Below are 288358 nucleotides of genomic sequence, written 5' to 3' on the forward strand. Positions count from 1 at the left end.
GCGTTATCGCAGTCAAGGCATAACTTTACTACCCACTGCTGGGACTCCTACTCCAAATGGTCTGAGGTCTAGTTGGGACTTCTTACCATGGGAGATCCCCTGACATGATGGCGGGTCCAACACCGTCAACACAATAATGCAAAAATTACCATCTAGTTGAGACAATGTGATGTGGAACTGTGGATGGATCGTTGACGATTGGCAACATTTGTGTGAATGTAAGGTAATTTGAATGGTTTAAGTGGCACAAAAAGTGGAAGGGTTTATGAAGAAAAATTGTTGGAATATTTACCAAAGGATTTACAAACAAAAATTCAATTCCATCTTTGTTCAAATCTAATTATCTAAATAAATGTGATATCAATGGCCTCGAGTCATTTCAGACCCCCAAACATGCATGAGAATTAATTGGGGGGGTTGGTCCAAAATGAGAAATCAACCAATTTTCTCTTGGGAAACGTGATAACAAATGGTTGTGTTCCCCCCACCCTTAGTAATTTTTAAAACAACTAGGGAACCCCCTCCCCCGAAATGCATGAAAAACTAACAAATGGCACACAAGATCAGGGTGAATTTGATGACATGCTCCATGAAAAATCATATCATATTCTCTATTTCTTATTATTGCTTATCTCGCTTCATCATACCTATAATGAGAGATTTGCAATCAAATTAGATCTTCATGATGATAAGTATTACTTAGTTGACCAATTTGGTTAAGTCCCTATAACAACAGTTGAAGGAGAAGAGCTAAGGAAATAGATTGTAGTTGCTTCATTTATAGAGTGCAGCTCAAAGACCTGACAAAATGTTAAATTTGTGTTTGATTGGGCAACAAAAGTCGTAATTCAAATACCAAAGGAGAAAGACACAAGAATTGTGCAATATTGAGGGTTATTTTTGGCAAGAACTTTCATGTATCAAATAAAAGAGAAATGAACCAATACCATCTCTAAGGACACGTGGATAATTATATTTGGTTATGAAGAGGAGGATAGTATGAGTTATTTGTTTTTCCCAGTTAAAAGGCAAATGTCACGATGTCTTAGAGACAATATTTAAATGGAAGAACAAAATTACAACTTCATTGACAAGGATTTATAATTAAAATCTGCATTGAATCTTTAATAGATGAGTTAAAAAAACTATTGGGAACAAAATGTGTTATTCATAACATATGAAAATGTACGCCAATATTTAATATTCTCGGTTTCTTTAGAGAGAATGTAGAGACTCTAATTCTCCATAAAATATACCTTAATCAAGGACAAAAAGGAGAAACAATAAATTGTTTAGTTAAACAAGTGTAATATGCAGCATCGCTGCTTAGTACCTGCCTCTTATGTAAAAAGTAATTATAACATTTAAAAGCTTAGATCTCAACCAATGCCAAGTAATTTTTTGTGGGAGTGTTTTGGTGTTCGATCCCTGCAGAATCATCTCATGTGTTGTCAATGCCCATTTCCATGTTAAATTCGAAAGCTTAAAAGCTAAGAAGTTTTAGAATATTACTTTTCCTAACATTGTTGTACATCTGTCTCCATCAATGGTTTGTGAGTCAACTAAATTCAGTGCAATGATAATGATGGTGAGCCAGGTGTAATGATGAAAATTTTATAAATTTTATAAATAATAAAATTATTTAGGCCCATAAGCCATATGCAGTGATGAGATTTTTTATAAATTTTAAAAATAATAAAAAAAACAAATTATGTGATAAATCTATTTTATATTAGATAAAAATTATTAAATACATATTAGCACCAATCAAAAATAAAATATTTCATTTTCAAAAAAAATAAAAGATATTTTTGTACTTTTAAAAAATTGTTTTAGTACAAATTTATTAGAAACATTATAAAAACTTTGTAGTATTTTTAATAGTATTTTTTAAATTTAATAGAAATCAAAATAATTTGACTTCCAACTAATAACGAATAAAAACAAGGGAGGCTGCGAAGCAGCAAGTCCCTGCATTGAGTAGGTTCAGCCTAAGAATGCATTGAGTAGGTTCAGCCTGAGAATGCACTTGAGAATGCACCTGCATTGAGTAGGTTCAGCCTGAGAATGCAAATAATACAAGTCACGAAAAAAATATATTCTGTCAAACTGAATTGGGAACACTTTTGTAGAGAACGCCTTTATGGTTATCCTGAATCGATTGAAGTTTGACCGAACTAGATGCTGAGAAAGTGCCACTCCTGCATGCTAGCTTCCTTCTGACTCAGTGTATATTAGATATCTTAGATCTTGGATAACCATCAAATGGATCAGCCTTAGATACTGTTCCATTGATCATCCTGCAAAACCTAGCCGGCCTTGCCACAGTTGCTTCCTGAGCAGATTTAAGTGCCTGCATTGAGTAGGTTCAGCCTGAGAATGCACCTACATTGAGTAGGTTCAGCCTGAGAATGCAAATAATACAAGTCACGAAAAAAATATATTCTGTCAAACTGAATTGGGAACACTTTTGCAGAGAAAGTGAAGGTTGACCGAACTAGATGCTGAGAAGGTGCCACTCCTGCATGCTAGCTTCTGACTCAGTGTATATTAGATATCTTAGATCTTGGATAACCATCAAATGGATCAGCCTTAGATATTGTTCCATTGATCATCCTGCAAAACCTAGCCGACCTTGCCACAGTTGCTTCCTGAGCAGATTTTTTAATAGTGTCACCTAAGTCCACATTATTCTGGGCTACAGAGGCTCCGCGCAAAGAAAATTTGTTGGGGTCACGAATTGGGGGAAAGATCGGCTGACAACATTCCTACAAAACAGGACTTGATGTCTCTGTCCCAATTATGCTTGTAGCAGGACCATAAATACTAGGTTTAAAAAAAATTGGGCTTGAAGTGTTGCCGAAAATAACCTTTTTTGTTATTTAAATAAGTAACTGGAAAAGGATCAGAGGTTGCTTGAACATTCAATTCCCCACGACCAATAATGTTAATATCAGTAAGCCCTTGGGAGTTTAACTCTGACCTTTCCTCGCACATGAAGAAGGATCCACTACAGGAATGCAGCAATGTTTCCAAGCTCTGTGTGGCATATGCCCAAATGTTAACCATGTCCTCCAGAGAAGTTACTTGTGCTAATAGAGGGAAAATTTGGCATTTATCTTTTCCATTTTGAATCTTATTTTTTATTTTTTTAAATAAAAGCTCCTAAACCTTTCTTATATCATGTGAAATTTCGTTCCCAGTATTGTATAAACCCTTGAAGGCAAGCAAGCCCATAGCAACCAAACCTCTCACTACAGAAGTGACCAACATACCTTTATGTTCAGTACTGCTGTCCCCTGATGCAACTTGTGTTGAGATGTTTGTATCAAGAACATAAGAATTAATTGGCCAACGCTTCCATGGCCCATCTGTGGTTGCACAGGGACCTTCATTCGACTTTGGTGTCACCCAACAAAGTTCAGGAAATCCATGACTAAGGTGTTACACAATTCTGGAGATTTTCCCACTGCCTTTTTTTTTAATATAATCCAAATAAAGCCTTAATGACTAAGAAACCCATCTCTTCTGATGAAAAGGAAAAAGGAAGATAGTAGAGTATAAATCTTTGTATTTGAATTTTGGATACATTAGAGACAATTTCCTTCATTTCTCCCAAAGAAGGAAGGTCGGAATAATGCTCTAGGGAGTAACTAACAAATTGAAAAGAATAATACATGAAATAAAAGAGAGAATATGAATGAGTTCCTCTACATATGAAGGCCATTAAAAAGGAGAGAAATATAATTATAGTTGTGCAAGATGCTAAAAGCAGTAAGAAGAAAGAATATAGGGGTTTCATCATGCAGTTAGCAGTGAATTCTACAGTAAAAAAAATGATAATAAATCGCATGCTCTGAACATGTTTCTTATTCGGTCATTATGAAACTTGCAATTCAAAGACACATATGCATAATGCAAAAAATTTTGTATGAAATTCAAGATCCTTCTGACTCAGTGTATATTAGATATCTTAGATCTCAGTGCATATTAGATATCTTAGATCTTGAATAACCATCAAATGGATCAGCCTCAAATACTGTTCCATTGATCATCCTGCAAAACCTAGTCGGCCTTGCCACAGTTGCTTCCTCAGCAGATTTTTTAATAGTGTCACCTGAGTCCACATTATTCTGGGCTACAGAGGCTCCGTGCAAAGAAAATTTGTTGGGGTCACAAACTGGGGGAAAGATCGACCGACAACATTCCTACAAAACAACATTGTTTGCTAACAGAGATCTTGGACTTGATATCTTTGTCCCAATTATGCTTGTAGCAGGACCATAAATACCAGGTTTAAAAACATTTGGGCTTGAAGTGTTGCCGAAAATAACCTTTTTCGTTATTTAAATAAGAAACTGGAAAAGGATCAGAGGTTGCTTGAACATTCAATTCCCCACGACCAACAATGTTAATATCAGTAAGCCCTTGGGAGTTTAACTCTGACCTTTCCTCGCACATGAAGAAGGATCCACTATAGGAATGCAGCAATGTTCCAAGCTCTGTGTGGCATATGCCCAAATGTTAACCATGTCCTCCAAAGAAGTTGCTTGCGCTAATAGAGGGAAAATTTGGCATTTATCTTTTCCATTTTGAATCTTCTTTTTTATTTTTTTAAATAAAAGCTCCTAAACCTTTCTTATATCACGTGAAACTTCATTCCCAGTATTGTATAAACCCTTGAAGGCAAGCAAGCCCATAGCAACCAAACCTCTCACTACAGAAGTGACCGACATACCTTTATGTTCAGTACTGTTGTCCCCTGATGCAACTTGTGTTGAGCTGTTTGTATCAAGAACACAAGAATTAATTGGCCAACGCTTCCATGGCCCATCTGTGGTTGCACAGGGACCTTCATTCAACTTTGGTGTCACCCAACAAAGTTCAGGAAATCCATGACTAAGGAGGCAGAGCATGTTTTTTGGGACCTATTGGACAGAGGAGGGTGATATGCAACGAAGCTTGTAGAGCCACAATCAACAAGAAAGTCATCAAAAGGCAAAAGCCAATGCACAGTTTTGATACCAGACTTCAAAATACCACTGCCAAGCAGAGAACGCCTTTATGGTTATCCCCAATCGATTGAAGGTTGACTGAACGGGATAATGTTTAAACAATTTTCTCAGGCATATAAATTTTCTTTGTATTTCCTCAACGAGGAAGTATTGTCTCCAGGTGTTCTTATCGTTTGAGGATCCAAGGAGATTCCTATAAATCGTATTATGAAGTCATAGTTAGAATATGATCATATATAAATCAGATATTGAAACAGAGCATGTCATTTGAAACAGAGACTTATTGTTTGTAATCATCTGAAGATTTAGAGTTGCAGAACAAATTAATTGTGAAACAGAGAATGTGCTTGACTTTGTAGACTTTGTAAAATTAGTTCAATATGTGCATTAATCTGCAATGTTGCATTACCATTGTCACTTATAACGATGTTTCCAAAAAATAACTACAACAATATGTAACATATTTTTGAGCTAGAATACGGACCTCAAGGTGTTGCCTCAACTCACTGCTGAGAAAGCTCTACGGACCTCAAGGTATTGCCACAACTCACTGATGAGAAAGTGCCACTCCTGCATGCTAGGTTATATCAATGAACGGTTCCAGCTTTAATCTACCTACAAATGCTCCAACATTGATATACATTGCAGCGTTGATATGACATTAAAGTATTGAATATACACAGTTCATTACCTCAAGGTGTTGCCTCAACTCATGAGTCTCATTATAGCAATAAATGTGAACTAGATGCTGAGAAAGAATTGAATATACACAGTTCATTGCGAGAGAACTATCCACATCAATGAAATTAGCTAATACACACAATTCACTCCACACAAATGAACCTTTTTATAACAAAGACCTGATAATGATGTTTTTATAGTTGTAGTCTTTCAAAGAGATATACAATAAGTTATAAATATCTGATGTTATCAGGATCTTTGCATTAAAAAGATCCTTGTGGTATACTATACAATTTGCAAATTAATATAGATTCAATGTCATGAGAAATTTAGGATACATGACTCAAACAGTTACACAAAAAATGCATAAACAAAACATCTTCATGGTTTATGACAACATTGTAGATGAAATCTTGTAATGCGATATGTAGATCAATTATACATAATCCATTACTACTGAATTTTGAAAAGCATTTTAGAGACCCATCATGGAAGGGATGAAGTATCTTAGGCAACACTAGGGACCACTATCTTCTTGTCGGCCATGGACTGATGAAACTAGCTTTTTTGGTTTAATAACATAACCTTTTGACTGTACATAAGCCTCATGGAGATTTTCCCACTGCCTTTTTTTTTTAATATAATCCAAATAAAACCTTAATGACTAAGAAACCCTCCTCTTCTGATGAAAAGGAAAAAGGAATATAGTAGAGTATAAATCTCTGTATTTGAATTTTGGATACATTAGAGACAATTTCCTTCAGTTCTCCCAAAGAACAGAAGGTCGGAATAATGCTTTAGGGAGTAACTAACAAATTGAAAAGAATAATAAATGAAATAAAAAAGAGAATATGAATCAGTTCGTCTACATATGAAGGCCATTAAAAAGGAGAGAAATATAATTATAGTTGTGCAAGATGCTAAAAGCAGTAAGAAGAAAGAATATAGGGGTTTCATCATGCAGTTATATCGTATTCTAGATCTCATGTAAGCAAGGTTGTAACAAAAAGTCCTTAACATTGGTAGTATGTCTCTTGTTACAGTACATCTAAACATTTAAACATTTTTGCTAGCAATGCGTAAAGATTATTGATTACAGAAAGTCTTGAAAAAACAAAATAAATGGCTTACCCTTACTCCCTGTTAGTGTCAGTCTTTCCAGCCTTCCTCTAGTGATCAAATATGCTCTTACAAAGTGATTTTGAAGTGTCAAGGTCAAATTTTGTCATTTCAGTAAGTCTTCAAGCAAAATTTGGTCACTAGGCATTAGGTCTAGGGTTTGTTTTCACACTTTTCAAAGTTGTCCAAATGTCAGTCCATGTCATCATTCAGCTGAGCCTAACATCATTCAGAGGGTTGCTATCATCATATTAGGTTCCATTGGGTCATGTTACACCTTATTCATGCTTCAGTTGTGCCTAGGCAAGGTCATTTCCCTCTCCTAGGGTTTTGAAGGCAATTTCTCTTGGATGGTCAAATCACCGGAAAAACTTGTTTCCTGATGTTCATACACCTTCCCCTATCCTTAAAGTACCTTATCAAACACTTCCCATCCCTTAGATCCGCCAAATTCCTCATTTTTTCACAAACCCTAGTTTCTAGCTACAACCTGGCAATTTTCTAGGTTGGGCCTGTGTTTTGCCCTTTTGGACCCCTTCCCCTCACTCAATCTCTGAGATTCAACTTTCTCGTGCTTCCTAACATCCCTCCCTACTCCCCTAAATTTCCTCAAGAATTTAGAAGCCCCCTATCCCCTTCATTTCGCTCCATTTCGACAAAATTCCTTGTTTCACACATCAGGACAAGTTTCACTCAAATGATGTTTCAGAGCAATAAAAGATGAATTTTGGGAAACTGAGAGAGGGTTTTGTCCATAACATGCCAAAGAAGAAAAACCTCCTTCACTTTTTGCACAGGTGTCATGGTTTTAGAGAAATGTCAAAATTACAATCGCCAAATCCAAGGCGGTTGGCCAAGGCACAAAAAAGGCGAAAGAGGCCCGATGCCCTCCATATCTTGGTTGAGGCCTCACTGAAGGATCAAGGCACTCAATATCCTAGCCACAGCTCAAATCCCAAAATTTTTTGAGAATTTAGGGTAATTTTTGCATTTTTTGGTAATTTACAAGTTTTGGCTCTTTAAAGGGTCTCACCCCCGGTGAGACCCTTTGTCATGGCAACTCCTTTTCACAAAAACTCAGCATTTCCTAATTTTTTATGCAAAGTTACATATGCCCATGGATGGACTTGAGTTTTTATGGAGTTTTGGGCCTCCAGAAGGTCAAAATACATGAAAAATTTGACTTTCTGCCACTTTTTTGAACTGCAGAAAGCTGTCTTGGGAGAATTGATTTTTGACAGGGCAAATGAACTCCAAATTGAAAAATTCCAGTTGGGTTGGAAAGTAGACTCAAATACCTTTCCAACTAGCTATCCTGCACCTAATTCTGACACCGGGAAGTGCCTCAAAAATCGCTCCAAAGGCGCGCGACCCGTCAAGTAGGGGTGCGCGACCCGTGAGGCAGTTTTTGCCAGATTGCATTGTACAGCCCAGAAAACGCAGATTTGACTCAGTTTGAATTTTTGGGGTTGAAGATGATTATCTTTGATGTAATTTTTGTAACTCTAAGACACTTTTACTCTTGTTTAACACTTCTAGAAGATTCATTCATGTCAAGGGTAAATATTTAATGAATGGATTGGTTTCCTAGCTTATAGAGGCAAGTTGTTTTGACTGCCTAGATTTTAGTGCTCAGTTTAGAATTAGTTGAAACAGCTCCTAGAAGGATGAGCTCGACCCCTAGAGGCAAGGGAAGAGGTTGGTTTGCCTATATTATGTATTTTCTTAATCATTTTCAGAGGTTGGAAGGTTGGACTCTTGAGGGAGAAGCTATCATTGTATTATTTCACTTGTATCTCTGCAATTTTTGGCTAAGGAAGACCAGGGTTTTGTGGTCATCTTTGGGATTCTTGTGGAATCATGTGTTGATGGTGTGTTTCTCAATGTTCTTGTAAACTTTTTTATGTGATGCATTTCCTTTCTTTACTTCTGCACATTAAACAAATGAAGTGTTAAAGTAAGAATTCATGCTTGCCATGCTCTGCTTTTAAATTTGTTTAATTTCTATGTTTTCTGCTGTTTAAGGAGAATTCAAAGTATTATTTGCTCTCCTTAGCTCCTCACCAGTCTTTTCCATCCACTCACCTCAATCAAAAGCATCAATACGGTCTCCTATCTCGCCCCAAAGAACCCCTTGAAGAAACTGTGTCAAATCCCCGCACCCAAAATTGCAATTCCTCAATTTGCCACCAAAAACCCAAAAAACCCCAAATCAACCTTTTTAATCAGTTTACTAGCCTAATATCAGTGTTACCTTGTTGGTCATCTCATCCCATTGAAGATCTGCCGAGATTGACCGGAGAGAGCCTTCTCCTGCCCCGTAGGGCTAGCTACGAGGCTAAATGGTTTGATGTAGCCTTGAGGTTTACCTTTCTCAGCCTGAGGTGAAATTTCAAGCGCTAACATACTGGCGACCATACTGGGGAGAACAAATTGTTTGTCGATTGATGTGTTGGTTTCATAAGTCTTAGACGGAGCCTGAAGTTATGCCAGGTAGCCTTCGAAACCCTTTTGCTTTGCATAAGCGGAAGTAGATAAACGCTGCTTCAGTCCATCTCCGTGAGCTTGTGAATACAACACTTCATTTGCATTTTACCCTAGTACATGTATCAAGTTCAGATCTGATTGTTGATAGTGGACAACGATCAGACACTGACAAGGCTGGAATCATTTACTGGCGACTCCTTCATTGAAAACTCCAGAGATCAATGCTTCATGGTGACTTCACTACAGAGAGATCAGTAGCTTTGAGATTTTCAAGATGGATCGGATTGCAAGAAGATATGCTCCCTTGAGTCGAGATCACATCCCCGATTTTCCAAATAAAATTCCGAAGGTAGATTGGTCAAGGAATTTGCCTACATTTAATGATGATGGTAAGAAGGATGCTGCTCTACATCTGGTTAGATTTCACATGCATATTCGCAAATTCAAGGTCGATTTTCCTGAAGATTGCTTGATGAAGATATTCTTGGCCACTCTAGAAGGTGAAGCCCAATCATGGTATGAAAGTTTACCGCCTGCTTGTATTTATTGTTTAAAGGATTTTCATGCTATGTTCATTGAAAGATATAAGGACTCTTATCCATCATTGAATTTAGTTCAAGACTGTTGCAAGCATGCCTATAGTTTTATTGAAAGCCTTGAGAAGTTTTATGAAGATGATAATTTCATGGATGAAGAGATCATGGAAGCCCTGTATGAAAAGTCGTTTCAACAGCACATAGAAATCTTAGAGGATACTTGTCAAGATCAGCAGGTTGAAGATGGCCATATGGCTGTAATTGATGAAAGAGAAGAGCTTGTTTCAGATCTGCCTACAGAAGAAGACAGTGTGCAAGATAGCCAAGATTCAATTTTAGAATGTAATGCAGTCAACTCAGCTATTTCAGATCAAAATTCAGATCATGGTGACCAAGAATACCTTGTGCTGAATCCTGAAAAGGAGAGTTTTGTTGTTGATATCATGGACAAAGTTCTTGATCCAAATGTCCTTATGCCATCAGAACAGAGCCTGCATGAGGAGGTAATTCAGCCAGCTCATGAACATCAAGATGAGATATTTGTTCAAGTAAGTGAAAACTCTTCTTTCAATCATAATTTGGATAGTTTGATTGCCATGTCATATGAAGATGATCAACAATGTTTCTAAGTTTCAGAAGATCAGGACTGTCATTCAGATTTTTCATGTTTTGAAATGTTATTTCAAGAAGACAAGACTTGTTTGAGCAAAGGGAAACAGAAAGTCTTATCTCCTTTGTCTGAAGAGGAGATAGATCAGCTTTTGAAAGGTCATGCTACAACCCAAGCTAAAGCAAATCGACAGTGTGCACATGGTCACGAAAGTGTTGGTGAAACTTCTTCCTCTTTTGAAAATGATGACAGTGTTGTAATTAGTTTTATAGATCAGCAAACAGATAATATTTTCTTTCATGAAGATGATGAGGCTGTCATGTTTGATGATCTTGAGGATTATTTTCTGTTTAAGAATGACTTAGACCATGAAATTGAGGAATATAAGCTTAAGAGAGACAATATGTCAAAATTTCTCACGGTCAAGGAATTTACAGCCAACACTCATATGGCAGAAGCTTATACTTCTCTGTGCCTTCCTATCAATCAGCAACCCACTGTTCTTTCAGATCAGAATGAAGCGAGTACTTATATTTTTGCAGCTAGATCTCCAAACAAGGTAGTGCTTCAGGATTATCAAGATCCCTTTGGCATTCTTCTGCAAGCATTAGAAAAGATAAATGTTGCCTGGTTCATTATCATATGCTTTGGTTTCAGTGGTTATTTTGAGTTGCCTACAGGTTCATCATTTCGCCTGCTCGAGATAAGCGAGAGCAGAAATTTGGTATGTAGCCATCTGCTGGATTGGTTACATTGGAAAGCTCATTATACATGATTGTACATATTTCATTAGTATGCAGGTGGTTGTCATCATGATTCCAAATCTTGATGGATTGCTGCCGTTTTTCCAAAAGCTTTGTAAAGTTTTGTTTTAAGTCGGTCATGAGTCATTTGTGTTTGGTCTGTTGAGTGAGTTTTTTCAAGTTATTTCAGTTTTCCATCGAGTCGGTTTGAGTCAAGTTTCAGTTAAGGTTCAGTCAGCTTTCAGTCAAGTTTTCATTCAATAAATGAGTCAAAGTCTTGTGTCGTTTGCCGAAATAATGACTCCATTGCCCAGTGATTGAAAGGCACTGGTCTGCTCTCCCAGAGGTCTAAGGTTCTTGGCACCTCCAAGGAGCTACCATCCCCATTGGAGCCAATGTTAGTGTCAGTCTTTCCAACCTTCCTCCAGTGATCAAATATGCTCTTACAAAGTGATTTTGAAGTGTCAAGGTCAAATTTTGTCATTTCAGTAAGTCTTCAAGCAAAATTTGGTCACTAGGCATTAGGTCTAGGGTTTGTTTTCACACTTTTCAAAGTTGTCCAAATGTCAGTCCATGTCATCATTCAGCTGAGCCTATCATCATTCAGAGGGTTGCTATCATCATATTAGGTTCCATTGGGTCATGTTACACCTTATTCATGCTTCGGTTGTGCCTAGGCAAGGTCATTTCCCTCTCCTAGGGTTTTGAAGGCAATTTCTCTTGGATGGTCAAATCACCAGAAAAACTTGTTTCCTGATGTTCATACACCTTCCCCTATCCTTAAAGTACCTTATCAAACACTTCCCATCCCTTAGATCCGCCAAATTCCTCATTTTTGCACAAACCCTAGTTTCTAGCTACAACCTGGCAATTTTCTAGGTTGGGCCTGTGTTTTTCCCTTTTGGACCCATTCCCCTCACTCAATCTCTGAGATTCAACTTTCTCGTGCTTCCTAACATCCCTCCCTACTCCCCTAAATTTCCTCAAGAATTTAGAAGCCCCCTATCCCCTTCATTTCGCTCCATTTCGACAAAATTCCTTGTTTCACACATCGGGACAAGTTTCACTCAAATGATGTTTCAGAGCAATCAAAGATGAATTTTGGGAAACTGAGAGAGGTTTTTGTCCATAACATGCCAAAGAAGAAAAAACTCCTTCACTTTTTGCACAGGTGTCATGGTTTTAGAGAAATGTCAAAATTACAATCACCGGATCCAAGGCGGTTGGCCAAGGCACAAAAAAGGAGAAAGAGGCCCGATCCCCTCCATATCTTGGCTGAGGCCTCACTGAAGGATCAAGGCACTCAATAGCCTAGCCACAGCTCAAATCCCAAAATTTTTTGAGAATTTAGGGTAATTTTTGCATTTTTTGGTAATTTACAAGTTTTGGCTCTTTAACGGGTCTCACCCCCGGTGAGACCCTTTGTCATGGCAACTCCTTTTCACAAAAACTCAGCATTTCCTAATTTTTTATGCAAAGTTACATATTCCCATGGATGGAATTGAGTTTTTATGGAGTTTTGGGCCTCCAGAAGGTCAAAATACATGAAAAATTTGACTTTCTGCCACTTTTTTGAACTGCAGAAAGCTGTCTTGGGAGAATTGATTTTTGACAGGGCAAATGAACTCCAAATTGAAAAATTCTAGTTGGGTTGGAAAGTAGACTCAAATACCTTTCCAACTAGCTATCCTGCACATGATTCTGACACCGGGAAGTGCCTCAAAAATCGCTCCAAAGGCGCGTGACCCGTCAAGCAGGGGTGCGCGACCCGTCAGGCAGTTTTTGCCAGATTGCATTGTACAGCCCAGAAAACGCAGATTTGACTCAGTTTGATTTTTGGGGTTGAAGATGATTATATTTGATGTAATTTTTGTAACTCTAAGACACTTTTACTCTTGTTTAACACTTCTAGAAGATTCATTCATGTCAAGGGTAAATATTTAATGAATGGATTGTTTCCTAGCTTATAGAGGCAAGTTGTTTTGACTGCCTAGATTTTAGTGCTCAGTTTAGAATTAGTTGAAACAGCTCCTAGAAGGATGAGCTCGACCCCTATAGGCAAGGGAAGAGGTTGGCTTGCCTATATTATGTATTTTCTTAATCATTTTCAGAGGTTGGAAGGTTGGACTCTTGAGGGAGAAGCTATCATTGTATTATTTCACTTGTATCTCTGCAATTTTTTGCTAAGGAAGACCAGGGTTTTGCAGTCATCTTTGGGATTCTTGTGGACTCATGTGTTGATGGTTTGTTTCTCAATGTTCTTGTAAGCTTTGTTATGTGATTCATTTCCTTTCTTTACTTCTGCACATTAAACAAATGAAGTGTTAAAGTAAGAATTCATGCTTGCCATGCTCTGCTTTTAAATTTGTTTAATTTCTATGTTTTCTGCTGTTTAAGGAGAATTCAAAGTATTATTTTCTCTCCTTAGCTCCTCACCGGTCTTTTCCATCCACTCACCTCAATCAAAAGCATCAATACGGTCTCCTATCTCGCCCCAAAGAACCCCTTGAAGAAACTGTGTCAAATCCCCGCACCCAAAATTGCAATTCCTCAATTTGCCACCAAAAACCCAAAAAACCCCAAATCAACCTTTTTAATCAGTTTACTAGCCTAATATCAGTGTTACCTTGTTGGTCATCTCATCCCATTGAATATCTGCCGAGATTGACCGGAGAGAGCCTTCTCCTGCCCCATAGGGCTAGCTACGAGGCTAAATGGTTTGATGTAGCCTTGAGGTTTACCTTTCTCAGCCTGAGGTGAAATTTCAAGCGCTAACACTCCCTATAATATTATGTCAGAATCTTATAACTACGGTTGTCATTCATGTCCCAAGCCCTAAAAGAAGAAAGGTTATAAAGATTTTCATTGTTATAAGACTTTCCTGGAACAAAGATCATTTTCTAAAAGAAATTATGGTTTCTTTCAAAAGAATCTTCTCGGCACAAGAAGAGTCATTGTTTTATTTGTACAAAATTTTGGGTATCAGGCATAAAAGTGTCCAAATGAGAAGTCAGCCCAAAACCATGCATCTGGTGGATCAATTGGTCAAAACCATGATCCAAGAGGAATGTTAGAACCTACATTTTGGGATTTCATTCTAGAATCTAATGATCATAATGATATTAATATTGATAGTGATTCCCCTGTAGATTCTAATGTATAGATCAAGGAACTAGATTTCATTTCGTGCTCTAAGACTAGTGACCATTCTGATTCTTCCACTGATAATCGTCTTCCCATGCTTGGCCATTCTCCTGACCACATCATCCAAAACCTTGAACAACAGATTTTCATAGTGCTTTCTTGGAATTTCTATCCTAGACAAATGTTACAGTAATGATAGCTAAGAAAAAGAACAAATCATGGTTTGCAAGATAAACAGTTCTTAGGGATAGGAGAAATGGGTAAAGTTAATGCAAGGCCCTATCCTAAGGAGGGTTAAAAGTGTCCAAATTCACCTGAAATGCAACTGTAACAAGGGAATTTTCCCATGACCCTCACACCATGATATCTCAACAATGCAACAATCAAGTCATTGCTACCATTCACCTAGCTTGTCTTTTGATAGTGCAAACAAAGTTGCTGCCAGTAAAACATTTTTACAAGAGAGCCTAATTATTACAAGAACAAGAACATTAGTTGTAACCCTTAAATGTGCATCTGAAAGTCACTCTATACATCAACTGGGTTTATGAAGCCATCTAGGAGATGAGGCACTCCTAGAGTGTACTTCAGATTAGAGAGGAATTACACCATGAAAACTGAAAAAGTCAAACCCTACAGAGGGTAAAATATGTCAATCTGTATGCACAATGACATCCGAACTATCCAACAGAAAACTGCTTTGTACGTGGAAATCTCGTAAGTTGTATGTAACATCAGCAATGTCTTCTAGATATTTTTCATATGTCAGATCTGTTAAAGATGGACAAAGTTCTAGCAGCAAACTGTCTTTTAGAGTGCACTTGTACTAAACATTTGCCTCTGTTTGGATAATGCAATTCAATTGTAAACAACGTTGATACATGGTTAACTCTTCACATGTGGAACAATTAAATTGATCCGTGGAAATTGTTCCAAATGTATCTGCTGGAAGAGAGCAATTGTTGCAGATTGTAACAAAAGGTTCTGCATGTATATTTGCTATCGTCAACATTCCTTTAACCTGGTTCATGTTCCCGTACAGTTTTAGCGTTAGATATTGTAATAAAAAATGCTAGGAGGATGATAAATGAAGGAGCATAATTTAGGAGAACAACAAATAAAGAATTAGAATTTATATTTTGTGGACTATGAAACAACCTTTGTTGTTGACACAGTTAGTTTGCTCAGGTCTGCAAGTACTCTGTTCGAATTGACGGTTGTTATGAAGGTGGATTTGCACATGCGTAGCGATCCGTGTTCTTTTCCTCTGACAAGATTCTGAAACAACACCATTGGTGCTTCTTGTTTCGAAATTTGTTTTTGTATGGATTTGAAAATTGCTTGAAATGTACTGAAAAGATAAACCTGAATTGCAAAATGTACTAGTGTTAAATGTAATTGCTTTATACCATGATATCTCAACAATGCAACAATCAAGTCATTTCTACCATTCACCTAGCTTGTCTTTGACAAGGATCAGGAGGTAGGAGAGGAGGACAAATATCTTGTCACTATTCTAAATTATTGTAGGAAGGACATGACAATTCACAAATTTCAGTGTAAATCAAATCAATTTATGATGCTTACATTTTTATCAAAGGAATTTTGATTGAATCAAACAAAAGATTCAGTGAAAAACTCCAGTAATATAGCAAGTGTCAGTGAGATTGAATATCAAGGTTGAGAATGTGTAGAAGAGAGGGATGAAGTATCTTAGGCAAGACTAGAGACCACTATCTTGTTGTGGGCCATGGACTGATGAAACTAGGTTTTTTGGTTTAATATGATGTAACGTAACCTTTTGACTGTACATAAGCCTCCTGGAGATTTTCCCACTGCCTTTTTTTTTAATATAATCCAAATAAAGCCTTAATGACTAAGAAACCCACCTCTTCTGATCAAAAGGAAAAAGGAAGATAGTAGAATATAAATCTTTGTATTTGAATTTTGGATACATTAGAGACAATTTCCTTCAGTTCTCCCAAAGAACAGGAGGTCGGAATAATGCTCTAGGGAGTAACTAACAGATTGCAAAGAATAATAAATGAAATAAAAGAGAGAATATGAATCAGTTCCTCTACATATGAAGGCCATTAAAAAGGAGAGAAATATAATTATAGTTGTGCAAGATGCTAAAAGCAGTAAGAAGAAAGAATATCCAGAACTATATCATATCCTGCTGGTGCTCGTAATTTGGTTGTCAAAATTGTCCTAGAACTCCACTAGAGACCACTATAACTTCCCTTCTCATGCTTGTCCGATGACTGACCTTGATTGCAGAAGTCACCAAGAAATCAAGAAAACGTTGAATACAAGAGGAAATTCACAGCAGTATTGGGTAATTGCATTGTTATGCCAATAACAGACACTGTTCTATTATTCCGGCAATTGATAGGTTGTTGAACATGGCCATCAAACTACCAGATAACACAAAGAAACAAAATACTCGAGAGTCTAAACTGATTATGTAACACAAGTTGAAACTTGCAGCAAAGGGTTTGGGACACTTATATTATTTGGCGATTGGAGAAGTACCTGAAGGATTTGGCACATTCAAACTGTAATTGAAGTGGAACCTGTTAGCCTCCTGTTGCAACAGGTGTTCATATTTCATGATTGACAATAGAAGTGCCAAATATGTTCATCTTTTCATGCTGCAAAGGTTCCATATTTTGTAAAAAGGCATTAGTGAAAGTTTAAAAAATGTCAAGAGGGTATGCCCTAAAAGAATTATCAAAGGGAAAAAAGAGTAAATTGGTCAGAAAGAATGATAGAAATGAACCCCAAAGAAAGACCAGGAAAGTGGCTAGTTTAAATGCCACTGCTAGTTTGATGGATGGCCCAACAGTTCAATCTGGACCATGCCACGTTTAAATTGCTTGTTTTAGACTAGAGAAAGAATACCTATCCAAACAGTTCAAGCTTGGCAGAAGAGTAGATAGGCAGAGAAATGAAGGAGCCCAACTGCTTAATCTGGGTCCTTAGAAGAAATAAGGGTTGATTTAGATAGGAGGGCAGTCAAAAGAGAAAAGGATAATCAGGGTCTGCAAGTCCAAGTGCACCGATGCAAAAAGAAGAAAAAATGCTAGGTAAGTAGGTTGGGTAAGTAGTTTTGTGGTTGCAGAATCAAGCTATGTGATCCATTTCATGTTTTTTAATGTTATAACTATTCAGATCACAAGTATAAGGCGATTTCCCTTTGGAGGAGCTGAAGCGAGGCATGTCTAATTCCCCTTTCTTCTAAATCTCCAAATCACTCACTAACATCCACTTGAGGACCTTGGGATCTGCCCAACCAGTCCTGCCATCACTTCATTTTTGTAAAAAACCAAGTCAAGCTTTGACTCTCTTCAGTGAAAAGAAGCCACATTTCTTGTGTAAAAATCATGTCTCCACAGTCCATTCACTTCCTATGTCTAAGTTTCAACTAACAAACTTAGCCTCTCCCCTACACTTCACCTCACAAATTCATATTAACTCCTAACTCTACTATCTAGCTCCCTAGATCATTTCCTTATCCCCTATCATACAAAAAACTATATAAAATCCCAAAAATATTACATATCCCACCCTATAGCACTATAGCTATGTACATACAGTTCTGGGATATAATAGTCCACCTGGGACTATTATGAACCCATCCGTGTCATAACTCTGGGATTGGTCTAAACCTCTGGTTAGGCTAATAACCTATATCTACCCCTCTACCCATCAAAACCTTATAACTCTGCCCTTCCGCGCTCATTTTCCCAATGTTTGGGGTTTGAATTTTCCAAATAAATATTAAATTATTGTTCTCCCATGGCACATAAGCCCCCAACTCTGCATTAACCTAACGTTTTCCAACCCCCATGGCGCATTTTGTTTAAATAAAGCGGGCAGGTCCTGTCCCTAACCCCCCGTCACCTTTCCTGTGCCGCTGACCGTCCGATTTCGCGCGCCCGAGATCAACGGTGGGCGGTTATTCCTGCACCCCGATCTGCTGGAGGTTAACATCCTGGGGATGGGCAGTTTCCCTGTCGTACCCCCGCCACGTTTCAGCCTCCCAGTGTGTTCGGAGGCCCCTCCCCCAATACCACCTACGCGGAAAAGTGGTGTGGGAGAAAACTGGATACCGCCTCTACCGAATGACGACAGCGCCACGTCTTCGTGACGTCATCAACCTGCGTCGGCCTCCTGCCACCGTGTCACTGCCACATCGCTGCCACCATGTCACTGCCATGTCACTGCCTCATCGCTGCCACCGTACTGCCACGTCATCACCCCACCGTACTGCCACGTCACCCTGCTGACGTCACCCTGCCACGTCACCGCCGTACTGGGACCCACCGCTGACGTCATGCTAATGTCATGCTGACGTCATCACCAAAAAGGGCACGAAGCACGAAATTTGCAGCAAGGGATGCCTCGAATGAAAAACCGAGGCGGTTTTTGATGCGCGATTAGCGCTTAGCGCTAATCGCGCATCGCTAAGAAAAATAGGCCGAAATGGAAGCCCTCTCATGGCTCGGCTACCAACAGGCCCGAAATTTGCAAATTGATAGTAATTTCTTCACGCAGGATTCAGAAAAGGGGACAAAACAGTTCTTAAGGCAACAGAGGGCCGAACAGCAGCCATAAAATGTCGATGGGACAGTTTAAAGCATTCAGAAGACAATAAGGAGCCCAGATTCAGTAAAAGTGTATCAGAGGAAGCAGCAAAGACTATCAATTAGTGTTTTTGGTGGAAATCCATATTTCCAAAGCAGGAAAACATTAAGAGGCCCCCATCAAAGTCAATAAAGCAGTATTGGGCCATCAAAGCTCACCTTATCAAAGTTAATGCATAAGGCCACCTAAGGGCAGTGCTGCAGAAATCAAAGCACAGTTATGGCCAAATGTCGGCACATGGCTCTAAGGACATCATAATTACTCATTTTTTGAGGCAACTGCCCCCGACGCAGCATTAGACAAATATTTTGGCATTTATTTCAAGCATATGTTAGGTTAAAGACACTTATTGCATCAGATCTATCTCAAATCTGATTCTTGTAGATATTTTGCTTATAAAACCACCCTAATTTACTGTTTAGAGGGTTGGTTGGTTGATTCGCTCCACTAGAGACTCACTCTGTATATTTGATGTTTTCCTTAATCAAAGACTGCTGAAAAGCTTGGAAGATGGACTATCTGTTGTGTTATTAATGTTTTGAAGAATGAATATGGAATTCTTGTGCTGCAACATGACTCAATAAGTGTTTTCTACCTCTGTTTTCCATTGATATATGCTCATATCATACATATATCACCATCTAAATAGCAGACAAAAAGATTAGCTTAGAACTTGCTTGGCTGCACTCTATGCTCAATTTTTGTTGTTTCTTTATGTTTTCCTCTGAATTGGTAATGAATATGAATTCGCTTTGGCTCATATTTCCCCTAATTCACCCATGTTTGACAGTTATCTAGGGATTCTTTACTGCTCCTAGATAGAGCTCATTCACCTTCCCTCTGTTAAGCTGAAAGAGAGATTCTTAATTTCCTCTCATTCCTTACCCTTCAATCCATCTCCATTTAGCTTGAAAGTTTGTTTCATGTGTAGCTATCCTGCTCCATATTCCTCTTATGACCAAGGAAACACACCAGCAGTCCTACTCCTTGACTCCATGCCCAATGGTTTGAAACTCTCATATTATACCTACCTCTCTACTTAGAAGCATCATCCTTCCCACCGAAAATTAAACAAAACCCCTTGAACTCAATAACTAGCCTAAAATCATCATCAACAAAGCTAAATCATAAAGAGAGAGCCCTCTCTGATTGCAGGTAGGCTAGAACCTGCAGTCCAAAGAATGGTTAGTGGTTACCTCGGTCGTATTCCCTTGGGAGTCAAAGGGAACAACCTGAGTGTTAACATAATAGCGACTCGACTGGGGAACAATGAATTTTCCAATTGCTGTATATTCCTTAAAACTACAGATGAAGCCTGAATGTCAGCCAGGGAGCCTTTGAAACTGTTCTTGCTTTGCATTTACAGGAGTAAATAAAAGCTGCTTCAGTCAATCTTCATGCTAGTTTTAAGCTGTAGATAGCTATTCCAAAATTTGATCAGTTCCTCCCTAATTCTAAAAGTATTCACAGAAAATACCAAAACAAGTTCAGAATTTGGCTCCCAAAAGGAACTCACGTTATACAAGGTCAAATCCAGACCAAAATCCCCCAGCTATTTTTGAAAATCCCAATTTAATCCCAAGGAACCTCAGGAAGCTAGAGCGAAGAAAAGATTTTGCTGATCTAGTCCTGAAACAGTCCAGCCAAGCTGTGTTCCAACTCCTGTCAAAGTTTTATTTCGTTCAACCCCTACTTCCCCTAGTTCATCGTCCACCTCTCAAAGCACTCCTTCCACACCTCCATTCACTGCACATACTCCCGTTACCACTATTATTACTGTTGTTCCAGTCGTTCCACTTATCCCTGTGAATATGGTGAATAGATATGCTCCATTACAGTTGCCTGCTAATCCAGGGGCTATGCCTCAGGATTACCAAACTAAAATCACATACTTTGATGGTACTGGTTCTTGCACAGCCCTTCAGCATACCAAGAAAATGCAAGACTATTTTGAGAACTACGAGATTGATGATGATAGCATGAGAATGAAGATTTTTGTCCAAAGCTTAACAGGAGATGTAAGGCCCTGGTTTAGAAGCCTTGCTGCAAATTCCATAGTTAACCCAGAGGCCCTTTACCAAAAATTTCTTAACAGATGGGAGAAAAAGAAAGATCCCTTGCACATATTATCTGAATATGACACCATCAAAAGGGGCCCTCAAGAGTCTGTCTTAGACTATTGTGCGAGATTTAATAATGTTTATAATGCAATACCATAGAACTTAAGACCTCCGCCTGATCTTGCTTTGTATAAATTCCCTGATGGTTTTGATACTGACATGGCTTATCAGTTAAGGGAAAGAGCCCCTCAAAACCTAGCAGACATGCAAGATGTTGCTGTTAGTGTAGAGGCAAATCTGATTGCCAAAAGAAACAGAGCTAGAACTGAGAGAAGAACCACCTTTAAGGAAGAACCCACAGCCTTAGACCAAAAGCTGGATGCTATTATCAGTGGCATGCACAGGCTGGGCGATAGAGCGGAAAGCGTTGAAAGGAAATCTACATGGGAAGGACAACAACCCAATACTATAAGGAACCCAAATTTCAGGAAAACTTAGAACACAAATGCTGGTAGGTCTAGCCCAGACCATGATATAAGGCCTCCTTTCCAAGAGAACTACACAGAAGCATCCACATCTAGTGAGCAGACAGAAGACACTCACATGAATTTGATGGATCTAAAGGGTGAGCAACAAATTTTCCTAACCCAAGAAGACCAAGATGACCATGAGATAAATCAATTTCTGACTAAGTTAGGTGAGTCTTTTGATTTCAAGCAAGGTTATAATTCAGCTGTTTATGAGGTCCAAAAACAGTATAAGCTGAGGACAAGAACCATAGATGTGCCCGAAAAGGTTAAACCAAGTGATACCAAACAGCCTAAGAAGATCAAAGAAAAGGCTGCCCTCATAGAAACTGCTGATAAAATAGTCCCAAATCCAAAGGATGTCACCATAGAGGATGTCACAGACATGCAGCCCTCTAATGATCACCCTCTGCCACCTTCTTCCTCAAAAGAAGATTTGAACAGCTCTCCTAAAAACCTTTCCAAATCAGAAATAGTTCAAGAAATCAATGAAGAACAAGAGAAAACCGCTGAAAGTGCAATTGAAAAGGGAAAATCTGCCAGTCACAATACTAAAACACAGTCAGAAAAACCTTTTGATTTAGAGGCAGAAATAGGTAAACTGAAGATATCCATCCCTTTATCTGAACTTACCAAACACGATATCTATAGGCAGCAAATCAAAAGATCGCTGCAAATGCCAGAAAATAGGGATGATGTTAATGTACTAGATGATCAACCTGAGCTCCTTTTCGGTCCTGAAGTCAATGGTAAATCAGGACATGGAGTTGTGTTACCATTCTATGTCAGTTTGCACATTCATGATAAAGTATTGCATAATGCTATGTTTGACTCAGGTGCCTCACACAACCTTATGCCCAAAGCTGTAATGGAGAAGCTAAACCTTGATGTTACAAGACCCTACAAAGACTTATTCTCCTTTGACTCAAGTCAGGTCAAGTGTTTAGGCTTAATCAAAGACTTATGTGTCTCCTTAGTCCAATACCCAAACAAGACAATCCTCATGGATGTGGTGGTTGCTGACATTCCACCAAAGTATGGCATGCTATTTTCAAGATCTTGGGGAGAAAAACTCCAAGGATCTCTCCAACTAGACCTCACCTATGCCACTATTTCAGTCTTTGAGCAACCAAAGAGACTGTATAGAGAAACACTGATGAAGTATGTGGTAAGTAGTGAGGAAAAGCCCCAAAACTTCCCTATCTATTCAATCCATTCTGATATGGATTCTCTTATTTTATTTAATGAGGAAACAAGTCCTCCCACTAATGATAAGCCATTGGCTTTAGAACTGGACACACACATCAATGAAGAATCGGTTGCCCATACTGATGCAACTGTCAAAACAATCAAGGCAACCAGCATACAAGAAGAACCTCCCCAAATAGAAAATTCAAATCTTCCCACTGCAAGAATGACTGAAACTCTTAATACTAACCACAAGTAAGAAATCACATGGTATTTAGAGTTTGATGGCTCTGTTAACATAATGGCGACTCCACTGGGGACATTCTCAGAAAAATCCAAGAAGCAACTTGCAAGGTTGCTCCAAAGAGGAAATCTTATTTTCTGGAGAAATTGCTCCTTTCCCTCAGAACTTTTTCATGTTTAGATCTTATCTATGATGGTGGACAGGGATCAGACACACCAAAAGATAAATCATCCACCTGGCGACTCCACATTATCTTTTCAAACAAGACTCCACTAGAGGAGCGAACCCAAAAGAGAAATAGGATCCAGAGCTTCAAGTTTTCCGATCAATTCTATAACCAAATAGTCCATATTCAAAGAATTAATAGTCAGACATGATGACCGAGTGTGTGGAAGATCTTGCAATAGCTCGAGCTTTAGATGAATTCAGGAAGCTGTTATCCGAATATGAGCTTGATGAAATTTTTTTGAGATTGGTGTTGTTAAAGGTCAAAGCAATACAACAACCTCAAATCAAAATGTATTTTCTTGATTTAGTTGTTGAAGAACATGAAAATGAAATTGAACTTGTGCATTCTCAAATTCAGTCATTTGATTTTCGTGATCCTAAAGAATTCTTCCAAAATCTTCCTTCCCCAAGGCATGAGGAAATTGTACTACCTTCTGACTTACAGATTGAGGATAATCTTGCTTTCAAGACAAAGACTGAAGTATTGGTTGCAAGGTTTGTTACTGAGGATATAGTTGTTCCATCAGACCAAGAAGGCCCAGAAGAAACTATCCCACATAATGCTTTCGTGGATCCTGTAGCAGATTACATGGAGGACCGTCTCAACTCAAAATCTTTAACATGTTTTCTCTATGAGGGCCAAGTATATCAGCAGTGGCCTTTATATGTCACAAGTTTGATTATGGGGGCACATGACCGGATAATGTTTCTGATTTCACCAACGGTCAGTCAAGCAGTTCGTTTCTTTCTATAATTGCTTAAGTAGGTAGGATTAGCATAAGTAGGTAGGATTTTGGTTTTTTTGTTTGGATGGCAAGCTTGCTGCAGTTGAAGCCCGAAGTGAAGGCCCTAAGCTCTTCATGTCTGCTGTCATATATACAAATAAAGCAACCAGCGAAGGGAAGTTTTCAGAGTACAGCAACAATTGAAGACTAAGGCATTCTGACCTATTGTTCTTGACTTTTCACAAGGAAAAGCCATCCCCAAGTGGAGCCACTGTTAGCCTCCTGTTGCAACAGGTGTTCATATTTCATGATTGACAGTGGAAGTGCCAAATATGTTCATCTTTTCATGCTGCAAAGGTTCCATATTTTGTAAAAAGGCATTAGTGAAAGTTTAAAAAATGTGAAGAGGGTATGCCCTAAAAGAATTATCAAAGGGCAAAAAGAGTAAATTGGTAAGAAAGAATGATAGAAATGAACCCCAAAGAAAGACCAAGAAAGTGGCTAGTTTAAATGCCACAACTAGTTTGATGGATGGCCCAATAGTTCAATCTAGACCATGCCACGTTTAAATTGCTTGTTTTAGACTAGAGAAAGAATACCTGTCCAAACAGTTCAAACTTGGCAGAAGAGTAGATAGGCAGAGAAATGAAGGAGCCCAACTGCTTAATTTGGGTCCTTAGAAGAAATAAGGGTTGATTTAGATAGGAGGGCAGTCAAAAGAAAAAAGGATAATCAAGGTCTGCAAGTCCAAGTGCACCGATGGAAAAAGAAGAAAAAATGCTAGGTAAGTAGGCTGGGTAAGTAGTTTTGTGGTTGCAGAATCAAGCTATGTGATCCATTTCATGTTTTTTAATGTTATAACTATTCAGATCACAAGTATAAGGCGATTTCCCTTTGGAGGAGCTAAGCGAGGCATGTCTAGTTCCCCTTTCTTCTAAATCTCCAAATCACTCACTAACATCCCCTTGAGGACCTTGGGATCTGCCCAACCAGTCCTGTCATCACTTCATTTTTGTAAAAAACCAAGTCAAGCTTTGACTCTCTTCAGTGAAAAGAAGCCACATTTCTTGTGTAAAAATCATGTCTCCACAGTCCATTCACTTCCTATGTCTAAGTTTCGGCTGACAAACTTAGCCTCTCCCCTACACTTCACCTCACAAATTCATATTAACTCCTAACTCTACTATCTAGCTCCCTAGATCATTTCCTTATCCCCTATCATACAAAAAACTATATAAAATCCCAAAAATATTACATATCCCACCCTATAGCACTATAGCTATGTACATACAGTTTTTGGATATAATAGTCCACCTGGGACTATTATGAACCCATCCGTGTCATAACTCTGGGATTGGTCTAAACCTCTGGTTAGGCTAATAACCTATATCTACCCCTCTACCCATCAAAACCTTATAACTCTGCCCTTCCGCGCCCATTTTCCCAATGTTTGGGATTTGAATTTTCCAAATAAATATTGAATTATTGTTCTCCCATGGCACATAAGCCCCCAACTCTGTATTAACCTAACGTTTTCCAACCCCTGTGGCACATTTAATTTTGTTTAAATAAAGCAGGTGGGTCATGTCCCTAACCCCCCGTCACCTTTCCTGTGTCGCTGACCGTCCGATTTCGCGCGCCTGAGATCAACACTGGGCAGTTATTCCTGCGCCCCGATCTGCCGGAGTTTAATGTCCAGGGGATGGGCGGTTTCCCTGCCATACCCCCGCCACGTGTCAGCCTCCCGGTGTGTTCGGAGGCCCCTCCCCCAATACCACCTATGCGGAAAAGCAGTGCGGGAGAAAACCGGATACCGCCTCCGCCGAATGACGACAATGCCACGTCTTCGTGACGTCATCAACCTGCGTCGGCCTCCTGCCACCGTGTCACTGCCACCGTACTACCACATCATCACCCCACCGTACTGCCACATCACCTTGCTGACGTCGCCCTGCCACGTCACCGTCGTACTGGGACCCACCGCTGACGTCATGCTAACATCATCACCAAAAAGGGCGTGAAGCGCGAAATTTGCAGCAAGGGATGCCCGGAATGAAAAACCGAGGCAGTTTTTGATGCGCGATTAGCGCATCGCTAAGAAAAATAGGCCAAAATGGAAGCCCTCTCATGGCTTGGCTACCAGCATGCCCGAAATTCACAAATTGACAGGAATTTCTTCACGCAGGATTCAGAAAAGGGGAAAAAATAGTTCTTAAGGCAACAGAGGGCCGAACAACAGCCATAAAATGTCGATGGGACAGTTTAAAGCATTCAGAAGACAATAAGGAGCCCAGATTCAGTAAAAGTGTATCAGAGGAAGCGGCAAAGACTATCAGTTAGTGTTTTTGGTGGAAATCCGTATTTCCAAAGCAGGCAAACATTAAGAGGCCCCCATCAAAGTCAATAAAGCAGTATTGGGCCATCAAAGCTCTCCTGATCAAAGTTAATGCATAAGGCCACCTAAGGGCAGCGCTGCAGAAATCAAAGCACAGTTATGGCCAAATGCCAGCACAGGGCTCTAAGGACATCATAATTACTCATTTTTTGAGGCAACTGCCCTCGGCACAGCATTAGACAGATATTTTGGCATTTATTTCAAGCATATGTTAGGTTAAAGACACTTATTGCATCAGATCTGTCTCAGATCTGATTCTTGTAGATATTTTGCTTATAAAACCACCCTAATTTACTGTTTAGAGGGTTGGTTGGTTGATTCGCTCCACTAGAGACTCGCTCTGTATATTTGATGTTTTCCTTAATCAAAGACTGCTGAAATGCTTGGAAGATGGACTGTCTGCTGTGTTATTAATGTTTTGAAGAATGAATATGGAATTCTTGTGCTGCAACATGACTCAATAAGTGTTTTCTACCTCTATTTTCCATTGATATATGCTCATATCATTCATATATCACCATCTAAATAGCAGATAGAAAGATTAGCTTAGAACTTGCTTGGCTACACTCTATGCTCAATTTCTGCTGTTTCTTTATGTTTTCCTCTCAATTGGTAATGAATATGAATTCCCTTTGGCTCATATTTCCCCTAATTCACCCATGTTTGACAGTTATCTAGGGATTCTTTACTGCTCCTAGATGGAGCTCATTCACCTTCCCTCTGTTAAGCTGAAAGAGAGATTCTTAATTGCCTCTCATTCATTACCCTTCAATCCATCTCCATTTAGCTTGAAAGTTTGTTTCATGTGTAGCTATCCTGCTCCGTATTCCTCTTATGACCAAGAAAATGCACCAGCAGTCCTACTCCTTGACTCCATGCCCAATGGTTTGAAACTCTCATATTATATCTACCTCTCTACTTAGAAGCATCATCCTTCCCACCAAAACTTAAACAAAACCCCTTGAACTCAATAACTAGCCTAAAATCATCATCAACAAAGCTAAATCATAAAGAGAGAGCCCTCTCTGATTGCAGGTAGGCTAGAACCTGCAGTCCAAAGATTGGTTAGTGGTTACCTCGACCGTATTCCCTTGGGAGTCAAAGGGAACAACCTGAGTGTTAACAGAACCCAATAAAATTGGAATAGATGGATCAACCATGGATTAATTAGATGAGAGAACTTTGCAACGAGACAACGAGGATTTTGCAATGCAGGCCTTGGATTTGAAAGTCGATTCTTTGGATATTAAGGAACTATGAGAAAATGGTGGTCCATGGATGTAAACACAAATTGAGAAAAGATTATTATTAGATGTTGAAGACCAAAGGACGAATGGTTTGAGTCAAATAAGAAAGTCTTATCTCATCAGGCCACAAAGGCCCGTAGATGATCCTGTCACAAGCGTAGGAGCAAGCTCTCTGTCGCAATAGAAAAGTCTTCAGAGATTCTGTTGAACACAGTTGCCAGACCTAACTCGGTACTTAATCCAAATGGCTAAGGGTCAAAGCTAATCTGTGACTCGGGAAAGACCCAGGGGTCAACCCAGCAAAGACTCAATAAAAAGGAAAGCATAAACATACAGACCATATAAAATACTTGGCATGTAAATCATGAAAGAATTCTAAAAACCAGATTTGAAAAAGAGTTGACCCAACTCAGAAAATGAGGTTAGGAATTTTGCAAAATATGATACCCTAGCAGTGAAAACTTAGTTCCAAAAATCAGCTCTGAAATATTTGCCCAAGATTACCTTATTGGTGAAAATGAGCTCAGAAGTTCTGTGCTAGTAGTGAAAAAATACCCAGGGGTCAACCCAGCAAAGACTCAGTAAAAAGGAAAGCATAAACATACAGATCATATAAATGACTTGGCATGTAAATCATGAAAGAATTCTAAAAACCAGATCTGAAAAAGAGCTGATCCAACTCAAAAAATGAGGTTAGGAATTTTGCAAAATATGATGCCCTAGAAGTGAAAACTTAGTTCCAAAAATCAGCTCTGAAATATTTGCCCAACATTACCTTGTTGGTGAAAATGAGCTCCGAAGTTCTGTGCTAGTAGTGAAAAAATAGGTCTGAAAATACATTAAGAAATTTGTGCTCAAGCCATTCTAAAATTTTCGTGCAAAAAAAGGTAAAAATGATCATAGTAGGTATGTTTCTAGATTTTTGTAGACAAAGGGGACGAGCTGACTCAGTGGACTTGGTTAGGATATTTGAGTAGATTATTTATACTAGATGGCTAAGAAGAAAGAATATCCAGAACTATATCATATCCTGCTGGTGCTCGTAATTTGGTTGTCAAAATTGTCCTAGAATTCCACTAGAGACCACTATAACTTCCCTTCTCATGCATGTCCGATGACTGACCTTGATTGCAGAAGTCACCAAGAAATCAAGAAAACATTGAATACAAGAGGAAATTCACAGCAGTATTGGGTAATTTCATTGTTATGCCAATAACAGACACTGTTCTATTATTCCGGCAATTGATAGGTTGTTGAACATGGCCATCAAACTAACAGATAACACAAAGAAACAAAATACTCGAGAGTCTAAACTGATTATGTAACACAAGTTGAAACTTGCAGCAAAGGGTTTGGGACACTTATATTATTTGACGATTGGAGAAGTACCTGAAGGATTTGGCACATTCAAACTGTAATTGAAGTGGAACCTGTTAGCCTCCTGTTGCAACAGGTGTTCATATTTCATGATTGACAATGGAAGTGCCAAATATGTTCATCTTTTCATGCTGCAAAGGTTCCATATTTTGTAAAAAGGCATTAGTGAAAGTTTAAAAAATGTCAAGAGGGTATGCCCTAAAAGAATTATCAAAGGGAAAAAAGAGTAAATTGGTCAGAAAGAATGATAGAAATGAACCCCAAAGAAAGACCAGGAAAGTGGCTAGTTTAAATGCCACTGCTAGTTTGATGGATGGCCCAACAGTTCAATCTGGACCATGCCACGTTTAAATTGCTTGTTTTAGACTAGAGAAAGAATACCTATCCAAACAGTTCAAGCTTGGCAAAAGAGTAGATAGGCAGAGAAATGAAGGAGCCCAACTGCTTAATCTGGGTCCTTAGAAGAAATAAGGGTTGATTTAGATAGGAGGGCAGTCAAAAGAGAAAAGGATAATCAGGGTCTGCAAGTCCAAGTGCACCGATGCAAAAAGAAGAAAAAATGCTAGGTAAGTAGGTTGGGTAAGTAGTTTTGTGGTTGCAGAATCAAGCTATGTGATCCATTTCATGTTTTTTAATGTTATAACTATTCAGATCACAAGTATAAGGCGATTTCCCTTTGGAGGAGCTGAAGTGAGGCATGTCTAATTCCCCTTTCTTCTAAATCTCCAAATCACTCACTAACATCCACTTGAGGACCTTGGGATCTGCCCAACCAGTCCTGTCATCACTTCATTTTTGTAAAAAACCAAGTCAAGCTTTGACTCTCTTCAGTGAAAAGAAGCCACATTTCTTGTGTAAAAATCATGTCTCCACAGTCCATTCACTTCCTATGTCTAAGTTTCAGCTCACAAACTTAGCCTCTCCCCTACACTTCACCTCACAAATTCATATTAACTCCTAACTCTACTATCTAGCTCCCTAGATCATTTCCTTATCCCCTATTATACAAAAAACTATATAAAATCCCAAAAATATTACATATCCCACCCTATAGCACTATAGCTATGTACATACAGTTCTGGGATATAATAGTCCACCTGGGACTATTATGAACCCATCCGTGTCATAACTCTGGGATTGGTCTAAACCTCTGGTTAGGCTAATAACCTATATCTACCCCTCTACCCATCAAAACCTTATAACTCTGCCCTTCCGCGCTCATTTTCCCAATGTTTGGGGTTTGAATTTTCCAAATAAATATTAAATTATTGTTCTCCCATGGCACATAAGCCCCCAACTCTGCATTAACCTAACGTTTTCCAACCCCCGTGGCGCATTTTGTTTAAATAAAGCGGGCGGGTCCTGTCCCTAACCCCCCGTCACCTTTCCTGTGCCGCTGACCGTCCGATTTCGCGCGCCCGAGATCAACAGTGGGCGGTTATTCCTGCGCCCCGATCTGCTGGAGGTTAACATCCTGGGGATGGGCAGTTTCCCTGCCGTACCCCCGCCACGTTTCAGCCTCCCGGTGTGTTCAGAGGCCCCTCCCCCAATACCACCTACGCGGAAAAGCGGTGCGGGAGAAAACTGGATACCGCCTCTGCCGAATGACGACAGCGCCATGTCTTCGTGACGTCATCAACCTGCGTCGGCCTCCTGCCACCGTGTCACTGCCACATCCCTGCCACCGTGTCACTGCCATGTCACTGCCTCATCGCTGCCACCGTACTGCCACGTCATCACCCCACCGTACTGCCACGTCACCCTACTGACGTCACCCTCCCACGTCACCACCGTACTGGGACTCACCGCTGACGTCATGCTAATGTCATGCTGACGTCATCACCAAAAAGGGCACGAAGCACGAAATTTGCAGCAAGGGATGCCTCGAATGAAAAACCGAGGCGGTTTTTGATGCGCAATTAGCGCTTAGCGCTAATCGCGCATCGCTAAGAAAAATAGGCCGAAATGGAAGCCCTATCATGGCTCGGCTACCAGCAGGCCCGAAATTTGCAAATTGATAGTAATTTCTTCACGCAGGATTCAGAAAAGGGGAAAAAACAGTTCTTAAGGCAACAGAGGGCCGAACAGCAGCCATAAAATGTCGATGGGACAGTTTAAAGCATTCAGAAGACAATAAGGAGCCCAGATTCAGTAAAAGTGTATCAAAGGAAGCAGCAAAGACTATCAATTAGTGTTTTTGGTGGAAATCCATATTTCCAAAGCAGGAAAACATTAAGAGGCCCCCATCAAAGTCAATAAAGCAGTATTGGGCCATCAAAGCTCACCTTATCAAAGTTAATGCATAAGGCCACCTAAGGGCAGTGCTGCAGAAATCAAAGCACAGTTATGGCCAAATGCCGGCACATGGCTCTAAGGACATCATAATTATTCATTTTTTGAGGCAACTGCCCCCGACGCAGCATTAGACAGATATTTTGGCATTTATTTCAAGCATATGTTAGGTTAAAGACACTTATTGCATCAGATCTGTCTCAAATCTGATTCTTGTAGATATTTTGCTTATAAAACCACCCTAATTTACTGTTTAGAGGGTTGGTTGGTTGATTCACTCCACTAGAGACTCACTATGTATATTTGATGTTTTCCTTAATCAAAGACTGCTGAAAAGCTTGGAAGATGGACTATCTGTTGTGTTATTAATGTTTTGAAGAATGAATATGGAATTCTTGTGCTGCAACATGACTCAATAAGTGTTTTCTACCTCTGTTTTCCATTGATATATGCTCATATCATACATATATCACCATCTAAATAGCAGACAAAAAGATTAGCTTAGAACTTGCTTGGCTGCACTCTATGCTCAATTTTTGTTGTTTCTTTATGTTTTCCTCTGAATTGGTAATGAATATGAATTCGCTTTGGCTCATATTTCCCCTAATTCACCCATGTTTGACAGTTATCTAGGGATTCTTTACTGCTCCTAGATAGAGCTCATTCACCTTCCCTCTGTTAAGCTGAAAGAGAGATTCTTAATTTCCTCTCATTCCTTACCCTTCAATCCATCTCCATTTAGCTTGAAAGTTTGTTTCATGTGTAGCTATCCTGCTCCATATTCCTCTTATGACCAAGAAAACACACCAGCAGTCCTACTCCTTGACTCCATGCCCAATGGTTTGAAACTCTCATATTATACCTACCTCTCTACTTAGAAGCATCATCCTTCCCACCAAAAATTAAACAAAACCCCTTGAACTCAATAACTAGCCTAAAATCATCATCAACAAAGCTAAATCATAAAGAGAGAGCCCTCTCTGATTGCAGGTAGGCTAGAACCTGCAGTCCAAAGAATGGTTAGTGGTTACCTCGGTCGTATTCCCTTGGGAGTCAAAGGGAACAACCTGAGTGTTAACATAATGGCGACTCGACTGGGGAACAATGAATTTTTTAATTGCTGTATATTCCTTAAAACTACAGATGAAGCCTGAATGTCAGCCAGGGAGCCTTTGAAACTGTTCTTGCTTTGCATTTACAGGAGTAAATAAAAGCTGCTTCAGTCAATCTTCATGCTAGTTTTAAGTTGTAGATAGCTATTCCAAAATTTGATCAGTTCCTCCCTAATTCTAAAAGTATTCACAGAAAATACCAAAACAAGTTCAGAATCTGGCTCCCAAAAGGAACTCACGTTATACAAGGTCAAATCCAGACCAAAATCCCCCAGCTATTTTTGAAAATCCCAATTTAATCCCAAGGAACCTCAGGAAGCTAGAGTGAAGAAAAGATTTTGCTGATTCTAGTCCTGAAACAGTCCAGCCAAGCTGTGTTCCAACTCCTGTCAAAGTTTTATTTCGTTCAACCCCTACTTCCCCTAGTTCATCGTCCACCTCTCAAAGCACTCCTTCCACACCTCCATTCACTGCACATACTCCCGTTACCACTATTATTATTGTTGTTCCAGTCGTTCCACTTATCCCTGTGAATATGGCGAATAGATATGCTCCATTACAGTTGCCTGCTAATCCAGGGGCTATGCCTCAGGATTACCAAACTAAAATCACATACTTTGATGGTACTGGTTCTTGCACAGCCCTTCAGCATACCAAGAAAATGCAAGACTATTTTGAGAACTACGAGATTGATGATGATAGCATGAGAATGAAGATTTTTGTCCAAAGCTTAACAAGAGATGTAAGGCCCTGGTTTAGAAGCCTTGCTGCAAATTCCATAGTTAACCCAGAGGCCCTTTACCAAAAATTTCTTAACAGATGGGAGAAAAAGAAAGATCCCTTGCACATATTATCTGAATATGACACCATCAAAAGGGGCCCTCAAGAGTCTGTCTTAGACTATTGTGCGAGATTTAATAATGTTTATAATGTAATACCACAGAACTTAAGACCTCCGCCTGATCTTGCTTTGTATAAATTCCCTGATGGTTTTGATACTGACATGGCTTATCAGTTAAGGGAAAGAGCCCCTCAAAACCTAGCAGACATGCAAGATGTTGCTGTTAGTGTAGAGGGAAATCTGATTGCCAAAAGAAACAGAGCTAGAACTGAGAGAAGAACCACCTTTAAGGAAGAACCCACAGCCTTAGACCAAAAGCTGGATGCTATTATCAGTGGCATGCACAGGCTGGGAGATAGAGCGGAAAGCATTGAAAGGAAATCTACATGGGAAGGACAACAACCCAATACTATAAGGAACCCAAATTTCAGGAAAACTTAGAACACAAATGCTGGTAGGTCTAGCCCAGACCATGATATAAGGCCTCCTTTCCAAGAGAACTACACAGAAGCATCCACATCTAGTGAGCAGACAGAAGACACTCACATGAATTTGATGGATCTAAAGGGTGAGCAACAACTTTTCCTAACCCAAGAAGACCAAGATGACCATGAGATAAATCAATTTCTGACTAAGTCAGGTGAGTCTTTTGATTTCAAGCAAGGTTATAATTCAGCTGTTTATGAGGTCCAAAAACAGTATAAGTTGAGGACAAGAACCATAGATGTGCCCGAAAAGGTTAAACCAAGTGATACCAAAAAGCCTAAGAAGATCAAAGAAAAGGCTGCCTCATAGAAACTGCTGATAAAATAGTCCCAAATCCAAAGGATGTCACCATAGAGGATGTCACAGACATGCAGCCCTCTAATGATCACCCTCTGCCACCTTCTTCCTCAAAAGAAGATTTGAACAGCTCTCCTAAAAACCTTTCCAAATCAGAGATAGTTCAAGAAATCAGTGAAGAACAAGAGAAAACCGCTGAAAGTGCAATTGAAAAGGGAAAATCTGCCAGTCACAATACTAAAACACAGTCAGAAAAACCTTTTGATTTAGAGGCAGAAATAGGTAAACTGAAGATATCCATCCCTTTATCTGAACTTACCAAACACGATATCTATAGGCAGCAAATCAAAAGATCGCTGCAAATGCCAGAAAATAGGGATGATGCTAATGTATTAGATGATCAACCTGAGCTCCTTTTCGGTCCTGAAGTCAATGGTAAATCAGGACATGGAGCTGTGTTACCATTCTATGTCAGTTTGCACATTCATGATAAAGTATTGCATAATGCTATGTTTGACTCAGGTGCCTCACACAACCTTATGCCCAAAGCTGTAATGGAGAAGCTAAACCTTGATGTTACAAGACCCTACAAAGACTTATTCTCCTTTGACTCAAGTCAGGTCAAGTGTTTAGGCTTAATCAAAGACTTATGTGTCTCCTTAGTCCAATACCCAAACAAGACAATCCTCATGGATGTGGTGGTTGCTGACATTCCACCAAAGTATGGCATGCTATTGTCAAGATCTTGGGGAGAAAAACTCCAAGGATCTCTCCAACTAGACCTCTCCTATGCCACTATTTCAGTCTTTGGGCAACCAAAGAGACTGTATAGAGAAACACTGATGAAGTATGTGGTAAGTAGTGAGGAAAAGCCCCAAAACTTCCCTATCTATTCAATCCATTCTGATATGGATTCTTTTATTTTATTTAATGAGGAAACAAGTCCTCCCACTAATGATAAGCCGTTGGCTTTAGAACTGGACACACACATCAATGAAGAATCGGTTGCCCATACTGATGAAACTGTCAAAACAATCAAGGCAACCAGCATACAAGAAGAACCTCCCCAAATAGAAAATTCAAATCTTCCCACTGCAAGAATGACTGAAACTCTTAATACTAACCACAAGTAAGAAATCACATGGTATTTAGAGTTTGATGGCTCTGTTAACATAATGGCGACTCCACTGGGGACATTCTCAGAAAAATCCAAGAAGCAACTTGCAAGGTTGCTCCAAAGAGGAAATCTTATTTTCTGGAGAAAGTGCTCCTTTCCTTCAGAACTTTTTCATGTTTAGATCTTATCTATGATGGTGGACAGGGATCAGACACACCAAAATATAAATCATCCACCTGGCGACTCCACATTATCTTTTCAAACAAGACTCCACTGGAGGAGCGAACCCGAAAGAGAAATAGGATCCAGAGCTTCAAGTTTTCCGATCAATTCTATAACCAAATAGTCCATATTCAAAGAATTAATAGTCAAACATGATGACCGAGTGTGTGGAAGATCTTGCAATAGCTCGAGCTTTAGATGAATTCAGGAAGCTGTTATCCGAATATGAGCTTGATGAAAGTTTTTTGAGATTGGTGTTGTTAAAGGTCAAAACAATACAACAACCTCAAATCAAAATGTATTTTCTTGATTTAGTTGTTGAAGAACATGAAAATGAAATTGAACTTGTGCATTCTCAAATTCAGTCATTTGATTTTCGCGATCCTAAAGAATTCTTCCAAAATCTTCCTTCCCCAAGGCATGAGGAAATTGTACTACCTTCTGACTTACAGATTGAGGATAATCTTGCTTTCAAGACAAAGACTAAAGTATTGGTTGCAGGGTTTGTTACTGAGGATATAGTTGTTCCATTAGACCAAGAAGGCCCAGAAGAAACTATCCCACATAATGCTTTCGTGGATCCTGTAGCAGATTACATGGAGGACCGTCTCAACTCAAAATCTTTAACATGTTTTCTCTATGAGGGCCAAGTATATCAGCAGTGGCCTTTATATGTCACAAGTTTGATTATGGGGGCACATGACCGGATAATGTTTCTGATTTCACCAACGGTCAGTCAAGCAGTTCGTTTCTTTCTATAATTGCTTAAGTAGGTAGGATTAGCATAAGTAGGTAGGATTTTGGTTTTTTTGTTTGGATGGCAAGCTTGCTGCAGTTGAAGCCCGAAGTGAAGGCCCTAAGCTCTTCATGTCTGCTGTCATATATACAAATAAAGCAGCCAGCGAAGGGAAGTTTTCAGAGTACAGCAACAATTGAAGACTAAGGCATTCTGACCTATTGTTCTTGACTTTTCACAAGGAAAAGCCATCCCCAAGTGGAGCCACTATTAGCCTCCTGTTGCAACAGGTGTTCATATTTCATGATTGACAGTGGAAGTGCCAAATATGTTCATCTTTTCATGCTGCAAAGGTTCCATATTTTGTAAAAAGGCATTAGTGAAAGTTTAAAAAATGTGAAGAGGGTATGCCCTAAAAGAATTATCAAAGGGCAAAAAGAGTAAATTGGTAAGAAAGAATGATAGAAATGAACCCCAAAGAAAGACCAAGAAAGTGGCTAGTTTAAATGCCACAACTAGTTTGATGGATGGCCCAATAGTTCAATCTAGACCATGCCACGTTTAAATTGCTTGTTTTAGACTAGAGAAAGAATACCTGTCCAAACAGTTCAAACTTGGCAGAAGAGTAGATAGGCAGAGAAATGAAGGAGCCCAACTGCTTAATTTGGGTCCTTAGAAGAAATAAGGGTTGATTTAGATAGGAGGGCAGTCAAAAGAAAAAAGGATAATCAAGGTCTGCAATTCCAAGTGCACCGATGGAAAAAGAAAAAAAAATGCTAGGTAAGTAGGCTGGGTAAGTAGTTTTGTGGTTGCAGAATCAAGCTATGTGATCCATTTCATGTTTTTTAATGTTATAACTATTCAGATCACAAGTATAAGGCGATTTCCCTTTGGAGGAGCTAAGCGAGGCATGTCTAGTTCCCCTTTCTTCTAAATCTCCAAATCACTCACTAACATCCCCTTGAGGACCTTGGGATCTGCCCAACCAGTCCTGTCATCACTTCATTTTTGTAAAAAACCAAGTCAAGCTTTGACTCTCTTCAGTGAAAAGAAGCCACATTTCTTGTGTAAAAATCATGTCTCCACAGTCCATTCACTTTCTATGTCTAAGTTTCGGCTGACAAACTTAGCCTCTCCCCTACACTTCACCTCACAAATTCATATTAACTCCTAACTCTACTATCTAGCTCCCTAGATCATTTCCTTATCCCCTATCATACAAAAAACTATATAAAATCCCAAAAATATTACATATCCCACCCTATAGCACTATAGCTATGTACATACAGTTTTTGGATATAATAGTCCACCTGGGACTATTATGAACCCATCCGTGTCATAACTCTGGGATTGGTCTAAACCTCTGGTTAGGCTAATAACCTATATCTACCCCTCTACCCATCAAAACCTTATAACTCTGCCCTTCCGCGCTCATTTTCCCAATGTTTGGGATTTGAATTTTCCAAATAAATATTAAATTATTGTTCTCCCATGGCACATAAGCCCCCAACTCTGTATTAACCTAACGTTTTCCAACCCCTGTGGCACATTTAATTTTGTTTAAATAAAGCAGGTGGGTCATGTCCCTAACCCCCCGTCACCTTTCCTGTGTCGCTGACCGTCCGATTTCGCGCGCCTGAGATCAACACTGGGCGGTTATTCCTGCGCCCCGATCTGCCGGAGTTTAATGTCCAGGGGATGGGCGGTTTCCCTGCCATACCCCCGCCACGTGTCAGCCTCCCGGTGTGTTCGGAGGCCCCTCCCCCAATACCACCTATGCGGAAAAGCAGTGCGGGAGAAAACCGGATACCGCCTCCGCCGAATGACGACAATGCCACGTCTTCGTGACGTCATCAACCTGCGTCGGCCTCCTGCCACCGTGTCACTGCCATGTCACTGCCACCGTACTACCACATCATCACCCCACCGTACTGCCACATCACCTTGCTGACGTCGCCCTGCCATGTCACCGTCGTACTGGGACCCACCGCTGACGTCATGCTAAAATCATCACCAAAAAGGGCGTGAAGCGCGAAATTTGCAGCAAGGGATGCCCGGAATGAAAAACCGAGGCAGTTTTTGATGCGCGATTAGCGCATCGCTAAGAAAAATAGGCCAAAATGGAAGCCCTCTCATGGCTTGGCTACCAGCATGCCCGAAATTCGCAAATTGACAGGAATTTCTTCACGCAGGATTCAGAAAAGGGGCAAAAATAGTTCTTAAGGCAACAGAGGGCCGAACAACAGCCATAAAATGTCGATGGGACAGTTTAAAGCATTCAGAAGACAATAAGGAGCCCAGATTCAGTAAAAGTCTATCAGAGGAAGCGGCAAAGACTATCAGTTAGTGTTTTTGGTGGAAATCCGTATTTCCAAAGCAGGCAAACATTAAGAGGCCCCCATCAAAGTCAATAAAGCAGTATTGGGCCATCAAAGCTCACCTGATCAAAGTTAATGCATAAGGCCACCTAAGGGCAGCGCTGCAGAAATCAAAGCACAGTTATGGCCAAATGCCAGCACAGGGCTCTAAGGACATCATAATTACTCATTTTTTGAGGCAGCTGCCCTCGGCACAGCATTAGACAGATATTTTGGCATTTATTTCAAGCATATGTTAGGTTAAAGACACTTATTGCATCAGATCTGTCTCAGATCTGATTCTTGTAGATATTTTGCTTATAAAACCACCCTAATTTACTGTTTAGAGGGTTGGTTGGTTGATTCGCTCCACTAGAGACTCGCTCTGTATATTTGATGTTTTCCTTAATCAAAGACTGCTGAAATGCTTGGAAGATGGACTGTCTGCTGTGTTATTAATGTTTTGAAGAATGAATATGGAATTCTTGTGCTGCAACATGACTCAATAAGTGTTTTCTACCTCTATTTTCCATTGATATATGCTCATATCATTCATATATCACCATCTAAATAGCAGATAGAAAGATTAGCTTAGAACTTGCTTGGCTACACTCTATGCTCAATTTCTGCTGTTTCTTTATGTTTTCCTCTCAATTGGTAATGAATATGAATTCCCTTTGGCTCATATTTCCCCTAATTCACCCATGTTTGACAGTTATCTAGGGATTCTTTACTGCTCCTAGATGGAGCTCATTCACCTTCCCTCTGTTAAGCTGAAAGAGAGATTCTTAATTGCCTCTCATTCCTTACCCTTCAATCCATCTCCATTTAGCTTGAAAGTTTGTTTCATGTGTAGCTATCCTGCTCCGTATTCCTCTTATGACCAAGAAAATGCACCAGCAGTCCTACTCCTTGACTCCATGCCCAATGGTTTGAAACTCTCATATTATATCTACCTCTCTACTTAGAAGCATCATCCTTCCCACCAAAACTTAAACAAAACCCCTTGAACTCAATAACTAGCCTAAAATCATCATCAACAAAGCTAAATCATAAAGAGAGAGCCCTCTCTGATTGCAGGTAGGCTAGAACCTGCAGTCCAAAGATTGGTTAGTGGTTACCTCGGCCGTATTCCCTTGGGAGTCAAAGGGAACAACCTGAGTGTTAACAGAACCCAATAAAATTGGAATAGATGGATCAACCATGGATTAATTATATGAGAGAACTTTGCAACGAGACAACGAGGATTTTGCAATGCAGGCCTTGGATTTGAAAGTCGATTCTTTGGATATTAAGGAACTATGAGAAAATGGTGGTCCATGGATGTAAACACAAATTGTGAAAAGATTATTATTAGATGTTGAAGACCAAAGGACGAATGGTTTGAGTCAAATAAGAAAGTCTTATCTCGTCAGGCCACAAAGGCCCGTAGATGATCCTGTCACAAGCGTAGGAGCAAGCTCTCTGTCGCAATAGAAAAGTCTTCAGAGATTCTGTTGAACACAGTTGCCAGACCTGACTCGGTACTTAATCCAAATGGCTAAGGGTCAAAGCTGATCTATGACCCGGGAAAGACCCAGGGGTCAACCCAGCAAAGACTCAGTAAAAAGGAAAGCATAAACATACAGACCATATAAAATACTTGGCATGTAAATCATGAAAGAATTCTAAAAACCAGATCTGAAAAAGAGTTGACCCAACTCAGAAAATGAGGTTAGGAATTTTGCAAAATATGATGCCCTAGCAGTGAAAACTTAGTTCCAAAAATCAGCTCTGAAATATTTGCCCAAGATTACCTTGTTGGTGAAAATGAGCTCAGAAGTTCTGTGCTAGTAGTGAAAAAATACCCAGGGGTCAACCCAGCAAAGACTCAGTAAAAAGGAAAGCATAAACATACAGATCATATAAATGACTTGGCATGTAAATCATGAAAGAATTCTAAAAACCAGATCTGAAAAAGAGCTGATCCAACTCAAAAAATGAGGTTAGGAATTTTGCAAAATATGATGCCCTAGAAGTGAAAACTTAGTTCCAAAAATCAGCTCTGAAATATTTGCCCAACATTACCTTGTTGGTGAAAATGAGCTCCGAAGTTCTGTGCTAGTAGTGAAAAAATAGGTCTGAAAATACATTAAGAAATTTGTGCTCAAGCCATTCTAAAATTTTCGTGCAAAAAAAGGTAAAAATGATCATAGTGGATATGTTTCTAGATTTTTGTAGACAAAGGGGACGAGCTGACTCAGTGGACTTGGTTAGGATATTTGAGTAGATTATTTATACTAAATGGCTAAGGGTCAAAGCTGATCTGTGACCCGGGAAAGAGCCAGGGGTCAACCCAGCAAACACTCAGTAAAAAGGAAGCATAAACATACAGACCATATAAAATACTTGGCATGTAAATCATGAAAGAATTCTAAAAACCAGATTTGAAAAAGAGTTGATCCAACTCAGAAAATTAGGTTAGGAATTTTGCAAAATATGATGCCCTAGCAGTGAAAAATCAATTCCAAAAAGCAGCTCTGAAATATTTTCCCAAGATTACCTTGTTGGTGAAAATGAGCTCAGAAGTTATGTGCTAGTAGTGAAAAAATAGGTCTGAAAATACATTCAGAAATTTGTGCCCTAGCCATTGAAAACCTGAGTTAAATCTAGGGAAAATATGTGCTCATCCGATGAGCGGAAGCGTACCTTCTAGGGGTTGAAGAATTGGGCCCTCAAGGTTCAGGTTCCCAGCTAGAAAGGTTATAAAGAGGAATGTTAGAACCTACATTTTGGGATTTCATTCTAGAATCTAATGATCATAATGATATTAATATTGATAGTGATTCCCCTGTAGATTCTAATGTATAGATCAAGGAACTAGATTTCATTTCGTCCTCTGAGACTAGTGACCATTCTGATTCTTCCACTGATCTTCCTGCCCTCAAGAAATCCTTCATCTTCCCATGCTTGGCCATTCTCTTGACCACATCATCCAAAACCTTGAACAACAGATTTTCATAGTGCTTTCTTGGAATTTCTATCCTAGACAAATGTTACAATAATGATAACTAAGGAAAAAACAAATCATGGTTTGCAAGATAAACAGTTCTTAGGGATAGTAGAAATGGGAAAAGTTAATGCAAGACGCTATCCTAAGGAGCGTTAAAAGTGTCTAAATTCACCTGAAATGCATATTCTCCTTCAGGCTCCTAAATGCCAGTTAGAATCTAACAGTATTGATTTGGCCCTCAACAGAGGCTCTATAGTCATCACTATTGTATGTAGTGCTTGCGAGAGCAAATGGTAACCGTAACTTGCTAGGGTCCTACAGTTTGAGGTCCCTTCCTAACCAACCGTTTGTTCACAGACAAAAAAAAAACCATTGCCAAGATAAAAACTGAAATCGTACACAGCCTAGGTAAAAAACTCAAACCCTACAGAGGCTGAAATATATCAAAAACTGAAATCATACACAGCCTACGTAAAAAACTCAAACCCTACAGAGGCTAAAATATATCAAAACAATGTAATAACATAAACAGTACCTGATATAGACCAATGTAGTGGAGCTGAAGCAAAAATAAAAGTCGAAGCGAGGTAACCACGAAATCATTTCTAACTTTATTATATAACAACAAAAGTAACTTACACGTAGGGGACGTTGCATGCATAATGCTGAATAGAATGAAATGTGTACACAATGAATAATTAGCAGCTAACACGTACAAATGACCTGACTTACATTAACCTCCACCAAATCAGCCTCGCAGGTTAACCAGCACAAATGTCATAGCTTCCCAAACAGATGGCAGCACCATTGCTCTTCTTGCTACCTTAGGTGCTGGCCCAAATGTTTAAACTCTTGGTTGTTTAACCAACACGTACAAATGCCCTGACTTACGTTAACCTCCATCAAATCAGCCTGGCACGTTAACCAGCATAGATGTCATAGCCACCCAAACAGATGTCAGCGCCATTGCTATTTTTGCTACCTTAGCTGCTGGCTTAAATGTTTAAACTCTTGGTTGTTTAACCCTCTAAGCTGTTTAACCATCTAAGCTCCATGCCCTACTGTTTACCGTCTAAGCTCCATTCCCTGTTGGTTGTTTAATAGTCTAACCTCCCTGATTGTCAGCCCTAGGATGAAGGAGGATTAAATCCATAAACCCGTAGCATCAGTAGTGGTTTCTGCAGCAAGCAGATTCTGCAGATGTTGCCCGACCTAACCTCCCTGTTCTGCCCCTCCCCTATCCATTTGCGACAGAGCAAGTAGCGGAGGCACCTAGGCATAGGCACGGGTGAGAGAAACAAGGGTAGCAAGATTGATCACCTACCCAGCAGCATACCTTCTGGTTGTTCCAGTCCTAACCCCTTATCCTGTTGCTGAACTAGTTTCAGAGTCTCCAGTTCTAGGTCCGTATTTTGGCTCGAAGCAGGAACTGGAGTTCCCTATTGATATTCACCATTAGGGATACTCGCTTCAGATAAATAGGCCTCGTACCAAACCCAGAATTCACAGGTCTCGTTGACGGCTTGTCTTAGAGTCGAACCAATCGCCCATCTCTGCCTTTTCATGATGGATCCATCAAGCGGAGGAGATAGCATTCCAAGAGTTCGATTTAGAAGTTCCTGATTGAGTTCCTCCATGACATTTGGAGGGATTGTGAACTTCTCCAGCCGAGAAAGGGCTCCCGCGGGTTATCCCTTACCAGGGGACAGACTAGCTAAAGCCCGAGGATAGAGGAAAGACTGATGAACATGGCATTGGCCGATGATAGCGATGGAATGCCTTTTGCCTATCAACAGAAAGAAGCCAAGTACACCTTCAGCCTTCATCACTAGAATCAACAAGTACAACAGAGGGAAGGAAGGAATCTGAATGTCAATGAATCTCTTTACTGCTAGTCATATTAGCTCTTTTCCTAGGCCCCTCTAGCCCCTTCTTTCTCCCAGCCCTTTCGCCCGGTATCCCAGCCTGGGCTGACGCTGATGAACTCAGTAGGGGTTTCATAGCATGCCTACCCTCTGCTGGTGTTGGATCTACTGGTGCTGGTGCCTAGAATTGGCTCTGAAACTGGCGGCTCTAAATAGGCCCCCCCACCGACAAATCTGGAAGAAGCCGACAAGAAATTGGTTTCTTTCCTGTCCAGAGTTTGAGTTACCAGGGGGGGCCTCCAGTTGGATACCCTATATGCCCTCGCCAAAGGCTAAGAGTCTGTCTGCCAGACCCTGGACTCGGGACTACTCACTCACTGATGCGGTACCACTTACTCATGAGGCCGGACATTAGTATCTGTTTTAGTGCCTGCCCCTGTTTGTTTCCCCTTCTAATGGCCTATTCCTTTCCTCCTGCTACCTTATACGCCTTAGATGTTGGACCTGCTTGCTTGTTAATAGCTTGGACCTGACCTAAATCGGAACTGAGCCGAATTAAGGGACGGCAGCAGAAAGAGGAATTAAGGGACGGCAGCAGAAAGAGGAAACAAGGAAGGGAGGGCAGCAGAAAGAGGAAACAAGGAAGGGAGGCCAGCAAAACACCTGCACCATGCATGGACACCTACACCACCTGCATGCACAACACCTGCCAATATGCTCAAACCTGCTAATATGCTCAAACTAAAATGCCAACTTGCAAACAAACGCGCAAATAATTCAAACTAATGTTAACATTAATATGCTCAAACTAAAATTCCAACCTGCAAACAAACGCGCAAATAATTCAAACTAATGTTAACATTAATATGAACTCTTTGACCGCCACTAATAATAAACAGGGTAAAGCAAAATAAACCTATGGTCCAGCCTCTTCCGCCTCGGGAAGAGGCCAAATAAGATGGCAAACAAGGTTACTTTTGAAGACTTTGGTTACCCCGGCAATGGCAAACACCGTCGCATTTGAAAACTTTGGTCACCCTCCAATAATCAGCGTAAATTAATAACATAGCACTTTAAATTAATGCTATAACAGCGCATTTGGATTACTATAGTCCGTGGCCATTGCCAGATGGCAGGGACTAATAATAAGATAACTTGTGTGGCCTATTTGATTCGTATGTTTCCATTTCATAATAGCACAAACATGTCATATCCGAAGACAAAAGCCTAGGAAATTTTATATCCTTTAAAACCTCATATATTTTAGTATTTAGAAATCCAAGTGATAATATCAATAAATTTATTTGGATGGTTCGTATTGGAGGTCGTGTTTTTCCACATATATCATAGATGGGACAACATAGGTGCCAAACATCCTTATCTTTTGTAGGTGCCTACTTTAGAAAATCAATTCAAGAATTCCATGGATGAAGACAATATTCAAAGGATATAAAGGAAACAACAAAGGAGTGAAAGAAGTGGGGATGGGGGCCTAAGAGAAGAATATTTTTGGGTGGCGGGATTGTGCTTTTGTAAAGAATCCCAAGGGGTCAACTTTGTAATTTTCTAATTAAGGAATCAATTTAATTCACCTCTCATATATTTGAATCTTATTATTTAAATCATTAAGAAATTGTTGGTAAGTTAAAAAAAAATTGTTGTGTTCAGCCTTTTCATTTCACACTTCATACTGGATTCATTATTTTATGCTTACCAAAACATCTTTCATCTCATGTAACTTCCTTACTCACTATTAAATCTGAAGTTTTGTGCTTTCCTTCTTCCACCTTCAATTATCAACTATTGTGGTTTATTGGATTAGACTATGTTATCGATGGAAAGGTCTCTAATTTGAGAGGTTTGTAGTATTTAATCCCAATCTCCTATCATCTCACCTAAATCCCTTTTATCTTATTTTTTAAAATCTAGCACAATGATATTAAATTTACAGGTTGTTGCTTAGTGACAGTAAACATCTAACAATTATAAACAAATGAGGGATCCCTCTCTATCCCACGAGTCAACTTGAGTCCAAAAGAATGTTACAGATCCCTTGGCATGGTTCATAAACAACCAGGAATATCACAAACAAAAACATTAATTGGAATTTTTTCCAGGGAGGCAAAGAATTGAATATTATCCCAAGGTTTCTACAAAGATAATATATTGTTCTTGAAGGGGAACAACGGTTAGACAACAACCTATACAATTTCACTTGGTGACTCCACTTTTTACCAACTCTGCATTTCAACAACTCCACTAGTTTTAAAATGACAAGTTTATTTATTGCTTAGGTATCTATAAGATTTGGGAATTTTAATTTCTCAATTGTACTTGGCTTTCGGAATCATGCACCTCACACAAATGAATGGAATGACTATCTTCCTATATTCAGAGAAGTTGATGTAGATATTCCAGCTCATAACCGTTATGGACTTTCATGAATTTATGTATTACATGGAATTATTCATGTGGATGTATTAATGAAGATGTTTATGTCTCTTTGAATGGAGATTCTCAACAATGGTATAGATATTTACCTGTTGCTAGTATCCGTTCATTAAAGGGTATTTATGTACTTTTATATTTGTATTATAAGATAATCCATCCCATTGAGCTTATTTTGAAAGATTGTTGTGAGAAGATTGAATTTTAAAGTTCTAGCAATAAAAATCAAGATGAGTTTCCTACCACATATGTTGAAGATTTAAAAGGAAGTAGTGCTAAGGATATATTTGATATTTTTCAAGACTCCCATTAGCCTTCATAATATTTTGGTTATTCAAGGGGAGTTTAATCATCTATCTGATAAAGAAAATGTTGTTTCAAATCCTTTCGAATACTAGCTTGTCTATGAAAGAAAACTTGCATCCAAAAGCGTCACAAAAGGTATGTGATTATGAGCATGTTAAAGTTGATATATTTTCTTCTTCGTCTATTTGTTTTTTTCTCGTTAGGTAAAACTTAACTTGGTCAAAGAGTCAAAGTTGTACGGTTAAATAGTGGTGGTTTTGGGCACATAGTTTTGGTTTCCCATGGTTTTGTGCATATGGATTGCATGTGATGAAGCTTTTAAAAGGCCCGAATACTTCATTGTAATGGGCCAAGGGAGGTGAACAATGAAGGCTCAATTGACCGGCTTAGTCGGGTTTTGGCCAAGGAACTAATCAAATTTTTTTAGTTAGTTTTTTTCCTCGGATTGGGGTTTTTCTAGAATAAACATTGTTTGCATTGTGTTTACGATTTGTGATTTGTTTCTTACTATTTTTTAATCTTCTTATCTTTCACCAGTAATTTTAACCAGTAACAGATTTGAATGTTTATTTATAGCTTGGCTACTTGAATATGATGGATATATCAAAGCTGAGTTTTGGCTTCAAGGGGATGTGTTTGTTGTCAAGGTTTTATTTCGCCTGGTGGATGTAAGAGATTAAGAACTATAACTAGTGATGGGAAGTGGTTGATTTATTGTAGATCAGAAATTTCACATGGATGAAGTGACTAAAACAAAGCTTTGACGAAGTGAGAAGGAAGTGGAAGTTGCACAAAAGACCAATCGTGTTTTGTTCAACAGGAACATTGCTATATATTGAAGTTAGAGCAATCATGGGGTAAGAGGGTATTTTAATTACATGGCAAGAGGTTGGAAGTCAAAAAAAATAATAATAATAATAATAAATATATAAAAAAAAAACTTATAATGGAGTTAAAAATTTATTACATGTAACCCAAAGGGACTGGATCCAATGGTGGAAAGCAAGGATTTTTTCACCATTGAGCAAAGGTTCAATTCCCATGAGGTCTTCCCTAGAGCCATAGGGGGAACCTTGAGGTAGTGGTTGAATGTGTGGTTGCACCTAGAGAAACCATATTAAATGGTTTCATTACCTGTGTTGACCCCCATGTCATCCTTTTAATTCATGATCCAGGTGGATATTAGTATTCACCCCCTATTCCACTTGGACACTCAACATTGTTTTCTATCAGTTTCCTATTTTTCAGCACAATTTTCTACTTTGGTAGTTTTTTTGTTTTTGGCAGGTTTCGTGTCTTAACTTTTGAAGCCATTTTGAGGCCCTAAACAATGTTTTTTGGGGAAATAACTAAGCATGGATAAAATGTTTGCAGTCGAAAGTTGTTTTCCTTATATAGACCTTTCTAACAAGTTATCATGTATGCCAATGGAGATTGTATGCCAAATTTAAGACCCCAGGAAGTTGACGTTCCAAATCACCCCATCGGGGCCCATACCTTTTGGCGCTTCATCTCCTAGGGTTAGGTTTTTGGATTTTTACGATTTCTCATTGTTTCTTCATGATAAAAAAAGGCCTCCAATCCTAATTTTAACATAGTTTAGTCCTTGTATTTGTCACATCTCTTCTCAAATATAAGCTACCATCGTCGAGCTAGTTTGCTTTCATTCTACATGTAAAAAAAATCAAAATTTTATATTTATTAATTGAATTTTAGTTTCATTTTATCTCTATGTTTCTGTTTTAAATTTATATTTCATTTCATTCCTTCATAAATCAATATAAATGGTATCAGAGTGGTCAAATCTTTTGTTGCTTTTCCATGCATGTCTCCAATGAGGTTGGGGTATAAGGAGTTGGGACTCAAACTTCTTGAATCCTTGCAAAATTATTCTTGTCGACCCCAACGGCCTCCCATGATAGAAGAAAAGAAAGATGAGGGAGTAGGAGATCCTAACAAGTTGTTCCTCGAAGAATCCCTCGAGCAACAGAGGAATGAGATACCAATGGGTGATGCATCTTCATCCAACAATCACTTTAGAGGTGCTTCCCCCTTTAAGGTACAGGTTAATTTTGGAATTCCCATATTTCAAGGCCAAATATATGTAGATGCTCTAGATAAATGGTTAAATCTACTAGAAGGATATTTTTCAGTCCTGTTTTTCCAATAGAGAAAATATTAATTGTGCACTCCTTAAGGTCGCCCCCCATGTGAAGTACTAGTGGGAAACTTACTATGAGTAAAGAGACAAGGAGTAATCCTCGCAATTTTCAGTCGCACCCTCTTGGGAATTTTTTTGAGATGTTGTTAAGGAACAATATTACACTCCTGGGAGCTACGAAGACAAGTGCATTAAGTGAACCACACTACAGTAGGAAAGGGACCAAGAAGTTCCATAGTTCACGAATATCTTTCATACCCTACACGCGAAGTTGAGTATCAAGGACTTTGGACGACATCTGGTGCTCAAGTATTGTGGCTATTTGCACAATTACATCCATGTAGAAATGGATTTCCTAGATATATCCTTGCTTGGTGTAGCATACGGATATGCTATCAAGATTTAGTAGAAATTTAAACAAAAGAAGCAAGACTTTGGATCTATGATTCAGAAGCAGGGAAAGGACAGCCCCAAACCATAGAACAAAGAATAGAGCCAAGATGGAATGACCCAATACAACCCGTAAAATCCACAAGAAAATAATATCAATGGGAAGAAGAAAGACGCTAAAAAATGGTGTGAGTTCCACAATATCCCCACTCACAACACAAGTGAATGTCGTGCAAAGTAGTCACTAGTGGTCGATTTGAAAGCTTTAGTTGTACACATGTTCTGACTCTAAGCCAAAACCTAAAAAGGGGAAATAAATCATTAATGTGGAACCCAGTACCACCATTACCACCACCAAGTTCAAGAAAAGTGAGCTCGAAGATCCGGAGTAGGGTGCATGTCTCTTCTACTCACAGATGTGGGTGAAGGGTGCTCTATTGCAATTCATTGTTGATAGTGGGAGTCAAAATAACCTCATCTCTCTATAGTTCGTTACATGATTATACCTGCCAACAACACCACACTCGTAGCCATACACCATTGAGTGGCTCCACCAAGGGCGAGATCTCCACGTCAACCAATAGTGGTGCTTTCCCTATAGCAACAAGCCTTTCATGGAAGAGGTATTGTGTGATGTTTCTCCCCTTGAATTTTTTTATGTTTTATTAGGCCAACCATACTTGTGGAAGTGCCATGATGTGTATGAGTCCAAACCTCGTCCTATTATATTACTTTAGACAAAAAACTATACAGGATATTGGAGGTAGCAACACCTACCGTCATTTGTTCGATCTATGCTCAGAAATGTCATAAGATCATATCCAAGACTAGGAAATTTGTTTTCTTCCTAATGCACCCTCAAAGTAAGGGGGAGATCATGTCCATGTCCATGGCCTCCAAAAATGGATCCTCTATGCAACAGAAGCAAGTGGATAAGGTCGTGGAAGAGTATAGGGATATCTTCTCCTCACCCACGGGGGTAACTTTTCACTGTTAGGTCAAGCATTCGACTGATCTGACCCTAGTGCACCTCTACCTAATGGGTCAATCTACAACATCTCTCTTCTATAAAATTAAGAAATCAAGTGGCATATCTAGGATTTGCTACAAAAAGGGCACATCTAGCCAAGTTCCTCACTTTGGTGGAGCCCAATTGTACTCATGAAAAAGAAATATGGGACTTGGATATTGTGCATTGATTATTGGGCAGTGAACAAAATCAAAATTAGGAATAGATACCCGATCCCACATATTGATGTCCCCCTTGACTAGCTCAAGGGGTCTGAGTACTTCAGCAAGATTGATTTGAAGCCCCACTGTCACTAAGTTCCAATCAAACCCACGGATGTATAGAATATTTCCTTGAAGTCCAAGGAGGGTCTCTTTGAGTGATTGTTCATGCCCTTCAAGTTGAAAAATGCCCCCACAAATTTTATGAGGTGATGGATGACATCTTATGGCCTTTCACCAACTCTTTCTTAGTTGTATATCTAGATGATATCCTCATCTTCATCAAAATTTTGGCAGAGCACTTGCAACATATTCAGCAGGTCCTTCAAACCCTACGGCAACACAATTTATGTGCCAGCCTAGAGAAATTCTCCTTTGGCATGGACTAGGTCCAATATCTAGGCTACATAATTAATTAGCAAGGAGTGCATGTATATCTATCTAAGATCCAAGTCATTCGAGACTATCTAGCCTAGACGACTCTCTCGGAGCTTCGCTACTTCTTGGGCCTTGCGAATTTCTATTGGATATTTGTGTTGGGGTTCTCTCATATCACTTAGTCCCTGAGTCAAGTTACCAAGGGTGGAGAAAAAACAAAGATTTTTTGGTTTGATTAAAAACAGAAAGAATTCATTAAACTGAAACACTTCCTTTTCTCTGCACCAGTCCTCACCTTGCTAGACCTACAATAGCCATTTGAGATTAAGACATGTGCCTCCAATTATGCTATTGGTGCAGTCCTCACTCAATGAGGTCATCCAGTGGCATATCGCAGTGAGACGCTCTCTAATATTGTTCGAAGGTAACCCACCTATGATAAGTAAATGTATGATAACATGTAGGCCTATCGGTAATGGAAAATTTATATTTAGGGGAAGAAGATGATCATCCACATGGATCACCGACCTCTTCAATTTATGCAGACACAATGGAATTTGCAGGGAAATCACCATAAAAAATGATCCACATACGTACAACAATTCCATTTGAACATTAAATATAAGGGTAGCACCAATCACATTACATACTACCTCAAATGGCCCCTAATTGTGGCACTGAGAACAATTTTGAACTCTTGTGGGCACGAGAGATATAGATGACTAAAGCTATATGAAAATGGCTCAGAATTCACCACCACCTATAAGATGTTGATGGTTAGAAAGCCAATTCCATACTTCCACCTTCAGGGTGGATTGTTGTGTTACCTGGTACATCTTTGTGTTCATTCAAGCGAGTGTTCCAAGCTGATTTGGGAGGCATTACAGCTGGGGTACGGGAAATTTTGGTGTGGAGAAGATAGTGGCAGTACTGCAGAAGTATTTTTATTAGCCAAAACTATGACAAAATGTTGGAAAATATATCAGATGTTGCATTGTTTGTGTCATCGCCAAGCCAACCATTAAGAAGCAAGGCTTGTACACTCTTGTGCCTGCTCTTAGCCAACCTTGGGAATCCATCTTCATGGACTATATTCCTGGCCTTCCTTCTAACAAGCATGGTAATGAATATGTGTTTGTGGTTGTTGATATATTTTCTAAGATGGCCATATTGGGTGTCTGCAAGAAGAGTATCACAGCAAAAGCCATTTCCAAGCTCTTCTTCGAATAAGTGTGGGTACATTTTGGGATCCCACAAACCATTATATCAAATCGAAATAGCAGGTTCCTAAGCACATTCTAGTCGAGCCTCTAGTCATTGTTGGACACCAAGCTCACCAAGTTGACTACATTCCACCCCTAGACTTATGGACATACATAGGTCATCAATAGGATGATAGTGCACATACTAGGCATGTACAACTCTAAGAATCCATGAATATGGGGTGAGAGTCTCCCCTATGTGCAACATAGTTACAAAATATCTCTCCATAAGTCAACTGGCCACAACCCCTTTCAAGTGGGCTTGGGATTTCAATCGTTGTGTCCCATTGATTTTGCAATTCCTCTTGCAACTACACAGATAGAATCTGCACATGTTAAATCTGAAGTTGATAAGGCCATCAATTTTATTGAATGCATTCAACACGTCCACCAGCAGGCTCATGATATCCTGGATATATCCAATACTAAGTACATACAACATCATGATTAGAATTGGGTGCCACATAAGATTCAAGTGGATGGCAGGGTTTGGTTGCATTGGCAAAAGGAACTCCTTATTGGAGCCCATTGAAAGCTTTGACCACTATCATACAATCCTTACACCATCATCAAGGATATGGGTGACAACTCTTTCGAGCTAAGTATCCCCCCATTCCTAGGCCTGCACCTAGTATTCAATGTATACCACCTCTAAACATAATTTCCACCATTGTTGGACACATCAAACATTGTTGAGCATTTGACACTAAAAGAGCTCAACCCAGATTTCATTGAACGAGACACAAATTAAGAGCACTCACCAACAACGATTCTAACTATATCAAGTTTTCAAAGTCAGCCAGCTCTTGCACCAAGGTAAGTGGCTCACCAGGGACTAATTTTAGTAGAATTTTCCTCACCTCATGTAGGCACTTAATGCAATGGGGATCATTGCTTCCTAAGTGGGTGTTGTATCGGCTACAACCCCTCCAAAATTTTGCCTATGCTTCAATTTTGGATCCTTCCTTCTAAACCACAACAACTCATCTTGCATTGATCTAGGTATTCATGCTTCGACTGAGCCTTGTCCTTTTCATTTTGGCTCGTGTTTTCTCACTTAGTTGATTTTCTAACCCACAATCCAATCTCCTGACTTGGTCTCTCAACAGTTCTAGGCTTGCCTCAGAAAACTATGCAATTATTGAGGGCAACTGGCCTTGGTGTTGGGAATTGTTTAGTCCTGACTTCCAGTGTGCCTTGAGCTCTGGAAATTCACATACATGGAGGGGCAGCCTAGCACTGAGCCCAGAAACTGGGTAGACCTCATTGTGCTCAGAAAATACATAGTGCGTAAGCCGAAGACTTGCCCAATCCTTCCCATAACTGTACAATCCTTTTGGGCAATGCATGGAAGTTTTCCTGAAAAAGAAAAAAAAACACCCCTAAAAAAGGGATCTATTTTTAGTAACCTGAAGGAGACACTTGCGTTATTTTTAGAAACTGCCACCAAGTGTCGTTTTTTCCTTGATTTTAGGCATGCATGTCATAAACCCTAATTTGACCAAATCTATTTAATCGATGATGATGGAGCTCATTTGCACACTCGATCTTGGAGCTATAGCATTCCCAAGGAGATCAAGGAGCCTTCGGTGCAATCATCGTCGATTTTCCGGGTGAGTTTTTCTTTTCTCATCTTTTGCCACTTTTTCTATCGTTATTTGTGGTTTAGCTTGTGCAAGTGTTGTTTCACTTGTTTCTCTACATGACTACTGGATTTTTGACTTTTTTTAGCTCATAGAAGTGTTGTTTCAAGTTATATATTTCCTTTCCCAAGTGTCACATGAGTTTTCCCGTTTTTGCACCAACATTCGTTGTTGCAGTGACTCTCCTCACATGCTTCGTTTTCCATCAGTTTAATCAATTATTGAAGTCTTTTCACATGCATGCATCAACACTTAGTAAGATCTTCACTCAGAATCACACCATCTTTTATATCTGCTTGTTTTTCACACTCCCCTTGGGTAGATCTGGGTCCCCTTTCCCAGATCTCATTGTGCACAACTAGCTCTGCGCAATCTAGAGACTCAAGCCTCTTTCTTGGCTTCTGGAATTGCGCAGATCCTAGCTTGGGCTGGCTCCAACTACGCACTGTACAATTCTAGGACCCAATCTCCCATCTTGGCCACTAAGACTTTGTAATGCGCAGTGTCTCCCAGGACTTAGCCTGGACTAAAATTCGCATTGCATAGTTCCAGTCATCAAGCTCCCACACTTACTGTTGGGACTATGCAATGCTCAATTACCAAAATCAGTCAATCACCCATGTCATTCAAAACTACGCAATCCTTCCCATCATGAGCCCCACTTACTTCTTGAACTTGTCTTGAAGTTGTTATTCCTTTTAGCTGGCATTTTCTTGCCATGAGTGCCCTATATATCCCACAATTATAGCAGTTGTTGAGCATCTATCTAGCGGTCACATTTAACATGGCATCCAAGAGAGTTGCATCAAAGGAAACCGTCAAGAGAAATATTGGGGAAGCAGTTGAGAAGATATCAATGGATTTACTAATATGTAAAAATACTCAGTAGTTTATTGAGAAGGAAACAACACTGACATGGCAATGGATCAAAGGCACTTTTGCAAAGGACTTCAAGGAAAACATAGAAGACCTGCAGGTTTATCTTAACATCCAGTGGTCAGGGTTATACAAGGTTCCATGCAGGTATCCCGCCTTCCCGTGTGCAGGTATCATCAACTGGATTGTCTCACATACGGATGACTAGACTATGACATTGAGCATTGTTAGTGGGAGAGAACTTTCCACCTTCAAGGCGAAAAAATTTCAACAGATGTATCACTTGGTCAAGTCGGTGAAGCACATGGACTCACTTTTCTATGCCGCCCATAGCTATGTGAACACTAGATACATTGGCAAGCGCTGGGTGAAAGAGTTATCAAACTTTAAAAAGAAACCCACCCATGTTTACAACATGAAGTCCCTTAGGAAGGTTTACCAGTTCTTAATCATCGTTGTCTCCAGAATATATGGTCAAGGGAACACAAAAACCTTTTCTGAAGGGTGGGTGGTCTTACTGGACCAGTTGGTGAATGATGGGAGGCCATTCAATTTGTCGGATATGTTATCTCATTAGTTGAAGTCCAATGTGGCTAAGGCCCAGAATCCGCCCAAGAATGAACAAGAAAGGCTTTACATGTCCAGGTACTTACTAGATGCAATATGTGCCCAACATCAGTTCCCTGGCATGACCTGGACATGGAAACCACAAGAGTTTGTTTTCAACATCTATTGTAAGTTGCTTTCCGACTGCAGCTATCAAGGAGTGATGACAAGGATAACTGACCATTTTATCATCCCATTGTACAAGCTTATATTTGAGCAAGATCCACCTTACATGTCCCAAGAAGTAATGGAGCCGATAGTTGTTTGGGTCAATTTAGTGTGTTCTAAATTGCTAATTAAAATGTCAATCCAGGATTCGTAAACTAATGAAGTGAGGTGTACTATATGTACAAGATAACCATTTTCTTAGTCTTTTGTCGTTTTTGATTTTTTTAGTTTGTTTTTGGGTTTATCTTCTATGGATTCCCTAGTGTGTGATGGCGAGATTGAAAGTTAAGTATGGATGGTAATGGTGATTTCTACAGTGATTTTCCAAACTTAAAAGTTTCAAAAAGAAAGCTCCAGACTTACTGTAATGAAATCAATTCTCAAAAGGAAGTAAATGTACCAAAACAGTGAACTAGTGACAATGGCCCAGTATCCTTACTGTTGTATGAAAAAGAAAGTAAAAACTGAACTTGAAAGCAAAGCAACTAAATCACACTACTTCAACCCCCGTTCTGACCCTTCACCTTTCAACTCAATCTGTCTATAGGAAGTAATCATAAACAAGCTGAGTAATATGATATCTAAATTGCAGGAAATTAAATTCCATAAAAGGAAACTAAGATTTAACTACTCATTCATATTTCAACTCTTGAAAATGACATAAGTAATTCAATCTCTAACTTGCAGGAAAGCAAACTAAATCATACTACAATAAGTAATATTTTGATTCCTTACTAATAGAGTCACTTGACTATAGAAAGGAAATCATAAACAGATGAGTAATATGATGTCTAAGTAGCAGAAAAGTAAATAAGCAAAACGCAATTTGAAAAATGACAGTGCTGGAATTAAACTCAGGAAATGAAAATCAACAGAAAGGACAAGATGATCTCATGTCAGTAGTTATAAAAAAAAATATGTAAATCTGCCTGGGCTACCTACAACAAAACATGTAAAAGAAGCACTGATCAGCTAACAGTTATAAAAGAAAACATAAAGGAAATATGGACAGCAATGAACATCAGAATAGCACAATATATATACAAACAATGATTTAAAAACAGTAAATGAAAGCAAGTAAGAAACTATACAAAGCTTTGGTGTACAGGGGCCCTCTGCAACCTCGGCCAGTCAATCACTTAGTCACAAATCAGATTCAGGAAAGTTGTCTTCTCATGTATTTAAAATGTAGTAATAAAACAAAGTGAAACACAGTACAATGGCCTGATGACAACAGTGAAAATTACATTTCAAAAGCTAACTATTCAGCGTATATCAACGCGTTATTTATAAGTAAAGGTGCTGCAACTAATTCCTAGATTTTATGCTGCCAAGAGACACGTAAATCTCCTTGACCCGAGATCTACTGTGATGGTCATCCTGACAGTTGAATCCATGGAGTGGTGGCTGCTCGATTTAGTTCACGGGCTTCTCTCCAGGTGTGCCAGTACCTCCGGAAACTAAGGATCGTGCCACGCAAACCTTCACGTGGGCAAAACAGAGCCGTGCCACCGCAAAACTCCTCATTTGGCCCTTCCTTTGACCATCGTTGACCACGACCGTTTATGAGTGATTTGGCTGATCTGAGGGGACACACTCCATGTACACGTCACTTGCAGCTTACCCATGTGGCTGGTTTCTCCATTGGACACCTGTAGCATAGCCTTTAACAAAATGGCTGCGGAAACTTGGGCTGGCTGCGGAAAGTGACAAGTTTCCGCAGCTGCTTGAACAAAAATCTAAATCAAACAACAGCCATAAACATAGTTAGGAAACCATTTCATAAGCTCTTTTTAGACTAATATGCAATGATTTGACAGCTTGGTGGATGAAGTAAATGGAAAAAGAAGGCTGAAAGGGTATATAGGGAAGTGCAGGTTTGGGACTCAACATACCCCCACTATGAAGGTGTTGCATGTCCTCATGCAACCAAAATTTAGTCACTCCTCTCTAATCCATATGTTCTGATGCTTCTGCTAGGACATCTAGCCCTCTTTTCTTCTTCTTTGGTGCTACCACCATTCTTAGTTTCCTTATTAGACACCTGAACTTGAGATTGATCAATGCTCTGCTCAACTTTTTGCACTTTTTCTTCAGTTTCTTGTTTTTCTTTTGCCATAGTCCTAAATGGAGCTTAGTGTTATCATGAATAATTTTATCTACTTTGCTCTGCTCTTTGAGTGCTTCATTTTCCTGCTTGATATGCCTGTTTAGGACCTCTAATTCAAATACCTCCTGTTTTAAGGATTGAACTTGTGCATCTAGTGGCAGAGTGGTACTTGGACCTGCAGCTGATTTTTGTAATGATTCCAAGTAGTCATATACTTCCTGTTGATTAGGGTCTACTTCAGTGTCTTTCTTGGACTGAGTTCAAAATCTGGTGGAGGAGGAGGACTGCTCTCTAGCTCTGGCCGAGAAGGGCTTTCATCATGTGGAGGACTGGTTTCAATGCTTGGCTGAGGACGAGGTGGACTATGACCAGCTGGAGTTTTCTCAGGTGTCTCTCCACCCAAGTCAATGAAGTGGGGCCATTTTATTTGTGTTTTAGTCCCTTTTCCTCTTAACCTTGTGCTTCTCCTTAAGTATTGTGGACTAGTACTCTTTTCTTGTATACTCTGTTTTCCTTTTGCCTTTTTCTTTGCTATAGCAGCAGCCTGAAGATGTACTAATCTTTCTGACAGTGGTTGATAATCCTCCTCTATGGATTGCTCAGGTGATTGGTAGACTTCTTGGATGGTCCTTTTGCCTTTTTTTTCTTCTATTTCTTGTCTTTAGTTTTGTCTTCTTCTTCTTTTTGACCAATTTCTTGAGTTTCTATAGTAGGGGTGTCTTGGACTGTGGTTCTCTTTTCTCTTCTCCTACTTTTTCTTGGTGTCTTTGGTGTGCTACTTTCAGAGGCCTCAGATGGCTCTTGGAAGTAGTTTTTTTATCAAGAATTGTTCCCATGTATCTTTGTTTTTCTTTAGTTGGTCTTCAATAAGAATTTTTGTAAGTCCATGATGGTATAGATGAGGGTCTATATTGCCTATGTGTTTTTGGACTGTAATGCTCATCTTCTTCAAACTCAAGAGTAAGAAATAAGGCAAATTAAGAGTCTGATTCTCTAAGAAATTCATCAACAGTCTAGCATGGTACATGTACATTGAACCAAAGCGTCCTTCACAAGTGACAAATTTTTGGATAACTAACAGCAGACTAGCCCATTCTTCCTTCAATGCATGAACAGGAATTCCTTTAGTAAACACAGTGGTGTCCATACCTGGGTTTCTTAGCATAATTCTCCATGCCTGTTCATCCACGCTTTTATTTTTGAACCATCTCTCACCTTCTTGAGGTAAGCTTGTGGCAGCTGCTACTGTTGTTTCGGTCACCGTGAGCTTCAAATCTCCAATCTCCACTTTTTGACCATCGAATGACCGTGCAAAAGCCTTGGTTACTTCTTTGTTATAGCCTTTAAACCTTTGAATGAACCATAACCATTTGGCTTTCTTCAGTAAATCCTTGGCTTGAGGGTAACCTTCTAGATATTTCGGTCCTTCTAGCTCTGCCCTTAGTAGTTTTCCCATTCCTTTCTTTGTTTTAAATTTCAACTGAGGATGCAATTGCGTATGAGGATTTTAGTAGAGGGAAGTAGCTCAGTTGTAGGTTTTATGGTAGAAGGCAATGGTTGCAATCAATAGCAGGTAACGGGAATGCTTCAGATTATAGGCGGAACAGAGTATAAGCAGTAGTGAATGAGTTCCCAAATTAAAATGTGTGTGTATGAAAAGGAAGGTCTTAAATGAAATGGTAAGTGAACGGTAGTGGAGGTGAGATCTTTTTTTTTTTGAATTAACGGCTGCGTATGGGAGATCACACGTTTTGATAGATGGCTGCGGAAAATACGGTGGAGAAGAGTCGTAAAGGGATTGGTCACATCTTATGAGCGCAGGTGGCAAATGAAAGTGCAGTCAACTTGAGTTTAGACTCGAAAACCCATCATGAGACCATTAAGAAATGAATGCATGGTGTATGGAGTAATATCGTGGGATAGGAGTGGGTAATGGAGCTATCATATCGAATCATTGCACATAGTAGAACTTTTCATGGTTTGATAACTATGCATAATCATGACTTTAGTTGCTATTTGATAAAAAAAATTGCTCATACCTTTGGAAACTCTTGTCATTTCTTGCCCATAGCTTTCAACCAACTGTTCTTTCTTGATGTCTTGGAGATGCTCCATGTCTTCATGGAATTTGCTCACTTACACCTGCATTTTCATGATTTTTGTACTAACATTTTGACTGTGAATTTGAAAAACAGAGTGGTGGTAGCTGCGGAAATCGTTTCTGGCTACGGAAACTGTTTCTGGCTGCGGAAACTGCTTCCGGCTGCGGAAACTGGGACAGCACCCACTTAGCTGAACAAATATGGTTAGAAAAGAACTAACTAAGTGAAAATAGTCCTGAAAGGAACTTTTATTGATGAAATGAAAATGAAATGAGTGGAATGGAATGAAAATGAAGCGGAGTGAAGTGAAGAGAAAATGTGAATGAGATGGAGATGGAGTGGAATGGCAAATGAGGTGGAGTGAAGATGGAAAGAGAAGGAGAGGAGATTTTTTTTTTGGAAAATATAGAGTGTCAAGTGTCCTTGATTTTCACTCTATATTTTCTGTATAAGACTGCCAATCTATGATTGGTTTTCAGGCTTATACAAATTTTATTTTATTTATTTATTTTTCATTTTTTTTAACTGAAAGAATCAAAGGCTAGGCTGGTGGGGAAGAAGGATTCTTCTCCACCAGCCTTATTGCAAAATTCTCTTGGAACATCTTGACAAATTCTTCTTTTGAGAGTGGCTTATGATAAATTTTCAATCGATGGCCATTCACAATAAGAGAAATCTGAAATTCATCAATGGTCTTGACTCTTACCACTCCATTGTTAAAGACTTTGTCAATTTCATATGGCCCAAGCCAATGGGTCTGAAATTTACCTTTAAAGTCTTTGAACTTGGAATCAAATAGTAATGCCCAATCTCCCTCTTGAAACTTTCTCTCTTTGATGTATCTGTCATGCCACTTAGCTCTTTGATGTTGAACTAGATCAGTCTTTAAAATTGTTTCTTGTCTGATCTCGTCTAGCTCGTTCAGCTGCTCCATTCTGTGCTTTTGGGCTTCTGATATATTCATCCCCAACTGGACTGCCATCTTGAAAGTCTTGACTTGAAACTCAATGGGGAGCAGGACTTCTTTCCCATAAACAAGTTCATAGGGAGAATGTCCTGTTGTATTCCTCCATGTAGTTCTGTAGGCCCATAAGGCTTCAGGAAGCCTTTCTGCCCAATATTTTCTGTGTAGATGAACAGTTTTGGTGATGATGCTCTCAAGAACTTTGTTTGTAGACTCCACTTGGCCATTTGCTTGCGGATGGTAAGGAATAGATTTTTTGTGCTTGATTTGTATTCTTCCATCAGCTTCTCCATCAAGTTAGATGTAAATTGACTTCCCTGATCTGTCACAATTTCTCTTGGGACACCAAAACGAGTAAAAATATCCTCAAAAAGAAATTGAACAACTAAATTTTCAGTGGCAGAAGGCAATGCTTTGGCTTCTACCCATTTAGTGACATAATCAGTGCATACCAATATATACTTTTTCTGTTTAGATGGTGGATTAATAGGTCCAATGAAATCTAAAGCCCATTTTTCAAAGGGTTCAATGAGTACTTGTGGTTGTAATGGCATTTCATTTGAAACAGTCGGTCTCCCAACTCTTTAGCAGCTGTCACACCTTCTGACATATTGTTTTGCATCTTTGAAAAGGGAAGGCCAATAATATCCTAAAGAAAGGATTTTATAGGCCGTCCTTTTTTCAGAAAAGTGTCCACCGCATGGTTCATCATGACATGCCTTGAGGATGTCAGGCATTTTATTTTCCCGAACACATCTTCTGATCACACAATCTAGCCCTGTTTTAAACAATTCATTAGAAATCCATGAATAACTTGAACTCTGCTGAATAATTCTTCTTTTTTCACCAGGAAATAAATGTGGAGGTAGCTTTCCTGTAACCAAATAGTTAGCAATATCTGCATACCAAGGAGTCTTAGTAGTTATTGCAAATAAATACTCATCTGGAAACTTATCCTCTACAGGAGAATCTTCATTAGTACTTTGGATTCTAGACAAGAAATCAGCTACTGTATTTTGTTTCCCTGGTCTATCCAACACAGTAATATTGAATTCTTGTAAAAGTAAGAGCCATCTTGTAACTCTGCCATTAGTAACAGGTTTATTCATGAGATATCTAATTGCAGAATGATCAGTATGGACAAAAGTTTCATAGCCTGTTATATAGTGTCTAAACTTATTGATTGCACGAACAACAACTAAGAACTCTTTTTCAGTCACAGTATAGTTTAACTCGGTGGGAGTCAAATTTTTACTGGTGTAGTAAATGGCATAAGGAACTAAATCCTTTTGTCCCAACGCAGCTCCTAGAGCTGTATCTGAAGCATCTGTGGAAATATGGAAAGGAAGTTTCCAATTTGGCCCTCTCAAAATGGGTGCTTAAGATATTCTTGTTTTCAAAGTTTCAAATGCAGATTGATAATCAAGATCCCATTTGAATTCACAGTCTTTTGTAAGTAATTTGAAGAGTGGAGATGCTATTTTGGTGAATTTTTCAATAAATCTTCTATAGTATCCAATAAATCCAAGAAAACTTTTAACATCTTTTTGACAATTTGGAATAGGCAACTTGGAGATGACTTCAAATTTTGATCTATCAACTTTAATTCCATCCCCTGAAATATGATGTCCTAAAACAATCCCTTCAGTAAACATCATAAAGCATTTTTCATGACTCAATGATAGGTTTGTTTCTTTACATCTTATAAGGACTTTTTCCAAATTCTCTAATGCCTCTTCAAACGAATTACCATAAACTGTAAAATTATCCATATAAACCTCTACACAATCATGGATTAGATCAGAAAAGATTCCTAGTACTGCCCTTTGAAATGTTGCGAGTGCATTACATAATCCAAAAGGAAGTACTTGGTAAGCAAAAGTTCCCAATGGACAGGTAAATGTGGTCTTGTCCTGATCTTCAGGTGCTACCTGAATCTGATTATAGCCACTAAAACCATCCAAAAATGAAAAATACTTTTTTCCTGCTAAAGTATCTAATACCTGATCGATAAAGGGTAAAGGAAAATGATCCTTCAAAGTTGCTTTGTTCAATTCCTTGTAATCAATGCATACCCTCCATTTACCATTCTTTTTAGGTACTATAACCAAAGGAGAAACCCATCGGCTATCTGAAATTGGATAAATGAAGTTTACATTAAGTAGTTTTTGGAGCTCTTCTTTCACTATCTCCCTAAGGTTTGGATTCATCCTTCTCTGAGGTTGTCTGATTGGTCTACTATTTTCCTCAATGTAGATGTGATGAATAGAAGTCTTAGGGTCAATACCTTTCATATCAGTATATTCCCATGCAAATGCAGTAGAATGTTTTTGCAAGATTTTGGTTAGTTCTTCCTGTTGTGATCTTTCCAACTTTTTGTTGATATTCAATGTTTTACCTGGAAAGATCTCAATGGCGGAACTACCAAACTATTCCATAGAGAAAAGAGACATTTGTCTAGATGATAGATACTCAATGTCAGAATCTAACTGAAATTGTGTGTGGTCATATTCTGAAGATGTTTCAAAGTTTTCTAGTGTGTTCAGAATTTGACTATCTTCACTAACTTCAGAAATGGTCAAGACAGGTTGTATAGTATCCTCATCATCAACCCACTCATTATCTCCTATTTCTGTAATTGCTTTTGCTGGAGGATACAGATTGAATTTCTTTGTCGAATTACGATCAGAAATATACATATCCCCAGATCTACAACTGATGAAAGCATCAGCTGTGGCTAGCCAAGATCTTCCTAAGATGAGAGGGTGTCCTCCTAAATTACTCTTGGGAGTTAAAATCATGAAATCTACTGGATATTCCCAAGAGTCTAAGGAGACCGAAATATCTTCTAATACACCATCTAGTTTGATAATTGATCGATCTGCAAGTTGCAGTAAAGTAGGTGTAAAAAGAAGATTAGGAAGTTTCAGCGATTCCATAGTCTGTCTACTCATAATGTTGATAACAACCCCTAAATCAATCAAAGTATTTGGAATTTCTACCCCATTGATATGTGTTTTGACAATTGGACTACCAGGATCTACATACTTCTGCATAGTAATTTTTCCCATCATGATATCTGCAATTTTTCCTACCAGGTGGATTCTTCTTGTATCTCTAGGTTTCCTTCTAGGTCTTTTAAGACTCAACTCCTTTATTGTTTTTGCTAGAATAGGAATCTCTCTAATGGCTTGTAACAAGGGAATCTTGATACAGACATTCTTCAATTCATCTAGAAAATCATAGTCAGGCAACAAGATTTGTTTTTCCACCCCTTTGTCAATTTGTAATCTTTCAGGAAAAGGAGGTGTGGACGAAGATGCAGGTTGCTCCACTATAGGAGTTGTGGGGGTTAGCTCTTTTTCTTTTTCTTTCTGAGTGCTTGGGTTTTGAAGAGATGCTTCAGAACCTTTATTGGCTTCAAGAGAATCTTCCTCAGAAATGCTTTGCTTTTGGGAATCTATAGAAGGTTTATCTAAAACTCTACCAAATCTGAGTTGTACATCATTGAGAGGAACAATCATATAGGTAGGAAATTGTTGACCTTCTACCATGTAAGCATTTTGAGGGTTTTTATTATTGGGGTTTGGCAATGTCTGGGAAGGAAGTTGATTTGACTTCTGTTGGAATGGAAGCAAGAGTTGAGAATTTGGGTTCTGTTGAGAAGGTTGTTGTTGTTGTTGTTGTTGTTGAAATGGCAATGATAGTTGTGGATTTTGATTTGGAAGTTGTGGAGCTTGTTGGTTTTGAAAAGATGGAGGATATTGATAAAATTGAGCAAATCTCCCATAAGGATTTTGCATGCCTTGTACCCATGATTGAAAAGGATTTTGAGGTTGGGACCAAGGTTGTTTCCAAGGATTCCAATTTGGTGGGGTTTGAAAGTTCATAGAGTTGTTAAACCCTTGGTTTTGTTGCCCCTACCAAGGTCTCCTTGCAACAAAACAGAGAGACTCAATTGTATTTGGATCTTCTTGGAAGACAGCTTTGAGCCCAGGAATTGAAGGATAATCCTTGGTCTCATGATTCTCTAAACAAATCGCACATGTTTCTACAACTTTTGCATCCAAGGGACACTCCCTGAGAGCATGTTTCTTTCTACATTTTGGGCAAAAGATGGCCAAAGCTTCAGCTTCTACTTTATGCTTATTGTGGATCTTAAGAGTGTCTAGTTGTTCACTAAGACTCCCTAAGATATCAGTTTTGAATTCATCAAGCATATTGCCAATCTCAGCCCTACTTACTGATCCAGTTGTAGATTTGTTTGCTCTGATGAGAGAAGGATCTCTAGGCCCTTTTCCAGTCTTATATTTTCCTCTTGAGAGATGGACACACAGCTCTGCTATATCATGAAGTGGAAGTTGAGATATGTCTCCTTTTCCCATCATGTTCAAAATATCTATCCATTCATCTCTAATGGCTTTTAATAGAAGGGCTTTCAGGGTTTCCTCATCTAAGTTATTCATTTTTGCTCTTTTCAGGTTGTATTGGAATCTTTCAAGTAAATCCTCCAAGTTTTCATCTTCTCTTTGCACCATTTTGAACACTTCATCCTTGTGATTGGTGGGCATACAATAGTCCAGGTATCTATCCAAAAATATTTGTTTCATATCATTCCAAGTCCTAATGGATTGAGTGAGTAATCCCATGAACCATTTCAAAGCAGCTTCTTTCAATGTTGAAGGAAACAGTTTGAGTTTTTGAGAGTCTTCCAAATAATCATAAGTTCGACACACGACCTCAAACTCAAATAGAAATGTTTCAGGATCGTCATTTCTTAACCCATGAAAGTTTGGGAGGACAGATGGTGAAATATTTTTCATTGTTGCTCGAGAATCCTCATCGACTATAGGAAATCCGAATGAGTTATCTCCATCCCTATTTCCCCCATTGTTACCTCTACCTCTTCCATTATTTCCTCCTCCCCCTCCTCTACCTCTACCTCTACCAAATCCGTTAACTACCTCCTCTGTCATGATAGCTTCCTCAGAGATTTCAGAGTCCTCTGGTTCTTCTACTAATGGCGAACGAGGAGGAATTTCTCCCTCTTCTTCCTCAGGTGATTCTACTTCTTCAATTACAATGTGTCTCCCTGTAGAAGGAAAGAAAGGATATTTTCCTAATTCAGATTCGATGGATGGTGTGGAAGAGTCTCCTAACTCAACTACTGCCTCTTGAATTCCAGGAATCCTAGGGCTAGGAGTGTGGGTTGGAGATGATGGAGGTGTCTCTTTTCTATTCCTTGAAGTAGATGGAGTTGTGAAAATCGAACTCTTGGCTCTAGCTAAAAATCTTCCCCTAGAATCTCTTGCTCTGTGCATGTCATTTTTATTTTTCTTCAAGTCGGGCTAATAATTCTCTTTCTGATCTTCCAGGTCACTCTAGGTGCAAGAAGAGAGCATACTCAAGAAACTATTAAACCAATAACTTTCTCTTTTCTGATTCTCCAGGTCACGCTAAGTGCAAGAGGAGAGCATACTTTGAGAGGTTATCAATTTTCCTTTCTTGAAAAAATTTTATTATATTTTTTTTTAAGAAATTGGCTACCTAGTTTCACTTCCCCGGCAACGGCGCCAAAATGTTTGGGTCAATTTAGTGTGTTCTAAATTGCTAATTAAAATTTCAATCCGAGATTTGTAAACTAATGAAGTGAGGTGTACTATATGTACAAGATAACCATTTTCTTAGTCTCTTGTCGTTTTTGAGTTTTTTAGTTTGTTTTTGGGTTTATCTTCTATGGATTCCCTAGTGTGTGATGGCAAGATTGAAAGTTAAGTATGGATGGTAATGGTGATTTCTACAGTGATTTTCCAAACTTAAAAGTTTCAAAAAGAAAGCTCTAGACTGACTGTAATGAAATCAATTCTCAAAAGGAAGTAAATGTACCAAAACAGTGAACTAGTGACAATGGCCCAGTATCCTTACTGTTGTATGAAAAAGAAAGTAAAAACTAAACTTGAAAGCAAAGCAACTAAATCACACTACTTCAACCCCCGTTCTGACCCTTCACCTTTCAACTCAGTCTGTCTATAGGAAGTAATCATAAACAAGCTGAGTAATATGATATCTAAATTGCAGGAAATTAAATTGCATAAAAGGAAACTAAGATTTAACTACTCATTCATATTTCAACTCTTGAAAATGACATAAGTAATTCAATCTCTAACTTGCAGGAAAGCAAACTAAATCATACTACAATAAGTAGTATTTTGATTCCTTACTAATAGAGTCACTTGACTATAGAAAGGAAATCATAAACAGATGAGTAATATGATGTCTAAGTAGCAGAAAAGTAAATAAGCAAAACGCAATTTGAAAAATGACAGTGCTGGAATTAAACTCAGGAAATGAAAATCAGCAGAAAGGACAAGATGATCTCATGTCAGTAGTTATCAAAAAAAATATGTAAATCTGCCCGGGCTACCTACAACAAAACCTGTAAAAGAAGCACTGATCAGCTAACAGTTATAAAAGAAAACATAAAGGAAATATGGACAGCAATGAACATCAGAACAGCACAATATATATACAAACAATGATTTAAAAATAGAAAATGAAAGCAAGTAAGAAACTATACAAAGCTTTGGTGTACAAGGGCCCTCTGCAACCTCGGCCAATCATTCACTTAGTCACAAATCAAATTCAGGAAAGCTGTCTTCTCATGTATTTAAAGTGCAATAATAATAAAAAGTGAAACACAGTACAGTGGGCTAATGACAACAGCCAAAATTACATTTCAAAAGCTAACTATTCAGCGTATATCAACGCGTTATTTATAAGTAAAGGTGCTGCAACTAATTCCTAGATTTTATGCTGCCAAGAGACACGTAAATCTCCTTGACCTGAGATCTAGCGGATGGTCATCATGACAGTTGAATCCATGGAGTGGTGGCTGCTCGATTCATTTCACAGGCTTCTCTCCAAGTGTGCCAGTACCTCCGGAAACTAAGGATCATGCCACGCAAACCTTCACGTGGGCAAAACAGAGTCGTGCCACCGCAAAACTCCTCATTTGGCCCTTCCTTTGACCATCGTTGACCACGACCGTTTATGAGTGATTTGGCTGATCTGAGGGGACACACTCCATGTACACGTCACTTGCAGCTTACCCATGTGGCTGGTTTCTCCATTGGACACCTATAGCATAGCCTTTAACAAAATGGCTGCGGAAACTTGGGCTGGCTGCGAAAAGTGACAAGTTTCCGCAGCTGCTTGAACAAAAATCTAAATCAAACAACAGTCATAAACATAGTTAGGAAACCATTTCATAAGCTCTTTTTAGACTAATATGCAACGATTTGACAGCTTGGTGGATGAAGTAAATGGAAAAAGAAGGCTGAAAGGGTATATAGGGAAGTGCAGGTTTGGGAATCAACAATAGTAAACATTGTAGATTGGTATGCCTCACCAGGTGGAACCTTCATCAGAGTCTTTGGTGGAGAGAAGCCTCTGCATGTTCTACCAAGGTATGCCACTGAAAAACTGATCATGCAAGGATTTTCATACCACCTCACTACAGGGTTGTCAGCAAGACCACATAGGAAGAAGAAAGTGCCATGGCCTACTCTTCCTTTACGGATCAGACTATATGAGATTAAGAGCTTGAAGAAGCAGATGTTGAGGCTAAGGACATAGTGAAATTTGATTTCAACACCAAGGAATTTAATCCTTATGATCCCCATGGTATTTGCAAAGACCATTGTATGAGAATTTACTTTTTGTGGATCCACGGGACATTTCATTGACCAAAGGAGGATCCTTAGAGGTACTACTACAATGCCTCCAAACTCCATGAGACGGTCAATATAGAAAAAGCTTGGAAGGTTGATCTACAAACAATAGCAGCTTCGAAAGCAACATCAACAGCAACAAAAGGCAGCAAACCAGTGTAGGACAAGGGAAAGAGGAAGGTTGTTGAGAATCCATAGGGAGAGAAAAGTTGCAAAATGAAGGCAAATCTTATCCTTGAGAAGGAAACTTTGGAAGTGGAAGAAAAGAGGGAGCATCGGATGAAGAGAGCGGAGTGGAGGAAGAGAGAAAAGTAGAGGCTATAGGAAGCAGGACTGAAGTTGCAGGAGATGGAGAAGAAGCTGAAGGAATAACAAGATTTTAGGAGGAGAGAAAGAGAAGAGAAGCAGAAGAAAGAAGAAGAACAAAGGCATGGTGCGATGAGAGAGAAAACAACGCTGATACAGGTTGATGAGCTTGAACATCCAGTAGTCGAGGAAAAGGGTGAACAGATGCAAGATTGGGATCTTGCTCAGCATATTGAGCAATTGATTGAAGTGACTGACATGGAGTTGGAACAGGAGTCGCAGCATGAAGACACTGACTTGTTGCCAAAAGCACCATATATAATTCTTTAGTCTCCACCACCTCTAGTGTAAGAACCATCCCTGAGTGAGAAAGGAGATGTTTTTCTCCTTAATGATGATTTGGTCATGGATGTGTACAATCTATCATTTGATGAGTTGCAGAAGAAGATTGTACAGAAGTGAAGGAAGCACTTTTTGGATGATCATGCATCACCTGCATTCATCAAGGAAAGGTTGATAGTGCTAGACACTAGGAAACATCCAATTTCCATTTCCCAAGCCAGCTTCGCATATGTAGGAGAAACAAGCTCAAATATTTAGTACGTGATGACCGAGAATGAACAACTGACAAAGAACTTGCAGGCTGCCAGGAAAGAGGGAGAACAACTCTGAGCATTAGCGCAGAATGCAGTTTCCGCATTGGGGGAAATGAAGACAGGAATACTTTCTAAAGTATCAACACTTGGTGACACCATGCGGAAGCTCTTTGACGGATTTGTCACTGTGCATAAATCATTTGTCCGTGTGCATGGATTATAGCACCGGAGCAAAGAGTTTGTTCAAACTTTCAAGAACATATATTTTGTCATCGCTCATGTACAAGAGTGGACAATGTAGTACAAAGGGGCCCCACTTGACTTATAGAATAAGATGAAGGCACACACATAACTGGAGAAAGAGAAGGCTCGAATGTTGATCCATAACAACGAGAAGCTCACCTCATTCATCAGTAGCATATAGGCCTCATATGTGCGGTTGTACAAATGTTTGGATGTCATGGTGAGAAAGCACCAGATCCCATCAATCAGTTCTCTCACTGATGCTAAACCCTAGAACCAAGTTTGGTTATAGATCGATGAGTACTTTGAGCAGCTAAGACAAGAGGCCACGAGGGAGGACTTGGAGTTGAATGCACACAACATGCAGAAGTACATCGGTGATCCTATCAAGGTCAAGACAATGTTGATCATGCTTTAGAATGAGCTGGATACATTTTCGAAGACCATATACCCGATGCCATGGAGGCTAGAATCTGCTTCCAAAAAGACACCATCAAACAGTTTGGGGACATTATCACACAATACCAAGCTCGGCACTGATATGTGACCGAGAAGCATCAAGTGGAGGTTGTTGAGCTGGAATTTCCCCAAACTCTAGAATCATAGTGTTGTGTTGTGTCGTGTTAGGCTGTCTCTAGCCTATTTTGTCTTATATGGGTACATGTGGAAAATGTAATATATTTGTAAATATGTTGTAAGTGAAATACCAAGTGTCAATATTGGAATATTAAAATTCATCATCTAATGTAATGTGTCATTTACTGAAGAATTTGAAGAGTCGTGAGGGAAGTCAAAGTGTCACAAAGGGGAATGTCAAGGGTCACCCCACACTTTATTATAAATAGAACCTCATAGAATAGGTTTTTTGGGAGCCAAGATTTTGGCTAGGCTTAGGCTTAGAGAAGGTTTGGGAGTATTGTGAAGAGCCTTGGCTTCTCCATAGCATAGAGCAAGTATACTTCTTTGGATGAGCAGGTGTTCTTGACTTTAATGTTCTGCTATTGGGGCTAGTGGCCATCAATAGTGTATGTATGGATGGAACTTTCACTTATAATAATAAAATCAGAGCCAGCACACTTCCATGCATATGTTGTTAATATATTAGGAATATTTTTATTATATTGGCAATGTATGTTATTTAACTTATGCATATGCTTATGGAATACTTTGTATCCATTTGTATGAATCATGTTGAATGCGTGTTCTTGGATTAACTAATCATTTTAACTTGTGGACTATTATGCATTTTAGCTTGTGATGTCATTTCACTTGTGTGTTCCTTTCAAGCTACGTACTAATATATGCTTCCAAGGGGTGCACTTCCTTTTCCCCTCTGTGTGTTATAAGCTTCATGCATCACACTTGACTCTTCATAGGGTCACACACTTTCTCTCACCCAAATTTATTGTACTTTCCTCTGCACACTACCATGGTCAAGGCATTACACTACCACCCCCTATTGGGAATCCTACTCTAAATGGTGTGAGTTCTAGTTAGGGATTCATATAGGGGAGATCCCCTGAATGTTGGCAAGTCCAGCACCATAAACATTTATGGCACTAGAAGGAGGCCCAGATGACAAGCTGAGCCCTTGAAGTTTGTTTTGAATTTTTGCACATATCTCATGACTTGTTTCTAAATCAAAACCCCGACATGTTTTTCTAACTCTGCACACTTTGAAGTGTCAACGACCATTCTAGATGACTAGTCATAATTCAAGTTTAATGGTAAGGTTGGAATAATCTTTCTCAAGCACACAATTGCTTTTACTTGTTTCTATGATAGTCATGATGTCTCGTCTAACGATATTGCTTATGGATTGTTCGCTTTCATGTTCAAAGGGCACGCAAAATAAGGGTGTCACACATTTCTCACAACCTATAAACACTCTTTTGAGAAGTTTTTTAAAGAATCGTTTCATTCTTTCATTATTTGTGGCCATAAAGCCCTTAATAGAAAATAAAATAAAATTGCGAAAATCACCTAGAAAATCTCTTCAAGATTTTCACGATCATTTTCTTCACTATTGTTTTGATTTTCCTGAAGATGAAGTTGATTAGGAATTATTGAATGAAATATTTCAATATCTTTTTCATGCTTTTGAAAATCCACATGAGTTAGAATCTTTCGAACCTGTCCCAACATACCTCAGTGTTAGAGCTTCTAAATCTCAAACTGACCAGGTTTCTTTCCTAAGTGACCCTCCGTCCCCTTCCCATCAAACATCTCTAGCCCCATAGGTCAAGGTGGGAGAAGTTGAGAATCCACCTGTTGATATATCTTCATCTCTTCCTACCCCACCTGCTAAGAATTTCTGCGCAAATTTCAACTCTAACTCCGATGGTTGTCATGTGGTGTTATCTTCTCATCCTTCATCCTTCATTCCCTTTGATCCTCTAGATTTTGGTTTGTTATGTTCGTCTGCCTTGGATCTCACATGTGATGTTCATGAGGATCAAGTTCTGGATAGAGTTGGTGTTGAACAGCCAACCTACGATATCATTTTTTATGACTATGTGTGGTAATCTAAACAAGAATCTGCAGTGAAGGATGACCTCCTTCTGTCTGCACCTCGTCCACTTTATCCTGACATCTTCCAAAATTCTATCACTTATGTTCCATCTCATGAAAATTCATTTCCAGGTATTTATATTTTCGATCATTCGCAGAACACGTGGAATGAAAGTTTTTCATTCGAATGCGAAGAGTACAAATCTCTCTTCCCAAATCCACCCAATCTCTCATCTTACCTTTCTGGAAACATAGAGGGTGAAATTTATCTTTTTTCATCATCCCCTCTTTATCATTTGTCAGATCATGAGGATGCCCCTATTCATGATCTTGAACTTTCTGATTGTGGATGTCGTGGTCTTTTCATTCATTCATCCAATCATGATTTTGATTTGTACACTGTTTATCTTTCTAAGCCACCGGTCTTTGATGACCCATCTTCTGATGAATTGGAAACTCCTCAAGATGTCGAGGCACTTTAGCCTGAGTTGATGGTTATGTCAGGTTCTCATATCCTTGAGGTCAATTCCACTTCAGATCAGAAATCTATTGAATCTCTCCAAGCTCCTCATCATTCAGTTGTTGACATTGAAAATCAATCTATCCTACACTTTTCACATCCTCCACCGTTATCACTCAATCCTATTGCTCGAGCATTGGAGGAGTCATGCGTAGTAAGAACTGTTGAAAAATGTAATTTTTCTTCTTTCTTTAAGTTTGCTCCTTTTTTAAGTTCGAAGGCGTGTACATGCTTGCCTTCCACTTGCAATGTGTTAGGACACCATGGTACATCTGCAGAGTACCCCTCATGTGATTTCTGTTTTTACTTTGTTGTAGATGCATTCAAGTTTTGAATGTATTGGTTTACATTGTTTCATATTTCTTGTCTGTTGGTTTACTTGTATATCTTTCTTTTTGGTCATGTTGTCGCCTTCATGGGCCAACCAATGCGTCGATGGTTGCATTGGAAGTATCACTTTACGTGAGTTTTCCTATGTTCTTATTAAGTTAGGAGTAGGAATATATTTTCTTTTCTTTATTTGCTTCACTTTGTTTTTTCCTTTTCCCATTTCTTTCGTTTGTTTCTTTTCCTTTGCACTTGTAGGCTAGTTCGCTCCTTAGACATGTAGAGTGAAATCCAAGAGGAACTTCTACAACTATCAACACTTGGTTATCTATCTATTCCCTCTCTTTGTGTGAGTCTTGTGTTTATTCTAGGCGATGATACCCTGATGGAAAATGTGTTCCTTTCAGAGAGAGTCAATGTGAAATCACGATGCTTTCACTTTTAACTAGTACCACATACTCTAATCGGTTTTCTATTTTCGTTAAACCTTTTCAACTCAATCAAATAGAGTAAGGAGAGGGGGGAAACCTTAACAAGTATGTTAGAGGTATATATAAATATCCTTCTCTGAAGGGACAACCTCTTTTGCTCTCAATAAGTCGGAATCCCTCTTTCGCCTCATGAAATAAGTAAGTGCCTATGCATAGTTCTTTGAACAAATGAAAATGAAAAATTAAAATAAAAAAATAAAGGGTGAAATAAGAGAAAGGCTTCCTGGCAGAGAGGTGAAGCAAGTAACTCTGTTGGGGTGTTGTCTAGGCTCAGTGGAAGCGGACCAATGCTTTTGTTCCTGAAGTGACTCTGTCAGGGTACTGCATAGGCCTGTTGGGAGCAAAGCAACACTAGAGATGAAACTAAAACTCCAATAGTCTATTTTACTTATGCATCTATATACCCCTCATCCAAAATCGAAACAATTTAGGTTGACTTGGCTTGGTATGTGTGTTGTTGATAAAGAGAATGGTAGGGACTACATCTTTAACTTAAGCTAAGTGAAGAAGCTATGATAATCAAAGAACTAAACAATACTTCCAAAAGAGTTAGACTCGCTTTGCATGAGACAACATCCATACATAGAGTTGGATTTCTACCAGTGTGTCACTAATGTTGTAGCAGCTACAACCACCCTCCAAAATTTTGCCTATGCTTCGATTTTGGAACCTCCCTTCTAAAACACAGAAAATCATCTTGCATTGATCCAGGTATTTATGCTTTGGTTGAGCCTTATCCTTTTCATTTTTGCTTGTGTTTTCTCACTTAGTTGATTTGCTGACCCACAAGTCAATCTCCTGACTTTGCCCCTCAACAGTTATGGGATTTCCTCAAACAATTGCACAATTATTGAGGGAAACTAGCCTTATTGTTGAGAATTGCGCAGTCCTAACTGCCAATGAGCCTTGAGCTCTTGAAATGTGCAATCATGGAGGGGTAGCTTAGGATTGAACGCAAAACTGTCCAGACCTCATTGTGCACAAAAACTGCACAGTGCATGAGTCGAAGAGTTGCCCCGTCCTTCCCAGAATTGCACAATATTTCTGGGAAATGCATGGTGATTTTCCTGAAAAAAAATAAAAATAAAAATAAAAATAAATAAAAATAAAAATAAAAAATAAAAAATAAATAAATAAAAAGATAAAAAAAAAAAAAAAAAAAAAATCATCCCTAAAAAATAGGGATCTATTTTTAGTAACTCAAAGGAGGGACTTCCGTTGTTTTAGAAACTATCACCAAGTGTCACTTTTTCCTTGACTTTAGGCATGCGCATCATAAACCCTAACTTGACCAAATATATTTAATTGACACTATTAGAGCTCATTTTTACACTCGATCTTAGAGCTCTAGCATTCCCAAGGAGATTAAGGAGTCTTCGGTGTGATCACCGTCAGTTTTCTGAGTGAGTTTTGCTTTTCTCGTCTTTTGCTGCTTTTTCTGCTGCTTTTTTTGGTTTAGCTTGTGTGAGGGTTTTTCACTTGTCTCTTTGCACGACTGCTAGATTTTTAACTTGTTTTAGTTCATAGAAGTGTTGTTTCAAGCTATAGATTTCCTTTACCAAGTGTCACATGATTTTTCCCGTTTTTGCACCAACAATCATCGTTGCGACAACTCTCCTCACATGCTTCGTTTTCCTTCAGTTTAATCAGTTGTTGCACTTGTTTCACATACCATATCTGCACTCAGCATCACACAATCTTTCATATCCTCTTTTTTTCACACTCCCCTTGGGAAGATCTAGGTCCCCTTGCCCAGATCTCAATATGCACAGCTAGCTCTATGCAATCTGGAGACTCAAGCCTTTGGCTTGGCTTCTAGAATTGTGTAGAGCCTAGCCTGGGTTCGCTCCAACTGTGCACTGCACAGTTCCAAGAGCCATCCACCCAGCTTGCCCACTGAGACTGTGCAATGCGTAGTCTCTCCAAGGCCTTAGCCCAAACTTAATTGTGAATTACACAATTCTAGTCATCAATCTCCTACACTTACTATTGGGACAACATAATGCGTAATTCCCACAGTTAGTCAGTCACTCCTGTCAATCAAATTTGCACAATCCATCCCATCATGAGCCCCGCTTGCTGCTTGAACTTGTCCTAAAGTTGTTTTTCTTTTTAGCTGACATTTGCTTGCCATGAGTTCCCTCTTTGTCCCACAGGTACAACAGTTGTTGAGTATCTCTCTAGTAGTCACAGTTAACATGGCATCCAAGAGAGTTGCATCAAAGGAAACCATTGAGAGAAGTACTAGGGAAGCAGTTGACCAGATATCAGTGGATTTACTAATATATGCATATACACAGTGGTTTATTGAGAAGGGAACAACACTGACATGGAAACATATCAATGAAACTTTTGCAGAGGACTTCAAGGCATACTTAGAAGACCAACAGGTTTATCTTAGCATCCAGCGGGTAGGGTTATACAAGGTTGCATGCAGGTATCCCTCCTTCCCGTGTGTAGAAATCATCATCTAGATTGTCTCACATATGGATGAACAGATTATGATATTGAGTTGTGTCAGTGGGAGAGAGCTTACCACCTTCAAGGCAGAAAAATTTCATCAAATGTATCACTTTTCCGATCTGGTGAAGTGCATGGACTCACTTTTCTATGCCACCCATAGCTATGTGAACACTAGAGACATTGTCAAGCGCTGGGTAAAAGAGATTTCAAATTTTAGACAGACACCCACCCATGTTTACAAGACAAAGTCCCTTAGGAAGGCTTACCAGTTCTTGTTCATTTTTTCCTACAGAATATATGGTCAAGGGAACACAGAAACCTTTCCTGAAGGGTGGGTGGTCTTGCTGGAACAGTTGGTGAATGATGGAAGGCCATTCAACTAGTCGGCTATGTTGGCTCATAAGTTGAAGTCCCATGTGGCTAAGTCCCGTAATCCATACAATAATGAGCAAGCAGGGTTTTACATGTCCGCATACTTACTAGATGCAATCTGTGCCCAACAACAGTTCCTTGGCACAAGCTAGACATGGACACCACAAGACACTGTCATTGACATCTATTGTAAGTCTCTTTCCAAATACATCTATCGAGAAGTGATGGTAAGGCTAGCTGTCCATTTTATCATCCTGTTGTACAAGATTATATTTGAGCAATATCCACCTTTCATGTCCTGAGAAGCAATGGAGGTGATAGTAAACATTGCAGATTGGTATGCCTCACCAAGTAGCACCTTCATCAGAGGCTTTGGCGGAGAGAAGCCTACACATGTTCTACCAAGGTATGCCACTGACAAACTAATCACGCGAGAATTTTCATACCACCTCGCTACAAGGTTGTCAGCAGGACTACATAGGAAGAAGAAAGCACCATGGCCTACTCTTCCTTTGAGGATCAGATTATATGAGATGAAGAGCTTGAAAGAAGTAGGTGTTGAGGCTGAGGACACAGTGAAATTCAATTTCGGCACCAAGGACTTTAATCCTTATGATCCCCACGGTATTTGCAAAGACCATTGTACGAGAGTTTACTTTCTATGGATCCATGGGACATGTCATTGGCTAGAGGAGGATCCTTAGAGGTATTGCTACAATGCCTCCAAACTCCATGAGATGTCAGTATAGAAAAAACTTGGAAGGCTGCTCTACAGACAACAGTAGCTCTGGAAGCAACAACAACAATAGCAGAAGGCAAAAATCCAATGCAGGACAAGGGAAAGAGGAAGGTTGTTGAGAATCTAAAGGGAGAGAAAAACTGCAAAATGAAGGCAAATCCTATCCTTGAGAAGGAATCTTTGGAAGCAAAAGCAAAGAGGGAGAAGCGGATGAAGAGAGCAGAGCAGAGGAAGAGAGAAAAGAAGAGGTTGCAGGAAGTAGAACTAAAACTATAGGAGACAGAGAAGAAGTTGAAGGAAGAACACGGGTTCAGGAGGATAGAAAGAGAAGAGAAGTAGAAGCAAGAAGAAGAACAAAGGCAAGGCACGATGACAGAACAAACAGCGTCAATACAAGTTGATGAGCCAAAACAGCTAGTAGTTGAGGAGGAGGGTGAATAAATGCACGATCGGGTGCCTACTCAACAGATTGAGAAATTGATTGAAGTGATAGACATGGAGTTGGAAGAGGATTCGTAGCATGAAGACAATGACCTGATGCCAAAAGCACCATAGGTCATCCTTCAATCTCCACCACCTCAAGTTTCAAAATCAGCCTAAGTGAGCAAGGAGATTTTGTTCTCCTTAATGATGATCCGGTCACGGATGTGTACAATCTATCATTTGACAAGTTGCGGAAGAATATTGCACAAGCACGAAGGAAGAACTTTCTGGATGATCACGCATCACCTACATTCATCAAGGAAAGGGTGATAGTGTTGGACACCAGGAAACATCCAACTACCATTTCCCAAGCCAGCTTAGCCTATGCATGAGAAACAAGCTCAAATTTTCAATATCTGACGGCCGAGAATGAACAACTGGCAAAGAACTTGTAGGCTACCAAGAAAGAGGTAGAACAATTCTAAGCACCAATGCATAATGAAGTTTCCACTGTTGGGTTTTGTTATATTCTTTCCACGACTAGCTCCCCTAGTTAACGGGGGGGGTTAGAGGGGGGGCTACGCCCCCTTCGTTGCACCAACTGCGCAACGGGGGGGTCACAGGGGGGCGGCAGTCCCCCATGTACGGGGGGTTTGACGGGGGCAATTAGCTCCCCTCTACGGGGTCCAGGGCAGCACCCCAGGGAATTTTTTTTTTGGACCCTATATTAGGTGGGCGGACCTACCTATGCTTTTGTGCATGGTTTTCACACATGGTTTTGGGCGTGATGGTTTTCATTCCATGGTATTGGATGCTTTGGAATGTATATATATGTAGTGTAACATTGAAAGGAACATATTGAAAAATCAATTTGGTAGTCCCGGTTTTGGGATCCAGGGGAAAATCTTTGTGTATATTTGTTTTATGTGTTATGCTCTTTCTATTGTTTATTTTCTATGTTTTAGAATTTGTATGCAGGTAATTTCTTTACTGGGTTAAAACCTACATCTGCATTGGGGGAAATGAAGAAAGCGATACTTGTTGAAGTATCAACACTTGGTGACACCATGCAGAAGCTCTATGACAGATTTTTCATCGTGCATAAATAATTTTTCCATGTCCATGGCCTACAACAGCGGAGCAAAGAGTTTGTTCAAACACTTAAGAACATACATGTTTCCATCGCCCATGTATAAGAGTGGACAATTTGGTACAAAGGGGCCTTGCTTGACTTAGATAAGAAGATGAAGACAAAGGCAAAGATGGAGAAAGAAAAGGTTCAAATGTTGATCCAGAACAATGAGCATCTTGCCCCATTCATTGGTAGCATACAAGCCTCATATGTGTGGTTGTACAATAGTTTGGATGTCATGGTGAGAAAGCATTGGATCCCATCAATCAGTTCCCTCATCGATGCTAAACCTAAGAACCAAGTCTGACGAGAGATCGATGAGTACTTGGAGGAGCTAAGACAAGAGGCCACTAAGGAGGACTTGGAGTTGAACACACATAGCATGCAGAAGTAGATCAGTGCTCATTTCAAGTTCAAGACTATGTTTCTCATGCTTCAGAATGAGTTGGATGCAAGTTCCAAGACCATATACCTAGATGCCATGGAGTCTAGAGTTTGCTTCCTGAAAGACACCATCAAATAGTTTGGGGACACCATCACACAGTACCAAGCTTGGCATCGATATGTGACCGAGAAGCAAGTGGAGGTTGTTGAGCTAGACTTTCCCCAAACTCTAGAATCATAGTGTTGTATCTTGTTAGGTTGTCTCTAGCCTATTTTGTCTTATATGGGTACATGTGGAAAATGCAATATTATTTGTAAATATGTTGTAAGTGAAATTCCAAGTGTCAATATTGGAATATGAAAAGTCATCATGTAATGTAATGTGTCATTTATTGACGAAGTTGAAGATTCATGAGGGAAGTCAAAGAGTCACAAAGGGGAATGTCAAGCATCACCCCACCCTTTGTTATAAATAGAACCTCAAAACTCATAGAACATGCTTTTTGGGAGCCAAGATTTTGTCTAGGCTTATGCTTAGAGAAGGCTTGGGAGTATTGTGAAGAGCCTTGGCTTCTCCATAACATAGAGCGAGTATACTTCTTTGGAGGAGCATGTATTCTTGACTGTAATGTTCCACTATTGGGGCTAGTGGTTGTCAATGGTGTATGTATGGATGGAACTCTCACTTATAACAATAAAATCAGATCCATCACACTTTCATGCATATGTTGTTAATATAGTAGGACTATTCTTGTTGTATTGGCAATGTATGTTGTTTAACTTATGCATATGCTTATGAACTACTTTGTATGCATTTGTACGAATCTTGTTGAATGTGTATTGTTGGATTAACTCATCACTTTAACTTGTGGACTATTATGCATTTTAGCTTGTGATGTCATTTCGCTCGTGTGTTCCTTTCGAGTCGTGTATTATTACAGGCTTCTAAGGGATGCACTTCCTTTTCCCCTCTATGTGTTAGAACCTTCATGCATCGCACTTGACTCTCCGCAAGGTCACACACTTTCTCTCACCCAAATTAATCATGCTTTCCTCTACGCGCTACCGTGGTCAAGGCATTACACTACCACCCACTGTTGAGACTCCTACTCCAAACGGTGTGAGGTCTAGTTGGGACTTCATATCGGGGAAATCCCCTAATTGTTGGCCGGTCTAGCATTGTCAATAGGGGGGACTGAGCCCAGTGGATATTGGTGGCCACACGATTATTCAACCTAGATCCCTAACACTTTTTTCTATCTGTTTCTTATTTTTCAGCATAATTTTCTATTTTTAGTAGTTTTTGGGTCTTGGAATTCCATAGCCATTTTGAGGCCCTAAACGGTTTTTTTTTGCAGAATAGGCCTTGCAGCTGAATGTTATTGTCCTAAGATTGAACTTTCTAATGGAATATCATGTGCATCAAGAGAATATCATATGCTAAAGTTACGACCTCGGGAAGTTTATGTTCCAACTAACCCCATCGGGGCCCATACCTTTTGGCACTTCATCTCCCAAGGTTAGTTTTTTTTTTATGTTTAGGGTTTCTCATTATTTATTCATGATAAAAAAAATTCCTATGAGCCTCATTGTAACATAGTTCAGAAGGCATGTAGCCATCACATCTCTTCTTAGAGATAGGCTACCATTGCTCGAGCTAGTTTGCTTTCATCTTGCATGTAAATACTTTTCAACATTTGCTATTTATTAATTGAAGTTTAGTTTCATTGTATCTCTATGTCTTTAATTGAAATTTGTATTTCATTTCATTCCTTCATAAATCTAGATCAATTTATCAAAGTATCTTAGCTCGAGTGGTTTGGTGAATAATTGTTTCAATAGGTGTGTGGGTTCAAGTCTCTAGGGACATGTTGTAACTGGCCCAATTATGGCATTTATTAAATATTTGGACCTAGTGTAATAGTGGCAACTCATTTTTCAAATTTCAAAGTTACCAATTCTCCAAAAATACTCATTATGGTTATACACACACACACACATATATATTGCATGGAAAATGGGCATACGACATACTTCATTCCAGTGTTGAACTAATAATTACACCTCTAGGAATTGATCAAGCGAACTAACTGCCATACTAGGAACATGGGACTAATTTCCTACTCAAGGTAATGGTAAGGGTTTGGAAGTTTATTGATGCCTGCGAGTTTTGGTGTAATGGAAAACCTCAACATTTTTAAGGAGAATCAAAATGGAGAAAATGAATAAAAGTGTGCCCATCATCTTCAAGTTTGCAATGAATTTTACAATGGTAATCAAAATTATAATTTGAATAAATATATTTCATATGAGTTTCTTGAAGATACCCAAGCACCTGCTCTTAACGATAAGTTTGAATTAACAGTTTCAAAAATTTATGGCAGACCACTCAAGTATGATGATTCTCCAAAAGAATAATTTTTTTCTTTAAAGGCAGAAACGTTGAAGAGATGACACAAGGAATATTTGAGCTTCTTAAGGAAACCAACATGCTAACGTCAATTGAAGGGCCTGACTTCATCTTATAGATACAACTTAATCTTTTGGATCAGCAATAACATTTTGTTATTAATCATATTTTTGATGATATTGCAATAGCTTGTTTAAAATTATCATGTGAAGTAAGTTTTCCAATATTCATATGTTGTGACTATGGATATAAATTGTATAGTGAAGTTCCATTTTTCTTTGGTTGGCTAAAATTCAAAGTAAGGTTCAACTAGTCAAACAGCTTCTTGCATGGTTTCACAGGAAGTGTGATTACACTTGAACACAATGGCTTAACATATTGGTGTAGTAGCTATTGTATATAAATAAGCTTGCTAAATGAGCATATGATTTTCAATTTTGCAGTAGTTTTTCTCAGTTGTTTTGTTTAGCTTGCTTTCAATTAGAATAAAATAAGCAAGGCATAAAAATAAAGGCAATTACATAGGTTTTAGCGAAGGTACATACATTCATAATATTTCATAAGAAAAGCAAGGGCATATTTGTAGAGAAAGAGTGAAGGCACCTTGTGTACGTATTTTTAGTGCTTCACAGGGAGACCGTATTTCTAGTTGGAGTTGGATGTTGTAACATCAAATGACTAGTGGTAAGTACAACAGGGTTTTCCTATTTTCTTCACACGCACCTTCAATTTAGGATAGCATATATTGCTCTTGAATCTGAAATTGTTGAAGCTAGTGATTTGGTTGATGGTCCAAGGAAGATAGCTCATCATTACATCTTTGGATATTTTATACTTGATCCTTTTGTAGTTTTTCCTTTACCCCATATTATAATATAGGTAGGTCACCAATCAATTTTATTAGAATTCTACTTTGAATCATTAGTTTATTTAGTATTTCCCAAGGATGAAATGATTTTTACCCTTGTTGGTCGCTTAGCAACAAGATTTATATTTAAATCAACAGGGGAAACTTTATCATTAATCTTCTCATTTTTTGGGTGAATATGTGGTTGGTTCCTGCTAGTACATTTTTGGAGTATAGATGGTAAACCAAGTTTCATGGGTTGTTTGAAATAGTGCAGCAATTATCATACAATTGAGACAATGTGATGTGGAACTATGGACGTATTATTTTCAATTGTCAACATCTATGCCAAGGTGAGTAAAGTAATATGAATGGTTTAAGTGGACAACAAATCGAGGTGTTAATGAAGAAAAATTGTTGGAGGAATTATGTGAGGATTTACCAAGAGGATTTTGATGCTATCTTTGTTCAAATATTATTGTTCAGATAGATCTAATATCAACAACCTTAGGTCATTTTATACCCCAACTACATGCACAAGAATTAACAAAGTTGGGTGGGGTCTAAAATGAGAAGCCATTGAGTTTTCTCTTATGTGATGTGGCAACAATTGTTTGGTCCCCTTGACATATTTTAAAACATTTAGGCAACCCATGAAATGCATGAAAAGCCAACTAGTGGCACAAAATAAATGTGAATTTGATGGCATGCTCTATGAGATCTCATCTCATCTCCTCATTTATTTTTTATCAATATTCTTTGCCTTTATCATACCTAAAATGAGTTATTTATAACAAAATTATATCTTCGTGATGATAGGTATTATTTGGATGACCATCCTAGCTCAGTCCTTATAACAACAGATGAAGGAGAAAACCTAAGGAAATAGATTGGGGTCACTTCATATATAGAGTGCAGCTCAATGAGCCAACATAATATCAATTTTTTGTTTGATGTGGTATTGAAAGTCATAATTCAACCACCATAGTAGAAAGAAAAGAAGAAGATAAAGACGCACAATAATTGCTCAATATTGAAGGTTCTCTATGGTAGGAATTTTTCATGCATCATATAGAAGAGAGATGAATCAAGACCATGGCTAAATACACATGCATAATTAGATTTAGATATGAATAACAGGAAAGGTATGAGCTATTGGTTTTTTCTAGATAAAGGGGAAATTTCGCATTGTCTTAGAGATAATGTTTAAATAGAAGAATGAATTTGCATCTTCATTAATAAGAATTATAATGAAATTATAAATTTAATCTTTAACTGAAATGTTAAAAAAAAAATATTGAGAACTAAATGTGCTATTGATGACATTATTACCATCATTTCAATAAGCACTCTACACATGTATTTCAATAGTCCATACTCTTGATTGCTTTAGAGAGGATGTAGAGACTCTTATTCTCTATAAAATATACCTTTAGTTAGGGGAAAAAGGAGTAAAACTATTTTTTTTTAAATGAGGTAATTGTTGTGAGTATGTTTCCATTTGCAATGAAGCCTTGACGACTAGTACAACCATGTCATCTCCGAACACACAATCCTAGGAAATTTTGAGTCTTTGATACCTAATATGTTTTAGTAGTATTTGGAAATCTAAGCAGTGATATCAATCAATTTATTCGGATGGTTCATATTGGAGGTTATGTTTTTTGACATATAAAGGAACTAAACTAGCAATTGCACCAGATGTTGCAAAGGAAACGTCGTAAGGCATAAATTGGAGAAGAATCGTGACATATAAAAATCCATTATGATGCAAGTGCATACTTTGTCATTAATTCATCCTGTTGGATCTGACGACCTAGATCACTGCATATTTTGGGAGCTCGGGAGGTGATATCAACCTCTTTCCCATTTGCAAACTACTGTCATTAATTCATCTTGTTGGCTCAACCCAGATCACTGCATATTTTGGGAGCTTGAGAGGTGATATCAACCTCTCTCCCATTTGAAAACTACTAGACCACTCGATCTACCTCCCTTCATCAGATGGTTGGTTGATTGATAAGACATAACACACTGATTGATAAGACATAACACAGACGGGAACTTTAAAATATAAAATGCAAAAGAATATTGATTCCCAAAACATTTGTATCTTATTCTTCTGAGCAAATTCCTTTTATAATATTTTACTTAAGATGAGATCTGATTAGTTTTGACAAAGTCTGATTTAACTAGCATTTGTATCTTATGCTTCTGAGCAAATTCCTTTTATAGTATTTTACTTAAGATGAGATCTAATTAGTTTTGAAAATGTCTAATTTAACTAAGAAATAATATAAACCGAAAATGCATAGTGCTCAAGATTAACTATGCCTTTATTATCCTACAACTAATTATTAAGACTATCTATAAATGGTTTCCAGATGTGGGACATCATATCTTCATCGTTTTAGCAAAAATGACCCCACCTTCTCAACAAGGGGTGGGAAGCTATGTTCAAAACAAACCTGGGACAACTGTTTTTTCTAAGAAGGTAGTTGGATTTGGAGCCCAACAAGATAAGTCAGAGTCTGCTACTACAGATCTAATAGTGTGTCTTCCTCCAACAACTGCTGAAAATCCAAAATTCTATCAGGTCCGTGGGAAATGTGAACTTCCTCATCCAGAATAGGAGGTTCATAGGGCTTGAGATTATTAACATTATCCACATTGTGGGGGAAATGTTAGCAAGGCAAATCTAAATGACCTGCATTCACACCAACCTGCTTGAGAATAGAGGTTCAAAGCTTGAGATTATTAACATTATCCACATTGTGGAGGAAATGTTGGTAAGGCAAATCTAAATGACCTGCATTCACACCAACCTGATTGAGAATAGAGGTTCATAGGGCTTGAGATTATTAACATTACCCACATTGTGGAGGAAATGTTGGCAAGGGAAATCTAAATGACCTACATTCACACCAACTGGAGGACGAGAGTTGGGAAATTAACATTATCCACATTGTGGAGGAAATGTTGGCAAGGGAAACCTAAATGACCTACATTCACACCAATTGGAGGACGAGAGTTGGGAAGCTTGTATGCTTGAGAATAGTACAGGGACTATAGTAGATGCGCTTGAGTTTGTGATGTCACTTCCCCTTAAGACATAGTTTATCTAGATAAAATTAGACTCAGGCACCTATGTAAAATTGTACAAACAATTGATGTCTATTATGGAGTTATTTGTAGCAAGGCGAGGCAGTGTGAAAAGCATCGGATACTTGGGAGTGTGAAGAGCATCGAATACTTGGGAATGGGTGTGATCCTTTCTTTAGATGTCACTTCCCCTTAAGACACAGTTTACCTAGATAAAATTAGACTCAGTCACCTATGTAAAATTGTACAAACAATTGATGTCTATTATGGAGTTATTTGTAGCAAGGTGAGGCAGTGTGAAGAGCATCGGATACTTGGGAATGGGTGTGATCCAATTTCTAAAGAAAGGAGGATGCATTGGTGATGGAAGACAACTGGAGGAAGAGAGTTGGGAAGCTTGTATGGGGCCAACCATAACGACCCGATTATAATTATGTTGAGGGACTTATTATACTATCTTAAATATGATATCTTACTTTAGATATTTCCTTTTTAAACTTCAAAATCATTATTTTGATTTAGTACTCATAAGATTTAAGGTTTTTTTTTTAATACAAAGTCTTTTAAAAGAAAATATATAATGAAAATATTTTTTTTAAACAAATTTTATTTTTCAATTTTGTAATTCCGTGCACATATCAACCATCACTTTTGTCTACTAAACACTATTTAAAAAAAAGCAAATAACTTTAAAAATATAATAAATAACAAGTCATTATTTGCCAAAAAAATTCTACTATTATACTAAATATTAAAAATATTTACTTACTAAAAACCATAAAATAAAATATCAAAAAATCATTAAAATATTTAAATAGAAAATAATTTTTTTATGAAAAAATTAAAATTATTATATTTCTACTCACAATTTTAACTTAAATGTAAGTAATTATCCTTTAACTAGCACTCATTTTTTTAAGTGACTTCACCTTTATTGAATATATTGTAGTTATTTAAACACATATAACAATTAAGGTAGAAAAAATTATATTAAACCATTTTTACTTCACTTAATAACATTTACAAAATTATAAAAAGTTTATCTCCATAAAAAAAATTTATTTCCAAATCATTTTTATGTTGTAGATATTTAAACACATATAACAATTAAGGTAGAAAAAATTATCTAAAACCATTTTTATTTCACTTAATAACATTTACAAAATTATAAAAAGTTTATCTGCATAAAAAAATATTTCCAAAACATTTTTATGTTGCAGCATGTGGCTATTTCAAAAAAGAAACCGGCGATAGACTATGCAATAAACATCTCACTGAAAATTATTATGAACCATATAACAGGACAAACGAAAGGCATCCATAAAACTTGGGAAAATCCAAAAAACAAATAAGTCCAAAAAAAATTTGACAGTTTTTAGTAATACCCAATGCTCAGAAAAAGAGAGGATCGTTAATCCATCTCCACCAGACAAACGTCAATGTTTTCCTTCTATATTAATTCATCTAAACTATATATTTTATATTTAAACATCTAAACTATCTATTTTATATTTAAACAGTCTATTTTATCTAATCAGATAAATATTATGCCATATATTTTATCTAATCAGATAAATATTATGCTATAGTTTTAGATAAAATTACAGACACTCAATAATATATTCTATGTTCTTGAATGAGGAAATTACACACATATTTATACAATTAATAGTCTCAAGATAGGAATGCTATCTTAGACGTACAGTAGTGTGGTTGAGAGATTCTCTCAACCACACACTAAACTAGGAGAAACTAAATTCCTATTATGTAGAAACAAACTCCTCAAATAGAGAATTACAACCATAGACAAGTAGGAATTAATTATTTCCGACTGTTTTAAGTTGCTCTAAAATTTTCGCAATACTTGAACTTCATACCGCAGGATTGTTAATCCATCTCCACCAGAGAAACGTCAATATTGTCCTTCCATATTAATTGATCTAAACTATCTATTTTATCAATATAAATTGTCTATTTTATCTAATCAGATAAATATTATGCCATATTTTTAAGTTCCTCTAAAATCCTCACAATACTTGAACTTCATACTGAAATATAACGATTTGAACGCTTTTTATGTATGATAAAGATACCTACAAAAATACCCATCTTAATGCAATGGTTTATTCAGGTAAATTCATAATAGTTATTTAGCCAAGAGCAGATGGCTCATAAATTCATAATAGTTATTTTGCCAAGAGCAGATACAAGAAAATACATACTTTTAAGAAAGCAACTTATTTGGGGTGGCTTGCAAACTCGAAGATATTGCCAGTTTCCTAGAAACTGACGAGGGCAACTTCAATATCGCAGAGAACCTCAAATGCCTTAGAATGTCTTTTATAATATAAATGCTCTCCTTCTGAAATAAAAGGACATCAAAGCTAGCTCGTACAAGTAATATTGAGTATTTTACAGAATACCGGGTCTTATCCTGTATATTGCCCGTTTCCTAAAAATTCACAAGGGCGACTTCGTAGAGAACAGAAAGCTCAAACGCCTTATTTATCCATCCGTTCATAAAGTTGGTATGCCTTTCAAAATATTATAAAATAAAATATTAAAAAAATCATTAAAATATTTAAATAGAAAATAAATTTTTTATGAAAAAAGCAGGATTATTATATTTCTACTCACAATTTTAAACATTTTTAAGTTAAATGTAAATTATTTTCCTTTAATTAATTCTCATTTTTTTGAGTGAGTGACTTCACTTTTAATGAATATACTATAGTTATTTAAACACATATAACAATTAAGGTAGAAAAAAGCTATCTAAAACCATTTTGATTTCACTTAATAGCATTTACAAAATTATAAAAAGTTTATCTCCATAAAAAAATATTTCCAAATCATTTTTATGTTGTAGTTATTTAAATACATATAACAATTAACGTAGAAAAAGTTATCTAAAACCATTTTTATTTCACTTAATAACATTTACAAAATTATAAAAAGTTTATCTCCATAAAAAAAATATTTCCAAATCATTTTTATGTTGTAGCGGACATGTGGCTATTTCAAAAAAGAAACATTATCCAATAAACATTTCTTAGCAATATTATATTATATTGGAAGGTAAAAACACAACCCAGAAACAAGCAACCTATTTAGTGTGTTAACTATTATCTTGTAAACTCAAATAACTACTACTTTACAATATTATATTATTTTGGAAGGTAAAAACACAACCCATAAACAAGCAACCTATTTAGTATGTTAACTATTATTTTGTAAACTCAAATAACTACTACTTTGTGAGGGAAGAACAATAACTACATAAAGCCTGAGAAAATGCCAAAAGCAGATGAGTCCAAGAAAGAGTTTGACAGTTTTTAGTAATACCTAATGCTCAGAAAAAAAGAGGATTGTTAATCCATCTCCACGAGAGAAGCATCAATGTTGTCCTTCAATATTAATTGATCCCAATGTTGTCCTTCAATATTAACGGATCTAAACTGTTTTATCTAATCAGATAAATATTATGCCATATTTTTAAGTTCCTCTAAAATCCTCACAATACTTGAACTCATACTGGAATATAACGATAAAATCAGTGAGATGACAATCATTATGAACTACATGCCTGGACAAACGAAGGGCATCCATAAAACCTCGAAAAATCCCAAAAGAAGATGAGTCCAAGAAAGATGCCATATTTTTAAGTTCCTCTAAAATCCTCACAATACTTGAACTTCATATTGGAATGTAACGATAAATTCGGTGAGATGGTTTTTTATTTTTTTTAACCACATGGTGAATCGGTAACTACCAGTCCTAATCTATGGGATCCTCGTAGGGAATCCTCATAGCTGCCTAGGGAGACCCAGGATCAATCCTCATAGGGAGTACATCCAACTACCTGCAAGTCAATATACTAAGATGATTTTAGCAAGAGCTAGAATCACGTGCGCCAAGACGGGATTGGGGAATCTGCCCCTTTAGCTATCACCACAGCAGGCCAGTGTACTCAATGAGATTTGAACTACGGTCTCCGCTTCTCCCAAGTAGACTTACCGTCAAACCACACATCATTGTATGGTGAGATGAAAATTATTATGAACCATATACCTGGACAAACGAGGGGCATCCATAAAACCTGGAAAAATCCCAAAAGCAGATGAGTCCAAGAAAGAGTTAGACAGTTTTTAGTAATACCTAATGCCCAAAAGCAGATGAGCCTAAGAAAGAGTTCAGTTTTTAGTAATACCTAATGCCCAAAAGCAGATGAGTCCAAGAAAGAGTTAGACAGTTTTTAGTAATACCTAATGCTCAGAAAAAGAGAAGATTGTTAATCCATCTCAACCAGATAAACTTCAATGTTGTCCTTCGATATGAATTGATCTAAACTGTCTATTTTATCGAATCAAATAAATATTATGCCATATTTTTAAGTTCCTCTAAAATCCTCACAATACTTGAACTTCATACTGGAATATAACGATTTGAACGCTTTTTATGTATGATGAAGAGACCTATAGAGATACCCATCTTAATCAGTTCCACGTCGTGCAATGGTTTGTTCCCATAAATTCATAATAGTTATTTCGCCAAGAGCAGATACAAGCAAATACATACTTTTAAGAAAGCAACTTACTTTCCGTGGCTTGCAAACTCGAAGATATTGCCAGTTTCCTAGAAACTGGCAAGGGAAACTTCAACATCGCAGAGAAGCTCAAGTACCTTTGAATGTCTTTCATAATATAAATGCTCTCCTTCTAGAATAAAAGGACATCAAATCCAGCTCATACAAGTAGTATTGGGCATTTTCCAGAATATCGGGCCTTTACCTGTATATTGCCAATTTCCTACAAACTCACAAGGCCGACTTCGCATAGAATAGAAAGCTCAAATGCCTTTCTTATCAATCTGTTCATAAAGTTTGAATGCCTTTCATGATATAAGTTCTCTCATTCTAGAATAAAACGACATCAAAGCCACCTCGTATAAGTAGTATTCGGCATTTTCTAGAATACTGGGCCTTTTCCTGTGTTTGAATGCCTTTCATAATATAAATTCTCTCATTCTAGAACAAAACGACATCAAAGCCACCTTATACAAGTAGTATCCGGCATTTTCCAGAATACCGGGCCTTTTCCTGTGTTTTGTTTTTCCGATTTTCTGATATCTCTTTCTCTCCATATTAAAATACAGAAAGAAACAGTGAAAAAATCTCCATACTAAAATACAGAAAGAAACACTGAAAAACTCTCCATATTAAAATATGGAAACAAATAGTTAAAATTGGTTTTTCACTGGTTAAATTTTATGTTAATTATTATTAATTATTGACTAACTATTAATTTGAAATTATTTTTAACTATTAACTGATTATTATCCAATAATCGATTTTTGTTTCATCATCTAACATATAAGTGCAAAGTAGTACAAGGTGACACTTTAGGAGTTGATTTCAGAGAGAAAAGTTTACGGTGTATTATTTTATAAATGGTCAGTGTCCCATAAATTATTAGCAACATCAATAATGCTAAATTTCCTCATGTATATGCCTTCATGGGATAGGTGGCAAAGTATGTGGACAAACAAAACTCTTATTTCCCGCATAAATGGGACAACACGGTTTTATAGGTGTCAAACAATTCCAAATAGTCTTATCTTAAAGCTTATTTCAAAAAATCGACTTAAAATTTTCAGAGATGAAGGCAATATTCAAAGGAGATAAAGAAAACAACAAAGGACTAAAAGAAAAGTGGGGTTTAAGAGAAGAATAAAGTGGGGGTTAAGGGAAGAATATTTTTTGGGCAGAGGGATTGTGCTTTTGTAAAGAATCTCGAGGTCATTTTTGTAATTTTTTTATCAAGGTATCTATTGGATTCACCTCTCATATTGAAAGCCTTGTTTTTATGTCTTTTACAATGTTAAGCTTTCCATTCTTCATTTTTTTTCATTTCCATTATGAATGTAATTTTTGCAACTCTTAGGCCAAATTCCTTATATATTCTAAGGATTTACAAAGACAATGGGAGTTTTTAGATTTCTTTACAATTTTTTTTAGTTGTATGAAATATTTATATGATATACAAAGCATAGCTAAAGGATTAAGAGTTACTTTATGCTTATATATATATATATATATATATATTCAAAACCTTCTTTTCTCTCTTTTTATTATGTTAAGTTTCTCATTTATCATTTTTTCATTTTCATATGAATGTAATCTTTTATGCAACCATCTCACAAAAAGATAGATCAACGACTTAAAAAGTATCATCTTTGAGGGGGAAACTTTAATTACATTACATAAATGAACAATTCTTGGATGATACAAATGAAAAGACCTCCTTTATATATATAGGAGTCTAAGGGGTCACAATATAATCAGATCTTACATAACAATAATAATGTAAGGGCACAACATAATAATAATGGGCTTCTATAGGGCACAACAATAACAATATGGAGGCTACATGGGCACAACAATAACAATAAGGGGGATACATTAGTACTATAGGGGCCTAACATGCCCCTCTCCTTCATAAAAGTGTTGTCCTCGATATTTGAGTAGTTCTGGATGCTTCTATATAAAATTCTCATCCTCCCATGTGGAATCTTCAGTGGGTAAGTTCTTCCACTTAATCAGATACTCTGAAATTGATCGATTATGTAGCTGTTGGGTTCTTGTTTCCATGATTTCTTCAGACTCAAATATGATTTTTCATTCTTCGTCAAGTTCTGTTAACATTGTTTGAACTGGAAGCTCGTCATCGATAACCTTCTTTAAGCATGAAACATGGAAAACTAGGTGTACTTGGGAAGATGCAGGTAGCTCCAATTTGTATGCCATAGTAGCAATATCTTGCAACACCTTGTAAGGATCGTAGTACTTGGGTGATAATTTATTATCCTTCTTAGCTTGCTTGAGAGACATTTGTTTGTATGGTTGTATCCGTAAAAATACCCAATTAGCTACATCAACACTTCTTTCACTGTGATGTTGATTTTCATGTTGTTTCATTCGATTCTGTGCCAGAGTGTGGTTATCCTTTAAGAGTTGGAGAACTTGTTGTTGATGCTCGATGTGTTCTTCCATTGCTTGAACCTTAGAATTTTCTCTTAAAGTTGATGTGATGGATGGTGGATGATATCCATAAAGTGCCATAAATGGGGTCCTTCCAAACATTTGTTCACTATCTCAGTTTGTCCATCATATTGAGGACGATAAGATGAGCTATGAGCTATTTGAGTACCAGGACAAGAAAATAATTTCCTCCAAAACTTTCTAGTGAAAATGGGATCTTTCTCACTTACTATAATCTTTGGATTTCCATGAAGCTCTTGAATTGTTCCCATAAATACAGTACCAACTGTATTGGCTTTAAAAGGATGAGATAAGGTGCAAAAGTGTGCATACTTGGTAATTCTATCAACTACCACCATGATGGCACTCTTCCCTTCATACTTGGGTAGGCCTCTGATAAAATCCATTGAGACCTCCTCCCAATGACGAATTGGAATGTATAAAGGTTGTAATAGTCTCGGGGTCTTAATTATCTCAACTTTATTTTGTTGGAAAACCAAACATTCTACCACAAACTTCTAAATATCAAATTTAAGGCCATCCCAAAAAAAATCCTTCTTGACCCTATGGTAAGTTTTTAAAAATCCTGAGTGCCCTCCTAAGGGAGAAGTGTGCAATTCCAAAAGAATATTTTGTTTTAGTTGGGAATTATTACAAATATATAAGTGATATGTGTACCATAATGAATCATTTTTTCAGCTAAATGTATCAAATGTATTAGGATCTTGCTGCAACTTTTGAATGAATGAGCACACCTCTTCACCATTCTTCCATTCATCCCTTGCTTCAGTTATCCTTTCTTGAGAGTGCATCTGCAACAACATTTCGCTTCCCTTTTTTGTAGATGATTTCAAAGTCATAACCCAACCTCTTTGTCACCCATTTTTGCTACTCTTCTGAAGATAACTTTTGTTCCAAAATTTATTTAAGACTATCATGATCTGTTTTTACATTGAAGTGTCTTCCCATTAGGTGAGGTCACCATTGCTTTAGTGCATGTAGTATTTCCAACATTTCCTTCTTATAAATAGGTTTGTGTAAATACTTTCCTTTTATTGGATGACTTTCAAAAGTAATGGGTCTTCCTTCTTGCATTAAAACCGCACCAATTCCATTTCCTAAAGCATCACATTCCACAATAAAAAAAAAATGAAGTTTGGTGTAGCTAAGACAGGTGCTTGGCACATTGCCTCTTTAAGATGTTCAAAAGCCTTTGTTGCTTATGGAGTCCAAGAAAATGCATATTTCTTCAGTAATGATGTTAGAGGTGCCGCTATTCTCCTATAATTCTTAACAAACTTGCCATAATACCCTGTCAACTCGAGAAATCCTCAAATATTCTTTATGGTTGTGGGTATTTTCCATTCCTTAATGGCTTTAGTTTTGTTAGGGTCTACCTTAACATCCTCATGAGATACAATATGACCCAAATATTCCACCTCATGTACTCGAAAGAAACATTTGGAGGTTTTTGCATATAATTGTTTCTCCTCCAGTATTTTGAGCACCCTATCAACATGTTGAACGTGCTCCTTCCAAGACTTGTTGTAGATTAGTCTATCATCAAAAAATACTAACACAAATTTTCTAAGGAAGGGTTTGAAAAGGCCAAAAGGCATGACCAAAAATTCATAATGACCCCCATGATTTCTGAATGTTGTTTTTGGAATGTCTTCAGTCTTCATTATAATTTGATGATATCCTAAATGAAGATCTAGTTTGGTGAAGTAAATTGCTCCATTTAATTCATCCAACAATTCATCAATGACATGAATGGGGAATTTATCTTTAATAGTGAGCTTTTTGAGCTCCCTATAATCTGGACACATACGCCATGATCCATCCTTCTTATGCACCAATACTACTGGAGCAGATAAATAACTTTGACTAGGTTGAATTATACCAGCCTCTAACATTTCTACAACCATATGTTCAATTTCACTCTTTTGGGCATAAGGATATTTGTAAGGCCTGATGTTTGTAGGAACACTTCCTGGAATCAAGTGAATTGCATGATCATGATCACGAATAGGTGAGACACCTTTGGGAGTCTCAAACACCTTGGAATGGTTATCCAAGGCTTTTTGGAGATCTAGAGAAATAGATGATTTCGATGTTTGATCCCCTAGAGAGCATAGTTGTGCAATTATGCCTCGTTATTCTTTCTTCAGAAGCTTTCTCATGCCATTAGAGCTTATTATCTTTCTTGGTTTCCTTGCAATACCCCTTAACTCAACTTCCTTTCCTTCCCAAAAAAAAATCAAGAAAAGTTCTTGAAAATTAAAGCTATTGTCCCCAAAGATTGTAACCATTGGAATCTTAGTACAAAATCAACACCACCCATTGGAATGGAAAGCATTGGACTATTCAATATATATTACCCCATGGTTAGCTTGATATTATGGCACTTTCCAGAGCAATTTATAATTCCTTCGTTTGCAACCTTCCTTGGTTATCTTATAATGAATAAAATTATGGGTACTACCCGAATCAATCAACATTATTACCTTTTTCTTCTTGATATATCCTTCTATCTTGAGAGTTTGAGGAGTGTTAATTCTTTCCAATGCATTACAAGATATGGTCAAGTTCATTTATTCTTTCTATGCGGTTGTTTCTTTGTGTATATCCTCCTCTTTTGATGTTTCTTGTTCCTTTTCTTCGTCCTCTTCACAATATATGTAGAATAATTTCTTCTAAGCAAACTTATCACCTTTAGTGTATTTTCTATCACAACTGTAATAAATCCCTTTTGCTCTTTTTTCCTCCAATTTTTGTGGTGTCAACTTTGTAGGTTGTGGAAGACTAGGAGAAACAACACTTCTATCTTTATAGTTGTGAGTGGTAGACTTACTTGTTTCCATAATTTTGCTTTCAACTTTTCTTGCCACCCTGAATGCCTTCTCCAATGAATCAAGTTCCCAAAGGTGAACCTCATGTTGGATGTTATCTTTTAAAGTCCCTATGAAGACATCAATCATATGCTCCTCTGAAATATCGATTACCCTAATATTCAATTTTTGGAAGTCTTCAATGTTCTCCACCATTGAACCCTTTTGTTTGAGATTTATCAATTGGATAAATAAGGTGTTTCTCTTTGTATCTTCATAATGTGCTATCATTTACTCCATAAAAAATCACCAGGTGACAAGTGGTTTACAAAAACAAAGCCATCTATACCATACAAAATGATTGGGTTCTAAATATAAATATGTAATATGTACCTTTTGTGAGGGTTGCACATCTTTTAGATCAAAATATTGCTCCATTTGAAGTATCCATGTTACCGGATCCTTGCCATCAAAATTCCTCATACCTATATTTGGAATGTGGTGATTCTTAAACCCCGCATTAGAGTCTCTAAAATCATAATTCATATTTTTTTTGTCCTTATCATGATTTTCATGGATTACCTTGTCACCATTGGGAAGCTTTTCTTCTAGCAACTTTGCCAAACCTTCCTTCAACCCCTATATCTTGACATTGATCATTGATTCCATGTCTGCTTTTAAACCATCATTCAAAAATCCCATGTCCTTTTTTATACCATCTATCTTAACATTCATCATGGCTTCCAATTCATTTTTGTTACTTTTTGTGAGAGCGAAATTCGTTGCACTTGGTCTTGTAAATTTGATATATCATGTTGCACTTCTTCCTCTTCTTCATGCGTCATAGAAGAGATTTTTGGTTGCTTACTAGGTGTGTCTATTTTTTCTTTGAGGCATTTTGGAGTCAAACAATGATATCTATGCTTCACTATGCCCTTTAAATCACTTCAAACTGATTTTCCAAACAAAAGTGATGCAATTTAAAAAATAAAATACACACTTTTTTCTTGCTTTTAGGAGATAGATATTTAAACGACTTTGAATCTGTAATTTCGGATCTCCAAGGTCTGAAATTCTTTCTTGTGGTAGCCCTATGAGTCTTCTTTCCATGTCACAAGTCATACCACAATTGGATTCTTCAAGAATGTTATGTCAAATCTCTGAAAATGACCTAATTGTGGAATGGTTTAGTAGAGCAAACTTGTATGCAATGTCACATGTCACTATTTCATGATTCGACCCTTAAATTGATACACATGAAACTAAACTTCGTTATCTTTCTCTCGCTTTTTACGAAATTCCAATCTAATGCTTGAAGTGAAAGTTATGATGATTTTCCCTCGATCACTTGTTTGAGACCGAATTCTAGATCATGAAAAAACTGTAATTTCTTCGAACTATATCTCATAAAATATAGCGAACCAAGATATAAAATTCTTATATGTAGCTCACCAAGATTTCGGCTCCACATGGTTGAAATTTCATCTTCTAAAGCTTCGTAGAAACAAAGTTATAGCGAAAATGCCACGATGACCTGTTTGAAGCAATGAAACCTTAGAATCCAAAGCTATGATACCAAATGTTATGCAACCAGCTCACAAAAATATAGATCAATGACTTAAAAAGTATCCTCTTTGAGGAGGAAACCTCCTTTACATTACATAAATTAACAATTCTTGGATGATACTAGTGACAAGACCTCATTGTATATATAGGAGTCTAAGGGGTCACAATATAATCAAAGTTTACATAACAATAATAATGTAAGTGCACAACATAACAATATTGGGCTTAGATGGGGCAGAACAATAACAATATGGAGGCTACATGGGCATAAAAATAACAATAAGGGGGATACACTAGTATTATAGGGACCTAACATAATCATTGCAAATTAAGCCCAGGGTCCTTATAAATGAAAATATTTACAAAGACACTTGGAGTTTTCAGATTTCTTTGTAATTTATGAGTTGTATGAAATATTTATATGATATACAAAACATCCTACAGAGCATCGCTAGAGGATTCAAAGTTATTTTCTTAATTCATGAAAATTTTCGGAGAAAATCACATAGAGAATATTTGGTCGACGCATTTCGAACCAGCCAGTGTGGTTCATCTTCAGGACAAAATTGAAGAGACAGATCTTAGATGAAGGTTAAATAAGAAAATAGGTCAACCTGAATGTTAGGGGGAAAACGGCTATATTTGACTCAGGAGGAAAAATAATATTATAAAACAATTGAACGGCTAGTTATTTTCTTCTCTTTTCTATGCCCTTGGATATATATATATAAGCGTTGATTGTGAAAATTATAAAGTGTTAGCAAGCTAAATTCCTCTATTGTGATCAACCCTTTCCCTTGATGTTGAATTCATTAACTCAATCTTAAAAAACCATCCTTCTTCATCTCAGATTAACAATGACTTCCTTACTCACTGTTAAATTTTAGATCTTATATTCTTCTACATTCTTCCACCTTCCATTATTATTTGTTGTGCTTTGTTAGATGAGACTATGTGCTCATTGGATGGGCCTATGATCTAAGAGGTTTGTAGTCTTCAATCTTAGTCTCATGTCATCTCACCCCAAACCATTTTATCATTTTCTTTCAAATCTATAAATGCAAGCTTAAATTTATAGGTTGTTGCTTAGTGATAGTAAGCAACCAGTTGTTATCAATAGTTGAGCCTTCCCCTCTGGCCAAAGAGCTAGTTTGATGCCAAAAGAAGGTTACAAATGCCTTGGCATGGTTCCCAAACGACGAAGAATATCACAAGGAAGAACACAACCTATATTATTGACGTTACTAAAGTCATCTCACAATAAACTAAATGTTAATGGTAAGTTCCCCTTCAAATTCCAAATGCACTTAGCGAAAATAATTGTTAAAACCATTTTCTCACTTTGAAACTTGTTTTTTTCGCGATAAGGAATGAGTCCAATGATATTAGATGATTATATAGATCATATTCATGTGTGAAATACCATGCTTTTCTTTCATATCACCCTTCATATGCCTATCTCACCATGCTTTCCATTGATATTCAAGCACTAAAAATATTCAATGATGGACACAATTTTGTAAGCTACATCTCCATGATGTTACTAAGAAGTTTTAAGATTTGTACATTTCTTACATTGTTGAAATCTTGCTTAATTTTATTAATTCTTAAAATGCCAACTATAAGATGTTTAGCTAAAATTCTTAGAATATATATATACTTTGAAACTTGCTTTTTTCGCGATAAGGAATGAGTCCAATGATATTAGATGATTATATAGATCATATTCATGTGTGAAATACCATGCTTTTCTTTCATATCACCCTTCATATGCCCATCTCACCATGCTTTCCATTGATATTCAAGCACTAAAAATATTCAATGATGGACACAATTTTGTAAGCTACATCTCCATGATGTTACTAAGAAGTTTTAAGATTTGTACATTTCTTACATTGTTGAAATCTTGCTTAATTTTATTAATTCTTAAAATGCCAACTATAAGATGTTTAGCTAAAATTCTTAGAATATATATATACTTTGAAACTTGCTTTTTTTGCGATAAGGAATGAGTCCAATGATATTAGATGATTATATAGATCATATTCATGTGTGAAATACCATGCTTTTCTTTCATATCACCTTTCATATGCCTATCTCACCATGCTTTCCATTGATATTCAAGCACTAAAAATATTCAATGATGGACACAATTTTGTAAGCTACATCTCCATGATGTTACTAAGAAGTTTTAAGATTTGTACATTTCTTACATTGTTGAAATCTTGCTTAATTTTATTAATTCTTAAAATGCCAACTATAAGATGTTTAGCTAAAATTCTTAGAATACATATATACTTTGAAACTTGCTTTTTTCGCGATAAGGAATGAGTCCAATGATATTAGATGATTATATAGATCATATTCATGTGTGAAATACCATGCTTTTCTTTCATATCACCCTTCATATGCCTATCTCACCATGCTTTCCATTGATATTCAAGCACTAAAAATATTCAATGATGGACACAATTTTGTAAGCTACATCTCCATGATGTTACTAAGAAGTTTTAAGATTTGTACATTTCTTACATTGTTGAAATCTTGCTTAATTTTATTAATTCTTAAAATGCCAACTATAAGATGTTTAGCTAAAATTCTTAGAATATATATATAGTTTGAAACTTGCTTTTTTCGCGATAAGGAATGAGTCCAATGATATTAGATGATTATATAGATCATATTCATGTGTGAAATACCATGCTTTTCTTTCATATCACCCTTCATATGCCTATCTCACCATGCTTTCCATTGATATTCAAGCACTAAAAATATTCAATGATGGACACAATTTTGTAAGCTACATCTCCATGATGTTACTAAGAAGTTTTAAGATTTGTACATTTCTTACATTGTTGAAATCTTGCTTAATTTTATTAATTCTTAAAATGCCAACTATAAGATGTTTAGCTAAAATTCTTAGAATATATATATATATATATATATATATATATATATATATATATATATATATATATATATCCCTTGGAAATGAGAACAATATAATTTTATTTCATTAGTAGAATGATTCAAAATTACCTTTTGCATATACACATTGCAGTGTGTATTCTGAGAGATTACTGAAGATCGTAGAGATAGTTTCAATACATAGAAAAATGTTTTCGCTCAACATAAAGTGAGAAGAAAAAGAAGTCTTTACAAAAAAAGACATACTGGAAGTTGTTTGATCATTGCTAATACAAAAAACTAGAGATAGTTTCAATACATTTTGTTGATAAATACACAGTACATAAAGCTTTGTTGGATGGAATAAAGGAAGTTGTAGAGGTTTTTTCATCAAATTGTTGTAGGATTTATGTGTTCTATAAAAGGTCTATGGTAGTACTCATAGTGTTCATTTTCCATTGTTTCACTATCATCCATTGCCCTTGAGCCAGTTCCAAGCCTGCTTTAGAAAGTACATATGTTGTAGTGTTTCATTCCCTATAAATATGAATGTATGGGAAACTATAAAAAGCATGTTTTAATCAAATAATATCCTTTAGATTGGTGTAAGGAGAATGTTGCAACATTGATGAGATTATTTCATCTAATTTATAATTAAGAGAGAATCCCCATATACCTATAATCTTTCACAAACTTTTTCTCATGCAAATTAAAGCATAGATTTGCAAGCCTATAATTCATTTAGATTAATTGTACCTCTTTCCGACCCATTGTTACATGGAAAAAATGCGTTGATGAAAGATTCAAAACAAATTCACCTCCACATCTATTATCCTACAAGGCTCCATCAAAGAAATCCTAAGGTTTTCTTGGGTTTGTTTATTCTACGATGATGCATCTAGGGGCATGAGTGTCTTTATTTTGTGGGAAGTGAGATAAGATAAAGAGTCATTCAATGACCACCCTATTTAGGGTAGATAAATTTTCTTGAAAGATGGCCTTATTATGGGAAATCATTATTTTCTCTCTTTTTACTATGTCAATCTTCTCATTTATCATCTCTTTACATTTCCATGATTAACGTAATTATTGAAACTTTAAGCCCAAGGTCCTTATATATGCAAGGATTTACAAAGACACTTGGAGTTTCAAATTTCTTTGCAATTTCTAAGTTGTATGAAATATTTATATGATATATAGAGCATAGCTAAAGGATTCAAGTTTACTTTGAGAGAGAGAGGGAGAGGGAGTGATTATGAATTTATTAAGTGTTAACAATCTAAATTCCTCTGTTGTGCTCAACCCTAGAGAGAGAGAGAGAGAGATGCTGATTATGAAATTCATTAAGTGTTAGCAAGCCAAATTCCTATGTTGTGCTCATCCCTTGCACTTGATGTCAGATTCATTATTTTATGCATAGAAAGCCATCCTTATTCATCTTATATTAATGATGACTTCCTTACTCACCATTAAATTTGATATTTTATGTTCTTTTCCATTCTTCCACCTTCCATTATCATCTATTATATTGTTATGTTAGATGAGACCTTGTGCCCAATGGAAGGGCCTTAAGTCTGAGAGGCTTGTGGTCTTTAATCCTAGTTTCATGTCATCTCACCTCAAACCCTTTTATCATTTTCTTTCAAATCTAGGATTGTCAACTTAAATTTATAGTCTATTGCTTAGTGATAGTAAGCAACTTGTTGCACCCCCTCTAGCTCAAGAGCTAGCTTGAGACTAAAAGAAGGTTACAAATACCATGGCATAGTTCCAAAACGACCAAGAATATCACAAGGAAGAACACAACATGTATTATTGATGTTACTAACGTCATCATACAATAAACTAAATTTCAATGTTAAAGTTCCCCTTCAAATGTCAAATACACTTAGCAAATGTCATTATTAAAACCATTTTCTCACTTTGAAACTTTATTTTTTCGTGATAAGGAATCAGTCTAATGATGTTAGATGAGGTTATAGATCATACTCATGTGTTCAAGATCATGTTTTTTCTTTCATATCACCTTTCATATGCCCATCTAACGATGTTTTCCATTCTGATTCAAGCACTAAAAGCAATCAATGGTTGACACAATTTCATAAGCTATGTCTCCATGATGTTACTAAGAAAATTTTAAGGATTCATACATGTCTATTGTGGTAAAAACACAGCCCCCCCATTATTTGAGGTGAACAAGTCAAAAATGGGGACCCTTTCTATAAAATTTTGGCTAAACGCCTTTTAGGATTTTTATTTAGTTGATTACCCTACGCTTTTGTTAATTTTTCATTTTCTTTGGATTCTTGTTTTGATTTCTTTGTTAGAATCGATTTTTTATAAGCTTCCCATTGACATTTGTTTCGCCTCATTTGGTCAACTGGTTTGAAAATGGTACTCCTTTGAAGTCTCATCATTTATCTAGCCTGGGTTAAAAATGCATAAAATGTACAATATTGCATTTTGTAAATAAATTAGTTCAATAATGCATTTATTTTAAATATTAACACCTAGTTAATTCTTACTAACATTTTTTTCATTTTTTACTTATACAGCCAAATCATGAAGCAACGGGATTTTAGTAATTTACTCCAATATTTCAAATAAATTACTAATCTCAAAAAATCATAATGTCAAAGTGGCTGTAGTTTATTTTTTTTTATTTTATTTTCAAAGTGATTGTAGTTTAGAAAGTTTCATAATTTAAATAAACCTCATTAAAATAAAACAATACAAAATTAAAATTGATATTTAATGTTAAATTTTAAATTAATTAATATATAATTAATTTAATTAAAATAAAATTTAATACATAAAATATGAATATAATAAAAATTCTTCCGATCGCATCAGGAATTTTGATTACATCGAGACTTTTTGAATGCACACATTTCTTAAAACCCCGATCGCCGATTAAACCAAAGGGCAAAGGGGCATAAGACATAAAACCAAGTTTTATTATAGGCTTGATGTTTTAAGTTTCCTCACTCATATGAATGAGTGAAAAGTTAATAGGTAGTGTAGGTTAGTTTTATTATTAAAATAAATATTAATATTTAAATAATTAATTTTAAATATTAATTAAATTAATGTAACATATAATTAATTTAATTAAATTGAAATTTCATTATTGTTTAAATTAGTATTAATTAGTTTATAAATAGTTAATTATGTTAATTAGTTAGATTAACATTAATTAATAATAGTTTATTAAATAATTAATTTAATTTATGATTAACAATTAAATTAGACTTAATTATTAGTTAAATAGAATTCTAATTTAAGATTAAATTTTTAATTAAAATTTTGATTTTTTTTAGTCCAATCACAGAAATTCCAGAATTAACTCACCTACTTTGGAAGCTCATAGATTGAGTTTTACTTGGCCAAATGAGGTCCAGGACGGCTCATTGGAAAGATAAAATCAATGAAAATATTTCTGAGGAGGTTTCACTAACAGATTTGGTCATTTATTGGGTCAAAAATTAAGCAGAAGATCAAGCTACGAATTTCTAAAACAAAATCAATTTTTTGAGTTTTATTTTCTGCATTTTCATTTGTCCAAGCCTCTTCTCAATGCAAATCCATTCGTCAATAATATCCTTAGCTAATTAAATCATCTTAGGGATCAATAGAAAGCTTATATTTTATTTTCAATTATTTAATTAATTGCATTTGATTGGATTTGTTTTAATGCCAGAAATGATATTTTGATTTTATTGTTGCATCTTAATTAATTTTTTATTTTTTTTTACAGAAAAACAGTAGAAGAGATATGGAGAAAAGGATCTTAATCAATGATAATGCTCCAGCGATTAAAGACTGGAATTTTTGAGCAAATAAAATTGGATTAGGCAGATTTTTTCTTCAACATACTCTCCTCTCAAAATACTTTTGGAAATATTATAAATAATAGATTGCATAATGTAATAAAGGGTTACTCTCCTCTGCAATTTTAGACTTCTAAAAACACTTCTATAATAGGAATTTAGAGTTGTAAAAGGAAGGAGAGAAAATCTCATATCTGGGGATTATTGAGGATTTTTCCTTTGTATCTTGAATTATGTATGAAGGACAGAGTTTGCACTATTGTTGCTCTAGTTTTGAAGGCAGAAGTTCAAGCAATGTAAAGGACTGTTGGAGACCAAGGATAGAGAAATGGATGCAATAAAATTGGTATTTTTAATACTACTGTTTCAAATATAAGTTTCATTTTTATGGTAACAGGAATGTGTCATTTTATTCATGTTTGTGCATTTTTGTCAATATGGGTAATTTGTCTCAATGTTGTTATTATGTATCTCTGTTCTTATGGATTAAATTCTGATTTCTTAGTAACTTTTACTCAGAAATCTGTCTTATGGAACTGATTTACTGAATGGTAATGTGTTGTGAACTATTTCTACATATTATTGTTTAATTATTGGATTTACTAATTTGACAATCAATAACATTTTTTGTGAATTTCTTCCTGAGTGTTGTTGATTGATTATTTCAGTTAATAGGTCTCAATAGGATGTGTTTTGGTATCCGTAATGTCATTTAATTGAACTACTCCATTATTTTGATATTTATTATAAACAAGACATATTTAAATCCCAATACTTTAAATATCTTGCTCTTGGTTGGATTAGATCTATATCTGACTAATTGAGATAGAATTAAAATTAGTTTATTTTGCTTGCATTATAGAATAAGCTTGCATTTAGATTAATTTCTACATTCTTTTAAGTCCTCTTCTCAAAAGAGGCAAAATTTTAGTTGTGGCTTGGCTGAACCCAAATCAGTTAAAGGGTCATTTTCTTGCCTGATCAGCAAGAAGAAGTGATATGATATCCCTGTCTATTGGTAGTTAAAGATACATCATAAACCAATAGCGATAGAGGGAAGGTAACTGGACCTAGTTAAACCGGTTGGAGCCACTAATGTAAACGGAAAAGGAGTTGCTTTAAGGTCCAGACCGGGTGGTTATCCCCCATTGTTGTTGTAGTGATTTTCGAGGCATCAACAATGTCTTACATTGTTGAAATCTTGCATAATATTATTAATTCTTAAAATGCCAAATATAAGACGTTTGGCTAAAATCCATAGAAATTTGAATATATATATATATATATATATATATATATATATATATATATATATATATGGGGAGAAAAAGCATAATCTTATTTCATTAGTAAAATGATACCAAATTATCTTTTGCATATACAAAATTATCTTCTGCGTATATCTACTGCAGTTCCAAAATTATGTTATGTTGTTACACTAATTTTATTAAGCAGTATGGTAGTTGACTAGTTGGTATAGTTATTAGTTTAGTGTGTGGCACGCCCTTGCTTTGGTAATCGTGAAGTGTGATTTCATTTGTGTATAGTGTTTTAATTTATGCAATTGATTCAGCGGCATTCTTTAATGTTTCTATCTTCATTTTTGGTTGTAGTGTATCGACACAAATAGTGCAAACTCCATTGAAACAACAAGACCTACCCTAGGTTGAAAATTAAATGGTTGCAGTCTTGGTCAATTAGGATTGATTAAAACAACACTACAATCACTAAAGATCATTACGATAGTTTCAATACATAGAAAAAAAATTGTAACTCGGCATAGAGTGAGGAAAAAAAATAGCCTTTGCAAAAAAACATATTGATAGTTGTTCGATCATTGCTAATACAAAAAAAACAGAGACAGTTTCAACATATTTTACCAATAAATACACGGTAGATAAAGCTTTGTGAGATTGAATAAAGGAAGTTGTAGATATTTTGTCATCGAAATGTTGTAGGAATTATGTGTTCTATAAAAATTCTATGGTATTACTCATAGTGTTCATTTTCCATTGTTTCCACTATCATCCACTTCCCTTGAGCCAATTCCAAGCCTACTTTAGATAGTAGATTTTTCATGATGTTTCATTCCCTATAAATATGAATGTATGGGATACTATGAAAGCATGTTTTAACCAAATAATATCCTCTAGAATTGGTGTAAGGAGAATTTTGTGGCACTGTCGAGCTTCTTTCATTCAATTTATAACTAAGAGAGAATCCCCATATACCTATAATCTTTCACAAACCTTTTCTCTTGAAAAGCATAACATATATTTGCAAGCCAATAGTTCATTATTTGTACCCCTTTCCAACCCCTTTTCTATGTGGAAAAAATGTGTTGATGAAATATGAAAATTAACTATGCCTCCACATTTATTATCTTGCAAGGCTCCATCAAAGAAATCCCAAGGTTTTTTTGGGTTTGATTGTTCTGTGAAGATTCATCTAGGGGCATGAGTGTCTTTATTTTGTGGGAAATGAGATAAGATAGAGATTCCTTCAACACCCACTTTGTATGGCTAGAGAGATTTTCTTAAAATATGGGCTTATTACGGGCATGCCAAAATCCATAGAAAACGATTAGGGGAGAGCCATGTAGGGCTAACAAGGGGGGCATTGATACTAGGCCCTCCATGTAACCTCCACACTCTCTCCTTGCTAGTTGAAAATCAAATCTAAAGTTGATTGACAGGAACTCCAAAAAATTTTGGTGAAAGGAAAGTTTATGAAGCGATGGACCATTGATTCCTTGTTCATTTTACACAAAAAGCACCATTCAAGGCCTATATTTTTATGCTTATGTATGTTTCCCACACTGGAACTTTAATTTTTAGAATGCACCACATAAAGACCTTAGCTTTAACAAGACATTTCGAATTCCATATCATCTTCCACCACCAATTCAGGTCACCATTTAATCATGTTGTGTTCATATGTAAATACCCCACCTTTGGGATATAGGATCCATAAGGTGTGTGTGTGTGTGTGTGTTTTGGGAAAAAAATTACTAATAAATTGTGAAATTTAGCCCCTAAAGCTTTCCATGGATGTTATGCAATTAGATTTAAAAAAATACCCATGTTAAAATGTCTAATACAACACTTGTATAATGATGTTGCTACCTCCCTTCACATGAGAATACACAACTTTATGTGCTTCTATGATTACTAAAATTAGTCAACCTTGGCATGCAAACTTGCGAATAATTAATATGCCTTATTACATTGTTAAACAGAGCTTGATGTGATCATGAAATAATATTCACATTCTTTTAATTACATCTCCTTTCCAGACAGCCTCACCTCAATATGAACACATCCCCATCAATGATTATTATTCCACTTATATCATCATTACTAAAATCAATCAACCTTGGCATGCAAACTTGTGAATCATTATTATTTCGTATTACACTGTCAAACAGAGCTTGATGTGATCATGAAATAATATTCACATTATTTTACTTAGATCTCCTTTCCAAACCATCTCACCTCAATTTGCACATATCCAAATCAATGATTATTATTCCACTTGTTTCATCAATGAGTAAAATTACTCTTTCTGCGATGTGCTTGTTTCACAACTTGCCACTCACCGATTTGTCATCTTCTTATTGGTTCAAGGTGATGAGATTATTTATCCCTCACCATTCTTATGGCATTGTTGTGTAGGTATCTTGCATTATGAAAATCAAGAAAATTAGAACAAAGGATCAATAAACTACAATTAGTAAGACATGACAATTATAAAATAATCAATGTAATATTCGAAATGTGAAAAGTGGAAAAAATTGAGGAATAGACAAAGCTAATCATGCAACTTGATGCAAATCTTTGCAATATTGCATTGGACGGTATAAGGGTTAAGCACATCTCAATTCAAAAATATCATCAATTGATAAAGACATTAATAAATTCACACTCTTCCAAATGATCAAAATGAATTAAAGGCGCAAATCTAAGGAAGAATAGATTTCAATGATGTATTTTTGTTTAAAATTTAGGGGGTTACCAAAGTCTAAGGAATTGTGGATAGTTAAGACATCAATGAACACATAAACCACTTAAGTCACTAATGCAAGTCACCTAATACGTTTATCTAATCCCCAAACTTAACCCAATGCACACATTAAACCCAGTCACATAACCCTTGCACCCAACACACACATACACATATAGACCTAACCTATGTAGCAAACCATCCCCCAACCACCCCACACACACCTAACCTATGCATCTAATTCATGCTCCAATCTTACACCTAACACATGCAAGTAACCAACCCATAACACCATAACAATTATCCCAGTGACCATTAACTCATTAATCATATCCAATCCCTAACCAAAATTTCCCATAACTAGACCATAATACCTTAACACTTGAGCTATTAGTAACACATGGCCCTACTATGGAATTGACCCCTAGCACACGAACCTTTAGCACCATAGCTCATAGCCCTTAACTCATGACCACTAACAGATATGCTAGCATATCCCTTAGTTGTAGACCCACTACCTTACTTAAGGCTTATCAACTAATGTATCCCATTAACCCTTAACTAGCCACTATCCCAAGTACTCTTAATCCCCTAACCCTAGATCTATTAACAATAATAGGGTTTTTTTTCTTTAATTAGTTTGAAACAAAGTTACCGATCAAACAAGAACTATTACCTCAAAACAAGAATTCTAGCAAAAAAACATGAAAAAATAGCTTGAAAATGAAAAGTGTTGATTTTGCATCACCACTTTTTTTTTTTTTTTTTTTTTTTTTTTTTTTTCAGGGTAAATTTTCAACATTTTTTAAAAATGACAGTAAAAGCTAATTTTTTTGGTGCAAAAAACACCCTGAAAACTAAAAGTGTTGATGCTAGATTAATGTCTTTATTTTCGGGATAAATTTTCAACATTTTCTCCATGACTAACCCCCTCGACTTGTTCAGACAAAAAAATTATAGTGACCTCAGAACGCTTCTTTCCCTCTTTTTTTATCACAAAAATAAAATTTTAAATAATCTCAATTAACAACTTCTTTCTTAAGGTCCGATAGACCATATCAGTCTTAGTGGACGTTAATTATCATCATCAGCAGCAATGGCATTAAAGATAAAATATTATGACTCTGAAAAACCTTAAAATTCTAACAATTTTCAGGAATGACATTAAAGATAAAATATCATGTCTCTGAAAAGCCTTAAAATTCCAACAATTTTTAGCCATGACGTTAAAGATAAAATACTTATAACTATTTTCAACCATAGCATTAAAGATAAAATATCGTGACTTAGAAAAACCTTAAAATTTTGACAAATCTTCAACCATGGAATTAAAACCAAATATCACGACTACAAAAAACCTTATGTTTTCAATATATTTCAACCATGGCATTATGAAAAAATTATATGACTTAAAAAAACTTTAAAAATGAATACCTAAATGAAAGAGTCATTATACCAAGAATAATTTCTTTTTTAAATACTAAAAGTATAGCTATTTTAAAATCTTAGTATAAAACAACTTGACGCATTGCAACGAAAATTTAAAAATCAACCATCAAATTGGCATGCAGCGTACGCGAACTCAACCTATTACAATGAAATCTTAAAAATCAAACATGAAATTGACACATTGTAGGAGTAGACTTGATCCAATATAATGAAAACTTTAAAATCAACTATCCAATTGACACATAATGGAGTCGGGTTGCTAGTCGAGGATTGACACGGATCCTGCAAGAAAAAACAAAAAAAAACAACATAATAGATAAATAAATAAAAATGAAAAACACAAAACAAAACAAAAATTGAAAAGTTAAAAGTAAAACAAAAACAAAAATTAAAAAAATAATAATAATAAATAAATATATTAAAACATAAAAAATATATACAAAATATCTTCCATAGATATCACAAAGTCTTAGCGTTTGAATCACTTATTATGGCTCATCATTAGGACAAAGATATATATATATATATATTATTCTTTTTCTTGTTTTTCATCCTAAGATATTTGTCTTTTTGAGGCTTTTTCAAACATGTGTTTTGTGTTTTTCTTTGCAATGTTTTTTTTATAATGAAACTTTTTTTTTTCAAAGTTTAAAAATAATAATAACATTAATATTTTGACGTTAGGCTCTTTATAAATTTATATATCATTAATTAATACTTCAATACACAAAAAATAGATGTCACTAAAAAAATAATAATTTTAAACATTCAATAAAAAATACACATTTTGCATATAGATATAATTAAAAAAATACGTATTTCATGACATTTTCACTAAAAATGACATGTTAAATAAAATATTTTTATCAAAAAAATTGAATAAAAAAAAGTTGGAAAAATAACATTTTTTTATGAAATTTTTATGAATTTTGTTTTCCAAGATGATAACATTTGATGTTTTTTTCCAAATAAAATGATTCAGGTAAAATTTTAAGTAAAATTAACGAAAAAAATGTTAAAATAATTAAAACATACCATTTAAAAAAACAATTGAAAAAAATTAAAAAATAAAACCAAATTCCTTAGGATTAAAAAATACAACCAAATTATATATATATATATATATATATATAAATAAAAACATAATTTATTTTAAATAATAAAATAAAACATTAAGAAAAATAACAAAAATTATTTAAAAGAGAAAAACATTAAAAAAAAATTATTGAAAAAAAAATCAAAGTTAAAATATATATATTATATAAAAACAAGAATTAAAAAAAATAATAATTAAAAAAGCATTTATTAAATTATTAGTTTTTAATTATTTTTTTTAAATTTACGTCTCTATGCCAACCCTTAGCCAAGCGGAGGCCCGAGGGTCGCCTCACAGTCAGCGAAAGGGCCTGCAGGCCCAGCTCCATTGGCCATGAGGCGACCCTCAAGACTCAGCCAGGCCGGGGGTCGATGTTAGGGATCGATTATGGGAATCGACCCCCCGTTGGGTGGGGACTTGAGGCCCGCCTCACGGTCAACAGAGCAGGTCCTCTCCGTCCGCTGTGAGGCAACCCTCAGGCCCCGCTCGGTCGAGGAATCGACCCCCGATTGGGCAGGGGACTGAGGCTCGCCTCACAACTAGTGGAGGGGCCTACAGGCCGGCTCCGGGAATTAACCCCCGAGGCGTCTACTCGGCTGAGGATCAGCGGAGAGCCGAAATTTAAAAAAAAAATAGTGTAATTTATATTTTTTAATTTTAATTTTTTTATAATATATGTGTGTGTGTTTTTTAATATTTTTTGTTATTTTTTTATTTTATTATTTCACAAACAATTATGTTTTTCTTTTTCAATCTTTTTTTTTTTAATTTAGTTGTATTTTTTATTTTTATGTTTTTAATTTTTAATCTCAAGGAATTTTTTTTTTTTATATAAATGGTATGCTTTATTTTTTAACGTTTTTTGTTTTAAAATTTTATCTAAATCATTTTATTTGAAAAAATAAAAATTAAAACCTCATCATCTTTGAATATAGAATTCATAAAATTTGTTATTTTTTCAACTATTTTTATTCAATTTTTTGATAAAAATATTTTATTTAACATGTCATTTTTAGCGAAAATGTCATGAAATATGTATTTTTTTAATTATATCTATATGCAAAATCTGTGTTTTTTTATCGAGTGTTTAAAATTTTTATTTTTTAATGACAATTATTTTTTATGTATTGAAGTATTAATTAATGACATATAACTTTATAAAAAAAAATTAACCTCAAAATATTATTGTTTTATTATTTTTTTAATTTTGCAAAAAAAAATTAAAATTTTCATTATTAAAAAAAAAAAAAACATTGCAAAGAAAAATACAAAGCATATGTTTGGAAAACCCTTAAAAAACAAACATCTTAGGATAAAAAACAAGAAAAATAATAAGACAACTTAAAGAATGGTTAAAAAATAAACATTTTAAAGAAATTATCCACACTTAATACATTAGAAAAGTGTCAAAAATAAGTCCTCTAAAAAGAAGTGGTTGATGTTGCATCAACACTTTTCAAAATCCACATGAAAATCATTAACATTTTAAAAAAAATGTTCATACTTGATACATAAGAAAATTGAAAGTGTCAAAAATATGCTTAAAAAAATGTGTATTATGAATAACCCTTTTTCAAAATCAGATGATTTTTTTTGCTACGTCAAAAAAACAGGTAATCGATAATTTTCTCATTTGATCGGTAACTATGTTTCGAGCTTTAGTAGTGGACTTTAGGTGATTGGGACTAAAGTATTTTCAACGGTGGTCACATAAATACAGTTGCTAAAGAAACTATTTTTGGAAGGAGTAATTAAATGATCATTGTTGAAAACTCTTTTTGCATCAACAATTCAGTGATGAATCTCAATAAACACTACTTTAGTGTTGTTCATTTAATAGTTACTAATGGAAGAATACTTTTAGCTAGGAACTGTAAGGACTATCACAAAAAATACTCCACTAAAAATAATTTTAGCAAACAATGATCTAAAAACCACCATCAAAAGTAGTTTTAGTGACGAACCTCCAAATCTTGTCATGAAAACATTATTATTGAACATCAAAGTGGGGATACTGGTGCTAATAATGAAGGGTAAATCATGGAGTGTTATAGTGTAACACCCCCAGGTTAAAAGTTCATGTAATAAAGTTAATAAAGGCAAAATAAGACCAAGGCCATGGGACATGTATTCCAAGCTAAATGTTGGGAAAAGTATCCTAGTGGGAGTCACTTGTTGTTTATTATGGCTAAGGGAAACTGACAAAGGCATTGAAAAGGAAAAAAAGTATTATTGGCATTCTATTTATGAAAATAACGGAAAATATGAGAAAATGAAAGTGAAAGGTCACAGGTTGCACTTGAGGAGGAAATTGAAGGAAAATTAAGGAAAATGAAGAAATTAGAGACATCAATAATAAAAAGGCATCAGAGGATTAGTTCATAGCTTTAGTCGATCTTTTGTCAGTTTAGTTTTGAAATTAGTCTCAGAAAGGAGAAGAACACCAAGAGGAGAAGGAAAGCAAGCAAGCAAAGGAAGGACAAGGAAAGCAAGGAAAGCAAGGATCAAGGAAGGAAAGTTGGATCAAGCGTCTTCAACGGGAATACTTGCAGGTAACAGGTTTCATGTATGATTTCCTAGCTGGTTTTGGCATGCATAGTATATGCATGAGTGTATTTGGTTCATTTATTGTCATTGGCATGGGTTTTTCCAGGTTTCAACAATGGTTCTAGCCTTGCCTTGCCATTTATAGATACCCATGGTGTGATAGGATTCATTCTTGGTTGAGCTTTGGATTTCTGGAAGGTTTTGGATTCGGGCGAGGTGGTCTCAGCAGAGATGGTTTTCTCAAGGAAGCCCTCAACAGGTGGGTGGAGACACGAAAAATTCTTAAGGGATGGTGGAGGAATTCTGAGGCATCCAAGCTCAGTTTGGTGTTGTGATCTTAGGACCAGTTTAGGTGAGATCACGATAGTGTGAGGGTGGAGGTGGTTTAACCTCTGGATTCCCTTGGTTGTTTATGGATTGGTTTATCCCATGAGATCCCACATTCATGCTTGGAATATAGCACGAGGGTAATTGGCTAAAAGAAAATTTTGGTTCAGCCCAATCTATGGCCGGGTGGTATGTGGAAGTCCCTAACTTGATCGGCTTTTGCATATGGTTAATAAGAGCTAAGTTCTTCTCATCTTTATGAGTAAATGTACTTGTTATTATGTAACGTTAATGGTTGTTCTATCATTGTTAATTATCTTGTTATATGTTGTCAGTTATAAGCATGGTTTTATGACAGTTTTAAGTATGGGTCTTATCACCTTTTAATTGATGAATGATTGGTTAATGAATGCATGACCTAATTGGTATTATTATAGTTATTGTGAGAGGGCATTAGTCATTCTTGGTAAACCTCAGATAAGTTTCAGATCTCTATGTTTAGATATGCTTTCATGACCTATAGATCTTGTGTTCTCTATCTATTTGATAGAATGATTGTCATGGTTATAACGGGTTAGGTCAATTCCTTGAGTAATTTTTATGTTAGAGGCTTTACCTCTGTGTTATTTATCATCTCTAGAAGCTTCATTAAGTTCTGGGAAGGGGTTTGGCTCCTAGCCCTGAAAAAGTGGCTTAAATCTCATAGTCGTTGGCATAGAACTATCTAAAAGAGACTACAGTCGTTGGGAAGAAGGTCTATGGGAGCAACTGGAGGGTTACATTAGCTTGGAGGCCTTGTCATGAGAGCGAATTGGTGTCTATCTCACTGAAAAATAAAGTTATCTCAAGGGTTGGACACCTAAAATGATTGGTTAGTTCTTGGGGGTTCTGTAGCACCTTAGGGAATTCAGTAAAGTCTTGTTATGTCGGCTCCATTTCCTTAAGGTCATCTAGGAGGTTGAGCCATGTCATAGTAGCCCCTCAGCAAATGTTTACCCTAGGAACGCTGGTGAAATTGGGTAGATATTTGAGGATGTGTGTTACAGAGTGGTATCAGAGCATGGTTCAAATACTTGGACCTGATGGGCTAGGTGCATGTGGTTATGCATGCATTGTCATGGTTATGGTTGTCATGCATGATGCTATGTTATGCAGTTTATATTGTCATGCATGATGTTGATATATTGATGTGATTATGATTATACATGCATCATGCTAATGTGGATTGATTTTGTAGATGAGATAAGCCTCCCCTGAACGTCATTGAGGTATGATTTTGATTATGGTATCAATTTGGTTTATTTGACATGGCATACTTGTAGGAAGAAGAGAATCAAAGATGATTAGAAAAAGGGTAGACTACAGTTCATGTGAGTCTCCCTACATATTAGTTGGATAGCAAGGAGATAGGTATTCTCTTGATATAGTAGACACATTGAGGAGTTTGAAGGCAGAAATAAGGAGTTGCAAAGAAGACAATGACGGGTTGGTTGAGGCTCAAGCAAGACTTGAAAGGGCTAAAAAAAAGAAAGCGGAGGTCAATGTGGTAATCCTTCAGATTTTGTCAGACTTTCAGAGACATGGGAAGTTAAGGACTAGTCAAGAGCAGAAAGAGAAGACTAATGATGCCTGTGGTAGTAGGTTTCGGTCAAGATACATGTTGGATAGAGGGGACATAGTCAGCAGTGGCATATCATTGGACACACCTAATAGAAGTACTGGTACGTATGGATATTACTCTAGTCCCTCATCCAGGAGATATCATCATCACCGCCATAATCCTTATAGGAGGAGTGAGTACTTACCTGAGGAATTAAAGAAAGTCAAGCCGCTTACATTTGATGGAGAGATGAATTCAAAATATGTAGAGGCATGGTTGCTTGGGATGAAGAAATTCTTCAGATTGCATAATTATTCAAAGAACATGAAAGCCAAAATAGCCACCTTCAGTCTTAAAGGGAAAACATATATATTGTGGGAAGATGTGAATAATTTCATAAGAATTCAAGAGGAAGGGTTTATTTAGGATGAGTTTAAGCGACTCTTCAAGAAGAAGTACATGTCTAAGAGATATTATGATGACAAAGCTAAGGAGTTTTATGAGTTACAGATGGGTTTCATGATGCATGATGAGTATACTAGCAGGTTCCTAGAGTTGTTGAGGTATGTGCCTTACCTCAAGGATGAGAATCGGATATTCAAAGGTTCATCAATGGGTTTCCAACAACATATAGAGACCAGATTGAGTTTGATGAGCCATGGTTGTTGGAGGAAGCCATTAGGAAATTGAAGCATTGTTATGAACAATCAAAGCATAAAGTTGAGCCTAAGCATGAATTAAAGGGGAATAAGAAGGTTAAAGGGAAGTGGCCACCGAAGTGAGGAAGACCTTGAGATGCAAGTGAGAAAGAAAATGGTGTTCCTTACAAGAAGTTCAATACAGTAGAGAAGAGACATGGGTCGCAGCCTAGAGAGTAGCAGAATGGAGATGATGGTAAGGGACCGATGTAGTGTTGTATATGTGGAAAAGATCATTGAAATAAGGATTGTCCATTGTACTAGGGTGGTAGGTCTAAAATCTATAGTTCTCAAGAGGCGCAGACAGTTGGGGATGTTGCCCATACCATTCCTTGGGTTTATGCAATTGTGGACAACAAGTAGGTAAATTACCAGACATCCATTATTGAGATGGAAGGTAAGCTTTGCAATCAAGTTGTTTCTATTTTGATTGACCTTGGATCTAATTATAATTATGTTAATCCTGACCTGGTGGATAAGTATGGTTTGAGAAAAGAAGTGCATGTAGAGTCTTGGTTGGTGCAGTTGGATACAAGTACTAAGAAGAGAGTTCATCGTTGGGTAAGTGTTTGTGCATTTGAGTTGAATTGTATGCCTAAATCAACACACCTAAAAGTGCTTCCATTGGGGTCACATAGTATGATTTTCGGCACAAATTAGTTATACTTCCACAGGACCAAAGTAGATTGCTATGACAAAGCTATTGAGTGCCTGGATGATAATGGGGAAAAGAGAATACTGCAGTGAAAGAAGAAGCCTACATCAGTGAGGATGATTATAGATATGTAGGCTAAGCACAGTCACATAAAATGGTGTATATTATTTGTAGTCCATATTTTTAGTGACAACGGTAAGGATGTTGAGGATGCAGAATCTTCAAGAGGTACCCTGTATTGCAGCAGTTTCAGGATGTGTTTCCAATAGAAGTTTCAGAGTTACCTCCTCATAGGAAGTGGACTTTTCTATTGAGTTGGTACTAGGAGCGACACCAGCATCGAATGCACCTTACATGATGAGTACTCCAGAGCTAGTGGAATTGAAGTTGCAGTTGAAGGAAATGCTTGACAAGGGGTACATTAGGCCAAGTGTATCGCCTTGGGGTCCAGCCAGTGTTGTTCATAAAGAAGAAGGATGGTACTCTCAAGTTATGTATTGACTACAGGTAGTTGAACAAGGTAACCATCAAGAACAGGTGTTTATTGTTGAGGATTGATGATTTGTTTCACCTGTTCAAGGGAGCAGCAGTGTTCTCAAAGATTTATTTGAGATCAAGATACCATCAAGTACGCATTAAAGAAGAGTACATCTACAAGACTTGTTTCTAGAACATGTATTTGCATTATGAGTTTGTCGTAGTTCCTTTTAGTCTAACTAATGCTCCCACTACTTTGATGTGCTTGATGAATAGTGTGTTGCGTCGTTATCTGGAAAAATTTGTTATTGTATTCATCGATGATATATTGATATACTATAAGAATGAGGAAGATCATGTCGAACAATTTAGCAGCATGTTGTAGCAGCTACAACCACCCTCCAAAATTTTTCCGTAGCTTCATTTTAGAACCTCCCTTCCAACCTTCACAGCAGCTTGCCTTGCTTAGTCAAGTTCACAAGCTTCAGTGTCTTTCTTGCACAAAGGCAGCCTATCGATCACAGCTTGATCCATCCCCCTCATAGGTTGTTCACCCAGACTTGGTCCAACTGCAGGCTGAGCAACTTCCCAAAGAAAACTACGCATTTCTGGAGGGCAACCGGTGTTCCCTCCAGAAATTGCGCAATCTTGTCTGGCAGCCTGCTGGGCTCCAGGATTGCGCAATCCTGCCACTCAACACTCCCAACAAAAATTATGCAATTTTCACCAGCAGTGTTTCTTAGCCCAGAATTTACGCAAATCTAGGCAGCAGTTCACTGCTCTGCCCAGAAATTGTGCAAATCTCTTGGGCAGCTAGCCCAGCTCCCAGCTAGAAATGCGCATTTTTATCCAGCAGTTGAGCAGTCTCTTGCATGTGCGCTTGAGTTGACTAGTTCCCTCTGGGACTGAGCAAAACTAACTTGCATGCATGGGCTATTTCTCCCAAGGCACCATGCAAAGGCATCCCTTGTTTCAGGGATCTATATTTAGCAGTTGGAGGTTACATGCAAGGATCATTTCAAAAACCTCCCACCAAGTATCGCTTTCCCTAGATTTGTGGCATGCGCGTCACAACCTCAATGTTATCAAAACTCATCAACCGGACACTGCAGAGCTCATTCCTCACATCAGTCTTGCAGCTCTGACATCCCATATCACATCTAGGAGCAGCCAGCACATTCAGCTCAGATGTTTTGGGGTAAGCCCACTTCCCATGCCTTATGTTGTGTTTCTGTCACTTTTTGTGTTTTCTCTTGTATGAGTATTGTTTGCTTGATTTCTTTGAATGCTTGTTTTCGTTTACATGTATATTAGATTTTCCTAGCACAGTTTTAGTTTTCGTCAACATCTCACTTTTGTAGCATGCATGAAATTGTTTTTCGCGAACGGTCGCCAATTTGGCGACTCACCTCACCCACATGCATGTTGTTCCATTTTCTGAATATGTCATTCACCATTTTCATGCATGATCATTCACTTATGTTTACACTCAGTATTACCATGCATTCTCACTCATATTCACTTTCAGTTGCCTGTCGGCGAGTCTAGGCAGCCTTGGCCTGAACTCTGCCTCACCAAGACAGTATTGCGCAATCCTGAGAGGGAAGGATCTGCCTTCCTCTCCAGAAATGCACATTTCTGCCTAGTAGGTTTTCCCCAGGCCTACTTTGTGCAATCTCGAGGGACAGTGACTTATGTCTAAGAAAATTGCGCAATGCAGTCACTGAGCCTACAACCATTGCCATCTGAGATTGTGCATTGCGCAATCTCAGCAGTTAGTAGCCAGACTGGACTATGCATTGCGTAGTTCCAACAGTCAGTCAGTCTCCCAGAAGCCCAGACTGTGCCTTGTGCAGTCTTGGCAGTCAATCTCCTGACCTCCAGGCCAAAATTGCACAACCTTCATGATCAGTCACACAGGTATGTTGCAAGTTGGTTCTCAAGTTCATTTTGGTTTTCAACTAAAAGATTGATTGCCATGAGTGTTGCCATGTCTCCAGGTATTGCAAGTTTTCATCTGCCTCTCAGCAGTGTAGGTACAATGGTTTCCAAGAGAGCAGAGTCAAAGACACCGTTCATAGCACACCTGGAGATGTAGTGGCCTGCTCACGAAGATAACAAGTTGTTCGTAGACAAGAACATCAAGGTATCACAACAAGAAACATCATGAACAGAAGTTGAAGGCAGCATACCGACCGCAGCGAATGTAGGGAACGCAATGAACGCAGCGGATGAAATGAATGCAAGAGGAAGGTTTTTAACAACACAAAGGCAGAACAAAGTTGCAAGATCAAGGAGATCCACTGATAATGAAAGAAACTTTGGAGACTCAGGCTATGAGGTGACGGCGCGACATGAAGATAGCGTAAAGACAGAAAATGGAATAGAGAAGGAGTTGTATGTGTTGAAGCAACAACTCAGGAAGAACATGAAGCTTCACAGACAGACGAATGAGTTGCAGCAGGAACAGGAAAAACATTGGGTGCAACATGCACTCACGGATGAAACTACGCTCGTACAAGTTAAAGATCCGTCCCAGTAGCTAACACGAAGTAGACATGGTGAGTAGTGTTGTTGATCGCATGCAAGGGATTTAGAAGCATGCATGTCATTGTGCACACACTTGGAATTCAACCCATTCAACACACTCACCAAGGTGAAGACAAGAAGCAAGTCCAACTAGAGCTGAACATGTACTTCAGCAAATTGATGTGCATGACCACCAACACACACTTGAAGATCAGCACGGGCACTATGCATCAATGTGTTGCCAGTTCAATCACACCCTAGAAGACCATGTGCATGTTAGCAGACGAGTTGGATGAAGGGGTTGAACCAATGTACCGGTTGCAATGGAGGCAAGAATTCGCTTCAACAAGATGTCACCATGAGGTGCATGCACACCATCACGGATGACCAAGCTTGGCATCATCTCACCACCTTCACCATCACAAGCATGTCAAAGAGTTGGTCTCATCACAGCAGACTGAGTGTCAGTGATGTCTTGCATGGCTTGCTCAAGCCATGTTGTCTCACATGAGTACATGTGCATTGTAATGTTGAGTCACGTCAAGTGTAAGTCAAGTGTCAATAGTTGGATGTAACAGTCATAGAGTAGGTGAAGAGTCATGAGGGTAGTTGAACTGTCACAAAGGGGAATGTCAAGGGTCACCCCACCCTTTGCTATAAATAATCCCTCATAACTCATTGTAAGGGCTTTTGGTCAGCCAAGCTTCTGATAAGACTATCTTGGAAAGAGCTTGGATAGTATTGTAATGCGCCTTGGCTTCTCCACTGCATAGAGCTAGTTCATCTCTTTGGAGGAGCAGGCGGATGTGGCTATAACGTTCCACTGTTGGGGCTAGCAGGTTTACATGGACGTATTGTATGATTGGAACTTACACTTCTTTACATAATAAGAGCCAACGTGTTTTCACACATGTATTGTATTTGTTGTAAGATTGATCTTTAACACTTGTAATGCATGTTGCTTTAGCCTGTGTTCTACATATGAAGTGATTCATTTGTTGTAATGCATAATCTATTAATTGAAATGTGTTGTATATGTTATTAATGTTGTCCTGTCCATGTCAACTGCTCTGTCGTACATTAGACAAAAATTTCACATGAACCTGGCTATAACAACCATTACACTTGTTCGGACTGATCTGTGAGTTTTGTGCATGTTATCTTACCTTGTATGTTGTGACTACCGCATCTGAGTGGACTGCTCCACTGGAAGTTGTGTATGTCCTATTGTGTTGTGTGTTCCTATACGAGTTGAGACTGATCCCTTTCAACCTATAACTCACCTTCACCCTCGTCTCAACCCACCTGTGTTAGAACCTCGCATGCACCTTCCTTGACTCACTGCAGCAGTCACGCCCTTGCTACCAAAAGAGTTATCTTACTTGCCTCTGTGCGACATCGCAGTCAAGGCATTGCTATACAACCCACTGCTGGGACTCCTACACCAAATGGTCTGAGGTCTAATTGGGACTTCTTACCAGGGAGATCCCCTTACATGTTGACACCCATATGACAAGCTAAGTCCTCACATCTGTTCTGAATCTCTACACATCTATCATGGTTAACTACCGAGTGGCTCTTCTGGAATGTATGTCTTATGGAAATGATTTCATCATCTTAGAACATCTCTCGAATAACTTGTCTCATAAAACATTTGATGGTGGAGGCTATATTTCCTTGGTAAGGCATGCGGTCAGCATTGTCGGCTCATGCGAAAGACGTGGATTCTTTGAAGAATACATGAGTTGCGCGTTGTTAATCTAACGCTTCAAGGGAACCCAATGCACTGGTGTGCCACACTGCCTGAAAAATATATTCATTTTCTTGCTCATCTGGTCACAGAGATAGGCCGTGCTTTCAATCACTGTGAACGTAAAGCACTCAACAAATAAATTCTGAAATTACGAAAAGCACCCGATGAATCCATCGAACAGTTTCACACATGCTTTTGTAATTTCGCATATCGACTCCCGGAAGATGATATTGATTGGGAATTTCTTGATGGAATATTTGAGCATCTTCTTCACATATATGAACCATGCTCAGCACACTTCGGTGATGGAGCTACGCAATCACAGGTAGGCACAGTTGCTATCACAAGTGATTGTCTGCCTTCACCTCATCAAATAACTCCACCATCGTCGAGTGATGTAGGAGATCATGCACACACCTCGGTTGAACTGTCACATCCTCCCACCCCACCTACTCTTGAGTTTTTCACAGATTTGGCTTGCAAGCCTGTTGGTTGTCAAGTGGACTTGTTCTCTCAACCTCCGCCTTCGCGTTCTTTTGATCCTCCAGATTGTACTATCTTGTATTCTCCCATTCTGAACTCCTCACCTATTGTGAACGAGGATCAAGCTATTGACAGAGTTGGTGTTATGCAGCCAACCTACGCCATCATTTATGATGAGTGTGTGTGGGAATCTAAATAAGATCTCGCAGTGAAGGATGACTCCCTTCCAGTCGCGCCTCATCCACTTCATCCCGGCATCCCTTGTGATTCTACCATTGCTGATTTCTCCTGTGAAAACTCATTCTCGGATGCTTCTACTTCTGATCATTCACAGGACACCTCGGATGTCAGTATGTCATTACAGCGTGGAGAGGACACATATTCCTTGGAAATTCCATTCAATTTGTCATTTATCATTCTTGAAAACACAAAGGGTGAGCATCTTTGCTCCCCATCTACCCCTCTACCCAATTCATCAAATCATGAGGATGCTGAAAAACATCCTGAATTATCTGATCTTGGTTGTTGTGGTCTATTCACTTCCTCATCCGATCACGATGTTGATCCAACCATTGTTAATCTATCCAAGACACTGGTCTACAATGATCTATCTATCGACGAAGTCAAGACCCCCTAGACTGTCAAGGCACTTCAGCCCGAGTTGATGGTTATGTCAGGCCCTCACTGTCCTAAGGTTGGTTTCACTTCCGGTCAGGAAATTGTTGAAACAATCAAGGCTCCTCATGATTCTCTGCTCTACGTAGAAGATCAACCAAACACCCATATTTGACTTCCTCCACTCGGACTACACGATCCCATCGCTCATGAGTTGGAGGAGTATTACACAGCAAGCACACATGCACAACACAAGTGGTCTACCTTTCTCACATTTGCTTGCATGTCACATTCAAGAGAATGCATACACTCAATATCTTCACGCAGTGAAGCACAACATCATGGCAGCACCATATAATGCATGTCATGCAATTTCACTCATCTTTGTTCTGTGGTCACTTGTAAGCTCGGAGTGTGTTTGTCTTCATTGTTACATCTTTCTTATTTGCTAGTTCACACAGTTGTTTTGTTCGTGAACCACGCCTTCACCAACATGGGTCAACCAATGCGCCAATGGCTGCATTGGAAGTATCACTTCATGTGAGATGGCACATGCACAGTTAGCTTAGGAGTAGGAGTAGTGTTTGCTTTCAGTCAGTTTGCTTGTATGCTTGTTTTCTTACTTGCTTCGTTGGTTGGTTTGTTTGTCTGCTTACTTGTTTGCTTACTCGCTTTTCTTTCACTTTTTCTTCTACTTTTTCTTTGCTTTGTTGATTGTTAGTTCGCTTGTTTCATTTGTATAGTTCGCTTGTTTCATTCATAGGTTAGTTTCGTGTGACACCATGTATGACTCTTGAAACGAACTGGGTGAAGTGCAAGAGGGCCTGTACAACTATCACTACTTGGTTATCTGTCATCTTGCCTCTGTATGAAGAACTTGTTACTTTCATTCCATGATACGTCGAAGAAAAATACGTATTGTTCAAAGTGAACCTTGGTGAAAGCACAATTCTTGTGTGCTAACTAGTGTCACCTACTCTAGTCGTTTATTTTTGGGTTAACCCTTGTCATCTCAGTCAAGTAGAGTAAGGTGAGGGGGAAAAATTTAACAAGCACGTCAGAGGTATAATAAACTACTTCTCTGCTGGAACAACCTCTTCTGCTCTCAATAAGTTGGGATCCCTCTTCCGCCTCTAAAATGAATAAGTGATACGCACAGTTACAAAATGAAAAAAGTGAAAAAAGTTTGAAAGAATGAAAAATGAATAAGGCGAAAGAAGAGAAAGGCTTCTTGCGTAGAGAGGTGATGCAAGTAACTCCGTCGTGGTACTGACCAGGCTCGCTGGCAGCGGTGCTATGCTTGTGTTCCTATGTGACTTCGTCGGAGTATGTTCCAAGCCTGCTGGCAGCGGAGGAACACCAAAGATGAGACTAAGACTCTGACGACTATGTTGCTTGTGCACCAATATACCCCTCAACCCCAATCAAAACAATGGTGTTTCCTTGGCTTGGAATGTGTGTCAATCGACTAAGAGCTTCGCAGATGCTACATCTTACAATCAAGATAGTGTGAAGCCAAGATGAACTGAGAAATGAACAATACTTCCATAGGTGTTAGACTTAATTTTCATGATCAAGGTCCTTTCAAAGAGTTGGAGTTCTACCAGTGTGTCACCAAGTGTTGTAATGGCTACAACCACCCTCCAAAATTTTTCCTTAGCTTCATTTTGGAGCCTCCCTTCCAACCTTCACAGTAGCTTGCTTTGCTTAGTCAAGTTCACAAGATTTAGTGTCTTTCTTGCACAAAGGAAGCTTGTCGATCACAGCTTGATCCATCCCCATCACAAGTTGTTCACCCAGACTTGGTCCAGCTGTAGGCTGAGCAACTTCCCTAAGAAAATTGTGCATATATGGAGGGAAACCAACCTTCCCTCCAGAAATTTCACACTTGTTTCTGGCAGCTTGCCGGGCTCCAGGATTGCGCAATCCTTCCAGTCAACACTCCCAGCAAAAATTGTGCAATTTTCCCCAATAGGGCTGCTCAGCCCAGAATTTGCACAAAACTAGGAAGCAGTCAGCTGCTATGCCCAGAAACTGCGCAAATATCCTGGGCAGCCAGCCTATCTCCCAGCCATAAATGCGCATTTTTCTCCAGTAATAGGACAGTCTCTTGCATGTGCAGCTGAGTTGACCAGTTCCCTCAGGGATCGAGAAAAACTAACTTGCATGCATGGGTTGTTTCTCCCAAGGCAGCATGCAAAGGCATCCCTTGTTTCAGAGATCTATGTTTAGCAGTTGGAGGTTACATGCAAGGATCATTTCAGAAACCTCCCACCAAGTGTCTCTTTCCCTATATGTGTGGCATGCGCGTCACAACCTCGATGTTATAAAAACCTCATCAACCAGACACTGCAAAGCTGATCCCTCACATCAACCTTGCAGCTCTAACATCCCACATCACATCTAGGAGCAGTCGGCACATTCAACTCAGTTGTTTTGGGGTAAGCCCATTTCCCATGCCTTGTGTTGCATTTCTATCGCTTTTTGTGTTTTCGCTTGTATGAGTATTGTTTGTTTTATTTCTTTGAATGCTTGCTGTCATTTACATGTATATTAGCTTGTTCTAACACCATTTCAATTTTCGTCAACATCTCACCGTTGCCGCATGCATGAAACTGTTTTTCCCGAACAATCGTCGATTTGGCGACTCGTCTCACCCACATGCATGTTGTTCCATTTTTTGAATATGTCATTCAACATTTTCATGCATGGTCATTCACTTATGTTTACACTTAGTATCAACATGCATTCTCACTCACATTCACTTTCAGTTTCCTATCGACAAGTCTGGGCAGCCTTGGCCCAGACTCTACCTCACCAAGAGCCTCACCAAGACAGCATTGCGTATTCCTGAGAGGGAAGTCTCTGCCTTCCTCTCCAAAAATGCACATTTCTTACCAACAGCTATTCCCCAGGCCCGCTTTACGCAATCTTGAGGGACAGTGATTGATGGCCAAGAAAATTGCGCAATGTAGTCACTGAGCCTGCAACCATTACCAACTGAGATTGTGCATTGCGCAATCCCAGCAGTCAGCAGCCAAACTGGACTGTGCATTGAGCAGTTCCAACAGTTAGTCAGTCTCCCAGTAACCCAGACTGTGCCTTGTGTAGTCTTGGCAGTCGGTCTCCCGACCTCTCGGCTGAAATTGCACAACCTTCATGATTAGTCACACAGGTATGTTGCAAGTTGGTTCTCAAGTTCATTTTGGTTTTCAACTGACATATTGCTTGCCATGAGTGTTTCCATGCGTCCAGGTATTGCAGGTGTTCATCTACCTCTTAGAAGTGTAGGTACAATGGTTTCCAAGAGAGCAGAGTCGAAGACACTATTCAGAGCACACCTGGAGATGCAGTCGATCAAATGTCTATGAGCTTGCCTACTCATGAAGATAACAAGTTGTTCGAAGATAGGAACATCAAGATATCATAGCAAGCAACAACAAGAACAACAGTTGAAGGCAGCATACCGACTGTAGTGAATGCAACGAATGCAACGAATGCAACGGATGCAAGAGGAAGGTTGTTAATAAACACAGAGGTGGAACAAAGTTGCAAGATAAAGCAGATCCACTGATAATGAAAGCAAATTTGGAGACTCAGGCTATGAGGTGATGGCGCGACATGAAGATCACGTGATGAAAGAGAATGGAACAGAGAAGGAGTTGAATGTGCTGAAGTGCAACTCAGGAAGAACATGAAACTGCACAGACAAACGAATGAGTTGCAGCAGGAACAGGAACAACAGTGGGCGCAACATGCACTCATGGATGAAACTACACTCGTACAAGTTAAAGATCCATCCCAGTAGCTAACACGCATCAGATATGGTGAGTAGTGTTGTTGATTGCATGCAAGGGATTTAGCAGCATGCATGTCATTGTGCGCACACGTGGAGTCCAACCCATTCAACACACTCACCAAGGCGAAGACAAGAAGCAAGTCCAACTGGAGCTGAACATGTACTTTGGAAAATTGATGTGCATGACCACCAGCACACACTTAAAGATCAGCACGGACACTATGCATCAGTGTGTTGTCGGTTCAGCCATACCCAAGAATATCATGCGCATGTTAGCAGACAAGTTGGATGAAGGGGCCGAACCAATGTACTAGTTGCAACAGAGGCAAGAATTCGCTTCAACAAGATGTCACCATAAGGTGCATGCACACCATCACGGACGACCAATCTTGGCATCAACTCGCCACCTTCACCATCACAAGCATGTCAAAGAGTTGGTCTCATCACAGCGGACCGAGTGTCAGTGATGTCTTGCATGGCTTGCTCAAGCCATGTTGTCTCACATAAGTACATGTGCATTGTAATGCTGAGTCATGTCAAGTGTAAGTCAAGTGTAAGTCAAGTGTCAAATATAGTTGGATGTAACACTCACAGAGTAGGTGAAGAGTCATGAGGGTTGTTGAACTATCACAAAGGGGAATGTCAAGGGTCACCCCACCCTTTGCTATAAATAGTCCCTCATAACTCATTGTAAGGGCTTTTGGTTAGCCAAGCTTCTGATAAGACTATCTTGGAAAGAGCTTGGACAGTATTGTAATGTGCCTTGGCTTCTCTACTGCACAAAGCTAGTTCATCTCTTTGGAGGAGCATGCAGATGTGGTTGTAACGTTCCACTGTTGGGGCTAGCAGGTTTACTTGGATGTACTGTATGATTGGAACTTACACTTCTTTATATAATAAGAGCCAATGTGTTTTCACACATGTATTGTATTTGTTGTAAGATTTATCTTTAACACTTGTAATGCATGTTGCTTCAACCTGTGTTCTACATATGAACTGATTCATTTGTTGTAATGCATAATCTATTAATGGAAATGTGTTGTATATGCTATTAATGTTGTCTCGTCTATGTCAACTACTCTGCTGGACATCAGACAAACCTTTCACATGAACCTTGATGTAACAACCGTTGCACTCGTTCGGACTAGTACATGAGTGTTGTATGTGTTATCTTACCTTGTATGTTGTGACTACCGCATCTGAGTGGACTGCTCCACCAGAAGCTGTGTATGTCTTTTTGTGTTGTGTGTTCCTAGCCAAGTTGGGACTGATCCTTTTCAACCTGGAACTCACCTTCACCCTCATCTCAACCCACCTATGTTAGAACCTCTCATGCACCTTCCTTGACTCACTACAGCAGTCACGACCTTGCTACCAACAGAGTTATCTTACTTGCTGTGTGACATCGCAGTCAAGGCATTGCTATACGACCAACTGCTGGGACTCCTACACCAAATGGCCTGAGGTGTAATTGGGACTTCTTACTGGGGAGATCCCCTTACATGTTGGCGGGTCTTGCACCGTCAACACAACAGTATTAAGATTTGTAAAAGAGCATCACTTGTATGCCAACCTTAGAAAATGCAGTTTCTTTAGACAAAGGTACATTACTTGGGACATGTTGTTTCCAAGGAAGGCATAGTAGTGGATCTAGAAAAGATAAGGGTTATCATGGAGTGGGAAGCTCCTAATAATGTGGATGGGATCAGATCATTCATGGGGCTAGCAGGTTATTACAAGAGGTTCATCGGGAACTTCTCACAGATTTCATGTCCCATTGCATCATTGTAGTGAATAGGAAAGAAAATTGAATGGGTTGAAGAATGTGCAACAATTTTTTTGCATTTGAAGAAGTTGTTGACAAATTCTTGAGTGTTAAAGATTGCAGATCCAGATAAAGAGTTAGTGGCGTGCACATATGCTTGCAAGAGAGGACTTGGTGGAGTCATGATGTATGAGGGACAAGTGGTTTGCTATGAGTCACAGAAACTAAATGAGCATGAGCATAACTATGGGACATGTGATCTTGAGTTAACAATGATCATTCATGCATTGAAGATGTGGAGCCATTATCTTCTTGGCAAGAGGTTTGTATTGATGAGTGATCATAGTGGGTTGAGGTACCTATTTGACCAATCAAATCTGAATGTCATGCAAGATAGATGGTTGGCTACCCTTAGTGAGTTTGACTTTGAGATCAGATACATTAAAGGAAACGAGAACAAGGTTGCATATGCTCTTAGCATAAGAGTACAAGTAAATCACATAGCAACTCTGAGTTCCTATGGGATGGATTTACAAGATCGGACCTTAGAGGCAGGATGACAAGTACCATCTTCTTAGGCATAGGTTATAGCAGGGTACAGGTGATTAGGATGTGGACTATCATCTCACAACATATGGCTTGGTCAGATTTAGGGGTAGGATCTATGTGTTGGATGACAATGGGCTCAAGAATCTTATCTTAAGGGTCTTTCATGTCAATCCATATTTAGGTCACCCGGGATATCAGAATACAATGAAAGCAGTGAAGAAGTTCTACTATTGGCTGAATCTGAATAAGGAAGTGGTATAGTTTTTTGCTAGATGCTTGGATTGTCAGTAAGTGAAAGTTGAGTGTAAGCACCCAACTAGTTTGTTACAACCTATTTTGATTCCGGAGTGGAAATGGGAGGTCATTCCCATGGATTTCATTATAGGTTTTCTGAGGACATCGAAGTAGCATGATTACATCATAGGTGTGGTTCACAGGTTAAGCAAGGTAGCTCACTTCATTCTAGTGAAGTATGTTTATTTAGCTAGTGATGTGGCACAGGTCTTCATCAAAGAGATAGTGAGATTGCACAGTGTTCCAAAGAAGATTGTGTCGAACAGAGATGTTAAGTTCACCTCTAGGTTTTGGAAGGAGTTATTTGCAGGTTTGGGTACAGAGTTGGCCTTCAACACAACTTATCATCCACAAACAGATGGATAGACAGAGACGGTCATTAGGATCCTAGAGGATATGTTGAGGATGTATGTGATACATTAACAGTGGAAGTGGGAGGAGTATCTTTCACTGGTTCAGATTTCTTACAATAATGGTTATTAGGAGTCACTAAGGATGCATATGTTTGAGAAACTCTATGGGCGAAGTTGTAACAGTTCCATCAGTTGGATTGATCCAGTGAACAGGGTACTTATTGGACCAAACATGTTGGCAGAGTTAGGACAGGAAATTAATTTCATCAAGAAGAATCTAAAGGTAGCACAAGATGAACAAAAGAGTTATGCATACCAGCATAGGTAATTTAAGGAGTTTAGTTTGGGGAGCATGTATACCTGTGCATCAATCCCAAGAGGATATCCTTGAGGATTGGATCATATGCGAAGTTGGAACCTCAGTATTGCGGGCCTTTCGAGATCCTTGAGAGGATTAGACCAGTGGCCTATAGACTTGCACTGCCTTCGACAGTGGAAGTCCATGATGTTTCTCATGTTTCTTTTCTTAAAAGATATCTAAAGGATGTTGATCATGTGATTAATTGTTCTGTATTGCAGGTGGAGCCAAAAATGGATTTCTAGTCAGAACCTCAGTGCATATTGTTGCAGAAATAGTTCATGCTCTGGAACAAAGCAATCAAGCAAGTTAAAGTGTAGTGGAAGCACTTTTGGCTATGTACCCTTCATTGCTTGTTGGTTGAGGCAAAGTGGTTTTGGTATATGTACATATTTATGTATGGTTTTTATAATAAATACCACAATGAGTTATTTTATAAAGCTCCAATAAATGGTATGGTTGTCCTGTTGTCATATTTGTCATGATGGTTTTGCTTTTGAATAGGTTTTTCATTGTAAATACTGCAATCAGTTGGGTTATAAAGCTCCATGGGCAGTATGTTTTGATTTTCAATGGTTTTGTTGGTTGTAGGTGTCATTGAACACCGAGGATAGTGTTCCCCTAAGGGGGAGGGGTCTGTAATAGCCCCAGGTTAAAATTTCATGTAATAAAGTTAATAAAGGCAAAATATGACCAAGTTCATGCGACACGTATTCCAAGTTGAATGTTGGGAAAAGTATCCTAATGGGCATCACTTGTTGTTTATTATGGCTAATGGAAATTAGAAAAGGCATTAGTAAAGGCATTGAAAGGGAAAAAGGCATTATCGACATTTTATTTATGAAAATAATGGAAAATTTAAGAAAATGAAGGTGAAAGGTCACATGTTGTATGTGAGGAGGAAATTGAAGGAAAATGAAGAAAAATGAAGAAATTAGAGACATCAATAATAAAAAGGCATCAGAGGATTAGTTCACAGCTTTAGTCGGTCTTTTTTCAATTCAGTTTTGGAATTAGTCTCAGAGAGGAGAAGAGCACCAAGAGGAGAACGAAAGCAAGCAAGAAAAGGAAGGACAAAGAAAACAAAGGAAAGCAAGGATCAAGGAAGGAAAAGTTGGATCAAGCGGCTTCAACAGGAATACTTCCAGGTAACAAGTTGCATGTATGATTCCCTAGTTTGTTTTGGAATGCATGGTATAAGCATGTGTGTATTTGGTTCATTTTCTATCATTGGCATGGGTTTGTTGGGTTTTGATAGTGGTTCTAGCTTTGTCTTTCCGTTTTCGGATAGCCATGGTGTGATGGGATTCATTCTTGGTTGAGCTTTGGATTGCTAGAAGGTTTTGGATCTGGGTGAGGTGGTCTCAAGAAAATCCCAAGGGTTGGTGGTGGAGATGGTTTTCTTCATGAAGCTCTCAATAGGTGGGTGGAGATAAGAAAATTCTTTAAGGGATGGTGAAGGAATTTTGAGGCCTCCAAGCTAGTTTTGGTGTTGTGATCTCGGGACCAGTTTAGGTGAGATCACAGTAGTGTGAGGGTGGAGGTGGTTTAACCTTTACATTCCCTTGGTTTTTTATGGATTGGTTTATCCCATGAGATCCCACATTCATGCTTGGAATATGGCACGAGGGTGATTGGCTGAAAGAAAGATTTGGTTCAGCCAATCCATGTTCGAGTGGTACGTGGAAGTCCCTGACTTGGTTGCCTTCTACATATGGTTAATAAAAGCTAAGTTCCTCTTGTATTTATGAGTAAATGTACTTGTTACTATGCAGCTTTAATGGTTGTTCTATCATTTTTAATTATTTGGTTATATGTTGGTTTTAAACATGGTTTTATTACAACTTTAAGTATGGCTCTTATCACATTTTTTTATGAATGGTTGGTTAATGAATGCATGACCTAATTGGTATTATTATAACTATTGTGAGAGGGAATTAATCCTTCTTGGTAAACCTCAGATAAGTTTTAGATCTCTATGTCCATATATGCATTCATGACCGTATATCTCGTGTTCTATATGTGTTTAACGGAATGACTGTCATGGTTAGACCGAGTTAGGTCAAGTCCTTGAGAAAGTTTTGTGTTATAGGCTTTGTCTCTGTGTTATTTATCATCTATGGAAGTTTCATTAAGTTCTGGGAAGGGATCTGGATCCTAGCCCTGAAAAAGTGGCTTAATTATCACAGTCGCTAGGAAGTAGGCCTATGTGAGTGACTAGAGGGTTATAGTCACTTGAAGGCCTTGTCATGGGAGCGACTAGGGGTCTAGCTCACTGACAAATAAAGTTATCTCAGGGGTTAGACACCTAAAATGGTTGGTTAGTTCCTGGGGGTCGTGTAGAACTTGAGGGAAGTCAGTAAGGTCTTGCTATGTCGGCTCCATTTCCTTAAGGTCATCTAGAAGGTTGATTCATGTCATAATATCCACTCAGCTCATGTTTACCCCAGGAAAGATGGTGAAAGTGGGTAGATATGAGAGGAGGTGTGTTACATATAGGTCAAGGGTAAAGTGTTGAGTGTCAGGGATAAAATATTATACACTGAGTACTAGGGATAAAACATTATACACTAAGGGCTTGGGTTCAAAAGTAAAGCAATGAGCATTAAAGTTTGGGTCACTTAAGCATTGATAAGCATTGGGGATCAAGATAAGGGTTTAAGAATTATACATTAAAGGTAAAGCGTAAGTGTTACAAGACAAGAATAAATTGTTAAGTGTTATGATTTATGGGCAAGTTACTATAATTTGGGGTTTAAGAAGAAGAATATTGCTAGAGGGACTCAAGTTAGAGCTCGACTACAATGGATTCAAGAGGGAAATAAGGGACCCAAGTTCTTCCTTAACTTCTTAAAGATTAAAGTGGTGGTTGATATGGTGCTTGGTCTACATAGAGAAGGTGGGATGCTTGAGAAACCAATAGAGATCCCAATTATGTTTAGTGCTCACTTTCAAAATATTTTCTTTGCTTGCTGCTTGTTAGTGTTAGTTGTGGTTACTAGGAATTCTTGCTACAATGTGGTTCCTCACAATGTTTCGATTGAAAATTGGAATAGATTGGAAATAGATTTTAGGAAGGATTATTTTTTTGCTACCCTTTCATCAATGCAAAATGGGAAGTCCCCATGTATTCCTCATGAGTGCTACAAGAAGATGTGGGACAGAGTGGGGAATGGATTTTGCAATCTTGAACATGAGATTTTTCCCACAAGTAATCTTTAAAAAACACTTAATCAGGGACTTATCAAGCTTATTTTGAAGAATAAAACTAGAAATTCTATTGGTGAGTGGTGGTCAATAACTTCATTACGTGCCAAGGCTTTAGCTAGGAGAGTTCAAGATGTGGCTTGGAATTTTTTGTCCAAGAGTAGACAATATTTATATGGGGAAATTTTATTTTGTATGTAATCTTGTCTACATGGGAGGCCACGAAGTGGGCCAATGAGATTGGTTAGTAGGCACTTTTCTTGAAAATCAATTTTGAGAAATCATATGAATGTATTGATTGGAAATTGATCATTAATATGTTGATTTTCATTGAGTTTGGTTAGCATTGTGTTGGTATGAGTAACACCTTAGTTACATGGGTCTTTGTTTTGTTGCAATGAACAATGTGTCATCCCCTTGCCTCTATCTCCATAATTCTATTAGGCAAGGGTGTACTTTGGCCCCTTATCTGTATGTTTTGATGGCTATTGCTATTGGATATCTATTGGAGGCATCTCATCTTCAATGTTGGATTATATGTATTTCTCTCCTCAAGGGGGAGGAGTTGATTGACAATAAATTTGCAAATGACTCTCTTTGTTGGTATATAACATAGGGATAGTCATGTAGTGTTTGTGAGGCTTTAGGGACAATTGTTAATGATCAAAATATGGACTACTAGCTAGTTGTTATTGAGAATTAACCCACATGGTTATTAGCTACTTGGAGGTTTATCCAACCAATGGTTGGTGTGCACTATCTCAGTATACCAATTGGGATAGACCTTTCATTGTTTGGTATGTGGGATTGATTCCTAGAGAGATTTCAGCGTAAGCTACTTTTTCAGTAGTACAAGAATCTTCCCTTTGCTACTAAGTTGATGGTAGTGAGTAGGATTCTTCAAATATCCCACATTTACTTTGTGTCTTGCTAACTTCCAAGTAGGGTACAATTTCATTGTTTGGAATACATTTTGTGTTCATACTTATGGACCAAGTATGGTGGGATTCATGGTACTCACTTGGTTCCTTGGGTGGTCAATTCCATGCCCAAAAATAGGGAGGCCTTGGTTTGATTGGTGTTGTGACCTAAGGAAGAATTTTGGCTACTAAAAGGGTTGTTAGGTGTCTGGAGGGATCATTCCCTTGGTAGGTTTTGATACGTCACAAATTGATTTCAACCCAAAATATTGAAAATGTAAAGGGACAATTCAACTTATACGATATAATTTTTGATCCTCATAACTTCTAGATTTTAGACTCCTTCATAGTTAAGAGTATTAAGACAACTTGGAGGAGGGTGGCAGGTTCAATTCATTGGCAATGGTGAGGTAGTAGATTGGCTTGGGATCTAGCTAGGAGGCCAATTTAGAGTTGGAAGTAGGAGGTTACTTGCAAGGTGGTTTAGCAGAAATAATGTTTTCTTTTGGAGAGACCTTTCAGGCTCTAACTCTTTTTCTTGGAATACATGGTGATCAGTGGCAAGGGAATTTGCATTATCTTTTATGGATTGTTCTAAATTAATGGAGATTATTGGGCTCATACCCCTGGAGGATATTTTTAAGATGAATATTGATACGACCAATCCTTTTTGGTGAGATTGGAAGTGGATTTTTTGACCTCCTTGATCTAGTGTGATTCCCATAAGCTTTACTCCATTATGTGTCAGTGACATGAATTAGTTCTTGTTATTAATGCCAGGTAGATTTCTTCAAATGTGGAGAGTCATTGGATTTAGTAGTTGCATGTGATATTGTTCATTCAAGTTTCTTATAAGCTATGGGTTTTAACCTGGTTGGTGATTTACCAAGTTGATCTCCCCTCTAAAGCCCAATTGACCAAAAGTAGTATTTTAATGGCCTTTACCCCTCTCTCTTGAAGTTAGAATTAGTGAAGGACATCTTGTGGGAATGCTCCTTTGTGAGATATTGTTGGGCTCAAGTTCAATCTCAGCTGCCAAACATCCTTTAATGGCATTGGCATTGGTAGGAAATTTTGTTGGGTGATTCCAAATCGATGATATGAGATTCCTTGGCTAGTATTTGGCATTGTTTGAGAGCTTTCACATTGTATATCCTTTGGAAACTTTGTTGCAAGTATGTTTTTCATCATAAGGTTAGCTCCTAGTCAACGTTTTGTTAATTATGATGAGACGAGGCCACAATGAGGTATGTATGTAGTACCTAACGAAAGAGACATTATTAATTAGAGATTATAAATTGTTAAATTTGAGTATTTATTAGGGTTTAATTATTGTTTTAGTCTTTTTTTAAAAGAAAGTATAATGTTTGTATATATTTTTTTGTCTTTTTTCATATAATTTTTAAATTTTGATATAAAGATTTTCTTATATATAAAAAGTATGTATTATATTTGTGTGGGCAGGGGGGAATAAAGGGTTAAGCAAGAGTCAAATGCTAAGTAATATCAGGATTTATAATATGCTGTTAAGTATTGAAATTAATGAATAGATTGTTACATGTGTTCTATTGCAATCTATACTATCATTTTTTCCCTCCAATTCTGCTAATCTAATAGGATCCTCTTGGAGAGTCCTCCTGTACCACCATATGCCACCTGCAATATTCAAATGATGTTTATCCTTGTGCTGGCTTCATGCCATGATTGATAAAGTGACGGGAGTGCATGCAATGCTCCAAGTAGAGTGGGAGCTACGACCCCCTTCGTTTTGAGCTAGCATCATATCAAGGTGGGGGGAACACCCAACCCACTTTCATTTGAGCTAGCATCATATTAAGGTGGGGGATTACCCAACCTCCTTTTGTGTGAGTTGGCATTATATCAAGGTAGGGGGAACCCTCGCTCTTGAGCACCCTCCTTGGGGAAATATAAATTATTATTATTAAATATATTTTAATGTGATATATATATATATATATATATATATATATATATATATAGCAAAAAGTTACATTGTGATCTACAAATTTTCAAAAATTTGCTAGCCTCACTCTTATTTGATTTATTGGTCGGCATTTGAGTCACTAGGATTTTCACAGAAGCCAAAAAGACTGAGAAATACAAAACAAAAGAGTACCCAGAAACCAAAAAACCATTAAAATCTCCACACAAGCTCTAACCATCAAGAATCAAAAGAAGTGAACAATGCAGGGTTTGCCAAGATAGAACCTGGGGGTGGTGGCTTTGGAAGTTCACACTAAATGTGCCTCTCCATGTGTTCCAAGCAGGCATGCAAGCGGTAAGACGAACCTCCAATCGAGCCAAGTTGTCTTGCATCCTCCACTGGTTCCTCTGTTAATTGTTGAGGAAGGAGATAATCTCATTGGAATCGTCTTCTTTTTCCTTAAGGACTTGCCCCAACAATATTTTCAATTGCCAATGTAGGGTGACCACATGAATATATTGCATTCTCCTCCCACTTGTGTTTCCTAGATTAGGGAGCCACTGAGAGACTTCTCTGAGAAGCTCAAAATATGAAAAATATTGATGCTTCGAGTGCACAATCCTCTCCAGCCGTCTAATGTCAGATTGAGTGCCTGGTGAGGTTACGTTCTGATACGCAATTGCAACCTCTTGGGCCTGAATCTCAGCCCATGACAGTCTAGGCTAGTCATGGTTGGATTTCCCATATTCCCCCCCTCCCCTAGCTACTACGACCTCGTTCCCTAGGCATTATGAGCCACACAGTTGAGCCAACTCGAAAATTATCTATGAGTTCCTCATGCTATTTCCTCAGACTGACCCACCACTCAGGCTCTGCAGGGGCTACCCAAAGATAACTACCCTCAACCAAAATTATTTGTCCTAGACAATTGAAAAGATAAGGTGGAACCCCATCACCCACTGGAGTCCCTACCCCCGAAAGAACTAAAGTCAAGGACGAGATATTACCAGAAACCAAGGGTGAGAAGTGAACTAATGCCCAGAAATATAGAGTTACATAGAGTGGATTGACAAGGCAAGCCCTAGAATCATAGCATAGACAACTCTAGAACACAGTGAAAGACTTGCAGAAGGGTAAAGCAATTGAATCAAACTAAATAAGCCAAGCACCCCAAATTACCTCCCGAATTAATTTGTGATGTCACGAGCATTCCACTCCTCTCGTTTGCATGCATATCTCGTGTCACCCAAGGGTGTTGACTCCCTACTGCCACTACTTCCAATTCGGCTTCTCATGAGTACTGGTTAACCTTCCCCCCCCCTCCCCCTCCCGCAAATGGAGTCGGGAATTCACAAACACTGATAACACTTGCTGTCAACATAGAGTATTATGTCGCATCGCCTACGATTGTCTAACCAATCCAAAATCCCACAATAAATCCCAATTCATTCGACCAACAATTAAGTTGGGGAGATACTAGCTGACATACAATGAAACTTCGCCAACAACCCTACAACCAACGTTGGCCCTAATCATCACGACTATGTATAACTTCCAAAAGAGAATTGATATAACACTTGACATCGAAAGCCATTAAATGGTTTTTACTTCAAACAAAACGTGTGTGGGAGATATGCCATGTCACTCCCCTCCTTAATGCCATGGAAGTCAGTGAGGTGGTGGGCAACCTAAGATCTCTTTTGCTTCGATCATTCACCCTCATTAGGGCTATTATTATTATTTTATCATTATTTAAAACTTCATTTAATAAAGGAGTTGTCTTTAGTGCGACTTTTTGGACTTTCCAATGCTCGAATCCGGTGGAAAATTTTGAGGTGAAATTTTGATTTGTGTTATTTAAACTGGTTTTTTAACTATATATATGGATTCAACACCTTGAAAAACCCCAGGGCACTTTGATTGTGCAGGAGTCACTGATCAAGTTTGTGATTTCAATAAATTCTTGCCAAATTTTAGAGAAATTAGACAGGAAAAACCCACCAAAAAAACTTCCAAAAAATCGCACTATAAACAACTCCTTTAATAAGCCCTTGTAACTTTTCCCATTGCCTCTCATTATAGTGAATTAAAATATCATCAATTAAAATTAAATTAAAATATTATGGCATTATATTTAGTAAGCCCTTGTAACTTTTTTCATTGCCTCTTTTTATTTTATTTTATTTATTTTACCATTAATTATTTTTAATATATTTTATTTTATTTCCATTAATTATTTTATTTATCAAATGATCTTGTCTCAATTAAGGTCTTCACTCATTTTTATAATTTTTGACTTCCTGCTTTAAACTTAAACTTAAACTTTGATATATGTACATATATATATTTTTCAATTAATTTAAATATTAAACTTAAACTTAAACTTTGATATATGTACATATATATATTTTTCAATTAATTTAAATATTATTTCTGAAAACTAGGGGTTACTTATTAGTATTTGTCTTTAATAAATTTATAAACTAATATCACAATTTAAATCTTATTTTTCAAAAACTAGTAATATTTGGTTTTAATAAATTAATTTAAATATTTTTAATATTTTTAATAAATTAATAAACTAATATCATTATTTAAATATTATTTTTCAAAAACTAGTCGTTTAATATAACCGTTACCTATTAATTTTTTAATATCATTATTTAAATATAACCATTACCTATTAATATCATTATTTAAATATAACCATTACCTATTAATATTTTAATGAAATAATATCATTATTTAAATATTATTTTTCAAAAACTCACTGTTTAATATAGTTATTACTTAATAATATTTGTTTTTAATATATTAATAAATTAATATTATAATTTAAATATTATTGTTCAAATATAAGATGATGATCTTGTTCTGATGATGAACCACATTTGCTGATGATGAATCACACTTGTTGGTTCGGAACAGGTAGGCCAAAAATTCTCTTATGTTAATAATATTTGTTTTTAATATATTAATAAATTAATATTATAATTTAAATATTATTGTTCAAATATAACCGTTAATTGAAATTATGTCTCTACATTGTTCTCTATTTAAACCTATGCCATGGTTTGCCTCTTCATCCTGTTCTGACGATGAACCACGATGATGATCCTGTCATGAACCACATTTGCTGATGATGAATCACACTTGTTGGTTCGGAACACGTAGGCCAAAAATTCTTTTATGTGATTTCTACCGAAAGACTTTGCTTAATTTATTATGGATCACAAAAACTTAAATACAAAAATTAAAATATCATCCATTAAAATTAAATTAAAATATTATGACATTATATTAAATTAAACCATGAACCCCACCACCAACATGGTAAAAGATAATCCAATCTTAAAAATCCAAAATGAATCCCATGATGAAATATTGATTTGATAAGGCCATTATTGTTGAGAGACAAAATTTTATACATAACACCACATGGAAACTCTGGAGCAAATGTTAGGTGGAGCAAATGTTAGGTGGAGCAAAATGTGGTGTAGGAGGTGGGTTTAGGAGGGATGGTGAAATGCCACAAGCTTCCTTGAGCAGCCACCAGGTTGCGTCTGCAGAGAAATGTGTTCGAGTACATATCCTCCACGGTTCGATTCACGTCGTGGACAAAGACCTGGGTGGGCCTGGTAGAGCTGAATGCAAGAACAGCCGAGGTGTAAATGGCGTGCATCCGCCCGGGCGCCTCCGGGAAGTAACCTCTGGGTGCGTCGATCATGATGGCGTCCCACTCCCGACTGTAAATCTCCGCCGGAAGATTCCGTAACGCCAGCTTACACCTCGAAAACTCCAGCTCCTCTCTTCCCTGGGGCCCGCATTCCGGTTCCGACATTGCGTATTTCAACAGATCGTACGCATCGGTGACCATGGTATCCGCCGGGTATTCCACAAAGTGTGATTCCAGTACCGGGTGCTTTTCTCGCATCTTGGCTATCCATTCCTCATCTTCCTCCAGAAAAATTGTTCGCCCGCCATAGTTGAGGGTCGCCCACAGGAGGCTGTCGTGGCCCAGCCCGAAAACCAGCATGTTGCAGGGGCTCAGCCTTCCCAGCACTCCCGCTGTTATCTTTATTTCCGCCGCAGTCTGCTGCGGGGTCACATTGTTGGCGGCATAGTGGAGCAGGGCTTGGGCCACTGCCCTGGGAAGCTTTTCGCAGGTAGGAGGGGTTTCGGCGCACAGGTCCTCCAATTGGGGCTGGGATTCGAACTCGCGACCTCTGATTTTTCTCTTGGAATAAGTACTGATGCTTACAGACAGCAGCAGGACGAAAATTACAAAGAGACCTATAATGACAATTCTGAGCTTCAGCATCTGGTTGGCTTTTGATCCCATGTTCTTTCTTATTTGCAGCTGCAGCCATGGGGGATTGGAGTGGGTTCCTTTTAAGCCCTTAGGGTTTGGATTGGGCTCCTCTTCCTGTACCTAATTTGGTATCTGCGTCGGTTCAGGTTGGGCTTTTCCTTTTTCTCAACGTTTCGGTTCAGGTTGGGCACCCATTCGTAAGGTAACCAAGGTATGAGGACTGTGAAGTGCCACCGAACCGTGAAAGGTAACCAGCATTTTAAAAGTGTGAAACCCCACCCTTTACATAATTATGTTGAATTCTAACATGTTCAATCTCCATTTTTAATACAGTAAGTCCCATTTTGAGAATGGAACCAACCTGTAACTGATTCAAAGTGCCAACTCTCCTTTAGTTGGTGAGTTAGAAGGCCCCCACAGTTACATAGTTTGGATGCAACTCTCCAAAATGCAACATTTAACCTACAGCTTAGGTATAACAAATCACAAATAAGTTATTAACATGTAACAGATTATATGGAGACAAATCAACAAAACTGATTGGTTGATTGAATATGGAACAAAACATCTCCAATTGATTGGAATGGATGTTTTTTCATTTTCTTTTTTGGAGTTTTAACTTTAAGGAACAAGGAGTTTGGTAAAATATTTTTTTACATCGAAAATTTATTAATTATTATATTTTTATTATCTAATTTAAATTAAAATTATATTTTTATTTTAATACATTAAATTATAAATATCAAAATTATATTTTTGATCTTAATACATTAAATTATAAATATCAATTTCAGTATTATAAATAAAGGTAAATAGTTTAAATATTTAATTAATTATTATGTAAATAAAAATTAGCTAATTTAATATAGGTTAGATGTTCTTGTGAAGATTGTTTACTCAATTTAAATATTTAAATTATATGTACTAATATTATATACAGATAATTTAAATTCAAATTCAAATTCACTAATATTAAAAGATAATAGAGTATATATAAGGATATGAAAGATATATAAATTATAAATAATAACTCTAAATTATAAATGCATTTAATTATGTAAAAGATAATGATAGATTTATATTTATAACTATGAAATTTACAATAAATTATTTTTCTAAAATTTTTATGTTAATTTACATTATAATGATAAATTTATATTTATAATCATGAAATTTAAAATAAATATATTTCTAAAATCTCTTTGTTAATTTATGCTATATATATTATATTAAAAATAAAATAATTATAAAATATGTGAAAGAAAAATGTTATACATAAATATGATTTTTAATATATATAATAAAATTGTTAAAAAAAATTGTATTTTTCTATATATAATCTATGTTAATCAATGCAATATGTCAAGAAAAAAGAGATGTGCATATGTCTATACTTAGTTTTAATAAAAACTAACCTAAATCTATTTTAACTGTAGATTTATTAAGGGTTGAGAGGGATCAAATCTCTTTTCACTTTATAAGAGATTTGTATCTCAAGAGATTTCTAGGCTAATTTTTATTAAAACTAGCTATGGACTATAATTCAATGGACCATGCATATAATTTGATCACTTGGTATATTAGGAGTTAAGATGGATTGAGAATGATCAAATCTCTTGAAATACAAAACTCCTTTAAAGTGAAAATATGATAATTCTTAGTGCTTAGTAGATCCAAAGTTAAGATTCATCTAGGCTGGCTTTCTAGCAAGAATCTAGTCATACAATTTCTAGCAAGATTGTGATTTCTTGTAGTTTAAATACACTTTATTCAAATGGATTATGCACCCTGAAAAACACTTGAAGCACTTGACCTTTGCACATTAAACAACTTTAAAATATGGTTTTGAAAACCATTTCATCTATTAATTAGACTGACCAAACTTAATTCATAATCTTGATTAAAAAAATGTCATAATCTTTAATTATTAATTCATTTATAAATTATAGTGTTTAATTATTGATTTATTGATTTATAATTTTTTTATTTCACTTATAAATTGATATTTACATTTTCATATATATTATTTATTGTAATTATTGTTAAAGTGTTTAATGAGTCTATCATATACATGTATTTGCATTTATTAAAGTATTAATATATAGAGTTATATCTTATATTAATTATTTTAATGAATCAGGCTTATAATTTGTATAAAAAAATTATTGCTATGTTAAATTTTGATTGTTAAATTTAACTACTTATATTAATATTAGCTATTTTTTATTAATCTTAATTTATTTTTAAAATATTATTAAATTATGAGTTTTTTAATTTCTATTATATTAAATATTATATATAAATATTGTTTGAGTCTATTACTTACTAAACTATTTATTTTTAGTCATGGGATTTGATTGTGTTAAAATAGCTATGGAGAAAAGTGTTAGCATTCATGGTTTGTTTATAGCCAATGATTTTGTACTTTATATTTATTTAATCTATTAGTTTTTCCTATGTTTTTGTATTTATCTAATTTATTAATTTTTGTTTGTTAAATTTCATTTGTAAATTAAGATGATTGACATAGATAATTGGTTTTGTATTTATCTAATTTATTAATTTTTGCTTGTTAAATTTTCATTTATAAATTAAGATGATCAAACATAGATTTGAAATGATTTTAAGTTCATTTATATTTTACATTATATTTGAATATTAATATTAATTAAAACATATGAACTTGACATTTAATTTTATTTTTTCCCCCACATTCAAAAATGTTGACAAACAGTCTTACATTATATAAAATATAAATAGCATTATAAAGAACTATCGTAAATCCATTTTAAGTTCAAACCTCAAGTGTCTACAAGGATTAAATCTCTTAAGGTGCAAATCTTTTTTCAAATTTTAAACTTCAAAAAAAGTTTGCATTTGGAGAGATTTGATCTCTCTAGACACTTGGTAAATTAAGAAATAAAATAAATTTATGTTACTTACAAACACCTATTTTATTACAAATATCTTTTCTAACTTAACATTTTTAACAAATTTGAATGAAATTTACTATTCTAGACACTCCATTCCAAAAACTTTTATATATATATATATATATATATATATAACAAATTTAATAATTATTTTACTATATGAGAAAATTTATTAATGAATATTAATTTAAAATTGTTATAATTCAAAATTTACTAAGTATATTTTCCTAAGGGAAATTTTTTTATTTTATTCAACTTGAAACAAGGAACAAAATTAAATTTTGTAGAAGTTGAAAGGTCATATCAATCTTTGGACTAATGAGCAATAAAAAAAAAACTATAAAAATTACATAAATCATGTTGAAGTTAAGTGTGATAAAAAACACTTAACTTCTCCTTTTTGCCTTTCTTTTTCTGAACCTTCTACCAAATCCTAGGGTTGGGCTCAACTATTTCCATTTCCAATTCATTTCTAATTGTCTACAAGGGAATCTCTTTGTCTGAGTCCGAGCTCTCATAGACACGGGTTCTCTGTATTCCCCCCATTCCCTTTTCTTCTTGTGTCTCCTCTGTCTGCTGCTCTCATACTTGGATCTTTATTTGTTCGACACCAGGATTTTGGATGTGGGTTGTAGTTCCAGACAGATCCATAGCAGCTCCATCTGTTTGGTTGCTTTGTTGAGCATGTCCATCTGTATTTTGATTGTTCTGCATGGTTTCTTCTTCTTCTTCAGAAAGGGGAGGGTCGTATACCTACCATCCCTTTGGCTTGTGAGTCTACCTCTTTTTCTTTTTTGGGATATTTTTTCCTATGGGAATGTCTTTTGCAAGTGTCCACTTTGAAAACAAATTCGACATATGAACGTCATGTTCTCGTAATCTAAAACATGGGTCCACTAAAGGTTTTTATGTTTCAGTTGAATGCGATCATGTAAACCTTTGTTGAGGTCTATCTCTACACAAATTTTGGTGAATGTAAAGATACCATTTTTTGTTCTATCAATGTCCATCCTTTTGAATTTTCCATAGTATTTCTAGTATCCTCTAGGACCTAATGGTACTAGAAAGGTAGAGGGAGAATGGGTAGTCTCACCCATACCGGCATTGTTGACATCGAGATATTTGCAGCATCAATATTTGGGAACCATGGAGTTATGAAGAGCCCAAGTTTGCCCCAAAACCATGGCCCATCATTTAGGATGTACTCCAAATCTTCTGGTGTGTTAAATTGAACAATGAAAAAACCTTTGGAACATAAATATATATCACAATTGGGAGTCTAATTAGAGAAAATCCACTGGTGTAATGTGTTAGATTTGGGCTAAAATCATTGAATCTTCATATAACAACCCTGGATTGGCGATCATAAAAATTTTTACCTCTAGATGATTAACATCCATGTATGGTACTTGTTCCATTTGTTCTACGATCTAGGGTCCTAGGTTATTTTGGATTTATTATGATAGAATGTGTGCAATCCCTTGCACTGAATCCTTGAAAGAGACAGGTCCATTGGGGTTTCTAGAGCAAGCATCCTCCTTGTATGATGTTGTGATGCATGGTTTCCTAGTACTTGTAGCTCCACTAAACAACCTCGTAAGCATGACGATGGTGGAGTTTCTTGTAATACCATATCCATGCAACATAGAGAAATACATTGATTGCTTCCCTTTGTGTAATAGGCATTGCAGAATAACATAGATACTAATCTGGTGCTCTATTTTTTGTTTTACATCCACCATGAGATCAAATATAAACACCCATAAAAGGACTAAGCTCCCGGTAAGGGTATTCACAAAAATCTAAAAACCCTCCTTCATATCCAAATTTTTAATATGAGATCCTTCTTTGAGGAGAAACGAATCGAAGGAACTACCAGTGAATATGAGAGGCCCAATTCACCAACGTTATTAATCTCGTTGCTCGTACTCCACCTGAATCTGCTGGTGTGGAAACATCTGAGTTGTTTGTCGCATCACTACAAATATCCCATTCATCTCTAAAAAAATTCAAAAATTAAGCCTATGTGATTGTGGTCCTTGGGTGCCCTCTAAGTGATTTGTGTTTCCATGAGAGCCACGGGAGCGAGGCATGAGTGATTGATGTCCTCAGAGGCATAGAAATCATCATCAACCATGTCTAGGCCTGGGGGCTTGACCTACACTACACCTCCAATTGCTTGCAAAAACTTCGTGTTCACAACAAAAACTCTACAACCTTTGTTTCAATAATGTTTTGTAACATAACATTCATATTACTTAAATTTTCCACTAAGTATTAAGGAATGGGGAGGAATACTCTCTTGTCAAATGTCGAAGTTGTCTCAAATTTCTCATTTGTAATTGTTGATATATATAATTGGTTATTCACAAGTATTAGTCATTATGAATAATACATTATTAGTACCTACCGCAGGAATGGCTAGGACTATTGTAATCAATATAACAATGTTAATATTAGTCTAGTTGCTTGTTAGTCTTCCCCATCACGTATAAGAAAAGTTTTTAGGCACAAACGGTTTCGCCATCTTATTTAGCCTATTTTCGAGGTAGGCCATATATTATGTGCGTTTTTGGTCGTATATGTTCACAGTGTAGACTAATCCTAATATTTATCTATAGTATTAAATGTTATGTTATTTTGGCAACACTTATACTTGTTTGGGGTAATTCCCACTGCCTTATAATTTCCACTTACACACCCATGCAAATTTCTTGTGCCACCTATAGTTCCAATTTCAGCTACGTTGCCATGGAAATATGCTTCATACTCCCATATCTATGTTCAGTGGCTTTCACTTTTCCTTTTGTTGCAAGGGGCATTAGCTTACCAGAAGAAGGTGGTCAAGCTACTCTAGATAAACTTCGGGAAGCTAATATGGGGAAGGTGGTCAAGCTACCATAGATGAACTTCAGGAAGCTAATCTGGGGAAGGTGGTCAAGCTACCATAGATGAACTTAAAATGATATGAATTAAACCTTTATTATTTCTCTATTTCATTTCTGTATCCTAGTCTTGAATTTTTGCATCAGAGGATACTATCAGCTTCAAATTGTTTAAATTGTTTAATTAGAGTTAAAAGATTATGTTCACCAAGTCGACACCAGATGAGAAAGAGTCTTGAATGGCGGAACCCCACCCCAAGCACGAGAACGGGGGATAACCCAAGAGAGCGAGCACTAGACAGACTTGGTGAAGAAAGAAAAAGAACCTAAAATATGGTCGAACGTGTCATGCAAGAAGTACCAAGACAACGGCTAGACATGTTTTTGGATAGAGAAGAGTTACCTATCACGTGAGGCAAGGCGCTAGACAAACAACGACTATCACAGTATGATAACTATGTGCATGCAACAGGGCTATGTGAGTGATACCATCACACTTCACCCATCACCCATTGAAACAATGAGATTGAGCCATGTTTTTACCTTATGAGCATATCAATTGAGACATGTTACCACGAGAGAGATTAAGTTCACAAAAGAAAAGGAAGCACGGGTAGAGAGCTTAATATTATGTTGATGTTGCTTACCGTATTGGAGCGGCAAGAGAGGACGAATGATGTAGTCCCAGTGTGAAGTGCACCCATTTCCCCCTAACTCTACCAGTTCAAGTTCCTTTTCCCGTGTTACTTGAAAATGGAGACATGTCAATGATTTTGTCAACAAATACGTGTTGTTGATCCAAAAATGCTTCGTATAGTTAGTGTCATTACGCTCATACAAGTGTAATATATGCAAATGAGGTCACAGCTTGCATGATCCACCCTCGCCACAAGTAAAAAAAATAATCGAAATTTAATATTTGGTGTTTTTCTATTTTCCATCCGAGTGAATGATGGTTCCTAGTCAACGACAATACGGCTAATGGTTTGGTTTAGGTGGAGCATATTTGTAAGGGTGAAGCAGCATACATGTGTATCGTACAGTTATCTTGCCGAGCGACCATGACGGTCTGCTATCGGAAATTACAAGTCTTTGGTCTTTGGTGACAGCGACTTGTTACCTCTGCAACCCTCCTTGTTTTATAAATTAAAATATTAAATTTATGAATATTTTATCCTATATGATATAAGGTGATATTAATGTTATTGAGGAATATATAAATTGACATTAATAGTAGGTAGGAAAGATGATATTAATGTTATTGAGGAATATATAAATTGACATTATTAATAGTGAAGAAATATAGATTATACTCTTTTATAATTGAATTTTATTTATTTTGATATAATACTGATTAAATTTTAATACTTTTAAACGGTTTTTATTTTCATTAAAATAATTAAGTCGGGAAATATATTAATTAAAATAAATAAAAGCAACCTTTAGAAATTATATAATTAATATATTAATAAAAAATTATATTTTAATTAATATAAATAAAAATAACATTTATTTAAAAATTATATAATTGATATATTAATAAAAACAATGGTTATATTACATAATTGATGAAATTATTTATCTAAAATATTTAAACTTCAATAATTTAACAAATTATTGGTTTAGGTAGTATGTAAGTAAATATTATGTTTTTAGTTCATATATATAGTGAGTTCGGGAGGCTTCTTTCCAAGCTTTTTAGCATAGGAATAAAATCTTAAATCAAAATAAATAATTTGTTTCTTTACGTCCGATAAACCAATGTTTGGTCTCAGCGTTAACCATCATCATCATCATAAATTTTACGTTTATTAAAATTTACTAGATCACACTAATTTTATTTATAAAAATAATATTAATTAAAACATTATGGAAAACCTTTACAACTTCCTATTATGTTTTTAGTTCATATATATAAATTTATGTTTATTAAAGTTTATTACATTACATTAATTTTATGTATAAAAATAATATTAATTAAAACATTGTAAAAAACCCTTATATACTTACAATTTTTTTGTTTATATATAGTTTGTTTTTAATCCTAAGAGTTAATGCAACACGATGAGATCCCTTCCAATACATTTACTCAAATATTTCCTTCAAAATTTCAAAATTTGTTTTGAACCTATATTATAATAAAAAATAATATTAAAAATTTATTTATCAACTCAAAAAAAAACTAAAAGTAAAATACGTTGGTCTCGCTTGTCTCCTATTTTTTTTAAAATATAAATATATATATATAAAATATTTATAAATTTAATGCATAGTAACTCAATTGATATGAGTTGACATTAATGTCATTTACGGAATATACATTACACTTTCTTATAATTGAATTTCACTTATTTTAATGTAACAATGATTAAATTTTATAGTGCTTTATATTAGTTAGATCATGAAACATATTAATTAATATAAATTAAAATAAATAAATAGAAAAAAGACTAAGTTGATATAATTGATGCCTTAATAAACTCAATAAGATATTTATTTATAATATTTAATTTTTAATAATTTAATAAATTGTTGGTCTATGAAGTGTAAGTAAATATTATGATTTTGTTAAATGGGATTATTTTGGATGGTTTAACTAGATAAAATAGTTGTTATTTTTCTCATTTTTCACTAGTTATATGATGAGATATAATGTAAATATTGTTGTAATAGTTTTGTGTTTTTTTATTTGTCAAGTGAGTAAAACTATGATGATCTAGGAAATTTTTTCTTTTATTTTCGATCATAGAAATAAAATGTTAAAGAATTTTAATTGACATCTTTTTTTCTTAAAGTAAGATACATCATCATCATCATCTTAGTTTCAAACTTTTGAACCATGAGTACAATATTTTAATTTAATTAACAATAATTATTAGGTGGATGATAGGGATTTAACATCCATGGAAATTCTAAAATATTCTCAATAATATTCACAAATCAAAGATTAAGATTCACCTCCAAAGAATTTATGTCATTTTTGCACTTTGAATTAAATTGATTATTTAAAAAAATGTCATATGAATAAGTGTCATATGAAATGAGTTATGCTTTTTTTGTTCATGTGGTATCCATAAGGCATGGTTTTGACTTATGGTATAATAACAAAGTCTATTTAGTTATTTTTTATCAATTTTTTTAATTTTAGAGACGTGAAATGTGTCATTAAGTAAGTGTTTTGATGTTTTTCATAAACACTAAAATTTTGTAAATTAAACAACTTAAACTTAAAGTCTTTGAAAATCTATATAAAATTTTAATTAAAATTATTAAAAAAAATGAAGATGTATTTTGTTTGAAACATATGTATCCAAATGTATACAAATAAAATATTAATAAATTTAATGAATAATAACATTGAAATCAATGAAGATGTTTCACTTATTAATTGGACTCTATTTTGTTTCAACATATGTATCCATATTTATACAAATAAAACATTAATAAATTTAATGAATGATAACATTGACATAATGTTATTGAAGATGTATAAGTTAACATTAATGTTACAGATAGAATATACATTACACTCTTATAATAGAATTTCAAAAACTTATTTTGATGTAATAATGATTAAATTTCAAAAACTTATTTTGATGTAATAATGATTAAATTTTATAGTACTTTTGAGCTATCTTCATTTATTGGATGATGAAATATAGTAATTAAAATAAATAAATGCAAAAGTACAATATTTATTTAGAAGTTGATATAATTGATATATTAATAAAAATAATAATTAATAATAATTATGTTTTAGAAATATAATGGACGAACTTATTTATTTATCACATTTAAACTTCACCAATTTAACAAATTAATGGTTTATAACTTCAACAATTTAACAAATTATTGGTTTACAAAGCATGTAAGTAAATATTATAGTTTTTGTTGATATATATAATTTTAATTTTTTCTAGTAAAAAAATATAATTAAATGTATAATTATATTAATAAGGTGTTTATTTTATAATAAGGTTTTAAAGTTTTAATTTAATTATCAATTTTATTAAATGGATGGTAGAGATTTAATTTCCATTAAATATTTTAGAATATTATTAGTGATATTTACAAATGGCAAATTTGGGTGCTATAAAATGTGTCCTTTTATCTCCAGAAATAAAAACACTCATTCAATTTTGACAGCATCTTCCTTAGTTTTTGCAACCCAATAATTTGTGGGTTTAGAGATGTATAAGTCATAGCTATCGATTTCACTTGCCAAATCACAAGTGAGTAGAAAAAGTAATGCTTTCAACCCTACAATAAATAAATAATATTTTAATATCAATGAGACTATAATAATTTATGGAAATAATTTCAACTTTCATAATATTTTTTTTTACGGGCACATCCTTCATCAAGCACCTAAGGTTCATGTTTGACTTATTTGTATTTTCCATGGAGTTTTGAATTGGCTAGTTGATCATATTTTCCTTTTAAAACTAACCGTAACAGCCAGTCAATAATCGTGTACTCCATCTTATCTATTCAAGCAATAGTATTCCAATACTGTAAACCTCACAACTCGCAGAATCTTTTCTCCACAGAGCATATTCTGGTGCAAGAAAGTCTAGTGTTCCCTGCACTTGTGGGGTAACATGTGTTGCCCCTTCAAGAGGAAGTTTTGCAAATCCAAAATGAGCAACTGGAACTTTGAAGCCTGTGTCTAATAGTACCTTACTTGCCTTAATATCTATGTGAAGTATACGAGGCTTGGTATGATAATGAAGATAAGCAAGACACTTTGCAAAACCACTTGCAATGCTCACTTGCTTATGCCAGTTAAGAAAGAATTTTGTTGAATGTTGAACCTGAAGATAAGAAACTCTGTAATCATAGACAACAAGGCATTCCTGATCATCAGAATAGTATCCACACAAGCATAGTAAATTTTTAAAACTATCTAGACCAAGAATCTCTATGTTGCAAAATCCATTTTTTTTTGTAATTCCATTCCTTAAATCTTTTGACAGCCATTTGTGAACTATCCGGATCCCAAAGTTGACCCAGTAGGCACTACCAAAACCACCTTCACCAAGTTTATCATCATAATTGAAATTTTTTGTAGCTACATGCATCTTTTTTGAAGAGAAAACCCTCCAATTGTTGCCTTTCTTTTCAAATGTTTTCATTCTCTCACACTTTTCAAGATGTTTCTTGCAACCATTATGTCCTGTGCTTCCTTCCTTTATAGGATTGTCATGAACTTTACAAAAATCTGCTTCTGCAATTTTATTTTTTGTGTGGTCCTTGTCATCAGTCTTTGACCTGCTTTCACCAAATTTCCTAGACGTATTTGTTGAAATTATTGAGAGGTACATTTGTTGAAATTACATGAGGGGGTACAAAACTTAGTTTTGGCTCAACTGATTTATTATTAAATTCCCTCTCACAACCTTGTGAAGAACCCCACTTGTTTGGATGGTCCGTATCAAATTTATTCGATGAATTTAGTGAATTTACACTAGTAGGTATAACTCTTGGTTTAGGCCCTCCTTGAGAGGATCATAATAAATCTTGGCCTAAAGAATGCATCTCTAAAGGCATTGGAAACTGTATAAATTTTGAATAATATAACGCTTATTCACAGAGATTATCCTAATTATACACTATTTGCAGAATGCATGCATAATACATAACCTCCTCTACCATTGATCATCAATTTGCAGAATAAAGAAACAATCGCATGCGCACATTGAAACATCAATCACACATATCAACACAGTATGTAATGGGGAAAGCATACATCTGAAAACCCCCAACTATCTGTATATTATAATGATAGAGAACATGTAACAATACATAGTACAATACTCCTCACAAGTACTCAATACTATCTCCACATGCTACACACAAACTAGCTCAGATCTGAACAAGTCACGGGTTCAAATCTCCTCCACTGTTTTCCTTCCTCTACTACGCAATCCAAGTTGAGAATAGATCTTATCCAAGTTCGAATTTCCTTGGCTTGTACTGCGCAATCCTCATTGGCAATCTCAATCAGTGATTGTGCAAATCTCATGCACAACTATAGTCACAACTAATAGTAGTCTCACCCTTTCACCCACCTCTAACACTTGTCTCCACTGAACTGTCCATGCACTGAGTTAACTGATGTATTCTTTAGTTGATTTATGAGTTAATAATTAGTGAATTAATTAATAATTAATTCACACCACTCATCACTAGTGTATTTGGCAGTTAGACTAAATATAACTAGTTCAACTAAGTCAAACTGAACACAACTCCATCAACTCCTCAATCAACTCCACCAAACTCAATCACTTGAGTTCTAACAAAAGTCCATCATGCAATAGCTCAACTAACCCATAGGAAAAGCGTATTTCCTTCTGGCAGTTGCATGTGCCACATCCGTAGCTTGAACTGAAGTGCTGCAAGAGGATAAGATAATGTTTATAGTCCAAATATTATTAAGAGCTAATAATATTCGACTGTTCTATTTTTAGACTGGCAGTCTAAAAATAGACTCCGCCCATATGTCTAAAAGTAGAGGTCCTTCTATTTTTACCAACATGACCAATCATCCATAAATAACATCCTGCAACTCATAGACCATGATCCACATGTCTAAAAATAGACATAGTCTAAAAATAGACTTTGCGCCAAAAATAGCCTGCAGGCCCACTTAGTGAAGGCGACTTCTTTTCACTAAGCTCCATCATCTTGTTGCATTTTCAACACTCCCTCTCAACAAGATATGGATTATCTGCAACCCCTATCCTACCTCTGTGGTATTCGAATTTGCTCTTGGTGAGCGCCTTCATCAAGATATCAACATCCTGATCCTCCGTGGGAATGTATGAAAGTAACATGATTCTCCGCTGCACACAATCTCTGATATGATGGTACCTGATGTCGATGTGCTTGGATCTATCATGAAATACTGGATTACCCGAGTGTTTAATGCAACTCTGGTTATCACAATAATAGTAGGCTCCAAGTGTGACCCAAACAACCCGACCAGGATCTTCCTCATCCATATAGCCTCGCATGCAGCCAAACTTGCTGCCATATACTCGGCCTCTGCTGAACTGAGTGCCACGGATCTCTGCTTCCTGCTGTACCAAGAAACTGCTATCGACCCGATACTGAAGATCCCTCCAGATGTGCTCTTTCTATCCGTTGGGCTCCCTGCCCAATCTGCATCCGTGAAGCCACATAGCTTCACCTCATCCTCCTGTCTGTACCACAATCCATATCCCGATGTGCCTCTGAGATAACGCAATACATGCTTGCCTGCCTTCCAGAAGAGCTTGGTTGGCTTAACCATAGCTTGTGAAAACTGGTTAACAACGTAGCATATATCGGGTCGTGTATTGACTAGATACATAAGCGACCCCACCAACTGTCTATAAACAGTGGCATCCACTACCTCCGCTGAAGTAGCATCCTCCTTCCTCCAACCTCTAGGAAGAGGAGTATCAACAGGCTTGCAGCCATGCATGTTGAACTTCTCCAGTATCTCCCGGGCATACTTACCCTAAGAAACAAATAGTCCATCACTGCGCTGCCAAATTTCTAATCCCAATAAATAATGAAGGAGGCCCAAGTCCTTCATCTCAAACTCTCTAGCAAGATCCTCCTTGCATGAAAGTATCAACAGTTCATCTCCTATCAAAATCAAATCATCTACATAAAGTACAATGATCACCAACTTACCCTCCACCACAATCTGGTATAGGTTAGGATCCGCCTCACTCTTGGAGAATCCAAGTCCGGTGAAATAACTGTCTATACGTGTGTACCAAGCACGAGGTGCTTGTTTCAACCCATACAGCGCTCTCTTGAGCCTGCACACATGCGACTCGCTGCTGAATATCTCGAAACCTTCGGGCTGCTCTATGTACACCTCCTCCTCAATGACTCCATTGAGGAATGCAGTCTTCACATCCATTTGATGGATGTGCCACCCCATATGCGCTGAGAGAGCAAGAATCATCCGTATGGAAGAATACCTTGCGACAGGTGCAAAGGTCTCCTCATAATCGATCCCCTCTATTGTGAAAAGCCTCGGGCAACAAATCTTGCCTTGTACTTCTCCAAACTCCCGTCAGCTGCCTGCTTCACTTTGTAGATCCATCTCGAACCCACCACTGATTTCCCCTCCGGTCTTGGGACAATCTCCCATGCATTGTTTCTGACAATCGAATCATACTCTTCCACCATGGCATCTACCCATGCAGGATCCTCCACAGCTTCCTCGAAAGAGGATGGCTCAGTCACAACACATTTTCTCACAAGAGCCATGTATCCAGTGTACCGATCAGGTGACTGTCTCTGTTTGCGCTGTGCTGTAGGTGGTCCTACAACCTTCTCTGCATCTTGAGCCAGTCACTCAGCTTCTGTAGTGCGCTTTCGCCCTCTGAAGGTTGGCGCTGCATGAGTGGTCTCTTCCACTCCATGAACTTCATCTTGTGGTTGATCCACATCCTGAAGCTCATCCTTAGGAACTTATAGCTCCTCATCTGCATGCAAGTGTGGCTCCCTCTCAAGCGAACACTTCATGGCTTTCTCCTCCTAAAATTTGATATCCCGTTGCACAACAGTCTTGCGACTGTCTGGCAAATACACACGATAGTTGTGGGGCATATCAGTGTACCCCACAAATATCCCAACCTCTGTGGTCAGCTCCAGCTTCTTCCTGGCATCCTTCGTCACATGCATGTAAACAGGAGAACCAAAAATCCTCAAATTGGAAATATCAGGCCTCTTACCAGAATAAGCCTCCTCGGGTGTACTCATGCCAAGTACCTTATGAGAACAACGATTCTGCACATATACTGCAGTATTGCATGCCTCCACCCACAAGTGAAGGGGTAGGCCCTGATCATGCAACATCGCCCGTGCAGCACCCATGATCGTTTTGTTCTTCCGCTCAGCAACCCCGTTCTACTGTGGGTTATGGGGAGCTATGAGCTCTCTTTGAATCCCTTCTGCGCTGCAGAAGTCCTTGAACTCGCCAGAGATGAATTCACCACCATTGTCGCTCCTAAGAGCCTTCACCTTCTTCCCCGATTCCTTCTTGACCAGTGCTTTTTACTCACAGAACTTTGAGTATGTCTCACTCTTCTTCTGCATGAAGAAGATCCAACATTTTCGAGAGAAATCATCAACAAAGATCACATAGTACTTGTGCTTTGCCGTCGAAGCTACTGAGAAAGGTCCACACACGTCTGCGTGAATTCTCTCAAGGATCTTCGTGGCGCGACTATCCTTCTCGTGAAAGGTGGCTTTCACAAATTTTCCCAAAGTACACCCCTTGCACTGATCTGACTGCGCAAGAGTGCCTTTAGGAATCCTAGTAGAAACCTGCTGCAGTATCTTCAAGGCTCCATGGTGAAGGTGGTCCAATCTCCGGTGCCACAGCTCGCCATCATCCCGGCTCACCAATCCTTCTACCTTGCATGCCATTGCTGTGCAGCCATCTACATGCAATTGATAAAGGTTCTTGACTCGAACCCCTATCTTCCGGGTTTCTCCAGTTGTCTTACTGCGCAGGAAAGCCTTTCCCTCACTGAAGACAACATCATATCCCTTGTCTTCTAACATCGCCACAGAGATAAGATTCTTCTTCAATCCTGGAACATGCATCACTTCCTTCAATACGAAGGGTTTACCAGACTCCCTCTCAAAGGAAATGGTACTGATACCAGTCGCACTATATCTACCATCATCGCCCATCTTGATGTGCACTCCAAGATCTTTCTCATCCAGATCAGAAAACAAATCTCGATCTCCTGTCATGTGAAAAGACGCACCACTGTCCAAGAACCATACCGATCCCATCACACTTGATACCAAGCATGCGATCAACGAAAAATCCAGCTCAAACTGCGAGGCTAAGGCCTCTCCCACTGCAAATCTAGCAGCTTGCTTATTTTTCTTCTTCTGCGGACAATTTGTGGCATAATTTCCGTGCTGGTGACAGTGAAAGCACTTCACCTTGGACATGTCCTGCTTCTTGCCTTTTGCACCAGAATGAGAAGCTTTCTTGTTCTTCCCCTTCTTTGCTTTGGCAGCCAAAGCGCAATTTTCTTCATCAGATGCCTTTGATGAAGATCCGTCCCTGGTATTCCGCCTGATCTCCTCTTACACAAGATCCAACCAAAGTCTCTCCCATCCTGGCAATTTCTCCTGACCATTGACAGAGTCCTGATAGGAATGCCAACTCTTTGGCAGACCAAGGAGAGCCAAGCTCACCAAGTCCTCATCATCGACAGTCACCCCCACACTTCCCAGCTCATCCTGACATTGGGTGAACTTCGTGAGATACTTGGGCATACTGTCTCCTTTCTCACACTTAATGTTTCTGAGTTTATCCTTGAGCGCTAACTTCCTCTGGTCACTCTTGCTTTGGAATAAATCTGTCAATGCTCTCCACATCAAGTATGGAGAAGCCTTTCCATGCATGCTGGATACAATGTGATCCTTCATGCCCTCCAACAGAATCCTTCGACACTTTGATGTCTTCTTTTGCCAAGCCTCAACTTGAGCAGCATCAGTAGGCTTTGGGACCTCAACATCTATGAACTCCTTCAACCCATTGTCATCTAAAACCGCCTCCATCCTGTCTTTCCATGCATTATAATTCGAGCTGCCTTCAAGTGCATACTCCAATTGCAATCCGTTGAAAGAAATTTCAACTTTGACACCAAGAAAACACTGCTGCAAATTCGAATTCCACCAGCTCAAAACTCAACTGCTTCTAATCTAAAAATCCGTGAGAACAAAGTATTTCTCGTACAGAGATTGACTGTATGGGCATTTACCGGATATCTCACCTTCCAAAAGAAGGATGAATCCAGAGGCTACCTGGCCCGATTACAGACTTTGCCTGAAGAAATAAAATGTAATCACTTTCTAAATAATAGATCTGATGATCAACTTCGCTCTGATACCATGTAGAAATTTTTCTACAAATCAGCTAGCTCTAATACCATGTAGAAATTTTGAATAATATAACGCTTATTCACAGAGATTATCCTGATTATACGGTATTTTCGGAATGCATGCATAATACATAACCTCCTCTACCATTGATCATCAATTTTCGGAATAAAGAAATAATCACATGCGCACATTGAAACATCAATCACACATATCAACACAGTATGTAATGGGGAAAGCATACATCTGAAAACCCCCAACTATCTGTATATTATAATGATAGAGAACATGTAACAATACATAGTACACTACTCCTCACAAGTACTCAGTACTATCTCCATCTGCTACACACAAACTAGCTCAGAACTAAACAAGTCACGGGTTCAAATCTCCTCCACTGTTTGCCTGCCTCTATTGCGCAATCCAAGCTGAGAATAGATCTGATCCAAGTTCGAATTTCCTTGGCTTGTACTGCGCAATCCTCATTGGCAATCTCAATCAATGATTGTGCAAATCTCATGCACAACTATAGTCACAACTGATAGTAGTCTCACCCTTTCACCCACCTCTAACACTTGTCTCCACTGAACTGTCCATGCACTGAGTTAACTGATGTATTCTTTAGTTGATTTATGAGTTAATAATTAGTGAATTAATTAATAATTAATTCACACCACTCATCACTAGTGTATTTGGCAGTTAGACTAAATACAACTAGTTCAACTAAGTCAAACTGAACACAACTCCATCAACTCCTCAATCAACTCCACCAAACTCAATCACTTGAGTTCTAATTGAAGTTCATCATGCAATAGCTCAACTAACCTATAGGAAAAGTGTATTTCCTTCAGGTAGTTGCATGTGCCACATCCGTAGCTCGAACTGAAGTGCTGCAAGAGGATAAGATAATGTTTATAGTCCAAATATTATTAAGAGCTAATAATATTCGATTGTTCTATTTTTAGACTGGCAGTCTAAAAATAGATTCCGCCCATATGTCTAAAAATAGAGGTCCATCTATTTTTACCAACTTGACCAATCATCCATAAATAGCATCCTGCAACTCATATACCATGATCCATATGTCTAAAAATAGACATAGTCTAAAAATAGACTTTGCGCCAAAAATAGCCTGCGAGCCCACTTAGTGAAGGCGACTTCTTTTCACTAAGCTCCATCATCTTGTTGCATTTTCAACAGAAACTTGTGAAGAGATTGCTTGGTCTTCAAGAATGCATCACATATTTTCCTTAAAGTTGAATTAGTCATAGATCTTGCACAATTTTCTACATCGTCAAAAGGATCCTCACTTGTTATTGTATAGTTGTTCTTGATATGAGAATCATTATTGAATGAATTTCCCCATTTGCCAGTGAATGTGCATACTGTCCAGCCTTGTGACCATAGAGCTGCAACTTTTGTACATTGTGCAAAGAATAAAATGAAGAGTTCAGAAATAATGCTCTTATTGTCTCTTCCAAATCTTTGACGTTTAAACTTCTCAAAATTTAGTGTGTACTCCTCAATCTATATTTCATCTTTATTTCTACCATCTACTAGTTCACGAGCAACAACTCCATTGTATGTATCCTTGAAAGTGGGGGAAATTGGAGGAGATTGCATTTATAAGTAGGAAATAATTAGTAAGCTAAGGGAAAATGAATTTAGTTTCCCTGACTTTGGGTACTTAATCAGGAAAACCAACTCTCTGAATCTTGTGTTTATTCGACTTATCCGGTAGAGATATTTAGAATTCAACATGCCCAAACCATTATTAATCGAGATATCACAAGAAATTTGAGAATGAGCAAAGGAATCCTTGCATTTGGAGTCAACTCCACGTATCTAGCTGCACCTCCTCTCAGTAGGCCTGCTTCTGATCAAATGGGATTTTCCGCTTCTCGTTTTCTCCAAGGGTTGAAGAACTTTGAGAAGCAGCAGGAAAATTAATGGAAATATCCAGATCACCCCAGTGTGTGTAGAGGTCAGATAAAAAAAATCTAGATGGTGTCACAGAAGCATCTTTTAAATGCTCCACACCTTGAACAATACTTTTGAACCATGTGATAATGTTCAATATTTTCACACGGTCCTTCTCCAAAGCATGGATATTTGACAAAACTTCCCCTAGAAACCCTTCTAAAGCAACAATAGAACCCCTGTTTCCTTCCACAATTGAAGAACATGGCCATATCTTGACCTCTAATGCACCTTGCTCTTTATGGGTTACTTTAACATAGGTTTCACTATAACTTTTCTTCAATCTATTCTGTCCCTCATTAGCTACAACAACATTGGCGGGCCCTCCTTTGGGGGGCATTAAATCCTCGTGGTGACTCCCACAAGCTTCTAATCCTGACAAAGGACCTCAAGGTGATGAACGAGAGAAACTATGTTTCTTTTCTTGTCTGATATCTCTGTAAGGACTTGTATCATGGTTACTGCATTCTTCATGTCTCTTTGATGAAATTCCTCTGTTGCCTCATGTTTTTGTTGTTCTTTCCCCATTTCTTTCTCTATCTCTTTATTTTTGCTTGAAAACTTGCAAATATTGTTTAGATACCTCTTTAACTTTATTTCCTTTTTTTATGAGAAAAATCCGCACTTTTTGTACTATGATGATATTTCATAACCTTCTCAATGATCCGGATTTAAACAGGAACGCAACAAATTACAGAGATAACCATAAACACAGAGATGCGGCGGAAATAATACTTCGTTTTATTAATGTAAAATACTGAAATATGCTTACAAACAAAAATGGAAATAAACCAACTAGGGCGATGGTAGCTTATCTCTGAGAAGAGATGTGGAGGCTACATGCCTCAGAACTGCCTTACAATGAGGCTCAAGGGCCTTTTTATTATTGAACAATAAGATCAATCCCTAAACAACCAAAACCCTAACCTGAGGAGATGTAACACCAAGAGTTTATGGGCCCCGTTGGGGTGAGTTGGAGAGCCAACTTCCTGGGGTCGTGACTTGGTCATATTATATCCGTTTGAAGTGCATGATAACCCATTGGAAAGATCTCTCGGAGGAATGCGATGAAAAAGATGATTTTAGGTACAAAATTGCTAGCGGTAGATTTCCAAAAAAACTTCGTTTAGGGCCTCAAAACGGCTCCAGAAGTTTAGGACCCGAAAAATTGCTAAAAATAGTAAATTGTGCTACAATTAAGGAAACTGAAAAATTGAAAGAAGCAATGGTGGGGGTCCAAGTGGAATTGGCAGGTGGTCACCAATATCCACCTGGATCATTCCTCCCCCCTTAGGAAGCAATGGTCCCCATTGCGTTGAGTTCCTCCATGAGATGAGGAAACTTTTGTTGAACTTGGTCCCTGGCGAGTCACTTGCCCTGGTGAAGGAGTTGGCCTACTTTGACAACTCGATACAGTTGGATATTCTATTAGCAAGTGTGCTTGATCTGTGTGTCCATGATCCGATCAGTTGCAGTTTGTTCCATGCAATCTAGATTTAACTCTTTGGGTGTGAGCTGTTCTGCAATGTCGGATGTGTCTAGTAATGGTGGAAAGTATGGCCGAAGGTGGTCTACATTGAACACTGGGTGCAGGCCAAGGAATGGGGGAATGCTGAGCTCAAATGCATTGTTTCCCACAACCTTGGTAATGGTGTAAGGACCATATTGGAGTGGTATGAGTTTCCGATAGGTTCTAGTAAGGCGTTCCTTTTGCAAATGCAACCAGAATTTATCGCCCACCTGAAACTTGTGTGGCACCCGATGTTGATCATTTCGCTGCTTGTACTTGGCATTTGATTTCTCCAAAATGTCATGGACCTACTGGTGAATATGTTGGATGTGCTTAATGAAGTTGTTTGCCTTATCTGTTTTGGACTGGACATGAGCCGAATCTATGTGAGTAGCTGCAAATGGCATGGCCACATCAATGGGACATAGTGGTTGGAATCCCAAGCCCACCTAAAAAGGGCTATGGCCAGTCGAGCTGTGGAGAGCCCAATTGTAGTTGTGCTACACATAGGGGAGGCTCTCGTCCCATGTCCATGGATGATTTTAGTTGTACATGTGCAGAATGTGTACGATCATCCTGTTGACAACCTCTGTCTGGCCATCGATTTGAGGATGGAAGGTTGTGGACTTAGTGAGTTTGGTGTCCAGCATCGACCAGAGACTAGACCAAAATGTACTATGGAACCTGATGTCCCGATCTGAGATGATAGACTGTGGGATCCAAAAGTGTACCCACACTCATTCAAAGAAGAGTTTAGCAGTGGCTTCTACTGTGATATTCTTATTGCAGGCCACCATAATGGCCATCTTTGAGAACCTGTCGACGACCAAAAAAACACAGTCATTTCCATGCTTAGTGGAAGGAAGGCCTGACATGTAATCCATGGAGATGGATTCCCAAGGTCGACTAGGGATAGGCAGCGGGGTATAGAGGCCTTGCTTCTTGATGGTCGGTTTGGCAATGGTGCAGGCAGTGCATGATCTAATGTAATTCTCAACATCCTGTCGAAGATTCGTCTAATAGAAATACTTCTATAGTACTGCCACCATTTTCTCGACCCTGAAATGCCCAACAACCCGACTGCAGTTTGCTTCCAAAATCATCTTAGCACACTCGCTTGAAGGAACACAAAGGTAACCCAGGTGGCATAACAGGGCATCCTAGAGGTGAAAATCTAGAACATGCTAACCCTCCAAGAGTCTGGCATGTGTGGCCAAATTCTAGGTTGCTTTTGTAGAGAAATGACCAATCATAAGTCTCATGCCCACAAGAGTTGAGCATGATGGTTAACGCCATGATTGGTGGTTGACTGAGGCAATCTGCAACATTATTGGTGCTACCCTTCTTATACTTGATATTCAAATGGAACTATTGCAGGTATGTGGACCACTTCTGATGGAAATCATTCTGTAATTTCCCTTGGGTCTGTATGAACTATAGGGGTCGGTGGTCTGTGTGGATGACTGTTTCCTTCCCCAAAATGTAATGCTTCCATTGTCGGTAGGCCTGCACAATGGAATACATCTCTTTGTCATAAGCGAGATACTTCCGAACTGTGTCTGAAAGTGTCTCACTGTGACATTCTATTGGATTCCCATGTTGAGTAAGGACTGCCCCAATAGCATAGTCAGAGGCATCTGTCTCGACCTCAAATGGTTGTTGCAAGTCTGGTAATGCAAGCGCTGGAGCCAAGCAGAGGCGATCTTTCAACTCTGTGAATGCCTTCTGTTGAGATTCAGACCAAAAGAATTTTGCTTTCGCTCCTCCCTTAGTGACTTGACTCAAGGGCCAAGTGATATGAGAAAATCCCAACACGAACCTGCGATAGAAGTTGGCAAGACCTAGAAAGCTGTGGAGCTCTGTCAGAGTGGTTGGAGATGGCCAATCCCGAATGACTTGGATCTTGGCTGGATCCACATGCACCCCCTATTCATCAATAATGTATCCCAGATACTGAACCTGGGTCATGCCAAAAGTGCATTTCTCCAAATTGGCACATAACTATTGTTGCTGCAATGTTTGGAGAACCTGTTAGATGTGGTGGAGGTGCTCTTCCCAACTCTGGTTGAATATCAGGATGTCATCTAAGTATACCACTACAAATAAGTTGGTGAATGGCCACACTATGTCATTCGTTAGCCTCATGAAGGTTGCAGGAGCATTAATCAATCCGAAAGGCATAACCAACCATTCGAAAAGGCCCTCCTTGGCTTTGAAGGTAGTCTTCCACACATCGGAGGGTTCGATTGGTACCTGGTGATATCCTGACTTCAAATCGACCTTGCTGAAATAATTTTCCCCCTTCAGTTGGTCCAGGAGGTCATCAATCCGTGGGATCGAGTACCTATTATGGACAGTGATCTTGTTCAGTGCCCGATAGTCAATACAGAGTCTCCAAGTCCCATCCTTCTTTTGTACCAACACGATCGGGCTCCCACAAGGCGATGAACTCGGACGGAGGTGACCTTTATGCAGCAACTCATGAATTTGCATCTTGATTTCATCATTGTCTAGAACAAAGCGTCAATAGATTGGTCCATTGGGCAGCGACACACCTGGGGTCAAATCGATGGAGTGCTTGACCTGAAAGTGCAAAGGAACCCTTGCGGGGGAGGTGAAGATGTCCTCATACTCCTCCAAGACCTTGTCCATCTGTAGTTGTCATGCGAAGGGGCCCTGTCTGGAGGTCGTGGCCACCGTCTTCTTCTTTCCTTGAGGGCGTATCATCAGGAAAACAAATTTTCCGGTTTTGGAAATGATCTTACTGCATTGTTTTGCAGTAACCAAAGAGATGGCGCTATGCAGTGCTACCTCCGGTATCCTATATAACTTATTTCCCAAAGTAACAATAATAGCACAGGGCCTTGATTCATACACATCATGTTGCTTCCACAAATATGGTTGTCCTAATAATACATCACAAACTTCAAGGGGAGCAATGTCACACAATACCTCATCCGTGAAGGGCTTGATGTTGTATGAAAGGCGACACTGCTGGCTCACGTGAAGATCCCGTCCTTGGTGAAGCCACCCGATGGTGTACAGTTGTGGATGTGATGTGGTCGGTAAGCCCAACCGCTTCATGACCTTTGCCAAAATGAGGTTCTTTTGGCTCCCGCTGTTGACAATGAACTGTAGCGGGGAGCCCTTTACCCACATCTAGGAGTGGAAGAGACACTTCTCCTCCTCTGGATCTTCGGGTTCCACCTTCTGGATCTTCGTGGTGGCAACGATGGCATTGGGCTCTGCATCGATAATCTGCTTCCCTTTTTCATTCCCCTTGTCAGGTTCTGACTCGGAGTTGGAACATGCATCTGATTCTGAAACCTTTAGCTCGACCACCAGTGACTGCTTGGCCCGACACTCACTTGTGTTGTGAGTGGAGCTCTTATGGAACTCACACCACTTTCCCGTGTCCTTTTTCGGCTTCACAGTGCTGTTCTTTGCTTGCAACTTTGGCGAGTTGTCTTGGGTCACCCCGCCTTGGCTTTGTCCTTTGTTCTGCAGTTTGGGGGCACCTTTCCCTTACTTCGGATATGCAGATCCAAAGTCTCGCTTCTTCTGTTTAAACTTTTACTCGACCTTGACGGCATATTGGTATGTTGTGTCGAGCGAAGAGATGTTCAGGAATTCTATTTCTTCTTGGATGTACTTGTGCAGGTAGCCATGGTATTTGAGTACCAAATGCTGCTCTGAATCCTTGATACCCAACTTTGTGGGAAGGGTATGGAAAATATTGGTAAACTTTGGCACATCTTGGTCCCTTCCCCGCCACAGCGTGGTCCACTTTATGTATTGATCCTCATAGCTTCCGACAGGGTAGTACTTCTCCTTGATGGCATCTCGGAATGAATTCTAAGTGGGTGCGGTTGAAAATAGTGAGCCTGTACTTTCATCCTTCTGTTCGCAGTAGGTTTCCCACCAATCCTTGACGTGGGGTGTTGCTTTGAGAAGAGCGAAAATAATCTTTTCTCGACTGGAAAAATCATGAACATAAAAATAACCCTCTAGTAGATTTAACCATTTATCGACGGCATCTGCGTTTATCTATCCCTCAAATATGGGGATTTCAAAATCAACTTATACCTTAAACACTGTGGCGTTTCTAGAGTAGCTGTTGGAATCCAATGCGTCACCCCTGGGTAGCCGTTAAAGGATCTGGGCAAAGTTGTCCATCATCGCGTTCACTTGTCGCTCGAGGGCTTCTTTGAGCAAGATTTTGATAGGATCTCCTGCCCCCTCGTCTTTCTTTTCATCCACCATGGGAGGTCGTTGGGATTTGCAAGGCTGGTCTTGCAAAGGTTCGACCAATTCAAGCCCTAACTCCTTATATCCCGACCTCACTGGGGATATGCAAAGAAAAATAGAGAAAAAAACAAACCACTCGAATACCTCTGATCCATATTTAAACAGGAAGGCAAAAAATTACAGAGATAACCATAAACACAGAGATGCAACAGAAATAATACTTCGTTTTATTAATGTAAAATACTGAAATATGCTCACAAACAAAAATGGAAATAAACCTACTAGGGCGATGGTAGCTTATCTCTGAGAAGAGATGTGGCGGCTACATGCCTTTGAGCTACCTTATAATGAGGCTCAAGGGCCTTTTTATTATTGAACAATAAGATCAATCCCTAAACAACCAAAACCCTGACCCGAGGAGATGTAACACCAAGAGTTTATGGGCCTTGTTTGGGTGAGTTGGATAGCCAACTTCCCAAGGTTGTGACTTGGTCATATTATCTCCGTTTGACGCGCATGATAACCCGTTGGAAAGATCTCTCCAAGGACTACAACTAAAAATATGATTTTAGGTACGAAAGTGCTGGCGGTAGATTTCCAAAAAAATGTCGTTTAGGGCCTCAAAACGGCTCCGGAAGTTTAGGAACCGAAAAAACTGCTAAAAATAGTAAACTGTGCTACAATTAAGGAAACTGAAAAACTAAAAGAAGCAATGGTGGGGGTCCAAGTGGAATTGGCGGGTGGCCACCAATATCCACCTGGATCACTCAATTTTCTAACCAACAACTCATCAATACTACTCTACTGTAACTACCCCACTTTTACAAAGACGTCTTATATGCTTCTTGATGTATGTCTCCACTTTCTTCCCAACCACATGTCTCATGTCAGGTTGTTGTTTTTTTCTGCCCACTTCTCAATATTTCTTTGAAGTATCACTTTCAGTACGAGAGTGTAAAGAGACATGTCCCATTATCTCATAATTGCAATTGAGTTGATCTTTCTTTGAAAATATAGAATCTCCATGACATTGTGGATTCTTTTTTTGGGTTTCATCCCTAGTGTCTTTGGATAACATATTTACTGAAGTTGTTTCAAGACCTTCATTTCTAACTTGGTCTTTTAATAATAGAGAAGCGTTGACCCCTTGATTTTGGCTACCAATTAAGTTGGCATAAGGATCACTAGAACTTGATCCAAGATCACAATGTAACTTTACCTAGAATTTCCATGCCATTTATCACACTTAATGATGCTACCTTTGCACTCTATTTTTTTGTTTTTGACTTATCATTAGTATCATTTGTTGTCTCTCCTACAACCAGCCCAAAAATCAATCCAATTCTTCATGACTACTTTTTTTTGTGAGCCCTTACCACAATTTTTGGGTTTACATTCGTACTTAATGTCACTGAATTCCTAGAAGGTCAAAGCTTCCTAAGTACCAAGGAAATTTTTAAGAACCCCCCCTAAATTTATATGTATAATAAATGGGTGAATCTCCATGGTATATAGGAAAAATGGAAGGCGATTTTATCAATAATATAATATGTATATATAATTTTTTGGCAAATCTCTCACCAGGCATGGCGAATATTTTACTCAATTATAAAATCTTGTAAGATCTTGGTGAGTCTTTCACTAAATAATAAAACTTTGTAAGGTCCTAGTGAATCTTAGCATTGTGAACTCTTAGAGAATTTTTTGAAAAAGTATAAAACCATATATGACAAGAGCCACATGGTGGCAATATCACTGTTTTTTTCACATTTCCACGAAATGGAACTTGTTTATAAAATTATAAAAAAAGCCAACCAAGTCCCTTATAATATGCAGGTAAGCTTATAACAGAGTCTGATACATCTACTATGCTTGTCTTCATTCAAGTGTCATAGCTGCTATACTTAACACTGTGAATCACAACTCTCTCAGAATTCAACTCTATAGCGTAATTAAAACTTTTGGAAATTGAATCTGACAACTCTATAAAAAGGATTAGTGAAATAGAAGCTTTTGTGAATGAGCCCACTAATTATCACTGCTAAACAATCAATCCAGACTATGAAGTCTTCCATCTTGATCACAATCATGCTCACGATCAAGGGAGTGCAACCACCTAGCCTGGCATAATGGCCATCATAGCTTCCAATAATCAACAACCACCTTGCAAGGACATCCTAGCTCATGTCTCATGAATTTTATTCATAAATCTTAACTAATATAAATCTTATAAAGACAATATTAGAATCCTCTCCGGATTCACTGTTAATACAAGGGTAAAGGAAATTTTCTAGCTCAAGGCACTAGCCAATACCAACTTTGGTATTTGTGACCCCTTTGTGGGGATGCACCTACCCTGCCCCGTTGGGTTTCTTCCTTGTAACATAGTTCAAGGATCACAAGACTTTCCAATCTTCCTACTCCATTAGATACACTTTATATGCTATACATAGTGAATGGAAAAGAAGCATTATAGAACACACAATTTCACAGAAGGAAGAAAAAGCTTAGCCAGTTCAATATCAAAATCTTAACCATTGATTAATAAAGAATAACAAGTAGTTTAATGAATTGTTCCGAGTTATTTATTTACAAGATGTAAAGAATGTAGTGGAATGGAAAATATTACTTAGGTAACCCTTCAATATTTTCTACTAATATGTCTGTGCATGTACATATGAAATTAAGAGCATTGTTGAATACAAAGTTTCCTTTTCTCTTGCCTCCATTTTGACAAATCAGTGTGAAATCAGTGTCACTTTGAATCTCCTTTCCTGTGTGGATGTTTTGACAAATCAATGTGAAATCAAAGTCACTTTGAATTTCCTTTCCTGCGAGGGATCACATCCACATTTGATTAGTAAAATATAATCTACTATATATTATGTTCAAGAAACTGACTGCAATCTACAGTGGAAACGAGACCTCAATTCTTATTATGAATTTGAATATCTCAAGACAACATAAGAGATAAAAATGCATATGGCCTTAGTAGCTAGAAAACAATCACTCCATCATTACAAGACCACCTAGATTTCGGCACTTAATCTAAATAATGGCACTAGCTGTAGTGCTTATTTGCATTAACACCATGGAAAAGCAACAACAATGTTTCAAAGTACACTTACTAGAAAAGTTGTAACGTTCTAAGAATATTTAATGATAGAATCTGAACCTCATAGCTATGGTGGGGAAACTAGGGAACCCAAATATTGGAAGATATCTCATACCAAATATGAGAAAAAAAATAAAAAAGGGAAAAAATCAAAATCTATAAATCAAGCAATGAATTGTTTACAAATCAAATACAATTCCTTTAACTAATAGTTAAATTGTGGTGATATATTTAAATATTTAGTAAGAGGGTAACTTCAAACCATGGAATATTACCTTTGTCATTACTGTCATCCCTCAGTGACTGAGATTACAAATCAATACTTATGGAAAGATTGTAAGAAATTTTGTGAAATAGTAAAGCGTAACCTCTATTTTCAAGCAACAAAATCAAGACATTGTTACATCAAGAGCCATAATTGATACATAATCAATGAATCAAGTCCTTGTATGGCACAATCTTGTTTCACAACCTTTATTTTCTCAATAAAAAAATCAATACATTGTATGTGGTTATTGCCAAAAGGAAACTGCGTTCTAATTTGGAAGAGGATCTTATCAAAAGACATGGAATTATTCAAAGCTACAAAGCCTAATGGGTTACTGAAAAATAAGTTGGAATATGGGATCATGATACTTAAATTGAAAAAATATGCTTTCCTTTTAGAAACATTACAGTTATACAATGTTTTTTCAAAGCATTAGAATTTGAAATTGGGCCTTTTTATCAAGACAAATTTTCATTAAGAGAATGTACTTTCCTACCTGAAACGTTGTAGATATCCAAGAAAAACTTGAAAAGCATAAGAGAACTTAGTGTTGGCATTATGGTTCATGGTTCAGGTGTTGTCCTTGATGGCAACCCATTCAGGTGGTAGATCGCTGTTCTTCATGTCAACAGCAAAGATTGATGATCAGCTCTTAATTTATTGAAAATTTTAAGAAGGACGCAGGTACACCTTTCAGATAGTGCGTACCCGCAGGTAATCCATGCATAGACCGCGTCCAGGGACGCAGTCCAGCCGTTCAGAAGGTGCGTCCACCCAGTGCACACTTTTTAAGGCAGAGAAAAGCACACGTGGGGGTTTCTTGTGATTTACTCCTGGTATCTAGCTGACGGTATTGTGTTTTTAAGGTGTTGGCTCGTGGTATTGTTCCTTGATTTGAGGAGGAGCTTGCCTATATAAAGCAAAGGAGATCATTTGGTTGGTACAAGTCTTGGGTTGAATATCTTATTGGGTGAGGTCTAGTCTAAATCTAAAGAAGGCGAATCTACTGGAGGACTAAGATCTCTTTGGCGCAAGATCAGATCTGTAGATCTGACTGTTTGGGTTACACTTAAGGTCTTGAAATCATTCATATCTGAAGGTACGCAGGTTCAGTGAAGGCCAAGTGCGCTGGGACGCAGCGCAGCAGAGAGAGACCTGCGTGGGGACGCAGGGCAGACGTGGCTCAGGTGCGTCCGGGACGCAGCTCAGTAACGGGAGATCTGCGTGGGGACGCAGGACAGACCAGGTTCAGGTGCGTCCCTGAGGTAAAAAGGCGCGGCGCGATAGTGTCTCTGGGTGCGTCTTTGGGGTAACAGGACGCGGCGCGATAGTGTTCTTGGGTGCGTCCCTGTAGCAAAAGGACGCAGTGCAGTTGAAGGAACAGTGCGTGGGCACGCAGCGCAGCAGAAGGATATCTGCGTGTGGACGCAGGGGAGCAGAAGGTTAACTGCGTCTGGTCGCAGGCCACAGAAGGGAAAACTGCATCTCTGTTCTGTTGATTATATTTCTCTGTTGATAAGGTGTTCTGGGTTAATTCTGTTATTGCTGATCTGATATCTGTAGTGATCTGTAACTGTTATGTACTTGTTGATCATCTGATGCTTTATGAAAAGAAGTAGGGGGTTGTAGCTCCCTTCCAGGAGTAGACTGGAAAACGAGAGAGAGTTGTAGCTCTCTGTAGGTTGCAGCCTGCGTACTGGTAAAGGACTGCACCAGTACAAAATCATTGTAAAAGAAGTTTCTAATTTGAAAGAAGATAGAGACATATTGCAGCAGGTGGTTTTCACCCACATTGGGTTTCCACCTTACATCTTGTGTTCTTTGGTGTGACTATCTGTTTTCTTTGTTCATGCTCATTATTTTATGGTACTGACATGCAAAAATAATTCTAAGATCAAATAAGGAAGATTTATTAAAATTGCTAGATAATACTGATTCACCCCCCCCTCTCAGTATTATTCTCAACAATTGGTATCAGAGCAGGTCCTTCAGAGAAGCTTGATTGCTTGAAGGTAGATCGTTCATCATGAGCAACTACGAGAGAGAAGCATCAATCAGGCCACCGATTTTTGATGGGACAAACTTCAATTATTGGAAGGTAAGAGTTACTGCATATCTTCAATCTCTTGGTACAGAAGTTTGGGACATTGTAGAAACAGGCTATGCTTTTCCTTCAGCTACTCCTACAGATCCAGCTGAGAAAAAGAAGTATGAAACAAATGCAAAAGCAGTCAGTACTCTATTAGGAAGTATATCCCAAACAGAATTCATGAAGGTAATGCACTTTAAATCAGCAAAAGAGATATGGGACAAAATGGTCACGAGCTATGAAGGAGATGAACAGGTAAAGCGAGCTAAACTTCAAACTCTCAGGATTCAGTATGAGACTCTCAAAATGTATAATGATGAAAGTGTGGCTAATTATTTTCTTCGGGTAGATGAGATTGTTAATTGTATGATAAATTTGGGTGAAGAAATAAAAGAGGCTATAGTAGTTGAAAAGATTCTAAGATCATTATCCCCCAAGTTTGAATCTAAAGTATCTGCAATAGAAGAAAAGGAAAATCTCCGTGTTCTCACTATGTCTCAGCTACATGGAATTCTAACTGCTTATGAAATGAGAAAGGGAGGTCCATCAGACAGAAGGGAAGCTGCTTTCAAGGCATCAGGCAAAGAAGATTACTATGAAGCAAGCCATGTTCCAGAAGAAGAGGAAGAAGAATCAAATTTTGTCAGAAATCTTCAAAGGGGTTCTGGAAGGTTCAGAGGTAAGCTACCTTTCAAATGCTTTGCTTGTGGAAGAGTAGGTCATTATGCTGCAAAATGTCCTTATAAGGATAAAGGAAAGGAACCTGCTAGATGGAACAAGAAACAAAGTGCATATAAGAAAAGCTACTACACCCATGAAGATAGTGATGGTCTATCAAACAGTGATGAAGATGAACGAGGTAATGAATATAAGTTATTAATGGCATTTGAAGATGATGATTATATGGATGCTATAGATGTGGATAACCTTTATGATGAAATCACTAGACTCAAGAGATGTATAGAAGAAAAGAATGTGATCATTGATACTCTACAATTTCAAATTGATGAAAAGGAAAAACATCTTGAAAAACTAGAAGGAGAAATTGTTGGTCTTAGAAAAGAGATTGAGAAAACAAAAGCTATTAATCTTAAGTTTGTCAAAGGATCTGAAACTTTGGATAAGATTTTCAATGTGCAGCGGTCTCCTCTAAACAAGACAGGTCTGGGCTACAATGGAGAAACCTCTCAAGCATCCACCTCAAAGAGTTATCTTGATGCAGCAAGAAGAAATGAGCAAAAGAACAATGAAGATCATCAGGTAAAGCAGGGACAAATTACAAACAGGAGCTATCAAGGGCAATCCATCTTAAGGGTGAACCAGCCACAGGTAAAATCTTCTCAATTTGGTCCAAGAATAGATGAAAATAGAAATTACAATCAGTTGGCTGGCAGATTCAATAACCGCAGAAGTTTCTTCAATGGACAATGCTTTTCTTGTCATAACTTTGGTCACAAAGCAGCTCAATGTGTTGCATATAAAACAATCATGACTAGGGAAGCTCAAAAACAAAGAAGTATGACATGGATTACAAAAAGGACCTATAACAACTTTTTGGTTCTTGAAAATGAAGTCGAATGTTCTATTTGCAATAACTTTGGTCATGAAGAATCTGAATGCAGGAGCAGGTTTCAGCAGAAAAAGGAGCAAGCCTCAAGCACCAAAACATGGAGAATAAAGGAAACTCAAACAGAAAGATGTGGAATAACATTTTATGCAGAGGGACAGGAAAATCTATGGTACATTGACAGTGGATGTTCGAAGCATATGACAGGTGATAAAGAAAAACTTGAATCTTATTCTGCTCTAGAAAAAGGAAAGAAAGTCTCGTTTGGAAATGATACTCCTGCAACTATAAAAGGAAAAGGCATTGCTCAGTTAAAAGAAAAGGTCAAAGCTGGAAATGTTTTGTATGTTGATGGATTGAAGCATAATCTTCTAAGTGTCAGCCAGATGTGTGATCAAAGAACCAAGGTTATTTTCAGATCGAATGGATGTCTTGTTCGTGATCTTGATACAGGAAAAACAGTACTCAAGGCAAAAGAACTCCAAATAATCTGTACATATTTGAAGAAGGACAACAACAATGCTATCTGAGCAAGGATGAAGAGCACTGGTTATGGCATCGAAGGTTGGGACATCTAAGCTTCTCACAAATAAGGAAAGCATGCAAATATCAGGCAGTTCGCGATCTTCTAGATATTAAAATTCCCGACAACACCATATGCAGATCATGTCAGTTTGGAAAACAAACCAGGACTAACTTTCCAGAGAAAGAAGGATCAGCTAGCATGCCTCTTGAGCTAGTACATACAGATACATGTGGCCCATTCAGGAAAAGAACACCTAGAGGAGAGGAATACTTGATATTATTTATTGACGATTTCTCCAGGTTTGTCTGGTTAGGACTTATGAAGCACAAAGATGAAGCTTTTGAAAAATTCAAATCCTTCAAAGCCTTGGTTGAAAATGAATCAGGTCACAAAATTAAGTGCCTCAGATCCAACAGAGATGGGGAATTTACTTCAAATGAATTTTTCGATTTCTGTGATGAACATGGGATAAGGAGAGAATTCTCTATAGCTAGAACTCCTCAGCAAAATGGAGTTGTTGAAAGAATGAACAGAACAATCCAACAAATGGCTCGTGCTATGCTTGATGAATCAGGAACTCCCGCAACTTTCTGGGGTGAAGCTGCACATGCTGCGGTTGTTATTCTCAACAAAACAAATGTCCGGGTGAACAACACTCAAACTCCTCATGAGCTTTGGAGTGGCAGGACTCCTTCGGTAAAGCATTTCAAAATCTTTGGGAGCAAATGCTATATCAAGAATACTGATGAGCAGCTTGGCAAACTTGAACCTAGAGCAGATGAAGGCATTCTTCTTGGCTATTCTCCACATAGCAAAGCATACAAATGCTACAATAAAAGACTTGGCAGAATTGTTGACAGCATTGATGTAGTGGTTGATGAGAAGGGATACATTCCTAGGCAAGTACATCATGAAGATATAGAAGAAGATGAAGGCTACCCTCAAAGACAGAATAATGAAGAAGAAGAACCCCAAGGAGAACCTCAAGAAGAACCAGAGGAACAGACAAGAATAGAAGAGAAAACTCCATCCAGATATGTTCAGAAGAATCATCCAGAATCTCAGATTGTGGGGCAGAAAGAAGCAGGTGTACAAACAAGAAGAACAGTTGCAGAAGCCTCAAGCTATTTGGCATTACTCTCCTCTACTGAACCACAAAATGTGAAAGAAGCATGCAAAGATGAATGTTGGGTGAAAGCAATGGATGAAGAACTTGAGCAAATCGAAAAGAACAACACTTGGGAGCTGGTTCCTAGACCAAAGGATAAGAATGTTATCGGAACAAAATGGGTCTTCAAAAATAAATTGAATGAAAATGGAGAAGTAATTAGAAACAAAGCCAGACTTGTTTGTAAAGGGTATGCGCAGCAAGAAGGAATAGACTTTGAAGAAACTTTTTCTCCTGTTGCAAGACTTGAGGCCATCCGAATGTTCCTTGCTCTCTCAAGTTTTCAAAACTTCAAAGTATTTCAAATGGACGTGAAATCAGCCTTTCTGAATGGAGACTTGGAAGAAGAAGTGTACATTGAACAGCCAGATGGGTTCATTCTTGGAAATGATCCAAATCTTGTATGCAGATTGAAAAAGGCTCTCTATGGTCTCAAACAAGCTCCAAGGGCTTGGTACTACCGGTTGGACAAATATCTTCATCAACAAGGTTTTTCAAAAGGTTCCGCAGATAGCAATCTGTATATAAAAGTTGAAAATGACAAATTGCTAATACTTGTTGTGTATGTAGATGACATTATTTTTGGCAGCAATGAAGAAGCTATGAGTCAAAGCTTTGCCTCGGTCATGCAGAAAGAATTTGAAATGTCCTTGCTAGGAGAACTGACATATTTCCTTGGTTTGCAAATCCAACAAAAGGAAGGAGGAATCTTTTTATCTCAAACCAAGTATCTCAAACAGATTTTGAAGAAATATGGCATGGAAGATGCAAAACTAGTATGTACACCCATGGTCACAGGATGTAGCCTCAATGCAAATGATGAATCTGCAGCAGTACATCAACCAACCTACAGATCTATGATTGGAAGTTTACTTTATTTGACAGGTACCCGACCAGACATCATGCATGCAGTTGGAATAGTTGGAAGATTTCAAGCAAATCCGAAAGAGACTCATCTTCAGGCAGTGAAGAGAATTTTCAAATATCTTCAAGGGACTCAAAATTATGGCTTATGGTATCCTAGAGATACAGATCTTACACTTCACGCTTATACAGATGCAGATTGGGCCGGAAGCGTGGATGACAGGAAAAGCACAAGTGGTGGTGCGTTCTTTATGGGTTCCAGACTGGTATCTTGGTTCAGCAAGAAACAGAGTTCAATTGCCTTGTCTACAGCTGAAGCGGAATATGTTGCTGCTGCATCTTGTTGCACCCAACTCCTTTGGATGATGCAGACATTGCAGGATTTTCAAATCACTTGTACTCCACCAATCCCTATCTTATGTGACAACACAAGTGCAATCAGCATCTCAAAGAATCCTGTTATGCATTCAAAAACCAAGCACATACCAATCAAGTATCATTTTCTCCGGGAACAAGTACTTGAACAGAAGGTCAAATTGGAGTATGTTCCTTCTAAGGAACAAGTTGCTGATATTTTCACCAAACCATTGCCCAGGGACACTTTTGAGTACCTCAGGCAAAAGCTGGGGGTTGTTGATGCATCATCTTATTGTTGAACCTCTTCTTATTGGTGATACAGGCTCAGGGGGAGCACATAATGCATTGTTGGCATTATGGAGGATGGTCAGAAGAAGATCTTGGAAATTGTTGCAATATGTCTCTATCTCTTTCATGGTAGATTATGGTTCGTCGCTGCAGATCTGGTTCATATTCAGGAGGAGCATGATCTTAGGGGGAGCATACCCTTTGCCCTTGATGTCAAAGGGGGAGAATGAAGCTGAAGATTATGAGGTTGCCATCAAGTCCAAAGGGGGAGATTGTTGGCATTATGGTTCATGGTTCAGGTGTTGTCCTTGATGGCAACCCATTCAGGTGGTAGATCGCTGTTCTTCATGTCAGCAGCAAAGATTGATGATCAGCTCTTAATTTATTGAAAAATTTAAGAAGGACGCAGGTACACCTTTCAGATAGTGCGTACCCGCAGGTAATCCATGCATAGACCGCGTCCAGGGATGCAGTCCAGCCGTTCAGAAGGTGCGTCCACCCAGTGCACACTTTTTAAGGCAGAGAAAAGCACACGTGGGGGTTTCTTGTGATTTACTCCTGGTATCTAGCTGACGGTATTGTGTTTTTAAGGTGTTGGCTCGTGGTATTGTTCCTTGATTTGAGGAGGAGCTTGCCTATATAAAGCAAAGGAGATCATTTGGTTGGTACAAGTCTTGGGTTGAATATCTTATTGGGTGAGGTCTAGTCTAAATCTAAAGAAGGCGAATCTACTGGAGGACTAAGATCTCTTTGGCGCAAGATCAGATCTGTAGATCTGACTGTTTGGGTTACACTTAAGGTCTTGAAATCATTCATATTTGAAGGTACGCAGGTTCAGTGAAGGCCAAGTGCGCCGGGACGCAGCGCAGCAGAGAGAGACCTGCGTGGGGACGCAGGGCAGACATGGCTCAGGTGCGTCCGGGACGCAGCTCAGTAACGGGAGATCTGCGTGGGGACGCAGGACAGACCAGGTTCAGGTGCGTCCCTGAGGTAAAAAGGCGCGGCGCAATAGTGTCTCTGGGTGCGTCTTTGGGGTAACAGGACGCGGCGCGATAGTGTTCTTGGGTGCGTCCCTGTAGCAAAAGGACGCAGTGCAGTTGAAGGAACAGTGCGTGGGCACGCAGCGCAGCAGAAGGATATCTGCGTGTGGATGCAGGGGAGCAGAAGGTTAACTGCGTCTGGTCGCAGGCCACAGAAGGGAAAACTGCGTCTCTGTTCTGTTGATAAGGTGTTCTGGGTTAATTCTGTTATTGCTGATCTGATATCTGTAGTGATCTGTAACTGTTATGTACTTGTTGATCATCTGATGCTTTATGAAAAGAAGTAGGGGGTTGTAGCTCCCTTCCAGGAGTAGACTGGAAAACGAGAGAGAGTTGTAGCTCTCTGCAGGTTGCAGCCTACGTACTGGTAAAGGACTGAACTAGTACAAAATCATTGTAAAAGAAGTTTCTAATTTGAAAGAAGATAGAGACATATTGCAGCAGGTGGTTTTCACCCACATTGGGTTTCCACCTTACATCTTGTGTTCTTCGGTGTGACTATCTGTTTTCTTTGTTCATGCTCATTATTTTATGGTACTGACATGCAAAAATAATTCTAAGATCAAATAAGGAAGATTTATTAAAATTGCTAGATAATACTGATTCACCCCCCCCTCTCAGTATTATTCTCAACACTTAGCATAATGTACATTCTTTCCTTCCTTAACATTCTTAAAGAGTTGAGGTTCCCCAAGTAATCAGGTAACTTTCAAAGGAAATGACAGTTAGTAATAGTCCAATTCACAACTGAAGATGTGTCACAAATACGAGGGGGCATCTCCTCCAAATCACAAAAGTGCTCCAGGTTAAAATCTATCATTATTGGAAGCTTAATGCTCGACTGGTTGTTATTGAACCCAGACATTTTTCCATTCTTCACTAAAAGCTTAAAGATAGCTTCTCTAAGTTCTACATGACTTTACTATGCTCTTGAAGTGGGGGCACCTGCAGGCTCTCCAAGTGAATAGTCTTAAACTAAGTGAAGATAAGGCCGATAGATCATTCAGTGTGGATCTCTTTAATCCATAATTGAATACTATGTCTCTCTTGAAGCCATAATTGAATACTAATTAGGAGTTTCAAATTTTTCATGGAACTCAAAAATGTTGGAAGAAAGTATTTTCTTCCAAAAAGAGTAAAACTAAAGCCTTTGCTTGAGGACAATTGATGTCACACCACTATCACTTCTCCATGGAATCTATATAGGTAAACCACAAATGCAGAATTCCATTAGAATATTGTGTTTATTGAATACACAAATGAAATCATTGCATTTATTTAAAATATCTTTTGAAATCAAAATTACTGAAATTACATATTGATAACCTAGTGGGTGTAGGATAAAATTCACCCATGTCATTCACAGAAAGCATGAGAAAAAAACTAATACTATATATAAAACCAAGAAAAATTCAAATTCATCACTTCTAGGGACCTCGTAACCACCCTGCCAATACACAAGTATGTTCCTGTTTGCAGTTAGAAAAATTACCCAAATTACAATCTATTTACTCCAACATATGTTGGAAAGTTATGGAAGGATGACTAGTGCAATCAATCCATTCCTTTTAGCCTTGGATTTGTTTAAGTTTAAAACAGAAGTATACAAATATACTTGTCCAATGTCTATGCTTTAACCATTCACCTTAAGATGTTTTTACAATATAATTTCCTAAGTCTATTTAATATCTTCATTATCATAAAAACCAACCTATATCCATCTTAACTCCACATCTACCACTCTTAGGGGGATGAAATCTATTTATCCCTATGAGCACTTGGTAGACCCGGAATTAAGATGGATCTAAGATGATAGAATTTCCCCTTTAAATAGTCTATGCTCACATGAATACCATGGTATTACCATGGGTCAATACCATGGGTTATCATAAACCTGGAGCTTAAAAATTACTATTAGTAATTTATAAAAATTAATAAAATTAATAGTTGAATTTTATTTTATTTTTTATTTTAACCAAGCTAAAATGTTAACATACATTAAATTACAACATCCATTTTTACTCTTGATCCACCAAGCCCCGAGAGGGATCAAATATGTTTTCACTCTATGCTACTTTACATATCACGATATTTTTATTTTTTATTTTAACCAAGGTAAAATGTTTAACATACATTAAATTACAACATCCATTTTTACTCTTGATCCACCAAGCCCCGAGAGGGATCAAATATTTTTTCACTCTATGCTACTTTGCATATCACGATATTTGATACCTCTCAGGGGTTAGTAGATCCAGAGTAAAGATGGATCTATGCTGGTTTAATTCCCCCATTTAAATAGGCTACATTCCAGGTGAATACCATGGGTCAATACCATGTGCCATTTTGGTGAATACCATGGGTCAATACCATGTGCCATTTTTATTTTTATTAATACTAATATTAGGGTTAATAATGTTTTTTTGCATGGTATTAATAAAAATCTAGTCCATGGTATTTGTCCCATAGTATTTTTCCCATAGGTTTCACCTAAATATAACGAAAAAAATGTTTTATTTGTTTACCATACCTCTCGTTTATTTATATTTTTATTAATTTACCATACCTCTTTTACAAATATGGTATTTGGCCCATAGGATTCACTTAAATAAAACCTCTTTCTTGAGCCTTCAAGAATAGAATGAGGGTTATGGACTAAATATAAAAAGGGGTTTTATTTATTTACCATACGTCTAGTTTATTTATATTTTTATTTATTTACCATACATTTTGAGTAAGTATAAAAAGACATTTTATTTGTTTACCATACCTCCACTTTACTTATATTTTTATTTGTTTACACCCTTGCATGTATATAAGGTGACTTATGGAGTAAATATAAAAAATGTTTTATTTATTTACCATACATTTCATTTATTTATATTTTTATTAATTTACCATACCTCTTTTATAAATATGGTATTTGGCCCATAGGATTCACTTAAATAAAACCTATTCTTGAAAATGGGTGAATGGAAGGTTGTAACTCCTAGTTTCAAGGGCTAAATTTACCTTTTTTACTCTCTCCCTTAAAATAAGGTGGGCTATTTGAGGTGATTTGTAAAAATGTGCTATGATACAAAATATTCGCCCACTAAAAATTTAAAACCCCTTAATTTCCCCAAAGGGCGAACATTCGCCCCTAAAATTTTCTATGCTAAGTACCCTCTCCTAACATTTGATACTCTCTCCAATAATCTGAAGTATCTTTCTTATATTCCTTATGGGCCACAATTCCCTATTTTCTACCCATTTAGGAATTGGGGAAGCCAAGGTCTCAAAGTCTTCTGACTGGTTGTCTCAGTGCTAGTTTGTCTGAGAGTATTAGGATAAATATGAACATGGTCAAGAAGCTAACTGTATTATTCAAAAACAAGCAAGAAGCTAATTCATCAGTTGTGGGTGCTGCTACCATTGAGCAATCAAAGCTTGCATGGTTTCTTCTGGAGGATGCTTCTTCCTATCCTTCATTAAAGCCTTAAATACCTTGGGTCAATGGTATCGACCCATATGTTCATAGGTTGGAAGGATAAGCCAACTCTAATACCACTGTAGTATCCCAAGGGAATTTTTCCCTTAGGGTTTATAAAATATTAAAATATAATAAGATTTTGCTCTTAAATTCAACAACTTTTCAATATAATAATATAAAATTAAAGTACAGTGAGGAAATTAAATCAGCAGTGTCCAACAGTACATGACCAATTCCAATGTTCGTTCTAGGGTTATTGTAACCAATAAAACCTTTTGTAAAGCCTTAGTAATTCACGACAGAATTGTGCTAATTTAATTTTGCTGCTAAAATTATAACTCCTTAACTAACTGTCCAATTATTGGTTAGTATGCACTGATTAACTATCCTTCAATCACCATTCCTAGATTAACTCTATGATCTGTAGTTTGCGGATCTATTGCCTGCGGTCAGCAGTGTGCAACCTATGGTATACTATCTGCAACCGTCACAGAAGTAGCTTCGATGCTTGAGAGTAGGACTTGGTAACTAATAAGATAATCATAAAGAGTTGCTTGTTGGCCCAAAATATGAATTGCTTCAAGAGACTTTGTTGCAATAGAAAAGAGAGAAAATTGGTGTCTAGGGTGGGATTAGCTCCACTCCACTGAAAACCAAAAAAATATTAGATAGGGTAGGAACACCTCCATCCAATCTATTCAAAAGAGAAGGGATCTTAAAAGCCTCATGGGCTCAAGAAAAATCAGAGATATTCCCGATTAAATTGATGATCCAAAATGATCCCAACTCTCTTTATTTATAGAATTTCTCAAATGTGAGGGGTTGCAAGTGCAATTTCCAATTCGGATAATTTGCCCCAAACATTTGATAATTTGGTTTCCCCCCCTTATCAAGACATAGCCAACATGGTTGGATAGGTTATTTTATCCCCCCATGGGAAATTAACCCATATGGCACATTAAGTATTCCTCCTAGTCCTCTCCCCAATGGGGTCTCGTGCCAAACTCCATCAAAGTAATCCTAAGGAATGTTCCGATTAATTCCCTCTTCTTTGGAGATAGGTGTAATATTTTAATCTTGAAATCTTGGGTATGCATTTAAAATGTTTAATGCTTGAACAACAAACTTTAAGGGTAATGTCTCTTTGTTTTCAAACAACTTCATATTCCTAGCGAAGATAAATGCAACATATGTTATTTCTCTAATAGTTAACCATAATTTACATTGAATGACAAGAAAATGCAACGGAAAACACTTTGGATCTAAACCCTGCACAAAAGCATTAAAATGTACTAATACAAGGTCATAGGTAAGCAAAAATGGATTAAACATGGGGAAAAGCAGATATAAAAGGATTACATTTATGGAGCCCAACATCTCCCCAAACGAAATATGTTGTATGCCCTCATGCAACCTAATACCTCTATATCAACCAAGTTGTAGAGATGATTTTCTTTTTCCAATGCATACCCTTCTCTATTGTTAACATTTTTCCATTTGGATTGAATGACTTGCTTGCTATGTGTCCATTTATGTTAATATAGGTTGTAATCAACCTTTATAAAAATTTTTGAAATAGGATCCTCAAATGACTTGTAACAGATCTTGTATTGATTGTAGAAAACCTAATGGAGTTACAACAAATTTGATGGAGTTTCAATAATCCTACATTGGGAGTTGCAGCAAATATGACGGGGTTGCAACGAGCCTACATAGAGAGTTGCAACATATTTCAAAATTTTCCATTTCTTGCAAATGCTATTTTGGATTGAGGAGATTTTTTGTGGGTGTGTTTATACCAATTTAATGACTTTGTCCATAAAAAGTCATAATGATATGGTTCATGCGACTCAATATATAAGGAAAAAAGTTGTTACAAGTGAGTTGCAAAAAGAGTGTTGTAGGAGTAGCAACAAACTTCTTTAGCCATTTTCTCTTAAATTACAAATTGATTTCCATTAAACTTTGCAAGCATACTTGTCCTATGTTTTTTCTTTTCCTCACCAAAAATCATGACCATTTGATGCATGGATCTCAAGTTATAAACAAATCATTTTCTACACATAATATAAAAATGGAGTAGTAACAATGATGTTATGACTAAGTAACAATAGCAGTAGCAACAACTAATCATGATAGTTTAAAACTCATGACATGATAACATTTCATTTCCTGCCACTGGTTCTTATGTAGTAGCAGTAGAACTCCCTATTAACGGTTCTTGTGTAGCATTAATAGGACTTCCTTATGTCTTTAATGCTGAAAAATTACAGCTATAAACTTAATTACTACTGAAAAATGAAAATTGTTGTTGTACATTCCCAAACTCAAGGATTTATCTATGCCATAGGCTATCCCCTAGTTGATGACAATATATCTTTATGTTGGAATGACTTTTATAATAGCTTCTTCCAATGTATGCTCTAATGGGGCAGTCTACTCCTCTCTAGGTGACAGTGTTCCTTCACTCCCCAAAAACAGAATACATTTTCTATCCTTGAAAAAAAATATCAAATGGAAAGAACAAGACTAAATATTTATGCTTCATAACCATATTGTTCCAAGAATACAAAAAAAACTAAGAAAATAGTGTTGCATTAAGCATGGAGTGCATAACAATCCATACTCCACCAAATTAAAAATCATGTCCTCATGGAACATTGTATCCCCCCATGAAAGGATGGTATTGACATAAGACATGCTTTGAAAGAATGCCTACAAATGATATATGACATACTGAAAATTGGATGCTCAACCACCTTGAATGCAGTATGACTTCTAGTTCAACCATGTGGACTAGCATTGATCTTGAAGATGCTCTAGTTTGATCAAGCAAATGTTCTTCTCTTTGATAACATTTAATTTCCCGCTACCAATTCTTATATAGTAGCAATAGAACTCCCTATTAACGGTTCTTGTGTAGCATTAATAAGGCTTCCTTATGTCTTTAATGCTGAAAAATTACAACTATCATACTTAATGACTATTGGAAAAAAAATTGTTGTTGTACATTCCCAAATTTAAGTATTTATCTATGCCATAGGCTATCCCCTATTTTATGACAATATAACTTTATGTTGGAATGACTTTTATAATAGCTTCTTCTAGTGTATGCTCTAACGGGGCAGTCTACGCCTCACTAGGTGACAACGTTCCTTCACTCCCCAAAAACAGAATACATTTTTTATCCTTGAAAGAAAATATCAAATGGAAAGAACAAGACTAATTATTTATGCTTCATAACCCTATTGTTCCAAGAATACAAAAAAAAAACTAAGAAAATATTGTGCCATTAAGTATGGAGTGCATAACAATCCGTACTCCAACAAATTAAAAATCATGTCCCCATGTAACATTGTATCCCCCTATGAAATGAAGGTATTGACATAAGACATGCTTTGAAAGAATGCCTACAAATGATATATGACATACTGAAAATTTAATGCTCAACCACCTTGAATGCAATATAACTTCTAGTTCAACCATGTCGACCAGCATTGATCTTGAAGATGCGCTAGTTTGATTAGGCAAATGTTCTTCTCTTTGATAACATTTTATTTCCTGCTACTGGTTCTTATGTAAGAGCAGTAGAACTCCCTTTTAATGGTTCTTGTGTAGCATTAATAGGACTTCCTTATGTCTTTAATGCTGAAAAATTACAACTATCAAATTTAATTACTACTAAAAAATGAAAAATGTTGTTGTACATTCCCAAACTCAAGGATTTATCTATGCCATAGGCTATCCCCTATTTTATGACAATATATCTATATGTTGGAATGATTTTTATACTAGCTTCTTCTATTGTATGTTCTAATGGGGCAGTCTACGCCTCTCTAGGTGACAATGTTCCTTCACTCCCCAAAAACAAAATACATTTTCTATCTTTGAAAAAAATATCAAATGGAAAGAACAAGACTAAATATTTATGCTTCATAACCATATTGTTCCAAGACTACAAAAAAACTAGAAAATAGTGTTGCATTAAGTATGGAGTGCATAACAATCCGTACTCCACCAAATTAAAAATCATGTCCTCATGCAACATTGTATCCCCCTATGAAAGGATGGTATTGACATAAGACGTGCTTTGAAAGAATGCCTACAAATGATAGATGACATACAGTAAATTGGATGCTCATCCACCTTGAATGCAGTATGACTTCTAGTTCAACCATGTGGACTAGCATTGATCTTGAAGATGCTCTAGTTTGATCAAGAAAATGTTCTTCTCTTTGATAACATTTTATTTCCTGCTACTGGTTCTTATGTAGTAGCAGTAGAACTCCCTATTAACAGTTCTTATGTAGCATTAATAGGACTTCGTTATGTCTTTAATGTTGAAAAATTACAGCTACCAAACTTAATTACTACTGAAAAATGAAAATTGTTGTTGTACATTCCCAAAGTCAAGGATTTATATATGCCATAGGCTATCCCCTATTTTAGGACAATATACCTTTATGTTGGAATGACTTTTATAATAACTTCTTCTATAGTATGCTCTAATGGGGCAGCCTACTCCTCTCTAGGTGACAGTGTACCTTCACTCCCCAAAAATAGAATACATTTTCTATCCTTGAAAAAAAATATCAAATGGAAAGAACAAGACTAAATATTTATGCTTCATAACCATATTGTTCCAAGACTACAAAAAAAACTAAGAAAATAATGTTGCATTAAGTATGGAGTTCATAACAATCCATACTCCACCAAATTAAAAATCATGTCCTCATGCAACATTGTATCCCCCTATGAAAGGATGGTATTGACATAAGACGTGCGTTGAAAGAATGCTTACAAATGATAGGAGTTGTCTTTAGTGCAACTTTTTGGACTTTCCGGTGCCAGAATCTAGTGGAAAATTTTGAGGTGAAATCTTGATTTGTGTTATTTAAACCAGTTTTTTGACTGTATATATGGATTCAACACCCTAGAAAACCCCTAGGGCACTTCGAATGCACAAGATTACCCATCAAGCTTGTGATTTCAATAAATTCCTTCTGGATTTTAAAGAAATTAGACTGGAAAAACCTACCTTAAAAGCTTCCAAAAAGTCGCACTAAAGACAACTCCATATGACATACTAAAAATTGGACGCTGAACCACCTTGAATGAAGTATGACTTTTAGTTCAACCATGTGGACTAGCATTGATCTTGAAGATGCTCTAGTTTGATCAAGCAAATGTTCTTCTCTTTCAACATTGTCTTTGGCTTGTGTATGTTCGTTGCTTTTTTTTCTAGAGTTAGTTCTTATGGAGTGACGAAAATGTCTTCTTTTGTTTTTATCATTGGTTCGTGTGTTATAACAATAAGGCTTTCTATTGTCAGTTCTTGTGGAGCAAAAATAGGGTAGTTTGTTCTTATTCTCATGATTAGATATTAGTGGGCTTGAACAAGAGTGGTAAGGGATGATTTTGATGTGTAAAAGTTTTCAGGGATTAATTTAGCAATCAATAGAAATAAAGTTATTAGAGGAAATTTTAGTCTAAAAGTGCTCATGGAAATTTCACTAACTTCCATGTCATAATGTAAACCAATCAAAATCTTTTAAATTAAAAAAGAGGTACATGTTTTAAATAATTTTAAATTGTTTAATTTGAGTATCCGTGAAATATTTTATTATTAATTTGGGTATTATTGAAATATTTTATTATTAATTTGGTTATTCTTGAAATATTTTATTAATGTTATTTACCTCCCTTACCCATATGAATTAGAATATCAAAAAAGATATTAATGCAATGTAAAACTTGATATTAGTGAAAAAATATAAATAAAAAAACATGGGTATATTTCACATTAATATCTATGCCCCAATAAAACACCAATATATATATATATATGTGAAATATCTATGCCCCAATAAAACACCAATATATATATATATATATATATATATATATATATAGATATATAGATATATATATAGGTGTTTTATTGGGGCATAGATATTTCACATATATATATATATATATATATATGTGAAATATCTATGCCCAATAAAACACCAATATATATAGATATATATATATATATATATATATATATATATATATATATATATATATATATATATATATATATAAATATAAAATAGCTAAACAGTTATATATATATATATATAGTTAAAAATAAAATAAAATATAATTATAGTTAAATGTAAAATAATAATATAGTTAAAAAATGTATTCCAGGAATATAAAATATGTAGTTAAATATAAAATGGTTAAATATTAAAATAGTTAAATAATTAAAAAATGTATTTAGAAAGGAGAAATTATCGGATTCCAGCAAAACAAGTAAACAATATATTTTCTGGAAAATTGTGGCTTCAATAGACAATGTTAAAAAAACACAAAAAAATAGTCAAATATAAAATACTTATATAAATAAAAAAATAGTTAAATATAAAATATTAAGTGTCACATATTGACGGATTTCAATAAAATAAAAAGTTAGAAATAATAGATTAAAACGTTTTATTAAATGTCGTGCTAATAAATATTGTAGAACATAAATAAAAGTAAAGTAATATTTAAAAATTGCCCACATGGCATCTTTTATTATGGTTTTGATTTTTCCTTAAAAAAATCAATTTTAAGTTGAAATTTCATTAAATTGAACATACCCTAGCCTAAACAATTCTCTATTCTCTAGTCACAGACCCATGTTGTCATAAAATAATAGAATACTTCCGCTAATCTACAACATAAAGTTAGAGAATCTTGCAAAATTATTCTATACTATAATCTAATTATTATTAATCTACAACATAAATTAAGTTCGTAAAGTAATCTAAAACATAAGTTAAATAAATTAATCTATAACATGACTTAATGCACTACTAATCTATAACATAAATTAATTAATTGTAATTATATACTATAGAAATTATAGAACTTCAATCTTAATTAAAATGAGAATTTCAAAGATATAATTTATTCATTGATAAATTGGACTTGCTCCAGTGTTCCTCTCTTAAAATGGAAAATGAACTCTTTTTTATACATAAATTTGCTTGAAATTAAAATAACAAATAATAAATGTAGAACCACAAGTTTCTTATGTGGTTTCTACAATTTTCTAAAAATGAGCAATTCACACATAATTACATTGTGTTAACAACTCAAAACTAATTTTGTCTAAAAATTCCAAGATTCTTGTTAACAACCCAATCTAAGCATTTCAAGATTCTTGTTAACTCCAATTGATTTAGGATGCCTTTGAATGTGAAATTGAATTAAGAAATGAGAGTTATAATAACTTGGTCAAAACAAGTCCCATATCACTTTTAATATGTTTGACTTCCTAGATCAATAATATATTCAATGTAGATCTTCAAATCTTTGTAGAAAATCAAATCTACACTCATATCCACCAACAAATTGCCTCCTTTGTCTTCAAGCTATTAAAATCATAATTTAAGATGGCTAAAAAATCAATTGTAGCTACCCAAATTAAATCAAAACATATGAAATTGTAAAAGAATAGATTTGTGCATATGGAAAATCTATCAATAATTAAACCATATAACTTATCTTTGAATACCTTACCATGATCCGTGGTGGTTGAAAAATGATTTTGGTGGATCCACACAATTGTCTTGCATAGTAGCAACAAGATGCAATTACTTCTATAACAATCAACAAAATAAACCATTTTTCAAAGGTAAATGTAAAATATGTTATTTATCTAATATTTAACCATAATTCACACGAAATGCTAAGGAAATACAATGGAAAACACTTTAGGTCTAAATCCCACACATAAGCATTAAAACATACTAATACAAGGTCATAGGTAGGTGAAAAGGAATTAAAATGAGTAGATGAGGATGTAAAAATATGACATTTATATGACCCAACACATAGTCCATAAACGTGCTAAACAAGTATCCTTGAGTTGACACTATTCTTACAAAGCCTTGAAAAAAGAGTTCTTCACAAAAAAAATGCTCAAGATTGGCAAGACATTATTAGTAGGATAATTGATCCCAACATCATTGTTTTCAAGTCTTTGCAACAAGAGGAATAGTTTGAATTAATAAAATAGGGAACCATTGCCAACAAAGCAAAAGAGGCAAGATGAGCTCAGGAGGCACGACTAAAGGAAGGGGCCGAATAGAGGGTCATTCAAAATTGACTTTGAGAATAGTCTTCGAGAATAGGAGTCACAATGCCAACCAAAATAAGAATTGAGAAACAAACAAAAGGAGGCAACTACTCATGAGTTAATAGTCCAATACTAAATCAAGGAAATGGAAAAGCAAAGGATTAATGATGCCTTAGAACAAAGGAAACAAAAAAATGAAGAAAAAATGAGAAGAGGCCTAAAGGACCACGAAAGAGATGCTAAAGAGTTATTCAAGCAAGAAATGGCTCAAGAAGAAGAACCAAAAAGTATAAAAGTTGAGAAAATAAAAAATGGGCAAGAAAAAACATATATTAAACCCAATCCCTTCAGCATGGAAAATCTAATTGATCTTACTCATGAAGGAAAGGAAGAAAGTACCAAGACTCCAACTGTGAATGATGGTTTTAGTGTTGGATGAATTTGAGTCAGTAAATCTACTAAATCAAGGATTTTGAAGTAAGTGGAAAAGATACAATAGAAATAGACCTTGATCAAATAGGAGGCTCCTTGGAGATCTTAATGATATGATAGAAAATGTCACTATAGCTCCAACTAATGGCATGATTAATGGCTAGAGTACCCAAGCCATTCCACCATCATAGGGCACTCAACAAGTAAACCACACTTATCAAGTGGAAGAACTAAAGGCCTTTATCTAGGTGGAAATTTTAAAAGAGGCCCAAGTAATGGATAAAGAAAAAGTGTCAGTGGCAAAAGGTATCCATACACCGGGAAGCCTGGAAAACATTCTCTTATGGGGAGTGCAATGAATTCCAAAACAAGCTGATAAAGTTGCAGATATTGAGTTTATTACTTATGATATCAAAATCTAGTCCATTAATAGGACATAAGAGAAAAGGAAAATAATTATAGACAATGGCATACTCTACACTTTAGAAGAAGTGTTATTCAATGCTAAAACAACCAAAATGATTGAGCTTATTTTAGTTAGTATTTCCATATCTACAAAACAAAGGAGGTGGAACAAGAATTAGATTACGCACATGAGTAGCTCACATCACTCCAAAACCAAGTTCAATATTATCACGGAGCTAGAGGTGCTACAAATTTTGTAGAATATTTAATGAACATTAGAAGTACATAAAATCTCAAGATATATTTTTTTGGAAAATAGTATAATTCTAGGAGGAAATGCTTCATTTGTCTATTATACATAAGGAGGTACTTTGATGGAAGGAAAGAGGGGCCATATTGCTGAACAAAATTGATTTTTTTTGTATAAATTCATAACACTAATGTAAATGAAGATCATGGCATTCCAATATTGCATGAGGACAACTTGAACATGATGCATGCAACCACAAAGTATTAGGTTGATATAGCTAAACAACCACTTTGATCATGGATGAAGAGTGGTCAGCATGTCGAAATATATGGGAAAATTTTAATGAAGCAATGACTAATCTTCACTTACCTATTTTTGGCTAACCTAATGACTTTTTCCCCACTAAAGCAATTTCAATAGAGTTCAAGAGAATTGCTTACCAACAATATGACAAAATCAACCAAATGATTTTAGTTGAATACGGGCATATCTAGAAGTTCACTATAAATGAGATTAGATCTATTGACTAACTAGAACGATTAATTTCCAAAATAGATTCTTACAATCAACATTACAATGTTAGTAAAGAGAACTTGAGTTTACTGATGGATGAACATAGGTTCCCTTATGGTCAAAGTGTGGAGAGTTGTTTAAACAATGGAATACCTTTTATGGCAAATAGGAAAAGCCTAGGACAACCAAATTTCCTAAGTTATCTTGACTAAACTAATATTTACATTATCAGTTTCTATTTCTAATAAAAGCACTATTTTTAGCAAATGTAATAGAAATAAATGGAATTTTCACCCTTTGTTGAAGGGTTTTTATGGTGGAGAAGGTTTTATTATATCAAAATCAACTAAAATATACAATTATTTTGAAAAGTTTGGATATAATGTTTATTGGCAAGGGTTTATTGGCTCTAGTTTGGATATACTTTCTAGTGGATTGTTCTACAAGAAACTTAATGTCTCCTAAGCTTCTTGTAAGTTCTCTTGATGAAATTATGGTTATTCTTTCTTCACATCTATAATTTATTTGAATGATTCAATAAATTTCATTAGATTTAATGTTTAGTATGTTATAGGATTAATTATGTTTATCTCACATGAACCTTTTTTTCTTTAAGTCGGTTAGATGTCTCTATGGCTCGCCTAGTAGTAATCTTTTAGGTGATGTTATTGGGAAGTTCTTCCTTTAAATTTGATTTATGTTTTATAGTGTTGTATTGGGTTATTCATCATATGATGTAATTAGTGAGTAAATATTGATTTCTCTAGGATAATTATCAAACTAAAAAAGGAAAGGGCGGGAAAATATTCAAATTTCCAAAAGAAAATGACTAATAGTTAAATCCCATTGAATAGTTAGTTGGACCTTTACCCCAAAGGATCATTCCACTTCAAACAAGGAAGAGCCCAATTAAGCCTCTTCTTTGGGCCTAATTCCTACTACCAACTTGGGAATCCATCCCACTCATTAGGATTGGAAATAGTAAGATGAATTAATGCAGCAAGCCATACAAACAACCCAAATAGAAGAAGCTCAAATCCTAAAGACTGTCCACCTAAAAGTATTCCACCCATGATTTGAAAAATTCTATATATCACCTTGAAAGTGTCCGCTATGTGGCATCTGACAAACAAGAGAATTATTTAGGTGAATAACATGAGCTTATGCAAGGAAAATAGGTGCACTATTTGTGACACCTTTGCTTACTATAAGAAGGAGTACCACAATAATCATAGTATCTGCATCCAAGCATACTCTAGTACATACTGAAAAAGACATGGTAGAATCAGTGTTGCATGAAATTGATCATACTTTTTTTTACTTATTCCTATCACTTTTACAAGCTTCCACCCCACCGAACAGTGTACACTTTGAATACTAAGGTCTTTCAAAACCCAAAGTTGAATTAGAGTCATAACTAGAAGGCTTAGAATCAATTCCTTGCAATATGAAGCATGTTAATGGTGCCAATCAATGGTGGCTGATTTGAGATGATTTTGCATTTTTTGGTCCACTTCGTAATTTACCTAGGCATCTTAAGAAACTAATGCCTAAGTATGACCCTAAGACATTGATATCCCCTAAAGATAATATTAAAAATTTTAGCATTGCCATAATTTATGAATGTCTAGTGTGAAGACATAGTGTACCTGCTCCCTTATACTTTGAAACTTTGGCCTCTACATGTTATTTTTACTTGCTCGATGGGTCAATCACTAACTGGGATAAATTTTAGAAAGCTTGTTTGGATAATCTTGGGGAAGAAACCACCATAGGAGCACTTATGATTAAGCTATTTTCTTTAAGTATGGAAACTAGGGAGAAGGTTAAGGAATTCATTCAACACTTTAGTATTGTTCTAAACAAATTTGAAGAGGGGACATCTCCTACATAAGAACTACATATTGAGGTATATGCTAATAATCTCACTATTGCAATCTCTATGTTGTCAAGAGGGCAGGAAGAAACACATTAGCTTCAAATTTTAAGGAAGAAAAAAAGATATATTGAAATGAAAATATGTAAAGAAGTCCAAACCACCTTAGTAAAGAGGGAGATAACATAGCTTCAAAGAAACTTCATGTTATCCAAACCCCAAGGTAAGCAATTCAGGTAAAAGGATGATAAATAATTGTCGAATGAGATATTTGAGATGAAAATAAATGTAGGGGAGTGATATTACATTCAGATACCTTTCATACATTTATTTAGGATACCACCTCCTCACAAAGTGATCAATCCATCCCTATCAACCTAAATCTAGATCTAGGTGATGTGAGTTAAAATATTTTTTTCCACCTATCACTGACAAAACCACTTTGAGAAAGCATGCCCACAATGGTTGAATGCTATGAATGTTATGGAAACAAATTCTTATATGGATGTTGTTGGCATTATGATTCAAGTGTTGTCCTTGATGGCAACTCACTCAGAGGTTGGTACAGGTGCTCAGAGGTTTGTACAAGTGATGGCAACTTAATCAGAGGACAGATCTTAGTACAGCAGGCCAAGAAAGTTCATACACGCAGGTTCGTTAAGCCCAAGTCGCGTGTACACGCCGGTTGGCTTCAGTAAAAGCGCGTGTATGTGGAAAACTTATCTTTGGTCCACGGCGGTTATTCCTTGGAAGTTGTGCCTATAGTCTTGGACCATGGTGTCCCGACGGACGTGTTGATCCCTAGTTTTGAAGCTGATGGTATTGTGTTACTATGGTTTTGGACCGTGGCATTGTGAAGGACCTAAAGCTATATAAGGAGAAGGATCATTAGGCCAAAGTGTGTGCAAGAGTGTGTGAGTGATGAAGATCTGAGGAAGTGTAAGATCCAAGTGCTGGTTATGGGTTGGTGATCTGAACCAAGGTTTCACTCATGTGGAGGATGACGAATGATGGAACGAGATCTCAAGGCTTGGAATGATTATCTTCATATGGTATGACTGTGGATAGATCAGATCTATTGACGCATGTTATTGTTATGATCTGGGTATGTTTTGATGTCTGATATAGCTGCGGAGTTATAAGTTAGAATTTGCAGATCTGTACGCGGGTTGGTTTTGGTAAAAGAGCGTATACACGCAGGTTGGGTTCATCCAAGTAGCGTATACAATGTGAAGTATGATACTTGAAGATGGAGCTGGATCTGGTTGTTGTTATGTTGTCTGGTTGTTGTTGACAGGGTTACAGTGATTCAGAATTGGGTGTTTCAGTGATTGATGATGCAGGTTGTACTACAATAGTGATTGTCTTATGGATCCAGTATGAAAATGTATGAAACGTGGTCCCGGGAAGATTGTAGGCTGGCACCTACGTACTGGTAAATATATCAGCCAGTACAAGAGCCAAGGGGGTTGTAGCTCCCTTCCAGGAGCAGCTGGAAAACGAGTGAAGGTTGTAGCCTTCTGTAGGGTTGGCACCTACGTACTAGTAAATGGATCGGCTAGTACAAGAACTATGAGGGTTGTAGCCCTCTGCAGGTTGTAGCCTGTGTGCTGGTAAAGGACTGCACCAGTACATTGTAAAAGAAGTTTCTTATTAAAGGAAGATAGAAACAAATTGCAGCAGGTGGTTTTCACCCACATTGGGTTTCCACCTTATATCATGGTGTTCATGTGTGTGCCTTATGTGTGATGATCTGTTCTGTTATACTGCACCTGTTTACTGTTAATATGGTTAATAATGTTCTGATGCATTTACTGAAGATAAGCTAACTGAATCATAAGATCTCTGAATATACGCTAGTTGCTTTAGACACAGTCGCGTGTACACGCGGGTTCACTTAACTGAAGTCGCGTATATGTTTCTGAGCATGAAATTGGAAAATTTTTATTGATCTGATAATACTGATTCACCCCCCCCTCTCAGTATTATTTCCAACAATTGGTATCGGAGCAGGTCCTTCAGAGAAGCTTGATCGCTTGAAGGAGATTCGTAGAGCAATGGGGAAGAAAGCACGTCAGAAGAAGAAGACAGCTCAAAGGAACAATGACAACCTGCCATTGAGTGGAAGCAAGTACTCAGATCCTGAATCACCTCAGATTGAAGATGGACAAGCAAATGAAGCACCAGATCAAATCATAGATCTACCTAGCAAAAGGGAGAATGCCCTCAAAGAAGAAATCATCATATTAAAAGATCAGTTGGAATGTGAATCCAGAATTCGACAAATGCTGCTAGCGCTGAATAAAGAGCAAGAGAACGAGATCCTCGAACTAAGGCATCAGTTGGATGAAGGAAGGAAAGCTGAAGAGACCTTGAAGAAGCAATGTCTGGAAAAAGAAGAACAACATCAAGTTGAGGTAAATATCTTGAAAAGTAAATTAAAAGAAAAAGATAAGCTTTTACGATTTCAAGATAGCTCTAAAGTCTTGGATGATATTCTTAGTAGTCAAAGGTCCCCTGCTATCAAAACTGGACTTGGTTTTCATGAGTCTATTGAAGGTGAATCTGGTTCACAAAGTAAGACAAGAAACTCTAATGCAAAGTCTGAAAGGCTCATCAAGGAGATGAAAGGACAACTCCATCAACAAACAAGGAAAGAGGCTCCTCAAAGAAAATCTTTTACCCCTCCCATGAATAATGTTGAATGTTATGTATGTCATAATCTTGGACATGTTGCAGCCATATGTAGAAGAAGAAGGTTTCAAGACCATCATGCAGAAAGATCATCACATTCAAGGTACTTTAATGGATATTGCTTTTCTTGCAATATGTTTGGTCACAAAGCTGTCGATTGCTATAGGAGGAATATGAAACATGTAAGATGCTATGCATGTAACAAGTTTGGACATAGAGCAAAAGATTGCAGGAACAAAGCTCATGATAAAAAGAAATCATCAACATGCTTGAAGATATGGAAGAAGAAGGAAGTTCAGTCAGAAAGATGTGGCACAGCACAGGGTACTCAGCACAGCACAAACATAACAGACTCAGGGGGAGCTGAAGGTGTAAAAATTCAGTGTTCTAATTCTCATACGCAAGTTTCATGAAGGAAAGCCGCGTATATACGCGAGTTTCATATTGCAAAGTCGCGTATATGTCAGTTTGTGAAAAAGCAGTGGGGACAGACTCAGAAAAGGGGTCTGATATGATCCAGTCCAGTATATGCTCTATTGGTTAATAGTTACAGTCTGCTGAGGATGTCTGGAAATGTCTTGATACTTGCTCAGGGGGAGCATATACTTCAAATAATGCATTGTTGGCATTATGGTTAGAAGTTGTTGATAAAGTCTATGAAGCTGAATGATACATCTTGCTGGTATTGCAGGCTGATGCTTATGGTACAGATCATGATGCTGCTGGTGGCTTTCATAAGTCTTGATACTTCATCACTATGTCATGTATCTCTTTTGTGATATCTCTTTTATGATGTCAAGGTCATGTAACGGCCTATGTTGGTTTCCCCACTATGCCTGGGATGAATGATGTAATGTTCATGTCTTATCATGAGTAAACTCTTAATGTATCTCCACATGGTTAGGTGGATGAGTCAATATTGGTATATCCCCACTAGGTTGGGTGATGAATGTATGTATTAAGTCTTTTGGTGATAGGAAGGTCTTCTATAATGTATAAGTCTTTGTTCTTCTTGAAGAACATCTTTTGCAGATCTTGCCTACAGTCAAGGGGAGCATGAACAGCACAATTCAGCAAGAGCAGGATGGATATATTGGTACACTTTGGCATACACAAAGGGGGAGCACATTTGGAGATTTCAGCAGGTACCAAAGAAGAGAATATCTTGGTCCACCCTTTGCCCTTGATGTCAAAGGGGGAGAGTGACTTGGTGTGGTGGTTGCCATCAAGTCCAAAGGGGGAGATTGTTGGCATTATGATTCAAGTGTTGTCCTTGATGGCAACTCACTCAGAGGTTGGTACAGGTGCTCAGAGGTTTGTACAGGTGATGGCAACTTAATCAGAGGACAGATCTTAGTACAGCAGGCCAAGAAAGTTCATACACGCAGGTTCGTTAAGCCCAAGTCGCGTGTACACGCCGGTTGGCTTCAGTAAAAGCGCATGTATGTGGAAAACTTATCTTTGGTCCACGACGGTTATTCCTTGGAAGTTGTGCCTATAGTCTTGGACCATGGTGTCTCGACGGACGTGTTGATCCCTAGTTTTGAAGCTGATGGTATTGTGTTACTATGGTTTTGGACCGTGGCATTGTGAAGGACCTAAAGCTATATAAGGAGAAGGATCATTAGGCCAAAGTGTGTGCAAGAGTGTGTGAGTGATGAAGATCTGAGGAAGTGTAAGATCCAGGTGCTGGTTATGGGTTGGTGATCTGAACCAAGGTTTCACTCATGTGGAGGATGACGAATGATGGAACGAGATCTCAAGGCTTGGAATGATTATCTTCATATGGTATGACTGTGGATAGATCAGATCTATTGACGCATGTTATTGTTATGATCTGGGTATGTTTTGATGTCTGATATAGCTGCGGAGTTATAAGTTAGAATTTGCAGATCTGTACGCGGGTTGGTTTTGGTAAAAGAGCGTATACACGCAGGTTGGGTTCATCCAAGTAGCGTATACAATGTGAAGTATGATACTTGAAGATGGAGCTGGATCTGGTTGTTGTTATGTTGTCTGGTTGTTGTTGACAGGGTTACAGTGATTCAAAATTGGGTGTTTCAGTGATTGATGATGCAGGTTGTACTACAATAGTGATTGTCTTATGGATCTAGTATGAAAATGTATGAAACGTGGTCCCAGGAATATTGTAGGCCGGCACCTACGTACTGGTAAATATATCATCCAGTACAAGAGCCAAGGGGGTTGTAGCTCCCTTCCAGGAGCAGCTGGAAAACGAGTGAAGGTTGTAGCCTTCTGTAGGGTTGGCACCTACGTACTAGTAAATGGATCGGCTAGTACAAGAACTATGAGGGTTGTAGCCCTCTGCAGGTTGTAGCCTGCGTGCTGGTAAAGGACTGCACCAGTACATTGTAAAAGAAGTTTCTTATTAAAGGAAGATAGAAACAAATTGCAGCAGGTGGTTTTCACCCACATTGGGTTTCCACCTTATATCATGGTGTTCATGTGTGTGCCTTATGTGTGATGATCTGTTCTGTTATACTGCACCTGTTTACTGTTAATATGGTTAATAATGTTCTGATGCATTTACTGAAGATAAGCTAACTGAATCATAAGATCTCTGAATATACGCTAGTTGCTTTAGACACAGTCGCGTGTACACGCGGGTTCACTTAACTGAAGTTGCGTATATGTTTCTGAGCATGAAATTGGAAAAGTTTTATTGATCTGATAATACTGATTCACCCCCCCCTCTCAGTATTATTTCCAACAGATGTGCCCAAGTATAAATTCCAAAACCAATAAACTACGATGGAATTTCCTGCACAGTTGGAAGACACAACCATGTTATTGTGAAAAAATATTCCTATAATAAATATAATATAAGAAGAAGATATTATAAATGAAGCACTTTTTGCCCATACCAAAAGTAAGGGGTTATTTCCCGAAATCCAGTTCCCAACACCTCATTCATTTAATTAAACCTCATAAACTATGTTGGTCATTAAATCAACTTCAATAACTACTGTCTTTCCGAAATTGGTAACCCAAATAGTTTAACCTTTAGAATATTATATAGTCAAGGACTTAGAAAGGATCAAAGAAAATATTTCAATCATGGACCTTTTTGAGATTTCTTAGCAGAAGACACTCTTACTCAAGGAATTAAAGGATGAGAAAACCATAACTCCAACCTCAAGCCACACTAATTCTACCAATTATACCAATTCTACCAAAGAACATACAACTATTTGGTATGCTTTTCAAATTTCATGCCTTACTCAATCTACAAAAATTTGAATGCCACATCCTTTAAGTACTCTACCCATATTATTCATTTAGAGATATCAAAGGTTAAGGTGATATGATAATTGAAGGATGTTTTGATAAAAGCCTCTTCAAAACCCAAAATTCATCAAATCATTGACATTGTCTTAATAGACATCCCTAACGCTTATGGCCTTTTGCTAAATACAGACTCATCACAAAAACTACAAGGGTACTTCACATTTGACTAGTCTCACCTATGGTTTCCTTGAATTCAAAGCCAAAAAAATTAGGATTGAATGGGAAAAATATATGAGACACATTGTCACATATTTGGAAGGAACCAATGAATCCTCACCTACCGATTACCTTGTTTTAGGGAATTATTCATTTGAATCTTATTTTGGTAATTCTACAACATTATCATCCAAAATACCAGATACTCAAAGATCAAAATTATTCCTACAAGAGGTTGAATATCACTTTAAATGGTATGGCAACCCGGAGGTGAAAATTTTAAATAGTATTTCCCCTAAAAAATAAAAAATCTAGTAACCTGTAAAGACCAAGAAGAGCATACCAATATTTGGACATTGTTCTCTTATATATCTAAATCTAATTAAAGAGCGGGGGAAATATATATTTTTATAAATCAAAGTGGAAATCATAATATCTTGTCTTGAATACTCAAGTTTGAATGCACAAATAACATGGTTGAATATGAAGCTTTGATCCAAGGTCTTAAAAACGCCGTCATTCTAGGAGAAAAATAGCTTAAGGTTTTCAAATAATTTGAGATCATACTTTGATAGATAAAAAATTTGATACATTGGAACTCCCCACACCTTAGGAACTATCAACAGGAAGTCCATAGACTCATGGATAACTTCTCTGCTTTCAATATCCCACAGTTCTAGAACCTGTTAGCCGATACTTTAACCATAATAGCTTCTAGGTTATCGCCCTTAGAGGATTATGAGACCACCTATATCATTGATTAAGACATGCATCCTTGATAATATCACCAATTGGATATTTTTTTAAGGAGACCGGTAGACTCTAGAATTTCTCACTAACAAGGAAAATTACAAGGATCTTTCCATCAATGATGATGAATTTCAAATAGATTTGGTAGAAAAATAACCCAACACATCCAAATAAAATGGTGATCAAACAACCACATACCATGCCTAAGGGAGTGGTTAATATTAAAAAACTTTTATGATTTACAAGATAGGTTTAAGGGTTTTCTAATGTCATGAAAAATAGTTCTAGTTCAGGGTACGAAACAATCAATTAAGGTACTACAAACACCATGAGGAACATTACCTTGGAAAATCACTTCTAGGGATGAAAAGAAGGACTACCTAAAATTATTCAAGGAATTTAAATACATTTTTGCATGATCATATTAATACCTAAAGACTTATGACGTAAAGATCACACAACACACTACACCATTGAATAAAGATGTAAAACCCCTTCAAAAGAAACCATGTAAGTTCCATCCTTTGTTATAACCATTGATTCAAAAGGAACCAAAAAATTCTCAGACGCCTAAATCATCTTTTAAGTCATACATTTTGCTTGGGTGGCCAACTTTGTACCCATAAGAAAAAACATAGGAGAAATTCTCATTTGCATAGATTTTCAAAATTTTAATAAGCCCTTTGAAAAAGACAATTACCCTATCCCACTAATGGAATAAATCCTTTAATCTATCTCTGAAGCATAAATTTTTTCACTTCTGGATGGTTTTTCTAGATACAACCAAGTGTTAGTATTTGAGAAAGATAGGTTGAAACCATATTCTACACTAAATGGATTACTTTCACCAATGAGCATATTCCTTTTGGGCTCATCGATGCAGGTGTCACTTTTCAGTGAGTTATGGATGTAATATTTATAGGTTTAATTAACAAGAGTGTGGGGGTCAACCTATATGAGGTAATGGTGTAGTCAAGAAATAGAGCAAATCATATCCAACATCTCATGGAAAAATTTAAAAAGTTTAGAAAGTATGTCAATTGTCCAAATTTGAAAAATAGTATCTTTGGTTTGATTGAAGGGAAAATGTTAGCTCATATCATACTAAAATATGGGATTGACATTGATCAAGAACGCATTAAGGTGATATCCCAACCACTGTTGCCCCATAAAAATAAAAATAAATGCAATATTTCTTTGAGAAAAATAATTTTGTCAAGAAATTCATTCTAAACTTTGTTGAAATGGTCAAACCTTTGCGAAAAATGGTAAGAAAATAAGAAAATTTCAAGTGAAACAAGGAGGAGAAGGAAGCATTTAATAAAATTAAAACCATTGTTTCTCAGGAACCTGTCCTGTGGAGCTTTGATTTATAGATTTTGTTTCTTTATACTTTTGCATCTAACCAAACTTTAGTTGTAGTCCTCTACCCAAAGAGATGATGAAGGTAATGATGCCCCTATATTTTTATGAGCGCCAACTTGCAAGGCTCAAAATTGAATTGTCCATTAATTGACAAGCAAGCTTATGCGGTCTATAAAGCAGTTACAAAATTTTGACCTTACATCCTAAAAAAGCACACCAAAGTTATAGCACCCCATGTTATTGTACGATCCCTCTTCACTCAGTAGGATCTCAAAGAAAGAAGGGGAAATATGATGAATGTAATTGAATAATTTGATCTAGAAATAAAACCAAAAATCATAATCATGGGCCAAGATAGGTGTAAGTTGGTTAGCGAAAGCTAGGATATTAAAAAAAAAGAAGAGGACTGGAGTATATGTTTATTTTAATGATGCACTCTTCAATCCTATATTGACTCTTACTATTATGATCTATCTTATCTATTGCATCAAGGAATATGCCTAAATCATATAAATTGTCAACAAAAAGGAAGATCATTGTGTTTGAAATCCACTCAATATCAATTAATAAATCCAATATTATTCTAGAAGAATTATAATGGAGTGTTAATTACATGTTTAAGAAACATGATGTTGACAAAGTATTTAAAGAGCTTCATGACAGACCTACAAGGAGGCATTTTGTAAGGGAAACTAAAACCCAAATAAATCCTAAGGGTAGGCTATTATTGGCTGATTTATTCAGGGATGCTCATGTATATTTAAGAAAGCACAAGATATGTTAATTAAGTGCAGTCCAAGAGAATAAATTTTATATCCATTTATAACCTATATTCATCACCTGACATTTTGAACAATGGAGGCTATATATTATCGAAGAAATCAATCCTCATTCTTAAAACAACGTAATTTTATTATGAGAATGACTAATTATTTCACTCAATGTTTGAGGTCATTCTCATCAAGCAAGTTAACGAAAATGTGGTCATTCAATTTATCAAACAACATTTAATCACCAATTTTAGGGTTCCTCTACGCTTATTTTTCATGATGCTTCATGTATCTCTACTTCCTTATTAATCAAGTTTTCTTTTGACAAATGGATAATTTTGCGACACTCTACTAATTGTTATCTACAAGGAAATGGGGTAATAGTTTACTAATAAAAACATAAGCTGAATCTTGAATAAAAATGTTTATGAAAATCATATAAACTAGCATAATGCTCTACATAATGAACTTTGGGTTGATCGAGTAACCACTAATAAATCCTTGGGTACCTCTCTTTTCTTTCTTGTTTATGGCCAAGAAGCAATCCTACCCACAAATACTTATCTTCAACCTCTACAATTGTCTCAAGCCTCCAAAGGCCAACTCCTCTCTTCTTTGCAATAACGAATTAATACACTTCAAATGTTAAAAAAGGAAATGGATAAAGCTACAAAGGATTTCACCTCTCATCAATAATTAGTTAAACAATGGTTTTATAATAAAAAAAAAAAAAATTGGGGACATGAACTTTGAATTAGGATACCTAGTTCGAAAATAGCACAAGGCTAATGAAGCCAAAGGAAAACACTATAATTTTTAAAACTTACGGCTCGGTCCTTATTAGGAAATCAAAAATTGGCACTTATCAACTAGAAAGTTTGGGACGTGGGATGGATTCCCTTCTAGTCAATAGATAAATGCTTAAGGGACATTTCACCTAGCCCCTTCAAGAAAGTGGCTTGTAGCATAGAAATCCACTTTTATTTTATCACAAAGAATCAGTATTATCAGTGTATAAATTTGATAGAAATTGCAATTGCTCAAGATTCCAAACTGAAAAGAAAAAATAGACACAATTCTACTCTACAATTATGCAGAATGAATTTAGAGACACATGCATAGACATGCAAAAGCAAAACCACAAGTACACAGTGATTTCCAGGGGGAACCCAACTGCGAAAATACACTCAAGACTTGTTGCATTAATCAATTGAATAGATAAACTATTACAATTGCTAGCTCCAACTCTAAGCTCAACCTACAAAAGAATAATTGTTCTCTCTGCTCAATGAGAAACTTTGTCCAACACTTAGCCAATTATTTAGCCACCAAGCCTCTTATTTCCTTGATTAGGACTTATGCAGGAATGCAACAGAATACAGATAGAAACATAAACACAGAGATGCAACAGAAATAAAACTTCATTTCATTAATATCAAAGAACTGAAATATGCCTACATACATAATGGAAATAAACTAGCTCAACTGATGGTAGCTTATCTCTGAGAAGAGATGTGGTGGCTACATGCCTCTGAACTATGTTACAATGAGGCTTGAAGGCATTTTTATTATTGAGAAACAATGGAAAACCATAAATATCCAAAAGCCTAACCCTAGGAGATGAAGTGCCAAAATTATGGGCCCTATTGGGGTAAATTGGTACATCAACTTCCCGAAGTCGTAACTTTGCAATACAATCTCTGTTTGATGCACACGATACCTCACTAGAAATATATATTTGAGGACTATAAAGTTTGACTACAAATGTTGTCAAAATCCTATGTATATACTATGTACATTTTCCAAAAAAACGTCGTTTAGGTCCTCAAAACAGCTCTGAAATTTCAAGACCCAAAAAACTACAAAAAATAGTAAATTTTGCTACAATTACGGAAAATGAAATAAACAATGGTACAATGGTAGGGGTCCAAGTGGAATAGGAAGGCAGATACCAATATCCACCTGGATCAATCCTTCCCCATTAGGAAGCAATGGACCCAATTGCGTTGAGTGCCTCCATGAAATGGGGAACTTCTCCTGAACTTGGTTCTAGGTAAGCCACTTTCCTTAGTGCAAGAGCTAGCCATCTTTGACAACCCAATACAATTGGATATTATGTTGGTGAGTGTTCTTGATCTACGTGTACATTATCCGATCATTTGTGGCTTGTTCCATGCAGTTTGGGTTTATCTTTGTTTGTGTGAGTTGTTCTGCAATGATGTGTCCAGTAATGGTGGAAAGTATGGTCGAAGAAGGTCCACATTGAACACTGGGTGCAGGCCAAGGAATGGGGGAATGTTGAGCTCAAAATCAATGTCTCCCACAGTTGGCAATGGTGTAAGGCACATATCAAATTGGTATGAGCTTCTGATAGGCCTCGGTAAGACGTTATTTCTGCAAATGCAACCAAACTTTGTCGCCCACTTGAAACTTGTGTAGCACCCGATGTTGATCATATTGTTGCTTGTACTTGGAATTGAACTTCTCCAATATGTCATGAACCTGTTGGCGGATGTGTTGGATGCTTTCGATAAATCTGGTTGTTTTATCAGCCTCGGACAATAGATGTGTGGATTTTGTATGTGTCGTCGCATGAGGCATGGTAAAATTAGTCAAACACAATGGTTAAAATACTAGACCCACTTGAAAGGGAGTCTTACCATTCGAGCTATGGTGATCTATGTTATAACTTTTTTGCACATAGGGAAGGCTCTCATCCCAGGTTCATGGATGCTTAGAGTGGTAGATGCAAAGTATGTGCGCTATCATCATGTTGACGACCTCTATATGGCCATCAGTATGGGGGTGGAATGTAGTCGACTTGGTGAGCTTGGTGTCCAATAGGGTCCAAAGGCTTGACCATAATGTGCTCAAGAACCTGCTATCCTGATATGATATAATGGTCTGTGGGATCCAAAAATGTACCCACAGTCATTAAAACAAGAGTTTGGCATTGCCTTTCAATGTGATACTCTTCTTGTAGGCTGCCAATATATCCATCTTAGAAAATTTGTGCACAACCATAAATACACAGTCATTACCATTCTTGGTAGAAGGGAGTCCATACATATATTCCATGGAGATGGATTCCCAAGGTTGGTTGGTAGTAGGTAGAGGAGTGTACAGGCCTTGCTTCTTTATAGTTGGCTTGGTGATGGCGCATGCAGTGCAAGATCTAATATATTTCCCAACATCCTTTTAGAGTTTTGGCCAATAAAAGTACTGTTGTAGTACGACCACATTTTTCTCCACGCCAAAGTGTCTTGCGACCCGGCTATAGTGTGCCTCCCAAATCAGCTTGGCACACTTGCTTGAAGGAACAAAAAGGTGGCCTAGGTAGAATAATAATGTGTCTTGGAGGTGGAAATTAAGAAATTTCTTGACATACACTAGCATCTGGGATGTGGAGGTGAACTATGGATCATTTTTATACAGTTGCGACCATCCAGAGGTCTCGCGGCCACAAGAGTTGAGAACAATAGTTAGTGTTGCAAATGGGGGCCAGTTGAGGTAGTTTGCAACTTGATTGGTGTTGCCCTTTTTGTATTTAATGTTCAAGTGGAATTGTTGCAGATATGTAGACCACTTCTGATGGCGATCGTTCTACAACTTCCCTTATGTTTGTATAAATTGAAGAGGTCGTTTATCGGTGTGGATGATCATCTCCTTCCCCAGACTGTAATGATTCCATTGTTGGAAAGGCTTCATGATGGAATACATATCTTTATCATAGGTGGGGCACTTATGAATTGTATCAAAAAGTGTCTTACTACGATAGGCCACTAGATGCCTATGTTGGGTGAGGACTACACCGATAGCATAGTTGGAGGTGTCTATCTCAATTTCAAATGGTTATTGTAGGTCTGGAAATGTGAGTGTCGATGTAGAGTAGAGGTGATGCTTCAACTCAACGAATGCCTTCTCTTGGGACCTGACCAAGAAAACTTTTCTTTCGCTCCAACATTGGTAACCTAACACAAAGTTCCAGTGTTATGGGAGAATCCCAACACGAATCTCCGATAAAATATTGCAAAGTCCAAAAAGTTACGAAGCTTTGTTATAGTTGTCGAGTTTGGCCAATCCTGAATGACTTGGATCATAGTTGGATCCACATGCATGCCTCACTCATTTATGATGTAACCCAGCTATTGGATCTGGCTCATGCCAAAGGTGCATTTCTCCAATTTGAAACATAGTTTGTGCTACCGCAGGGTTTGCAGGACCTGCCAAATGTGTTGCAAGTGTTCTTCCCAACTCTTGTTGAAGATGAGGATGTCGTCTATATAAAAAACCAAGAATAAATTGATGATGGACTGCAAGATGTCATCCATTAGACTCATAAAAGTAGCAGGGGCATTTGTCAACCGAAAGGTCATAACCAACCATTCAAAAATGCATTCCTTGGATTTGAAAGGCGGTCTTCCATACATCTGTGGGCTCTATTGGAACCTGGTGATAACCAGACTTCAGATTGATCTTGTTGAAATACTTGGCCCCCTTGAGTTGGTTCAGAAGGTCATTAATCTGTGAGATTGGATACCTGCTCATGACAGTGATTTTGTATAGTGCCCGATAATCAATGCATAGCCCCCAGGCCCCATCCTTCTTCTGTACAAGTACAATCAGGCTCCCATAAGGTGAGGAACTTGGTCGGATGTTCCATTTTTGCAGTAACTCTTGGATTTTCTGCTTGATCCCTTCATTTTCCAAGATGGAGAGGCGATATATCAACCCATCGGGTAGAGGTGCTCTGAGAGTCAGATCAATCAAATGCTTGACCTGATAGTGAAAAGGTACCCCTGTGGGTGAGGAGAAGATGTCCTTGTATTCTTCCAAGACCTTATCCACTTGCTTCTAATGCATGGAAGAACCCTTCCCAAGAGCCATGAATGTGGCCATGATATTCCCCTTACTTTGAGAGTGAATCATAAGAAAACAAATTTCCTAGTCTGGGAGATGATCTTACTGCATTACTTAGCAGAGATCAAAGAGATGGAAGTAGGTGGGGATACCTCTGTATCCTATATAACTTATTGCCCAAAGAAATAATAACAGTGTGAGGCCTCGACTCATACACAGCATGACACTTCCACAAGTATGGTTCGTCTAATAATACATCACAAACTTAAAGAGGAGAAACATCACACAATACCTCATTTTTGGCTTGATGTTGTAGGGAAGGTGACACTATCGGTTGACACGGAGATCTCCTCCTTGGTGAAGCCACCCGATGGTGTACAGTTGTGGGTGTGGTGTGGTTGGTAGTCCCAACTACTTCACGACCTCTGCTGAAATGAGTTTATTTTGGCTCCCACTATCCAAAATGAATTGCAGCAATGAACCCTTCACCCATATCTGTGAGTGGAAGAGACACTCCCCCTCCTCTAGATATTTGGGCTCAATCTTCTGGATCTTAGTGGTGGAAACAGTGGCACTAGGCTCCGCATCAATAATATTCTTCCCTTTTTCATTCCCCTTGTTGGGCTCTGGCTCATAGTCGGAACATGCATCTGACTTTGAAGCCTTCATCTCGACCACCAGTGATTGCTTGGCTCGATACTCACTTGTGTTGTGAGTGGGGATCTTGTGGAACTCACACCACTTTCATGTGTCCTTCTTTGTCTTTGTGGTGTTTTTCTTTTCTTGTGGCTTTGATAGGTTGTCTTAGGTCACCCTTCCTTGGCTTTGTCCTTTGTTCTGCGATTTGGGGGCACCTTTCCCTTGCTTCAAATTCGCAGATCCAAAGTCTCACTTCTTTTGTTTAAACTTTTGCTCGATCTTGACAGTGTATCGGTAGGTGGCGCCAAGCGAGGAGATGTCTAGGAACTCCATCTTGTCCTAGATACATTTGTGTAGACAACCGCGGTAATTGAGTACTAGATGTCGCTTTGAATCCTTAATACCCAACTTTGTGTGAAGGGTATGAAAAATATTTGTGAACTCCAACACATCTTGGTCCCTTCCCTGTCGCAGTGTGGTCCAGTTTATGTACTTATATTTATATCTCTCAAGAGGGTAAAACTGCTCCTTAATGGCATCTCAGAAAGAGTTTCAAGTGGGTTCGTATGGAAACAGTGAGGGTTCCCTCTCGTCCTTCTGCTCACAGTAGGTTTCCCACCATTCCTTGACATGGGGGGAGGCTTTGAGGAGTGAAAAATTAATATTTTCCCTATTGGAAAAATTATGAACCAGAAAATACCCTTCCAACATATTTAACCATCTATCTATGGTGCCTACATCTATCCAGCCTTCAAATATGGGAATTTCAAAGTTGACTTGTACTTGAAGTGAATGGTGCCTCTAGAGTGGCTATCGAATGAAGATGTGTCGCCTGTGGGCATCCGCCAAAGGATATGAGAAAATTTTTCCATCATTGCATTCTTCTATCGCTTGAGGGATTTTTCAAGCTATATTTTGAATGGATATCTTGCTCCCTCATATTTCTTTTATTCTGCCATGGGTCTTGCAAAAGTTCAACCAGTTCGAGCCCTAACTCCTTATACCCTGACCTCGTTGGGGATATGCAAAGAAAAATAGAGAAAGAGAAGACCGCTCTGATACCATTGATCTGGACTTATGGAGGAATGCAACAGAATACAGATATAAACATAAACATAGAAATGCAGTAGAAATAAAACTTCATTTCATTAATATCAAAGAACTGAAATATGCTCACATATAGAATGGAAATAAACTAGCTCGCGCGATGGTAGTTTATCTCTGAGAAGAGATGTGGCGGCTACATGCCTCTGAACTATGTTACAATGAGGCTTGAAGGCCTATTTATTATAGAGAAACAATGGAAAACCATAAACATCCAAAAACCTAACCCTAGGAGATGAAGTGCCAAAATTATGGGCCCCGTTGGGGTAAATTGGTAGATCAACTTCCGGAGGTCGTAACTTTGGCATACGATCTTCATTTGACGTGCACAATGCCTTGTTAGAAAGATCTATTCGAGGATTATAACTTTCGACTATACATATTTGCTTGTTTTCCAAAAAAAATGTTTTGGGCCTTAAAATGGCTCCAGAAGTTCAAGACCCGAAAAACTGCCAAAATTAGTAAATTATGCTACAATTATAGACACTGAAATAAATAATGGTACAATGGTATGGATCCAAGTGGAATAGGAAAGTGGCCACCAATATCCACCTGGATCATTCCTTGCACAAATCCTGAGGAAATTATCCCCTAAAAGATACGAATTTCCTTTAAATTGATTGTGCAATTCCCAAGGATGGAGCATATGATCTCATGCAACACATGTGCACCCAAGCTAGTTGAAAATTGATGTTACATTACCTTTCCATCTCCACTTCAGTTGACGAATTTGAATTCCTTGCATGAATTAGCTATTTTGGGTTGATTGATCAATTAACTGACAGATCTTTGATTTAGATTGTTGTCCCACTGCACCACTAACCTTCAACTGACTCCAAAAATATTTAGAGATCAGTTAACTGAATACAACTGAAAATAATTGAACTGAATTACTAAAATTTAGCAATCACACATGCATAACTGAACTCCAAGTCCTCTAACTCAAATTTACTGATTTAACTTAGTGAAAAGTTCCATGTCACGCTAGCTAACCACCTCCAAGTTATCTTGCTAATGTGGAAATTCGATTTACTCAATTTGACTAAGGCTAAGTTCAAATTGAGCCTTTATTTCTACACTTTATAACACTCCCTCTTAGCAAGAAATGGATTTTTCACCATGCCTATCCAGCACCTTTGGAATGTACAGTAGCACTACCTCTTACTATTGTTGTTGCTACTACAAAATCTACAATTGAGAAACATCCAAAAACATGGAATCAACTAAGTCTCTGCAACTGTCTACTAGGAAAATTGCATTGATGTTGATTCTGAATTGTGCCTCCTACACTGCTATCAACACTACTATGTTCTCCTCAACATCTAACTACACCAACTCACATTGATCCTTCTGCTACTGGATATTGTGGGCCCCTGTAGCAAGGTAATGATCAATGAAGAGGAACCCTCAATGGACCCTACCCAAATCTGTGAAACTATCAGGTTAAGGCTTGACATTGGCCCACTTCACTTCTGTAGGTATAGATGAAATTTCTCCCTCTGCCAACTTAGCTTTAACTCTCCTTCTACTCGAGGTCTTTGACTAGTCCTCATCATCATCATCCTGTTGGTTAGCCCAAATACCAACTCGCTAAGGCTCCATCTTGAGAGCTCTATCTTGCTCCCTCCCAACCACCACATCTCTAATCTTTGCCTTACTCCTCAATGTTGCACATTCATCTTCCTCTAATGTGTAAATTCTCTCAATCCTAACACTAATCTACTTGATCCGACCTGAAGCAAAATGCTTGAGGTGGGCCTTCCCATTTCTAAAGACTACCTCATACCCTTTGTCTTTAATCCACAATTTGTTCATCAAACCAAGTTTTCTATCATCATTGTTATTTTTGAATAGCTTAGTGAGGGTCTTCCAGATATAAAATGGAGTCTCCTTGCCATGTAACTTTGATACTATTTGGTCTCTCACACCCTCTAGGATGATCCTCCCGGCTCTTATGGTATCCTTCTTCCACTGGGCTAATTGTTGTGCATCAGACTGTTGGGGTTTCACAATGTCAGTTTTAACATATTCTAACACACCATTATCATCGAGTATTGCTTCCATTCGATCCTTCCATGCTATGAAATTCAAGATAGCCTCTAGGGTATACTCCAATCTCAGTGTGTTGAAAGACTTTCTCCCGAATCTAAAGAAAAAATGTTGCACTTATGCTACAAATTTGAAATTCCTAAGAGACATGTTTGAAATACTAGTTCTAATGTGATTTCAAGGATTTGATACCATGTAGAAATTTGATAGAAATTGCAACTGCTCAAGATTTCAAACTGAAAAACAAGAGACATAATTCTACTCTACAATTATGCGGAATGGAAATCAGAATTTAGAGACACATGCATAGACATGTGACAAGAAAAACCACAAGTACACATTGATTTCTAGGGGAACCCAACTGGGAAAAACCCCTCAAGCCTTATTGCATTAAACAGTTGAATAAAGAAATTGTTACAATTGTTAGCTCCAACTCTGAGCTCAAATTGCAAAAGAATAATTATTCTCTCTGCTCAATGAGAAACTCTAGCCAAACACTTAGCCAATTATTTGCCCACTAATCCTCCTATTTCCTTGCAAAAATCTTGAGGAAATTAGCCCCTAAAAGATATGAATTTCCTCCAAATTGATTGCGCAATTTCTAAGGATCAATCAACTGATCTCATGCAACACATGTACACTCAAAATAGTTTACAAGTGATGTTACATTGTCCTTTCATCTCCACTTCAGCTAGGGAATTTGAATTCCTTGCATCCATTAGCTATTTTGGGTTGATTGATCAATTAACTAATAAATCTTGAATTAGATTGTTGTCCCACTGAATACAATTGAAAATAATTGAACTGGATTACTAAAATTTAGCAATCACACATGCATAACTGAACTCCAAGCCTTCTAACTCGAATTTACTGAGCTAACTGAGTGACAAGAGCCATGTCACACTATTTAACTGCCTCCAAGTTGTCGTGTTGATGTGGAAATTTGATTTACTCTTTACTAAGGCTAAAGTCAAATTGAGCCTTTCTTGCTACACTTTATAACAATTAGATATTCTGGTTTCAACTAATGAGTGACTATTTAGGTACCACCTCCTTTTCCTAGTCATGTTCCTTATATTGTTTCCATTGTTTCATTAGTATTCCTTTATCTATTTAGCGGCTTATTCATTTCTGACTTAAAAGTAAACTTAAAAAACATATAAGGTGAATCTCTTTCCCTTAGGAAAATACAAATCAAAGAAGAAAATGAATTAAAACATAAGGTTCTAAAAAGTGATGATGATCAATAATTGTCGAAAATTGTTTAAGTTTTGATTCAGTCAATTCTAAAAATTATGTCGATCACCAATGATGTCATTAGAATTCAGAAAGTCATAGCCAACTCTATTCTAGTTTTTGGATAGTTTCTAGCATCTTTTCCAATCTAATTTGCCTAGAATTTGGTAGGGATTTCTTGGAATCACGAGTTTGAGTTGTAAATTCTCCACAATTCGCGTGTCCCGGGGTTTTTTTCAGGGTGTTGAGTCTATATGTAAGGTCAAAAACCCATTTTAAACAGCAAAAATTAAAATTTACACAAAAACAAATTTGTTGGATTCCAGCCAAAAACTCCAAAATATGACATGTTTAGACAACGTTGTTTTTAATCCAAAGTCATCCAAAGACATCCATTAAATGTTGCTGATCACCAATCAATGACATAGTCTAAATGATTGTAACCCAAACTTCATGAATATCACCCAAAGATGATAAGAGAGATAAATCACGTCAATTTATATATAGAATATGCCATGGAATATGCTCTTACAATTCACCCAAACTCTCATTAATGACATAACGAGTTAATCATTTCCTTGAATTTCAATGAGTATAGTAAAGCACGCCAAAGCGATTTATTTTCAAATCCATGAAAAGTTGAGTGTTGTGATTAATTAAACCTTAGATCGATTATGAATCAAATGCACAGGCTGACATAAGCAAAGAGATTATTAAATTTAAATGGTAAAAGTGTGGTTCATGACGTAGTCTCTCCCTATATTAGTCATTCATGTGACCAGTTTGAGCATTCAAACATCAACCACTGACTTATGTGATTAAGGCACTCTAGACATCATAGCTTCAAATTATATGAAAAAGTGTTTGTTCACACATATTCTAGGCTAAAATATCTTTATTTTCACACATATTCTAGTAAAAAATATTCATACATATTCTAGTCAAAAATATCTTTAATTTTCTCACGTATGGTTATCCCATTAAATTTACAAGATAATTTTGTTTAAATTCAATTGTGGATGAAAAAAATCCTCCCAAGAGGACCTCGATATGTAAATCCCCAAATAAACAAAATTTTAAAGGAAAGTGACATGTGGAAATGTCTAGTCCCATTGCCACAGGGGAGGGAGAAGCCCAAATAATAAGAGAACTAGAATTGGTAAAACATCTTCCTCAAAGGAAGTTTACTATTCAAGTCTTGTGGGAACACAGAACCAAGAATTGCTAAAAATAATCAAATTTCAAATTCCAAGGTGGATTCGTTTGTTTCTCAAGTTCAAGAATCATAAATACCCAATGTCAACACCACGTAGTGACCTTGAACTCCTAACTATAGAAAATGTTGATTTCAGTTTGATCTGACACTCTGTATTGCATTAAACCACAACAAGAAAATCATTTTTCCCTTGTACATAGGAAATACAATGGATAATCAAGAACACTGATTGTAAAAGTGTACAATAATGAATGACAAAGGATAATTTATCGAGAAATTCTTGCCACAAGATGTTTCCTGGTGCTATAAAATTCAAGATGCCAAGGTTTTGCTCAACACAGATTTTGTGGTGGGGTTTTGTGAGAAATATGACATTGGAAAAATTATATCTTACTAGTGGTAGGAAGATAAGAGGTTCTTCAATAGATTGGGAGGAAAGTATCCTAGTGTTGGCTTAAGTGAACCCTAATATGATTTGCAAGTCATATGCAGAAAATTATTATTCGCAGTTTTCATAAGCATTGGTACCAATGTCCTATACCATAGTTATGCAAAGAAAAAGATTCAATGTGGTAGCAATGAACTCTAGGAAGCTTAGTATAAAGATTACAGAATCCCAAAACGTTAAACCAAGTATGATGTCTTCCCTGATATGATGTGCATAAAATCTTCTTACCCAAGGTTATCACTAAATTGGAAATTCTTAGACCCTCATATGCATGTGTTCTTTAATATTATTTGAGAGATCAAGTATAAGAGATTGTATTCTGTGTTAAACAAATAATCCTTAGGTATTAGATAAATAACATGTATATATGTAAATAAAAGGTAATAAGCATAGTTATAACAGGAACCGACCTTGGAAGATGAAACGAAGGGTCACTCTTGTTTGTTATATAATTATATTCTAATCAATGCAATGGAAATTAAATTCAAGATTTATTCCTTGGTCTCACATGGTATCAGAGCCAAGTATAGGCAATTTTTCCCTGCTCAGTGCAACTCCTTTCTATGGCTCTATATCATCTTTGTCAGAGGTATTTTTTAATTCATTTTCTACCCTTTTCCAGGGATTTATAAGTCTAAAGAATTTTGAGTTATCATACAGTATGAAAATCAAACAATTTGGAATATTTGTGTGTAAGAAACCCTAATATACTTTGTTAGACCATTGGAGGTTACACTCTAAGCACCTATTTTTCCTCTAAGACTTGAAAAATAACACCACCAGTTGAAGCTTCATGGCCCACACAAAGAATGTGTTTGTTGTCTCCTTCTCCTCCCAAAAGCTAGCCAAGACATTTCCTTCACCTTGTATTCCGATTTGGACACAAGAACCACAATTATAGAAAAAAATGTAGATATGAGAGAACCATGGATCATGACGACTAAGCTATGGTCAATTATGTTGGTTGATGTAGCTCGAACACGTGTTCTAGCCTCAAGTGGTGTCAATGAGGCTAGCAACACATGAGAAAAAATTATCTCCAAGCCCAAGTTGCTCTTTTGAATGGAAACGTCTTAATTAAATTAATTAATCAGTTTTAATTATTTTCTAAAGTTTTAACTTAGGTAAATATATTAATTAATTATTAATAATTGATACATGATCGATTTTCCTCTAGACACTTCGTGTAAAGCTTCTAAGCGATCTTAGCCATTGATTAGACCATTTCATATCTAGATTTTGGTCGTTGACTTCTCAACGAGAGATTATAAAGGAAATCAATGGGCACCCTTGGCGATCAATGATCATTATGATTGGGGTTGACACCAGTGAAGGTTTTAACAGTAGTTGAAGCACAAATATTTTCTAGTGTTTCCTTTCATCAATATTCTTTTAGTTTCAAAGATTAAAAAGATGAATTATCCTAGATTTATTCTACAAATAGGGAGGCAAAATTATTGAGGTTGTGAGGGTTCCAGGAGGACCATGTTTTCTCTGAGGCTGAGATTTCTTGTAGGTCATATTTTCTAGGAGGATCTCATACAATATTGTTAGGAGGGTCGTACGAGTTTCCAAAAGAACCAAGAGGTTGATTTCATCTAGACCATGAGCATCAGAGGGTCTAGGAGTTGCACATGTAGGCCATATTTTCTAGGGTGAGGTCTTGTTAGGTTGCATAGAGAGTTTGTGATCCTTCCAAGGGTTCGAATTGTGGAGGTGAAGAAATATTTTTCAAATATTTACCAAGGTTTGGCAAAGCAATATTGTAATATTCATAAATTGTATAGTTTTTTGTAAGATTAATAAAACTCTCATATATGTGTAAACTCTAACCCAAAGCATACACACGACAACAATATCTCACCTAATTTCTCATGGTGATAGGTTCGGAGGGAGGTCCCCCCCTCCCAATGATGATATGGTATCTTTCCAAGCCTTAGTGGTTGGTCTTCGTAAGAAAACTCATTCAAAAAGGTAGTAGTCTGAATTTGTGAGTGTGCTAAGCACATCCCATATATCGTGTCATTGTGATTGTTTTTCAGAAAAAATAACCTTGTCCTTCATAGATCAAGATTTGATCGGCAAGTTTATGGGATTTGGCCCTCACCAAAGTCGATGGAGTAGTGGATTGGTAAGAATTGGAAACTTAATATGAAAAGTAGCAGTGGCCTCTTTGTAATTGGAAATGGTTTTTTTGCCTTCCTCTTCGAATTCAAAGAGGATGAAGACGTCATCTTCCGAAATGGCCCATATTTTTTGAGATCCAAAGGTATGTATCTCAATACATGGTCTCTTGATTTTGATCTAGTTTAATACATTCCCAATGTAGTTCTTGTTCGGATTAAATTGTCGTGGCTTTCTCTGTCTTGCTAGAGTTATGATTGCTTGAGAGAAATCGGTAATGAAGTGGGAAGATATATAGATCAAGCTAAGTCGAAAGGTCATCAGTTTGCATCTGTAAAAATATGTGTGGAAGTGAATCTGGAAAAAGGAATTCCCTTAGAAATAAATTTGATTCAAGGAGAATGGAGTCATTGTCAGGTCTCATACTACGAGTACATTCACTTTGTTAGGGACTGTAAAAAGGTTCAACCTAAAAAGGGAGAGGTGATAAAAGGGGGTCAATAGGAACAATGGAAAATGCAAAATAAGGGGGAAACAGGGGGAGGTCAGGTCCCCCTAAAAACTCTTAAGGCTCAGCTTGAAACGCAACCTTATCCTTTCAAAATTCGTTCGAAGCTTTCCAAGATCTAGAAGTGAAAGATCTGGAAGTCCTTTTGCAAGAAACCCTAGAGGGGACTTGGGACTCCCTTCTCTCTCTCATGGCAGAGAATTGACAAGAGGATAGTATCATTGGAGGATACTTAAATATAATCTTGTACTCTTGATAGAAGCATGGAGGAAGTATAATATGTGACCCATTCAGGGAATGGATGGAAGACCTAGTTGATCAATGGGATTTGATTGATATTGTCCCTATGAAAGGGAAGCATAGATGGATAAATGGAAGAATAGGAGAGGGACACATTGTTGCTCAATTGTATCACTTCCTCTTGCATAGAAATTGGCTAACTAGATGGATTGAGTGCATATCATTTATTATCGTGCAAAGTGAATCAGATCAACCCAGTCTCAAATGATATTTATCCCTTGGAAGATTTGGGCCCTACCCCATTTAAATATAATCCATTCCATATCTAGGAGGAAGGCATAGTTGATGTGATAAAACAAGCATGGATCACTCACGTTGTTGGTTTTCTTGCCTTCGTTTGAGAGTCTAAGATTAAAGTATTCAAAATATCACCTCAAATGTGGGTCAAAGAGCACTATAAGCTCCCAAGCCTTCAAAAGAAATATGTATAAAATCAATTGGAACACCACTATGAACTACAAGAAGTTGAGAGAGTTGAGGAGTAGTATATAGAGAGAAAAACAATTAACAAAAATAATTCAAACAGTGTGTAAGCAAGAAGAGGAGAATTGGAATTTAAAGTCAAGGAGAACATGGTTGAAAGCAAGAGATCAAAACACAATTTTATTTCATAAAAAATCCAAGGTGAGGGAAATCCGCAACCAGGCAAAAGAGATCACCCTGGAAGGTCATCCAAAGCTAACCTCATTTACAGAAATAAAATAGGAAGACTTTTCTCATTTCCAGAAGTTATACTCAGAAGATTCAGATCTAGATCTAGATAAGGCTAGAGAATTTTTTCCAACATCCCATCTTTCATATATAATTTTGAGAATCATATGTTAACAAAAGGAGTCAATGAAGATGAGGTAATAACATCCATTTGGTCTCTAGACCCAAATAAATCCCTTGGACCAGATGGCTTCTCTATCATTTTCTTTTGTTCCTTCTGGAACCTCATCAAAGGGACTTCATGTGAATGATAAACTCCTCTAGGGGGGAAGAAGAATTAGGCAGGGGCACAAACTCTTTGTTTCTCACCCTAATTCCAAAGGAATTAAAGCCATCCTCCTTTTCCAAGTTTCAATCGATCTCTCTATGTGATTCAACCTATAAAATTATCATCAAGGTGATTGCTAACAAACTAAGAAAATTCCTACTGTCTATCATCTTTAAGAGCCAGGGAGGCTTTATGCAACATTGGAAAATCATGGAAAATGTCATATTGGTTTAGGAAGCCATCCACACTAGTAAGGAAAGCAAAGAACCAATCATTGCCATCAAGTTGGATATGGCAAATGCGTTTGATTGGGTAGGCATTCTTTCCTATTTTTGGCCATGGAAAAGTTTGGTTTTAACAAAGAATTCATAAGAGGGGTTTGAGAATGCATTGGTTCTTCATGTATATCCCCCTTGATAAATGGAAAGTCGTCATAATTTTTCTCAACATCTCGAGGCCTCAAACAAGGTTGTCATCTCTCTCTATTATTATAAATACTGGTAGCATAGAGCTTAAGTAGAAACCTGGAACTAGCAAGAGTAGAGGGGAAAATAATGGGTCTCAACATCTCTAGGAATGTCAAAGAACTAAACCACTCCCAATTTGCAGATGATACCCTCCTCCTTGTGGGGGGGGGGGCGCTTCCAAGATCATATTTTTCACTTTCAATTGATCTTGATTGATCTTAGACTCCTACTTGGAATGATTGGATAGTCTAATAAATAAAAAGAACAAAAAATTGTCCAGATGGAACTGCTTTGATGTTTCTCTTTAGGAGATAGCAAGAACATTAGGATTCCAAGCTAATATTGGACAAGAACATTTCAACTATTTTGGAATCCTTCCCTCTCTAGGGAAGGTGTGATCAGATGATTGGATCGAGGTCAATGTAGGAATGGGGAGCTCAATCGTTAAATCTAGATGGAAGAACCATATTGATAAAAATTGCGCTATCATCTTTGCCTATTTATTTATGCTTTGGTCTCTTGGCTCTAAAAGCAATAATTAATCTGATCCAGGTGCTCATTAGAAAAATTTTATGGTAAGGTGGTAAGCATAATGAAAAGTGATTTCATTTAGTTCAATGGAACACAGTTTAGTTCCCAAAATCTATTGGGGGATTGGAAATTAAGGATCCTTATCTTATGAATTTGGCCCTTGGGGCTAAAATTGTGTGGAGGCTAATTTTTGATTCCAAGGAGTGGTGGAAGCTGGCCTTCATAAAGAATTATTTTCATAGATCTTGCCTCTTAAGAATTGAAACAATAGAATGGTCGGGCTCGGGTTCAAATATCTCTAAATTACGTAAAAAAAATATCCCATTGTGATCGAGCATCTAAGTTGGAGAATAGGTAAATATGCTTACATTAAAACCTGGTATGACAATTTTCATGAGCATGGTCCCTTGAGAAATTGAGCTGAATTAAGGGAGTTGGTTTATTGGATGTCACAAAATGGATTAAACAAGATTAAATATATAGAAAAATTGGATGAGAGTGGCTTATGATTTGGTTGGCTCTGCCCAAACCTCCCTCTCGCTCTTCTTCATTAGTGGGAAATTTTGACTAGATTTCTCAAAGGTATGGATTATATTTCCCACAAAATGTGAGATTTTCGTTCATGGAATTTGAGCCCCAGACAGCTATACTCGGCTAAAAAAGGTTATGTACATCTTGTAAGTAAACTATGGCATCTACCTCAAAATTGGTTATGGAAACCAATTTGGTAAAGGGACAAGATTCCTAAGATAAATATTTCTTGTTGGACCCTCATCCATCAAAAAATCCTCACTATAGAAATTTTACACAAGAAGAATATTCAAGGGCCCTCTTGTTATCCTTTATGCATGAATGCAGAAGAAAATATTCATCATATGTTCAGGGCTTTCTCTTTCTCCCTGATATCCTGGAAGGAGGATTTTTAAAAATTAATTCAGGTAGAAGTTATTCCAAATTATTAGGTCGAAATGTTCATTAAATGGAAAAGAATGTATCTTTGGTCACACAAATCTTATTCTTTAATCATGATATGTTGGTCTGTGCTTCCCAAATACATGTGTTGGTCAATATGGTTGATAAGAAACTCCATAATTTTAAAAAATGAGAATCAATATCCCTCCAAAGTTGCCCTTAAAGCATCCTCCTTGATGTTTGAGTCTATCACTTCTTGGGGATTCAAAGCTTCTGACCTTGAAGGCCTTTCCTCACTTGAAAGAGACTAGCTTCAGGTGGGCTCTCCATTAGTTCAATCTCACGGCTTCAAAATTTTATTGAAGGCAAGAAAAAACACCTCTATTCTCCAAGAGCCAGTGTAATTTCATATTGTTGGGACTCACAATTGACCTATTTTTGACCTTATCTTTTGCCGTATTATTACCCTTTTGCAGTCATAAGTTGAAAGCTTTTATTTTACAATGACATAATGACCCCAAGGTATGAAGTAACCTCCCGCATATCTATGTTTAATTGTTTATTTCATATTCGTGAATATCTTTATACTTATCCTTGGAAACGCTGACTAAATTGTCAAGTAATTGCCTTAAGCTTGCAGGAATTATAATGTATAGTTGCTGTAACACCAAAAACAGCAACTACGCAGTTGCTGTAACACCAGAAACAACAACTACGCAGTTGCTGCAACACCAGAAGCAGCAACTCCGTAGTTGCTACAGTCAGCAACAGCAATCACCTAAAGCAAGCTATTTTGTAACAGCCGCGAATAACAGATGGCAACTATTTAAAGAACCTTGACGTGGCATAATCAAGCGGAGATCTAAAGCAAGAAGAACACAGTCAGCATGGCCTAAATCAGGAACAGCATGGGGAAATGGCAAAGGAATATGAAGATCCCGAGAAGACGGTCGAAGTCAGTTACCCGCTGTGTAACAGCTAGAACTCAAGAAAGAATGTATTATCATACTGTTGTAACAACGTTCTGAATTGCTTATTTTTGATAAGATGGGTTAACTGAATGGGCTGTAATACTTTATTGTAATAGATGTCTCCTCTATAAAGAGGAGACATCTACATGAAAAAGGAGGAGTCAGTGTCTATGGTCAGTTTGTAAGAAGAGATTCTGAGAACATCAGCAAGTCTGGACTCTATTGTATTTAATCTTTTTGGCAGATGAATATAAAACTGTTTTGAGCACTTAATCCATTCTTCGTTTTCCTGGGGAATCTTGTGAGAGGGACTGGGCCCACCTTCCTCACAAGATTCGCCCATTTACTTTCTTGTCAAGTGTGTAAGTGTGCAATAGTTTCTTTTTGGTACTCTGCTTGGATTTGATAGCATTGCCTCTGGTATTCTCTGTTTTGCTAGTACTCTGTTTCATTAATCATTTGAGTTTGTTTCTCACCGATGAATGAGAGTGCAGTGTGCATTAGTAAATCTGATTACAGGGGCAGGTGCTGAACGTCCCCACTTGGAGGATAGGGTCCTGATCCTCTGCCAACAGAGCGTCCATCATTCCGCTTTCCAGATTTGTAGTTTTAATTAATTGCTTTTACTTTAACAAGTACTGTAATGACATAGCGTAAGAATCACGTATACTACAGCTTTTCAATGCTTTTAGATTTTGAGTACATACAGTACGCAGTAGCCTTTGGAATAAAAAGACTTTCCCTGGTTGACAATTAATGTGGTACTTGAATGTTTAATTCATAAACAATTCAACTAGCCAACATTTTGGCGCCGTTGCCGGGGAAGGCAACTAAAGAATTCTAAAAGCATTAATGGTTTCTTTGTGAAAATAACAGGTGTATGAGAGGACGCAAGAAACCTAATTTTACAGGCGGCAAAGGAGGAAGGAAGACTTACTTTGACGAAATCATCTCTAAGGCCGAAGCATCACAGAGGACGAGTTCCCGGAGACCCCAGATCCAATACTCCTCACAAATAGACCAACAGACGGAGGAAGTAATAGGACCTGAAAGGAAGCTGGAAGCACCAGAATACACTGAGGAACCGGTAGAGGAACCTGAAGAAACAGAAGACACAGAAGATAAAGCGAGTGATTCAGGGAAAAGACCGATGGAGGATAACAGAACAGAAGGGAGAGGGGAAAACTCGCTCTCTACCCTGGAATTCCCTATTGGGGAGCTTCCGAGAGGAACAACCCCCATGAAAAATATTCCACTCTCGGCATTACCCAATTTTCATGGGTTATCCTCCGAAGATCCGGACGAATTCCTCTTTGAATTCGACATACTGTGTAGAAGCTATGATTACATAAGTCCTAATCAGAAGTTGAAATTGTTTCCAGCAACACTAAAAGGGAATGCATTGAGGTGGTTTATGAGCTTAGGAGCTCAGGCAATCACCACCTGGGACCAGATGAAAGAGGGATTTCTGGCTAAGTATCAAGATTACTGCCGGACAAGAGAAAGAAAGGAAGAATTGTTTAAAATGGTCCAGAAAGAGGACGAAAATTTGGAAGATTTCGTGGAAAGATTACAGTATAATCTGCAGCGGTCTGATCATCCTAATATGAGCAAAGATATTTTGAAGACCATACTGCTGAAAGGGGTAAGAGATGATTGCCTGGACATGCTGAACATGCTTGGAAAAGGGGACATTTCTAAAGAACCCTTTGACGAAATTATTAGGCTCTGTATGCGGTGTTCAAGGGGAGCGGCAGGCAGATCAAAAAGCAGAGATAATGTGTATTCAAGGGTTCAGAAGTTAGCCAGTGGAGGAGCAACAAGAGCTGAGATAGGTAACTTATTAGAAGAATTTAAGACTGAAATGCTAAGTTCCTTTGCTTCACAAATTGATGCTCTGCAGGTCAAGAAGAAACAGGCAGAAGCAGAAGCTGCTCTGGCAATTTTCTGTTCAAAATGCAGAGAAAAACATCCACTTAGAGAATGCCCACTGGATAGGATGCCTATATGCACAATCTGCGAGAAGGATCATGAAACACAGCAATGCCCCTCTCTGCCTGGAATCAAAGCAGCACTGCAGACAACTGAAGAAGAAGCCGAAGCAGTGTACCTAATGACACAGAGGAGGCAATGGCCGCAAAGACAAGGTACGAGCTCTAATACAACTTTCAATCGTTGGAATAATAATTCTCCTTTTTACCCACCCATGAATCAAATGCAATACCCACCCTTCAACACAATGAAATTTCCACTTATGCAGCAACCAAATATTCCTTTTCCTGACCCTACTATGTGGAATCCTTGGGCTCCCCAGCAACCATACTTTAATCAATGGAACCCAAACTGGGCAGCTCAACAGATACCCTTTCCTCAACAACAACAATCTCTTTCCTTACCATCTAACAATCCTCCGAATAATCAGGCAATGAGACCGCAGCTGCCTGTACAACCTAACCCCAATCCAAATAATAATAAAGCCCTGCAAGTTATTGACATTCAAAATCAGCCTATCTCTCCCCTGCAATGTAATGATATTCACCTTCGCTCAGGGAGAATAGTCGAACCTATTATAGATGATATTACGGACTCTGACAAAGAAGAGGCTAGAAAAGAGAAACCAGCTAACCATAGTGCTGAAACAGCAGAATCAGCACCTAACAATAATGACCAAACAGTAGATCCACCATTCCCTGAAAGGCTGACTCTCACTAAAACACCTGAACAACCTACCTTCAATCTTTTAGGAGAGTTACAGAACTTGTATGTCAAAATCCCATTATTGCAAGCACTAAGGGATGTTCCTATATATGCTAGAACTATTAGAGACATTTGTGTAAAGAAACCTGGAAGGAAGGCTAAAGACCCCCTCACAGTTCATGTGATGGGGGAATTAACTGCCTTAATGACTGAAAAAGATTATCCTATGAAGTATGGTGACCCTGGTCACCCTACAGTAACAGTCCAGGTCGGAAAAACCTTTATCTCTAAGGTCTTAGCAGACTTAGGAGCTGCAATAAATATCATGACACTCGAAACAGTTCAATTGCTCCAGCTAAAAAACTTTATCAGGGAAACTCCTACTATCTTAGAATTAGCTGACCGTTCTACGATCAAACCTGAAGGGGTCATTGAAGACCTTATAATCTCTGTAGAATCCTGGAACTACCCGGTTGACTTTGTGGTCTTACAGACTAAAACAAAGTTGGGGGGTCATCCGTTGATTCTAGGGAGACCTTGGTTGGCTACAACAGATGCTTTCATCAGCTGTAGATCTGGATCAATGACCATCTCCAATGGACAAGAAACTAAACAGCTAACCCTCTATCCTCATGCCACTCCCATGATTAATAGTGACAATTCCATATGGGTAGACTATGAGGATGAGGAAACCCAACCGATATTAACTATTGGGCAAGCTTTGACTTTTAAAAACTCCACCGAAGATGAACTAATTAGCAGTTTTATTTCTGAGCCCTCTTCGGTTAATCCAGAAACATTTAACCACTTCGCTGCAATCCTAGAACCTGAATCCCAGCAGAATATGAAAGATGAAAACCTATGCCAGACAGCATTAGGCAACTCTTCCAAGAGCACAACAGTTGAAATTGAACCTGGTAAAATGCTGAATATAAATCCTGATTTGACTGATGATGAAAAACAGAAATTAATAAAGTTACTCCAAGCAAACAAAGAGGCATTTGCATGGGACTACACAGACATGAAAGGGATCTCCCCTGAATTATGTACTCACCGTATATACATTAAGGAGGGATCCCGGCCAGTCTGTCAACCCCAGCGAAGAATGAACCCTAACCTCAGAGAAATTGTGAAGGAGGAACTCCAAAAACTTTTAAATGCAGGATTCATATATCCAATATCTGACAGTGAGTGGGTTTCTCCACTCGTAATTGTACCAAAGAAGAATGGGAAATGGCGAGTATGTGTAGACTATAGATCATTAAATAAAGCAACCCAGAAAGATCATTTCCCCCTACCTTTTATTGATCAAGTATTGGATAATTTAGCAGGTAAGAAATTCTGCTCATTCTTGGATGGGTTTAGTGGATACAACCAAATTAGGATTGCACCCCAGGATCAGGACAAAACCACATTTACCAGCCCATGGGGAACCTTTGCCTATAGAGTACTTCCATTTGGGTTGTGTAATGCTCCAGCGACATTTCAAAGAGCGGTGATAGGAATCTTTTCTGATATGATAAACGATTCATTAGAAATATTCATGGACGACTTTACTCCTTATGGAGTGACCTTTGAAGATGCTCTGCAAAACCTTGAAAAAGTACTTAAGCGGTGCATAGAAGCACACCTTGCTTTAAGCACTGAAAAGTGCCACATGATGATGAATCAGGGTATTGTACTAGGTCATTTCATTTCATTTTTAGGAATTCAAGTCGACCCAGCTAAGATTCAGGTCATTCAGAACCTTCCTATCCCCAAGACACAAACTGAGGTGAGAAGTTTTTTAGGACATGCCGGATATTACAGAAGATTTATTAAGGATTTTTCTAAAATAGCTTCTCCTTTGTTTGTGTTATTAATGAAAAATGTTGAATTCAAGTGGACTGATGACTGTGAGAATGCATTCAATAAACTTAAGCATCAGTTGTCCACAGCTCCTATTTTGAGAGGACCTGATTGGGCTTTACCCTTTCATATTTCCTCTGATGCCTCAGATACAGCAATTGGAGCTGTCCGGGGACAGGAAGAAAACAATCTCCCCTATGCTATCTATTTCATCAGCAAAAACATGACACCAGCTGAGTTAAATTATACAGTAACTGAGAAAGAATTTTTAGCAGTTATTTATGCTATTAATAAATTTCGGCATTATATTACTGGCTATACTACCTTTGTGCATACTGACCACTCGGCCATCAAGTATTTAATGAACAAATCAATTACAAATGCTCGAGTCACCAGGTGGTTATTACTATTACAGGAATTTGATATCACAATTGTAGATAGGCCGGGAAAACAAAAATGTAGTTGCTGATTTTCTTTCTCGTTTAAAAACTGATGAAAATGTTCCAGTAGATGATTCTTTTCCTGATGAGTATCTATTTGCAGTATCTGCTCACTCACCTTGGTATGCAGACATTGCCAATTATCTAGTTGCAGGAAAATTACCATCACACCTATCACACAGGGAAAGAAGGAAGATCATCCAACAAAGTGCTAGGTACAGCTGGATAAGCGGGTGTCTGTTCCACACAGGAATAGATCAAGAAATCAGGAGATGCGTTGGGGAAGACGAGATTTATGACATACTGAAAGCTTGTCACGATGGTCCTTGTGGAGGACATTTTGCAGATAAAAGAACAGCTCACAAGGTACTTAGAATGGGTTATTACTGGCCATCACTTTTTAAAGATGCTAGAAAATATGTGAAGGCTTGTGACAGCTGTCAGAGAATGGGCCAGCCCAACCATAGGGATGAAATGCCACTCAACCCCCAGGTAACTCTCGAACCCTTTGAGAAATGGGCATTAGATTTCGTAGGTCCCATTAATCCTCCATCTAATCAAAGAGTTTATATTTTAGTATGCACAGATTACATGACTAAATGGGTAGAGGCCAAAGCACTCATTAAAGCTAATGAAGAAGCAGTACTAACATTTTTATTTGAGGAAATCTTTGTTAGATTTGGACTACCCAGAGAATTAGTCACTGATGGAGGACCTCCTTTCAATTCTCACGGTTTCAAAGATACGCTTCAAAAATATCATATCAAGCATAAGATGACCACACCTTACCACCCCCAAGCAAATGGGCAGGTGGAAAGCACAAATAAGGTCATAGAAGCTATCTTAACAAAGACAATAAAGGAGAATAGAAGGGACTGGTTCCAACGCTTGCCCGAGGCTCTTTGGGCCTACAGAACCACTTGGAGAAACACAACAGGATTTTCACCCTATGAATTGGTTTTTGGAAAGAATGCTATTTTTCCTATAGAGTTTGAAATTAAAACCTTAAGAACTGCCTTAGCTGTTAACCTTGATTTAACTGATGCACAGACAGCCAGGTTGCAGCAGTTGCAGGAATTGGACGAGAAAAGACTGGATGCCGTCCATCAAACAACTATGATACAGCAACAAAGGAGCAGATGGCATGACAGAACCATTAAGCAAAAGCAGTTCCAGAAAGGTAACTGGGCTCTACTTTATGATTCACGTTTCGAGAACTTTCAAGGGAAGCTGAGAACAAGATGGCTAGGGCCGTACGAAGTGGATACTGTTTTCCCGAATGGAACGGTTAGACTATTAACAATTGATGGAAGCAGAACACCACTGTTAGTGAATGGCTACCGACTTCGGTTATATCAGCGGCCGGTTTCCAAAGAGGACTTTAAAGCCACTTGCATGGCAATAAAACAGTATTCTTTTCCAGGGGAACTTGCTGTCCCTCAAAGCACTTGAATTTCTATTATTTATGTAATTTTTAGGATTAGACATTTTTTTTAGAAACTAATAAATCCTGCCAAGGATTGCGATATTACATTTCGGTATTTTGCAGATGTTAGCATGGGGAAGTAGCTGAGAACAAAAGTCTCAAAAGGAATTACTGTGTGGACTCCGAATTCCTGTTGCTGCAACACCATTCCCCGTTGCTGCAACACCATTTCCCGTTGCTGCAACACCATTTCCCGTTGCTGCAACACCATTTCCCGTTGCTGCAACACCATTCCCTGTTGCTGCAACACCATTTCCCGTTGCCACAACACTATTCCTGTTGCTGTAACACTAGTTCCATTATTCCAGCACATTCCCCATTTTCACAAACGTTTTCCCTTAATCCCTATTGCCCCAACGGTAATTTTCTGTTGCTGCAACACCAGTCCCGGTGCCACGATATTGCTTCCCGATCACGAAATATACCACCTCTCGTGATAATTACAGCACCTCACTGTCACTTCCCGTCATTATCATTACAAATCACCCATATTCCCGTGCTTTCAGATCCGCGGTAATCATTATAATTTGACAGCGGACGAGAAAAGACTTTTTGACGCAGCGATCAAAAAGGTAAAGTACGAAGGTACGCACGTTTATGAATGAGCATTAAATAATAGATAAGCGGAAAAAGGTTGATAGGTCCATCAAATGATTGCATTCCCAATCATATCATTTACACGTAGGAAGGGGGGGGATTACCGAAGCAATTCCCATAATGACAAACCACGCCAACCACTGCCACCCTTAATGCTCCCGGTTGTATGTAAAAACTATGGCATGTTACCATTTGTGATGAATACTCTGAGTTGAAGTCGGTAGCTCGGCTCTGAATTCTGAAGATTTACCGAGACAACAGCCATGGGAGGAACCCTCATTACTCATGAACCAGCCACGACAGCAGTCCTGGAACTCTTTCCGAAAATTTAGCAAATTTTCTTGCAAGCTGGATGGATAGAGTATTTCAGGAGACTTCCGGACTTTGATGAGCAGCAAGTCCTGGAATTCACATGCAATTTGACAGAAGGATTCTCTGTCATCCAAGGAATTCAAGTTCCGGTCACGGAAGAAATCATAGCTGAAGTCACCGGACTCCCAGCCACTGGTACACAGTGGTTCAGCAGAAAGCACCTGATTCTGAATGCACAGCAAGACTTTCTCCGACCAGGCGAGGAAGTAGAAACCAAGGGCAGAGGTGTAGCATTGCGGTCGTTACCTCAACCATGGCCAAAAGTCGTTGAATTCGTCAAGCAATATCTGACATGCGAAGGTCGTTACCAGGTAATCTACTAGCACGACTTCGTCCTGTTAAATCATTTAAGAAATGGTCAATTATTGAACATGCCATATTATTTGCTGGGTTGTCTTAAAAATATGGCACGATATGCTATGAAAGCGAAGCATCCAGTTCTCTCCCTAAAACACCATCGCTTAATCCAACTGCTGATTAACAGAGCTCTTGCTCTAAACATCCCTCCACCCCCCATCAATCCCCATCCGGAGGAAAGAATTCCACAGCCTGTGCAGGAAAGTCCTCATCAAGAAGAGGAAACTTCTCGTCAAGCTGAGGACACACCTCAGCGAGACCAAGAGCCTCCTCAACAAACGGACGACATCCCTGAACAAACCCCTTTGGAAAACCCTCAGCAAACAGAGCATATTCCCGAACAACCCCAGCAAATACCCCTGCATGTTATAGAGAATGAACAAGCAGCAGCGGAATTAACCACGTCTCCCAAAAGAACCAACTCTCCCGGTCCCATACTCAGTATCTCTACTGATAATTCCGACGATAATATCCCAATTACGCAGCTTAAACGAAAAATGCAGCAGGCAAAGAAAACCCCAGCAAAAAGAAGAAGAACGAGGGTTTCAACCAAAGCACCTACCACCCCGACTACTGTTCCGACCTTAAGGGCCAGCAGGAAGAGAAAAACACCTCAATTCCCTGCCTCTCTACCAAAACGAAAATCGGCAGTAGTTGGATCCCCTAATTCCTCCAGCTCACCACCCATTGCTTTAAAAATCCGCACTCCAGCCACTCCTCGAAACCCCTCCCCCTCACCCACAGAGGCTGAGATGCAGAGCGTTCATAGCTTCGTGGCATCATATCTTAAGACAGCTGATACACAAGAACCAGCTGCCGACACCCAGAATGATAGTGAGCAAGTGGCTGCAACACAAGAAACAGCCACTACCCCAGGTGACACACAAGAACCACCTGTGGGGAATATTGATCAAATTGACGTAGCAGAACCTCTGCCCCCACTGGAATCTACTGTCTCACAGGATCAGCCTACTATACCCGCCCTGCAAGAAGAAATTGAGTTTCTGAAATCTCAGATTCAGGATTACCAGGAAGAGATAATAAGGGTCAGGGAAGCATATCAGAAAGAATTCAGCCTGCATGTTTTAGCAAGAGTAGCGTCTGCAGCAGAGAAAAGCAAAGATAACGAATATATGTGTACAAATTGTGGTGAGATATATGCTCAGGCAGGATATAAGGTAGTACAAGAACCAATAAAGGAAGCCTCCGATGCTGAAAATGAAACAAAGGAGTCTGCTGATGCTGAAGTAGAAATCCCACAATTCTCTGCTGAGATAGAGAGACCTGTTGCTACACAAGAACCAACAGGATCTGCAGAAGAAATGCAGGCAGAAAGACCTGTTGCTACACAAGAACCAACAGGATCTTCAGAAGAAGTGCAGTCAGAGAAACCTGTTGCTACACAAGAACCAACAGGATCTGCAGAAGAAATGCAGGCAGAAAGACCTGTTGCTACACAAGAACCAACAGGATCTTCAGAGGAAGTGCAGACAGAGAAACCTGTTGTTACACAAGAACCAACAGGATCTTCAGAAGAAGTGCAGTCAGAGAAACCTGTTGCTACACAAGAACCAACAGGTCATCCAGAGAACATGCAGGACCAAGATCAAGAACTTACTGACACACAAGAACCAGTGAGTTCATCTGAAACTGCACAAGATCAAGAACTTACTGACACATAAGAACCAGTAAGTTCACCTGAAATTGCACAAGATCAAGGACTTACTGACACACAAGAACTAGTGAGTACATCTGAAACTGCACAAGACCAGGAGCTTACTGACACACAAGAACCAGTAAGTTCCTCAGAGACTGCACAGGAACAAACAGAGGAGCTTCCCGACACTATGCAGGAAGAAAAGAAAGAAGAAAACAAGGACTCACCCCGGCCTACCCAATCTTCTATGCAAGAACCAGGAAATGAAGAAAGAAACGCTGAAAGTGTTATGGAACAAGAAAAAGATATAGAAGAAAATGAGGATAAAGATACAGATTCACCTCGGCATACCCAGACTATTATGGAGGAGGAAGAAAAAGACACAGATTCATCACGACCTGCCCAGACTATTATGGAAGAAGAGCAAATAGTTTCAGAAGGGAATAAAGAAGAATTGAATTCGCCCAACAAGAAGCAAGGAGCAGATGAAGAAAAAGAGACAGATTCACCTTGGTCCACCAAAATCAATTTGGAGCAAAATGGATTAGTCCAACAGAAGGAAGAAACTCTGGTCAGAGATGAAGACAGAGATGCTGGATCATCCCAGCCCACTTCAACAGAGCAGATGACCATGATTGATGCCTGTATGCAAACAGAGCTCCCCACTGTTAGTGATGCATGTATAGAAACAGAAAGTTTTCAGGAATTAAAAGGTAGATGGTGGAGAGAATATCAGCAGTCTCAAGGCAAAGCATTCGAACAACAAAAGGGGACATGGTTTGATCATGCTTATAAGAACTGGGAAGCACTGGAATAGTGTAGGGCCCAGTATAAAGAAATCAAGGAACTGAAACACAGAATGTCCCAGATGTTTGAGTTATGTCAAAGAATGCTTGCCACAAGGAAACCCTCTTTTAACTATGCTACATTTTTAAGGGAAAGACTTGCATTCATTCAGCTGAAGGCTATCAAAGAGGGGAGGCCTCATCAAGTGGTCACAGCAGATCAGTTTATGCAGACCTTTGCAGAGGCACCCAAAAGTGATCAAAACTTGCTATGTGAACTATACCTCCATAATGAGGCCGTGTCTGAAGAAACGAACATGAACATGATACCCGTAGTGGGTGACATACAATTGAGGGCCTTCATCTCCTTTCTGGCTAATCAACTTACCTGGCAGAATGCCTATGTCTCAGGCCACCAAAACGAACAGAATTGTTTTCTGTGGATTCGAGCTGAACCACAGAACGCTGCCACTTTCATTTCACAACACTTAAAAATGATAAGCAATTCTGATATGAAGGATCATGTTATGAGATTGCAAACAGAGGTCCTAACAGACTGTCAGCAATATGTAAAGACCAAAGCATCCTTGGCTGTTAAAGAAAATAAACTGTTTTGGGATAACTTCCCTGCAGAAAGGCAGGAATATCACCCGTATAACCCATCAAATCTGCAAGTAGCACTTTCAAGGGTACCTCAGTATGTTGAATGCGTGCAGCGTTGTGCTGAAAATTGGATGGGTTATAAATTTAAGTTCCCACTTTTATGGTTGTCTGGTGATCAGTATAAGGGCTGTTGGTCGCTCTAATTGTTTTCACAATTCGAGCTCCACATAAATTGTCAACCCAAGAAGGTCTTTTTATTTCAAAGGTAATGGCGCACTGGATATGCTCAATTTCAAAAGCGGGATCAATGTTGTAGTGAAAGAAAGACACACACCTGTTAATTTCATTAATCTACTAATTCATACTCTACTGAATTAAAGCTGAAGTCAATCAAATTATAGCAGAAACGATTTCTCTGTTACAGTAAAGGAAAATCAATCTACAAGAAAGGAAATCATTCAACCATAGCAGGAACAGGACCCTATTCCCTGGTGAGGAACTTCAGCACCTGCTGCCTGGCACTAATCACACTGTAAGAAAAGTACTTCAAGAGATCAAGACCCTATTCCCAGGAACAGGAACCTTCAGCACTTGTCCTCTTGTTTCTAATCACACTGCAGGCAAAGGAAAGCAATCAATGGGAGCAAGACCCTATCCCTTTATGCAGGGATCTTCAGCACATGCTCTCAACATCATTCTCTCGTGCATTCAATACGTGTAGCGCTAAGAAACAGAGTATTGCAAACCATGTAACTAGTGTTTCAACAACAGAATTAAGAGAAGTGCAAACACATAAAGAAATAAACAAACTACAGGAATCAAAAGGGTGAATCTTGTGAGGAAGGCGGGCCCTTTCCTTCTCACAAGATTCCCCAAGAGAAAGAATTAAATTGAAACGCTCAAAAGAAGTTTTTATTCATCTGTCAAAGTAACTGATACATTACAGAAGGAGACTAGCTCCAATCCTCCACAATATTGTCCTGTAACTCACAATTCAATCCCCCTCTAATGATGATGTCTCCTCTTTTTAAAGAGGAGACATCATTTACAATTTACATGAGAGCGAATATCTCGATTCTGTTTTCTTCTCCAAAACAGGACTATTCTGTTCTTTAAAAAGAGATACTGTTACAACCGAGACAACAGAAGTGCTATCTTCAAGATAATCCAGGTAACCGTATCTTCGGGCTGCTGCTACTATCCACAAAAGGTTCTTCCAGAATCGCAAATTACGCATAACGGGATTTGCGTGCTTGACGGCTGTTTCAGCAACTGAGTTAGCTGTTTCAGCAACGGGGCCAGCTGTTTCAGCAACGGAGTCAGCTGTTTCAGCAACGGAGTCAGCTGTTTCAGCAACGACCGCTCGTTCCCAACAAGGCATATAACTTATCTGCGATCTTTGACTTGTGTTAGCAACAATGCACTTCAATTAATGATAAAATATAAGAGTATTGCGGAATTAAATGTAAGACAGATTAATCATATAATAAAGAAGAGGTTTCTATATACCTTGGGATAAAGTGGATGAAAAAGACATTGAAGTTCATAGTTTAAGAGTAGAGTGGTGTCAAAATATATAGCAAAAATGGTACATAGTGGGGTCCTAACATCCCCCCCAGCTAAAAATGTTGCATGTCCTCAGGCAACCCCTAGTCTGAATCAGAGTCTGAGTACTGGGACTGAGCATGCAAATTACTCAAGCAGTAGCTGGAGAAGGTGGCATCTGTAGGAGCTCGGAATCCGTTGTTGGTCTGCAACTGTTGCCATGCCAAGGCTTCCTCTCTGTCAGTCAACTGGTAATGACATTGATATTCGTCTGAAGGCAGCCATAAAATTGGAAAACGGAAATGATACCCAATCTAGTTTACTCCACAATGTTGAATGCAATCAATGTACTTAGGGACCCTGGATAATGCAGCTTGAAGATTGAGCGCGTTAAAAGGATGATAATCCTGTCTTTCCTTACATGACTGCTGCCAAAAGATATCATTGGCCTTCAATGCAGCAGTACCTTTCATTCTAATGTGCTCTTGACACTTAAAAAGAATTGAAGCCTGTAATTGCTGTATGTGCTCCTTCATTCCTGGCTTCTGCAAGAATTCACAATATTGTGCTGTAAACGTGGCTGGGCCTACAGGCTCTGGTCTAATCCACAGGAGTTTATTCTCCTCATTATGACTGCTTGCAGTGAACGCAGTCTGCCAAGTGAGCTGGTTAGACAAAAATGAAGCAAATGCCCTTATTTGTATATCGCCTGCAATTGGAATAAGATTAACCCTCCTATCTTCAGGAATGGCCTCATTATGAAGGTAGAGTTCGCACAGCAGATGCTGGTCACTTTCAGGGGCCTCCTTAAAGGTCTCAACAAATTTCTCTGAAGTCATTAACTCATATGGTCTGCCATTTGCTATTGCTTTTAATTGAAAATAAACTAATCGTTCAGAAAGAAAGAGAGAGTAATTTACAGAGGGTTTACGTGTAACCATCAATTTCCGCACTAATGAGAACATCAAGGCTATCCGTGCTTTAGACTGTCTGGCTTCCTTCTTATACTCCCTATGCTCTTGCAGTATTTGGTCCCAGCTATCCCAGTTAGCATATACATGGTTCTGCCATTGCAACTTATGCTGTCGTAATATTATATCTTGTTCTTCAGCATATTGCTTCTTCCATCTGTTCATCTGTTCCAATGGATTCCATGGCAGAGTCTGTGTCTTTTTGACAGAAGTAGTGGGTTGGGACTCTGTTTCCTCTGTCTGGATGGCTACCTCAGAGGTAATGCGTTGGGGCATTGTTTCTTCTGTCGGGATGGCTGCATCAGAAGGAATGTGTTGGGGCATCGTTTCTTCTGTCGGGATGGCTGCATCCGCCTGCAAAGGATGGGATATCTGTGGTTTGACTTCTTCTTCTTGCTTTATAGAGGGTCCTACTGGTTCTTGTGGAGCAGTAGGGCATTCCTCTTTTATTCCACCTGTCGTAGATGTTTCAGGGAGCTGAATCTTAACTACTTTGTAGCCTGCATCCTGATAAATGCTGCCACACTCCTTGCACATATATTCCATACATGGCTCCCTATTTTGCATTGAGGCTACGTGTGCTAATGTATGGAGATTGAGTTCTCTTTCAAAAGCCTCCCGAGCCATGGTTAATTCAGTTTTGTAAGCTTCTAATTCAGACTTCAGGAACTCATTTTCCTCCAGTAGAGATGTCATAGTATGTGGACCTTGTGTGCTGATTGGCTCTGTTGGAATATTTTGTTGATGCTCGGTAGTAGCTGGTTCTTGCACCACAGTGGGTGGTTCTTGTGTTTCATCCACCGGGCTAGGAATGGATTCTTGTGCTCCAATGGCTGGTTCTTGTGTTTCAGTCACTGGGCTGGTGACTGGTTCTTGTGTTTCAGTCACTGGGCTGGTGACTGGTTCTTGTGTTTCAGTCACTGGGCTGGTGACTGGTTCTTGTGTTTCAGTCACTGGGCATTTCCCACTATCATCCTGCTTGGTGTGTTCTTGTGCCTTAGTGACTGGTTCTTGTGTTTCAGTCACTGGGCTAGTGACTGGTTCTTGTGGAGCAGTCACTTCTTGACCTATAAACAATGTCATATTATCCCGGGGCGCTGGTTCTTGTGTGGCAGTGCCTTCGGACGAGCCGGGTTGGGAAGTTTGGAATGGGGATAAATATTTTAATAGAATAGTGGCAGGGTCAGGGAAAATGGAGGTGGATTTCGTCTCAACAGTCGTTTTCCTTTTTCTTTTTGATAGGAAGGCAGCAAAATTGCTGCCCTTCCTTTTCTTTGAAAGGGAGGGCTTTTTTCTGGGGACAGGGTTTTCCGGAGGGGTAAGGATTTGAGATGTGGACCTTGTCCGTGGTCTGGAGCCTGCGACTGCTGAGGTTTTCTTCTTTTTCTTAACGGGTGAAGAAGGGGGTGTTAGAGAATCGTCACTAGGGACAGGAATAGTGGAGGCAGTTGGCTCTGCTAAATGAGGCGAGTTCGGGGTTGGGCCAACTGGAGAATGCGGAATTTCTTCCTGTTGTTCTTCATGAGGAATCTCTGGAATGTCATGAGGACTTTCAGATGGTTGAGGCATTTGGTCCTGCTGAGGAATTTCCGGAATATCCTGAGAATTTTCGGGTGGTTGGGGTACTGGGGTTTGTTGAGGGATTTCGGCCGGCTGGGGAATTTCGGGTGCTTGCAGAGGAATTTCGGCCGGCTGGGGATTTTCAGGTGCTTGCAGCGGAATTTCGGCCGGCTGGGGATTTTCAGGTGCTTGCAGCGGAATTTCGGGTGGTTGGGGAATTCCAGGTGGGGCTTGCAGAGGGGGTTTTGCTGAGCAAAACCCCTCAGTATTAGCAACTGGCATAAACGGTGATGGGTAAGGGATGACATTGGAGATTTGGCTCGTTTACAATAATAAGACATGTTCTTAATACAACCAAGCAGATAATAGGGGATATTAATTAATCGTCCATTCCTCAAGTGATTCATCAAAACAAAATCATGATTGTACACTACCTGATAACGCCCCTCACATGTTAAGTAGTGTTTGATGAACTCTGCCACTGATGGCCATGGTTGAGGAAGTGAGTGCAGACTAACCCCGCGGCCTCTGGGTTCCACTTGCTCGTCCGGGCGCAGAAATTCTTGCTGTGCGTTAAGAACGACCTGCTTCCTGCTAAACCAGCGAGTGCCCTCAGCTGGCAACCCTGATACCTGAACTATGTCATCCTCTGTCACTGAAATGCGAACCCCTTGGACCACTGAGAAATTGTCTTCAAGGTTTTGTGCAAACTCTAATACTTGTTCCGGGTTAAATTCCCCCAACCTTTCAAAATATACTGTCCATCCCGCTTGTTGGAAGATCTGATAAACTTCAGGAAACAACTGAAGAAGACTTATGGAGCCGGGCTCATTTCTAATGGCCGACCCTCCCATGGCTGTAGCTTTGAGTTTTCCGCAGAGGCACCAATACAGTAAACTCAGACCCTGATCGCACTAGTTGTTGCAACAGAGGCTGCATAGTCTAAATGACGGCAGAAATGGATATGACAACGGGCGGCTGCTTGGTTCATGCGAAATAATTACTCAATTTTCGGAATTCCCCCCCCTACGTATGGTGTAATAATGATTGGACGTGTAAAGATATGCAATCATTATGAAATGAAATCCTCTCTTTAATATGATTTAACCGAATTACATTAAAACCTTATACCTTACATTTTACCTTTGATTTAATAATTCGAAGTGTCGGTTGCTTCAAAATAGCTCTAATATACATGGAAGAATTTGTTGATTTTTAGAACAGAGTGTAATTGAATCTGGTACATGCTGAATAGTTTTCACCAAAAGGATCTGAAGTATAATCGTGAAGAACCAGAAAGCTCATATGACAGCAAAGAGAGATACTGCTTTGATGATAACCAGTTGCTGAGACTGGTGTTTAAGCAACTGAAAAATGAACGATACATTGCTGAAGCAGGTGTTTCAGCAACGGGGGAAATCAATAATACATTGCTGAAACAGGTGTTTCAGCAACGGGGGAAATCAATGATATGTTGCTGAAACAGGTGTTTCAGCAACGGAAAAAGCTGGACGGGAAAAATCAGAGAACTGGGATAACTGACTTAGGTCTGTGAATGGTAAGGGATTATTTCAGCAGTAAGGGGTGGGAAATACTGACTCAAGGAGGATATTTCAGGAGTGGTGGGAACGATAGAAGTAATGTGGGTATGGAGGGATATTGCTTTAGGAAAGAGGGTAAAATGATGGGAAGAAGCTTCTTGATTTAAAGCTTCAGATCTTCTCATGATGAATCTGTCCTCCTTATTGCTTTTCCAGAATCTGCAAAATTCAATTGTAATATGCCAATCCTTGACAGGGATTATTAGTGCTAAATCTAATCTAGTACTAAAAATATAGTGCAGAAAATTAAGTGCTGTGAGGAGCAGAAGACTCCCCTAGAAAAAGATAATGAATATCAGTCATGCAGGCAGTCTTGAAATCCTCTTTAGAAACAGGGCGCTTATATAAACGGAGCCTATGGCCATTGACTAGTAGAGGTGTTTTAGCATCATCAATTGTTACAAGCCTTACCGTTCCGTTTGGAAAGACATCATCTACTTCATATGGTCCAAGCCAACGTGTACGTAGCTTTCCCTGAAAATTTTCAAACCGAGAGTCATACAACAAGGCCCAATTACCTTTTTGGAACTGCTTGTGTTTGATAATTTTGTCATGCCACTTCATCCTTTGTTGTTGAATCATGTTTGTTTGGTGAATGGCATCTAATCTCTTTTCATCCAACTCCAAAAGCTGCTGCAATCTAGCTGTCTGCACATCATTCAAATCAAGATTAACAGCTAAAGCATTCCTTAAAGTTTTAATTTCAAATTCCACAGGAAAAACAACATTTTTACCATAAACCAATTCATAGGGAGAAAAACCTGTAGTGTTTCTCCAAGTAGTCCTGTAAGCCCATAATGCCTCAGGGAGCCTCTGGGACCAATCCTTTCGGTTGTCCTTCACTGTTTTAGTTAGAATGGCCTCTAAAACTTTGTTTGTGCTTTCCACCTGCCCATTGGCCTGGGGGTGGTATGGTGTAGTCATTCTATGTTGAATATGATATTTGTGAAGGGTAGATTTAAAACCATGAGAATTGAATGGAGGTCCTCCATCAGTAACTAGCTCTCTGGGAATTCCAAATCTAGTGAAAATGTCTTCAAACAAGAAGGCCAGAACAGCCTCTTCATTGGCTCTAATAAGTGCTTTGGCCTCCACCCACTTAGTCATATAGTCTGTGCAGACTAATATATAGGTTCTTTGATTGGATGGAGGGTTAATGGGTCCTATGAAGTCCAAGGCCCATCTTTCAAATGGTTCAGAAACTACCTGGGGGTTTAATGGCATTTGGTCTCTATGATTGGGTTGACCCATTCTCTGGCAGCTGTCACAAGCCCTTACATACTTCTTTGCATCCTTAAATAATGAGGGCCAATAGTAACCCATCCTCAGAATTTTATGTGCTGTTCTTTTATCAGCAAAATGGCCTCCACAAGGGCCATCATGACAAGCTTTCAATATGTCATACACCTCATCTTCTCTAATGCATCTTCGGATCTCCTGATCAAGCCCAGTATAGAAGAGACACCCGCTTATCCAGCTATACCTGGCACTTTGTTGAACAATTCTTCTCTTTTCTCTATATGACAGGTGTGCTGGTAGTTTTCCTGCAACCAAGTAATTAGCAATATCTGCATACCATGGAGAATGAGCAGAAACTGCAAACAAATATTCGTCAGGAAAACTATCATCTACTGGAATATCATTGTCAGTTTTTAACCGTGAAAGAAAATCAGCCACCACATTTTCTTTACCGGGCCGATCTACAATTGTAATATCAAATTCCTGCAATAGTAATAGCCATCTGGTAACTCTAGCATTTGTGACAGATTTGTTCATTAAGTATTTAATAGCTGAATGATCAGTGTGCACAAAAGTAGGATAACCCGTAATATAGTGTCGGAATTTATTAATGGCATAGATTACTGCAAGGAACTCTTTCTCGGTAACTGTATAGTTCAGCTCAGCAGAGGTCATATTCTTACTGATAAAGTATATAGCATAAGGAAGATGATTTTCCTCTTGTCCCAAAACCGCTCCAATAGCAATGTCTGAAGCATCAGAAGATATGTGAAATGGAAGATTCCAGTCAGGCCCCCTCAAAATAGGAGCAGTAGACAGCTGATGCTTCAGCTCTTCAAAAGCTTTCTGACAAGAATTAGTCCACTTGAATTCAACATTTTTCATAAGCAATACAAATAATGGAGAAGCTATTTTAGAGAAATCTTTAATAAATCTCCTGTAATAACCAGCATGTCCTAGAAAACTTCTCACATCAGTTTGAGTTTTAGGAACAGAAAGATTCTGAATGACCAATATTTTAGATGGATCTACCTGAATACCTTGAGATGAAATGAAATGTCCAAGCACTATTCCCTCACTCATCATCATATGGCATTTTTCGGTACTTAAGGAGAGGTGAGCTTGAATACATCTTTTAAGTACTTTCTCAAGGTTTTGTAATGCCTCTTCAAAAGACACACCATAGGGGGTAAAATCATCCATAAATATTTCCATACAATCATTCAGCATATCAGAAAATATTCCTATAACAGCTCTTTGAAAGGTTGCTGGTGCATTGCACAACCCAAATGGAAGAACTCTATAAGCGAAAGTTCCCCAGGGGCTGGTGAAAGTGGTCTTGTCTTGATCCTGGGGTGCAATTTTTATCTGATTATACCCACTGAATCCATCTAGAAAAGAAAAGAATTTCTTCCCTGCAAGACTGTCCAACACCTGATCAATGAAAGGTAAGGGAAAGTGATCCTTTTGAGTAGCTTTGTTTAAAGCTCTATAGTCGACACATACCCTCCATTTCCCGTTTTTCTTAGGAACAATTACTAACGGGGAAACCCATTCACTGTCAGATATGGGGTATATAAATCCTGCGTTAAGCAGTTTTTGAAGTTCTTCTTTAACAATTTCTCGTAAATTAGGATTCATTCGTCTTTGGGGTTGACAAACAGGTCGGCATCCCTCTTTAATGTAAATTCTGTGAGTACATAATTCAGAAGAAATACCTTTCATGTCCGTGTAATCCCAGGCAAATGCCTCCTTATATTCGTGTAATAACTTCATTAGTTGCTGTGTTTCAGCATCTGTTAGATCAGGATTTATGTTTAATGTCTTACCGAGTTCAATTTCGACTGTTATGCTTTTGGATGAGGTCGTGGTTAAAGTTTGAGATGAATCTTCAGGTTCAATCTTCTCTTGTGCATCAGTTTCAAAAATTGCAGTTAATTGGTTGTGTGTTTCAGCAATGACAGAAGAAGGCTCACAAATGAAATTATTGATTATTTCATCCTCTGTATTGTCTTTAAGAGTTAAAGCTTGTCCTATAGTTAGAATCGGCTGAACAGCATTATCATCATAATCCATCCATATAGAATCTTCATTATTGACTACTGGCATAGCGTGAGGATAAAGAGTTAATTGTTTTGTTTCATAACCATTCGAAATTGTCATTGAACTAGATCTGCAACTAATAAATGCATCAGCTGTGGCCAACCATGGCCTTCCTAGAATTAAGGGATGTCCCCCCAGCTTTGTTTTAGTTTGCAATACAACAAAATCAGCTGGATATTTCCAGGATTCAACTGAAATGAGCAGGTCTTCAACAATCCCTTCTGGCTTAATTGTGGAATGGTCAGCTAACTCTAAGATGGTGGGTGTATCTCTGATTGTGTTATTCAGCTGTAACAATTGTGAAGTTTCCAGAGTCATTATATTAATTGCTGCACCTAAGTCTACCAGAACTCGGGGAATCACTGCTTTATCAATCTGAACTGTGACGGTAGGATGGCCAGGATCACCATATTTTACAGGAGGGGCTTTTCCGGACATTAATGCAGACAAGTCTCCCATCACATGTACTGTAAGGGGATCCTTGGTTTTCCTACCAGGTTTCTTAACACAGATATCCCTTGTTTTGGCATAAATTGGTACATCTTTTAATGCTTGTAAAAGTGGAATTTTAATATACAAATTTTGCAATTCCCCCATAAAATTGAAAGCAGGTGTTTCAGTTGTTTTGGTTAAAACCAAACGCTCGGGGAATGGTGGTTCTGTTAATTCAACATTTTTGTTAGGAGGTGGTTGAGCTTCTTTTTGTTTCTCGGTTTCATTCTTATCTGAATCAGTTATGTCATCAATAATAGGCTCTACTATTCTTCCAGATCTCAGATGAATATCATTACATTGCATAGTAGGAAATATAGACTGATTCTGAATATCAATGACTTGCACAACTTTATTATTGGGGTTAGGATTTGGTTGCGCAGGTAGTTGGGGTCTCATTTGGTTGTTTGGTGGAGCATTTGATGGCAGAGAGAGTGATTGTTGGAATTGAGGCATTTGATTTGGGCACGGGAGTGATTGACTATTCCAATTTGGGTTCCAAGGATTGAAAGGAGGTGGTTGCTGTGGAGGCCAAGGAGTCCACATTGAAGGGTCAACAAAGGGAGGGTTTTGCATTTGCATGGGTGGGAAATTCATTTGATTGAAAAGTGGGTATTGCATTTGGTTGAAGGGGGGGTAACTTGTTTGGCCAAAAGCTGAATAATTGTTCCAACGACTAAATGGCATACCAGAGTTCGTACCTTGCCCTTTAGGTTGCCATTGTCTTCTTTGAGTTAGCAGGTAAACTGCCTCAGCTTCTTCTTCCGTTGGCTGCAACGCTGCTTTTATTCCTGGTAGAGATGGACAATGTTCTGTCTCATGATCTTTCTCACAAAGGGTGCAAACTGGTACTTTATCTCTTGGGCATTCCCTTAGTGGATGCTTGTCTCTACATTTCGGGCAAAAGACAGCCAAAGTTGCTTCTGCTTCGGCCTGCTTCTTCTTAACCTGCAAAGTGTCAATCTGCGAAGCAAAAGAACTTAACATTTCGGTTTTAAATTCTTCAAGTAGATTACCTATTTCTGCTCTTGTTGCTCCTCCATTGGCTGATTTCTGCACCCTTGAATAGGTGGAATCCCTTATTCTGTTTCTTGCAGCTCCCCTAGAGCACCTTTTAGCAATTTCACAAATCTCATCATATGATTCTTTGGATATATCTCCCTTAGCAAGGATATTTAACATATTTAAACAATCATCCCTTAAACCTCTCAGTAATATTGTTTTACGAATTTCCTTACTTATATCCGGATGATCGGATCTCTGTATGTTGTATTGTAGCCTTTCTATGTAATCCTCCAGACTTTCATCCGATTTTTGTGCCATATTGAATAGTTCATCCTTCTTCTCTCTCGTCCGGCAGTAGTCTTGATATTTAAGCAGAAATTTTTGTTTCATTTGCTCCCATGTTGTGATTACCTGACTTCCAAGGCTCATGAACCACCTTAAAGCATTCCCTTTTAAGGTGGCTGGAAACAGTTTCAACTTTTGAGCATTAGTAACATAATCATAACTTCTGCATAAAATATCAAATTCAAAAAGAAATTCGTCAGGATCCTCAGTGGATAAACCATGAAAGTTAGGTAGGGCAGACAATGGGATATTTTTCATTGTTCCTGCAGGAAGATCACTGATGGGAAATCCCAAGGTAGAAAGGGAATTTTCATCCCTTCTTTCTTCTTCAGGACCTGCACGTCCTCCTCCAAAGAGGAATGCATCATTGTTATCTTCCATTGTTGGACCTCCTACTGCACTTTCTCGATCGTCAGAATCCTCTATTGGTTCTTCAATGTTTTCTACCGGTCGTCCAACGCTTTCTACTATTTCCTCAATGTGTTCTACTGATCTGCTAATACTTCCTTCTGACTCTTCAGCGCTGGCTGCTGGTTCTTCTGTATTTTCAGGACCCACAACTTCCTCTGTTCTGTAATCTGACTGAGGAGAACGCTGAAATTTTGATTTCCGAGAACTTAATCTTTGTGATGATTCAGCCTTCGATACAATCTCGTCAATAAACGTTTTTCGTCCTCCCCAGCCCTTGCCACCTGTGCGGTTATTTTTCTTCTGGTTTCCTCGTCCTCTCATACAATCTGCACATTAAAAGGAAAAAATGAATGCTTTTGAAATCTATAATTACCTTCCCCGGCAACGGCGCCAAAATGTTGGTCGCTCTAATTGTTTTCACAATTCGAGCTCCACATAAATTGTCAACCCGAGAAGGTCTTTTTATTTCAAAGGTAATGGCGCACTGGATATGCTCAATTTCAAAAGCGGGATCAATGTTGTAGTGAAAGAAAGACACACACCTGTTAATTTCATTAATCTACTAATTCATACTCTACTGAATTAAAGCTGAAGTCAATCAAATTATAGCAGAAACGATTTCTCTGTTACAGTAAAGGAAAATCAATCTACAAGAAAGGAAATCATTCAACCATAGCAGGAACAGGACCCTATTCCCTGGTGAGGAACTTCAGCACCTGCTGCCTGGCACTAATCACACTGTAAGAAAAGTACTTCAAGAGATCAAGACCCTATTCCCAGGAACAGGAACCTTCAGCACTTGTCCTCTTGTTTCTAATCACACTGCAGGCAAAGGAAAGCAATCAATGGGAGCAAGACCCTATCCCTTTATGCAGGGATCTTCAGCACATGCTCTCAACATCATTCACTCGTGCATTCAATACGTGTAGCGCTAAGAAACAGAGTATTGCAAACCATGTAACTAGTGTTTCAACAACAGAATTAAGAGAAGTGCAAACACATAAAGAAATAAACAAACTACAGGAATCAAAAGGGTGAATCTTGTGAGGAAGGCGGGCCCTTTCCTTCTCACAAGATTCCCCAAGAGAAAGAATTAAATTGAAACGCTCAAAAGAAGTTTTTATTCATCTGTCAAAGTAACTGATACATTACAGAAGGAGACTAGCTCCAATCCTCCACAATACTGTCCTGTAACTCACAATTCAATCCCCCTCTAATGATGATGTCTCCTCTTTTTAAAGAGGAGACATCATTTACAATTTACATGAGAGCGAATATCTCGATTCTGTTTTCTTCTCCAAAACAGGACTATTCTGTTCTTTAAAAAGAGATACTGTTACAACCGAGACAACAGAAGTGCTATCTTCAAGATAATCCAGGTAACCGTATCTTCGGGCTGCTGCTACTATCCACAAAAGGTTCTTCCAGAATCGCAAATTACGCATAACGGGATTTGCGTGCTTGACGGTTGTTTCAGCAACTGAGTTAGCTGTTTCAGCAACGGGGCCAGCTGTTTCAGCAACGGAGTCAGCTGTTTCAGCAACGGAGTCAGCTGTTTCAGCAACAACCGCTTGTTCCCAACAAGGCATCTAACTTATCTGCAATCTTTGACTTGTGTTAGCAACAATGCACTTCAATTAATGATAAAATATAAGAGTATTGCGGAATTAAATGTAAGACAGATTAATCATATAATAAAGAAGAGGTTTCTATATACCTTGGGATAAAGTGGATGAAAAAGACATTGAAGTTCATAGTTTAAGAGTAGAGTGGTGTCAAAATATATAGCAAAAATGGTACATAGTGGGGTCCTAACAAGGGCCAGTTTGGACTTTCTAACAGAGAAGAGGCAGCAGCATGGAAGCATATACAAACTGTTTGTGGTTTCAGAGACAAGTTTGATGTTACTCCCTACAGCTATTGTCTTAGTAATCTGCATTGTTCGTCCCAGTTCTCCGACTCAGAGTAGCCATTGCATGGGGACATGCAATCTCTTCAGTTGGGGGGGATGTTGGGACTCACAATTGACCTATTTTTGACCTTATCTTTTGCCGTATTATTACCATTTTGCAGTCATAAGTTGAAAGCTTTTATTTTACAATGACATAATGACCCCAAGGTATGAAGTAACCTCCCGCATATCTATGTTTAATTGTTTATTTCATATTCGTGAATATCTTTATACTTATCCTTGGAAACGCTGACTAAATTGTCAAGTAATTGCCTTAAGATTGCAGGAATTATAATGTATAGTTGCTGTAACACCAAAAAACAGCAACTACACAGTTGCTGTAACACCAGAAACAGCAACTACGCAGTTGCTGCAACACCAGAAGCAACAACTCCGTAGTTGCTACAGTCAGCAACAGCAATCACCTAAAGCAAGCTATTTTGTAACAGCCGCGAATAACAGATGGCAACTATTTAAAGAACCTTGACGTGGCATAATCAAGCGGAGATCTAAAGCAAGAAGAACACAGTCAGCATGGCCTAAATCAGGAACAGCATGGGGAAATGGCAAAGGAATATGAAGATCCCGAGAAGACGGTCGAAGTCAGTTACCCGCTGTGTAACAGCTAGAACTCAAGAAAGAATGTATTATCATACTGTTGTAACAGCGTTCTGAATTGCTTATTTTTTATAAGATGGGTTAACTGAATGGGCTGTAATACTTTATTGTAATAGATGTCTCCTCTATAAAGAGGAGACATCTACATGAAAAAGGAGGAGTCAGTGTCTATGGTCAGTTTGTAAGAAGAGATTTTGAGAACATCAGCAAGTCTGGACTCTATTGTATTTAATATTTTTGGCAGATGAATATAAAACTGTTTTGAGAACTTAATCCATTCTTCGTTTTCCTGGGGAATCTTGTGAGAGGGACTGGGCCCACCTTCCTCACAAGATTCGCCCATTTACTTTCTTGTCAAGTGTGTAAGTGTGCAATAGTTTCTTTTTGGTACTCTGCTTGGATTTGATAGCATTGCCTCTGGTATTCTTTGTTTTGCTAGTACTCTGTTTCATTAATCCTTTGAGTTTTTTTCTCACCGGTGAATGAGAGTGCAATGTGCATTAGTGAATCTCATTACAGGGGCAGGTGCTGAACGTCCCCACTTGGAGGATAGGGTCCTGATCCTCTGCCAACAAAGCGTCCATCATTCCGCTTTCTAGATTTGTAGTTTTAATTAATTGCTTTTACTTTAACAAGTACTGTAATGACATAGCGTAAGAATCACGTATACTACAGCTTTTCAATTCTTTTAGATTTTGAGTACATACAGTACGCAGTAGCCTTTGGAATAAAAAGACTTTCCCTGGTTGACAATTAATGTGGTACTTGAATGTTTAATTCATAAACAATTCAACTAGCCAACACATATGTGGCTCTAAAATCAACATCAATTTTTTCTATTCTTCGATGGTGCATCGAAAGGAAACATAGGGGTCATAGGAGCGGTAGGGGTGATTCTTGGCCTCGATGGACAAATAGATATACAATTTATGGGGATTGGGAATGGAAAGTAATAACTAATTTGAGTTTCTCGTTCTATGGAAAGGATTGAATGTAGCAATTGAACAAAAAAATTAGGAAATCATGATTTTTTATGACTCGATGATCATCATCTGACAAATTTGGGAGGCACTATGTCACTCGAAAGAGTCCTCCTCTTCAATAGAGGTAAGGATCCTTCTTTAACTCCAACACTTTGTTAAGGTTGAATTTCTGCATGTGTCAAGGAATTTAAATTCCTCAATAGATATATTAGAAAATCAAGGATCAAGGATGCCACAAGGAATATTAGAAATTAATCAAAATCAAACAATAAATTCCCCTTTTCCATGAGAATTCAAATTTGTATAACAGGATCGATGCTTTAAATTGATGAGCAATCAATAAGGATGAATGTCAAATTTATTTTGAAGTATGGGATAAGATGACACTCAAGGACCTTAGAATTACGATTCATATTAGTTTGGTAGTCAACACTTATGGATTGACCTTGATTATCTTCTGAGGTATACCCTTGTCGTATCACCATCAACAATTGGATCGTGCTCTCCCTCCCGCTCTTCATGCATATTTTTTTAAGGGAAGTGGGTAGAATTTTCATTATATACACTGGAAAAGGGCCAAGTCCCGTAAAAAATTCAGGATTGTTTTTTCTACAATTTCAATCAATTTACATTGGATAGGGGCCTTCTTGCTACAAATATTATTTACATATATTCTTATAGCAAAACTATAATTGTAGACTCTCTATAAAATACCACTATATTATATGAATTAACATAGCATATATATACAAATAAGACAAATTATTTCAGCTACTACTAGGCTTAGCTTCTTCACCTGTGGGATCATCCACAAAAGTGGTCAATTCCTCCACGACATCCTCTTCTTCATCCAGGACTCGCACAGCAACAACAACCTCAACACCAGCAACGTTGATGACCGTAGCATCCCCAACCCCGAAAACTTCCTTTAAGACCCCAACAGTGGCAGTTTCCACCTTAATTTCGATGTTGTCGACCTTTTGTTGAACACTCAGCACATCTATGCAAAGGCCTTCCATAGTCTTCTGCAGTAATTCCAAATATTTGCCCAATCCAAATAATTGGGCATAAATAAGTGCCATGTTTTCATTAATTTCGTTGATGATATCCTTTACTACTTGTTTACAGGAGCTCTCCATCAGGTTCTCAAGGTTTTCAAGCCCCAAACCATGGCCAAACCTCAAGCTAACAATCCCTGAACCTCCCCCACTACCATTATGTGTGGAGGTCATATTTGCAACAATACGCATCTAAACAATAACAATATTTTTATTAAATAATCGAATTCAACTGCAATATTTAATAGCCTGATCAATCCAAACATTCCTCACGATCTAATCCTTCATCAATGCAAGACAATTCAAAGTCTTATCAATACCAATTCCCTCCATATTTCCCATAGCCATAAATAACTAGGATCTTAATGTGATGGTACCTTCTTCCCCACGAGGAATAGCTATATTACATATTTCAGTGAGTAACTGAAACCTTGATGCCCACCTATCCTTGTACATGATTTTCATTCCAATGGCACCACACCTGTGCCTTAACTCACAACCTACCATCCCTGCTTCCAAGGCACTGCGAAGGGACCTAGGGGAGCTAGCCTTCTTAACTACCATCTTAATACTCTGATGACTTGTACCTCTACACTACAACATCGACCTGTTGCAACTGATCAGGGGATGTGACACGGGGAGTTGTTTTGATTTATACATAATTGACCTTGTTCTAATAACACCCCTGCATTAGCTTGACCTCGCCATATGGTTATTGGCATGCAACACGTGGAACAAATAAACCTTATCAAAAAAATTTAACAAATGAATAATTCTTTCCATGATTGAGGAGGTTTCATCATCAAGGAGATTGGTGTTCTCGAGGAGCTTTACACATTTTTGGATAATCATCATGGAGTCGCCAACTATAGACAAAATTTTGATACCATTCACCAAACTTATTTTCAGACCCTGCCAAAGGGAAAGGGCTTCCACTCGATTATTTTTCGTAATGCCAATATCCCAAGCATAATTTACTTCTATTTTTTTCTTCGAGGTCAATAATTACCCCTCCTACTCCAACCTCCTTGTCTACATGGCATATTTTAATTCATGTGTCAAGCATAGCTTAATTACAAAGTCGAGACAAACAATTAATTCGTAATAATTTGAATTCAAATCCATACTATTGTCGTAATAAGTGGTTTTTCCAATGAGGATATTCTAGTGGTTTTTCTTTGTATTTCCTAGGTCTGCATTCAATGAAAGAGACCTACATTATCATAGGTCACACGGTTTGTTATGGTAGCGGTATTTTAAGACTTGCGTCTGGAAAATTGGTATTAGCCCCTTTGGTCTCCTTGTTGGGAAATTTATACTCTCTCTAGCCATATCTGAGTTTGTTTATATAAGTTGGTGTTGTCGATATATCTATATGCCATGGAAACTAGGGGATTTTCTTCCCATGATCCTGACTCTGCAAATATTAATTCAATTTTGTATAGGGTCCTTGTTACGATGGAGAGCATGCAACTTGGTTATAAAAAAGGCAAGAGGTGCAGGAGAAGGAACATAATTATTTGCATATTATTTTCAACTCAAAACTTGAGTTCATGCATGCTAAAATTGATTGCCTTCAGTGCGAGTTACAGATGGAACTAGCAACAATCCACTACAAGCTGGTAGAGATGGATGAATTGTACATTGTTGAGCTGCAGTTTTCTCCATATGACCCTAAGACAAACAATGAGATCGTGAAGAAGAAAGGAAGGTTAATCCAAACCCCTATCCACCCAGGTTAGCCCATTTTGATGGTTGGAATAGTGTTATTAAATTATGTTAACAATGCAATGTAGATATAGTTTGTTTTTAGGCTCTTTTGTAAGGATATTTAGTAGAAATATTTTTAGAATTATAGGGAAAATATGTCATAATATCAAATTGCATGTGTATTGGACCTCAAAATCTATAGTTTTTATGGAGCTAGATAAAATATGCAAGGGTTTTGGCTCGTACTCCAAATATTGTCTCTTTTAATAGAAAAATCTCTAACCGCTTCTTTGAAAAAAATAAAATAAATAAAATAAAACTCTCATATATGAAGAACTAGTTTTCCTTCAGGGATTTTCCAAGGATGTTTTTTCCAAAAATATTGGTGTCCATTTTGTGATTGGTTTTTCTCAAATTTCCACATTTTATTTTGGTGAATATTGCAATCGTGTTTTTATTTAGTGTTTGCAATAAAATAATTTTGCTCATAATTAAATACATTGGATAATTATTGATTGATTGTAGTAAGTGATATTTTTGTCGACTTTTCACATGGTATTAGAGAAGATATTAAGCGTCAAAGTTTATTGGAGTAGATCACTATAGGGGTTTGGAACAGGAAAGCTAAGGGTTTAATACCCAGAACAATTTCTTCAGTTTGATCGAGATTTACTTAGTGGAATTTTACTAGTGTTATTTTCTGCAAGAGAGGCCGATATTTTCAGTCGGACAGTGAGGTTTATGGAGGGACACGTTGCCTAGATCTAGCCACACGTGTGGGGTGTTGAGGATATGTTGAGGGATGAAATACTCTAGGAGTTCCATATTTTTTTCCAGGAAATGGTCCTAAGAGATAATCTTAGAAGCACCAGACAAAATAAGGGATAGAATGTTATTAGTTATCTCACCCTCATCAAGATAGTCAAAGATGAACTAGTAGCCATTGGAGATAAGGTTGATGATGAAGAGCTTGTGAGAACAAACCTAAATGGGTTTCAGAAGTAGTGGGATGTTTTCATGTAAGTGTTTGGTGGAAGATATGATTTTCCTACTTGGGACCAATTGTGGAATGACTTCACATAGGAGGATCTTTGACTGAGCCCTGTAAAAGGAAACAATGTTACTATCATCAGTTCCGAGCAGAAGGGATATAACAGTGACAATGTTTCTCTTGTGAGAAAGGGAAAAGAGAAGAATGGATCCAATAAAGGGTCCAACTCTAAGGAGGAAAATAAGGACATATCAAAGATCAAGTGTTATGGTTTTCACGAGTTTGGCCATTACCACAATAATTTCCTACACAAGAAGAAAGGTTACAAGAAGAGTGAGAATCAGACATCATCAGTCGTAGATGCATTATCTAGATGGATAGAGGATGCTTTTGCACTCATTGCTTACAGCAATAGTCTAGGAGAGTTGTGGCATAGTGAAATGGACCATGGGGTAGTTAAGATGACATGTGCTTTATATGTGAGAACGAAGCATGATGGTGTACAATGTAGAACACCTTCCTTGCAAAGAGGGAGTGTTGGTTGATGTAGCTTGGACAGGTGTTCTAGGATCAAGTGGTGCCAATGAGTCTAGGAACAAAAGAGCATAAATATCTCCAAGCCCAATTATTTTTTTGGATGGAAATGTCTTAATTAAATTAAATAATCAGTTTTAGTTATTTTCCTAATTTTTAACATAGGGAAGTATATTAATTAATTATAAATAATTGAGACATCGTCGATTTTCCTCTAGAGACTTATAATAAAGTTTCTAGTAAATCATAGCCATAGATTACATCATTTCAGATCTAGATCTTAGTTGTTGATTTCTCAACGAGAGATTATAAATTAAATCGATGAGCAACCTTGGAGATAATGATCATTGTGATTGGGGTTGACATCAATGAGGGTTTCAGTAGTAGTTAAGGTAGTAAATATATTTTGAGGTTTCCTTTCATTAGTATTATTCTATTTTCTAAGCTCCAGAGGAGGAATTCTCCCAAAGTGCTTCTGCAAATAGGGAGGCTCAGTTATTTAATCTAGGAGGGTTGTTTTTTCTTTGAGAGAGGTTGAAATTTCTTGTGGAGGTTATATTTCCCAGGAGGGGGTCATACAATATTTCTAGGAGAGTCGTGCAAGTTTCCAGAAGAGCCAAGAGGTTGATTTTGTGAAGGCCATGATCATTAGAGGGTCCAGGATCCACACGTGTAGGTCATATTTTCTAAGGTGAGGTCGTGTCAAGTTGCAAAGGGAAGTCATGAGCCTTCCAGGGGTTAGATCAACTTGTGGAGCTGAAGAAATATTTTGTCAGAGATTTCCTAGGGTTAGGCAAAGTAGTATTGTAATATTCATCAATTGCAGAATTTGTTGAATATTAATAAACTCTCATATCTAAAGAACTAGTTTTCCCTTTAGGGTTTTGCCAAGGAGGTTTTGTCCAAAAATATTGGTGTCCATTTTGTGATTTTTTTTTCTCAAGTTTCCACGTTTTATTTTAATGACTATTGCAATCATGTTTTTATTCAATATTTTTAGTAAAATAATTTTGCTTAGAATTAAATGCATTGGATAATTTCTGGTTAATTGCAATAAGAAATATTTTTATCGATTCTTCAAAAATTATCTCCAATAGAGAATGAAAGTATGATGAGGATCAAACAATGCCTAAATTTCATTTGTTCAAATGTATTCTCTTCATTATGGTTCAATGTCATGCCTGGCTTTGAGACTTGAAAAGTCAAGTGCTCCATTTTTGTGGGTGTTTCATGTACATTTTATATTAGTGACACACTTCGTTTTAGGCACCCAAAAGTTTGTTTTGATTTTTGTTGAAAACCCCATGGACTTAATCTCCAATTTCACAGGAGTGAGAGTGTTAAGGTTTCACACAAGAGTCCAAATCAATGTATGACCTGGTGGATCAATTTGGAAGAACAATGGAAATACTACATTTAGGCAAGAATGAAGGTTCGAACTAGCATTTGGCCACACAAGAGTTTTCATTATTGTACATATTCTTTGGTATTTTGATTTATATAATTTCATTCATCTAACAAGTTCTAGTTTATTTCTACAATTTCTTGCTTAGGTATAAGATTTTTCATAGATATTTGATGTAAAAGATGCATTCTCTCATATCCATCGTAGGCGTTGTGCTAACTAGCAAGGAGGACTATAGAGGATTTTCCAAAGATATTAGGCACACCATCACCTTTAATGACTTATGGAAATGAATTTGTGAAGGAGAGGAAACCTTATAAGTGTTGGGTGTGGAGCCTGATTATCTTCTTTATTCAGAGGTATCGTCACATTGGACCCCAATTCGTAATGTGGTGGCAACGTCGCCCATTATTTGCACTGCAAGGGGAGAAGTCAATTTGGGTCGTTCATTAGTTGAAAATCTGACGGTAAAATCTATGTTTAATTTAGGGGTTTTTTCCCTAGAAGGCAACCCCTCGCTATATATGAGGGAATTGTATTGCAACTATGTATATGTGTATTATGAGCGAGAAAGGGAGAGGAGATTGTGTGAGAGCGAAGAGGGAATTACGGTGGATCTGTTGTAGATTGTATCTCTTCATTTTGTTGGATAATATAAAAGGAAGGATTGGTTGTTTCTCCGTGGACGTAGCCCAAATTGGGTGAACCACGTATATCTATGTCTCTCTTGTTTTTATGTATTTTATGTGTTTATATTTCTACAATATTTTATGTGTTCCATTGTTCTGTAATATATAATTTTCTAACAACTGGTATCAGAGCTGAAGGTCTATTTGGCTGATAAACTCGTAGGAGAGAAGGGTTCCTGGTTTGAGTGGGAACAATGGTGAAAGATGGTAGGTTTATGGTAAAAAAATTTAATGACCAGAAATACCAGTTGTTGAAGATGTAGATGGAAGATTACTTGTATCATAAAGATATGTACCTACCATCGAGTGGAAAGACAAAGAAGCCGACGAGTATGGCAGACACAGAATGGGAAATTCTCGACAAAAAGGCACTTGGAACAATATGGTTATGCCTAGCGGCGTCGGTAGCCTTTAATATTTCAAAGGAAATGACAACAGAGGGTTTAATGTCGACATTGGCCAAACTATATGAAAATCCCTCAACCTCAAATAAGGTATTTCTTATGAAGCGTTTATTTAATATGAAGATGTCAAAAGGTGGATGTGTTGCTAATCATTTAAATGAACTTAATACAGTTACCAGTCAGTTAAGTTCTGTAGGGGTAACTTTTTATGATGCAATTAGGGCTCTATTATTTATGTGCTCATTGCCAAAAATTTGGAACGGTTTAGTTATGGCCATTAGTAACTCTATCTTTGGATCGAGTACTTTAAAGTTTGATGATGTTGTCGGTGCAATCCTTAGAGAAGAAATGCGACAGAAAAGCTGTGTGAGACATTAGGTAATGCTTTGACTGCAGAGACTAGGGGAAGAAAAATGGAAAGAGGAAAGAGCCTAGGATATTGTAGTAAGTCAAGGAAAGGAAGGTCCAATTCGAGATCGGGGATAGTGTGCTGGAAATGCGAGAATAAAGGACACCTGAAAATGGATTGCAAGTCTCAGAAGGGAAAAGAAGGAGACGTGTAACAAGAAAACATTCATGAAGCGAATGTGGCAGGAGATGGGTGGTATATTTAGGGGCCTCATTCCATGCCACACCTGATAGGAAACATTTTCATGATTATGTTCAAGGATATTTTGGACAGGTTTGATTGGGTGATGATAAACCCTATAAAATGATTGGAATGGGTACAGTTTTCATTAAACATAAGAATGGAAATCAATGGTTGTTGAAGGAGGTAAGGCATGTTCCAAATATGAAGAAAAATCAATTTTAATAGGGAAATTGGGAGGTGAAGGATGTGTAACTAATTTTATAGATAAAACCTGGAAGGTCACTAAACAAGCCCTGGTAAGAGCAAAAGGAGAAAAGGTTGGTACATTATATTTATGCAATGGTATTTCTAATTATGTTAATGTTTTAACCTCTATAGGAGAAAATACGGCATTGTGGCATCATAGGCTCGAGCACATGAGTGAGAAGGGGATGCAGATTCTTCACTCAAGAAATTTGTTGCTAGGTTTGAAGCATGTTGATTTGGAATTCTGTGAGAATTGTGTTTATGGAAAACAGAAGAGAGTCAGATTCCTCAAAGTTGGGAAAGAAAAGAAGAGCAAAATATTAGAGCTTGTGCATACAGATGTATGGGGACCTGCTCGGGTATCATCTCTTGGTGGCTCTCGTTACTATGTTACTTTTATTGATGATGCAACCAAAAAAACCTGGATTTATTATATTCTAAATAAATCTGATGTATTTGATACTTTCAAGAAATGGAAAGTTTTGGTTTAAAATGAGACAGGAAAAAGGTTGAAGCGTCTCATATCAAAAAATGGAGGTGAATATTGCAGCAAAGAGTTTGATAGGTACTATTTAGAGAATGGAATTCGTAGAGAGAAGACTATTCTAGGAACACCACAAGAAAATGGTGTGTCAGAAAGGATGAATAGGACATTCATGGAGCGTGCAAGGTGCATGAGATTGCATGCAGGATTTCCTTTATAGTTTTGGATAGATGCTATAGATACTGTTGTTTATCTAATAAACAGAGGTCCTTCAAGTTCCTTGGATGGTGCTATTCCAGAGGAGGCATGGAAAGGTAAAAATGTAAGCTACTCATTTTTAAATACTTTTTGTTGTGAAGCCTTTGTCCACATTAATAAAGAAAATAGAAAAAAGCTTGAGACAAAATCAAAGAAATGTACCTTTATTGGATATGGTGTTAATGATTTTGGTTATCCCTTTTATGATTATGAAGAACAAAAAATCATTAGGAGCAAAGATGTCATATTTAATGAAAAGATTTTGTATAAGGATCAGATGCAGGAAAAGAAAACAAAGAATACACAGTGCTTGATGAGATCACAGAAAAAGTGAAGGTGCCTGAAAATCATAATGATCAACAACCAGAACAACAACAACAACCACAACAGCAAAAAGCACCTCAAACACCTGAAAGTGGTGTTATAAAATCTACCACGATAAGTAGACCCCCTCAACGATATTCTCCTTCATTATATTATGTATTGTTGACTGATTTTGATGAACTAATATGTTATGAAGAAGCAGTGTAGGTAGAAACCAGGAAGAAGTGGGAGCAAGCCATGAAAGAAGAGATGGACTCCTTAGTACATTACCAGACTTGGGACTTAGTCAAGCTGCCTACAGGTAAAACAACATTACGGAATAAATGGCTTTACAGGTTGATGGAAGAAGATGGAGGTAGGAAAAGGTATAAAGCTAGACTTGTGGTGAAGGGGTTTGCACAGAAAAAAAAGGTATATACTTTGATGAGATATTTTGTCTTGTTGTTAAAATGACTTCAATCAGAACTATTAAAGTCTAGTAGAAGCTGAAGATTTGCATCTTGAGCAGTTAGATGTAAAGACAACCTTTCTCCATGGGGATTTGGAGGAAGAAATATATATGTAACAGCCACAAGGATATGAGGTAAAAGGGAAGGAGAAACTAGTGTGTAGGTTGAAGAAGAGATTGTATGGCTTAAAACATGCTGCAAGGCAGTGGTATCTAAAATTTGATAGATTTATGTCTGATCAAGGTTATACCAAATGTCACTCTGATCATTCTGTTTGTCTCAAAAGGCAAAATGATGACAGCTATATTATATTGTTATTGTATGTATATGGCATGCTTGTTTTAGGTTCTAACATGCAGGAAATAAATGTGCTCTAAAGAAAATTGACAAACTCATTTGCAATGAAGGATTTGGGTGTTGCAAAACAAATCATTGATATGAGAAGAACTAGAGACAGGAAGAATAAAAAATTAACATTGTCTCAGAGTGAGTACATACAAAAGGTGTTGAAAATATTTAATATGCATAATGAAAAACCAGTTAGTATACCTTTGGCTAGCCATTTCAAACTAAGTAAAGGGATGTTTCCCAAGGCTCAGGAAGAAATGGCTTATATGTCTAAAGTTCCATATGAATCAGTAGATGGAAGCTTAATGTATGCAATGGTCTGCACAAGGCCTGATATTGCACTTGCAGTGGGAGTTGTAAGTAGGTAAATGAACAATCCAGGAAAATAACATTAGATGGAGGTGAAGTAGATTCTAAGGTATTTGATAGCTACCACAAATCAATAATTATGCTTTGGTGGTTCAAACATTGCTCTATAGGGATATGTTGATGCAAATATGGCAGGTGATAGAGATAACAGGAGGAGCACCACAAGGTATGTGTTTACTGTAGGTGGAACAACTATCAGTTGGGTTTCAAAACTGCAAAGTGTTGTTTCACTCTCAATGACGGAAGCAAAGTATGTTGCTGCTATAGAGGCTAGTAAAGAAATGATTTGGTTACAAAGGTTTCTGGATGAATTGGGTATGAAGCAAGAGTTGGGCAGGTTATATAGTGATAACTAGAATACCATACATCTTGCAAAGAACTTTGTATTTCATTCCAAGAATAAACATATACATCTCAAGTACCATTTCATACAGTCAATGTTGGAAGATGGACAATTGAAGCTGGAAAAGATACACATTAGCCAGAATCCTGCAGATATGTTAAAAAAAGTTGTAGTCAGGGAGCAACTGAGATTCTACTCGGTTTCAGTTTGTCTTCAAGTATGATGGTGAAGATGAGAAATAGCCAGGTCCAAAGTGGAGTCATTGTCCAGCAAATGAAGCAGCAGTAGAGTTGCTATAATCAATCTCCAAGTGGAAGATTGTTGGGTGTGGAGCCTGATTATCTTCTTTATTTGGAGGTATCGCTGCATTAGACATAATTTTGTAATGTTGAGACAACGCTGAACTTTATTTGCATTCCAAGGGAGGTTCAAGGGGGGTGGAGCAATCTTTAGGAGCCCCCCCCCCTGACGAGGGATCGGGGGCAGCGCCCCTGAAGCTAAAAATAGATGTAAATTTTCTTTGTAAAATGTTGTAATTTCATAGTCAATCTAGGCCATTCATTAGGCAGAAATATGACGATAGAAGTTATGTTTAATTTAGGGTTTTTTCCCTAGAAGGCAACCCCTCGCTATATATGAGGGAATTGTATTGCGGCTATGTAGATGTGTATTCTAAGCAAGAAAGAGAGAGGAGATTGTGTGAGAGCAAAGAGGGAATTACAGTGGATCTGTTGTAGGTTGTATCTCTTCATTTTGCTAGATAATATAAAAGGAAGGATTGGTTGTTTCTCCGTGGACGTAACCCAAATTGGGTGAACCACGTATATATGTGTCTCTCTTGTTTTTATGTGTTTTCTGTGTTTATATTTCTGCAATATTCTATGTGTTCCATTGCTCTGTAATATATAATTTTCTAACAATAAGCCACATCAGACAAAGAGATAGCAATTTAGGTGGGGAAAGGAAAACGAAGTTTATGCCTTTATTATTGTTTTTATAAATGAAGAGGTGAGTCATAATATGGTTTCAATTACAAGTTCCTATGGTGCATTGAAAAAGCCGAAAGACAGATATGAATCGCACTCAGAATCGAAACTTGTTTAGTTAATGGTAAAACTCTTAAACCTTGAGTTGAAAGATGGTTACCTCTTGGCCCTAGTCTCTAAAATTAGAGCCGTCATACATGATGTAGATGCCACTAGAAATAAAATGGACATTCCTCTAATAGCCTTTTCCAAGGCCCTATATCCTACATACTCTAATGACTTTCAATCCCTACAAGCTAGTGTTCAAATCAAGTCAATTTCATTTGACTCTCTTTGTGGAGAAGTTTGTAGAACAAGAGAAATATTTTGGGAAGAGGGATACAAAAACTCAATCCCTTGAAGAAGTGGTGTGCCTTGCTTAGAAAGGATAGAATCAGCCACATGATTATCCTGAAAGAAGCACAAATAAAATAGGTTATGGAAGATAAAAATTTAGAGGTTAGGGGAAAGATCTAATCTTAGTTGCATTTGCTAAAAAAAATATGGACATGATGTGACAACATGCAAAATCCCCTTGGAGAGAATCAAAGACATTCAAAACTAGAAATAAGTTAAAGGTAAAACATCAGATCCACCTAAAAGTAAAGCACCTGAATCTGCTCATTATATTGTTTCCCATTATCAAGTTAAGCTATGGGCATAAATTAGGACATGATAATTTAATCAATTCAAGTGTTCATAAGCATTAAAAGCACGTGAATAGATGTTGAGAATTAGACTTAGAATTTTTGTCACACTAATAAATGAAAAATGCTTATTTGGCCTAAATATTAGAGCTAATTTTCTTAAGTTAACTAGTAAGCAAATTAAAAGATAAAACTCTAAATTGGAAAAATCAAGAGCATGAAACAAAATTGTGGTTTAATAAATCAAACAAATGAAAGAAACTAATCACACTTCTTGAAAGTAAATGCACAATGCTTACTTAAAATATTTTGGAAGATTGAGTATCTCGCAGTGCCCCACAAGTTGTAGTGTCTTTGGGTTCAAAGGCCTACAATGGTTGAATCTTAAGTCTTGTACTTATCTATCATGGTTCATTTCAAGTATTAAAATAAGAGGACATATTTAGAAGTGGAAATACTGCTTGATTAAGTCTAGTTTGGTGGACTTGCATGCATTACGGCATTTTCCAAATGGATGGACATTCCTAATCTTCTACCAAAACCATCAATAAGCTTGTTTCTCAAGACATTTACTAATCTATGAAAGCAAGACCTATAATGCTTTGATGCAAGACTAGGTTGATAAGATGTGCATGCTTTAGGTCATTTTCCAATGAATGGACTCTCCTAATATTTTACCTAGTTTATCAATAAGATTGTCTTCAAGAGCATTAACTAATCTATGATAAAAATACACAAGTTTTTCATGAATAATAATAAAGCTATGATATCTAATAGAGAAATAAGGCTTATAACTTAAAACATAGAACTATGCAAAAGTGTAGACAAGTAAAAGCATGAAATTTAAAATATGAAGAAGATAGCTAAAATATCATGAAAGGAAAACATGTGAAATTGTGTACCAACATATACAATTCAACACGTGGAAACAAGTGCACATGTTAAGACTGTAGAGGCCTTCCGTGCTTTAGCTTGCTCATTGAAGGTTACTAACTAATGAGAAATCACAAAGGCTACATATATCACTAATAAAGAATCTAAAATCATAGGTTCAATAATGAAGTTTTTGAATATTACAGTCACAACACAAATCTAAGAGTTTGAAACTAAAAAGTTGTTTGGAAACGGTTTATTAGCTTTGATTTCACACACGAGTTTGAAACAAAATACTGAAATTTCTATTTGCAGCTAACAAGAAACTATTTTAAGCTTTCTTCTTGATAAATTCAACTTTCCCCATGGCCAATATAGTGGGATATATCACATTTTAGCATATCTAGGTGAATTTCTTGAGTAAATATGTGTTCAAGTAGGTAGAGCGGCCATGTTGACCAAACATTTGTGAGTTATTTTCTATAGAAACAAGGGGAATTTCACCATATTAGGATTATGGGAAACAAAACCCATTTCCCCATTTTCACCCATCTTGCTTGTAAGTATCAAAACAAATGAGCATTTACGAAAACTACTATTTTCTAGTAAAAATCAAGTAAAGTAGATTTTTTTTTGTTTGTTAGTTATTGTGAGTCTTGAGATGAATGGCATGCCTAACTTATGGCTTGAGTAGCCATAGAATACTGGGGCATCTAGGCCATCAAAATCACCCGGAGATTGCACTTGGCTTGGGACACAACATCCCTTAGAATGGTTGGATTTTCTCCCACAGGGTTTCGAACTAGTGACCTTTTAAACACTGAATGCCTTAATAGAACACCTTGTCACCATTTATTTTATGCCATGTGGGCTGGTAAAGTATATCTACAATGCATACGTTTTCATGAAATTTCTAAAATTACTAAATAATAACAAAATACCTTAGGGAGTGGTTTATTGATCAAAATGAATTCAAAACGTAACAAAGGTGGTATGAAAGATTTTTATTAGGGTCAGCATGTGGTATCTTACTAGAGAATTTTTTTTTCAAAATAGAGGATTAACACCCATTGCAATATTGGAGTAACTGAATATTTGTCTCATACTTCATTTGCTTCTTGGAGAGATGCATGGGTGCTTGGTAAAGGTGCAATGTGCCATATGACCTTCCAGAAATACTTATTTGAATACCTTAGTGACAGTGTAGATGTATCATTATACTTTGCAGACAAGTCAAGTATGAATCCATCCGGACTTGACACGGTTAGGCTTAAATGACCTGGACTTCATGGTTTTCTTCTGCGTGATATATTCTACCTTCTAGAACTGCAGAGAAATCCATTGTCCCTTGTTCACATTCACTAACAAGGCCACTTTATTCATATGGTTGATGGTATTATAGATATAAGAAAAGCATCTGACAACATAATTTTCATGACTAGATAGAGGAGGAAAGAACGTTGAATCTGCAAAAACATCTACTCATGCATTGAACTTTGCATGCCTTTCTCAGTACAATGAAGGTACATTTCCATCCAGTCTTCTATGGCATGCAATATTTGGACATCATAATTATGACAGTCTTTGTTTGTTGAGAAAGAATGGTGTTTTCTAGTTTTCCAACTATTCCAAAGGAACTAAATAAAGGTGATGCATGTACCCTAGCAAAAAATAGCAAACAGCCATTTCATGATTCTACTCCCATATCACATAGAAAACTTGCACTAATTCACTCTGATTTGTGTGGACCTATGCCTATTTCTACTACAAATGGTAATAGATATATGGTGACTTGTATTTGTGATTACACTAGGATGTGTTGGGTATACTTATTGCAAAGTAAATTAGAATCTTTTGAAACTTTAAAAAAATTCTATGCATGGATTGAAAATGATGAAAAATCACATACTGATTCCCTTCATATTGATAATGGAAAATACTATACTTCCAATGAATTTTAAAACTATCTTCACCAACATAGGATTCAACATCAAACTAATGTTCAAAAAAATGGTGTAATTGAAAGAATGAACATGACTATCTTAAATGTCGTTCACTCAATGATGGATTTCAAAAATGTAAAGTTGATGTTTTGGGTTGATGTAGTTTTATGTGCAGTATATGTCAAAAATAGATATCCATCCCATGCTCTCGTAAATAAGACTCTGTATGAAATGTAGTATGGTCACAATCCTTCAATAAGGCATCTCAGGATCATTGGTTCCATCTGATATGCCTTGATTCCTAAGGAACAAAGAAAAAGTCTTGATGCAAGGAGTCAAAAATGCATCTTTTTGGGGTATTCAAATACCACTAAGGCATATCGTCTTTATGATGAGGTAAATAAGAAGTTTTTTTTGTCTAGATATGTGATTTTTCCTTAATCTTCCAACACTTATAACATTGTTGAGTGGAAAGTTGATAATCTGGATAGACTGAATCATGGAAAAATTTATCATGAATTTGATAATGGCATTCCACATCTTAAGGGGTGGGCGTCCCTATATTGGATTAATCTATGGAATCTCCTTCTCAAGAATTGTCTCCCCTTCATGAAGTTTCAACCACTTCTTTAGATCAATAAGATCCTTTAATTGTTGTGATTGAGAGGATATGAAGGTTGAATCTTGATGTAGCCTAGTCTCAATCAGTGGAGCAACTTGGACCATCTCATAAAGGTCCCTCAAAATTCTCACCAAAACACTTAAAAGTGTTCATCCTGATGAGGTCGGAAAGATAGGAATTAGAAGTTCCATGTCACAAAATGGAGGTGTTGTAGCTAATTCGTATTCAGTTTATGATATGGATGTTTCATATTGTTGGAATTTATCTACCAAATTTGAACGAGCTTCCTTTAAATAACCTATTTCTCATGATGAGTGGAAAGAAATTATTATGTTCTCATAAAGAATGGAACATGGAATTTGTAGGTGGACCCTTCATTTGGAACCAAACCAATTGGCTACAAGTGGGTCTACAAGAACATGTACAAATTAAATGGATCACATGAAAAGCACAAAATAAGGCTCGTGAAAAAAGGATTTGCATAGAAATAAGGTGTTGATTATGAAGATACCTTTTCCCCCTGTTGATGCCCCGAAAATCGTTGTATCAACATTGGGGGATAACCACCCGGTCCGGACCTTAGTACAGCTCCTTTTCCGTTTGGAATGGTGGCTCCGACTGGGGATAATGGGACCAGTTTCCCAGCAATGGATAAATGGAATGAATGATTGGTTGACTAATCTAATGATAGGCGAATAGCTAAATCTATCAGCAAAATAAAAGAGCTATTACTTATCCCGGGAACTATTGTACTTTGAAGTGTAGCACTTGATGATCTATGTCTATGGACAGGCATATAGATGACTCCATCTAACAGACATGGACATTAATTCATTCAAGGATTACTTTGCTTAAATAGTTAAGCAAAGTGATTAAAGCAATATTACTACACTTGTCATTTATATCATCGACACATATATGATTAAAAGAAAAGCATACCATAAACATCCAATAGTGGAAGGAATACAGAACTGTTGTTAAAGCACATACATATATTCGATAATAGCAAAGGTAATCAAATAACAATTCATATGAAAAGAATGAATTCAGACATAGATAAAAGTACCATATGAGCTGCTAGACACTGCCAATATCAATCGCTACTTGAGATTCTTCCTTCAACGCAGAAATACTTTCAAACAAAGACAATAGTGCACAATTGCATAAAAGCTTCCTTGTCAAATTTAGAATAACTGGTCCAGTTTCATAAAAGAATATGGCTGAAGCACAATAGTGCAACTTCAGTCTTTAAGTCAAGTACAAAGCTTTACGACCCTTTCCAAAACAATGAAAGGGTCTACTTAATTAATCTAACTATCTACGAAACTGAAATCCTACTTAATTTGTATCAGTTGATTTTGATCCTATTTTCTTCAGCAATCTGGCAGTCGGCGGCATGAATCATCAAGTAGTCTGTTTGCCTTTAAATCTGAGCTGACTTATCGCAAGCATCGGCTCCACTTCGGGTGGTCTGTTGAGGCAAGAGCTGAGCTGGGCGGCATAGGTGGCATCCTGAATATCGGGGATAATATACCCGATTGCATCCATAAGGCACTTGAGGGCGGCTCTCTGTGTGTGTGGTTTTACCAAGAAGAACCAATAAGTGTCCCAGGTTAAACTGTTAATTCCAGCAATTAATCTCCCCTTTTCCTCTAGATCTGGATAACATGATTGCTCCAATGTTTTCATCGTTGTTAATTTTCCTGGTGTGCATTGGGAAATCATGTTTGATAAGTAGAGAGTGTTATTGACTAATTCAACTAAATTGCTTGAAGTTGATTTGCATCTTGAAACTGCCCTCTCTGCTTTCATTAACTGGGATTGCCATTCTGTAAAGAGTATATCTTTATGTGACTCTAAGATTCTTGGTAAATTCGCCGCTTGTCCTTGATCAGTATCTTGCCAGTCGAGAAATGCAGCTATCGTTTCTTCAGCTTGATCCAATTCAGTCCTAGCCTTGTCTACTTTATTACTTATGGATGTCGTTAATTCACATAGTGGCTCTGCTTGGGCGATTTCTTGACATAGAAGCTTAATTTGGGCTATCAATGCAGTATTTATCTGTAGTGCTTCTACTCTGAATTCAGCTACTTGTGGAACGCCCTTTGTTTTCTCGAGCTGTGCTGATAGTTGAGCAATTTGCTCATCTTTTGTTTTCACCATTTGCTCATTCGCTGCCTTCAATTGTGCCAAGGCCTCTGACAATTCTTTCTGCTTCTGGATTGCGCTGTGGTCAATCCTTTGTTTCTCTGCCTGCAATTGTTGAGTTAGTTGATTGTTTACCTGTTGATATGTCAACAATTGCTGTTCTGCCTGCTCCGCTTTCTGCTTTGCTTCAGTCAGTTGTGCCTGTAATAAGAAAATTTCCTGGTCTTTTGTTTTCAGTAAAAGACTCACCTCCGATGCCTTATCAATTGTTGCTGCCGAATAGGCTCCAGCATATTGTGACAGTTTTGTCAGGTCATCAGAGGGGTCAAATTCCTCCTTCCAAACCACATTGCCTGTGACCGTCTGTTCTGGGAAAAGGGAAGGTTGATCAGTCCTTCTTCTCTTCCTCTGTCATTTTACTACATCTTTATGCCTTGGGTTGTAGAAGACATCCAAGGGAGGAATCTCTTCTACCTGCAAAATGATTTGATCGGAGGGGTCTTTTGGTATTATCTCTACTTCTTTGGAAATGGGTGGGCCGCTGGTTCCACTTTGAACCTGTTGTGAAGTGGTTTCCTGTGTGTCTGTTGCTTTTGAAGTTTCGGTGTCTTTTGAACATTCCAGACCACTAATAATAGAATCAAATTGCTGCCATTCCTGGAGCAATTTGGGGTCAATATGAGTATCCACGTTTACTTCAATGTTGGTCTGTTTCTGCTCTTTCATCTGGGTCTCCTTCCGCACTTTCTCCTGCTCTTTAGTCTGAGTTTCCTCCTGTGGCTTTTCTGGTTCTATTATTGTAACTGGAGGCTCCTTTGACTGTTGCCGTTCAGGCTCGCTTGTCGATGTTGTTGGGGTTGTTGCTAATAGATCTAGAGGCAGAGTTTGCAACCTCTGTTCTCTAAGCTTGTTGAATTCAACCAACCCTTCATCTTGATATTTCATTCAGGCAAATGCCTTAACCTGCATTATTGACTCAGCTGAGGAGAACAGGTCATCAAACATATCTTCTTTATGATCAAATTTTGACAATTTGGCCTGTTCTAGTGCATTATAGGCAACTTTGCTTGGATCAAATTGCCTATTAGGGAGAGTTGCTAGAGTTAATGATTTAATCTTTGTAGCTTCTTTTTCTGCATGTTTGAGATCATGCAAGGTATAGACACCGCATCTCAAAGGAAAAGAGGGCTAGCCCTGCTTCTTATTTTTCTTGAGAGTCTGTGTAACACTCTCAGCAATGATCTGGTAAGCGATTTCCCATGCCAGCAGTTTATCAGGTATGTATAAAGGGAGGACATGAGGTTCGGCTTGGCTACCGAAAACTCTTATATAAGTGAAATTCTCCTCCCCGAACCATCTCCCTACTGTTGTTAAATCAATCCCAGCTTGGTAGGAAATCTTGGGAGCAGGTTTATCAAAAATAGAATAATGAATAGGCAACATAAAGCCATTGCAGACTTGGTACAAATGGTGCTTATAAGAGGATTTCCATAATTTCTGATGGTATATGTGAATAGGCATGGGGTCTTGTGGTGTCCACCTCCAGCCGAGCACAGGAAATTCAGAATTAAAACACAAGGTATCTAAAATATAGGCACTGTAATAGAATGGGGGAATTAGCCTTTCGGTAATGCGGGTCTTATTCCTAAACTCAAGAACAGTTGTGGCTAGTTTATCTGAGAGAATAGTGGCCCAATCCATTATTTCATTGTTGCATGCTGCTTCCATTAAGGGAACCGTTTCTATAGTGAAATTAGAAGAGTCGTGCAATCCCCACAATCTACACATCATTATTCCAGCGTAGCAATAAGGAGAAGCCAGGGAATCAACCAAGTACTTACCGGAAGATTCATGTTTGTGCTTTGCCAGATTTTGTCTCCAATCCCGGATGGGTTCGGATTCAACTTCGTTCTCCTTTTGGAATTTCTCCAGGAACGCCTTATTGTATTTCTTCTCTGGCTCAGGAAAATGATACATTTGCCTTAAATCATCAGCCTTGAATGACCCGAAAATTCTCCCGTCTCTGGTGCTGAAGGTTCTATCCATGATTGGGATTTCCTCAATTGCCCACCGCACTACATCCGTATATGGGAGAATTTGTTCCCTAGCTGCTATTCGATGAAGGAAGGAGTCAGCTAAGTCCTTTAGAGTACCATCAGATTTCCGAGTTGAATCTGCAGTAGCTTGTACTGTTGTCACTTCAGGTTCTTCGGCTTCAATCAAGTTGTAGGTACTTTGCCAAGTAGTTTTGCCGAGACCAGAACATGTAGTATCAGATATCAATCCCTTCTTTTTATTTGTTGGATCAGCGATGGCTTGTGCTGTGGCTGGCGCAGCAGCAGCGACTGTGGTTTTCTTAGACTTCTTCCCCATTCTGTTTGAGTTTTCTGCTTTGGAAGAATTCTGCACAGGAGCGAAAATAAACGTAATACAGAGGAATGATAATGAAAATCCAATATGGTGAGATATATTGATCAATGCGTGATGAGAGAAAACTTTTACAATGGCCGCGGATACAATCCATAGGAAGATTTTAGGACTTACAATTACATTAAATGGCCGTTTAAAACCTGCCAATCCTTAAATGCCCATTATACCATTAATCGGCCGAATGATTCGTTTAAGCGTGTTATAGATGTTTTGGCGGTTGAGCGCAGGTGAATCATTGTTCGACAGATCAAGCTTTTAATATGAATTGATCGTAATATCCCTCCATTTTAACGGCTTTTTTGAAATCTGCGCTTTATCGCAATCGGCCATCGGGGAAAGCTTAACCTCTTATATTGACACCTTTTGAAACCCCGATCGCCGATAGCGATATCGCATCGCATCGGGAGTATTGGCATTATATGAGACATGGATAGCATATCGCCGATTGCCGATAGCGATATCGCATCGCATCGGGGTGCATTACCTGAGCGCTTTAAGAATATGCATAGTAGTTGCCGATAACCGATAGCGATATCGCATCGGGGAAAAACCCATGGGCCGTTTAAAAATGCTTCCTTTGTCATTGCGATATGCGATCTTGCGATCGCTTTATCGCAATGATAAAAGATTGATTACTTGTATTATTAAGATCAAAATGGGTTTATCGAAAAAGGTTCTCATAATGTTTTCATTTGGTTTTCGGACCTTTTTGAATAATACAATATTGATACCAATCAAAATCTAAAGGGACCCATTTCATATAATAGTTTTGTGAATAAAAATGATATGAAATGGGCGGTTGTTGTAGAGCACAACACCCCCATAGAAAAATGGACCACCATCTGAACTCTCTTTACCTTGGTAACTTAGAACGGTTGGAAAATTCATCAAATTTATGTGTAGATTGCTTTCTTGAATGGAGACTTGAAATAAAATGTCTTCGTGTCTCAGCCTGAAGGTTTTTTTGTAAAGGGACATGAACGTAGAGTATGTGAACTCATCAAATCCTTCTATCACCTAAAGCAAGCACCTTGAGCCTGGTATGAAAAATTGACTGAGCATCTTCTGAAATTAAATTTGAAACACTTTAATCTTCATGATGCAACTCTGTTTATTAATAAAATTGGCAAAAATGTTGTCTATCTTTTGGTATATGAGAAATTTCTATGTAGATTCAATAATGCTCATGTAATTTACTAAAGCATAAAACTTGAATCTACTCTACTCATCTAAGAAAATCAATTCGTGATTGAGAAAGGAAATCATAAAAATGTGACATGAATCAATACACAAACACGAAGAATTATCTAGGGGAAAGCAACTGATCAAAACCCCTTCCTATTTGTATTGCATTAATCAAAAAATAGAGTAGAAATACAATGGTTTCTCAAACCTAAGAAACCTCTTTATTAGTATAATCTATCTCACAGCTTCACAAGTCGAGTCTGGTCAAGACTTAACAAAATTCCTACCTACCCAAGTCCCTATTTCCTTGCGTTGTTCAATAAGGAATTAGCCCCTATTAATTAGGGAAATTACCCATCCAGAAATGGGCAATTCCTATAGGCCCTTCTTTGACCGCATGCACCACCTATATAATTTGGAATTGTCTACAACTGATAGTATATTTCCCTTGAACTCCAATCTCAACTGGGTAACTTGAGTTTCATTCATGCATCAATTATTCTGGGTTGATTGATGAGTTAATCAATTGATCACTAAGGTACACACCCCACTATTTGACCCTCCACTAGGTCTCTAATAGTTAGAACTAGTTAAACTCACAATAACTCAAATTAACTTAAATAGATTGCTAGAAATTATAAATCAATCATATTAAATTGAACTCAAGTGTCTCCTACTAGAATTAATTGAGTTAACTGAGTGATAAGTCCCATATCACCTCAGTTAACTACCTCCAAGTATTTTATTTTATTGAAATTCTAATTTTAATCTAGTTTGACCAAGACAAAGTCAAAACTAAATTTTCTTGTTGCATTTTCAACACTCCCCCTCAACAAGAAAGGGAATATTTGATACCCCTATCATGCCTCTATGGAACTAGAATTTTCCCTTTGAAAAATCCTTTGTCAAAATATATGCATCATGTTCCTCTATAGGAATGTACTCCAACAACATGATCTACCTCTACACACAATCTCGTAGATGGTGATATCAGATATCAATGTGCTTCGATCGATGATGAAATACAATATTCTCAAAGAGTTTGATACAACTCTGATTATCATAGTAAATCACAGTAGGATCCATCATCTGACCAAATAACCCAACAAGAATCTGTCTCATCCAGATCACCTCACATGTTGCTTGACTTCTAGCCATGTACTATGATTTTGTTGACTTGAGTGCAACATATATCTACTTCCTGTTGTACCAAGAAACTGTTGCTGACCAAACACTAAAAATTCCTCCTCATGTGCTCTTCCTTCCTAATGGAGTCCCCGCCCAATCTACATCTATGACGTCTTGTAGGTTCACTCCCTCTGCTTATCTATACCAAATACCAAACTGAGTGGTGCCTCTGAGGTATCTCAACACATGCTTTGTTACCTTCCAATACAGTTTGGTTGGCTTAACCATTTCTTGACTAATTTGGTTAGCTGCATAACACATGTCTGGTTGTGTGATCACCAAATACATAAGTGAACCCACACGGTTCCTGTAAATGGTAGCCTTTGCTTCCTCACCTAAAGGGGCATCCTATTTACTCTAACTACCTACTAAAGGAGTGTCCATGGCCTTGTTGCTCTCCATGCGAAACTTCTTCAGTATCTCATTGGCATAATTTTCCCTGAGAGACAAACAGTGCCCCATCTCCTTTCCATACTTCCAAACTGAGGAAATAATGCATGAACCCCATGTCCTTCATCTCGAATTATCTTGCAATATTTGATCAAATTCTCATCACCGGTTAAAATTAAATCATCGACATATAATACTATAATTAATAATTTACCTTCAACAACAATATGGTAAAGGTTTGCATCTGCTTCACTTTTGGTGAAGCCCAACCTAGTGAGATATTGTCGATCCTAGTATACCAAGCACGAGGTGCTTGTTTCAATCCATACACCCCCTCGCTTGATTCTGCACACATGTGACTCTCTATCAAAGGTCTCAAAACCTTTTTATTATTCAATGTACACCTCCTCCTCAATAAATCCTTTGAGGAATGTTGTCTTTACATGCATCTGATGTATCTTCCATCCCATCTATGTTGCAAGTGCTAGAATTGATCTGATAGAAGAGTACCTTGCTACTGGAGAAAAAGTATCATCATAGCAAATTCCCTCCACCTGAGAGAACCCCTTGGCCAAAAATTTGGCCTTATTTTTCTTGATGCTTCCGTCTGCCACTTGATTCACCTTGTAGATCCATCTTGAACCCACCACTTATTTGTCCTCTCATTTTGGGACCACTTCCCAAACACTATTTCTGATAAAAAAAAGGGTCCAAGCATTCTTTTTTTCTCATCAGACCAATGAAATGGATTTTCTTGTTAATGAAATATACCCCTTTCGGAATGTTTACCTATTATTGCCTGGATTTTATCCACTCAATCCAGGTGGAGATGCCAGGCGTTGATCCACTCGATTCAAGTGGCCTCACCTTCGTACCTCAGGTGAGTGGATAAATCCCTATGAATGATGAAGTTTTTGAAATATGTTGGTAAGCGAAGTTGTGATTCCAGGTCTGCCTATGAATGCTGTCTGGTTGGAAGCCGGTGGAAAAGCTCTGCTCTATGGGAAGCCAGCCCGTGATAAGTAAGTGAGGAGCTTTCTCTCTTTTCTTTCTTCTCTCTCTCTAGCTGGGAAGTCACTCTCATTATATATGTCATTACGGCAGCAAATTAGGCTATTTCTTAGGTCTACGCAGGTTTAACTAGCACAGAAAAGATACAGTTAACTCAATGATTGCCTTTGGGTCCCGAACTCCATATGGGGAAGGCCATTTTAGGATGCGCAAGCAAGCTCGACCACTATTTACCCACCCACCCCAATCCCCCGAAGGCGGAGGTTGCAGTTTTTTATCACCGACATGGTTGTTCGATGCGAGAGCTTTTGGGACTCTCCGTCACTATGGTCATATAAGCCATGTGCTCCTCCGGTCCACCACAACTCCATGAATGCTCCTCAACCGAAGCATCCTCAAGTCAAGCAGAATCATATTCCTATACCATAGCATGAACCCATACTAGTTTCTCTATATTTTCCTTGAATTAGGATGGCTCAGTCTCTACTATCTCACTCATCATATCCATGTAGCCAGTGTACTGATCCAGTGACCTCCTCTGCTTGCGTTCTGATGTGGGTGCTCCCACAATCTCTCTGGCATCATATAATAATATGTCAGCTTCCCTAATTTAATTCCTCCCATCTTGGATGTCTCTACTTGAGTGTATGTCTCCACTCTCTGCTCCTCTACTTGTGGCTGCTCCAATTTCCTAATATTCTTCTTTTGGAGCTAAAATATCCTCAACTAAATGCAACTGAATCTCCATCTCGAGAGAACACCTCATTGCCTTCTCCTCATCAATATTCACATCTCTACGAACAATTGTCATCCTGAGAAATGGAAAGTACACTCAATAGTTACAAGGTGTTTTTGTGTACCCCACAAATATGCCCAACTCTGCAATTGGCTCTAAATTTTTCCTTGAGTCCTTAGAAACATGACAGTAAACTGACAATCCAAGGATCCTGAAGTGTGACACATTTGGTTTCTTCCCTGAAAAATATTCCTCTGGTGTACTCATGCCAATAATTTGATGAGGACTCCTATTCTGCAAATAGACCAATATGTTGCATGCTTCAGCCCACAAGTGTAGTGGTAGGCCTTGGTCATGCAACATAACACTTGTTTCTCCCACAATACTTTTTTTCTTTCTCTCATCCACCCCATTCTGTTGTGGGTTGTGGGGTGTTGTCAACTCCTGCCCAATGCCTTCCTTTGCACATAAATTTTTAAACTCATTCGACACATACTCACCTTTGAGAGCCTTCACTTTCTTTCCCATCTCTTTCTCAACAAGTGCTTTAAATTCAACAAACTTGGAGAATGTATTGTCTTTCTTCTTCATGAAGAAGATCCAACACTTTCATGAGAAATCATCTACAAATATTACATAATACTTGTGCTTGGCAGTGGAGGCATTCTAGAAAGTTCCACACACATCAGAGTGAACTCTTTTAAGGAATTCTTGCACTTTATTGTCCTGGTCATTAAAGGTGGATTTTGTGTACTTCCCCAAAGTACACCCTTTTCATGTATCCCACTGCTCTAGTGCTCCTTTGGGAAGTCCTGTAGAAATCTGTTGCATGTTCTTCAAAGTGAAATGATGCAAATGGCCAAGTATTATATGCCATAATTGATCGATATCTCGGCTCTGCACCTTCTCTTTTTTTGTGCTCAACGTTGCATAGTCTTCCAAATCTACTTTACAGAGGTTCTTCACATGAAACTCAATCTGCTTCACTTTTCCTTTGGCGATGTGTCTCAGGAAATCCTTCCCTTTGCTAAATATCGCATCGTAGCCATGGTCTTCCAACATAGCAACTGAAAAGAGATTCTTCTTCAGCCCCAGAACATACATGAAATCCTTGAGTTTGAGAGGGGATCCAGACTCCCTCTGAAAAGTAATTTTACCAATATCAGTCGCATTATACCTTCCATCATCTTCCATCTCGATCTTCATATGGAGGTCCTTCTTCTCCAAGTCAATGAAGAATTCTCAATTTCCCGTCATATGGAATGAGGCACCACTATCCAGATACCACACACTACCCATCATTGTACTCACCATACAAGCTATGAAGGTGAAATCAAGCTTGAACTGTGAAGCCAAGGCTTCACCTTTCGCTCCTCCTGAGGGCTTCTTGCATACCTTCTTGTGTGGACACTCTGTGGCATAGTATCCTAGTTCATGAGAGTGAAAGCACTTCATTTTGGACAAGTATTTCGTCTTGCCCCCTTGACCAAATTCTCCTTTGGATTGGGATTTCTTCCCTTTCCCTTTGTTATCTTTTCCAGCCAAGGCACAATTCTCCTCATCCACAACCTTGGATGAGGTCCCATCTTTATTATTCTGTCTTATCTCCTCTTGTACCAAATCCGACCAATGGAATTCCCAATTTGGTAGTTTCTCCCTCCCATTTACCAAATCCTCATAGTTGTGCCAGCTCTTGGGAAGGCCTAGAAGGGCTAGTCTTATGACATCATCCACCACAACAGTCACCCCAACTCCTCCAAGTTCATCATGACATTATGTAAACTCAATTAGGTACTGCTAGATTGATTCAAGCTTCTGCATCTTGATATTCGGAAGCTTGTCCTTGAGATCCAGCTTCTTGTGGTCGTTATTTCTCTTGAACAACTCTATTAGTGCTTACCACATTGTATACGAGGTTTCTTTCCCATGGATATTGGATATTATGTGATCCTTCACACCTTCCAATATGATCCTCCTCGCCTTGGCTACACACTTCTTCCATTCTACTAAATATTGAACATCATTTGTTGGTGGTTTTTGGATCTCAATATCTATGAATTCCTTCAACTCATTAGCCTCCAGCACTGCCTCCATCTTGTCCTTCCAAGCAACAAAATTTGAGTTTCCCTTAAGGGCATACTCAAGCCTCTGTCCATAGAAACACATCCTGCTAGCTCTTGGGAATTGATCCTACAAATTCAATCCTCATGTAAACACAACTTCAAATTATCTTCTCTACAGTGAATATTGCTCTGATGCCATGTAGAAATTTCTATGTAGATTCAATATTTCTCATGTACTTTACTGAAACATAAAACTTGAATCTACTCTACTCATCCGCAGAAAGAAATTCACGATAGATAAAGGAAATCATAAACATGTGACATGATTAAATACACAAACACATAGAATTATCTATGGGAAATCAATTGCCCAAAACCCCTTCCTATCTGTATTACATTAATCATAAAATAAAGAGAAAAATACAATGCTTGCTCAATCCTGAGAAACCTCTGCACTAGTATAATCTATATTTTTTCTTCACAAGCTCAATCTGGTCAATACTTAACCAAATTCCTGCCTACCCAAGTCCTTATTTACTTGTGTTTTTCAATCAGGAATTAGCCCCTATCAATTAGGGAAATTACCCATCCAGAACTGCACAATCCCTATAGGCCCTTATTTGACTGCATGCACCACTTGTACAATTTGGAATTATGTACAACTGATAGTACACTGCCCTTGAACTCCAATCCCAAATGGGTAACTCAAGTTTCCTGCATGCATAAATTATTTTGTGTTGATTGATGAGTTAACTAGTTGATCACTAAGGTACACACCCCACTACTGGACCCTCTACTAGTTCTCTAACAATTAGAACTAGTTAAACTCACAATAACTAAAATTAATTGAAATAGATTATTAGAAATTAGCAATCAATCATACTAAGCTGAACTCAAGTGTCTCCTACTCAAATTAACTAATTTAAATGAATGATAAGTTCCATATCACCTCAGTTAACTACCTCTAAGTATTTTACTCAAATTGAAATTTGAATTTTAATCTAGTTTGACAAAGGCAAAGTCAAAACTATATTTTACTGTTGTATTTTCAACAATGTAGATGATATGTTGATAACAGATAACAATGAAAACAATTTTTCATCTATAAATAAATATTTGAAGAAAGGATTTGGACACCTTCAATACTACTTGGGCATTGAAGTAACCCAACACCCAATCTATATATTCCTTTCTCAAAAGAAGCACATTGGAGAATTGTGGAAAAAATTTGGCATGGCTAAATGCAATCCTTTGTCTACTTCGATGGAAAAAAATATGAATCATACATCTAAAGAAGGGAATGAATTTGATGATGCAACTAAGTATATACAGATTGTTGGGATTCTTATCTACCTCACCACTAGCAGACCAACTGTTTCAATTTTTGTTTGAATTGTTTCCATATTCATGCAGAAGCCTTGTGAAGGACATTGATATACTGCAAAAAGAGTTCAAAAGTACATGAAAGGAACTCAAGACTTTGGACTCAAATATTTATAAGTGGATTAATTCATCTTTATTTGATATTCTAATTCATACTTTGATGGAGATAAGGAAAATGCAATGTCTACTTTAGACTATTTTATGAATTTTGGATCAAGAGTTATCTCCTAGAGGCCACACAAATAGTAAATTTCAATAGATTCCATGAGAGAGGTAGAATATATGGTAGTTTTAGAAGCAACAAAGGAGATTGTGTGGCTAGGAAAATTCTTGAAGACATTGTTTTTGCTACAACAAACACCCTTGAAAATTTTCCCTACACTTGAATTTTGGAGCCTACTTATGATCTCATGATCTATCACCTCAAGTTGTTCATGTTCACTTTGTGATTGGTTGATACTTTTCTTACGAGATTCTAACTACCAAATTCACTTGCTTACACATGCTTATCTTTGGATGCATTTGCAAGTGCACCTCTTTCTTTCAAGTCAATATTTACTATGCTTGTGTGCCTCTAGAAATAAAGCATGTGCAGCCACTAGTAATAGTGATTGTGTAATCCTTGGTAATAGGAATTGTGCAACTCATAGACCCTATGTATTACCTATCGATATTGCTTGGGAAAGTGACTACACAATCCATGCCAACAGTCAATGCACAACATTATCTTTGTGCACCTTTTGCTTTCGTATGTGTCGCCTTCACTTTCATGATTGTCAGTTTTTCTTGCTTTCACTTTCACAAGTATCGCTTTTGTGTTCTCTTCAATATAGCATGTGTCACTTTGGTGCACCACTAGAAGCATCTATAGCATTCTCTTCTACATTAACTAATCATAGATATTATAAGAATACATGATAGACACTCTCCCATAGCTCAGAACACTTTCTGGTTGCACTTGACACTCGTGTCTTGACTTGTATTCTAAGTGTCACAAAGCTACAATTCAACTGTCGCACTTAGAAATAAGTGTCTCTTTGTTGTGATTTCAAGGTATGCTTATGAATTTTGAGTAATATGGATTCTATTATTTTGTGTTTTATTGTATACTCATGTGTGATTCAGTTTCGGAACTTGTTTACATCATATTTTCCCCTTGTTCCATTGATCCAACACAACCAATTTTTTAGTCCATCCCTCTCCTCACATATTGCACAACTCTCGAGCATACTTAATCTTCAAGGAAAGTGATGAGTACCATGCACTCTCCTAAGTCTCAGTGATGAAATACTTATCTCTAGAACCTGTGCACTTTTCCCATCTTAAGGATAGTCTCCTACACTAACACAGTGAGCAACCTCGAGGTCTAGACCATCACTTTGGCAACCTAATCTTGTCAATTGTGCAGAACCTTTGAAACATCTTGCCCTAGATTTTACATTTCAGGGTTGCAATGGATAATGGAGCCTCCCTATTTCACAAACTTGTCTAACTACATAGTCTCTACCTCTTCCTCTTCGAGCACTCCTCACTGTGCATCATCAATCAACAAGCTCAGTACCTTTCCCTGGACTCCCTCACTGCATAGTAGACCTATCATGCCCTCCCCTTACTGTGCATTGCATAGTTAGTCAGCAATGAATCATCTTTGGAACCTTGCAACAAAGAACTATGTAATTCTCATCCCCCTACTATCAAAACCATTGTATGTTGCCTCATCACAATCAACATCGTCCATGAGTAATAAAAGGTAGAATAGATGGTTTCTAAACTAATGTTGGCCTATCATGAGTAGCCTTAATTTTCAAGTGTTATTATCTCAACATGACAAGGTGATCTTCAAGGAAGTCACCAAGGAGAGGCTACAAGAGATCCCTTGTGAAGAAGGAGTAAAAGAAATAACCATCATGGAGGACATGAAAGAATCTTGGATCAAGACAAAGACATGGAAACTCATGCTGACTTGGAAGGTTCCCACATTCATTTAGACCCTTTTGAGGATGAATATGTATGACAAGCAAATATCCATCATAAAGAAGTCAAAGTCATAACAGCAAGGAGAAGAGTTTTGCATTGTTGAAATGAATTCTTATTTCATCGTTGCCATGGCTTCTCAAAGTGTCATTACAAATCCATATGTGTCAATGGGTTTTGCCACATCACTTGTGGAATGTAATTATGTAATTTCCAAAAAAAATGATAAAATGTAAAATATGTGGAAGCCCAAGGGTCCCACATGGAATGTGAAGAGTCACTACAAAGTTCTAAAGTCATGTGGAATGTCAAAGGTCACATAGGAATTCGAAAAGTCAAAGTAGGAGCTCAAGAGTCATGAGGGAGGTCAAGAGTCATATGGGAAGTGGAGACTCACCTAATTTTATATAAATACACCCTCATATCTCAAGTAAACAAACTTTAGAGTTTTCACCTTGGCTTCTCTAGTTTTACATAGAAAAGAAGATTTTCTTTGGACAAGAAAGTGGTGACTTAATGTTCCACTATTGGGACTAGTGTGGCAGCATTGGAACTATACATATTGGGACTTTAAATTAATATATGAAGCTATTAGAGCCGGTGAAATTTCATGCATATGTCATGAATGATTGTGAGACTATTCTTTCATTGTTTGCAGTGTACATTTATGTTAACACATACTAATGAAAATGAACTATTTCGTTGGCTTTAGTATGCATCTTGTTGAATGTGTGTTGTTACTTTCTTTTATAATTGTTTTTATCTTGGGAACTAATTTGCAAGATAATTAATGATTATTTCCATGCTTTTATGTTTCTCTTTTAGGATAATACTATGTTGTAGTGAAATCACAACACCCCCATTTTTAACTTATTATTTCATAATAATAATGGGGACCCTTTTCATAAATTTTCTCTAAACTGATCTTTAATGTGTTCTTTTGGTTAAGTATCCAACAATTTTGCCAGATTTTTATTTTCTTCGGATTTATCTTATGATTGCTCCCTTGCATATTTTTTTCCTCTAGATTCTATCGGTTCTCGTTTCATCTCATTTGGACTCACCATTTGCAAATAGCACTTCTCCGAAGTTTGATATTATTTTACCGCCTGGACCAAAAAATCTACAAAATGTATATTATTTTAATTTTTGTAAATTAATTGTAAATATTAATTTCTAATCAACTTTAGTTAAATTATTATTTTATTTCACTAACATTCCATAGCACCACCCAAAGCCGATATTTTAGAACAACTAATATTATTCATTATTGGATATCAGAAGTGAATTAAAATTCCAAACTTTTAGTGCTCCCGAAATTCCAAAATTATTAAAGTGGTTGTATTTTAAGGCGGGAAGGACCCACTCCATATCGCCTCATCTCACCTCACCTCCCATCTTCCCTTTTCATTTCGAGACTCCAAATATCGTAACTCCTATTTAAATAGGTTTTCATGCTCTGATGGCTCCTAATCCCTGACGATATATTCTGGGCACATTCAATTACCTCAAGAAATTATTCCTCGGGACCTCGGAGCTTCACCATTTTGGAACTTCTCTTTTAAATCTCCTTCTGAAATCCTCGTCCCAAAAACATTTCTTGAAATCCCATCACTCGTCACCTCACCTCCCTCTTACATCATTTCGGTCCCACCTCATTTCCGGCCTCCCAATTTCGAAGCTTTTAATTTTTGTAATTCCTGTAAAAATTCCAAAATGAGACCTCGTAAATTCATACCGGATGCAAAATCGTGGATGGTTCCTAACCTCGACAATAAATATCTGGGCATTACACCTTGGGACCTGTTAAAGCCTCGAAAATTGTTGCGACAACATGGGGGAAAACCACTCGGTCCGGACCTTGGAAGCAGCTCCTTTTCCATTTGGTATAGTGGCTCCGACTGGGGATGATGGGACCAGTTTCAGAGAAAATATTTGATAGTGTTGGTGGGATGATATATGATGTAACAGAAAATGATTAAGCTAAGTGTAATCTAATCTACCTACTAAACACATGCATATATCTTAATTTAACACTATTTAACTATAAGTATACCTGGAACCAAATATAATGTGCGATCTACAATGATGTCTTACAACAATTGGTAATAAAGATCATTCAACTGCAACAAGAAATTAAATCGTTTAACAATAATCGTTTTGGATAAATAGTTAGACAAAATGATTGAGAAAAATATATCGCATATAAAATCGTTCATGTATTCAAAATGGAATCAGAGCTAACATCATATAGAAGTGCAATAATGCTGAAACTATAATTCAAATTTTCATACATAACACAATTTAAAGAAGAAGTATTGCTTAATACATAAATAAAGCATGATCATAAGATAAAAGTAACATATATGATAAGTCCTGCTCATGTGCTTCAGCGATATTGACCCAATTTCAATCAATCCAACACATTCTAAGAGTACAAAAGTGCAATTTATTAGAGCATGCTAGATATTTAAAATAAAATAGATCATGTTCCATTCATTTCATCAAAACATTCTCAAAAGTACAGAAGTGAAATGTTTTGAAAAGTTTTTTGATAAAATTTATGGACCCCTCTCTAAATGCATGAGAGGGGTTTAAATGCTAAACTATATGTCTTAAAATAGATTATTACAAAAATATTTGAGGAAATTTCAAACAACCTTCCTCAAAATATGAAAAAATAAAACTAAAATAAAACAAATTAATGACTAACTCCTTTGAGCTTGATCTCTAAGGTCGCAAATATCAGTCATTGGCTTGAGCTGAGGCAGTTGGCCGATTGCAGATTTTAACTGCCCAGCAAATATGGCATCTATCAGTGTTGGAACCATATTTTGTGTAGATGTTGTTAAACATCTCAAAGTCATCCATTGGCTGTGTGGTTTCACTAAAAACTGCTAGCATGCTTCCTAATTCAGCCTATTTAACTGTTTGATTGCCTCCTCCTTTCCCTGCGCTACCTGTTTCCACTGTTTCTCTAGTTGTTTAACATTTGGATGAAATCTTGGTACACATTCCTTAACAAGATTGGTGCCATCAAGATTTTCATTAATGGCTTATATTATGATGTTTGTTGTTGTCACTTCTATTGTTGTTGCCCTTTCCGCATGTTTCAACCGAGAATCCCAATCCATAAATAGAATATCTTTATGAGACTCCCCTAGCTTTGGTAGATTGGCCTTTCTTCCATCCTCTGATTCCTGCCAAGTGATAAATTCATAAATCCTTTTGTGGATTTCATCGTACTCAACCCTCATATCAATAATTTGGTTTGTTAATTTATCATTGGTCTTGCAATAAGGATTTATTTGCGATATTTTTTGGAAAAATACTTCCTTTTGCTGCATTAGTAGGGAATTAAGGCTGAGTGCTTCTTTGATGAATTCATCGATTTGCGGATTATCTTTAAATTTATCTATCATGGCTTGTATCCGTGAATCCTTTTCTGCTAAGCTGGCTTGGTGTTGTATTCTCATATGTTCGAATTCCCTTTGGAGCTGGGCTACTTGTAATTTTGCTTGTTGATTAGATTTTTCTTGGGCTAATTGTTGTTCTAGCAGCAGAATTCTCTGTTACTTTTCCTTGAGAAGCATTTGGACCTCTATCGCCTTGTCAATAGTTGATGTGGCATAGGCTCCTGCGAATTACGATAGCTTTGTGAGATTCTCAGATGGGTCGATAGGCGAGTCCTTCCATATGATGTCCATTGGTTCATTTTCCGGAGTCGTAACAGCCACAGTGTCCAGTTTTCTTTTCTTCCTTTGTCTCTTGACTACAGATTTGTGGGTAGGACTATAGAATACATCTAGAGGAGGTATTTCCTCAATTCTTAAAACAATTTCTGAAGTAGGAGTAGCAGGAATGATCTCAACGTCCTGAGTGCTTGTAGCTCTTTCCTCTATTGTTTTTGGATTCGACTTATGTTGGGTTTGCTTGGGATTTTTCATTTCAGATGTTCACTCAAGGTTTGTATCTGTGTTGATTTTTTTGTTGAAATGTTCCCATTCTTGTTACACGTCAATAATTGGAGTTTTACCTGACTGAGTTGAAGTAGAGGCAACCTCTGCTTGTTTCTTTGATAAGCCTTTCTCGGTCATCTCCTCTGTAGTTCTAGCTGTGTCTTTTTTAGACTCCTTATTTGTGTTTCCTCCCCCATTTTGAGACTGTCGCTCTGAATGCTCTGACTCATGCGTAGATCTCTCTTGAGTTTCTTCTTCATAGTTTTCTTTGGAGTTGCCCTCCAAGCTTAAGCTGGGAGTTTCTTCCCTTATTGGTTCAATCTGCAGTAGGTCCAATGGGACCTTTAATAATCTCTTTTTCTTGTACATTTGGAAAGCCTTAACATATTCCAGGGTCAAAAGTAGTGATTCCATATGAAAAAATTGTGAAAATGTTTCTGTCTGTAGGAAGAGGTCATCAAAGGCATCCTCTTTGTGGGTGAACTATTTTACTTTTACCATAGTAGTAAATTCCTTAACAGTGCCATTTGGGTCGTATTTCCTTCCCAGAACTGTAGCTAATTTCAAATACTTAATAATCTTTGCTTCTTTTAATGCATGTCCATAATCGTGTAGTGAAAAAGCACCACATTGTAATGGGAATGTAGATTAGATGGCCTTCTTCTGCTCTTTCAGTCCTCTGCTTAATCCACCTTCCCCTACTATTTGGTAGGTTATTTCTCTGGCCATTAGTTTGTCAGGGACATAATATGGGAGGACATGCGGTGAAGCAATGCTCCCAAAAACTCTGATGTAGGTGAATGTTTCTTCCCCAAACCATCTGGATACTAGCAAGATATCTACTTCGACCTCCTTAGAAAACCTAGGGTGGTTTTTTTGTACACTGTTCTATGAATGGGTAGCATAACCCCTTGACAGATTTTATAAAAATGGGGGTGGAATTGAGATTCCCAAAAAATTTTATGGTAAACATGGATGGGAAGCGGTTTCTGTACAGTCCACTTCCATCCCATATTGGGAAATTGAGAACAAAAACAGATTGCATCCATAACAAAAGCACTCATGAAGAAAGGAGGAAAAATCTTTAAAGAATAACTTCTTTTCCTTCTATATTCTATAATGACCTTAGCCAAATTGTCTGATAAAATGTGAGCCCAGTTCATTATTGTTGCATTTACTACTGCATCTATTAACGGGAGCCATTCCATGGAAAACTTGGTGCTATCGGGTCTACCAAATAACCTACATATCATTGTTGTTGCGAAACTATGAGGGGGAGAAATGGATGTCGTTGAGTACATACTAGTTTTATCTCGTTTTAGCTTGCCTTCGGTTGATTTCCAAGTCTACGTGACTTCTGACGGGTCCTCATTTTCTTTGGAAAATTTCTCAAGGAACTGTTTGTTGTAGAACTTTTGCGTCTCTGGTAATTGGTACATTAGCCGTAGGTTGTCTGTTGAGAAAGACCCCATGACCTCTTGACTATGATTGTTGAAGGTTTTGTCTGTGATGTATAACTCGTCAATTACCCATTTGACCATATCCATTTATGGGATTATCTTTGGTCTCGCAGCTATGCGGTGTAGGAACGAACATGTTGTTTCGAAATAGGAGGCGTCAGATGACTCCTAAGCATCTGTCGTGGCCTGGGTTGTTCTTCTTCTAACAAGTTAGACATGGCCTCCCATGTCGAATTTCCTCCATCCTTGTTGCATGTGGTATCAAAAAAAAGCGGCACCATTTCTGATTTCTCAGATGTAGTTCCCTTCCCCTTCTTCACCATTGTTTCCAATGATGTTCTTTGCGGAGTTTTCCTGAAATGGAGCAAAACAGAAGTTATTGGATAAACACGAGCGAGAATGACATTGAGAATAAATGATACAGTTAACCTCAAAAAGGTGACAAGATAGTAGCTATTATTCAAAATGCAGATGAAAAGATATCAGATCACATCGAGCTGCTCTTTAACATAAATGCCATTAAACTCATTAAATAGCCACTAAGGCTTCTTATCATTACTTTTATTACTCATTAAATTACCACATCACAAACGGGAAGGAAAAACTTTAAGGTGGCGATTTCGAACTGTGAGAATGTCGATTTTGCGATTACGGTAAGATTATCACAATATTTCATTATCACATATTTGATTGTGCGTTTTCTCAAATTTCTTTAGAATTCTCGGGCATGCGAGATAAGCAACATATCCTTTATATTTTGGAGCATAGTTTGCCTGAAGGAGTAACTACTTCATAAATTTCTTTTCACTACGTGGCAGACTTAACTTACAATTTATAACATTTTCTTTTATCGGGTCTGGGCTTTATCACATTTCGGAAGCTCGCGCAGTTCATAAGATTGAGTTTTTAAGAAAATAATTGACACAATGCAATAAGGTTGACCCATTTTATTGCAATATCGTATTTCGCATGTTAGGACATGTTTTGCTAGTTGCGTCCTTAGTGAATGCTGATATGTGATTGCGATAAGCACTTTATTTATAGGAAATGCCTTAAATATTATATTTGAATGAAAAGTATAATGATATATAAGTTAAATTTGGTGATTCATTCTATCGCAAGTTGTATATTTTTGTTTGTTAATTAACTCTTCAACGCACTTGGTCCAACGGTATGAAAAAAAAGAGAATTGCTAGTCTCATAGGGTTTTGACTCGATATCTTGATTTATTTCTAAAATTTCAAAAGAAAACGCCTAAGTGTTAAATTTTTCTTTGAGGCCTTTTTTATAAAGGGTCCCCATTTATTAATAGAGTATTAACCATTAAACTAATAAATGGGGGGGTTGTTGAGTAGCACAACAGGACCTTGGGACCCTTCCACCTCAAAACCTTTCTATTTCAGGACTTCCCATTTCGGGACCTCATCTCACCATAACACATTTTAAATATGACTTATGAAATAAAACTCCCAAAAAGGATTCCTCTGATATGACTCATCTTTCGATGCCCGATACTTCATCTCTTATCCCTCCTCGTTACCTCAGACCCACTTCTTTATTTCGGGAGCTTCTCATTTTCGAAACTCCTCTTATCGTAACTCCTTTTTAATCCCCTCTCCAAAATGTTCCACCTATGATGCCTCCCACTTCATATTATAAAGCATCCTATTTACTCTCAGCTCATTCACGAGACCCAATGATCCAAAATGGATCTAGAATAGACTTCTAAGTCTAAAAATGTTCCTCACAGAGGAAAATGAAAGTCAAGGGATGCTCTTGGAAATAGTCCCATTGCGTAGATCTCTTCATTCTGAATCTAACACAATTTGAATGGGCTAAAATGGACTTCAGATGAAGAAGTTATTGTAAAAAGAAGATTGCCCATTATCCTTAGAAAATGAGGCAATTTCCTATAAATGGGACTTAAGGGAAAATGTGTTTTTAAACATAAAATCCCTTAGAGTTCATCGCATCGCATTCCTTCATTGCATCACAAATATATATATGGAGCATTGATATCACATATATATATATATATATATATATATGATAAAGGGAACATTTCATATCGCATCGCAATACATCCAAAGGGAAGGACTTAGCCAAAGGCATAAAGGTTTTGCGATAAGCGATCAGTGATTGCATGTGGACCATTGGATCAGGTGCACAGATCAACGGTCAGGATATGATTGCTGATCGGCGATCGGAGAAGGTTGAGGACCATGACCCGTGGCATTGCAACTTGCGACCATGCGACTGTGTGATATGTGATAACACCGACCGCGATCAATGAATCGCATCCCAAACAATACAAAGGCCAATGCACATGTGACCGCCGATAAGCGATATTGCGATATGCCGATGTTTTGATGGGTCGATCGGCGATATCAGCAATCGGAAATCGGAAAACCCCTGATACCAAGGACAATGCACATTGCGATTGCGACTTGCGATATGCCGATAAAAGGTGGACCCGATAAGAATTATGGACGCGATTTCATAATATTTGAAATCCGAAATTTTAGGTTTTCTTTGTATTTCCCGTGTATTTGGGTTTTGACCATGCGACAATGCGATTGCGATATGGCGACCAAAGGCAGACCCGATGGGGATTATAAGCGTGATTTCATAACTTTTGAAGTCCGAATTTACAGGATTTCTGTGTATTTCCCGTGTATTGGGTTTTTTGACCATTTCGTCGTGCGACATGCGATAAGCGATATTAGGACGGACCCGATAGGTTTATCAATGTGATTGAATGCATTTTGAGTTCCTATTAAACACTCCATGATGCGTTTTCCTGTGTATTCTGTTATTTGGCTATTTCAGCCAGAGGAAGGCAAAACGACCGGGTTTCCTGCCCACCTATTCTTTTCCATTTGTAAACGGATTCTTGTGATGAAACAATTGGATTCTTCAATGATGAACGACTATAGCTGATGTGTTACAAGAGAACAGGAAGCTCAATTGAAAAAGAGGCTGAAGGTTGCTGAGAATGCGCGAAGAGGCCGAGAGCTAACACAGAGAGAAGAATTGACAGAGGGTCGCTTGGAGGTCGACTGAACCCAGAAGCTCGTAAGAGCCAGAGCCAAGAGCCAGAAATTCTGAGAGCTTTAGAGCCAGAGGGCCGAGCAGAGGCAGAGCCACCAAAGGTTGGAGGCAATTCCAGACGGACAAAGCCAGATAGCTAAGAGAGCTAGAGCCAGATGAGCCAGAGAGTTGAGAGCTAGAGCCAGTTAGCTAGACAGCCAGAGCCGCAAATCTAGAGAGCTCAAGCAGACTTCTAAGAGCCATGATGTTGTAGCGAAGTTGCAGAACAACAAAGAGATCAAATGATCAAGCTATTTCTGGTGTCCAGAGTGTGCTGAAGACAGAAGAAGGAGTTCCAGAGACAGTTAAGAGAATTCTGAGGGAGTCAGAGAAGCCAGAAGCTCAAGAAGCTCAGAGCACTGACTGAAGGATTCAAGTCCAGAGAAGCCTAGATATGTCTGTAGAGTGAGGACAGCCATAGGTAAGATGGTATTCTAAACCCATAGGTTCAGTTGTAAACCAATGGAATTGAGCATGGAGCTTGTAAAAGAAAGAATTCAGCCATAATCCCAAAGAGCCTACTCGATTTGACTAGAGCTCAAGGAGACGTAGCCCAAGATATCAGGGTGAACTCCATATTATATTGTTGTCTTATGTGTTTGTTCATTTGTTGCATTACATTTACTATTGTATGTGTTTAAATATCAACAAAGAAAATAAACTTAAGGCAACTAAGTAGTTAGAGGCAAACATAAGCATACACCTATTTCAAGTTGTTTATTCCACATTGATCAAGCATAAGCTAGATCTTAGGAATATTTAAGCTTTGGAGTGGGAGAGGTCCTTGTAAGCTGACAAGAAGCCTTTAGTGCCCCATTTCATATAAGGTGTTATTAGAGTGGTTATATCGGATCTAGTTATATCAGAGCCTAAGATTGATTAACCCCACCTTCAAAGAAGGTTATATCAGAACTAGTTATACCACAGCAGATGGTATCATGATCCAGGTGGTATCAGGGGTGGATGCTTGATTGGTAGAGCAATATATTTGCTTGCTTAACTTGAAAGGTGTTTAAACAGTCAAGGATTGATTGTTTGATTGTTTGTAAACTGACTGTTGTTTGTGTTTGCAAAGGTTCAGGGAAAGTTGTTGTTAGCTAAGTCCAGGAGAGGACAAGGAGGAAGAAGGGCTGAAGGCATTCTTCTTATCCCAAAGGACCTCAAAGCAATCCTTGAAGCACAAGAGGTTTGTTGCAAAAGGGTGCTTGAATAAGCTCTTTGTTAATCTTGTTTGAAGTTCTTTTTTTCATTTTGATAATGACAACTTCTACAAGTGAGTCCTCAAATTCTTCTTTCTTCATAAGATTCTTTGATGAATACATGAAGCAAGAATTGTTCATCATGATGGATATGGTGAGATAAATGTATGAGGATGGAAGGAAGAGCATCATACTTAGAGATCAGTTGAATTCCATGAAGAGAGAGAAGCAGTTGCTTTCTGACAAATTGCATGAAATGGAGAGGCAACTCCATATTGCAAATATGAACCTCGAAAGGATGCATGAGTTGGAGACATAGCTATTTGTTGCAAAAGAAGCCTTAGTCAAGTATCAGCTTGAATAAGATGTAAACAATTCATGTTTGTCTTCAAATTCTTCTAAGAATGATTATATTGGTTCTTTTGAAAAGCATACCAGAGGCATAGGTTCCAAGCTAATGTCCAAGATGGGCTATGAAGGAAAAGGCTTGGGCAAACATGCACAGGGTATTGTTGAGCCAATAATAGTTGAGGAAAGGCCTAAGTATTTGGGTCTTGGCTATGGATAGTCTTATGGAGAAAGTTCTGAAGCTGCCATGAAGGCCATTGAAATAGTTCCAAGAAGGAGTTTCATTACAGGTCTTCTACCTCAAGAGTGTGAAGATTGTATTATTGGGGAATGCAATATTGTGAAGCATACTTTGCAGAAAGAAGGTGTATATCAGCATACACTTAAACTAGAGAGTTGTGGAAACTGTGAAAGCCTAGAAGAGATTGATGGTGTTCCAAAGGGAGCTACTTCTTCATTCAATTCACCTCCTCATGAAGGCAATGAAGGTGAAAGAGAAAGGTATAAATCTGGTTCTAATCATATTCCTTTTGATTATGTTTAGCATGGTAAATTTCCATATAAGTATGGGAAAATAATTGCATGTTCCTTCTGTGGTTTGGATAACCATCATGTTTCTAGATGTTGGAAGAGAATGGCCACATGCAGGAAACTTTTGAAGGAAAGGAAGCAAGAAGCCAAAGGTCCATTGGACAAGGAAAATCATGTTGTCAAGAGGATGCACATGTGTTGCACTTACTGCCATAAGCAAGGACACATTGCTGAAAAGTGTTGGACTCTGAATCCAACAATGCTTCCACGAAACTTGAAGAAGGTGGAAAGAGAAAATGGCAAGAATGGAAAGGAAGTTTCCATGGTTGATGTGTTTCAGGATGATTCACATGTTGATGCTGATGTGCAGAGAAAGGAAGGGCCTTTGAAATGGATTGGTAAGAAATGGTTAGAGTTCTTATCCAATTAAGGTTGCATGTCTTTTTGAAAATGCATTATATCAAGTTGCATCTATTTGCATTTATTTGTTAATGGAATGCAAGTTGCAGGATTTTACCAAGAAGGTGAATGGAGAAGCTGAGTAGGAGACTCACTTTGTTGCTACGACATTATATTTCATTTCAGCTTTGAAAGTACGATGTACTTAAGCGAAAGTTGAAAGATGAAATGCATGCATAAGCTTGATATGCATGAACACATGGATGCTGATGATTTCTTTGTATTTGAACATGTATGTGTAATTAACTTGAATGGTTGATTACTTTGTTTTTAAACATGCATGTAATGTAATATTGACTTGGGAAAAGTTGATTTGGTCTCCAAGATGGAGATAATGATGAAGTGTTTCATCTTTGGAAAAGCATGTAGAAAAAGATGTAAAGACATGCTTAACTTGAAGGGTCAATTGTTTTAAAGGCATGATTTGTTGGCTTGTTATCTACTCAATCATTTGTATGCAGATGTAAATACATGGAGGTGTTCACAAGATGTGAAATTTGTTTCTTTTGTTGAAGCAGGAGTTTAGGCCATCCAGTTGTTGTATGTAATCCTGTTGTTGTTAACAGTTGTTGTTGACAGTGTAGAAATTTCTGTTTTCCCACCCCGATTTTCAGTTTCACCTTATTTCTCCCATGTAGTTAAATGCCCTTTCCCATAACCATACATTTAACAAGCTGAAAAAATAAATATTGCTGAAAACACAAATTCTGGAAATTTTACAGAATGTTGGAAATTGCAGAAATAAAAATCAGCAGTAATAAACAGCCATTAAAACACATTTAAACACTGAGATTTTTGGTCAACTTGACCCTAGAAAAACCCCCTACAACTCTTGGGGAAAACCAGTTTGGGAGCTTGTTATGAAACCAGCTCAAGAAAAGATAGAAAAGATAGATCAACGCCTTAGAATTCAGCCTCTTCGAGGGGGCTACCTCCTTTACATTACATAAATGAACAATTCTTGGATGATACAAATGACAAAACCTCCTTTCTATATATAGGAGTCTAAGGAGTCACAATATAATCCAGCCGACCTAGCAATAATAATATAAAGCCACAAAAATAACAATAGAGGGATTCTATGGGGCACAGAAATAACAATATGGGGGTAATAGGGGCACAACAATATAAATAAGGGGTATAACTACAATAGTAATGGGGTAATCACTAGTATTATAGGGACCCAACATGCCCCTCTCCTTCAAAAAAGTGTTGTCCTCAACGCTTGAGTAGTTTTGGATACTTCTACATAAAATTCTCATCCTCCCATGTGGAATCTTCAGCGGATAAGTTCTTCCACTTGATAAGATACTCTGAAATTGATCGATTTCGTAGCTTTCGAGTTCTTGTTTCTGTGACTGCTTCCGGTTCCAATATAATTTTTCCTTCCTCGTCAAGTTCTGGAAATATTGTTTGTATTGGGAGCTTGTCACCTATAACCTTCTTTAAACATGAAACATGGAAAACTAGGTGCAATCGAGAAGCTGCAGGAAGCTCCAATTTATATGCCATAGTACCAATCTTTTGCAACACCTTGTACGGACCATAATACTTTGGTGATAATTTATTATCCTTCTTAGCTTGCTTTAGGGACATTTGCTTATATGGTTGTAGTCGTAGGAATACCCAATCACCTACATCAAAACTTCTTTCACTGCGATGTTGATCTGCCTGTTGTTTCATTCTATTTTGTGCCAACACGAGGTTATCCTTTAAGAGTTGGAGGACTTGTTGTTGATGTTCGATGTGATGTTCCACTGCCTGAACCTTAGAATTTTCTCTTAAATATGATGTGATGGATGGTGGTTGATACCCATAAAGTGCCATAAATGGGGTCATTTTTGTTGCTGTATGGAAGGAAGTGTTATACCACCATTCAGCCAGAGGCAACCATTTGACCCATTGTGTCTGTTTATTAGATACAAAGCAACGAAGATATCCTTCCAAACATTTGTTTACTATCTCAGTTTGCCCATCAGATTGAGGATGATAAGATGAGCTATGAGCTAACTGAGTACCAAGACAAGAAAATAATTCTGTCCAAAAATTTCCAGTGAAAATGGGATCTCTGTCACTTACAATAATCTTTGGGTTTCCATGTAGCTTTTGAACTATTTCCATAAATGCAGTAGAAACTGTACTGGCTTTACATGGATGTGATAATGCACAAAAGTGTGCATACTTGGTAAGTCTGTCAACTACCACCATGATGACACTCTTTCCCTCAGACTTGGGTAAACCTGTGATAAAATCCATTGAAACCTCCTCCCAACGTTGGCTTGGAATGGATAAAGGTTGTAATAGACCCGGTGTCTTAATTGTTTCAACTTTATTTTGCTGGAAAACCAAACATTCCGCCACAAACTTTTGAATATCTGATTTAAGGCCATCCCAAAAAGATTCCTTCTTAACCTTGTGGTAAGTTTTTAAAAATCCTGAGTGCCCTCCTAAGGGAGAAGTGTGCAATTCCATAAGAATCTTTTGTTTTAGCTGGGAATTCTTACAGAGGTATAAGCGATCTTTGTACCATAACGAATCATTTTGCCAGCTAAATGTATCAGAAGTATTGGAATGTTGTTGTAGCTTTCGAATAAGTGCCCACACTTCTTCGTCGTTCTTCCATTCCTCCCTTGCTTCGTTTATCCAATCTGGTTGGATAATAGAAATGGCACACAACATTGCTTCCACATCCTCATCCTTTCTTGAGAGTGCATCTGCCACCACATTTTGCTTCCCTTTTTTGTAGATGATTTCAAAGTCATAACCCAACATCTTTGTGACCCACTTTTGTTGTTCTTCAGAGGATAATCTTTGTTCTAAAAAGTATTTAAGGCTATCATGATCCGTTTTTACCTTGAAGTGTCTGCCCATTAGGTAGGGTCGCCATTTCTTAAGTGCATGGAGTATTGCCAACATTTCCTTCTCATAAATAGCTTTGCTTAAAAACTTTCCCTTGATTGGACGACTTTCAAAAGCAATGGGTCTTTCATCTTGCATTAGAACAACACCAATTCCATTTCCTGAAGCATCACATTCCACAATAAAGGTTTTTGTGAAGTCCGGCGTAGCTAAGACCGGTGCTTGGCACATTGCCTCTTTAAGATGTTCAAAGGCCTTTGTTGCTTCCGGAGTCCATGAAAATGAATCTTTCTTCAATAATGTTGTTAGAGGTGCTGCTATTCTCCCATAATTCTTAACAAACTTGCGATAATACCCTGTCAACCCAAGAAATCCTCGCAGATGCTTTATGGATGTGGGGATTTTCCATTCCTTAATGGCTTTAATTTTGCTAGGGTCTACCTTAACTCCTTCATGAGATACAATATGACCCAAATATTCCACCTCCTGGACTCCAAAGAAACATTTGGATCTTTTTGCATATAATTGTTTCTCCTCCAATAGTTGTAGCACCCTGTCAACATGTTCAACATGATCCTTCCAAGACTTGCTGTAGATTAGTATATCATCAAAAAATATTAACACAAATTTTCTAAGGAATGGTTTGAAAATTGAATTCATCAAACCTTGAAATGTTGAAGGTGCATTGGTAAGGCCAAAAGGCATGACCAAAAATTCATAATGACCCTCATGAGTTCTAAATGTCGTTTTCGGAATGTCTTCAATCTTCATTCTGATTTGATGATATCCCGAACGAAGATCCAACTTGGTGAAGTAAATTGATCCATGCAATTCATCCAATAATTCATCAATAACAGGAATGGGGAACTTATCTTTAATAGTGAGCTTGTTGAGCTCCCTATAATCCAGACACATGCGCCATGATCCATCCTTCTTGTGCACCAATACTACTGGAGCTGAGAAAGAACTTTGACTTGGTTGAATTATACCAGCCTCTAGCATTTCTGCAACCATACGTTCAATTTCACTTTTTTGGGCATAGGGATATCTGTATGGCCTGATGTTTGGAGGAACACTTCCTGGAATCAGATGAATAGCATGATCATGATCACGCATAGGTGGGAGACCTTTGGGAGTCTCAAATATCTTGGAATGATTGTCCAGGACATTTTGGAGATCTGGAGAAATAGATGATTCCAATGTGGAAACATCTAGCGAACATAATTGTGCAATTGATGCCATTAGAGTTGATTATCTTTCCTGGTTTCCCTGCAATACCCCTTAATTCAACTTCCTTTCCTTTCGTAGAAAATTTGATGAAAAGTTCTTGAAAATTAAAAGCTATTGTACCCAAGGATTGTAGCCATTGGACTCCTAGTACAACATCAACACCTCCCATTGGAATGGAAATCATTGGGCTAGTCAATACATATTCTCCCATGGATAGCTTGATATTATGGCACTTTCCAGAGCAATTTATTGTTCCTCCATTTGCAATCATCACTTGACACTCTGGTGCTGGATATAGGAAGCAATTCAATTCTTTTGCTACCCTACAATGAATAAAATTGTGGGTGCTTCCTGAATCAATCAACACTATTACCTTTTTCTTCTTGATTTGTCCTTCTATCTTGATGGTTTGAGGAGTGGTAATTCCCGCCAATGCATTACAAGATATGGTCGGATTTATTTGTTCTTCATCTAGGCTTTGTTCCTGGAGTATATCTTCTTCTTTTGACCTTTCTTGCTCCGTTTCTTCTTCCTCTTCACAATCTATGTAGAATAATTTCTTCTCAGCACACTTATGACCTTTAGTGTATTTGCTATCACAACTGTAACAAAGCCCTTTTGCTCTTTTTTCTTCCAATTTTTGTGGTGTCAACCTTATAGGTTGTGGAAGACTAGGGGAAACAACACTTCCGTCTTTATAGTTGTGAGTGGTATGCTTCCTGGTTGCCATAATTTTGCTTTCCATTTTCCTTGCTAACCTGAATGCCTTCTCTAATGAATCAGGTTCCCAAAGGCGAACATCATGTTGGATATTATCCTTTAAAGACCCTATGAACACATCAATCCTATGCTCCTCTGGAATATCTTTTACCCTTATGTTCAATTTTTGGAACTCCTCAATGTGCTCCATTACTGAACCCTTTTGTTTGAGACTTATCAATTGGCTAAAAAAAGTGTTGCTTTTTGTATCTTCATAATGTGCTATCAATTCTTCCGCAAAAATTGCCCAAGTGATAAATTTTTTATGAGAGCAAAGCCATTGATACCATACAAACTGATTTGGTTCCAAATATACAGTTGCCATACGTACCTTTT

At 37.5% G+C, this 288358-nt stretch overlaps 2 pseudogenes; both read right to left on the reverse strand.

Annotated features, from left to right (window-relative positions):
* Positions 1-137478: 137478 nt before the first annotated feature.
* On the reverse strand, positions 137479-138638 carry LOC149141924 (glucuronoxylan 4-O-methyltransferase 1 pseudogene; annotated as a pseudogene).
* Positions 138639-148643: 10005 nt separating this feature from the next.
* Positions 148644-149581, reverse strand: LOC149141925 (PTI1-like tyrosine-protein kinase At3g15890; annotated as a pseudogene).
* Between the last annotated feature and the right edge of the window lie 138777 nt (positions 149582-288358).

The sequence above is a fragment of the Pinus tabuliformis genome, chromosome X (assembly GCF_031772625.1).
Source record: "Pinus tabuliformis cultivar Carrire ecotype Pingquan chromosome X, CPIR1, whole genome shotgun sequence".
Lineage (NCBI taxonomy): Eukaryota > Viridiplantae > Streptophyta > Pinopsida > Pinales > Pinaceae > Pinus > Pinus tabuliformis.